The sequence below is a fragment of the Lissotriton vulgaris genome, chromosome 6 (genome assembly GCF_964263255.1).
Source record: "Lissotriton vulgaris chromosome 6, aLisVul1.2, whole genome shotgun sequence".
Classification (NCBI taxonomy): domain Eukaryota; kingdom Metazoa; phylum Chordata; class Amphibia; order Caudata; family Salamandridae; genus Lissotriton; species Lissotriton vulgaris.
This window is the reverse complement of record NC_141694.1, coordinates 1,762,382,627-1,762,661,966: the sequence shown is the minus strand read 5'-3', so window position 1 is coordinate 1,762,661,966 and position 279,340 is coordinate 1,762,382,627. Positions and strand designations below refer to the sequence as shown.

General features: G+C 45.0%; 1 protein-coding gene across 1 annotated transcript; it reads left to right on the top strand.

Annotated features, from left to right (window-relative positions):
• The first annotated feature begins 62,058 nt into the window (after nucleotides 1–62,058).
• EXTL3 (exostosin like glycosyltransferase 3) lies at nucleotides 62,059–266,274 on the top strand. Its single transcript, XM_086928015.1, has 6 exons — nucleotides 62,059–62,265; nucleotides 68,064–70,643; nucleotides 224,353–224,480; nucleotides 250,552–250,696; nucleotides 259,411–259,539; nucleotides 262,383–266,274. The coding sequence occupies exons 2-6, from the start codon at nucleotides 68,496–68,498 to the stop codon at nucleotides 262,590–262,592; spliced, it is 2,760 nt and encodes a 919-aa protein (XP_086784141.1). The 5' UTR covers nucleotides 62,059–62,265; nucleotides 68,064–68,495; the 3' UTR covers nucleotides 262,593–266,274.
• Nucleotides 266,275–279,340: the final 13,066 nt, after the last annotated feature.

Below are 279,340 nucleotides of genomic sequence, written 5' to 3'. Positions count from 1 at the left end.
CCCTCGTGTCCGTTATGGCCTTGAGGATCTGGTCCATCTGCTGCTGATGCAGCCCTGCGCTCGTACCCCCGGTTAAGCCCTGCTCCTGGGTCTCCGGCAATTCTTCGGCTTGGTCGGCCGGTGCCATTCCCGGTGCCTTGCGCGGCTTCCCCATGCTTCCGCCCTAGGCCTCGTCGTCTGCACCGACCGCAGAGGCCCGACTCCTTCAGGCGCTCTCGGCTGGGATAAGGGCTGCACTCCTTGCACCCCCGCTGCGTCTGCCCGGTCAGTCAATCAGAAATGAGGTCTCACCAGCCTGAAGTTCAGGATGTCCCGGGAGCCAGCTCCCCCTCAATGGCGGTGCCTCAGTCTCCACAGTCGCTCACCGGTCTGGAGGGTGCACCTCCTGCCGGCCTCACCGCCCTCCAACCAGGTCCGCCTCAGGCGTGCAATGGCCACATTTCCCTCGTGCTAATGAAGTAAGCCAGCGTTCTGTCCCGAGGCGCCGCAGCTCCAGCGGGGCAATCCCACTGAGAGCCTCTGCACCCAAGGCAGGTCTGCCGCAGTCCCAATCCTTCCCCCTCGCCAGTCAGCAGAATGTGAAGGTACGATATGGCAATCCACTGTTCAGGGCCCTTGCAGCGAGCACGCCTCCCCAGCACCACCACCGGTGTTCCTCCAGGCCCCACCGATCCTCAGCCCAACTCCGCCGGTCGTCCGGGGCGGCCTCCTGCAAAGACCAGGGTCACCCCCACCTCCGCCTCTGCCAGTCCCAAGGTAGGGTGCCCTCTCCAGAGTCCAGCTCACATCGCGGGAGCACCAACATCCAGGCGCCGAAATGGCAGTCCACTAGTCCGGCGTTCCCTGTCGCGTGATGCGCTCCTCACTGCCTGGATCACCTCAGCCGCTCACTCCAATCCGGGTCCCTCCCGGAGGCCACCAGCCGTTCAGCGTCATCCGAACCCGCAGGCAGTCCCGCTCCGTGCGTGGTTCAGTGCCGGGCCAAGCCCTCGCAAGGGCGCCTCTCCCCGCCACCGATGGCACCGCTGCTGCAGGTCAGGGGTGATGGGCCCGCCCCAGGTCACGGCACAGACGACCGGGCCCTCCAGTCGGAGCCCCGCCGGCCTCTACTCCCGCTGTCACCGGGGGACCACGGAAACCGCTTCACTCAGGGCGCCAGCTCAAGACATAGGCAAGGCTCGCTCCCCACTCCAGCACCATTCTCCACCTGCCCCCAAGTGCCCGGTCTCCCCGACGGCCTTTCCGTCACTTTAGGCCAGGGATTCGAAGGCCGCCCCAGGCCGTGGACAAAATGGCCGGTCCCTCTAGGCGGAGTCTCGTTTTCCGCCTCACTCGCTGCCGCCAGGACCCTCCTCCTGCACCCAAAGATCGTTCGGGCGCCCTTCAGCTCCAGGGCGCCGCATGGGGCTGCGAACACCGCCGAGGGAGTCCCAAATCCAGGATAATTGACGAGATCAGCCCGAAGCTCGAAGCTCAGGCGTCCATACTCGGTGGGGCTCAAGCCACGCCCCAGGGGTGATCCACTTGAAGGTCTTGCGGAGGATGCGGAGGGTGTTGAAGCAGCTGGAGGTGATGGCGTTGACCTGTCAGTTCATGGTGATTGATGTGCCGAGTACGATGCCGAGGTTCTTGGCGTGGTCTGAGGCGGTAGGTGGGCTTCGGAGGGCGGTCGGCCACCAGGTGCTGTCCCATGCAGAAGGGATGGTACCGAGGACGAGGACTTCTGTCTTCTTGGCGTTGAGCTTCAGGCAGCTGTTGGTCATCCAGACTGCGACGTCTTGCATTCCTTTCTAGAAGTTGTGTTTGGCTGCGGTGGGGTCTTTGGTGAGGGAGAAGATGAGCTGGGTGCCGTCGGAGTAGTTGACGATTTTGAGGCCGTGTAGTTGGATGATGGCTGCGAGGGGGGCCATGTAGATGTTGAAGAGGGAGGGGCTCAGGGATGAACACTGTGGGACTCCACAGGTGATTTTCGTGGGGTCGGAGAGGAAGAGTGGGAGTCTGATCCCTTGGCTTCTTCCAGTGAGGAATGATCAGATCCAGTCCAGGACTGTTCCTTGTATGCCTGCGTCGTGTAGTCTGGCAACTAGTGTGCGGTGGGACACGGTGTAGAAGGCCGCTGATAGGTCGAGTAGGATGAGAGCTGCGGAGTGTTCTTGGTCCAGGAAGGTGCGGATGTCGTCTGTGGCGGCGAGTAGGGCGGTCACTGTGCTGTGGTTTCTTCGGAATCCGGACTGGGGCGAGTCGAGGACGGCGTTCTCTTCAATGAATCTTGTCAGTTTATGTTCACTGTTTTCTCTGCAACTTTGGCTGCGAAGGGGAGGAGCGAGATGGGCCAATAGTTCTTGAGGCCGGTGGGGTCAGCTGTGGGCTTCTTGAGCAGAGGTCTGACTTCTGCGCGCTTCCAGCCGTCTGGGAAGGTGCCTATTTTGAAACTGATGTTGATGGTGCTTTGTAGTTCGGGTGCGATGGCGGCCGCTGCTCTGTGGTAGATGCGAGGGGGTCAGGGGTTGGTGGGGGCCCCCGAGTGGATGCTATTCATGGTCGAGGCAGTGTCTTCGGCTGTGATTGGTGTCCAGTTGGAGATGGTGGGCTGGCTGGTGTTTCTGGGGGCTGGGGTGCCATCTGTGGAACCTGGTGGATGGTCGATGAAGTTGTCGTAGAGGTTTTTGATCTTGAGGTGGAAATAGGTTCCTAGCGTGTCGCAGAGGTCTTGGGATGGGGTGATGTCTGTGGCTTCGCTGCATGGGTTGGTGAATTCTTGAATGACACTGAAAAGTTCCTTGGAGTTGGTGGAGTTGGCCAGGATTTTGTTGTGGATGAAAATCCTCTTAGTGGCTCTGATCTGGTTCTGGTAGTCCGTCATGGCGTCCTTGTAGGTGGTGTGGTTTTCGGTTGTCATGCTGTTTCTCCAGTTCTTCTCTAGGCATCTGCAGGTGCGTCTGGCTTCTTGGAGAGCGGTGGTGAACCAGGCGGCTTTCCTTGGGCGTCGTCTGTCAGGTTACGTAGTGGGCGAGCTCGTCTGCGCCGTCGGCGATCCAGGTGTGGAGTTCTCTGGCTGCATCATTTGCGTCGAGTGCCCAGGTGTGGTTGTCTCGGGTGAGGGTGGAGGTAAGTTGCTTGTCGGTAACCTTGCTCCAGTTCCTTTGTGGTGGGCGTGGGGCTGGTTTGGGTGCCTTGGGTTTGTGGATGGTGAAGTGTACACAGTGGTGGTCGGTCCATGGCGGCTGCGTTGTGTGGCTGAATTGGATGCTGTTTCCTTCCGCAACGATGGGGTCGAGGGTGTGTCCTGCTCTGTGGGTCAGTGTCCTGATGAGTTGTTTAAGTCCAATGCTGGCGAGGTTGTCACGAAGGATAGTGGAGTTGGGGTCGCTGAGGTTGTCAAGGTGGAAGTTCAGGTCTCCAATGAGTATGTAGTTTGTTGAGGCGATGGCGTGGGGTGCGATGAGGCCGAAGATGCTGGTGGCGAAGGGTGTTCAAGGGCCGGGGGGTCTGTAGACAAGGGTTCCTCGGAGTGGGGCTTTCGGGGTGGTCTGGATTTGGAAGTGCAGGTGTTCAGTGTAGGGGAAGGTTTCGCTGGAGGTGGTGAGGCGGAGGATACTCTTGTGGGTGATGGTGAGGCCCCCTCCTGGGTGATTTGTGCGGTCTTTCCTCTGGATCTTGTATCCGTCTGGGATGGCGGTGCTGATGTCGGGGGCGGAAGATGCGTTGGTCCAGGTCTCTGTGAAGAAGGTGATGTTGGGCGAGAGAGAGTCTAGTAGGTTCCAGATTTCCATGGCGTGTTTGTGTACAGAGAGTACGTTGAGGAGGATGCATTTTAGGGTATCACCGGTGCTGGTGTCGGAGGTGTTGGAGGCCGGGGTGGCAGTGAGGGTCTGGCAGCAGTGGAGGCAGAAGAACTGGCAATGGGTCATGTTCGGCTAGGCCTGTTAGCATTCTCTAATTCTTCCAGGGTTGAGTGCGAGGAGGGTGGTGGTGTTTTAGCGATGGGTAGTGGGAGGTCCAGGGTTCCTGGCGCTGGCCGCCGTCGGGTCGTGGACGGGCGCAGATGGGCTTGCCTTTGGTGTGCCGGTTGCGCGACCTCGCAGCGGCCGTCCTTAAGTAGGGTGGGTGGGAGAGAGGAGAGGCTGGGAGGCGGGAGTGGGGCAATTCCTCTGGGCAATTCCTGGAGTAATTCCAGGGTGAAGGGCCACAGGGTCAGAGCGGCGAAAGGCGAAAGAAACAGGTAGGCACAAGAAAATAAAAACAGTGGAGGAATTAGAGCAAGACACGGATGGGCACAATAAGAGTGGCACAACAGGGAAAAATAAAGAAAAAACGGCTGAGAAAGGTTACGGTGGTTGCAGGTAGTCTGGTCCCAGTGGGAGCGGGCCGCAGGCGCAAGTGGTGGACAGCACCCTCGAACCTCCCAAAGAGGAGGTCAGGGTCTGGAGGCAAGAGATGGCACAGCAGAGTTGCGGGGGGAGAGTGGACCTAGACGTAGATGAGATTAAAATCACCCCAGTGTATGTATCTTTCTTGAAACCCTGTTCTGTAAAAAATACATCATGTTTCACATTTTTTTCCAGTTAATTTGGGTTCAAAAAATGAACATGAGGTATATAAGATTTAGAGATTCAAGAATTACAAGAGAAAAGTTGCAATAGACAATGGATTGGAAAGGGTTTGGTTGTGAGGAAAGATCATGTTGAACGACCGGCCGTCATTAAGTAGGGTGGGTGGGAGGGAGGAGAGGCTGGGAGGCGGGAGCGGGGGAATTCCTCTGGGTAATTCCTGGAGTAATTCCGGGGTGTGGGGCTGCAGGGTCAGAGCGGCGAAAGGCGAAAGAAACAAGTTGGCACAAGAAAATAAAAACAGTGGTGGAATTAGAGCAAGACACGGATGGGCGCAATAACAGTGGCACAACAGGGAAAAATTAAGAAAAAAAAATCTGAAAAAGGTTATGGTGGTTGTAGGCAGTCTGGTCCCAGTGGGAGCGGGCCGCAGGCGCAAGTGGTGGACAGCACCCTCGAACCTCCCAAAGAGGAGGTCAGGGTCTGGAGGCAAGAGATGGCACAGCAGAGCTGTGGGGATAGAGTGGACCTAGACGTAGATGAGATTAAAATCACCCCAGTGTATGTATCTTTCTTGAAACCCTGCTCTGTAAAAAATACATCATGTTTCACATTTTTTTCCAGTTCATTTGGGTTCAAAAAATGAATATGAGGACTATAAGATTTAGAGATTCAAGAATTACAAGAGGAAAGTTGCAATAGACAATGGATTGGAAAGGGTTTACTTGTGAGGAAAGATCATGTTGAACTTCTTTTAATCTTCATGGCCCACGTTTGTTGCAAGACTTTTCTGCAAGTCACCCTGACAAACCAGGAGCCTTGGTGCCACAACGACGGACTATGATAGTTGTGGTGCTGTCAGGAAATTGGGCTGGAGATACTGCTTACTTTGTTAGTGTGCCTCAAGCTCAGAAATAACATGCTCGCGTCCAGCAAAGGGAAGGCTGGCAGTGATCACAGTGCCAATGCTTTCTGAGCTCTGTCTATGCATGCACAAAAAATGCACTGTGGGAGTATGCAGGTAATGTTTTATAATTCCTTGCAGCCCACAAACTCTTTAGTATTCTAGAGAGACATCGGCTAGTTTGGATTATCAAGTATAATTGCCCTCACGTTTCACAGCGATATTTGTTAGGGAATCATTATACAATGTTGCTGCTTATACGACCTCGCCAAATAGATCTCGGATTTACCTTGCCAAGACTTACTGCTTCCTAAAGATTGTTGTTGGTGGACACTGAAATCGGGAGAAGTGTTCTAAAAAGTTGTGCTGTTGATGAAAGGGAACTTGAACTATTTTCATGAATCACCTTGTGTTAAACTTAGAAGGGTTTTTGGATTGGATAATAAAGCATAAGTATATGTGTGTTTGTAATATGTAATAATATATATCTCTTCACTGAAAAAAAACAAAGGTTACAGGGACATTATAGTTAGGCTCATGTTTCATTTGTACAAAATCAGAGAAATTCTGCAGTTATACTTACCTGAGCTAACTATAACTTACTCCCCTGAAATGCAGTGCTTATGACCTCTCATATTATATCACTCATGACATGATCAGTGACATCACTCATGACATTTCAAATGGCATCACTGATGACATCATCCAGTGAGTGTGTTTCTAAGAATGTATGAGTGTTAAACATATATACTAGGCCACTACACATTTTTAATTAGTATACCAGGTGTACTTCTAATGAGTGATACCACTTTTAACATATAATATGTGAAGGCTGTTTGTATTCATGTGTGAATGGGTGTCTGAGTGGTTATATGGGTGTGTGAGTATGTGTGTGAGTGGCTATATGGGTGTATAAGATAAGTGGGTTTGTGAGTAGCTGTGTGTGATTGAGTGGATGTGTGAGTGGATGTATTGGTGAGTGACAGGCGTGTCAGTGGCTGTATGGGTGCGTGAGTGACTTTAAGGGTGAGCGAGGGGGTCTCTGAATTGCTGTACGGGTGAGTGGTTGTAAGAGTGGCTGTATGAGTGAGTGAATGGGTGTGTGTATGGCTCTATGGATGAGTAAGTGAATGTATGAGTACTGTATGGGTCTGTGAATGGGTATGTGACTGGTTGGCTGGATGTCTGAGTGGGCGTATGAGAGTTATGGTGGTGTGACTGGGTGTGTCAGTGGTTCTGTGGATGATGTCATCAGTGATGTCATTTTTGATGTCATCAGCGATGTCACTGACCATGTCATGAGTGATATATGCAAGGTTATAAGCAGTGCATTGCGGGGGAGTACGTTATAGTTAGCTCAGGTAACTATAACTGCTGAATTTCTCTGATTTTGTACGAGTGAAATGTGAGGCTACCTATGATGTCCCTGTAACCTTTTTTTTTCAGTGATTTTCTAAGGTTTTTTGAATTCTAATTACTAAGTATAACGTACCTTTAACCTTTGGTTTTTTAAGTGAATTACTAAGTTTTTTAAATCTATTTCCTAACTATAATGTCCCTGAAACCTTTATTTTTTTTAAGTGAATGTCTATGGTTTTGGAACTAGTTGTTTGCTCAGTGGTGGAGAAAGGGGGCGGGCCTCTGACCAGCTCTCAGCAAACCAGCTGTGTGGGACTTACTGGAGGTCACAGGATGGGTTCTTGGCCACCAAAGAACCTCAGCATCCAAGGGGACTTCTTCCCCCAAACAGTTGTGCACCAGGAGGCACGTTTGCAGAGTGGTGGAGAAAGGGGTCGTAGCCTCCGAGAACCTCTCAGCAATCCTGCTGTTTGAGACTTACCAAAGGTAACAGGAGGGCTTGTTGGCCTCTAAGGACCCTAGCATACAAGAGGACTTCATCCCCCAACCAGTAGGGCATCAGGCAGACCCCCAGGATATAGCGGCATGGATTAGCAAATTTAGCGGCACAAAAATGGAAATTTAGCGGCACAAATATGGAAATTTAGCGGCAATTTTGCGGCATTTTATGTGGCCATTTTTCCTACAACAAACACATATATCTTAGTTTTTTTAGTTATTTAACAACATGAAGCTATGTATATTTGGTTTCTTTACAATGTAGACACTTTGGGGCAGATTTACAAGCCCCTTGCGCTGCTTTTACGCCGCCGTTACGTCACTTTTGTGACGCAGCGGCGGCGCAAAAGATGCACCATGGTGCGGGGTATTTACAACGTGACGCATCTCCCAGATGCGTCACGTTGCAAAGCCCTGCGCCAGAAGAGGCGTACCATTGCAGGTCAGTTTGTGTCTTGCAATAGCCTTAGAGCTTGGTGCCACTGTACCTGCTGCACTAATGATGGCTATACCTATCGCCCCTTTACAGTGTATTTTGAACACGACCTGATATCCCACCGGATGCCCGTTCGACAGATCTAAACACTAGAGAAAGAGCAGTCAAAACCGCCAAGTGGTCACTTGTTAAACAGTAGCGAACTGCATGTTGGTACTTGTAGTTTTGTTGCAAAATGTCAGCCTGCAAATCGTCTCCGATTTAAAAGCGGGGACTGGTTGAAGTTGACACCCATGACATGGGGCCACTTGGCGCCCGTGTTAAATTTCTCGCCTCTAGGATTTTTCCCATGGCTCACTCCCAGGGGGAAATGGTCTGCAATAGGTGAGCTCAACCTTCTGACTTCATCCCTTGTCCAGCGCGCCTCTGCAGATACCCCGTCCCGTGTGCGCCTCAGCTCTCTCGGCTGAGTGGTTCTGTCTGTTTATCTTGAGGGACAGACATCTCTGCACGGCGCTCCGTCTCCAAGCCTGCGAATAGGGTGACCAACTGGCATTGGTGCAAATTCAGGACGGTGAGTGTACAAATTCAGGACAAAGGGTCAAAATTCAGGACACAAATTCAGGACAGGAGCTCAAAATTCAGGACAAAACTTCAGGACAATAGGTACGTTTTAACACATCAGAGGTCGCGCAATAGTATATAAGTAAGCCCAGCCATTTCCAAACATATTCAACCGTTTGCAAACCTATCCATCATGTATCCTTCCATCTATCATTTCACTCATCCATCCCTTCATCCATCCCCTCATCCATCCTTTCACTCATCTCCATTATCCATCCACCCTTTTACCCTATCCATCTGTACACTTATCCATCCACTCCTCATCCCATCCATCCATTCACTCATCCATTCAGCCATTTACCCTTTCACCAATCCAGCCATCCTTTCACTTACTAATCCTTCCACCCATCCACTATTTTAGTCATCCATCCATCCTCCCTTTCTCTCTCCATCGACCCTTTCACTTAGCCATCCTTCCTTCCATCCATCCTTTCACCCACCCATCATCCATCCATCCATCCATCTGTCCTTCCCCTCATCATCCATCCTTCCCCTTATCACCCATCCATCCTTTTCCCTCATCATCCATCCATCCTTTTCCCTCATCATCCATCCATCCTTCTACCCACCCACTCTTCATCCATCCATCCTTCCCCTCATCATCCATCCTTCCCCTCTTCATTCATCGATCCATCCATCCTTTCACCCACCCCCTCATCATCCATCCATTCCCTCATCATCCATCCATCCATCCATCCATCCATCCATCCATCCATCCTTTCACCCACCCCCTCATCATCCATCCATCCACCCTTCCCCTCTTCATCCATCCATCCATCCACCCTTCCCCTCATCATCCATCCTTTCACCCACCCCCTCATCAACCATCCATCCATCCATCCCCTCATCAACCATCCATCCATCCCCTCATCATCCATCCATCCATCCTTCCCCTCATCCATCCATCCTTCCCCTCCATCCATCCATCCTTCTCCTCATCCATCATCCTTCCCCTCATCCATCTTTCCCCTCATCCATCATCCAGCTACCCTTCCACCCATACATCCAGCTATTTACATTTTCTCTCCATCCGTCCCCTCTCATCAATCCATCCATCCTCTCTCATTATCCATTTATTCAATCTTTCATTCATCCATTCACCCTTTCACTAATTCATCCAGCCATTCACCCATCCCTTCACTTACTTACTCACCGACCTTTCCATATTAATCTTGAGCTGAGCCCTTTTGAGAAAAGGCCCATCAAGAACTTCACCCTCGCTGCAGGGGCCGTTCCAGGACTGGGACAGAAGCCACCCAGGGCGGAGACAGGATCCACCACAGGGGGGGGGACAAGAGCCATCACAGGTGTAGGTGGACTGGAGCCACAACATGGGGGGACAGGAGCCATCACAGGCGGGGGATGGACTGGAGCCACCACATGGGGGGACAGGAGCCATCACTGAGGGGAGGGCAGGAGCCATCACAGGAGAGGGAACAGGATCCACCAGGGTGGGCACAGGGGTGGGCATGCAGTATTCTAGTATCATCTTGGGCTCCTCGCCCCCTCCTGTACAAGACAACGAGAAGACAGGCTCTCTGTCCAAAATGCCATCCCCCACAGTGATGTACAGTACTTACAGGAGATACTCTAAGAGAACTGATTGAACTGATTGTCCACCATACTTTGTTAATCAGTGTGGGTGCGATTGTGCCATTTCTTTATTTTCTTACATTATAGACTGCATGTTGAAGAACCGAGGTTTGCTTACAATTTAGTGACAGTAATTACGCTCTGTGAAGAGAACCACGTGCTGCCTCGGTGTAATCAGGGGTGTAATCTGGCGAGTCTCGGATGTTTGGGGCCCTGGGTAGAAATGGAATGTGCGAGCCCCCTCCAAATAGCAGAGACATGATGCATTCAGGGCTGTTTGCATGTGAATAGATGTCGCTGCTCCTGAGCCTGCAGCCCCTCCCTCTCAGTCACCTTCGCAGCGCCTCTTAACAGGTCAGCAAGGGCTGGAGGTGTCAGGGCTGCCCCCCCCCCCTCCTCTCAGTCACCTTCGAAGCACCTCTTAACAGGTCATCAAGGGCTGGAGGTGTGAGGGTTGCCACCCCGCTGTGCCTCTCCAATGCTGCTGAGTATCTTGGCTGCTAGCCCAATTCACAGGCGATAGCCACATAAAGCAGACCCCCCCAGGATATAGCGAAAAATGCTGCGATTTCTACAAAAAATGCCGATTTCGCGGGCATTTTTGTAAAAATCGCGGCATTTTTTAAAAAGTGCCGATTTCGCGGCAAATCGAGAAATCGCGAAATTGCGATATCCTGGAGGGTCTGATCAGGAGACGCGTTTGCAGAGTGGTGGAGAAAGGGGGCGGAGTCTCCAATGACCTCTCAGCAATTCCGCTGGTGGGATTTACTGGAGGTAGCAAGTGGGGTAGATGGCCCCAAGGACCTTCAAGAGCCAAGGGGACTTCATCCCCCAACTAGTAGTGTGCCAGGATGTGCATTGGCAGAGTGGTGGAGAAAGGGGGTGAGGACTCTGACGACTTGCAGGCTTTTTTTCTTCTATTAGGAGAGCCCTTTCCTGGGCCGATACTGGCCACAGAGACCTCATCCCCCAAGCCCAGGCCTTTTTGAAATCGAGGAGGGGCCACGTGGCTCCCTTCTAGGCCAATCTAGGCCCCGGGAACCCCATAACCTGGGCCTGGCCTTTTTTCATTGCTATCTTTGTATTTAGGGGATGGGGCTGCGTGGCCTCCCTCCCCGGGCCAATTTCAGCCCAACAGACCCCATTCTTGGAGTCCCAGCCTACATGTAATAGGGGAATCGGGCATGGAACCCCCCTCCCTAGAGAGATTTCAGTCCCGGGGACTCCATCCCCCGGGGCCTGGCCTTTAAAAAAAATTACTTTTAAAGGAGGGGGCAGCAAAGCCTCCCTCCATGGGCCGATTTCGGCCCTGGGGACCCGATCTCCCAGGGCCCAGTCATGTCTGCTAGGTGCCCACTGGGACCACGGGGGATCCTGAAGGCCACCACTGTCCTTGCCGGCTCCCCACCTCCTGCGGGAACCGGCATTGCATTTAAACATAGGGAGATGCTACACATGCAGCGCCCTCTGTCTAAAAGCAATTCTGCTCAGCTTCCAGCAAGCAAGAGCATTTTTGCTCTCACTTGCTGATAGTGGAGTGTTTTCCCTGGCTTCTGCTCCCGCCAAGCCACAGCAAACAGCTATATCCCAGGGCTGGACACCTCGGGACATAGCAGGAGTGGCAGTCCCCAGGGCCATCTATGGTTCCAGGAGGGGGGCTGCTCAGCCCCCTCCTTTCTTATGAGTAGGGCCTGCCCTGAGGAGGTGGCGGTCCCCCAGGCCAAGAACGGCCTGGGAGAGGGGCTGCGCGACTCCCCTCTCAATTTTTTAAAAAGATGGTACTAGGGAGGTGGTGATCCCTCGGGGACTCCCTGAGAACCCTCAATACACATTCCTTATGGCCCGCCCCCTTATTCTACCCCTGGAACCCCACCCCCCAGGGTCTAAAGTATATTATTTCATCATCAATGAAGTCATCTGAGATGTCATCAGTGATGCAATATTTGAGCTCATAAGCAGTGCATGGCGGGAGCAAAAATTAGTTCTGCTAAACTAAAACTGGTGGATTACTGTGTTTTTTTAATTTACAAAACTTTAATGTTGTCACTTACATATTCACCTAACTATAACGTTACTTTAACCTTTGCTTTTTTTAGCGAATATATATATATATTACATTCTGATTGTTATGGACATTTGTACTCTGTACACCAGTATACACCATACAGATGGCCTCAAAGCTGTTAAATATTTTTTAGACAAGCGCAATATAAATTATCGTGAACATAATTGCATGCTTGTCAGAGGCGCAACTAGAGCCAAATTTTGGGGGGTGCTAAGACAAAAATTCGGGGGGGCTGAACCTTTAAACAGTAGGCAGAGTGGAGCTGGAGGGGCTCTTAGAAGGGGTGAAACAACGGCAAGCCCTAATTAACATTCAAATGGTCTTTTAAAGACCTGTGAAACGTTCGGGTGCGGCTCTGTGTGTGCCCGGGATCTGTCTCATCCCGGGCTGCCACACACGACAGGTGGGCTGAAGCCCGGTGAGTCCAATGGGTGTTGCGCGCCTGATGCTTGTTAAAATGATAAAGTTGTGTTTGGAAAACAATTACTTCCTCTTTAATAAGGAGGTCTTTCAGCAGCTAAGGGGTGTGGCCATGGGGGCATGTTTCTCCCCAAGTTACGCATTCTTACATGTCGGATGGTGGGAGGAACATGTCCTAGGGGGAACCCACGGGTAATTTGTATGACTCTCATGTGGTAGAGTACTGGAGATTAATAGACGATGTCTGTATGATTTGGAAGGGTACGCCTGAGACAGCTTTAGATTTTGTTAAAATTATCAATGACAATGATTAAACCTTAATTTCACAGCAGACATAAGCACATCATCCGTTCAATTTCTAGATGTTGAAGTCTTCATAAATAACAACATGCTTCACACTAGACTACATAGGAAGAAAACCGCAGGAAATGCTATTCTTCATGCGAGTAGTGCCCACCCTGGTCATCTAATCAAAAGCATACCTTATGGAGAATTCTTAAGGATGCGGAGAATTTGTAGCTCAGAAGATGACTTAATAGAATGCCAAACTCAGGCCCACAATAGATTCATAGCACGAGGATATTGCCCTACTTTATTGGAAGAAGCCAGGTCCAGAGCCAATAGCCACACTAGAGAAGAGTGTCTCACGAATACCACAAAAACTAAAAATAAAGAATTGGATAGTAGCAACACTAAACTCCACAATACAGTAGAGCAGATTAGACTGATTACAACTTTCAACAAAGAAGAAAAGAAAGTCAGGGGAATAGTAAATAAACACTGGCCTATCCTTAAAACTGACCTCACTCTGGCTCCTCTTTTACCAGATCGGCCCCTTATCACCTTTAGGAGGGCCCCCTCGATGAGGGATTCTTTGGTTAAATCCAGCCCTGAGGTGGTTATTTCTAAAAATTGGCTATCAACCAAAACTGGCTTCCATAAATGTATAACATGTTGGGCATGCAAATTTGGTACAAATACCACTGAATATCTAACTGCTTTTGATCCAACCCCTGTTAAAATCCATGGGTTGTATTCTTGTCGTACTTTCTATGCTATATATCTCTTGGAATGTACCTGCAAACTTAAATGTGTGGGGCAGTACAAAATTACAAGTATTCAATAGAATTTTGCAACACCTGCGAGCTATTGTAAACTCAGATGGAAGCTATCCAGTAGCCAGACATTTCAAACTAGTTCATAATAAGAACCTTAATGATGTCAGTTACTTTATCATTGACTCAGTACCTAAAAATCCAAGAGGAGGAAATAGGGAAAAACATTTGAGGCAACTTGAGTCCAAATATATTCTTTTACTAGATACTCGTATTCCCAATGGCCTCAACACTGGGGATGATCTTCATAATTTTTTATAGGACTGAAATAGTAACATGATTGTCATTGGTTACTCAGTTTGCCCTACAATTATTACATTACTTTAGGACATTGCGTTAAGACAAGGGTTTATGTGGAGTCTAGAAGTAACACAGATGCATCCATTGAACTATATTTGAATTGCTTCATGACATGGAATCCACAATATCGAACATTTTAATCAATTACTCCACGTGATAAAATTGTATTTTTGCACTTGCACGTTATTAAGTAAATATGATTTGTAAAATACTTATAATGCCATCAGAGTGCCTCTTTTTTTATATATCATAAAATATACAAACAAATTCAATTTGAAACCTGAAAAGAGATATGATTTTAATATCTTTGATTTTAGGGTTATTAGCATACATAAACTAGTTTTGCACTATTTTTCATGTACTAGCACTTTATCTTTTAAAAGCGTTTTTGTGATTAAAACTATGGCAAATGAGGTATATCCAAATGACATATGATGTAAGCAGCAATACAGGCCACTTGGCATTCAGTGTTTTTACATATATGGTTGATTGATATTTAAAAAGATTTTTAAGCCCTGTTCAATGAATTACATGTATATTTATGGCCATGTTATTTATTTATATTTATTTATATAAATTAATTGTCATTATTTCTATACATTTGGAGAACATCTAATTTCATGAATAGAAGAGTTACACTTGTAAATCTGTCTTTTAGCTCATTTGATGACTAATCACAGCGCTACTCACGTTCAGGTAGTCACTATTTAAAATGGTATGATTGGTTGGAGTGTCATGTGATCAAGGCTGTGGAGACACAGCCGAAACGTGTCATGTTGACTAAGAAAACGGTGGAATAAAGCACTTTGAATAACTTCTAGAGCGCGTCTGTGGTCCGTACCTGTTTTGTTGCCAAGCTAGCAGCTGAAGTCCAGGATCATTGAAAGTATATATATATATATATATTCTCCAACATTCCTTCTCCCATAGAAAGATAACGACGCCGTGTCTTGCATAGATTATTAATTTAATCGTCAGCTGCTGGACGCGTTTCGCCTGTCCTGCAGGCTAGTTCACCTGAAGTACAGGCGAAACGCGTCCAGCAGCTGATGATTGAATTCGTAATCTATACGAGACACGGCGTTGTTATCTTTCTATGGGAATAGGAATGTTGGAGAAATTGTCATGGACCCTACTTGGTTGGTCTGATTGATATCTCTCTCTCTCCCTCTCTCTCTATATATATATATATATATATATATATATATATATATATATATATATATATATATTGTAGTTCACAAAGCACAGTGAAAACTGTGCCAATGCACTCCACTCAGGTAGCACGTCAATTACTTGAACAGTCGGGTGTACTCGTAAAGATGATTTTTATTTTACATCGGTTCTAAAACACAGATACATGGAACCGCCCAACGCGTTTCAGCGAACCAGTCGCCTTGATCACGGGTAGTTGAGTAATGTTCTTAAACATGTATAAATAAAGTTTCAAAAAACATAAATGCACATGTAATTACTTCAGTGAAAACATTACAAAGGACAAAAGGGTCAGATTGCGGTGGCCATCTTATAGTGGTGTTTGGGCATAGTAAAACATTGTGAAACACATATAGAAGAAACTATCAACCATACTGTGTTTGCTAATCAAAAGAATTAATATATCAAATACTTTTAGTATTTACACCCTGTTTGATGCAGGACCTGAAATTCATGGGAGACAATATCAATATAAATTCGAAAGTTCACATCATATATACATGAATTTGTCGAGTTGCTCACAGTGTTCAAAAGGAAATTCCATTGCAAGATTAGTTAATCCATTGAAATGCCCAACATTTAGAACCAATTTACATAGCGCCAGTGCGTAGAATATTTGTAAATCAATTAAATTCCCAGTGGATTAAGGTAACAAAGCAAATCATCAACTCTAAATTTGTAGATTTAGAGAAAGGAGAGAAACATGTAAGCAGACCAGAAGAAGTAAATCTGAGAACATCTTGACCCCAGTGGGAAGGTATCATGGCCAGTGTCCAAATTAACAAAGCTTTAAGAATGTCTCTCAGCAATCAAACTCCTCCGCAGCCCTCTGCAGGAAAGGGGAAAAGACAAAGCAAAATGTGCCTGTCAATGCTAATATCCATACATTTAAGGTCAAGGTGTGCTACAAGGGACTTAATTCAAACAACAATTGAACTTAGTTGTGAGTTGTACTAATGTAACACACTCAAAGGAATCTGCAGGATATCTAACTTAATATACACTTGAAATAAATCAATGGAAGGGTAAAAATAGAAAACACAGAGATGAGAATTCGAAGAGATTTATGTTAACTCAAAAGACATATGGTTGGGGAGACAAATACACAAAGTGAATTAAAGCAATAGTTATGAACAGAGGCAAACAATAATTACTTTACAGTTCACAACTAAAAACATCAACTCCTGGTGGATTAATCAAACAACCAAAATTAATTAATAGAAGAGTGGTCGTATGTTAGTGCCAAAGCAACGTGACTGGAGATGATGGAAGTGTCGACGTTTCGGTCTAGAGGGCAGTCGTCATTTATTTCAAGTGTATATTAAGTTAGATATCCTGCGGATTCATTTGAGTGTGTTACATTAGTACAACTCACAACTAAGTTCAATTGTTGTTTGAATTAAGTCCCTTGTAGCACACCTTGACCTTATCCGTATAGTGCCCAAGCCTACAAGGGTTTATTGGGTTTCCACTGCTTACAACAAATATCCATACATAACACCTATACTGATGACTTAAAATGACTTTCTAGCAGTGCCCTATTATTTCCCAAAATGAATTAAACATGTGAAAAACAATAAACCAATTAATAAATGATTAAAAACAAGTTCTTGCAGGAGACTCAGGTGAGTATATTTACATTATGTACAAAAGACATACTACGGAAAGGAAATATATACAGACAGATACTGAAAATGCCCTGCATGCTCATGCAAAGTCTAAGTGTCATCCAGATGTCATATCATTTCCTCTTCGGAGTTGAGGCCTCCAGGGATCAAGGTATCTAGATTGATGATATACCTGTTTTCCAACTGTCTCAATTTGCGGATTTTGTCCCCTCCCCTTGGCATTGGTGGTAGTTTGTCAATAACAAAGAATTTGAGGAGATCCCGATTACTTATGTGATACTCCTCAAAATGACGAGCAACAGGTGAGGTTTGATCTTTATTCTAGATAGCCCTCATATGTTGAAGGACTCGTGTTTTGGCTGGGAACATTGTACTCCCAACGTATTTTTTAGGACAAGGGCATACCAGAATATATACACAGTATTCAGAGAGACATGTCAGATGTTTCCAGATGTTCTTTTCTTTCTCCTCTACTGGGAAGAATACCCTTTTCACGTAAGAGCTATATTTGCACGCTTTACATTTCAGACATGTAAAGAAACCTTGGATGTTGCTGGTTTTAGATGTTATTGTGCTAATTTCATTATGACTTACTTTGGTTCTCAATGAGTCTGCCCTCCAGTATGTCATACTGGGATTGTCACCCAAAACGTCAGACAAAGCTGATTCTGTCTTGAGCACTTTCCAGTGTCTGATAAGACTTTTCTGAACTTTCCATGATTTAGAATGGTAAGTTGATATAAACCTGATGATTTCCTTATCCTGCCCGTTATCTTTTCTTTCAGGGTCCAATAGAAATTCATGGCTGATCTTATTAGCCTTCTGAAATGCCTCTTCGATGACTCTAGGATCGTAACCTATCTTTTCGAATCTTTCCTTCATACACTTACTCTCTTTGGCAAAGTCTTGATCCTGACTACAGTTCCTCCGAGCCCGGAGGAACTCGCCGTATGGAATACTGCGGATCAGTGCTTTAGGGTGTCCGCTATCTGCATGAAGCAGAGTATTTGCGGAAAAGTTTTGTCGTCAAGATTTTGTTAGACACCTCGACGGATAAATCTAGAAAAATAGCTTCAGAGCTACTGATTTTTCCTTCTAGTCTCAGATTGAGAGTATTGTCATTAAGATCTTGTATAAATGATTCAGCTTGTTCTCTAGGGCCATCCCACACAATAAATAAATCATCTATATACCGCAGCCATATTTTCACATGGCTACGGTATAGGTCATGGGTCCTTGCTACTTGTTGCTCCCAGCTAGCCATAAACAAATTAGCAAAGCTGGGAGCAAAACAAGTTCCCATCGCTGTCCCCTGTTTCTGACGATAATAGGTATCGTTGAAAACAAAAAAGTTTTTTTCTAGGCAGAAGGTCATCATCTGGATGATCATTTCTGTGTGTTCTAGATAGGAAATGGATCTGGTCTTAAGGAACCTGCTACATGCATCAATTCCATCATTGTGTTTATTGACGTATATAAACTACACACGTCAAGAGTAATCAGCAAATAGCTCTCCAACCAAACAAACTTCTGTATTTTGTTAATGAAATCCCTACAATCCTTAAGATAGGAGGGACCTCCTTCCACAAAAGGACGTAAAAAGAAGTCAATATACTTCGATGTGTTCTCGAGTAGAGAACCCATAGAAGACACAATAGGTCGTCCTGGTGAGGAGGTAGCATTTTTGTGCAGTTTCGGCAGGAGGTATAATGCCGCTACCTTCGGATTTCTGTTGAGTAGATAAGCATATTCATTCCAATCAATGATTCCCTTACTCCTCCATTCTTTGAGGAGCTCGAAATAAATTTCATTAGTTCTCTCAATAACAGGTAATGAGGACACTTCATAACATTCTGTACAGATCAATTGGCGCATGCCCTCCTCTAAATAGTCATGTACATTCATTAAGATAACATTGCCCCCTTTGTCCGACGGTCTTATAACAATGGAGTGATCATCCTCCAAAGATTTGATAGCAAGTCTTTCGGATTTCAGCAAGTTGTCATTCGGCCAATAACTCTGTTTGGCCAAATTCTTGAAGTCAGCAATGACCAAAGATTCAAATGTATCAATGCTACATGTGGGTAGGGAAGGATTGAATGTAGATTTGGGTTTAAAAGGGTTAGGACTGTTCAGATTGGTGATATAACCCAAGAATGTCGATGCCTGATCCACCCTCCGGAGTGCCATGCTCCAAACTGTTAAGGGCTATTAATGATTCAACTTCATTGATGCTTATATCCGCAAGTTTGACATTTGATGTACTATGTTCAATATTTTTGTCAGTATTTTTCACCTTAAGTTTGTTCCATTTGTGTAAACGGAGTTTACAGGTGAATTTAAAAAGGTCTATACGTTCCTGCGAATAAACAAAGTTAGAGGTGGGGCAGAAAGACAGACCAAATTGTAACACATCATAATCATTTTTAGAAAGAGTGCGTGAAGATAAATTTACCACCTTCTTGATATTCATTTTCCTCTTCTTATATATATATATATATATATATATATATATATATATATATATATATATATATATATATATATATATATATATATATATATATATATAGTTAAATTATCGTGGTGGACACGCACTGCAATGGCCTTTAAGCCTTTGCGGTTATTCACCTGATATATATATATATATATATATATATATATATATATATATATATATATATATATATATATATATATATATATATATATAAACAGACTCCTGGCAGTACTATCGCTCATAAATCAGCATGACACCAGAGCCGGGGCCCAAATGTTCGTTCAAGGTGCAATATTTTATTGGCACACAGAAAACCCAACGCGTTTCAAGGCTTTCGCCTCTTGCACCTTGAAACGCGTTGGGTTTTCCGTGTGCCAATAAAATATTGCACCTTGAACGAACATTTGGGCCCCGGCTCTGGTGTCATGCTGATTTATGAGCGATAGTACTGCCAGGAGTCTGTTTAATACTTTGGGAGGTGGCGATCCCGCCGGGAGCCTGCGGAGGAAAGAGGCGAGAGTCAACGCTGAACGAGTGTGTGTTTATATATATATATATATATATATATATATATATATATATATATATATTAACCACCAAACAATTATACTCGCACACCTTCAGGAAGTTTGTTCTATAGCAGGTTTATTTTAACAGCGTGCCATTACAGCACACTGTCATTAACCAACGCGTTTCAATCTTTCGATCTTGCTCACGGTTTACAAAAATTTGTCCAACCTTAGTTTCTACAATTTATACCAGGAAATCATGGCAGCACTGTTATGATGCATTATGGTACTGGTAGTTATTTTAGTTTCAATTTTTTCTTTTCCATTACATTTGCGGTGTCAAATTTATTGCATTAGAATACTGGTACTGGTCAGTACAAGTTTATCTGTCTCTATTAATTTACATTTGCGCTATTGGTGAGCATGAGGACATATATATATTTGGTATTTATATATAATTCACATGTATTCTCTTAGTGAGTTACTGTAAATAAATGCTCTCATATGCAACCATAGTGTGATGGCATGTGATGATGCCTGTTATCCCGTGCATTCTATAAACATGCATAGTGTAGCGCGCTTATCATAGTCTATGTGGACTTAGTGTCCGAGTTCTGAGACATATACATTGCACATATTTGACCTCCATTTATCTAGTTGTTGACCAGAATATTTTCAAAGGGAATAAAGATTACTCAAAGGTGCACATAAAGTTCTTCATCCCCATTCAACCCCCCAGGGATCTTTGTTTTAAATCGGATGATAAGTCTTGACTCTAGTCGACGTAAGGTCATCAGTCTATTTCCACCTCTCTCTTTTATCGGTGGTACTGTTGCTAGTCCACTATATGTCATATCCTTCCATGTCCTTTTTTCTTTTTCATGAATTAACATGTGTTTGGCCATGGCATAGCTTAAATCACAGTTATCAATCGCTCGGATATGTTCTAGTATTCTTTTATGTAAGGGACAGATGGTACTTCCGATGTACCTTTTGCCACAGAAACATTGTAGTAGGTACACCACGTGTGTTGTTTTGCAAGTTATGTTACTTTCCACTGTGAAGATTTGTCCTTTCGGATCCTTGATTTTGGAAAGATTGCGTCCAACTTGACAGGCGTTACATTGGCTGCATTTTATAAACCCTTTCCGTTTGTCATCCAGCCAGTTTTTACTTTTTTTCTTTTTTTCTTCAAAATGACTGTTTACCAATTTATCCCGCAAGGACGGTGCTTTTCTGTATGTTATTTGTGGAAATTGGCCCATTTCCTTTCCTATGTCAGCATCCTTTTGCAGAACATGCCAGTATTTTTGTAGTGTTTTTCTTATTCTGTGGCTTTCCTTTGAATACGTCAATATCATTCTGATTGGTTCCTTCGAGGTTGATTCAGGTTTCAATTCTCTTTGCGGGATTAATGTCTCAATTCGGTTTTTTTCCCTTGCTCTTTTTTCACCCCTTTCTATATCACCTTTTTTATATCCTCTGTTCCTGAATCTATTTGCAGTTTCTTCAAATTTCTTGTCCATTTCTTTTTGATTTGAACAATTCCTCTTCATCCTTATGAATTCCCCATATGGGATGTTCTTTTTAATACTTCAGGATGAAAACTTTGTCCATGCAATATGCTGTTTGTGGCTGTTATTTTCCTGTGGACTGTGGTTTCCAGCTTGCCATTCTGGACATATACTTTTGTATCTAAAAATACTAATTCACTTTTACTTATGTTGTGTGTGAATTTTAGTCCTATTTCGTTGTTATTCAGGATCTCCATATATTCCAGAAATTCATTATCTGATCCATCCCATATCAGGAATAGGTCGTCTATAAATCGCAGCCAGAGAATTACTCTGGCTGCGTACTGGTCATTTCCTTCTCTCCAAGCTACCATTTTTTCCCACCAACCCATTACTAGGTTGGCGTAGCTTGGAGAGAAGGAAACTCCCATAGCTGTACCACAGGTTTGAATATAGTGTACCTTGTTGAAAAGAAAGACATTATTTCTAAGGCACATCTCGACCATATCAATAAGCATATCACAATGCTTCAATTGTTCCAATGGTTTCTGTTTTAGAAAATACTTTACTGCTGTCAGGCCTAGTTCGTGATTTATCGAGGTGTAAAGGGACACAACGTCTATGGTTACCAGCCGGTAACCATCCATCCATTCAATGTTCATCAAGTGTCTAAGGAAATCCCCTGTGTCTTTTATATACGAGGGTAGGGTAGGCACAATTGGGGCTAAGAAGTGATCAACATAGTTGGCCACATTTTCATATAGAGACCCACAACTGGAGATGATCGGTCTCCCAGGAGGTTTATTCAGTGTCTTGTGGACTTTCGGGAGAAAGTATATCGTTGGAGTGATAGGGGTTTGGTTGTTCAGGAATTGAATTTCATTGTCATTTAGTAGGCCTGAGTCTTGCCATTTTTTTAATCGAATTTCTAAATCCTTTATCATTTCATTGGTTGGATTCTTACTCAGTCTTTTATAATTGTTGGTATCCTTTAATTGGCGCATCGCTTCATTTATATAATCCTCTTTATTTTGGATTATTATGTTCCCGCCTTTATCGGCGGGTTTGATCTCAATATTTTCATTGGCCATTAAGGTTTCCAACGCTTTCCGTTCTTCTATTGTCAGATTTTCTTTTTGTTTTGTTTTGATGTTGCTCAATTTGTCCAATTCCTCATTCACCAGATCATAAAATGTATCAATTTTATTTCCTGGATGTAATATTGGGCAGAATTTCGATTGTTTTTTGAAATTCGTGCATGGGTGTCCACTGGTTCTTTGTCCCATTTCATTTAGCATTTGGGTATCTGAGATGTTGTTTCCATTGCTTTCATGGACCAGTTCATGAGCAGTTCTTAATGCTGGTAAATCCTGAATGCTCCATCCTTGATTTTCATTACTGTTGATACTCGAAGTAGTTAAGTCCATTTTTTGTCTACCTTGTTTATTAAAAAACTTCGTTAGTTTCATTTTTCTCACGTATTTGTAGAGATCTATTTTGGTTTCCACTGGATCCCAATGTTTTTCTGGACAGAAACTCAGTCCTTTATTTAATAGATTCGCTTCCGCTCTAGTCAACACGTGTTTGGATAGGTTGATGATTAAATATGGCTCATTTTCTTTGGGATTACTTATGCATCTGTCACTCTGTTTCTCAGATTGTATCCTTAATTTTTTCCTTTTACTTCGTCTGGTTTTGCGTTTTTTCCCCCTGGTGCTTGTGATCCACTCCCCCTTCCACGTCCTTTTGAAAAGCCCCTTCCTCTGCCCTTGCCTCTTCCTTTTGGCAATTGCGGGTCGAAATATACTAGTTCCATTTCCTCTAAAAAAGATGGTCTTTGGCCTTGTGGGGTTGGTTCTTCATTTTCACTGAAATCAGTGTCTGATTCACTAGGAGTGACATTCAATGATGCAGCAAGAGGCTTCTTATTTGCTTTAAGTTGTTGCTTTAGATTTATGAAGCGTTTAGCAAAAGTGAGGATTGTCCCTGAGGCATAATCATGTTGGTCCCTTCTGTATTTTCTTTCTTTCCTTTCTTCTACCTCTTTCTCGTGTTTATCCAAATTGGATTCCATTGTTTTGCGTAGTTTTTTTGATTCCTCATCTTTATTGATTTCCAATATTTTCGCTTCAATTCCTGCCACCTTTTTCTTTATTTCATCTATGTCTATTTTAGCGTATTTTACAATGATCATCATCATGTTGTAAGAACACTCCATGTTGTTATTTCCCCAATCTATCAACATTTCAGGCCTTGTATCTGGATGGTTTGGGAGTGTAAAAATCCTCAACCCCCTTGGTACCATTTTTTGTTCCAGATATTTCTCCAATGTAAGGATTTCCCAACTTTTTGTTATTTCTTTTTTCAATAGCTTTTCAATTTGAAAAAACAGTTGTTTCAATGTGGTTTCACCAGTAATTGTTAATGCCTCAGTGGTGGTTTTTTCCTTTTCGTTTGATGAAGTTTTTAGAAACATTGCTTCTGCTCTCTGTGCACATTTCAGTGCCCTTTCTTCCATTGTTACAATTGCAATTCTTTTTCACCGCGTTTATTTTGCAATAAGTACCTTCGTGACAAAGCGCTGTTTGTTTTGTGGTCTTAGCTGCACAATGCTTCCTGCTTATTCCTGAAGAGTTTGACGTACAGATGGGCAAAGTTCGTGGCAGTTTTCAATGTATCACTGTCACTTTAAATGCCCAACAACACTCGCTGCGACTTCTATGCAAGGTTCGGATAAGCGCGCTACACTATGAATGTTTATAGAATGCACGGGATAACAGCCATCATCACATGCCATAACACTATGGTTGCATATGAGAGCATTTATTTACAGTAACTCACTAAGAGAATACATGTGAATTATATATAAATACCAAATATATATATGTCCTCATGCTCACCAATAGCGCGAATGTAAATTAATAGAGACAGATAAACTTGTACTGACCAGTACCAGTATTCTAATGCAATAAATTTGACACCGCAAATGTAATGGAAAAGAAAAAGTTGAAACTAAAATAACTACCAGTACCATAATGCATCATAACAGTGCTGCCATGATTTCCTGGTATAAATTGTAGAAACTAAGGTTGGACAAATGTTTGTAAACCGTGAGTAAGATCGAATATCTGATGGTAGTTCTGGGCCGAGCTGGGTAATCTATCACAAACTGGACACACGAAATTGTAGGCTGGCCATCATGACTTTGCTTTTTCTTTGTTGTACAAATATTTATATGGTTGCATCATAAAACAAAGAATTCTTGCCTGAAGTGTAATATTTTGTATAAAAGGAGAAGGCTAGTTCTGTAAAAACGAACAGTCTCCTGAGAACTTACATCCCGTGCTGTTGTACTTCTAGGACGCTTGTTACTTGGTTGCAGCCAATAAAACTCGATCCTTGACTTCACCTAGAAGACTCTGTGTTTCTGTGGTCCGGAACAGGGAGAACTCAGAGGTCTTCGGAGGTTATCCCCTTGTACCACCGGGTTCCTAAAAACCCGGCACCTCAGTTGGCGCCCAACTCGGGGCGGTATCAAGCGGTGACGGTCCAAGCCAGATGTTCGTGAGGAGCTTCGTGTGAAAATTCCAGAGGACGGCCAGCCACTTCAGCGACCCCTGTATGTCGACGTGGTTCCGAAGGTCTTTGCTGCGAGGTTCCCCGCGTCCCGACGGCTACGAAGGACTGCTGCCCTGACTATCGCCCTGTTTTGGACCCAGTGATCCTTGGTAGAGCGAAACGATAGACGAGTCTTCTAGTGACGTCATCGATCTTCAATACTTCAGTTAAGTGTAAGTGGAGTGTCTCCCAGTCCTTAGTTTGATTCTTAGTTTTGGTATCCTTGAGATACACCTTGTTTGGAACTTGCAAGCGCCAAAACCAAGGGATTCGTGTATTCACGAAAATATCGGATTCGATAATTCTTTGAAGTTTGAAGCTAGACTAGTGAGCGAAGATGCCTGGTCTTAGCAGACTTGGAAACTTGTTTTGTCTTGGTTGTAGTAAGGACTCCCGATTAGAGGATTCGTGTCCGGTTCCTCCGATTGGAACTCCAACATATGAACTCTATATAGCACGGAGTAGGCCCTATCACATATAATGAGGTATGGATAAAATACACCAGAAAGGATGGTGTTTTAAAATGGCCCCAATATGGTAGCTGTGACGCAGAAATTTTAGATAATCTCGAGGTCAAACTGTTTAAGAAGAAAGCCCGGCCGGCGTTGTTTGACTCTTTTCGCCTGTGGCGCAAAGAAGCCAAACAGAAAGAAATAAAATTAGCAAAGAAAAATAAAAGAGGTATGTCAATGGTGCAAGCCGCCGTTGCATACAGGGATAATGAGGAAGAGCAAGAGAGTGAACAAATGCTCAGAAGCAAGAAGTTAGCGGTAGATAAATGCTACCCAGTGTTGCCACATGAAGGACAAGGTTCAAAAGAGACATCAGAGAAGGATCCATTAATGTCCCATTTACTGAGTTCGCCACCCCCATATGCGCTAGATGCTACTGCACCCCCAAAGCGCTTTGTTATACCGCGCCCCGGCGCACGAACTGCAGTTCTCGCACAAGCACCAGCTCCTCTTCAGCTGGTTCCTACTTCTCCGGCGCAGCCCTCTCAAGGGTTTACGCCTCTGCTACATACTCCATCTACTTTTCCAACGACTTTGCCTACTGCTCCAACTGTTTATTATGATACTACTTCTGCCACTGCCTCGACTTCTTCTGCCACTGCTTCAACTTCTGCTTTCCATCAGCCTGGCTCTTCTGACGTTTCTGCCTTTCCACCTGCTTCTTCCTCTGTTCGACAGAGAGTGGCAAGTACTGTCACTGGTCTGTTCTCACCTTTCTTTGGGTCGCCTAAGACGACCCCTAAAACAGGACGTAGACAGTTGCGTAGTCAACTGACTGATTATGAGGAAAGAGTAGTGCTGAATGAGTTAGCACGTAAATGGGTTACTGATACTGTAAAGTATGATGTTCAGTCTGTTATGGAAGTCTTCCGTCAGTGGGACGCACCCACTCAAAGATATGTATTCGAAGAGATGTGTGTATATCTCTGTGAAGATTTGCAAGACAATGATTCAAAACGCAAAATGCAGGAATTGTTCCGTATGCGATTCAAGTTTTATGAAGGCATGATTGTAGGTGCCGATGTTGAACGAGCAATAGACTTGTTGTTATCTTATAGGAGCAAGGGAAACGTCTCTAGATCATTGTATGAGGATGACATGTCAGGTAGGAAAAAGGCGCAACAGTACCCCATGAGAGAAGTTCCTCCAGTTTGGAGGGAAGGTGATGCGAATGCTAATCCAGCAATTCCACTGCATTTCCAGCGTGTATGGGTACATGTCCCCTGGAAACGATCTGAAGTTTTAGCACTCAAGCAGACATTGCCTGATCCTCGTATAAATCCTGCAGGATATTATAAGGAGTTATCGCAGACTGCCAGCTCATGTATAATGAATTTAGCAGATGTAGACATGTTGTTTGGGAATGTTGTTCCACAGCCCTTATGGAGTAAGATTCGCCATACAGACCATGATCAAGAATTAGGTGACACGTGGGCTAATATCACTACTGCTGATGCTAGACAAGTTGGTGGCTCTAAACCCGAGCCTTTGGTAGCAGAACTTCCTGGTAGAATTATCACATATATGAAGACTTTAATGCCTGAATTACGTGTAAATTGGGACAAGTTATCTGCGTGCAAGCAGAAGAAAGATGAGAATGTGTCTGACTTTTTCACGAGGTTTGAAGAGACTTTCGTCGATCATAGTGGTCAGGATATGGCTACCGAGGGTGGCCAAAGATTGTTTGTTGATAAGTTCGTACATAATCTGCTTCCTGAACTATGTAATAAATTGAAAGATTCAGAGAGTGCTTGGGCTGTTTCCACGTCAGCGCAGATTTTAGCCACAGCCCAGTACTACGAAAATAGGCATAAGGATGAGCTAGATGAAGCAGACAAAAAGACTAAAGATTTGAAAACTAAAGTCCTTCTCCAGCAAGCCTATCCGCCTCGCACCGCTAGTCAGCCCGATTATCAGCAACCACAGCAGTATTCAAGAAACTCACAAAGGAATGAGTCTTCTCAACAGCGTTTACCGTATGGTCCGAATCAGTGTGCATATTGCAAGGAAGAGGGTCATTTCAAGAATAGCTGTCCAGCATTTTTTTGTGTGATTTTTTTTAATTTTTAAAACCTTTATTCGAAAAACAGTGCACACAGCTATTCAGCCTGACATCCCGGAGGCAAGGCAGCAAGGTGGAGAAGGAGAACAATAGTGCAAGAATCAGTGCAGCAGAACAGTAAAGGTCGTTTTTACTTTTTTATAAAGGAACACAGAGAAATGAAAAGAAAGAAGCGCCAGATAGGGCTCAAAGAGGCAGGCAATGGAGTACAAGAGAAGCCAAGGAGGCATTATTGGGGGGCAGGGAGGAAACATGCGGAGAACAAGCATGAAAATAGGATAAAAAGTCAGGAGCGAGGGAGGGAGGGAGGAAAACACAGGATAGCATGAACATAGCATTGCAGTCGGTGTCGCAGGCTACGGCGACAGATGTTCATCCAACGGAACGGGTTCCGGGGGCATGCAGATGTCTCCCCTGTAGACTTTCCAGGCCCCCCACAACTTCTGCCACTTTTTGGGTTTACCCCTGGCAACGTAAACAGTCTTTTCCCTGAACATACACCAATCCATATTGGCTTTCCATTGCACAACCTTAGGAGCTGCCGAAGCTCCCCACTTCTGAGCAATATCCCTCTTAGCCACCATGTTGCCAAGAGTCACCCATTGAGTCTGTGCCACGTTGTGGTCCGTCGGATCCCAGATGTTAAGGAGGCATCTCCTGGCCTCCGCATTCACCGCCACCCCAGTCACCTCATCCATGATCAAGTGCACACGTCTCCAGTAAGAAGCTATTGCGGGGCATTCCCAGAGGATGTGCATAAAAGTGGCAAGGGCACCACAGCCACGGCGACAGAGCCCATCCTCTGAGTAGCCCATATGCACAAGAGAGGGGCCAGTTACGTAAACCCTGTGCAAGATCTTAAGCTGCACCAGTCTGAGACGGGAAGAGATGGCAACCTCCTTAGGGGAGGACACCGCACTCTGCCAGTCCTCATTATCGATTTCCAACCCATCACGCACCCACTGGTCCCTCACGCCCAGGAGGAGGTCGGTACGAACATTTATAAGCTTCTTATAGGACAGTGAAATGGCGCTGTCCGGCATATGGCCGTCCAGCACCCTATCTTCCAGCGGGGAGCTTTCCAGGATCGCCCCTTCCTCCGGCCTAGCAGAAAGCAATGCGTGTCGTAACTGGGCGTACCGGAAGAATTTTGAGGTACCCAACTGGAATTCGGCCTGTAGCTGGGGAAAGGTCTTAATCTCGCCTCTCGACAACATATCGTCCACCCTGGAGATACCTATGAGGTCCCATTTATCAAAACCCTTGGTGTGCCACAATCTACCCAAGATGTCCGAGTCGTATAATGGAGACAGTCTGGTCAGTTTACCTTTCCAGCCCTGCGCCTTGGTAATTGCCCTCCAAATATGGACCGCTGTTTTCGTCGGACCCGACATTCGCCTATCTAGAGACCCCGAGTAGAGCGCCCTATAGTAATTCCCGCCACCCAGAAGCCATCTATCCATGGCATATCCAGGGTTGTTTTCAGGACCATAAAAACCATGGTTAATGGCCGCTAACTGGGAGGCCCAATAATATCTATGCACATCCGGTAGTGCTATTCCCCATCGTACCACGGGAGGGTAAGCTTCGTGATAGCAATGCGGGCCGGCCATCCCAAAGCAAAGCACGTTGCAGGCCCTCGATCTCCCGGAAGTACCGGGCCGGGACCGGATCCTGAGTATTCTGCAGGGCATATAGGAACCTAGGCAAGGACATCATTTTAAACAATGCCGCACGCCCAGGCAAAGAGAGCGGAAGTTTGCGCCAACCCTCCACATCTCGCCGAAGGCGGAGAAGAGGGGGAAGCAGATTGTGCTCATAGCGCGCCTTCGCATTACTGGAGATATAGATCCCCAAGTACCTGAAGCCCTGGCCTGCCACCTGGATGCCGCAGCCCCTAGGGAGGCGCGGTGTTCCCCCTTTCAGTACATACAGGTATGACTTGGCCCAGTTGATAACAAGGCCGGAATACCGGCCAAAAAGCCGCAATACATCACAAGCCACTATAAGGGATGTGCAGGGGGAAGTGAGGTACAGCAGGATATCATCTGCGTAGAGAGAGACTCTGTCCTCGAAACCAGGGGCCCACCTGATACCATGCAGATCCGGGTGAGTCCGCAACAAGGCCGCCGAAACACGGCCATTAACGGCAACGTTAGCCAGCGGTTCAGCATACAGGAGTTTAACTCATCCCACGAATTCCGGGCCAAAACCGAGCTTCGCCAACACTGCCCACAGGTAGCTCCACTTGAGGGAGTCAAAGGCCATCGTGGCGTCCAGAGACGCCAGGACAGCCGGCTCCTCAAGGGTATGGGCCCTAGCCAGGGCACCATGTAATCTACGTAAGTTAAGAGCAGTGTTGCGGTGTGGAATAAAGCCCGACTGGTCCGGGTGCACTAAGTCGCCGATAACACCAACCAGACGATTGGCGAGCATCTTGGCGAGAATCTTAGGCTCTGCGTTCAAGAGAGAGATGGGACGGTACGACCGGCACAAATCCCTCGGCTTCCCTTCCTTATGGATGACCACAATGGTGGCCAACCTTTGGTCAAGGGGAAGTAGACCATTCTCTCGTGCCTCCAGGAACATGTTGCGCAGGTGTGGGGACACCACGTCCGGCCTGATCTTGTACAATTCAACCGGGATGCCGTTGGGACCAGGCGCCTTGCCCGACCGCAGTGAGCGGTTCGCAAGTGCGACCTCATCTACGGAAACGTCCCTGTCCAGGTCGTTTCGATCTTCGTCGGACAAGCACGGGAGCTCGATATCGGAAAGAAATGCGGTCGAATCGGTCTCAGACCGGTCCGAGACAGAGGCGTAGACACCTCGGAAGTAATCCGCAAAGGACTCAGCAATGGCACTCGGGTCAGTGACCACCACTCCGTCCTCTCCCAATATCTCAGGGACTGTGGTACTGTAAATTTGGACCCTGCTGTTTCACAGATATCGGGGTCCAACACCCGTGTTATAAAATATCGTCGTACCATGACGAATTTGGTATCTACGAACCGGTAATGATTAGGACATTATCCCTATGCATTTGCGTCATGATTGAGTGATGCTAACACCCTTAAATCGTGGTTTCCGTCCCGAACCCTCAGACTCTATTTTGTAAACGGCATCCATCTTATGACTTGCCCTCATATAGTCAATTGATTAAAACCGAGTTTGATCTAAAAGGACACGTCCACCGTAGCTGACTTCCCCATGACCTGGCCGAGCTGACTCCACTGCCTCCAGCCAAGCCTGTTTGGGCAGCTCCTCGCCCAGTGGCCGAGCAAGATATCATCAAGGCACAACATGTCATAAACCATTCACTACATACAGACCCTGTTTTCCATACACATACACCTGTCCATGATTCTTGTTTATGACCCGTTTTATGATGGGAGGGTGCTCGACCTTATTGGTGTTTCATCGATATCTGATGGGAATTCTGTATCTGGCGGGGTAATCCATCACAAACTGGACATCTAAAATATGTGCTGACCAGCATGACTTCGCTCTTTGTACTATTGTCGAAATATGTGTATAGCCATATCATAAACTCAAGAATCCTTGCCTGCAGCTGTTATTTATGTATATAAGGAGAAGGCTGGTTCTGTAAAAACGAACAGTCTCCTGAGAACTTACGGCCCGTGCTGTCGTACTTCTAGGACACATGTTACTTGGTTGCAGCCAATAAAACTCGATCTCTGACTTCATCTAGAAGACTCTGTGTTTCTGTAAGTCCAGAACAGGGAGAACCTAGAGGTCTTCGGGTGTGGTCCCCTGGCACCACCGGGTCCCTAAAAACCTGGCACCTCAGTTGGCGCCCAACTCGAGGCGATATCAAGCGGTGACGGTCCAAGCTAGATGTTCGTGAGGAGCTTCGTGTGAAAATTCCGGAGGACGGCCAGCCACTTCAGCGACCCCTGTATGTCGACGTGGTTCCGAAGGTCTTTGCTGCGAGGTTCCCCGCGTCCCGACGGCTACGAAGGACTGCTGCCCTGACTATCGCCCTGTTTTGGACCCAGTGATCCTTGGTAGAGCGAAACGATAGACGAGTCTTCTAGTGACGTCACCGATCTTCAATATTCAGTTAAGTATAAGTGGAGCGTCTCCCAGTCCTTAGTTTGGTTCTTAGTTTTGGTATCCCAGAGATACGGTTTGTATTGGTTCTTGCAAGCACCAAAACCGAGGGATTCGTGTATTCACGATAATATCTTAATTAGATAATCCCTTGAAGTTTGAAGATAGACTAGTGAGTGAAGATGCCTGGTCTCTGCAGACTTGGAAACTTGTTTTGTCTTGGTTGTAGTAAGGACTCCCGATTAGAGGATTCGTGTCCGGTTCCTCCGATTGGAACTCCAACATATGAGTTATATATAAAGCACGGAGTAGGTCCTATCACGTATAATGAGGTATGGACAAAATACACCCGCAAGGATGGTGTTTTAAAATGGCCCCAATATGGTAGTTTTGACTCAGAAATATTAGACAACCTCGAGGTCAAATTGTTCAAGAAGAAAGCCCGGCCGGCGATGTTTGACTCTTTTCGCTTATGGCGCAAAGAAGCCAAGCAGAAAGAAATAAAATTAGCTAAAAAGAATAAAAGAGGTATGTCGATGGTACAAGCTGCCATCGCACACAGGGATAATGAGGAAGAGCAGGAAAGCGAACAAATGCTCAGAAGCAAGAAACTAGCAGTAGATAAATGCTACCCGATGTTACCACATGAGGGACAAGACTCAAAGAGAACATCCGAGAAAGATCCACTCATGTCCCATTTATTGAACTCACCACCCCCATATACATCGAGTATTGTTGGACCCCGAGGCGTATTGTTATACCGCGCCCTGGCGCACGAAAAGCAGCTCTTGCACAAGCACCAGCTCCTCTCCAGCTGGTTCCTACTTCTCCGGCGCAGCCTTCTCAAGGGCCGCCGCCTTTGCTACATACTCCATCTACTTCTACAACTCTGCCTACTGCTCCAACTATTCACTATGATACTACGTCTGCTACTGCCTCAACTTCCTCTGCTGTTGCTTCGACTTCCTCTTTTCATCAGCCTGTCTTTTCTGGCGCATCTGCCTCGCCGCAAGCTTCTCCTTCTGTCAGACAGAGAGTGACAAGTACTGTCACTGGTCTATTCTCGCCCTTTTTTGGGTCGCCTAAAACGACCCCTAAAACAGAACGTAGACAGTTGCGTAGGCAACTACCCGACTACGAGGAGAGAGAAGTGCTGAATGAGTTAGCGCGCAAATGGGTTACTGATACTGTAAGATATGATGTTCAGTCTGTTATGGAAGTCTTCCGTCAGTGGGATTCATCCACTCAAAGATATGTATTTGAGGAGATGTGCGTGTACCTCTGGGAAGATTTACAAGACAATGACCCGAAACGCAGAATGCAGGAACTAGCCCGTATGCGATTCAAATTTTACGAAGGTATGATTGTAGGTGCCGATGTTCAAAAAGCAATGGATCTGTTGTTATCTTATAGGAGTAAGGGAAACAGCTCTAAATCGTTTGATGAGGATGATGTGTCTGGCAGGAAAAAGGCGCGACAGTACCCCATGAGAGAGGTTCCTCCAGTATGGAGGGAAGGTGATGCGAATGCACAACCACCTGTTCCACCGCATTTCCAGCGTGTATGGGTACATGTCCCCTGGAAAAGATCTGAAGTTTTAGCACTCAAACAGACACTACCTGATCCTCGTAAAAACCCAGCAGGATATTACAAGGAGTTATCACAAACTGCCAGCTCATGTATAATGAATTTAGCAGATATAGACATGTTGTTTGGGAATGTTGTTCCGCATCCTTTATGGAGTAAAACTCGTCATACAGATCATGATCAAGAACTAGGTGACTCATGGGCTAATATTACTGCTACTGATGCTAGACAAGTCGGTGGTTCTAAACCCGAGCCTTTAATAGCAGACCTTCCCGGTAGGATTATCGCGTACATGAAAACGTTAATGCCTGAATTACGCGTAAACTGGGACAAGCTATCTGCGTGCAAGCAGAAGAAAGATGAGAATGTGTCCGACTTTTTCACGAGATTTGAGGAGACTTTCACTGATCATAGTGGTCAGGACATGGCTACCGAAGGTGGCCAAAGATTGTTCGTCGACAAATTTGTACATAATCTGCTACCTGAACTGTGCAATAAATTGAAAGATTCAGAGAGTGCTTGGGCTGTCTCCACGTCAGCACAGATTTTAGCCACAGCCCAGTACTACGAAAATAGGCGCAAAGACGAGCTAGATAAGACAGAGAAAAAGACTAAAGAACTAAAAACTAAAGTTCTTCTCCAGCAAGCGTATCCGCCTCGCACTCCTAGTCAGCCCAACTATCAGCAACCACAGTAGTATTCAAGAAACGCGCAAGGGAACGAGTTTTCCCATCAGCGTTCTCCGTATGGCCCGAATCAATGTGCATATTGCAAAGAAGAGGGTCATTTCAAAAGTAATTGTCAAGCTCTTGCGCGGCGCTTAAACAGTATTTCCGGCACAAGAGGTAGAGGTGTTCAACAGGCTCCTAGAGGTAGGGGCCGTGGAAATTTCTCCCAGAATACCACTTCTTTTCCGCCCCAGAATTCTATGAATAGCTTTGACCAACAGAATAATGCGTCTTCCAGGTCAGCTCAGTACTATGCAGATGACTATTACGCAGAAAACGAGAATGAGGGTAATAATTGCTAGGACAGCCATGGACAAAGAGAGGGAGTTGTTTCAGTTCCAGTAGATCAGAATGGACCTTATGTCGAGGTGATTACATCCCGAGTGTCGGAACCATTTCTGCTGGATACTGGTGCTACAAAAAGTTCTATTATGCACTCAAAACTTCCTGGCGCACCTTTGTCCGGCGAAATGAATGTTTCAGTAGGTTTTTCTGTTGCCCCTGTTAGGAACCCGATCTCCAGTCCCATGCCCCTTTCTGTTGGCCCATGCGAATTAGAAGCACCCCTCATTCTTACAACAGGTTGTGGCGAAAATTTGTTAGGTTTGGATTTACTGAAGAGATTATATGCGACCTTGTACTGTTCTCCTTCGGGAGTACAACTTACCCTGGGTAAGAAAGTGATTTCCCCGATGTAATTGTCAAAGGAAAGGATTCCGACTGAGTTGTCATCTCTTCCAGACGTACTTTGGGCGAATGGTTCTAATGATGTGGGTCATTTGGAGATAGCACCGTACATCATAACATTGAAAGCTAATGTTAGGTTGCCACGTATTCCCCAATATAGAATATCAAACGAATGTGAAAAGGCTTTGTTAGTGATCATTTACGATCTGATTTAGAAAGATGTCATCGAAGAGACTACAGGCAACATTTGTAACAGTCCTGTTTTGCCAGTTTTAAAGCGTACCGATCCTTCACAGCCCCCTGTGTATCGATTTGTGATCGATCTAAGGGAAGTGAATAAGATCGTTGTACCACAGTTTCCAGTCGTCCCCGACATTACTGCCTTATTGACAATGGTTCCAGCCTCAGCCAATTGGTTTTCAGTGGTTGACCTGAAGAATGCTTTCTTCAGCATCCCAATTGCCGAGGAGAGCAGAGATATCTTTGGCTTCAATTTAGGAGGACGAAGCTTCCGCTTTAAACGCGCTCCTCAGGGCTGCTGTGAGAGTCCTTCCATATTCAGTCAGGCTCTGAAAACACAACTAGATACGATCGTTCTACCTAGTGGCGCGACTCTGATTCAGTATGTAGACGATTTGCTGATCGCTGCAGATACTGAAGAAATTTGCAAGCGAGCTACGTTGTCATTGTTGCGTCATTTATGTGACATGAAGCACAAGGTCTCACTTTCCAAATTACAATTTTGCCGACAAGAAGTAACCTACTTAGATCACATCTTATCGAAGGAGGGAAGGAGACTGACCCCAGAAAGAATACAGGCAATTGCAGAATTGAGCGTCCCAAGGACACAAAGAGAAGTACGTGCCTTCTTGGGCATTACATCGTACTGTAGACAATGGATACCTAACTTCTCACTGTTGGCCAAACCCTTGCTGGCATTAATGCGTAAAGACACACCCAATCCTTTGCCTTGGTCTGAAGATTGTCAGGCGAGTTTCCATGAGTTGCGTGAGGCATTATGTTCGGCTCCTGTGTTGGGCAACCCCGACTATAGCAAGCCGTTTACATTATATGTCCACGAGAAGGAAGGTTGCGCATTATCAGTCTTGACGCAGCACTTTGGGGACAGCCAACGCCCATGTGCATATTTCTCCGCGACTCTAGATCCTGTAGCTAAGGCATTACCAAGTTGCTTGAGGGCCACTGCCGCAGCGGCTGTCTGTATTCGACAGTCTGCTGGGTTAGTCATGAATAATACTCTGACCGTTATGGTCCCACATGCAGTAGATATCCTACTAAACAGGACGAAAACGCAACATCTTACTAGTGCTCGACTATCCAGCTATGAATTGACCCTGTTAGCAAGTCACATTCACATAAAGAGGTGTGATACACTCAACCCTGCCATGTTATTACCCATTCCGGCATAGACAGATGAGGTCGACAAACATGATTGCTGCTTTAGGACAGAGGAAGAGACAAAAGGGAGAGTAAATTTGCAGGACACTCCTCTCTCTGAATGTAATGATAATTTATTGGTTGATGGTTCATGTTTCAAGTTGTCGAATGGTGATACGACTGCAGCATATGCCGTGACGACATTACACACGATTGTAGAGACAGCTCGCATCCCCCAGAATTCTGCACAAGCAGCAGAATTAGTCGCACTCACAAGAGCATGTGTGCTGGCGAAAGGAAAACGAGTGAACGTGTACACTGATAGTCAGTACACCTTTGGCGTAGCCCACAGTTTGGGAAGATTGTGGCGTGAACGTGGGTTCCTGACGTCACACGGCGCGAAAATTAAACACGGCCAGCTAGTACACGACCTTCTCGAGTCACTGACCTTGCCCCTACAGGTTGCGATCGTGAAGTGCAGCGCGCATAGAAAGATCCGAAATGATGTTGGTCGAGGGAATGCGTTTGCCGATGAGGTCGCGAAAGAGACTGCAAGGAACACAATGAGTCGAATGTACGTTGTAGGTCCTGCTAGATGGACCCCTGATGTAGGCATGTGTGAGGACACCATCAAAAGTGTGAAGTCTATACAAGCTGATGCTACCGAGAAAGAGGTGAATGAATGGAGAGAAAGCAAGGGTAGATTAGGCGCAAATGGTTGTTGGGTCGAACTGTCAGAACATCAGCGATGGTTGTTACCTAACGCCTATGTGCTCGCAGTGGTAACGATGGCCCATGGAATGGCACACATCAGTGTGAAAGGAATATGTAAGCTGTTGGCCCCAGTATGGCAGAATAGTGGTATCCCAAAATGTGCAGAGAATCTGGTCAGAAATTGTATGGTGTGTTTGAAGCACAACCCCGGTAGAGGAACCCCAACCCCAGCTGGTCATTTTGCAGCTCCAACGTATCCGTTCGAGGTCTTGCAACTCGACTTCATTCACATGGAGAGGTGCAATAACCTGAAATATGTCCTTGCTGTCGTTTGCGCCTTCTCCAGGTGGGTAGAAGCATACCCCCTTAAGAACAACACTGCATTGTCAACTGCCAAAGCCCCTGTCAAGGAATTCTTCCCTAGATTTGGCATGCCTAGAATTGTCTGGAGTGATAATGGAAGTGAATTCGTGGGACGAGTAATGAAGAGAGTGTGTGAGTGTCTAGGCATCCACCAGAAGTTTCATGCTGCGAATCATCCCCAATCGGCAGGTTTGGTAGAGTGCTATAATGGCACGTTAAAATTGAAACTGGCCAAAATCCAAGCCAGCACAGGTCTCAAGTGGCCAGACGCCCTGCCTCTAGCACTCCTGTCTACCAGAATGATTGTCCATTCCAGATTAGGACTTAGCCCACACGAGATCGTGTTCGGGCTCCCAGCAAATATATGGGGAGTACCGAGGCCCAGAAAGCTCAGGGAAATAGAGTATCCTGCACTGTTTGACTATTTGCACGAACTGACAACTAAACTGCATGCTTTACATCAACAGGTCCACAGCTCCTCTCCACCGGCATCTGACGATCCAGGCCACGCTATCGAACCTGGCTCCTGGATCCTGATTCGGAACTTCAGACGAGCCAAGAACGAGGAGCCTCGCTGGACCGGACCTTTCCAGGTTTTACTGTCCACCCGCTCTGCAGTACGTGTCCTCGGGAAGAAACACTGGGTGCACGGCGCCCACTGCAAAGCGGTCCCGCTGCCCCTTCCATATGACCGATGGGTCCAGCAAGGAATAGCTGACTCCGAAACTGAGTTTATGCCCCGTTTTGTCCCCTTCAGCGATGCACGACTAAAAGGAACTGGTACCGACCAAGAGAACAATTGTATTTTGCAAGGATCTGTGCCACCGTTGATGCAGTTGGACACTACAGAACCTGAAACATTGTTTGAAGATCACACCGTGCCTGGAAAAGAACGATATAATCTGAGGCCAAGACCAAGGAACTGACATAATCGAACTAGTGCAATCTTTCCTTTTTCCCCATGAACTATTTTTGATTTCACAGCTCTCTCGCCCAGGGAACTAGCTCATTTTTGATTTTCGAACCGCCATCCGGTTCTGCTGCTAGGGCCGCGGTTGAAGTCTGAGGAGTGCAGCCGGGGACGCCTAGGTCAACGGTTCTGGTCAGTCTGAGGGAATTACCCCGGACTGGACAGAGCGCACATCTTGGCAGAAGCAACCTCCCACCGCGGGCAGCAACCAGAGGATGGAGTTTCCAGGGGTAGAGAGACCTGCTAGACATATGACCTTTGAAAAGAAAATATGTACTGTAATGGCAAGAAGACGAACTCTAGTGTTAAGCATCTCAATGTTGTGTAGTATAATGATATTTTTAACTGGCTATGCTCTGTCCATTTTTCGAGTTCCATTCATGCACAACACACAGCTCGCACCTCCTCCTACTGTTCCCACACACTCCTTTCACCCTCTACCTGAACACGAGTCTGCCAGTAGACTAGAATTCGTAAACAACTCGTTTGTCCAACTCCTCCACCAGCACCAATCTGTGATGAACACTACGAACTGTTGGATATGCAGACTCATGCCACACACTACGGATAAGGGCATCCCTTACTTTGTCCTGCCATTTAGTTATTTCGGTTCTCTGTGGGCTTTCCAGACCATGTTCCTGTTTTCCCTTGAACCATACGTTCGAGGGGAGAACTCAAACAATAAGGCACTAGTGGCAGGAATCCGAAATATGAGTAGAGATATTGACACGGTTAGAGCAACTCCCAAAGATGAGTTTACCCCATACAGTAGGTGGAACGTCACCAAGTATGGAATTTCCTTAAGTGAGAACCAGAAATCAAAGAAATCCTCCCCAGTCTGGATAGTGCCCCACCGAGGTCACTTATGTCTGCAAGGTATTGGCAGGGATCCCAAAGCACAGTTGGGGAAGAGCATATGCACGGAAACTTACGTATTTGCCTCCCGAACTTCCCCTCCATTCTTGGCGGCTAAAGGCACCTATTTCGTCTGCCATGACAAAGCCTACGCATGGTTGCCCTCTGACATCTCGGGCACATGCTTTATCTCGTTTCTGCTGCCACCCACCTACACGGCCGGGGCAGATTACCACCGGACAAGGACAGTTAGGGGTGTCGTGAGTCAAGACGACACTGCGGGTCAAGAATTTGGAGACTTCGCAAAGGGTTTTCTGCCATTTTGGGGGCCCATGGTAAACAGCAGGAACATTCGGCAGTTAACAAGGATAGTTGAGTCTGCCATGACTGAAACGGCCGGTGCCCTTAGCAATCTGACAGCTGAGCTTCAATCGGATCGACTTATGACCCTTCAAAACAGGGTTACCCTAGATGTCATACTTGCAGACCGTGGTGGTGTATGCAGAGTGATCCAATCTAGTTGCTGCATTTTCATCCCCGATAATGCTCCGACAGTGTACCAGGCCATCTCCCAATTACACAAAATCTCTGATTCCCTTCACACGGAGAAAGGGGATTGGTCTCTGCTTGGGTGGTTCTGGGAACTGATCTCTGCCTGGGGATGGAAAACTCTGATCTTCATCGGGATGATCTTAGCCGTTCTGTTTATGTTCTGCCTGTTTATACAGTGCGCTCCTGCAATATGTGGCCTCTGCGCCACTTCATGTGTAAGGAAGCCTGTATCAAGGGACGAATTGAGCAACAGAATGATGCTACAGCAGCATCTCCATGAATTCATCAATACAGATTTGGACTCAGATTAGCATGAGTTATTGCCTAATATGAGGGCAAAAGGAGGGTCTGTGGTACTATAAATTTGGACCCTGCTGTTTCACAGATATCTGTGTCCAACACCCGTGTTATAAAATATTGTCGTACCATGACGAATTTGGTATCTACGAACCGGTAATGATTAGGACATTATCCCTATGCATTTGCGTCATGATTGAGTGATGCTAACACCCTTAAATCGTGGTTTCCGTCCCGAACCCTCAGACTCCATTTTGTAAACGGCATGCATCTTATGACTTGCCCTTATATAGTCAATTGATTAAAACCGAGTTTGATCTAAAAGGACACGTCCACCGTAGCTGACTTCCCCATGACCTGGCCGAGCTGACTCCACTGCCTCCAGCCAAGCCTGTTTGGGCAGCTCCTCGCCCAGTGGCCGAGCAAGATATCATCAAGGCACAACATGTCATAAACCATTCACTACATACAGACCCTGTTTTCCATACACATACACCTGTCCATGATTCTTGTTTATGACCCGTTTTATGATGGGAGGGTGCTCGACCTTATTGGTGTTTCATCGATATCTGATGGGAATTCTGGATCTGGCGGGGTAATCCATCACAAACTGGACATCTAAAATATGTGCTGACCAGCATGACTTCGCTCTTTGTACTATTGTCGAAATATGTGTATAGCCATATCATAAACTCAAGAATTCTTGCCTGCAGCTGTTATTTATGTATATAAGGAGAAGGCTGGTTCTGTAAAAACGAACAGTCTCCTGAGAACTTACGGCCCGTGCTGTCATACTTCTAGGACACATGTTACTTGGTTGCAGCCAATAAAACTCGATCTCTGACTTCATCTAGAAGACTCTGTGTTTCTGTAAGTCCAGAACAGGGAGAACCTAGAGGTCTTCGGGTGTGGTCCCCTGGCACCACCGGGTCCCTAAAAACCCGGCACCTCAGGACAACACGGCTGGCCCTCTCCCTCCTGTCCAGCCAGGCCAACAACTTCCCGGCCTTGTCCCCAACGTCGTAAATCCGACCCTGCTGTTCTTTAGCCAGGACGAGGGCAGCGTCAGTAGCGAGATCGCGGTACTCCGACTGTTTAAGGGAGAGGTCATGTAAGAGGGCAGGATCGGGATCCGCCTCCAACCGGGAGTCTATCTCCATGATCTCCGCCTCGATGCGCACCAAATCAGCATCTCTAATTCTACGGGCTTCTGCTATAAGGGCAAAGGCCTCTCCCCTCAAGACTGTCTTAAAAGCCTCCCACAGAGTGGCGGCCGACCTGACCGACCCCTCATTTTCGGTGAAATAGAGATCGATGGCCTTGGCCAGGAGATTACGAGTTTTGGGGTTGCGGAAGTACCACGGGTTGACGACCACCGGTCGTTCCGACAGAACAATATTAAAGTCGAAGGAGACCCACAGCGGGGAATGATCAGAAATACCCCGTGCCAAAAAACGGGCCTTGGAAACCGCAAGCGCCTGAGCCGCCAGGGTAAGAACGTAGTCAATTCTGGAAAGACTGCCGTGGGCACCAGAATGGAAAGAATAGTGGCTTTGAGTGGGATGCAGAAGTCGCCAGCTATCGACCAACCCCAGTGTCTCAAGAAAGGTGGGCAGCCACAGTTGGGCGCTACGGAGGTCTCTAGGCGGATGTCGGTCCAAGGATCCGGAGCAAACCGAGTTAAAATCGCCCCCCACAATCAACAACCCAACGGGCAGATTCAAAATGGCGCCACCAAGGTCCTGGAAGGTGCTAGTCTGCAAACCCGGGGGAACGTAAACTGAAAGTAACGTCAGGGCACGCCCTTCCCATCGTCCCGCAACAGCGGCGTACCGCCCCCTCTCATCAATCACAGTAGAGTCAATCTCAAACGGAAGGGACGTACGCACAAGAACACCCGCCCCCCGAGATCCCGAAGAGAACCCCGAATGGGCCACCATTTTAAACCCTTTACGGTTGAGCGCTCTACATGTATTGCCAACCAAATGCATTTCCTGCAAGAGAACAATATCTGGCATATGTCGTTTAAGCAGTTGCAGCACAACCCCTCTCTTAATACGGTCACCCAAGCCGTTGACGTTCCAACTGAGAACTTGCAATTTCCTACCCCCCATCGTCATGTCCCAGGTTCCACCCAACCCCGAAAAGCCTCAACAACAAGTGAAACAGAATAGTACATACGACCCATTGCCTAAAAGATAGAAAAAGAGAGTGAAGAAAAAACACACAAACTTCCCCACCACCACCCCCCACCCTGCACCCCTGCAGCAGACTAAAAAGCCCCCCAACCAGCAGTGTGCCTGTCGCCCCATAAACTAGACTACAAGAAAGACCCTGGAGGAGTAAGGAATCCCCGCAATCCCCTCCCGCCACCCTCCATGAAAAAAACAGAAGAAACAAAAAAATTGGAAAAGCTTTGGCATTAACAGTCACAGACATCGGGAACACCAACCGCCAGGGCTAGCGCACAAAACCTAGTCTTGAAGATCAAGGCCCCCAGATGCGCCTCCGGAGTGTTCATCGTGCTCCTCTCGACGTGGCGGCAAGGTATCCAGCCAGTCGCTCGCAGACTCAGGCATGTCGAAGAACAGGGCTCGATCCTCGTGCTCGATCCGCAGTTTAGCAGGGAACAGCATAGAGTACTTGAACCCCATGTCTCTGAGGCGCCGTTTCACCCCCGCAAAGCTCTGGCGCTGTCTCTGAACGGCCCTGGTGAAGTCCGGGTAGAAATGTACTTCTGCGTTCTGGAATTTAAGTGGCCCATGTCTCCTGGAAGCTTGAAGGATTACATCCCGGTCTCTGAAATTGAAGAGCCGGGCGATGATGGGTCTCGGTGCGACACCAGACTTCGGAGGGCCGCCAGGTATCCTATGAGCCCGTTCCACCGAGAAAAAGTTACTGAGTCCGGCTGGCGCAAGATGTGTCTGTACCAGGTCCTCCACAAAGAGATCTACAGCCGCTTCTTCCGCTCCCTCCGGTACACCAATGATGCGAACGTTCTGTCGCCTTGCACGCCCTTCGAAGTCCTCCAGCCGCCTGGAGAATTGGTCATTAACCGATCGCAGGGTCCGGACCTCCGCTTGCAGGTCCGAGACATCGGTAGTCAGGCTGGAGGTCTTAATATCTAGGGATTTCACCCGATCATTGGTTTTGCCCAAGTCGGCCCTGATCAGATTGAGATCAATGGCCAGGGTGTCCACCTTGTGTGTCAGGACCTCGTGTTGTTTCTGCATCTCAGTCCTGACGCCTGCGATGGCCCCCATAATATCACTCAAAGTAGGTTCCGAGCCATCTGGCGAGCCCGTAAGTAGGGAGTCCTTAGCTGGAGCCACCACAGAAGGCGAGGTCCTTTGCTGGGCATAGCGGTCGATCTTATTCGACTGTAGCTGTGTCGTCCTCCTAACGCCTCTGTTCGCCGTCCTGTCGGGGTCCCCTCTGCCGGCCATGATGGTTTTGAGGAGAACAAAGGGCTACACAGCCAAAACAAAGTGGGCACTTGCGTAGGACCGAGGCGAAGCCAGCACACAAGCCAGGCCAGCAGCAGGCGACTCCGCAGCTACGCACACTCCGCCAGTAGAAATCTGAGGGTCTCGCTTCGCACTTCAATCGTGCGGCACGTCGTCATGACCACCAGCCACCCATAGAACAATGGCACATCCTTGGCACAAAGTTCAGAATGACGTAGCTTCGTCTAGGAACAACGGATCTGGAGGCGGAAAGCAGTGCCCGCGGCTGCGACCATTCACCAATCGAAATCCACTACCATGGAACAGGATATCTTTCAGGATATTTGCGGAGGGTCGGAGGGTCCGCGGAGCTCCGAGCTTACGCGGCCATCTTGCTCGCCCGCGAAGCTCCTCCCTCAGCTGTCCAGCTTTATTGCGACGTTTAAATGGTGTTTCTGGTGCAAGAGGTAGAGGTGTTCAACAGGCTCCTAGGGGTAGGGGCCGTGGAAATTTCCCCCAGAATACTACTTCTCTTCCGCCTCAGAATTCCATGAACAGCTTTGACCAACAGAATAATGCGTCTTCTAGGTCAGCTCAGTACTATGCTGATGACTATTACGCAGAAAATGGGAATGAGGGTAATGATTGCTAGGACAGCCATGGACAAAGAGAGGGAGTTGTTTCAGTTCCAGTAGATCAGAATGGACCTTATGTTGAGGTGACTACATCAGGAGTGTCAGAACCTTTTCTGCTGGATACTGGTGCTACAAAAAGTTCTATTATGCACTCAAAACTTCCTGGTGCACCTTTGTCTGGCAAAATGAATGTTTCAGTAGGTTTTTCTGGCGCCCCGGTTAGAAACCCGATTTCTAGTCCTATGCCCCTTTCTGTTGGCCCATGTGAATTGGAAGCACCCCTCATTCTTACAACGGGTTGTGGTGAAAACCTGTTAGGTTTGGATTTGTTAAAGAGATTATATGCGACTTTGTACTGTTCTCCTTCGGGAGTACAACTTACCCCAGGTAAGAAAGTGATTTCCCCAATGTATTTGTCAAAAGAGAATATTCCAACAGAATTGTCATCTCTTCCGGACATACTTTGGGCTACTGGTTCTAATGATGTGGGTCATTTGGATATAGCGCCATATGTCATTACGTTGCGAGCCAATGTTAGGTTGCCACGTATTCCCCAATACAAGATCTCTGGCGAATGTGAAAAGGCGTTGTTAACGATCATTTACAATCTGATTGAGAAAGATGTCATTGAAGAGACAACAGGCAACATTTGTAACAGTCCTATTTTGCCTCTTTTAAAGCGTACTGATCCTTCGCAGCCACCTGTGTACAGATTTGTGATTGATCTCAGAGAAGTGAACAAGATTGTTGTGCCACAGTTTCCAGTTGTTCCCGACATTACTGCCCTATTGACTATGGTGCCAGCTTCAGCCACTTGGTTCTCAGTGATTGATTTGAAGAACGCTTTCTTCAGCATCCCGATTGCTGAGGAGAGCAGAGATATCTTTGGCTTCAATTTAGGAGGTCGAAGCTTCCACTTCAAACGCGCTCCTCAGGGCTACTGTGAAAGTCCATCGATATTCAGTCAGGCTCTGAAATCACAACTTGACACGATTGTTCTACCTGATGGTGTGACTCTCATTCAGTACGTAGACGATTTGCAGATCGCTGCAGATACTGAAGAGATTTGCAAAGAAGCCACATTGTCGTTGTTGCGTCATTTATGTGACATGAAGCACAAAGTCTCTCTTTCGAAATTGCAATTTTGTCGACAAGAAGTGACCTACTTAGGTCACATCTTATCGAAGGAGGGAAGTAGACTGACCCCAGAGAGAATACAGGCAATTGCAAGATTGAGTGTCCCAAGGACACAGAGAGAAGTGCGTGCTTTCTTGGGCATTACATCATATTGCAGACAATGGATACCGAATTTCTCACTGTTGGCTAACCCTTTGCTGGCACTAATCTGTAAAGATACACCCAATCCTGTGCCTTGGTCTGAAGATTGTCAGAAGAGTTTTCATGAGTTGCGTGATGCATTGTGTTCGGCTCCTGTGTTGGGCAACCCCGACTACAGTAAGCCTTTTACATTATATGTCCATGAGAAGGAAGGTTGCGCATTATCAGTCCTGACACAATCCTTTGGGGACAAACAGCGTCCATGCGCGTACTTTTCCGCGACTCTAGATCCTGTAGCTAAGGCATTACCAAGTTGCTTGAGGGACACTGCTGCAGCAGCCGTCTGTATCCGACAGTCTGCTGGGTTAGTAATGAATAACACTCTGATCGTTATGGTCCCACATGCAGTAGACATTTTGCTAAACAGAACGAAGACACAGCACTTAACTAGTGCTCGACTGTCAAGTTATGAGCTGACACTATTAGCAAGTCACATTCACATAAAGAGGTGCGATACACTCAACCCAGCCACGTTATTGCCTATTCCAGCAGAGACAGATGAGGTCGAAAAACATGATTGCTGTTTTAGGACAGAAGAAGAGACAAAAGGGAGAGTAGACTTACAGGACACTCCCCTTCCTGAATGTAATGATGCTTTATGGGTTGATGGTTCATGCTTCAAGTTGCCAAATGGTGATACGACTGCAGCATATGCTGTGACAACATTGCACACGATTGTAGAAACTGCACGTATCCCGCACAATTCTTTGCAAGCAGCAGAGTTAATTGCACTTACAAGAGCGTGTGTATTGGCAAAAGGAAAACGAGTGAATGTGTATACAGACAGCCAGTACGCCTTTGGCGTGGCTCATAGTTTCGGGCGATTGTGGCGTGAACGTGGGTTCCTGACGTCGCATGGTGCAAAGATACAGCACGGTCAGCTAGTTAACGAGCTTCTCGAGTCACTGACCTTGCCACTACAAGTTGCGATTGTGAAATGCAGTGCACACAGAAAGATTCAAGATGATGTTGGTCGCTGGAATGCATTTGCAGATGAAGTTGCGAAAGAGACTGCAAGGAACACAATGAGTCGAATGTATGTTGTAGGTCCTGCGAGATGGATTGCTGATGTGGGTATGTGTGAGGACACTATTGAAAGTGTGAAGTCTATACAGTCTGAGGCCACTGAGAAATAGGTGAATGAATGGAAAAAAAGCAAGGGTAGATTGGATGCGAATGGTTGTTGGGTCGAATTGTCTGAACATCAAAGATGGCTGTTACCCGATGCATATGTGCTTGCAGTGGTGACGATGGCTCATGGAATGGCTCACATCAGTGTGAAAGGAATCTGTAAGTTGTTGGCCCCAGTATGGCAGAATAGTGGCATCCCAAAATGCGCAGAGAACGTGGTCAAGAACTGCATGGTGTGTTTGAAGTACAATCCCGGTAGGGGAACTCCAACTCCAGCTGGTCATTTTGCGCCTCCAACATATCCGTTCGAGGTTTTGCAGCTCGATTTCATCCACATGGAGAGGTGCAACAATCTGAAATACGTGCTTGTTGTTGTTTGCGCCTTCTCCAGGTGGGTGGAAGCGTATCCCCTTAAGGACAATACTGCCTTGTCTACTGCCAAAGCCCTGGTCAAAGAATTCTTCCCTAGGTATGGTATGCCTAGAATTGTCTGGAGTGATAATGGAAGTGAATTTGTGGGACGAGTGATGAAGAGAGTGTGCGAGTGTCTAGGCATACACCAGAAGTTCCACGCCGCAAATCACCCCCAATCAGCCGGATTAGTAGAGTGCTACAACGGCACGTTAAAACTAAAATTGGCCAAGGTCCAAGCCAGCACAGGACTTAAGTGGCCTGACGCCCTGCCTTTAGCACTCCTGTCTACCAGAATGACTGTCCATTCCAGACTAGGACTTAGCCCTCACGAGATTGTGTTTGGCCCCCCAGCCAACATCTGGGGCGTGCCAAGGCCCAAGAAACTCAGTGAGATAGAGCACCCTGTACTGCTTGACTATTTGCACGAATTGACAACTAAATTGCGTGTTTTACACCAACAGGTTCACAGTTCCTCTCCGCCAGCGTCTGATGATCCAGGCCACACCCTTGCACCTGGCACCTGGGTACTGGTGCGGAATTTTCAGCGCACGAAGAACGAACAGCCCAGGTGGACTGGCCGGTACCTCGTCCTTCTTTCCACAAAATCAGCCGTTCGGGTGGAAGGGAAGAAGAACTGGATCCACGGGATCCATTGTAAACGGGTCCCGCTGCCCCTTCCATATGACCGATGGGTCCAGGAGGGAATTGCTGACTCAGAGACTGAGTCCGTGCCATGCTTCGTGCCCTTCAGTGATGCACGTTTGAAAGGAACTGTTACAGAAAAGGAGAGCGACCGAGTTCTGCAAGGATTTGTGCCACGGTCAATGCAGTTGGACACTACAGAACCTGAAAGCTTGTTTGAAGACCACACCATACCTGGGAAACAACGGTATAATCTGAGGCCAAGAAAAACAAACTAATAAAAGTAAACTAATAAGATTTTTCTCCCCCCCCCCAAGAACTATTTTTTGATTGTGCAGCTCTCTCGCCCAGGGAACTTGCTCATTTTTGATTTTCGAACCGCCATCCGGTTCTGCTGCTAGGGTCGCGGTTGACCGTCTTTGAAGTGCAGCTGGAGACGTTTAGGTCGACGGTTCTGGTTGGTCTAAGGGAATTACCCTGGACTGAAGAGAAGCACTCCTTAGCAGAATCAATCTCCCACCGCGGGCAGCAACTAGAGGATGGAGTTTCCAAGGGTAGAGAGACCTGCTAGATCTACGAACTTTGAAAAGAGAGTATGCGCTGTGATGGCAAAAAGACAATTTTTAATAATATGCATTTTAATGTTGTGTAGCATAATGATGTTTTTGATTGGCTATGCTCTGTTCATCTTTCGAGTTACCTTTGTACACAACACTCAGCCCACACCTCCTCCTACTGTTTCCCCCCATTCTTTTCACCCTCTACCTGAACACGAGTCTGCCAGAAGATTAGAATTTGTGAATAACTCATTCGTCCAACTCCTACACCAACACCAGTCTGTAATGAACACCACGAACTGTTGGGTATGTGGACTTATGCCACACACAACAGACAAGGGTATACCGTATTTTGTCCTGCCATTTGGCTACCATGGTTCTCTGTGGGCATTTAGAGCAATGTTCCTGTTCGCCCTCGAACCATATGTTCTGGGGAAAAACTCAAGCAACAAGGCACTAGTGGCGGGAATTAGGAATATGAGTAGGGATGTCGACACATACAAAACGATCCCCAGAGATGAATTGATGCCTTACAGCAGATGGAATATAACACAATATGGAATTTCCTTAGCTGAGAGTTTGAAAGCAAAGAAATCCTCCCCAGTCTGGATAGTACCCCACCAAGGTCACTTATGTCTGCAGGGAAATGGCAAAAGCCCTAGAGCCCAGTTCGGGAAGAGTGTCTGTACTGAGACGTTTTGCAGTCTCAGACCTCCCCTTCATTCTTAGCGGCTAAGGGTACCTACTTCGTCTGCCATGACAAAGCATATACATGGTTGCCCCCCGACTTCTCGGGCACATGTTTTATCTCGTTTCTGCTGCCACCCACCTACACGGCCGAGGCAGATTACCATCGGACAAGGACAGTTAGGGGTGTCGTGAGTAAAGACGACACTGCGGGTCAAGAGTTTGGAGACTTCGCAAAGGGTTTTCTACCGTTTTGGGGGCCTATGGTGAACAGCAGGAACATTCGCCAGTTGACGAGAGTAATTGAATCCGCCGTGACCGAAACGGCCGGTGCCCTTAGTAACTTGACTGCTGAGCTCCAGTCGGACCGACTTATGACTCTTCAAAATCGAGTTGCCCTAGATGTCATACTTGCAGACCGTGGCGGGGTATGCAGAGTGATCCAATCCAGTTGCTGCATTTTCATTCCTGATAATGCTCCGACAGTGTACCAAGCCATCTCCAAACTGCACAAAATCTCTGATTCCATTCATGTGGACTAAGGGGACTGGTCCTTGCTAGGGTGGTTCTGGGAACTGATATCTGCCTGGGGATGGAAAACTCTCATATTCATTGGGATGATCTTAGCCATTCTGTTTATGTTCTGCCTGTTTGTGCAGTGCGCCCCTGCAATATGTGGCCTCTGTGCTACATCCTGTGTAAGGAAGCCTGTGTCAAGGGACAAACTGAGCAACAGGATGTTGCTACAGCAGCATCTCCATGACTTCATGAATACAGATTTGGACTCAGATTAGCATGAGTTATTGCCCATATAAGGGCAAAAGGAAGGTCTGTGGTTCTGAAAATTCTGGGCCCTGCTATAATATGGTACCGAGGCCCAACACTCGTGTCACAAAATATCATCGTGCCATGACGAATTTGGTGTCGGCAGACCTGTAATGATTAGGACATTATCTCTATGCATTTGCGTCATGATTGAGTGATGCTAACACCCTTAAATCGTGATTTCCGTTTTGAACGCTCGGGTTCCATTTTGTGAACGGCATCCATCTTGTGGCTTGCCCTCATATAGTCAATTGATTGAGGCCGAGTTTGATCTAAAAGGACACGTCCACCTTAGCTGACTTCCCCATGACCTGGCCGAGCTGACTCCACTGCCTCCAGCTAAACCTGTTCGGACAGTCCCCCGCCCAGTGGCCGAGTAAGATAGCATCAAGGCACAACATGCCATAAACCATTCACTACATACAAACCATGTTGTCCACACACATACACCTGTCCATGCTTCTTGTTTATGGCCGGTTTTACGATGAGGAGGTGCCCGATTTTATTGGGGTTTCATCGATATCTGATGGTAGTTCTGGGCCGAGCTGGGTAATCTATCACGAACTGGACACACGAAATTGTAGGCTGGCCATCATGACTTTGCTTTTTCTTTGTTGTACAAATATGTATATGGTTGCATCATAAAACAAAGACTTCTTGCCTGAAGTGTAATATTTTGTATAAAAGGAGAAGGCTAGTTCTGTAAAAACGAACAGTCTCCTGAGAACTTACATCCCGCGCTGTTGTACTTCTAGGACGCTTGTTACTTGGTTGCAGCCAATAAAACTCGATCCTTGACTTCACCTCGAAGACTCTGTGTTTCTGTGGTCCGGCACAGGGAGAGCTCAGACGTCTTCGGGTGTTATCCCCTGGCACCACCGGGTTCCTAAAAACCCGGCACCTCAATGACCCTGGTCTCAATCAGACCTTTTCCACTTTAAAAAACGCACTTCCCAAACTCAGGGAGACTCCTGATAAGTGGTACACACAATGAAGCAGATTGAGACCATTTCCAAGGTCCTGTGGGAAGATTTAGATGTATCGTTTGAGGTGGTGGTCCCACAGGACCTGCGGACAGAATGTAAGAGAGCAGCTGACTGGACAACCCAGGAATTCCCTAGGGTGACTGGGGCGAATGCCTCTTTGCCCAAAGTCAAACCAAATATGATGAGGTTAAAAACACCTAAAGACAAAAGTCCCTCAAATGGAAATTAATTGGCCTAAGATTTTCCAAACCTCTCTAGTACTGAAAGTGTCACTGCATGCTTCCTTTGAGAAGTTGATGCCGATGTACAGGGAGCACAGCAAAATTAATGATCTGCTGTGGTACAACATCGGAGGTTTCTTGTCTGGACTAAGACCTGAGATTAGAAATTAGATCATCAAAGGTATCCTCTGCTGGCAGAGCAAACCCGTTGATGAAACCCTGCATTATGTGAAATACTGTAGTGACATGCTGGAGGCCAAGCGAAAGGGGCTTAAAGAGAAATGTATGATAGTCTAAACCCAGTTAGCACACAGTGGGGGGACAAAGTGACTTAAAGCTCTGTTTCAAGGACCCAAAGGAGATCCTAGTTATGGGATAGCAGTTCCCTGACCTATGGTGGAAGTGTCCCTGGAAAATGAAGCGGTTGAGGTAATATGCCAAGAACTAGCATAAGTGCCCTAAAGAAGGTCATCCCTTGTGAAATTTGTAATAAAGTGGGGCATTGGAAGTAGGAGTATCATTACAAACCAGACCGAATCATAACCGACCCTCAAAGTGTGAGTCTTGCAGGGCAGAAGAACTTCCCGCAGTACCTGACCCCGATGTCAGCCCCAAAGATCCCAAATTCTGGCATGGTACCAGAATCCTTTAACCCTATGCAGGGGCGTGGAGGGATTCCTAATTACTAACAGGATCATAGGGTACCCCAAAACCTGATGCTGTCTCAAAATGGCTCAGTCCCCATGATGTTTGAATCTCCCACAAATTTCAATCAGGACCAATGACGGTGCCTGAGAGGGAGGAGGAGTGCACCATTGGTGCTGTCCTGGAAGTGGATTAAAGTGGACCGTATGTGGACGCAGCGGTTAACAGATATCCAGTATCTTTCCTAATAGACACAGGAGCCACTTGTTCAATTGTTAGAGCAGTTCAAATCCCGAACCTACCCCTCTTGGGAAAAGAAGACCAAGTTTTAGGTATTACTAATCAACAGCGTACTAATCAAATTACAGCCCCTGTTCCAGGAAAAATAGGAGACATCAGAGAGTAACATCAGTTTGTGATCAGTGATTCTAGTCCTGTAAACTTGTTAAGAAGAGACCTCCTTTGTAACCTCAACGGTGTCATCTATTGCCCGCAAGACGGAGTCGGAATTGAAACCCAAGCAGCTGATGCCAAATTCAAGTTACAGTTGCCAGGGCCTGTTATCAGTTTATACCCGATTATTACAAAAGAGGACCTACCAGTTGATTTGAGAGAGAGTGTTAGATAGGATGAATGGAATTTCACCAGGAAACTGGATTAATCAAAGGTGCCAAACCCCTAAAGATCACCCTCCGACCCAGTGCTATTTTTCCACAGACATGCCCCTATAACATTTCTCCAGAAGCAATTGCAGGAATTACCGCTGTCATTGAGAGCATGATCAAACAAGGCATTTTAAAGGAAACTATCTGAAGTCCATGCAACTCACCAATCATGGCTTTGCAAAAGTCAAACAAAAAGTGGAAGATAGTTCAGTTCCTTTGGATAATTAACCACATCGTCGATCCATGCTACTGTGTGGTACCCAACCCTGCTGTAATATTGTTTCAAATTCCACCAGAGGCTGAGTGGTTTGCGGTCACTGAATTTGAATTTTGAATTTAAAAACATTTGTATAGCGCACTTCTACCACGCGGTTTCTTGGCGCTTTTAGATTGCGAGGAGACAAACAGGAGCGGAGGGAATCTAGACATTATAGGCTCGGGAGAAGAGCAGAGTTTTAAGACCTTTCCGGAACTCAATGTAAGAGGATGTCATACGGAGTTCCGTCGGGAGGGAGTTCCAGAACGCAGGAGCGAGAACTGCAAATTTTGTTCCGCCCGCCTTTTTCTTTCTGAAACGGGGGGTAGTTAACAGGGCCTGAAGGGTGGATCGAAGCTCTCTACCCGGCGTGTAGGGCTTGATGGCGGAGCAGATGAACTCCGGGGGCGGTGCCCATTTTGGCCTGAAAGGTGGTACAGCCAAGCTTGAACAAGGCTCGCTCTTTCACCGGCAGCCAGTGCAGGGCCTGCAGTAAAGGAGTAGCTTGGTGGAATTTGGGCAGGCCGTGAATCAGGCGGGCGGCCTGGTTCTGCACTAGCTGCAGACGGTGAATGGCGTAGGCTGGGGCGCCATTGTAAATGATGTTGCCATAGTCAAGGCGCGAGAGCACCATAGCCATCACTATGATCTTTAGGGCAGGTAGAGAGAAGAAGCGAGAGATCTTCCTGATGGTTCTGAGGGAAAAAAAGCAGGAGGAAACAACCGAATTGACCTGTGAGTGAACGGAAAGTGAAGAGTTAAGGAAAATACCAAGGGTTTTGACCTTGGGGACAGGGAGCGGGGGGACACCAAGTGAAGAAGGTCCAGTGGGAAGGGGACCAGGGACTGCAACCACCTCCGGTCAAGACTAACTCCGTCTTGTCCGGATTGAGTTTGAGGTGGTTGCAGTTCATCCAATCCTGGATGAACAACATGACGGATTGGACGTTCAGGGAAGATGAGGAAGAGTGGGAAAGGTTAAAGATTAGCTGGAGGTCATCGGCGTAATTGAACACCGTGACCTCAAGCTGCTGTAACATAAAAATAAGAGGGTAGATGTATAAATTAAACAAAAGAGGGGAAAGTGAGGAACCTTGGGGGACTCCACATACAACCTTACGAGAGGCAGCGGTGAAACCAGCTAGGTGGACCGCCTGAGCCCTATCACTCAGGAAGGACTCAAGCCAGGCGAAGGCCAGGCCCTCTATGCCCGCCGCCCTGACACGGGTGAGGAGGATGGAGTGGTCCACCGTGTCAAAAGCGGCGGACAGGTCTAAGAGGATGAGGGCCTGCGGGAGGTTGGTGTCAATGCCCTCGCGCCCTCGCGTATTGACATCTTCCAAGCCTTATTTTTGGTTCTCTTACACAGAGGGAGCCAGTTTCTCTTTGCTTTCTGGTTCCAAGAGAAGACCCTTTTGTAGTGTTGCATCCCACAGGGTATATTGAGAGTCCATCCTATTTCAACCAGATACTTAAAAAGAATTTAGAGTCTACCATGTAGTTCAACCCTAATACAATATTTTTATGATCTTGTGATTGCATCGATGACCAAGGAAGTTTGCAAGCAAGACACAATTGCCCTGCTCAACCATTTGGCTAAGAACAGGCATAAGGTCTCTCCCGAGAAATTACAGTACAGCGAAAAGAAAGTCCAGAATGAAGTTCCCAACTACACAGGGAGAGGTTTGAATGTTCTTGGGCATGGTTGGCTATTGCCGACTTTGGATCCCAAACTTTTTCTATGTAGTGAAGTGTTTACTGATGCTGATGCACATTGATGTCAATGACCCGGTACCAAAGTATAATGAAAGAATGGTAGCCTTCCAGGAGCTTAAAAATGTACTTTGTAGCGCACTTGCTCTTGGAATGCCAGACTATACAAAATAATTTGTACTATTTTGTCATGAAAGAGATGGGTGTGCACTGTGTGCGCTAACACAAACTCATGGGGAGACTAAGTGCCCCATTGGATACTTCTCAGCTACTCTTGATCCGGTGGCAGTAGCATTGCCTGGTTGTCTCAGAGCGGTTGCATTGAGGAGGCTTAGTATTCAGCACACTGAGGGGATATTGATGGGTTACCCCTTTTTGTGATGGTTTACCACTCCATTGAGATCCTTATGACTTGTACCCAAACACAACATTTGACAAATAGCCACCTAATCTCTATGAAAGAATCCATTTTGGCAGCAGAAAATGTTTCAATTACGAGATGTACCAAACTGTACCCTACCTTCTCTGTTGCCGACCCCAGAGGGGGATGATGACGGTGAGTTTGATCATGAGTATGCTACCTTTACCGAGTTGTGCCCAAAATGAAGGCCCGATAAACTGGATGTACCCCTTCTCGAATCTGACCATGCCTCTTTTGTTGGTGGGTCCTGTTTGAGACACCAAAGTGGGACTTTAAGAGCTGCTTTTGCTGTGTGTACGTTAAGCTGTGTAACGTCTGCACAAGTAGCTGAACTGATTGACACCAGGACACCTAGCTTGCCACTTGCCTATGATCTTCAGTCCCTGATTGTTCCAGGCTGATCCAGTGACATCGCAGCTGCCTGGGTTTTCCTGCTGGGGTTTTCCCACTCACCGTTCTTCCCCCCAACAGAAGCCCTGCCTACCCCTGGACCTACTTAAGGCAGGTGGCAGTGCAACCGTGCAGTGGACGCGTGCATTGGGTGCACCGCTGGTGCGACAAAGGAAAGCCCGTTTGTACCTGCACAATGACCAGCACCACGACCCCTGGCCCTCCCGCCCTGACGATACACCATCGCTGAGCTCTACACCCTCGGTGCCGCAACAAACACTGCCACCACCCGAGCCATGGTAGGACCTTTCACCTGCACTCACTGCCACTGAACACATACCAGCCACTGACCAGCCCCACATCACACACCACAGATCCCTTCTGAACAAAAACACCAACTTGCATGCGCCCTTCTCAACACACGCTCACTATGCAAGCATTCTAATTGAATTATGGAACCTCATCGCCACCCTCACTCCCGACATTGTCTTCCTCGCTGAGACCTGGCTCAAGCTCACATCCGCCTCAGACATTGCCGCAGCAATCCCAGACAGATATAAAATCACTCACCAGGACAGTACCAACAAGGAGGGAGGAGAAACAGCCATCATGCACAAAGAGGCCATGCAGTGCACCACCACCACCACTAACAACAACACCACCAGGCTCGGATTGACCAAGATCGTCCATGACCCTACACACACCGCAGGACACACGCTGGACTCAATTTTCACCTCCAGCAACCACCTCAAATACAGCTATGTCACAGAACACACATGGACCGATCACTCCATCGCCCATTTCAGCATCATCCAATAACCTTAACCACAGGTGGAAGAAATCTCAGGGCCCGATTCACAAAAGTAGTCCGAGACAAAATCCCAACTTTACGACTTTCAGTATTCACAAAGGGCATTCAGAAGTAGTAAAGTTAGGATTTTGTCTCAGTTAAACTTAAGTTTTGGTACTCCTAAATGCCCTTTCTGAATACCAAAAGTCGTAAAGTAAGGATTTTGTCTAAGTTAAACTTAAGTTTTGGTCTTAAGTTAGTTTAACTTAAGATCCAAACTTAAGTTTAACTGAGACAAAACCTTAACTTTCCTACTCCTAAAACCCTGCCTCATGTTCTCTTGCACATAGTGTGCTATCTCTTCGCAGGGCACCCATTCTGTAGATCTCGGTTGAATAATGTTCTTGGGGCCAAAAAGAAGATTTTTATTGGTTGGACTCTCCAACCCCAAATAGTGCGTTTTCCGTTTGAGTTTGGACGCTGGGTGCAGTTTCTCCTGAGCCTTATCTGATTCTGAAGTACCCTGCAGGGAAGGGGAAGACTCCTCGGCCCCACCTGTGGTAGAAATGGAGGCAGTACCTAGAGTACCCGATACATAGGAGCTTCCATAACCATAGTCTCTAAGGACCATAGATGCCACCTGCGGCAGGACTTCCGTAGAAGAATTGAAGGAAGACACCTCTCGGGCAAAGCCCTGATTGGCCAACTGCACATCTTTATCTAAGAGTTCCCCTAATGGACCTCCCAACACATGTCTGCCATAATTCTTTAAGGGTTGGGTAAAAGTCTGCAAGGCCTTAATCAATGCCCTGTTCACAGAGTCCTGTACGTGTGAATCCAAGGCCTCCACTAGTTGCTCCTCCACATGGTACTCGTAAGGCAACTCCTCATACTCAGCATATTCAGTATAATCATCAACCTCCTCCACAAAGTACGCCATCTTGGTAATGGAGGGATGGAAGAGATTTAGGGGGAGAGTATGCCCTGGGGTGATCAAGTGTGAAACCGACACAGGCCTAGAGCCTCAAGTAAGCAAGCCTGGATTTATCAAATAAAATACCGAACCAGCCTGCTCAACAGTTCAAGTATGGAGGCAGCCACACCAAACTCTCCTACAGCAGTGCCCTTTATCATTTTTGCGCCCCGTTGGTCATTCCAGGGACTGGGGAAAGATCTGCTTGTGCGGTACAGTACGATGAGACGATTGGAATGTAATTATCTCCGAACGGCTGCTCGTGCATGCTCGAGCCAGACAGAAGCATGGTACACTTAACCCGCTGCTCCAGTAGCAAAGAAATATGAAGGACTTAAGCGTCACTATGTTATATACCCTGAGGGGTGAATGATGATTGGTGGAGAGAAGGCGGGCTTTGCCTTCTAGTTTATGTAGTTTAAAATTGTATTGGCTGCTGTAATTGCCTCAGCAAAAGAGAAGCATAATCCTTGCCTCCGTTCCTGACATAGTATCTCTGCTAAAAGCAATAACCCACTTATCCATTTACATAAAACAAACATCTGGCATCTGTGTGTTACATAATGTGCTTTGCAGAAGACATATTAACCCTCTATGCTAATTTAATTTAAAACTGGGACTAGACAAAACACAGATCTCTCTAGCAAATACTTTAACCCCCGGAGTTAATTTACCATTATTATTATTATTATTATTATTATTCCCAGAGATTTCATTGGCACATAAAGATCCCTGCAGCAGGTGCCTTAACCACATAAGATATCTGAACATACAGACTTTGAAACTAATTAAGCAAAACAGATTTACTGCCATGCTTCTCCTTGTTGCCAATGTCGTTGTGGCAGGGTTTTAAAAAATAAATGTAGAAGGTGAGAACCAGATTTTGTGTCGAGTTGCATCACTTTTTTGTCACAACCCCGACACAAAACCTCATTTGTTATATATTGTAATGCGCTCAAATGTACTCATGATGTACCTGCTAAACATATGTGTGAAGTCTTAAGATCTGATGCTACTTCTTGTGATATCACTTCTTGTTATGTCACTTCCTGTGAGGTCATGGATTCTGATGCCACGTGCGTTGTCACGCACTGTGATGTCATACGCGATGATACCACATGCATACTGCCTAACTTGGTTAGACCTCCCACTTCTTTTTTTAGGTCTCGCCTGACCCAGCGCATGAGCTGGGATGGCGAGACTTTTAGTAAGTGCTTCAAAAAATGCTACTATGGCCGGCCTACAGCTTGCATGCATGTGCGGGGGCGCGCGCTTACGAGCAGTGGCGCCATATGGCTTTCCTCCTCATGCTCATTAGGGTATCGTTTACCGCGCTTGATGGCAATCGTGATCACTTTCACTTTTGTGGCCGCGCGGCCGCTTTGATGTTCTCAGTGAGCCAGTATTTTCACGGCCGCGCGGCCGCGTTACTTTTACGGCTGCGCGGCCAATGCTTGTTTAGTGACTACTCTGAGTCCCTAAACTCTTTTCCCCTTGTCCTTTCCTTTCACTTCTTCTTTTCCAAATTTTTCGACTGGGGATCCCGTGAATGCAGTCTGAGCTGGTGGGTTTCATAATTTGCCTCCATGGGATGTGTAAGGCAGTGACTTATGTCTGTACATCAAACCTCCTCCAAAGCTGAATCACAGTGCTGAAAGCCATCATTATGCTCTAGGAATGTTTAATCGCAGTGCTTACTTTGTTTTTTACAGACTTAATATCAATTGTATCACATGACAGCCAGATTTCCAGCAATTGCATTGTCCCCTTTCCGGATTGAATAGCACATATTCATGCAATATGCCTTTTTCGTTATTCGTTGCATGTAGCAGATGATGTGTTGGGACATTGTGCTTTATGGAGATTCATTATTTCATGTACAAAGTAACTTTGAAGCAGTCCCAAAAGCCAACTTCTCTAAACAATATCACGTGTCAGTAGTCATTACCTATACAAAGAACGTTTCACAATTTAGAAGTAAGTTGCATATAATATATTCATGTTAACTCTGCAGACTGCATTAACCTGATCCCCAAGTGCAAATATTAGGGTGCTACATGGGACTTGGTATGAATTGAGGTCACAGCCGTTCCCATCGCTTTATTTAAATAATACTTCAGTGAAGCAGAACAGCATCTGCTTAGGACTTGCATTACTGGCATCGTTGTTCAGACGTCTGTTATCCATAACTTGTTGTCTGATAACAGCATGTTGAAACGTGAATGATTCACTCAACGTGATTTGGAGCTCCCCTTCTCATTTTGGCTTGTTTCCAGCATTTGCGCTTAGGCTGCTTGAAAGGTATGATGAGTAGTTTTTGCTAGAAGTTTGAACTTCCCCAAACTCCCCATTAGCTCTTTACTTAACAAACTGGTGTATTTTCTAAACTCCACAGTTTGTGCAGTTGCATGCGGCGTGCGCTAGGGCGAGTAAATTGCGAGTTGTGTATGTCGACTGTATTTTTCCAAACTTTAGTTACTGTGTGTTGTACATTGTCGACTTTTGATATAAAACTATATAAACTATGAATTGCCTTTAGTAAGAGCAGCTTACAGAAAAACTGTAAATTCCAATATTTAAACATTAATTATATTTGCATAACCATTGCGCCCCCGCCCCTCCTGCGTACAGTGTGTACCAGCCCTTCACTGGGTTAGCTTTTTTTTAATATGGACACCAATATCCTTGGTGCAACAACATCAGCTGTTGCATGGCTAAACACTTATAAGGTACAAGGTTTTAGCCATGCAACAGGTGATGTTGTTCCACCAGGGATATTGTGCTGCAAAACTAAATACTTAAAAGGTCCCAAAAGCGAGACCTATTGGCTATGCCAATGTTTGTTTGGGACTTGTCCCTGCACATAGAGACTGAGCCATTGGCATGCCTTTGGTAAGGTTGAAAGAAGATTGGTTTGCGCGCTGACACTACTTAGATCAGTGAATGTGAATAACCTCTGAGGGGGGCAAAAAAAGTTTATGGGCCATTGATTTCTTGAGGCGGCATTAGACTATATTGAAATTGATAGCAAGGAAGAGCAGATGATAACTACAGAAGATTTTTATTTTTGAAATTTTATATAGCGCGATCTGGGCCTGTGGGTATTGGAACACTTCACATGACCACTAGGTACATTACACAAGATCACATTAACTTTTTTTTAGGCACGTGGAGATTAAGCAATTTGCACTTCTGACAACTGCAACACAACACATGCTAATCTGACGCCGAGAGTAGAACTTGGTTCTCCTCTCAAAGTCGGCAGCTCTGGCCATAAATCTAGAGCTTTGGCTGCTGGCGATATTTGAGAGCCGACACCGATGCGTATGTGAATATCCAGGAGCAATAGAGCCCTGGTACTTGGAAGAAAATTGAAAATAGAAAAATTTACGGATGAGAATAAATGAGTCTCAAGACTACTGAAACAAGAAAAACTGGGAATTGACAGACCGGTTGAATTAAGTAGTTTAAGATAAACTGCACGATGGAGAACAGTGCTCCGATTGTTTTTTAGGTCCTTTTTTTCAAAAACTCGATTGGATACAGATGAAACGAAGGAATTAGATTCATTAAGGTTTTTAACTTAAGAGAGTCCACAATAAATGGTCTGAGGATCACAATATGGAAGCACTAAAGTGGCTTTGTTTAATTGACGTACTATAAAGAATACAATTTTACTGAAGGCAGTAAGAGAGGAAGGATCTGTATTGTAAATTGTCCTGAAGAAGGTGGAAGAAAATAACATAATCCCACCGAAACGCGTTGACGCCTAATTGAGGTAAAATCTGAAGCAGGACACATATGCCGATGACACCCAGCTAGCGGTCACGATCAGCGGGGATGCGGAAGTCGACGCTCCTAGGTTTCAACAAGGACTGAGGGCGGTCGCTAGCTGGATGACGCTCAATTGTCTCCAGCTAAACGCTAGTAAGACCGAGGTGATGGTATTTGGTAGGCAACCGGAACTGTGGGGAGAGAGATGGTGGCCGGAGGAGTTGGGTTCTGCTCCCATCCCAGTCGCCGAGCTTAAAAACCTCGGGGTCTGGTTGGACCCTTCCCTTACGTTTGCATGCCACACTAAACGCACGGCTGCTTGTTGTTTCGGCATCTTGCGTGGGCTCCGTCCTGTGCTAAAGTTCTTCGATGCCCCCACTCGGCAACTCATGATCCAAGCTACCGTCATCTCCAGGCTGGATTATGCTAGTTCTTTGCTGGCCGGATTGAACGTAGCTGAGATCGGGCGCCTGCAACGGATCCAGAATGCAGCAGCGAGAGCGGTGGTAGGCCTTCCAAGATTCTGTCCTACCTCCAGCACCATACGAGCGCTGCATTGGCTCCCGGTGGCGCAGCGGATTCAGTTTAAGGTCCTCTGCGTCGCCTATAAGATCTTGAAGGGGTCCCCGGCAACGATCCTTACGACCCTCATGGCCAACTACATCCCAGCACGACCCTTAAGATCGGCAGACCTCGAATTGGCCGTGGTACCGCGCTTTAAGCGAAGCAGGGCCGGTGGACGCTCATTTCGAGTGCGGGCCGCTGCTTTGTGGAACTCCTTGCCCCCGGCAATTCGCGCTATGAGCGATTTGCTTTCTTTTCGTCGCACCGTGAAAACATTTTTATTCCCTTAGTCATTTTGCTTGTGCTGTTTTTTATTTAGTTGTGTTGTGCAGCTGCCTTGTCGGGCGCCAGGACGCTCCTTAGCTGGAGCATCTGTGCGCCTAATAAAAACCACATAACATAACATAACATAACATAACATGACAGAGCAGAACTACTAAATCCTTGGTCTCTACCTGTGGTCTTAGCACAATACAGATTAACACTGCAAGGGCCGAAACTTATGGCCTTGTTTTTGTTTTCCTTCCGTATGAGGTTTTATTGATTTTGATATTATTTCACTGTCTTTTTTGCTAGCAATATATATTTAGTTAGGAATATGATTTTTAATCCGTTCCCAGCGTCGAATGTTCAGCGCCCAGTGCTGAACGTTCGGAGAACGAATGCTGACCCGACGGCCAATGGTCGTGCGCAGCACTGGGGAGGTAGCGCTCGTGACGACCGTTGGCCGTCGGCAGCAATTAAAGGGTTAATGTGTGTTGGTAATGATGTTTATGTAATGAAATTTTATATATTATGATACAAATTGATTGAATATGAGGTATTTATGATCTCCTGTGTTTTTAATTATTTCTCTGATGTTGAATAAACTTGTAACAAACAGGCAGTATATTGTCCTTTTGGTGGTTCCAAACCTGTGAGTGTGGTGTGTATGACTGACAAAGTGAATAGAAGAGTCCATAGGGAAGACTTGTTTTATATAACTATTTCTGGTGCTCTGTCTCTATTGGACTTTACGAGCCCCTCTCCTTGGTTTCAAGGAATAAATCTAGAGCTTACACAAAAATCTACATCAGCGATACTGACAAGTTAATTTTTAAATGGTTTAGTGCTGCCAATGAACGACTAAGGTGTGCTAAATCCAATGTTGATGCACGCTGAATTGTTGTTCTCATACTCATTTCCCTTCTAACCCATTCTCGTCGTTGTGTGGGGCCGGCCTTGTTTCGGGCTCTTCTGGTAGGTCTTGTGCTTGTTTAGAACGTCTTTTCCAGGAAAATCGAGCTTGTTTTAATCGTCCAGATCTGGCACCTCCGGAGGCTCGCATGCGCGCGCATGCGCAGTGCCCGCCAGTCCTGCAGCGAAGGGGTTACAGAAGCACCACGGACGGATCCCCGGCGGGCGGCAGGAGGGGTGGCAGCAGGACCCGTGCCTGGCGTGCACAGACCGGCCGTGGCCATGCACCGACGCGGTTAGGGACCCTGGGCAGGACAGGCCGCCTTGCAGAGGATAGCATGCCAGTGTGCCACCTTTGGTGCCAGCTGCGAGGTGAGCAGCCCGGGGGTCAGGGCATGGGGAGGGGGAGTGAAGCGTGTGCCACTGCAGGGGGAACCCGAGGGAAGGCGAGCCATTGGGCGAGGGTGTGGAGAGCCCTGGGGAGGAGGGCAGAGATCAGGCATTGGAATGTATCCTAGCCCGTGGGGGTGAGGAGCCGGGGGTGTGGGGGGAGGATGTTATGGTAGGTGGTGTGTGCTTTATTTTATTTTTATTTATTTGTGAGTCTGGCAGGGTGAGGTTGCGAACTGGACGTAACCTGGGGGTCTGGGGAAGGTGGGGGTAGAGGGGGGCATGATGAGTCGTGAGTGAGAGGTCTGAGAGGTGGGTCCCTGCGAAGCAGGGAGTGGTACAGATCGGCTCTGTATGTGAAGAGTGAGTCAGGAGTGCAGGGGCGGTGTTTACTTGTGTCTGAGGGGAGGCACGGTGAGCTTCAGAGGTGTAACTTTGGTGCATATGGAGGCATGGTCGTATTGGGGTGAAGTGGAGAGCAGTGTACGAGGTGTTAGAAGAAATCTTAAGGATTCCTTAAAATTATTACAATTGCTTATCAACAAGCATGAAAATAGAGTATGAAACTGATACTTGTGATCTAATGAGTGGATCTGCTGGCACAAATCTATTAAAACAACGAGTTTTCGAATTTACTTGGCATTGGGCTATGTCTGTGTATATGGTGTTGAGGTAGACATGAAATGCAAGCACCTATGGATGGGTACGCCTGGAATAGGATGGCGGTGCCTACCCATGTTAACTCAATCTAATGCACTTTTGCAGAGACCTTGGTATGAGACTGGCTTCTTGATCATTTCTTTAATTGCATTCCAGTGCTTGTCATGTGACTAGTAGAGAAAACTAGGTTAACTAGTCCTCAGTTTACAACTGGTGAAGCAGTCTTCTCTGTTCGTGCTAGGGGCATAGTTACCATTGGTTCAGCAAGTGCAGTGGTACCAAGTCCTAGAACCCTCAGGGGTCCATTGAAACCTGATAATTGCTATGTTTTACTTCCTGAGCAGCAGCCAAAGGGGCCAATTTCCTTGCTTACACCACGGCCCATGCGGTCGTTGGTACGCTATTCTAGTGGTTCGTACGTCTGCTTTAAAGTTATGTCTCCCGACTGTATGATCCTTACACATTTAATTTTGCTTCAGTGAACCTCTAGTGCCTTTTCATAGCCTTAGGACTCACTGTAATTAATCCTTGTTTAATAGGTGATCCGAAAGCTAGCAGAACTGGTTGCTGGAATATGGCACTATACAAGAAATCTTAATGAAATATGTTGTATTTTATCTTTTGACAATATGGTAAAGTGGACGAGTCTTTGGTTTCCTGTAGGCTGTATTCAGAATCAGTTAGTGTCTTACTGATACAGGTCTCTGTGTGCCACGATTTCAAGGTAGCTTACTCTCTCCCTGCTTGGGTCACTTCCCAAAAAGATCATGAACTATTCTCCAGGCGCTACTGTTATCAGTGGAATGAGAAAACATATCTTGTATGCCAAGTCACATAATCTACCCTTTAGTTTTAAAACACTTCTATTTCTTCAAATAAACCTTCCAAATGTGGCTAGTCCTCACAATATGTCATACATGTAGTTGGAAGGGAAATTACTATCAGTCAGGGTTTGTAAAGCTCGCCTGCTTCACCCATAAGGGTCTTGAGGCGGTGTGGGATTCATGCTGCTGGATTAATTGTGGGTTTGTAATGCTGCCTATTGGTTGAACAGCCAGGTCTTGAAGTCCTTTCTGAACTGCTGGTGCGATGGTGAGGCACTGAGGTGCTGGGGGAGGGTGTTCAGGTCTTCACCGCCAGGTGGGAGAAGTAGCGAGCTCCGCTGTTTTATCAGCAGATGGGTTTGGGCGGCTGCTAGGGAGAGGTATCTGGAACAGGTTTTCCTTGTAGGTTGGTGGAAATTCACTTGTTTGTTGAGGTATGGAGGTCCTTCATTGCTTAGTGCCTTGTAGGCATGGGTGAGCAAGCTTGAACTGGCATCTCTTTGCAACTGGTAGCCAATGGAGTTTACAGAGGTAAGGGCTGATGTGCGTCTGTTGGGGGAGGTCGAGAATGAGTCTCACTGCTGTGTTCTTCATGGTCTGGAGTTTCCTCATAAGTTTGGTGGTGATTTCTACGTAGACAGAATTGCCTTAGTCGAGTCTGCTGGTGACGAGAACTTGTGTGACCGTTCGCCTGGTGTTGGATGGGAGCCATCTGATGACTTTCCTGAGCATTCAGAGGGTGAGGAAGAAAGCAATGGAGACGGCGCTGACCTGCTTCTTAATGGATAGCTGGCTGTCTAGGATGACGCCATGTTTGCTGGAGTGTTCGATGTGTTTGGGGGTAGGGCGTAGCTCAGGTGGCAACAATTCTTTGTTCCATATGGTGTCCTTGCCTTTTCTGAAGACTAGTACGTCTGCCTTGTCTGTGTTGACTTTGAGACAGTTGTTCAACCAGATGGCCACGTCCTCCATGCATCTTTAGAACTTGTCTTTGATGGTTGTTGTGACGTTTGTCAGGGAGAGGATGATTTGCGTGATGTCAGCATAAGACATGATGTTAAGTCTGTGGCACCTGACGATGTTGGCCAGGGGTGTACTGTATACGTTGAAGAGGGTTGGGCTGAGGGATGAGCCTTGAGGTACACCGCAGGTGAAGTTCTTAGGGAGGGAGGAGTAGTTAGGGAGAATGATCTTCTGAGTTCTTACTGTGCGGTAGCATGTTATCCACTCGAGGACTGCTCCTTGAATTCCAATCTGATGGAGTCTGTTGATCAGTGTTTGGTGAGATATGGTGTTAAAGGGTGCTGAGAGGTAGAGGAGGATAAGGGCTGCTGTTTCTCTGTGATATGGCAGTATTCTGAGGTTGTCTGTGGCTGTGACTAGAGCTGGCTTGGTGCTGTGGTTTGCTCTGAAGCTGGTTTGGGACAGGTCCAGAAGGTTGTGGTTCTCCAGATGTCTGGTTAGCTGGATGTTGATGGCTTTTTCGATGACCTTGGCTGGGAACAGGAGCAGGGAGTTGGGTCTGTAGTTCTTGGGATCTGCTGGGTCGGCAGATGGTTTCTTCAACAGTGACTCCACATTGACAAGTTTTCATGTATGGTGGAAGTTTTCATTTGTTGATATCTATTATGAGAAGAGCCAGTACCTGTTTAACTTCACTCTGCCATATGTACACTATGCATATCTGGGTATAGTGGTTATTTGTGTTCCATATCCTAGATATAATTTTGATCCTGGATATTTGGCTTTGTTGTTTTTCTGTGCACCCCCCCCCCCCCAAAAAAAAACATGCAGCCATTCAGATTTAAAGTTGCTATGAAATCTACCCCAGTGCCATTTCAAATTAATGAAATAGAGCCCATTCTCGCATACATGTTTCTATTGTTGTCACCATGTACATGGGAAGACTACATATTATTTTACAACCTATCTAGCTATAGGATACAAAATATACTTAACTAAGCATTAACGTTGGTGCTTGGAAACCAGTGCATGAAATCATGTTAAATCTGTGTGTAGCTCTGGTGCAGTAAAGTGTTATTGTGCTCCAGTTCTATCAACTTGATGACGCTGGGTGGTCGTTCCAAGCAGGATGGGAGACATAGAAATAGACATATAGATTGAGGATCTGTATCCTTAGAGGAGCTGAAATATTACTCACTGTACTTAACTTAATTCGACCATATATAGTTCAAGTGAACAAAAAACTCAGCCCCACAAGGGCCCGGCTTTTTTTGTGTATCCCACTGCAAACATTCTTTGTCATTATTTTCTCCTGTGTTTGTGTTATTTTACTGGTGCAGAAAAGGTCTTCACCGGGTGAGAGCGCTCTGGTTGTGCCAGATTCCATGAATATGAATATGCATGTCATGTATCTACTATATAATGTCCTAGCCCTGTGAAGGCCTTGTCACAGCGTTCGTGTTGTTGTCCGGTTCCATTTATTCCTAGAAACCTAGCTCGTAGTTATCTATTTAGTTGTTTTGTCAAGTGCTATGTTTTGTGAAGCGCTAGCACAATTGCGACAGCTACTTGGTAGCGCTGGGACTGTGGAAAGGCAAAATTTGCTCCCTCCACTTATCTCTGTCCACACAGCCTTCTGATTGGCGGAAGCGTCAAGGGTGCAGTGGTTTTTCATTCTCCCAGTCACACTGCTATTCCACCAGTCCACAAATGCAGCTGTAAACAGATTATGACTAATGTCATTTATTGGTGACTTTCATTTACTGATCAGTGGTTTTAAGCAAGGAATAAGTTGTGAATAGCAGTTACTTCCACACACTGGCCCATTACCTGGATGGCGGAAGTGACGCCATTGCACACCCTGATTGATAGTGGGCCTTTAATGCATAGCTATTTTTGTCTTTGTGCATTCAGTTGCTGTGAGAAGGCCAGTTTTAAGGTTCGCATTGGAAGTATGGTTTTGGTGTCCTGAGCAGATTGACAGTGGTCAGGCCCCCCCTCTCCCCTCCCCTCCTAGTATTTAATGGCTCCCATTTAAGATGATAGCCCTGAACATGCCTTTTACCTGTCCTTCCGCCATATGTTGGTGGTTCGCAGTTTTGTGTCGAGTTAGCAGTCTTGTAAATCTTGGCTGCAGGCTTGATACAGAGGCTTGCAGATGTTGTATGTTAGCAGGATGCCTCGTTAAATGACGCGCTATACTGAGCCCTTGGCTTGAGCGGTTCCCTTGCTCCAGAAACGAGGCTGTATCAGGGCAGATTGATGAAGGGTTGGGAAGCGCGCTCCCGGGCTGTGCGCTATACGTAATTATATGCACATCTACATGTTTCCACGCCATCAATCTGGGAGCTCAACAGAGCACTCACTGCACGTGTATATTTTATCGCGTCTGTTGGCCAATCGGAGTTAAGTATCGCTGTCCGCCAGCTGTCATTAGCAACGCTCACACCAGGCTGAGCGTTGTAATTGTTACTCGATTGCAGCAATGGCGCTGTTAACAGCGGATACTATTAAGAAGGCAGTCTTTTTAAGGTAGCAGTGTAAATCACCCCTGCTGCATTAGAAGACGCATTCATAGAAAGAACCATCGTTTTGAAATGTCAAAGCACGCCCCCGGTTTGAATTGATGAAACGCTGCGCCCCCAGGATCAGTTCGTCATGCACGCGCAGTCTATTTGTAAACCTCTTTTAAAAACCTGCGAACTTCCTGTCTGCCTTCGTGCACTACAGGGATCCCAAACACACTGCCCCTCATAGGCTCAAGCAGGCAAAACACCTTTCACTGTCCCATTTACATATTTACCCTCGGAGAGGGCTCACTAAATCAGTGCACAATTGAGATTGTTTTTGTTTTGTTCAAACCTTTTTATACATAATGTTTTTAGAAAGCAAAAACCTCTACAACTTAACCGCATTTTTCACCGTATGACAGAAGCTCTGTTTTTATGATCTGTATCGCCTGCAGCCGGGAGCTGTATAACCCCATTGACAGTGCATTGTTTCCAGGGATATGCACCCTGAAAGGCACTGAGATCCGAATAATCATTAGCTGACAGCCGGAGTTCATCACGAATCATTCAGAGCGAGCAGTAATGAGTTTCGAAAAGAGGGATGTGTGTCATTGATCTTCACGTTCTCACTGCTGTGAGCTTTTCGAATGCTTATTGCCTGTGCTACCAGCGTGATGTTTGAGTGGTACTGTTTACAACTCATTGGAGTTTATGGGACAAGAAGATGGAATCTAAAATTGTGGAGGAAGCCAGAAGTACAATATGTGCCCGAATTAATTATCATATTATTGCATTATGTTAATTGTTTTTTTTTCTTTCCTAGAAATGGACAAGTACTGGCCATGTTGCAGAGGCAGGTTACGTGCCGAGAACTGAAGCATCTGTTTCTCTCTGTTTACCTTCTGAACTTTAAATTCATTCGACGTGTTAATTACAAGCAAGATGTCTGCCACAGCATCCTTGGTCCTCCTGTGCTCCCCCGTGGCAGTTACTGCAACATATTGCCATGACAGCAACCTACTAATGCTAACTTTGGAGCAAGCGAAAACCAGGCGATGATAATACTATGCTTATATCTCATTATTTAGTGAAAACATACATTAGAAACAGCCCTTGCTGGTACGGAAAAATGAAATTTCCATTTTATCGGCTCTTTACAAAGTCTGTGAAATAAAAAAATCAATGAAACCTTACCGAACAAGCTTCGGTTATGGCTTCTGATCCAACGTGATTGGTTGCCCAGACTCTTGAACTCATGACTGGTTATACCATGCTGCGAAATGGGGGAGTGGGGAATGGAGGTCAACCCTGGATGTTGCGATGGTCCAGCCGGATTAGGCTAACTTGGCTCAGCTTTACTTTGTTCATCATTCTGGTTTTCTTCCCGTTGATTGCTCATTACTACCTGACCACCATCGATGATGCAGACGATGCCGGAAAGCGTATATTTGGTCCGCGTACAGGAAATGAGCTGTGCGAAGTGAAGCACGTGCAAGATCTCTGCCGCATTCGTGAGTCGGTCAGTGAGGAGCTGCTCCAACTGGAAGCCAAACGCCAGGAACTTAACAGTGAGATTGCCAAGCTGAACCTGAAGATTGAAGCGTGCAAGAAGAGCATAGAGAATGCCAAGCAGGATCTCCTGCAGCTCAAGAACGTTATCAGCCAAACCGAGCATTCTTATAAGGAACTTATGGCCCAAAACCAGCCGAAGCTTTCCTTACCGGTTCGACTTTTGCCAGAGAAAGACGATGCTAATTTGCCATTGCCAAAATCGAACAGGAACTGTAGGTTGCATAACTGTTTTGACTACTCCCGTTGCCCCCTTACGTCTGGTTTTCCAGTTTTTGTATATAATGGTGATAAATATCTTTTTGGTAGGTTCTTGGATTCGTTGATTAAGCAGGCCTTTGAAGCCTCAGTCAGGACTAACGTCTATGTTACTGAAAATGCGAATATTGCTTGTATATATGTCGTTTTAGTGGGCGAGATCCAAGAGCCTACAATGCCAAAACCTATTGAACTAGAACAGCAGCTGCACTCTTTGCCATACTGGAGGACGGACGGGCGAAACCATCTTATCATTAACTTATCGCGGAAGTCTGAAACGCAAAACTTTCTCTACAACATAAGCACAGGGCGTGCCATGATTGCCCAGTCGACTTTTTATGATGTACAGTACCGGCCAGGGTTTGACATAGTTGTGTCCCCATTGGTTCATGCCATGTCTGAGCCCAATTTTCTGGAGATAACGCCACAGGTGCCAGTGAAGCGAAAGTACCTATTTAGTTTCCAAGGGGAAAAAATCGAATCGCTCCGTTCCAGCTTGCAAGAGGCCCGTTCGTTTGAGGAGGAAATCGAGGGTAATGCCCCAGCCGATTACGATGATCGAATCATTACCACCTTGAAGGCAGTGCAGGACAGCAAATTGGATTTTGTCTTGGTGGAATTCACTTGTAAGAACCAGCCAAAAGCAAGTCTGCCCACTGAGTGGGCTCTTTGTGGAGAAAGGGAAGATCGCCTGGAGCTGCTGAAGTTGTCTACATTTGCACTGATTATCACACCAGGAGACACCCATCTTGTCATTTCTGCTGGGTGCACCATGAGGCTTTTCGAGGCGCTGGAGGTTGGGGCCATCCCTGTAATTTTTGGTGAGCATGTCCAGCTTCCCTACAATGACTTGCTACAGTGGCAAGAAGCAGTATTAATAATACCAAAGCCTCGCATTACAGAGGTGCACTTTCTCTTGAGAAGCATTTCTGACAATGACCTCCTTGCCATGAGGCGACAAGGACGCTTTCTGTGGGAGACCTACTTTTCTACCACGGACAGTGTACTCAATACAGTCTTAGCAACAATAAGGACTCGTATCCAAATCCCAGCGATTCCGATCCGGGAAGAACCAGCAGTCGAAATTCCTCATCGGTCGGGTAAAGCAGCTGGGACAGATCCTAACATGGCTGACAATGGGGATTTGGATTTAGGGCCTGTGGAAACGGAACCCCCTTACGCTTCCCCAAAATACCTCCGTAATTTCACCCTCACTGCAATGGACATTTATAGAAACTGGAATACAGCGCCAGGTCCTTTTCACCTCTTCCCACATACGCCCTTTGACCCCGTTTTGCCTTCTGAGGCTAAGTTTTTAGGATCTGGTACTGGTTTTCGACCTATCGGGGGAGGGGCTGGTGGATCTGGAAAAGAGTTCCAAGCAGCCCTGGGTGGCAATGTGCCCCGCGAACAGTTCACTGTGGTAATGTTGACCTATGAGCGGGAGGAAGTGCTTATGAACTCTCTGGAGAGGCTGAACGGGCTTCCTTACTTAAATAAAGTGGTTGTGGTTTGGAATTCGCCGAAGCTGCCATCAGATGACCTCTTGTGGCCTGACATCGGAGTCCCAATTGTGGTAAGAAACTGTTTTATTAATTTTTTAAGGTTCGTTTTCCTGCAAAAATTATTCACACGTGGTCAAAGCGCTGTTGCTGGCATGGCTACTTTACAATGACCTGAATGTATTGGCTTTGCTGCATCTTTCATGTACTTTGAATCTAAGAATCTCAAACCAAAAATGTGCTTTAGTTTCATGTCTGTTGTTATGGTCCAGGAAGATCTAATGTTTGTTGCTAAACACTAGTTACACATCTAGATCCAGCCTATAAATACATTTTTGAAAAGGGTGGTAGACGACCAGGCCCAACTTGGTGGGAAATGCTAAACCCATCACAACATAGAATGTGTTGGTAATAAGACATTTAAAAGTAAATGATGAGCTTTGTCTGTTATTCCAGTATGCCAGGGAAGGGGCTGTATGTGGTGAAATATTGCCTTGCTGCCATTTAACCCCAGTGTACTCCAAGGCCAGAAAGTGGAGAATGCGTACAAGGATTTTACTATTGGTGGGATGCTATTCTGAAAATGGCGACCTTTATCTCTCATTCCTGCCGGCTGTCTCATCGGGCCTTGTTTACTTTCGATATTAAATATACATGGTGACACGTGTAGCCCGAGAGGATGCCCGTAAAAGACTGGTGGTAACCAGAGCTTGGCTTTTCTTTTGAGACACTCAAGCTTGGAGGAACAGGCAAAGGAAAGTGCTCTACGTTTGCGTGTGAGAGCATTGAGGAATGTGTGGTCTGAGAACCCACCGAATGCTGCATCTCATGCCGCTGCAGGTTGGATGATGCAGCCTGGGGAAAGGGGGGTTGGTGTGAATTGTTTGGACATTAAAACCTTCTGCACATTCGTGTTTTCCTTTTCAACAGGTACTAGATGCAATTTAAATATTACTAATACTGGCCAGCCGATGTTTCTCTTCAGAATCCTTTATTTCAGACGGGGACTAGAGGTGTGAAAGTGTATAATATGAGCAAGCAGTGATGTTTGTTCATTTATAAAGGAGAGCAACTTTCAGTATGGGTTGGTGAAGGGCAGGGAAAAGTCCAGGAGTGGTGGTGGAAGTATTGCTAAACAGACGTGGAGTGTCGACTTAAAGGCATCTTTTGAGGTTGTATGGGCATCACACAACACCCCAAGAACGCTATCACGAAGGACACCGAAAATGTACTTTAGTATTTGTTTCAGACCATATTCTGTATTTGCTGGCATTTTATTTTTTGCAGGTTTTGTCTTTTAGAAATGTTGGCAAAGCGGGATTTACATTTGGCCATTCTCTATCAACCAGGTGGATGTGGTTAGTTGTGGGGAAATTGGCAAGAAAGCCTCTCTGTCAAAGCAAGATAGTCTGATATGTTTTCTATAGGGGATGTGCTAACAAATATTTTCTGGAATGACCCCAGACAATTGTTTACTATAGCTACTTCGATGCATGCTCCTGTCCTAACTGTGCTTAAAAGAGAATCTACAATTGACGGTCTGCCTGCAGCCATGTCCCTGCATAGGTGTGGGTGATTGGACTACACTACTGTGTACCCTTATGCTAGCCTGACCTCAGTGGCCCTTTTTCCTAGGGATTATAGCCCGTTCTAGTATTTTGGGTGGGCCAAGGCTCCTTTTTTGCTGCAGACTTTTTGATGCCACTGTTGCTTGTGTCCTACAAATGGCAGGCTCCTGGTCAGTGTCCTTCAGAAATACATACTTGCTTTATGTATGTTACATGTTGAGCTGCTCTGGAGACGGGCACATCACTACAGGTGTTAAAGCGTTTGCATTGATTCTGGGTCACATGCCTTTTTGGTTGATAGTCCTATTGTCTATTTATCCTGTTGCACAAGCCTTGAATTAGTATTACAAGCCGACAGTATTGTGTGCAAGCATCATAGCACTTCCTACCAGCATCTGCACATATGTTCCAAAGGATCTTGTAGTAGTTTGCTCTTTGGTTTCTTGCTGCACTGCTTGGATTCCTTATGATATTTGTCAAACTTTGCGCCATGATGCAAATTTGTTTGGTTCTTTGCTGTTTCACATATTTTATGTTGTTATGCTCCAATGCTGTTATTCATTATCATTGTTATTGGTTTGGTACAATACATTTACAATTGCTATTTTACCCATTCCTTCACTCTGTCAATATTCTGATTTGGTGAACAAAGTCTCTTCTTAAACTTATAATTATTTTCACAACTATTTTTTTAAGCGTTTTGTTACTTCCCAGATTATACTGATTTTTTTTGGGGGGGTTTTTTTTTACTCCACGCGATTGGTCAAAAATAAAATCACTACGAGAAAAGCAAACGGGCATGAGAGCATATGGAGCTAGTAGTGGCTAGAAGCACCTAGGCGAGAAAGTAGCACAGATAGGGTATAATACGAGATCAAGCACATCATGGAAGGTGTTGTGAGGAAGGACAGGGGCAAGTGAGCATCGTGGAGAGGGGAAGAGAAGTATTCCAGGTAGACAGTTGAAACCTGCATGCACTCTCGTAGATTGCTCATACAAAAAGGAAAAAGTGGCACGTGAAAAGCAAGCAAGCAAAATAAGGACACAGTAATGCGCCCATGCTCCAGTGGAGGGACAAATACAAGAAGAGCAACGAAAGCCCACACATGCTAATAATTAAGAAACAATCAAATGCTTCACAATAAAGCCAATCAATGGTAAGAAGTGGGTGTGCTCTAAGCTAAAAATGCGTCCTGCAACAGACAGCATGTGCATTTTCTAGTAGGCGAAACCTAGCCAGTGTGTGTGTGTGCGTGTGTGTGCGTGTGTGTGAGAGTGAGTGTGTGAAGCTTGCACTCCTTCCTAGTCCTGGGCGGTGAACTGTGCTCCGCTTGTGGAGCTTTCTGCGATACACGGAGCACACGGATTTCCCAAAAACTCGCTCCGCATAACGGAGCAAAGTTTTTTCCTCGCTCGCCAACGTCAAGTTGGCGAGCGAGGACAATCCAACTTCCGCTGTGATTTCTCAAAGCGGGCAGTCACTGAGGGTCACAACAGCTTGAGTTGAGAAAGCTTCCGTTCACGTTGAGAAAGCGGCCGCTCGGGTACAAAATCTACCAGAGCAGCAAGAAAAGAAGCAGCGCCATCTTGTGCTGCGCATGGTGCAGTGGGTGCTTATTTTATAGCGCGGGACAAACACCCGGGGCTGAAAATCATTGTGGATGGCATGACGAAACGCACTCTGCTGCTTGTGGAACTCCACTTAGCGCAGTAGAGTTTTTTTGGTCACTTCTAGGAGTTCCACATAGCGGAACTCTGCTCATTTCCTCTTCAGTGCTAAAACTGGAGCAGATACCTTTTGTAGTTGTTTTAGCACTAGCCTTTGATACCAAAGAACAACTGTACACCGCTGCAGCAACGATAGCACTGAGATACCAAGCTTTCAATATTTGCATTTTGATTTTTCACAGCAAGTCCTTTCCTGGTGCTATGTGCTACTCCTGGGCCTGGCAGAAAAAAACACTAGTTTAACACTATAAAATGTTAAACATTTTCTATTTGTAAGTACTTGATTTTGCCTGGCACATTGAATTTTTTCATAGTCCTAGGGAAATCGGGAAACAGTAAGGAGAAAGTATCTGTTGGAAGCCATTGTGCTTAATGGAGAATGAAAGCAGCTTTCTTTTATTTAGGCGTAATGGCACACAGACAAGAAATATAGGAGGAAAACTCTTGCGTGATTCTTTTAGGAAGTTAGCACTTGGTGGGAAGGAGCTGGACCCAACACCTTAGTCTCTACTGAAAAAGTGTTGTGCATTGCCCTTACCATATTGAGTGTGGATCAAGCCTGTTATAAATTGTATTCTACCATTTATATAGTGCTTCATACCCCATTGTGGGTTGTCGAAATGTATTTACGAAAGGTCGCCCACTGCACCACGAGTGAGTGCTTGGTTGGCCGTGTTTTGTTTGTTGTGATCCTACGTCGAAAGCATTTTATCTGGTCTTGAATTGCAGCACCTACCAATGTGAAGGAGGAGGTGTGCGAGATAGGCATGCAAAATAAGATTGTAATTAGCTGGCAGATTATAATTTATTGTGCAGGTCTTGTGTTCTGTTTCATAGTTTCGGTTATGCTAGAAGCAGGGTAAAGAAACCAGAATCAACATTGGATTATCTGTGTTATAGGTAGTCCACTTTGATGGTTGAGGTGTGCAGTTGGGGTGGGAGCCAAAGGGTCTAAAACAAGTATGCAGCTGCCTAGCTAGAGGGTCAGTGGGGTGCTACAGAGATGTATCCCAAAAAATAGGGGGCTGAGGGTAAACTGAGATGGCCCAGTAATTAATATGACAGTAGGTGCAAGGTAAAGGTGGTGTCAAATAAGCAAGGGAGAGTTGGTGACATGAATAGTAGCCATGCACATTTATAAATGCTTGGATATTGTAGATATTGTGGATATGTAGAAATGCACCCCATGAGCCAGGAAAGAAGTGAAAGAGCTCCATATCTTTAAAAGGCTCCGGTACCACCTACTACTCTTCTGAAAGAAGCAACATGTTTGAGAAGGATTTGGCGCTGAAAGACATTTTCATGCTCCCAAACGAAGACGCGCACCGGTTTGCCGAGTCCTATTTGAGTCAAAGCTCAGACCCTCACACACTGGCCCCTTGCACATGTGACGGTGAGAGGCAAAGTGCTTGGTAGGTTGCTGCCAAGACAGAACCACAATGTATCAACCTGCCTTGTGTTACTTTTCTGTCTTCACAACTCCATGTGTGCCCAACGCTTTTTCTTGGTGCTCAGAGACACTATCTGTTTCTAGTTTACAAAACAAGGCCTATTCCTTGATTTCTAAAATTCCCTCCCAAACAACTTCCTATTTTAAAGATTAGTATGGAATGGCATGGTAAAAGAGACAAGTAGTTAATGGAGATTTTACCTGCGTTCATTGTTTTGGCTAGGACAGTAGCATTTAGTTATATGAGAGAACTGCCTGTCTGTTGTCAGAAGTTGAACTTTTCAATCACATTGCTCCAGTACTTCACTTTGTCCTTTGCTTGTTTGGTTGGCTTGCCTTTGAAGATAGACCCACTTAAAATAGCCTTTATTGTTCACAAACTCATTCATGCTCACAATTTCACAAGAAATTAAAGATATCTGGCCATCATTGTTCAGGCTTGGAGATCAAAGAGATCGAAGCTGTAGGTAGAGGCAGAGAGTGTACTTAAGTGGAACCATTATCAGTAGACAGATTGTGCTGTGCTAAGCAAGAAGAAGAAAGTGTTTTCATCTCTGTTCGAGAGGGGGTTGTGCGAAGGTCTGGGCTGGCAAGGTGAGCTCCAAATCTTGGGTACACAACCAAAAATGGGTTTGTTTAAGGTGCTTTCTTGTTTAACACCAATGTTATAGAACAAAAGCGGTGGAGATGTCGAAGCCACCCGATGCCTTTAATTTCTTGTGAGACTGGGAGCACGGATGATTTTGCGATCAATATAGGCTATTTTATAAGTAGATCTACCTACAATAGATCTACCCAACCTAACGAGTGAAGGACTGGATTAATGTGCTTGAAATGTCCAACTTTATATATTAGATGCTCATTAGATGAGCATCGAAAAATGTATTTAAAAATGCAGATAAGACCGTATTTCTGTAATGCAGTTTGGATGGCACCAGTGCTTGTGTTGTTAGCTCGTCTGGTAAGAAAGATTTGAAGCCTTTGATTAGTCTAGATTGATAATTGATATTATTGGTAATGGGGTTGCTATGATTGGGCCTGTAATCAAGAACAAAGCCATGATATTTTTTATCGCGTCACATGTGTTTCGACCTGTGATGGCTGTACCACGGAACCACTCAAAATCCAGATACAGAAGCACTTTCACAATATTCATAAATCTAATACAAAACAGCTCTTGGTGGAACATTGTTTACGAAAACAGGGACATTCCAAGTTACAGGGTTTGACCACATACCTCCAAACCCCAGAGGTGGGAATTGGGAATTCACCCTCTGATGCAAAGAGAGTGAATGGATCCTACCCACAGATACCATGAAAATAAGCTTTAATCAAATGCGGAAATGCATTTTTGGCTACTCCTTATTGAATTCCCCGAGGATTAACCTATAGGACCCTAAATTCTCATTCCAACGTTTATTTACTACTGTACTTCAGCACACTGACACTAGGCACCACATTTTCTTGTCCGTTGTAACAGTGTTTTTACGTGCCATGTTTTGCTCTATCAGATTCACCATTGTTTGTATCTGTAATTCCTCTATTTTTTACTATTCAAGATCCAGAAACTACTTTTAATAAATTGCAGTTTTGGCAAATGTGCTCAAATGTACTCGACCTGGAATTTCCTCATTGCCTTTGTTTGACTTCTCATTGCAGCCACTTAATAAGCCTGGAATAGGAATGACCATTACTTTTCATTACTTTACCAACATTACTTAAACTTTAATGTCAATTAATATTTTTTGTATAACTGTGGATTGTATGCAGTGTTGTGCTTATTCAAGTGGCTTCGTCCTATCAATGTTTGAATTTGTGAATTGGTGTTAGATGAATTTGACTTTGGCGATGTCTCTCGTAAGTTTACTGCACCATGGTGTAAGATTACCAGTTACACTTCTTACATGGTTTCTCTCAGGTGGTGTCCATGCATGTACTTCATGTTTTTTTCTCTATTTTTGCTTTTCCCTTTTTTCTTCACATCCATTCTCTTGCCATGTTCTTGTATCCTCCTTACATTTCTAACAGACTGAATTTGAGCAAACAAACCAGGTCCACTCTGATAGTTTTGGTCTACAGGACCATAAGACTGACCACCTTCCTGGTATTTGGATAGTCTTGATTTCTTAATGTTTAAGCTACTCATTGGAATTTCTTTCTGCTTGTGCCTAACTAATAGATATGCAAATTATTATTTTACTAAAGCTCTAACTTAGAAATCTTACTTCTGCCTCTCCAGAGAATCCTGTCGCCCAACCCCTTAACCCCAAAAATCATGTGCAGCATCTCCAGTTCCGTGATATACATATAGATAATTTCCTTTTTCTTCCATGAGTAATGTACTTCCTTGTGCACTTACATTAAATCAGCACTTGATATTAAAATATTTAGCTAAGAATTTTTTTGGCATCTCCATTTGTTTTGTTCCCCTTCCGCACTTGCATGTAACCTTGAAAAAGCTCAGGGGGTATGTGGTACCACATGCATGTGTTGGCTGACCATGTGAAATGTGTGTAAAACCAAATTTGTATTCCATAACTACCAAGAAACATTAAATGTATATTAACTGTCCTTTGTAGCTTTATTGGTGATTAACACTTCACTATGTAAGGTGCAACTGAGTGTTCATCCATCCTCTGTTATGAATGTTGACTATTAGCTAGGTTTAGGGCCTATGCCTACATTTGATTAATAAACTACATTAAATTACGACTGGTGATTAAGGTAGTTTGGTATTGGCGAAGAGCCCTTTCCTTCCTTGCATTATTGGAATCCAGCCATTTTTGGACAAGGGTGTGGCCAGATCACGAGAAACTTAGTTTTGTCAGGATTGAATTTGAGGTAATGTTAATTCGCTAGACATGTTTTTTGCTTCGAGTTGATGCCAGTGATCATATGTCAATTTGGGAGGATATTTTCGGGCATAGTTCGGTGTCTTCTGCATATTGGTGGTAGGCAATGCGCGATTCTTCTCTGATGCCGCTGGTTTCTGTAATTGCTCAGACTTGTCATTACTTTCGAACGGTAGTCTCAGGGATTGAACTAGAAGGCCTTCTTGTTTTTGTATTTAAATATTCAGAAGCTATCCTTCCATTTACATGTGTAATCGTTCCTTTGCATTGACAATGCAATTTTTATAACGTATGACATTTGCAGCACTTTGACGTTTTGCGCCGTGGTTTATTCCTTGAACTGTGTGCTTTTTCGTTGGATTGTCTCGGGGTTATCCGCTTTATCATTACATTATTAATGCATTGTTTGCAAAAATAGGACGTCTCTTCGCTCAAAGAACCAAGATGTTTAATATATGTCTCTGCTGTGCCAAAGGTTCCTACATGGGCGTGCAGTGGGGTAATGCTTGTGTTACTTGAAGAAACCTAAATGTTATGCAGTTCCAAAAGCGAGCTCTCTGGAGATGCTGTAGCATCCTAGCCTATATTCCTCTGCAGTAGGCCATTGACGGTACTGTGCACCGTGGCTGTCCTTGTGCCACGGACCATGAGCATCATTGTGATCCAGAATCAACACCAGTGTATCTGTGTGTGGACCCCTCCTAGTAGGATGGGATTTGGCCTTTGTGGCAGAGAATAGCTGCACGTGCATAAGCAGGAGAACTGGGTAGGGAATATATAACTGTGCAGAGTATTTTTTCTTGTGCCTTTCAGTGTGCAGAATATTTGAAGTTGCGCCTTTCAATGTGCAGAATATTTGAAGTTGCGCCTTTCAATGTGCTCTCTGGCCTCTGTTTAATGTGTTACACTCACGCTTCAGTTCTATGCTTGGGAGCAAAGTGAACACTTTGTCAATTGGTTTGGTAAACCTAGAAGCTTTTGATTGAAGAGATACGTAGGGTGTACGTTCTTTCTATCCGCAGACCCTGATGTGTTTGGAAAGGTGTATGGACCTAGGGAAATGAAACTGGGTGCGCTGATATTGCAGAGAGCGCTGCCCATCACATTCTTCTCTGTTTTTTTAACATTTTTTTTTATTAACAACACCCGGGAGATGTATTTGAGTGGCACTTACGGTATGCAAACCGTAGCATTTATTTATGCAAGGCACAATTACCTATTGTCTGCATTTTTTTAATAAAGGACCTTTGATTTCTCAGTGATGCATATAATATCTCTTCTGTCCATGGAGTACGACTGGGGTACCTAGGGCGCCACGGTGACGTAAGCAGGGGGGCTCACTCTAGGCACAGTGTGCACTCCTACACATTCATCTGAACTAAGGACCACAGTGTGGTGTATCAATGACAATTTTTTTAAGGTCTGGGTAAGATACAGCTTTAGGTGTCATACAAGTCTTAATATAAAAATTAATACATTTTAAAAAGTACATACGTTTATACGTACACTTGGAAGACTTTTGGGTCAGCCCACTTTATCCATGTTGTAAAGTTAGACCCATGTAGGGTTGGGCTCTGTCTAATAGCGCTACCAGACGGGGGACCATCTTATGCCCCTCCCCCCCACAGACCCCATCTTAGATGACCAAGAGACAGATACTCTGTTCTCCAGACTTTTCTAACAAGATGCAGTGCAGCCACCCTACTTTAAACTGACTTCACATCAGCACAAAAGATCTCCCTGAGGCTTAGCCCTACTTTCAACGTCCTTGAGAAAGTCCTGGGTCTGCAAGCCATGGGTCAAAACGTGCTGGCTGTACCTCAAAGACTGAAAATTGAACATAAGATTCTAAGGAATAAAAGAAGAGCTTTAACGCAATTCATACAGTTCTTGCTCACTATTATGATTGTATCAAATGACATGTTTAACATCATGTAGCCGTTTATTGGTCAAAATGTTACTGTGTGAGCATTCCATTATCTTAAAAACAAAAAGCGTGGAAGACTTCTGTTGGAGGTATTGCAGAAGCAACAGCTCATCTCTTGAATGTTAATGTTTGACGAAAATATCTTTCCATGGTCATTTTTTTGTCAGCAGGGGTTAGTAATACTTAGTCTGCCTTCCCTGTTGTGCACTTCTGCCTCAAATTCCAAAATCAGTGGGTAACTAAAGGAATAGAACATGAAGTGACAATAATGCAGCAGATTTGGAAAGCGCACAGGAGAATCTTGGAGGCAAGTTTAGAAATAAAGACAGAGCTGAAGCAAATCAGAACGCAAAGAGCAGAAGATTTTGCAGTTTAGTTCTGAATGCAGGGCAGTTGGACTCAGTACAGAAGAGCAGATAGTAGCGTGTCTCACACGTATGGCGAACGATAGGAAGAAGTGGGCATCTCTGCAGACCCCATGGAAAGTGAGTGTTTTTAAGAAGCATGAGGCGTTCTTCATTGTGCCGGTGCATGAAGGCACTAAGTCTTTCGGACCAAAATACAATACTAAAGGAGAAATGCCTTAAACAACCATACAGATTGGTGTTTAATGTATTTCACCTTTAGTATTGTATTTTGGTTTGGAGCGTCTGTCTTAGGAGTTAGAGGGGGTTTCAGGTAATCATTTACCAATAATAACCATTGTTCTGACAGACTGTCATGCTTACAGGGCAATTTCTAAGACCTTCCCGGTGGCCAAGACCATGTCCTACACGCTTTAAGGCTTTCCTCGTGGATGCTTACAACCAGAAAAGCCCATTACAGCTATATTCATTCACCATTCTGGGACGCTATCAGTGACCGGTCTCCAAGTGGTTGTTATCTTTCTGGCGGTATGGTCTCTTGACGCACACATCGTCCAGAAGAGGGTTAACAGAATTATGTTCTGTAGTAACCTAATGGCGTTTTGCTCATGAATATTTATAATCGTTTTCAAAGGTTTATTAGCCCATTGTTGCAGCTATAATAATTGTAGCTGGTTAAGTATATCATATTCTGTTTCCTTTCATTGAGACAGGTTTCCTGTTCACTTATGACTTGTTCTGCTTCTTCATCCTTGAAGGAAAATTTACAACATGGCCATCCAGAGACCTTTCGAGCTCTGTGGAACCATTGTTATTCAACATCTCATGAAACGGATCTTCCCTGATGATTGTGAAGGTGCTTTGCCTTCTGTGATGAGTGCCCTTTGAGGCTATAAGATTTGCGCTCTCTCCTAGATTGTCCTGGAGCAGTGCTCTGGCTAGGAACTTAAATTGGTGCATCATGCGTAACATCCCGCTACCCTGTTGTCCTTAATTAAGACAAATAATCTCCTCCATTTCCAATGAGGTTAGTAAGAGTCAAGAGCTTCATTATATTTTGGAAATGTTGTGGCAGAGGGAGAGAGTTTGTATACTGCCCTCTTCAAATACATTTAAAAAAAATAAAATCTCTTCCGCTTTTGGAAACGGTTGGTCTGGCATATGATCCTCGACCAGTCAACTTAAATATACGTGGGGATTGCATCGAAGTAGCTAAATACTGGTGATCGATGTGACGGCCTTATTAAATAAAAAGGTAACGCAAAAATCAAGTGTTCAAAGGGAGGAGGTGCCATTGTATACCCTTCATCTGAGCCGGAATGGTGTAGGGTAATGAGTTTGCCAAAATAAACTTCTCATGGAATTATGAATGTCAAAATTGTGACCTGGTAAGCAATGGCCGTGTGTATGCATTGTGTATTTTAAATGAGCTTAAAAATGTAATATTACACCATATAAAAGCGGGCTGTATACAAAATGTCGATGGACTTTAATTTTAAAAAAGTGTAGTGCTTTGTTCTACCCAGATGACTTTTTCAAAGCACTTCAGAGGTATAAATTGCAAGCATTCACATCCAAATATTTTTTGGATTGCAAATTAAATGTTGTGGAACAACAGACCTCCGCGTTGGGTAAGGCTGGACAGACTCGCATGTCTGACTGTACCATTACATCACTCACAGTGAGGGGAAACGGCCTTTACAACGAGGTTTTTACCTCGTTGTGCCTTTACCACCCACTTTGTAGCACGCATATTTTTACCACGAATATGCATTTACAACGCACACGTTTAAGGTAAGTTGTGGTTCTCCCCCCCACAAATACATTGTTTTTAAATCTAAAAACAATGCGTGGTATTGGCATGCGTTTTTTCAATGCATATCCGCGGTAAAACCATGTGCGCTAAAAAATGCGTCTAAAGGCATGCGAAGTAATTGCATGCGCTGTACTGTCGTACAACCTCTGTGAGTGGACATTACTAATCTTTCAGTCCGTCTCGTCAATATTTTATTTTTTTTAAGCGACAACAGCTGGGAAATTCCTACGTTTGCCTTTTTTACTCTTTCGTTCATTCACGGCATAACATAGTTTGCAGTGATTGCTAATTACAAAAAATAGATGACGTGGCAGTAAAGTGTGTGACATCCATTGATTGTTATTTAGAGCTTAGTGTGCTTCATAACGAATTTGTAGCACCTCCCACTTCCTTAGCCATCTGCCTGAAAACTGAATATAACCTATAATTTCACTAGAAGCAGCTAATCACATAAATACTTCTTCACATCCTTACTTCTCTTTTGTTTTGCAACGAATGTGACGGGTGCTCACTATGGGCGCGTGGACTGAAAACATTGGGGAGCAAAGCTGTTTTTTTAAAATTATTATTTAAAGGAATATTGGTTTTCTTGATTCGTGTCAATTAGTAGACTTGGTATGTATACCCTAAAAGTTTTTCCCTCCATACTGCTGTGATGTAAACATGCCTTCCCTGTGTTTGTTTAGTCCTTAGAGCCTAAAGATTTTCGGACTTCTTAGTCTGCGGCATCACCACCACCCCCGAATTACTTAGTTGTCCTATGTCCCTGACCAGCTCCTACTTTGATCTGCCAAGTGGGTTCACATGCAGTGTAACTGCAATTTTAATATAAAGACCAGTGTGAGTAATTTATGTGGCCTCTATTCTAGAGGGAACCATCCAGCTTTGAACCAAAAAGACTAGGCCTGAATGCTGCAAGAGTTTTTACTAAGTGTGGATGGTCATGTGGAGAACTTTTTTCAAGGTGGGAAAAAGGGGCAGGTGGAAGGTCAATAATCACTAGTCCTCAGAACTAAATTATTAAAGAGGATGTAACTTAATTCAAATTAGAGGTTGAGTGGAGGTTTCTGACGTCGAACAGGTGAGAGCTGTTGCGTTTGAGGTAGCAAAGCAGTGTAAACATATGTGGTTGTGAAATGGAGCTTACAGACATAAGCTGTTCTACCCGTGAGTTCATGGGGTAGTGAGAAAGCAGAGGAGTGGGTAATGGAGAAGTAGAAAAACTCATTTTTGGGTGACAGTGGGTTACTATTTTGTAGGGCCATTAGTTTATGGTAAGGTATTTGGTTACTTAAGATAACCGTGGGAGGGAGCTAAAGCAGTGGGGGAGGAATATTTCTTCGCAGTGACTTTGAGAAAGGCATGGGCTGCATTGATGATTGTAATCTGTTTTTCCCTAGCTCTTCTATATTTTCTCCCCCCCCCCCCTCACTATGATGCCTGAAGCCACAATGAGCAATGAAGATCTATTCTGATCGCTTTCACTTTGTGACCTTGCCAATGAGATTAGTGGCCATTAACACTTGTAAGATGTCTCTGTCTATGAGATCTTAAACCTAGAGAGCTGGGAGTCCGTGGAAAAGTCAGGCTGCGGTGCCGGTTGATGCATTGTCTAATTTATGGCACACTACTCTCAACATATTGCATTTATTACCAAGTCTAGTAAAAGACCTTGGTGGATTGCTTGTGACCTTTTGAAAACCCCATTTATTGATGTATTTTTAGATTAGAGGCAGGAAAAGCTCGTGTCCTACTTGAATGCCTGCCAATCTCAGTTACACGGTGCTTGCACAATAATGGGAAGAAACACCCACTCAAATGTCATGGGAAGTTTACGATTTTTCCAAAAGCTACATTTTACTAATCCAGTGGCTGTTCACTTGGGAATGAGAAAAACCTGTCGCTAGTCCTGTCATTCCAAACAAAATGTCAGACGTTTGAGGAAAAGCCACTGCGTGTCACAACGATCACATTGCGTTGATGTGTATTTTGACCGGTGGCAGAGTCTGCAAGAAAAACGTGTTGTGTTAGAGCAGAGGGGATGGCGAGAGAATTGAGGAGAAGGAAAGTGAGGCAACATCTTTTCCTGACCGTTTCCCTTTCTCTGTGACCTACAGCAGTGTAAATAGAGTTCAATATCACAAAGTAATAACACCAGGTGCCATCCAAAACGCTTTCTTGGAAAAACAGATGGCAACCTATTCCTTTCAATGCTTTGTCTTCAGACCGAAGTTTTAATACTCTGCTTTCCTTCTTTAACCTTGAAAAGCAACACTATCAACCAAACCCCCCCCCCCCTTCTCCCCTCCCCAAGAACATGCCAGGCACAGGCCTTTAGAGTTTGGGCCACACCATGGGTTCTGAATATCCTGCAAAACTGCTTCTGATCATCTGCCCAGACACCTACACCAGTCAGTTCCTCTTCTAACTGAAGACAAAGATACTCTAACCTCCCGCTCAATGAACTCGAATCTCTCCTTCATCAGTGTTCATAACTTGGGCCTCCGAGATCAAAGCCTGCTTGCTTATCGTAACACATTAGAATTAAATTGTGTGACAAGTTAGGCGAGGAGCCATATGATTCTATTCAAAGTGCTCCCCGTTGTAAATGATGCATCCAGATGGAGTGCCCATGCTACTGAAGCCACTCCATGGCCATTATCTGCTCCTGCTATAACCCCATCTCAACAGAAAGGGTACCAGGAATAGGCCACCTCGACCCAGTTCCTTGGGACCAACTTTCCTGATTGCTTCCAGAAATATTTTTCTTTGTTCAAAGTATTTTATTGTTTTTAATTTAACAGGTCACATTAAGAATTATTGTAATCAGAGGGCGTGACTATGAGCACATGTATACATTACAGAAACATAATGGACAAAAAAAATCAACAGATAGGCGGGCACGGAGTAGATTATGTAACTAGGATCATTATTATCAAACTGCTCGGCTGGCAAATTTCGATGCTTCACATAAAATTGCACAGTGAGTATTGACCTATCGGTGTGGCCTATCTGTGCTAGGACACTTCATTGTGAAGAGTACAGGCGCCTCTATAACTCTTCAGCTATACAAGTTTAACCGTAATGAGGGCATCTGTCTAAGGGGGCTTGTCATCACACAGTGCCTTCTGCTTGCACCCACCTGTTCAGCTCTATCTGTCAGAACCAAAGGAGTTATGAGTTCCATTTTGGATTTGCCATGCCCGGTGCACATAGTTGAATTGTATGTTATGTTATTAACACTTATAGAGCTCGCGATTACCCTTGGGTGTCCTGGCGCTAAGCGTTGGTCTCCTGCAGTTATCTGGCGGAATCATTGTGAATTTAGCCACGTCTTCAGGCTCTTCCGAAACATGAGGAGATTTGGAGCATTTTTTAAAGTCATTGGTATCTCATTCCAGGCTCTTGAAGCACAGTAAATAAAGCTCCTACCTACCCAGTTGAGTCTTCTTATCCTGGGAATGTGTGTTAGTTTGGCACTGGTAGATCTCAATGTCCTCTTGGGCACATACCGTATGAGTTTTATCCTGGCCTCATGAGATACCTTGTGGACTTTTCCTAAGTACCCAATTGCCCAATCTCTCTCTGAAAGATTCTCTCCCAGACCCGCCTCTCAATGGCTTTTCATGTCTAATTTCACTTATCCTGTGTTTGCAAAGATCCTGTACAATATAGATGCGATACGCTTCCCTCTTCCACAAGTCAACAGGCTATGTAATGTGTGGTCTGTTTCAGACTTCCTGGGTGCTTGTTTTCATGTGACCCTTACTGCTCTACACAGAGAAGCAAGTACTAAAAACCTTCAAGCGGGTAACCCAAATGTGTCACCAAGTTCAGTAAAGGGCATAAGAGTTCCAGTGCACGAAGAGCAGTTGGCTTGTCCAGTTCAGCCTTGTAATCTACTGGTAATTGCGGCAATCATACTAGTGTGTGTGAGCTTCCAGTTCTGCTAAGTCAGGCTCTGGCTCCTGTGCATAAAACCGCACGTTAAGACCACATTGGTTGTCAGTCTGTGTGGTACATAGCCCCCGGGTGATGTATCATCCTGGCAAAAAGGTGACCGATTGGTCAAGCTCAGCATGGATTAGCACCTTGTATTCTATGAAGTTGTGTAAGCTCAGCCTATTATGATGTTTTGCATGTTGTTTCCACATATTAACAAGGTTTGATAACGTAGAAGTCTTCTCTATTGCTTGTGTGTTGACTTGCAACACTTCAAACTGTTTTGACAATGTGTAGTGCACCCCTGCTAAGGGTTGAATGTCAATATCACGGATATGCAACTTGAAGATCTTCCACGCATGTACATTCCCCAGTTGAAACGCTGTTCATCCTGAAGTAGTGTGTGATTTATTCAGACAATGCTCTTCTGTAAGCTTTGTGTTCTAGCAAAGCTGGTTGCAAATGCCAGGTAGGTATAAGTGTTGATATTTTCCCCCAATGCATGGTTAGCATCTGGAGATTATAGTCTGAACAGGTTTTAGCTAGGTATTCCACGCCCAATGTGAGCTTGCCTTAGTATTCTGTGCTAAAGACAATGTTGATGCATCGATGTAAAGCATGAAGTCCTCAGTAATGGGAGCACTTATTAAGAGACGGGTCAGCTGCTGTCTATGTTTTCATACGTTTCTAGCTAGATGTTCATCTTTCCAGTTATAAGAGCATCTCCAAGAAGAGGCGCCATAGCTGGCGCGGGTGAGATATATCCTTCTCTGTATTCTTCTCACAGTTGCTCACTTTCTATCAGTAAGGGCTCAGGTGGGATCCTCACCAGTAGCAGTGGTGGCTGGTGACATTTGAAAGTGGTGGGGCGTAAATACTGCACTGTGGCGAGCGAGTGTAGCGCGCAATCCTCAACCACCTAAGGAGGGTTCAGAATTTTGTAAAATAACCATGTTTTAAGACTTACAAAACAGACACAAGTGTGTGCTTGTGTGTTTTAGTCTGGGCGAATATTTTAAAACCCCAGATGAAATCCGAGCGACACCTTTCCATTCCCATCTGAAGGCTTCTGTACCCAACTATTTATTAAACAATACATTTATTAGGGGAGGTGTAACACCCCAACCTCCCCTCCCTGAAGCTACGCCCCTGTGTGCACTATTCTTTATCTCGCCTCTGTCATGCTGCATCTGCCACCCCCTCTCTCTCTCATGCTTTTTTAATGTATTGTAATGATTTTTAATAATTGAAAACAATAAATTTTGACTGGACTTGCCTTGACTTGACTCTCTCATGCTGTGCCTTTGAGAGAGCCCTATGCCTGCTTTCTGAGTCTGCCCCATGGCTGTGGGTATTGATGGCTGAGCCTGGCAGAGGTGCTGACTGCCCTATTTCAGGAAGGGTCCGGCCCTGGGGAGTAGGGCAGTACTGTGCCTAGGGATGACGTCAAGACGTTGCCCACTGGTGTTGTGTAAGGCTCAGATTGAAGCCAACACGTGTCTCTGGTCAAGGGTGGCAGCCTGCACGGATCTGAATTTAAATGTCCTTCTGGCAATATAGCGAAGTCAAAATAAAGACCACCAACATACTCCGAAAATAACTACATTTACCTTTCAGGCACATAGATTTAGACAATAATAGATCTGAACTTAGCTACACCTACCTTCACGGTATTCTGGAAGAGGGTAATTTTGCCAGGATATTTTGACAGGTTGATATTCTTTGCCTTGCTTCTCTGACATTCAGACATTTGAGTAGGAGCAATGAAAGCTGAAGTCAGTCAATAGAAAAGTCAAATGAAAAAGAAATGCCCTTTTTGAGACGCTGCCTCCTGGTAAATCCATTTTAAATTGCTTTCATGTGGCTGATGCCCCTGTGATTGTGTGCGTGAGTATGTTGTGTTGGGCTTTGTGCGCTGCTCTGTCTGCATAATTGACCCCCGGATGCTACTTTTTCTCCGACTTCTCTGGAGCTGTCTCTGTGTATGGATGCTCCGAGACTGCTGCGTGTGTGGCTGCTCTGAGACTGGTACGTGTGTGGCTCCTCTGAGACCTCCTCTTTGTGTGGCTGCTGTGAGACGGTTGGGTGCGGCTGCTCCGAGGCTGACTGTATGTTCTGCAGCTCTGAGACTGGCTGTGCGTGACTGCTCCGAGAATGCTTCTGTGTGCGCTGCTCCTCTGAGACCGGTGTGCAGTTTGCTGGGAATAGCTCAGCTCCTCGAAGACTGCCTATGAATGTGGATGCTCTGAAACTCCTCTGGGGACGGCAGCTCCTATACTGTCCTTGTCTGCCTGCTTAGAGACTGTGCCTGTGCGCAGCTGCCTGGGCACGTCCTCTCTGCGAGGCAGCTTAGAGACAGCCTCCTTATGCAGATGTTAGTAGGCGGCCTCCCATAGCAGTTAGTTAGAGACTGCCTCAGTAGGTGTCTGCTTTAAAACTGACACTCTATGCTGGTGATTTGCGATTGCTCTTGCTCCTCTGCCTGTCCCGCGTCGCATCACGTCTCCAAGTCCTCTTGTGGCAAATCATGTGACTGGATGCGACTGGGGCAGATACTCAGCTGTATCCTGCCATTTGACAGGGCATGGGGCGACCATACGTCACCGCCCGAGCAGGATCCTACCTTTAGACTCCTGTACTACATTAGGCATGCGCAGCATGCCTAATGTAATGTCAATGGAGTCGGGGGCTGAAATGAAAAGCGCCCCTCGCAGATGCGCAGTCGGAGTCCAGTTCTGGACTCCTGCTGCTCTCGCCTGCGTGCGTGCACGTTTATTGTTGAAGGACTGACTGTGCTCATGCGCACTTGAGGCTCTGAAGCAGCTGCCAGCACAGGCCAGGAAATGTAAACAGACGAATTGCGTCTGCTGTCTGTTTACATTTCCTGCTGCCCGTGGGCAGTTTTTCTTGTTGAATCTGCTAAGTAGGGCGCTGCCCCGACGCCCCTATGAACCAGCCGCCCCTGACCAGTAGTGCAAAGAGACGGTCTACAATTGTTGTCTGTCCTGAGAAGATAAAAGCGTATTAAATTCAAGCTTCTATCATCTAGTTGACCCCCTATGTACACCTATTGCCGCTGTGGGTCCATTTATACTAATGCAATCTTGCCAGTGTCTCCAGAAGTATCCAGTGTAGCCCCCCCTTAGCGTTTAGCAGTGATAAGGTGACATATTCAGGCCCCTTCCAACACGGTCTTAGCTTCTCAGATTTAGTGAGATCTGTTTCTTAGAGAAATACAAAGGTGACTCCACATCTCTTCAAGAAGGCATGTATCTGGTGTCTCTTACTGATATGCCCTAAACCACACTTTCCATCTTATAAATGTATATTTATCCTGGTTCCTCACCTGCGGCTGCATTGCATCCAACAGGAAACTGTTAGGTGCCCTGATCGGAGCCCCATAAAATAAGCTGTGCGCGGAGGAGTGTCACGATGCAATGGTTTCTGCCCCACCAGAGGCCCTAGGACGCTTTCAATAATCTCTACTCTGTGATTAATTTGTAAGAGAATAAGTGCAGAGGCTCTCGTCAGGAGGCAGCTTGCACCAGCCCATTTCCTACTAACCATGAAAGTGGAGAGAGGATTTGGCATAATGACCAGAGCTGCCGACTTCGGAGCTGATGAACCAGGTTTGAGTCTGTGCGGCTCAACATCCTGTGATTCTGGGCAAATCCGTTAATCTCCCTGTGCTTAACAAAAATGAATGTGTCCTTAACTGGTGCTCATGAAAAGCGCCCTGGTGATGATCATTAAGTGCTGGTGCTGAGCACCCACCGGAAACCACTGGCTGAAACTGAGAACTCTCTACTACTTCTGTGGCTTTCATTACCCATCCACAGCAAAACAAAATGATACATAATAATAATACCAGCATTTGTAAAGCGCACAGCTACCTCAGACGAGGTGTCCCAGTTCTGGGGTCCGTGGGGAAGACTAAGCACGCTTTTGCCCAGAGTCACAAGGTGATAAGCTATCCTGCAGACGGCGGTGGGGATCGAACCGTGAGCCCCCGTGGTCCGGAGTCAGCCACCCTGGCCGCTGCACCACACCTCTTCCACAAAACAGACTGTGAACCCCAGCCCTGGGCTAGGCTCCAGACTGCCTCTGCCCCACCCAATTCAAAATACTGTGTGAGATGCAATGTCACATAATGTAGCCAGGTGCCGGAGGGACCCACAGTCCCTGTCTCCCACCTAAGGAACCCAGCCCGCACCCAAATAGGACTTTTTATAACCCCTAATCTCACGGATACCATTGTTTTACCTGCCTCCACCCATAGCGGCGATAACCTCCTGCTGTATTAGACGTGTCACAAACATTTCTGCTCTGTCAGCCAGCCAGTAGTACATTTCAGAGCCTACATAGTCTGTTCTATTGCTCAGCCTGGGATCGGAACATATTTTCTTTATTTTTGTGGGAGTCAATTTTGGCAGGTCACCCTCTTTGGCGCTCATAACTGAGGTGGCAGAGTTATCTTGATCTGTAGATACAGCTACTTCAGTTGACTTAATTACAGGACCGGGCTGAGAGTCACCACAGCCACTAGGGCCTCTTCGTTGGCTCCTGCTGGGTGGGCGTAGAGACAGTTTGGGAGTGTTGACTATGTCCCTGCCTCTGCTGACTTTGCTCCACCTTTATTTCCATTGTTCGCCAATTTTGGGGGAGTTAGGCTAAGTCATATGTGATCCACGCCAGAGCCTCTGTAGTGTCAGTGAAGAAAAATTACTTCTGTCTCAGACGATCTTTAGCCTGGTGGGACAGAGTTTGCAACAATTACACTGCAGTGGGCCTAGGAGGTGCGCCCGGTGAGGGTCACTGCAGCTTTGGGGCCCTTTCATTCCCCCCCCCCCCCCCCCCCCCAAAAAAAATACATGTTTTGGAGGATCAACCTTACACAGACACTGCTCTATGTAGGTCGGTGCATCTTCACTCTCAAGTCCCTCAAGCATACCCACTGTTCGGATGTTACTCCGTGTGGACTTTCCTCTTCATCTTCTGCCTGCCCTTGAAGGAAACACCCCTGTTAGATCAATTATCTTTTTCTGCTTATCCGAGGTCTGTGGGTGCAACTTAATTAAGGAGCATACCTTCATTTTGAGTCGCTCTTTCAGACAGTTTGCCATGGTCCTTTCCCAAAAGGTCCAGATTAATTTGCCACTGCGTCAATTTTAGTCTCCAGCGAGTTGTTCAGTGCTGTGATGACATTAAGAATGGTGCCCATAGTATCTGTTGCTCTCCTGGCTGCCTTCTTTCTGCCTTGTGAGCTGCAGGTCGTCTGCCAGGGCGTCAGCAGCTCTGTTCGTGGGCATCAGTGGCATTCTGCCATACTTGCTATGGACCAGGATGCCTGCAGTATGGTGGTGCTCGTTCAAGAGTATCTAGTCCCTGCTCAGTTGTCTGCTAACGCCCAGAGCTAGTCCACTCGTTGGCAGCTGGCCTTACCCACGTCCACCATACCAAGAGGGGTAGTGCTGTTCTGATATCAGGGCACGAGCAGCCAGAAACACCACCGTGCTCGCTTCCTTTCGGTGTTGGTGCTCTGTTCTCTGCGTGGGCGAGTCTGCGGCTTTCCTTTAGATCGTTCTTCACCTCTGGTACATAGAGATACCCCCCTCTGTCTTCATACCCCCACCCTGCGCTGTGTGATGGTACAGGCTGGCCACGTGCTCTGAGATCGCCCATATGCCAGAGGGCCTAGCTGTCTCCTTTCCATCACTTTCCTGTAACACTTCCGGGAGCGCCGGAAGTGATGAGGGCAGCCACACCTGACCTTGGCGCGTGCCCCCGATGTTTCCCGCTGTCTCAGTCTAGTCGCCCCTGCCCCCTCCACAAACATTGTTGAAGATTCAAACCCCTTTCCAAGGCGTTCAACTCGTTTTCCTTCTCCCTAAAGAGCCGTACGTTCTTCTGAGGCTGCGGCCTTTCACTCGCTGCTCCCAGATGCGGTTGTGCTCTGAGGCCTGCATTATAATCGCATTTCAATCAGGCCATCCGTCAAGATGTGTCGCCAGCCCAAGCGGGTAATTGTTTTTATGAAATGCTGCCGCAATAGGGCCACGGTCTTTGAGCACCGTTCCTGCCCGTTAAAGCACAGCCCGCACCTTGAGGACGAGGATAAAGGGAGGAGTGCTTCATAAGCACGGCCTACCGCCTGCCTGTACCGGAGGAACCGAGCGAAAGGGCACACTAGGGAGGATTTTCAGCCTTTCCTTCTATGGGAACTAGAGAAGAGAGCGAGAATATTTTTTTTTATTGTGTGGTTAATTAAAACCGTGACAACATAGAACATTTAAAAGGCTTGCTATACAAAGTACAATAAAAGAAAAGAAAACATGGATAAGTCCTTAGTTTTACCCTCTGACAAACACCTACAGATATGTGTAAGGTAAGATGCCAGACGATATGTATCAAAAAAAGGATTTATTGCAGGTGAAGAGGCACAGAGCATCCAGCTGAACAGCAGGGCAGGCTTAAACTGCCACACAGGGAATCTGGAACACAGAACCAGGAAGGCTCACGCAGGAGCAGGGTTCTAGTTCCAGCAAGGGAAATAAATAATTAAAAGGTGAAATGCAACACATCTCCTTCCTATAAAACAAAGCAAACAGTAAAGTGAAAGGAGAATTAAGATAAAAACCTAGAAGGCATAACTACAGGTCTGGCATTGGTTTTAACTCTATGAGCGACAGATTGAGAGGGCGGAACACAGTTGCTGTCGCCATGAGAAGAACTCTGAGCAGAACATTTATCATGAGTAGAAGTCTGGGCAGAACCAGGAGGAACAAACTTACATTTGGCAACCCTCCTTATGTTCCAGGATCTACCATCTTGGGTAATTACAGAGTTCCTGAAAACTTTGACAATCTTAATGGGGTTGCCAAACTTGGAAAGACCTTTGAGAGTGAACCCAGGTTTCTTGATCAAACAAAGACTTCATAGTGTTCTGCTTGGTTTCAACCCGACTGGCCACTTGCGAGATGTCTAAGTGGTCAGCCTTAACATCCAACTTCTTAACCCACCAAGGACAGATTTCAGAACTGGGAGTTCTCCCTTTCAGAAGTTGGAAAGGACTAACCTCAGTAACAGCATGTGGAGTGATGCGGTACATCCAAAGTCTTTCCCTTACCACATCCCTCCAGGATTCACACGAAGAACAAGCAAGCTCCACAGCATTTTTGAGGACACGGTTAAACCTCTCAACCTGGCCATTTTCTCTAGGCTCATACAACGAAGTAGTGTGATGCTTGATACCACAAGAAACAAGAAAATCCTCCATGTCCCGAGAGATAAGTTGGACGCCATTATCAGTAATAAGGATTTCAGGGGAACCCTCTCTGGCAAAAACTTCCCTAAGAAAAGAAATAATGACCAAGGTGGTGGCACAGGAGACAAACTTAACTTCCGGCCATTTACTGTGATAGTCAATAAGAACTAAAGCAAAACGAGCATTCTCTGGTAGGCGGTGGAAAGGACCAGAAATGTCAAAAGCAAGCTTCTGCCAGGGATGATCGGGCCAAGAAACAGGATGAAGGGGAGCAGAAGACACCTTAAGCATCTTATCACTACTAATGCAATCCACACAGTCACGGACAGTTCTATCTACCATCTTGTCGAGGCCAGGCCACCAAAAGTTGGTCCTAATGAGACGTTTCATAGAGGACATCCCAATGTGAGTCCTATGGGCCAATGAAAGAATCTTGTTGTACAGAGAAGCAGGAGGAATCATTTTCCCAGACTTAAACAAAATCCTTCCTACAGCCTCAATCTCAGATGAAACCTGACAAAAAGGGGCAAATTCAGGTAAAACAGATTTATCCTTGGGCCAACCTTTTTCTAAACAATCAAAAATAAATGAGAAAATGGGATCCTTTTCAACTTCCGACATCCACTCAATCTCAGTGACACCCCTGAAATCACTAGAAATATAGTCATTAACCACAGAAACAATATCAATTTCAGGATTATCTGGGTTGGAACCAAGATCAGGGCAAGGCAACCTAGAGAGAAAGTCCGCCGTGACATTACTCCTACCTGGGACATACAAAACCTCAAAATCATACTCCTGCAACTTTGAAGATAAGCGTGCAATGCGAGCAGTTGAGTTCCAACCTCCACCAGGAGACAAGATACCAACCAAGGGCTTGTGGTCAGTTTTAAGAATGAATCTGTTGCCCCAAACATAATTGCGAAAATGCTCCACAGCCCATGTGCAGGCTAACAACTCCCTTTCGATAACCGCATACCTCCTCTCAGTGAGAGATAGGGTCCTTGACGCAAAGGCAACACACCATTCTTCTTTGCCAGAAACCTGACCTAACACAGCTCCAAGACCATAACAACTGGCATCCACGGTAATAATGCACTTTTTGTTGAGAGAGAAGGATCTCAAAGTGGGGGCATTGACGATATCTTCTTTGATAGAAGAAAAGGCAGACTCCTGCCTTTCAGACCACACAAAGTCAGAGGACTTCCTGGTAAGCTCCCTGAGGGGTTCCATTTTCGTGGCGAAATTGCGAATGAACTTACTGTAGTACTCGCATAAGCCAGCGAAGGAAAGCAATTTCTCCTTGTTGTCAGGAGAAGGGGCTTTTACAATGGCATCAACAAGAGAACGCTTGGGAACTACACCGTCGGCAGACAAAGTATGACCCAAGTATTCGACACTCTTACAAAATAATTTACACTTGTTAAATTTGAGAGTAAGACCAGCTTCACATAACTTGTTGCACACATCCTTAAGATGAACACGATGATCATCCACATTCTTAGAAAAAATGAGGATATCATCCTGGAAACACTTTACGAAAGAACTAACCTCCTTAAAAATATGGTGCATGGCCCTCTGAAAGACCGAAGCGGCGGAGGCTAGGCCAAAAGGCATCCGCTTAAATTGAAAAAGGCCAAACGGAGTGATGAAAGCGGTAAATTGCTTTGCATCATCAGTCAATTCGATTTGGTGATAAGCGGAACGCAAATCAAGAGTAGAGAAAATGCAAGCACCATCCAACAAGCAAACCATTTCGTTTATATTGGGGAGAGGGTGACAATCAGTAATTAAGTTGGCATTGAGAGCCCTCAGGTCCACACATAGCCTGATACTTTTATCAGGTTTTTGAGCCAAAACGATGGGCGAAACCCATTCAGAGGACTCCACCTCTTCAATGACACCACCAAGGATCATATCATCCAATAAGATTTTGAGTTCAGCTCTTATACTGATGGGTACACCCCTCAACTTCTGTTTGACCGGAATGGCACCATTTTTAACTTTGATCCTATGGGAAAAACCTCTAAGTTTGCCGAGTTTCTCAGAAAAAACTTGAGGGAATAGCAAAGGAAGGTCCTTCTCGAGATCACATACATCCCTTGAGGATTCAGAAGCAATCATACTCTCATCAGACAAATGAGTACTCGTAGAACATGAAGCAGTGTTGTTCAAAGGTGCAGCATCATACGTAATGGCAACTACAGAAATAGGGTCTTTGTTCCTGGGATTTAAGGTAATACCAAGTCTGAATTGATCCCTCCAGCCCAGAACATTCACACCTTTGATGGCAATGTACATTTTGATCCAAGCACTATTCCCCCTAAACTCAATACAGACTTCTTTATAACCAACAATATTAATGTAGGATTCATCAAAGTTTTGTGCAACAATATCAGACTCACATAAGCTAGTTAGATCAACTAGATTACCAAAAACTTCATTGCAATATAACTCGGTGATAATGGTCCAGGGAGAGCCTGAATCCGCCATAAGTTTGAGCTCTTTACCCAAAATATTAACGATACAATCCGGAGAACTCAAAGTTTCTGCAGAATTAATATCAAACACATTGCGGATAGAAACAACAATGCCATGTTCAAGGTCTTGGGATGATGACATACCTTGTGACACAGTGGAAATTTTGCCTTTAGAGGAAAAAGAGGAATCTTTTCTAGAACTAGTGTCTTTGCACATTTTAGAAAAATGACCTGAACGTCCACATTTAGTGCACTCTTTTCCAATGGCAGGACAACGAGAATACGAAGCAATGTGGTTGGGATTACCACATCTAAAGCAGTAATAATTTTTTGAATTGACCTGAGTTTTCGTATTAACATTGGGCTTGCCAGTGGAAAATGAGCTAGAGGATGAAACAGCACTAACATTACCCTCATCAACACTAGAAGATAGTTTACTAACAGTGCCAGAGGAAGCTTTACTTTCTAAAGTTTTCATCCAACGTTCAGATTGTTCAAGAGCTTTGGAGGTACTGATGGTCACCTCTAAACTGGGATCGCCCAGAATCCAAAGCTGCTCCTGAACTTTTTTACTTCTCACATGTACAATAATTTGGTCCCTGAGCATTTCGTCAGTCATTAACCCGAAATTGCAATGAAGGGACAGAGCTCGAAGTGCAGTGAGAAAGTCATCAAAACTTTCATTCTCTTCTTGAGCTCTAGTATAAAACTTATACCTGTTCAATGCTACACTGGTATTGGGTTTAAATCTATTTTCAATTCGCAATAAAGCTTCATCGTAAACATTGTGATCACCTCCTGAACGCATAGGAGGAAGAGTTCTGAAGACATTTTGACCCTCTGAACCCAAGCAGTGGAGGAAAATATTTTTCTTCCTTTCAGCAGACATACGCTCACCATCGATGGCTTTAAGGTAGGTGATAAACTCTTCCTTCCAACGTGACCATGGAATAGGTGGTTCACCTTTGCTCTGCAGAAACTTGCTTGGAGGATCAAATTGCATGGCAGAGTAATAAGTTAATCACACCACTTAAATAAAATAACAGTAACTGTAAATAGCATAGATGATGCCAATGGTGTAGAATGCACACAGAAAATGATAAGAAAGTATCAAAATATCCAAATTATACTTGCACTGTACTGGACACAGCAAAAATGCAGAGTAGCAAAAAAAAAAAAAAAATATATATAGTACCAACCCTCAAAGCAGGAGAAGAACAAAGCTTTGAGAAAAGAACAATTGAATAAGTCTTTCAGCGTTTAAGCATCAAAAAGTGTAGCGTTTTCAGTCTGGAAGTATGTCTTAAAACGTTAAGGTGAAAAGCAGTAAATGTCAGTTTTAATCACGTCGTAGCTGTCAGTATTGTAGCGCTAGCGTCAGGATTTCACTCGGTCAGCCTAATTACCTGAGGCGGACGTTGATCCAGGAGGCTTTGATGCCGAGGCAGCGCTGATCTGGGGCACCGCTTGTGACGCGCCTCGAGAAACAAGTGTAGATCCAAGACGCTTTAACGCTGAGGCGGCGTTGAATCAGGACACCCTTTGTGACGCGCCTTTACCAGCAGAAGAAAACAAGGCGGATTGGCTCTAGAGAGAGCGTGATCCGCGTGATGACGCGTTAAGCGTCGTGACGTTTATGACGTGCTGACATGCAGGCAGAAAGGTTGTTATGGCAACCTGCTAACGCTACGTAAAGTACATACCACGAGGCTGCCAAACGAACGGATGAGGAGAGGCTTAACTCAACAGCAGTCCGACCACGTAGAAATTGAAGAGAGGTGGATGGGTTCGTTTTTAGAAGAAATCCTCGCACCTGTGCCTAGGAAATGCCGCAAAAGGATTTCTTTGGTTCTCCAGTCGTCGCCAATTTTGTAAGGTAAGATGCCAGACGATATGTATCAAAAAAAGGATTTATTGCAGGTGAAGAGGCACAGAGCATCCAGCTGAACAGCAGGGCAGGCTTAAACTGCCACACAGGGAATCTGGAACACAGAACCAGGAAGGCTCACGCAGGAGCAGGGTTCTAGTTCCAGCAAGGGAAATAAATAATTAAAAGGTGAAATGCAACAATATGGGAACTCTTTTTATACTGTTTTGGCTCTCGCCTTTGCTCCGTTTTGGGGGTAAATGTTGCTTTTAATATTTTTGATGTATTGTGTGAGGTAGATGAGAACGTTGTAAATATTCTTTTGATCTATATTCTTTATATTAGTTGCTCGTAGATTATAAGGTCTTCCCTTTATTTTTTTACTGGTATATATAGCGCGAACGTGACCGAGGGTATCGAAGCGCGTTACATGAGCACCAGTTGCGCAACAGACGGGCACATTCATTTTGTTAGGCACAGAGAGATTAAGTGATTTGCCCAGAATCACAGGATGTTGAGCGTCCCTGCCGAGACTCGAACCTCGTTCCCCAGCTTCGAGGTCAACCGCTCTAGCCGTTAGGCCACATAAAAGAGCGACGCATTATTATAACAGGTAAAATATGGAGATATACCATAAAGAATTAGTGTTGGTCAAAAGAAGAGATCAGGCCGGATATGAAGAGCAGCCTTTGGAATGCATATTTCGCGCGACCTCTGCAAGTCCGTGCCTCGCCCCTAAGGCTTCCTTTCCCCGGGGATGGCGTGAGATTGCGGCATCACCCGGCTGTCTGAGCTGTTAGTGGGGGCGTCCTGGCATGACCAGCCCTTGAACAGCACGGCCTGCTCCGCAGCGCTCGGCACAACATGCGGGGCTGGCACATCCTCCTACGGCCAGGGCAGCTTTGTTTAAAAGCTTTTAACTCGGCCCCAGACTGCACACTGCAGTGCTCTGCATAGGCTTCTTTACTGAATGCCACAGTCACTTCACCACCAAGACAAACTTACAAGCTGAGCAGGGACGGAGACCGTGTCCCCTCCCCCGGAATGGCTTTGAGGATAAACACAGCCCTGTGTGCCTGCCAGTTTCAGCACGCTGAGGTGTTTGAAAACCGTCTACGGGTTCTCACAATCAGTGGAAATGCCGATCAGATTTGGGCCCGTAAGAGCGAGGGATGTTTGTTTTCGGTGTTTCTGGCGCTCGCACAAAGGTCATTTCATTTCATTGTGGATGTGCCGGTGGTAGGGCCTGGTCGCATTCTGTCTTTAAAGGCCCTTCCACACTTCTCAACCCACCTTGTTCCTCAAACCCCAGTGCTTTGCCCTCCCTCCCTAACTCTCCTCCAAACCTCACCACGCTGCTCTTTCGTCCCTCTTCACACCGATGTACTAGCCACACATTATCTCACCAAACTAGGTTGCTTGCCCACAGTGCCACTATCTTAGCCACTGCTCTTTTTCCAGCTACAGATAATGGCAATGTTGTCCTAAAGTTTCTACAATTTCGCAGGACTCCAACAGCTGCCCCAACATTACCATCCAGTAGCTCTTGCTGGTTATGGTATAGTTTAACTCCAAAATTCTTAAGGCCAGTCGGGCTATAGGCGAGTCAGCGCAGGTTCTGAGGAGGGTCGGCATCCCCACTGAGTGGAAACACCTGGCATTTCGGCCAGTTAACGTGCAGGCCAGAGACTCCCCCAAAGTGCTCCAGTAAGTCTATTGCACCCGGCAAGTTCACTACAACATCCCGGCGTAAAAATATACTGAAATGCTTCTAGGTATTACGTTTTTAGTGATCCATTTCAGTGTCCTGCCGTTCTTACACATACAACCAGTATAATAGCTTTCTGAAATTTGTGAGCAGAGCTCTATACATAGTTTGTCACCAGACCGTGTTACAATCTTGTAGAATTACACTATCGAAAAGTGTGTTTGAAAAGAAAGAAACTCTGAATCCTTTTCATAATGCTGTCTAATGCTCTTGTTCGGAACGATTCGGCTGCTTAATGTTTGAGTCCTTTTTAATGTCAATTCTGTAGGCTTGGCGGGTAAGGTTTACCTCTTTCCAGCACTGAGGCAGAATGAAGCATGGGTGAATTATTTATGTGAAAGTTCAAGGTGAAGACAGACCAGACCGAAATTGTGGTCTTGGGGAATTGCACTTCACCATGGGACTCCATCTCGTGGCCAATAAAGCTAGGACCGATAACGACAAGAACGTCAACAGGTAAACTCAATGTGACCACCTGAGTCCACGCCGTCACTGCCTCATGCTTCCATACCCTTGAGATGCAGAGGAAGATTTTCAAATGGTTCCCAGTCAGCATCCAACCCATCGCCAGGCACACCTTCATCACAAGCCAGCTGGTTTACACCCCCTATGCTGGGATCAACACAAAACTCAGCAGAATACTGCATGCCATTCAGAACTATGTGGCCAGACTCGCTCTCAACCTCCCATGCCTCACTATAATCACTCGTAACACCTGAAAGAGCTACACTGGCTCCCAATACACACACAGCTCATTTCAAACTCCTCACCAGACTTTCAAAGCACTACAAGACACTGCCTCAGCACACCTCAACAATCTCATCTGCTTTTGCAAACCCCCCCAGACACCTCTACTCCTCCGGACTCCTATTTGCACACATCCCAAGTTTACAGAAAACCAGATCTGGTGGTTGTGCTTTCTCCTTTATTGGTCATAAAGCGTGGACGACCTGTTGCTACACATAAGGGCCTCCTTTATACTTCTTGAATACCACAACAAGCTGAAGCCCTAGGTTTTTGAGTCGTTCCACTAGGCCCGAGGTTTGGCTAGACTCGTATCTATCCGCACCTGGATACTTTCGCGGATGATGGTGTGCTCTACAGATATGCATAACATCTAATGCATAACAAAATGTCTAAATAATGTAATCACTCCAAAAACCACTGTATGAAAATACGGTTGCTCTGAATGCCCATCGGTCTGTGCCAATGTTCAACCACAAAAATGAAATTAAATATTCAAGCTCTCTCCATCTTTTGTAGTGCAGCCGGATGCCTGTGCTTATGTAAGCGTCGGATGAGTGCTTCCTTTAGTTTTCCTGCTGGGCTGTCAAGAAGCCTGCTGCCTCACCCAGTCTTGTCTCCCTGCCTGGGCTCATAATAGCACATAGGGTACTGTGGCCAGTGTTGCAGCAGACCTCTCATGTTGCCTTCCATCCCACTGACCTCTTTCTGCTTTGCTTAATTGACTGCAGGATATTTCAGCAAAGTGTAATCTGCCTGAATATTCCCTGTGAGGAATTCACCATTTCGGAAGATGATAATAGCAACTTAGACAGAAACATGCATCATTTCTTCAGTAGAAAGTTTTGTTGGCATTGTTATGGATGGTAGTGTATAGATGTTCTTCATACCCATACCTGGGGAGCCGAAGCGCCTTTCAAGATAGTTTGAAGGGTGTTGTCAGTGTTAGCGCTCATTTCTCTACAAAAATATTGGTGCTATTTTATGTTTTTTTAAGCTCCCAATTTCGGGATCTTGGGCCTTGTATAGGTCTATACTATGACTCCGGAATAGAGAGAAAGATACATTGAGTCAAATTGTACATACACCAAATCGGGTTCAAAGTCAAAAATCATGAAGGTTTATTTTTAATTTAAACTCATTACAAAAAGCAAAAATAGTTCAATCAAAATGTCAATAAATCTCAAAATGCAAATAAATGGCAATTATCATAGGACTAATATAGACTGAGCCCTATTGTAGTTAAGTAATCACCAGATACGGTCTAGCACAGTACAAAATAATGCAACGAGAAATTGAGTCTGATTGTCACAGGCGCTGCTCAGTTTAAAAGACAAAGAAAATCTCTCAAGTATTGCAGCAGAAGCAGAACAACATAGAAGCTGCCCTGTAAGTTAAAGGAAAAGCTTCTGGGAAACATTCCAAAAACAGCATTTTACAGAGGTTTTCAAACAGAAGAATCACACTGTCAGTGTGAAGCATACAATACATCACAATATCCAGTGTAAAACAGAAAACACGTGATGGAATTTGACTTTTACTCTAATGCTAATGAATAATAATGTATTGTACTATACTATAGAAAACAAAGGCATGTTTAAAATTGCAGATTCAGCCTCCCCTAGCCAGAGGAAGGGGCCTTGTAAAGATACAGTCGAGCTCTGCTCCTTTCTCCAGGACATCAAGAACACGAAGAACTATACATTTTAACGATACCACAAAGTAAAACCTAAAATCAGCTAGGAGTATGTTCACAAATACTGAAGGACACCTTTTAACTCTGGCTACACAGAGAGAGAAACCGGAAACCATGTTCATTTTAAAATGTTCAATATACAGTTAATCTGCAAGTAGATTTGAGGCTTGACTAGGTCTGTCTAAAAAGATCTGTTCTGTATTTACTGAGTGGGGGGCGGGGGGGGTGTTGTTCACTTCTCTGTGGTATAATTTCAAGGGTAGGCATGCCGGTGAAAACTTTAAAGAGCAGTTATTTCTCCAGTTCAGGTTGTAATGGCGATGTCGACCTTCTTTGTGTGGTGGTTGTTAAACCGTACGGATATTCGGTTATGGTACCCTTATCCAATGACAAACTGTTGGCTTTAATTGCCCATATTCCAGCAGTCTGGGAAGTTATCTTTGGAACAGCCATGTTTTTGCATCCTTTCTAATTTTCAAGTATTCCTGCATATTCCATCTAATGGTCACCAGTGAGTTTCAGACCCACCAGCCTTGACCGCGAAGGCAGATGAGCCAGTAGTTTTCTTTTGTAAGGTGGTCTGACTGTGTTTGGAGCTCATTCGGAACATAGTAAGTGCCCTTTTGGGAGATGTCCCCTTAATTGTTCGGGTAGTGGGCTTTTCCCTTGAGCCATTTTGTGAACAATGCAAAGTGCCTTTCACATTGATCGGCTAGCTATGGCTAGCTAGTAGAGGACCTGCAAGTCTGGCTTCTTGAGCTCCATTGGTTGTTGGTGAAATAATAGTCTTACATCTGTATACTGAATCCATTGTAAGTTTCTTATCAAGAAAGTGTACACCAAGGTATAGACTACTAGCATAGTCAATCTTCGAAATACCAAGTGTGGGAATGACTTAGCTTCTGATGGCATATAGGATTGGGGAGGATAAGCTGCTGCATTCTCATTGTGCAAAAGGTGCTAATTGTGAATTGATTAATGTGTGATCAGTTAATAGTTTGAATTCATTCTCACTCAGAATCTTCACGTCCCCTGTTGTTGCTGGTAGGGCTTCAAGTTTCTTGGGCCATATAGGTGTGAGGAGTAAATGCCTTGGTCCACAGGTTATGCGCTCCATTTTTATAGTGTATCTGTTCAGTTTGCTAGTAGTCATCCATAAGAAAATGGCACAGAGGCAGTCATGGAATCTCAAGGAGCAAAGTTGCTCTGAATCTTCCATTTTCTGAATGGTCTGTGTGAGCTAGGGTACCAGGCACGGTCTGTCTTTGAGGTAAGAGGCTATCCATTTCAGCGTGTTTCCACAAATGCCAAATCTTTCTTGTCTCACGGAAGAATGTTTAGTGTTGGACCATGTCGGAAGCTCATAAGTCCACAAACAGGAGAGCTTCTATGACGGTTTTTGATCAACTGTAAATTTTAGGTTGTTCCAGATGGATATTAGGGCTAAGTTTGTCCCTTCCTTGTCTGAAGCCAATTGTAGATCTGAGAAGCAGGTATTTTCTTCAGTAAAGGTAGAGTTGGGCAGAGGCCACTCTCTATCAGCTTATCTACCCATAAACAGGCCATTGGAAATTATTTAGTAGTTTATTAGGGTTAAAGGCGCACGTTTAGTCTCTTTTGGGAAGTGGTCTGATGTAGGAGTTCTTCTGTTCAGATGAGAACACTCTTTGTTCAAGCAGGGATGTTGAATTTGTAAAAATCCCTACTTTTGCAAGGGATAAGATGCCTCAGAAATCTACTTATCTGGTAAAATAAACCCATTGTCTCATTTAGTGCCATGCAGTGAGATGCCGTATTATGGCAGTGTTCTCATTTGAGAAGTTTGTAATACCGACTCATGTCAGCGATCGCATTCTGTGTATGCAAAGGCTGTATGAATGGGATGTTTAGGCCAGCGTTCTGCTCATGGTAAGGCATTAGATACTCTACCTCTTTCATCATGCCACATGTTTGATCGTTGGAGAGTTCAGTATATTTAATTTTTCTGATTGCGCCATTGGTCCCTTAGTTTACATTCGGGTGAAGTATCTTGAGAATTGCTTTGACAAATTGACTTTTAAGCGTTCATCTCATTTCACAAAATGTTACTTTAAAAGAACCCAGATAACCCTTGTAGTCCAGTGTGTAGGTTGTCAGGTGAGAAACAACGCTGCTCAGTATGACCTTTTCCAGTTGACTACGCAGTGTAATTCTTTGGCAAATCAATTTATCTTGCTGTCCCTCAGATCCGTTGCTTGCCATAATTATAAGAATATACTTAGCACTATATCATTGTCTTGACATTTACGTTTTGCAACTAGATGAACTCACCAAGGTCGTAGTACAAATATGATGGACCAGACTTAAAGCTATATAGGTGTGCAAATTTAGACTAAACATGCAAATGCCGGTTAAATGCTCAATAGAAGTAGTTTTACCAAGCATGAAGGTTTTCATGTGAGCAACTCTACACAGCGGGGCAGTAAGCAGGAGAGGCGCAGTAGCTTCTGCGCTGGGATGCCCTGTGAGTTTACGCAGACTGTGCCGCATTTGGAGGAATGGCTTCGTGACCGATAGGTGCATCCGCATTGCTGAGCCTGGTTCACCTGGTGAAGGGGTCTGCTGCCATTTCTGAAGTTAGGTCAATGATATTCTGCAGTTTTGTTCACGGATCCATGGTTGATGAGCAGGGGGAGTTTAGTTCTTATGCCTTTGTTTCCTCGCTCTGCTTGGCTGTAGTTACGGTGGAGCTGAGACCATGTTGGTGGGAGAGGGCGCTGAAGGAATGTGTGATTCAGGTTTCATGCTTAGGTGGCTGAACCCATGTTGGGTGAGGGGGGCTTATCATGTAGATACCACCGATGAACAGAGGCACTTTCAGTTTTCAGTTCTTTCTCATAACCATTTCAAAAGATTTTGGCAAGTGACAAGTCATGAAGTGCTTTTACCAAGTCATTTTTACAGATGCCAGCGTCGTCCACCCTGAAAGCCTTGATGTTGTATCCATTTCCCCTATATATTTTGGTATTTTGTGTGTATCTATGTGCTCCATATATATTGCTATTTGGGGGATGAGTGACATGACATTCTAGAACCTCCAAGCTAACCCTCTCTGCTACTTCCCCAAAAGAACGAGGTGAACCTGCAGCTCCAGACTTTATGGGGGAATCTCCTTATTCTTCCTGGCATTGGAGATATGCAGGACAGCAGTCCATGCGCATGCTCCATAGCTGCTGCCCTGTGAAGTAAAATCGGTGCAAATATTAAAGTTGTGACTTGAAAGATATCACAGAACTCGCCCCTGAGAGTACTTTCCTTTCTTCTAAAACGAGGCAAGTTGGAGCATTGATACATATATATATATATATATATATCACTGCTCCGAACCACACCAAAAGCGAGTCACTCTCCAAAAACGGGTGCTGCAACACGGTGGTGTACCGTGTAACATAACAAAGCTCAACTCCTTTTCAATTTCCGCGAAAAGAAAGGCAGCACTCCCGGGATTTCAGCACAGGTGAGTATTTTATTTTTCAAGATAGACGCGTTTCGGGAAAACTCCCTTCCTCGGTGTCAAACAATTACGCTGTGCGTGGCGCCATTTTTAAACCAGTTTCTTGACCAAAACAAGAACACAAACAAAGGACAACCATACATCACTTTGGGAGCGCCATTTGTAAGTGTACAAAACATTCTGAACATATTTGGGTATAACAACAAATTATATAGTTGTCTAGCACTTAATCTAGCCGTGTATCGGCGATTGCGACCCATTTGAGTCGCACATCATTCCTGTCAAGTCAGAGGGAAGAAAACAGTCACTTTTGAGGGGACATACTGCACTGCACAATATTTCAGTGACTAAAAGTAAATCTAGGGGACTTGCATATCGCCATCGATGCCATGATAAATTATACATGTTCTCCAATATAAGAACTTGTAACTAGCACAATTGAGCCGTGGATCGGCTATTGCAACCCAATGAGGGTCGCAAGGTCCCTTCGGTTGTGACTAACAACCCACCCCCCTACATTGAGCATAGGTTTGGAGGTACAGGAATAATTTTATAAATCGGTCAAGATATTGTTTAAACAGTTGTAAATTCAATAAACCGCATCCTAAAGGTGAAGATATGGAAAACACTCAAACTGCGCTTAGTCATGAAACATGAAATCAATGCTTCCTTGTAAAGACAATATTATACAGAACATAAATTCTCACGTAAACAATTTGCTTGTACCCACATTCCATTGTATAAGACACATTCATTGCCTAACTGAAGTTGTGTACAATCAACCCAGATGCACTGACATTTCTTCACTGCTGTTAAGGCCTTCCGGGGCCTTTGACTGTAAGTCTACCGGGATTCTAGTCTCCTTAGCCTCAGTAATTTGTCTCCTCCCCTGGAGCTTTCGGGGACACAATCTAGGCAAAAATACTGAAGCTGGTTTCTGTCACTTTTATGCTTGATTGCGAAATGTCGAGCAACTGGATAAGTAAAATCCTTGCTCGCAATTGCGCTCATATGCTCGAGGATTCTCAACTTTACTGGATTGATCGTACTTCCTACGTAAATGAGTTTGCATGGACAGCGTAAGCAGTATACAGCATAGCTAGTATGGCAGGACAAAAATTTGTTAATTCTTTTGCCACCCTTACAGCCCTTCACTTCGTATGACAATACCCGTTTGCTGTATGCACAGGCTTTGCATCTTCCACATGGGAAGAACCCTTTAGCTTCTTTAATTGAACCTGTTTTTTTAACTACAGGATTAAGGTGACTATTCACTAATTGGTCACGAAGGGATCTTGCTTTTTTGAACGTGATCTGGGGTGACTGAGGAATATCCTTGCCAATGATGTTGTCCGTTTTGAGGACATGCCAATGTTTTTTCATTAATAGTCTGAGTTTATATGCATCACTTGAGTACGTCGTTATAAGGCGGAACCTCCCTTCTTCCAAGGTAGCTTTTTCTTTGTTTTTATTGAACAAGGACTCTCTCGGTATTCGTTGAACACGTCGGAGTGCATTGTCCAACAGGCTCTTGTGGTAACCTCTTGCTAAGAATCTGTCTGTACTTTCAGTGACTGCTTCCCTGAAATCGGAATCAAACGAGCAATTGCGTCTGAGTCGCAGAAATTCCCCATATGGGATGCTTCTGACCAAACTCTGGGGATGACTACTAGACGCATGTAGCGTGCTGTTACCCGCTGTGGGTTTTCTGTAGAGTGCTGTTTTGATCTTTCCCTCATAAACCTCTACTCTTAGGTCAAGATAGTTTGCTGACACAGGGCTTATGTGGCCAGTGAATAACAAGTTACAACTGTTGTTATTTAACACTTGAATATATGCTTCTGCCTCCTCAGACGTACCATTCCACACTAGGAACAGGTCGTCTATGTACCTCATCCAGGATATCACCTTGTTCAATCACTCCTCGTTCTCTGGGGCCCAGGCTACCTGCTCCTCCCACCAGCCCACAAATAAATTCGCGGAGCTGGGGGCGAAGCAGGAGCCCATCGCCGTGCCGGAGACTTGTCTGAACATGTTATCCTGGAACAGAAATATGTTGTTTCTTAGGCAGAATTCGATCAATTCCAGTAGCATTTTATTGTGCATTGCCAGCTTCAATGTATATTCTATTCTATATATGTAAATTTCTGCCCAAGTGTAATCTATCGTATCGGATCCGATAGATTACAAACTCAACGAAGTTTACACTTGGGCAGAAATTTATGCTAGGAGAAAACCACCCTCAAAATTCGTATCATCCTCTCAGGAAAGTGTAGTTTCAGACAAGGATTTATCCACAACCCGTCAACCACTAATCACAACAACCCCAGGGAATACAAGCCAAACTGAATTAGCTTCAACAAGCGCAACATCCAAACAGCAGAGTTTTTAAACAAGGGTCCCTCTACAGGGAAACCCCTGGAAACATCAGAAAACGTAAGACCAGGCGTGGAAAAGGACACAATCAGCCAGAACCTGAGAAGCAAGAACCTGAAAGCTTAGTAATAAACATATCATCCAAAAAATTTAACAAACAACAACTCAAAGTTCTTGAAAAAGGGACAGGATTTGTACCAACATATCACAGCACCAAACTAGAAACAGAAATAGCTTTTTTTCAAATTCATGAGAGTTCTTAGACTAAGACACTTTTTTGAGAACATTGTACCATCTATGCCAGAATTTAGTCAACCAAGAGAAGAAACAGAATACAAAGAATTTAAAGAACCCAGTACATACATGGCACCGATTTCACACAAAGTCCTGGACATGTTTGAAATTTTAGTCAAACAAGATCTACAACAAATTAATTGGCATCATCACCAGAGAACAAACTTGAACACACATGAAATTGAGGGGTCCTCAGCCAACTTTTTTAGAATGTCAATCATACTCAAAAGAGCAGATAAAGGAGGAGCTCTAATCATCATGGACACTTCTTTTTACAACGCCAAAGTAGAAACCTACGTTCAAGACAACACTACCTATCTGAAACTCCAACAAAACCCTACGCAAGAAATTGCCAAAACACTGGAAGGAATCTTGAATAAAGCACTGGAAATGGAATGGATCACTGAGAACACTAAGAAATATCTGACTGTCAAACATCCTCGCTGTCCTGAACTTTATATGCTCCCCAAGATTCATAAAAATGCCACGGATCCTCCAATGAGACCCATAGTCAGTGGCTGTGGGTCTTTGTTTGAACCTTTAGGAGTATACATTGACGAATTTCTTCAGATTTTTGTACAAGTATGGAAATCCTACATAAGAGACACGAGTCACTTTCTCCAACTATTGAATGAGATAACAATAGCAGACAACAACATACTACTATGCACTATAGATGTAACATCTCTGTACACCTCAATCCCTTTAGGTGAAGGACTGGAAGCTTGCGAATGGGCACTATTACAATCAGCTAACATGAAAGCCAACAAAGTATTTATTCTTGAACTTCTCCAATTTTGTTTACAACATTCTTATTTCAGGTGGAACAATGAGTATTACTTACAAATCAGTGGTACCTCAATGGGTTTTTCAGGAGCCCCATCTTTTGCCAACACCTTTATGGCCAAATTTGAGAACTATTTCATCCTAACAGAAAACATCTGGAAAACCCACACTATCTTCTACAAACGATATATAGACGACATCTTCTTGCTATGGAGAGGACCCGAGACTGTACTGATTGAAAAAATCACAGAGCTTAATCAAAGAAACCCAAGAATTCAGTTTACCTTTACAACCAACAAATTTGAAATACCGTATCTAGATGTGCTAGTTCAAGTACAAAATAACACAATAGAAACTTCGGTATATCATAAACCTACAGACAGAAACAACACCTTGTCCTATAACAGTTTCCATCCAAGAAATCTTTTGCGGAATTTACCATACTCACAACTCATACGTTGCAAAAGAATTGCATCCACCACAACAAATTTGGGAAATGAAATCACCAACCAAAGAAAGAGATTTGAAGCCAAAGGATACCCGAATGAAGTTCTACAAGAAGCTGAAAAGAAAATCTCAGGAATCCAAAGAGAACAATTGTTACAAACCAAAACCAAATCTAAAACGGATCGACAAGTGTTCGTAACGAAATACTCAACACAGACTAACTCGATCAAAAGAATCATTAACTCAAGATGGGAACTATTACAAAAAGAGGAAGATTTTCAAGGAATCTTTGCCAACAAACCTTTGTTTGCCCATACCAGACATCACAATATACATGATATAGTGATACGCACCAAGCAGGATACAGGAACTACTAGCATTATTAAAGGAATGAAGAAATGCTATAATTGCACCCATTGCAACAATGTAATAGAAGGATCTCAAATACAACATCCCCAAACTGGCAAAAAAATTACTCTCAGACAACGAACAGATTATAATTCAACGCATGTGATTTACTGCATAAAATGCCCTTGTGGGAAACTGTATATAGGGAAAACCGAGAGAAAAATAAAAATCAGAATCACAGAACACAAGAGCAGAATACGGAATAAAAGTTTGACATCCAGTTTAGTAACCCACTGGACGGAAATGAAACATACCATTCCCCAATTGAAATTCCAAGTTTTGGAACAAATAGACATTAAACCAGACCGAAACAATGAAACCTGGCTCTCACAAAGAGAAATATGGTGGATAGACTTTTTACAAACATAGACACCGAAAGGTTTAAATGATAAAATAGATATGTCTTGTTTTCTGTAAATAGCATATTTTCATAATTGTCAATAGCATTGTACATTTCCTCTATATACAGTTTGTTTGTAGACAGAGTGTTAATGAATTGCTAATTTATGAATCCTCTACACATTTGAACCAAAACTACTCTCATATATACACAATACACAATTTTATATTCTCTGTACTAATTTCCAAGCGCCAAAGTTGCACCAGTACAGACATCTTTTTTCTTAGATCCGTTTACAGAATTTTTAATTTCAACATTTCTTCACCTAGCTGCATATGTTACTTTGTTTAGGCATCCACAATCAGCTGGCCACACTAGGATACTTTTATTCAGCGTTACCCATTATAGAGACACATGATTCGGCAGTATTTCTACATTATCTATGACTGAATTATTCTATTTCTCAGTCAAAACCTGGTTTCTTTTCCCATCTTCCTATATCATTATTTTTTTCCATTTAAACACTGGTTCATCACAAACATTTGATTTCATCATTTAATTTTTAAAAGTATTTAGCGGTTAGCGACACACTGTGCCGAATAGTATCTTTTTCATGTTCATTATTGTTCAGCGTATAGCTACTTCCGCAGTCCGTCCTTAATTTCCATCTCAACTAACGGAGACAACGCCGCGCCGCATCCCGCTCCGCGTTTCGCCGCTTTAGACTTTGAAGACAAAGACAATACTCAGCATAGCTCAGGTAACCTCAGTTTCGCGTTCGACTGATCTCCGTTCAGTCGAACGTTCACATTTAACTAACATCTATCCTTTTGGTTTTGTAGACTCATTACCCCCATTTCGGAGTTAGATGCCGTATCAAGCATAGGGCAACCTCGTATGCAAGGTATTTATTTACCTACTTTATCAGTGTTGTTTAAACTTGCTCGTTGGAACCACTTTTTTAACGAAGACCTTTTTGATCCCCATGTAGATAGTACAATCGCAACAAAGGAGGTACTCTGCACTTATAAACACGCAATCTAGCCCAGAGCTTACCACTCTACAACATCACAGTAAACCTCTAACCGGAGCCATCTTTTTAGTTAGCTGGCATTCTCGTGCAGTAATATAACAGTTATATTTTTTCGTGTCATTTTTTGCAGTGACATCCGCTTCGAAACTTTCTAGCAAACTAATCCGATGGTGAATCATCATCCCGGTTCTATTACCACAAATACAAAGGTAATTGTGTATTTTCAAAGATATAGTATCACAGCAGGGCTTACATAGCAATAGTATCTTTATCTAAAATATAAGTTTATGTGTAAATCTTGCAGCCATTCATTATGCTGACCGTCTGGGCTTAAGAACAAGACCACTCCGCATTTCTAAGAATCTTGACAGAATACTTAGGTAAACTAAGTTATTTACCTTATTTAATAACTATCTCAGCCAAGCATAAACTTAATAAACACTACTTTACCCTCTCATTCACAGAAACACCGTTTTAAACAGAAATTCCTTCTATATCTTTTCACTCACACTGTGAGAAAAAACGAGATTCCCTAACAAGGTATTTAGAATTAGCACTATCTCATCATTCTTTAGTTCCTATAAAGTGCAATTCTTAGATACATTTATAATTTCATTATTATCTTTTTCATTTTCTAAAGGTTCGTTTTGAAATATCTGTCGCACAACAGATCCAGCACGTTAAAACTCCATATAGCAGCATATCAAATGGTGAGTCCTTGAGTTAGAAGTACTAACCGGACTAATTAACTTACAGGTTTTCTTTCTTCCGCATTGATTTTCACACAAGATATAACTTTTGCATTTAATGATTTGCACGCAGAAAACAAATGTTTCATTATATTGGGAAGATAAAATGGTTATACTAGGAAATAATTGTTTACACTCTCGTGTGTTGTTGATCATTTGCAAAATATACTTATGATAATATTTGATTGCTTTTTGCAGTACCCCTGACGAAGGGAGTCCATCCCGAAATGCATTGGGACACGATAACTTTTTATTTTGCTGCATAATTTCTGTACGTTTATCGAAACAGAGAATGGGGCTAATGACGTCTGTTACTAGCATATCACCGATCTAATCAACTAGGAGTCTGGCCGCTCCCTCCCTCCCAGCACACCACTGCTTAAATATATAACCAAAACTGTTCTTCGACAATCAAAATAGATTAGAAAGGAGTGCACTTCACAACCACCTACAATTGCAATCAACGGGATCAAGGCAGTATCCCGTCTCTATATCCACACAAAGTTCAGAAATGATGGCACTCCACTCGGGGAACTTTTCAACAGCGTTTATTACTTAGCTGCGATGACCTACGCGCTTCGAACGTTTCGTTCTTGATCACGGTAACATTTCAAACAGTGAGTCCCTTTTCACTTTTGCATTAAATACACATTTCACACGCAATGCATTATGGGCATTGTAGTTAAATTAGCATAATTTAACTAAAAGTTCGAAACGCGTAGGTCATCGCAGCTAAGTAATAAACGCTGTTGAAAAGTTCCCCTAGTGGAGTGCCATCATTTCTGAACTTTGTGTGGATATATATATATATATATATATATATTATGCATATTTAATTGGTGTCTCTGGGTGCTTTTTACCACAAGTGCTGGGCCGGCCCCTCTCCCTCACATTTCCCTCCCTGGGCTCTAACAGGATAATGGGTCCCGCTTGCTCCAAAGGCGACCAAGCTTTATCAATCACCCCCAGCTCCAAAGATGCTCTTAATCTCTTTGACCTTTCACAAGTAGAAGAGTCTCACCGGTCCTTTTGGCTGCTGCCTTGCACTTTGAGGGGTTCTCCCACTGGGTATGTGCTACATCCGCCCAGCTATCTTCTTGTGGTTGCTGTACCAGGTCCTGTGGGTTTGGGTGGAAAGCCACTGTGAACCAACAGGTCTCCTCTGTTGCAGTCTGCCGGACTTGGTATGTGCTACATCCGCCCAGCTGCCTTCTTGTGGTTGCTGTGCCAGGTCCTGTGGGTTTGGGTGGAAAGCCACTGTGAACCGACAGGTCTCCTCTGTTGCAGTCTGCCGGACTCGGTATGTGCTACATCCGCCCAGCTGTCTTCTTGTGGTTGCTGTGCCAGGTCCTGTGGGTTTGGTCTAGGGATCAGCCTCAGTAGCGTGAATGGTCATGGTCCCATCCACAACAGGTGCAGTCTGTAGCTCGGCGATTCCCAGTCCTAAAGAAATGTAGGTATTTGCAGGGTTAATCCACAATCTGCATTTATAGCCCACATCCGGGCCAACTGTTCCGCAGATGCAGTCCTGATGCACCATTGGTAATTCTGCAGTTGCAGCCTCGCCCAGGCTTTTGGGAGACTGGCTGCGAGGCAGATACTAGCCCTGGTTACACAGCAGTTCTCGGAGTACCCTGAGAAGCACTACTTTTCTTGGACAAATAGAAATTGGAACTAGAACAGAGTGGGATACCTTGGATTTCACTGTTATACGCAACTTCCAGACGGGGCATGTGGATCCATTGTCTCCAAGTGTAGAACTAGTTTAAATTGTCTTACCCAGGCTTTACTCCAGGCTCAGCCTTTTTCTTGAATGAGGAGCCACACATCTGGAGCGGTCTCCACCCTAGAGCACTCACAACTGACCTGGGACTTCTATACCTAGCTCTCATCAGCCCAATTGAAGGGTTACTGAAGAATAGACAAAAGGGAAGCCTCAAATAGACTTCCTCACCTTTTTCCATCAGGGTGTGTGTTGTATATTTGTGCTTCTCTCAACATGGCCACCTGCGGTCATTAGGCCTTCCTTTGTGTTCTCACCTCCTCACCCTCTCAGAATACCTGTGAGTGTTCTAACTTGTACCGGAGTGTTCTGCTCTTGTCCGTTGATGGCGAAGTATGCGCTCAGCTATGCTCTTAAATAAAACTACTTGTAACTTGAATGTGTCCTGAAGATACTTACAACAGTCTGCCCACCTGTCTCTCACCCCTACTATCCACCCCATGGCAGCGTTCAGGGAAACTCTGCAGCAGCTGCTTGCTAACCTACAGCGTTTATAGAATATCCGAAGGAGCCCTGTCGTCCCTTCCTGAACTTCAGTGTCTGGGTGTTTTCAGTGGTGTAACATAAGCCCCCGCACCCTGCCATGGTGGGGGGGCGAGCTCCATGGGGCCTCTTCCAGCTCTGTGCATGGGCGGAAGGGCCCCTGACTGGGTCCGTAGGGGGCCCTCCATGCAATTTGCAAGGGGCCCCCCCTCAGGTTTCGCTATTAATTAATTAATTGCAAGTTTATATAGCGCTAGGATCGACTCCCGGAGGAGTATCTCCGCGCTTCGACCGCTGCGAAACCCTTCCTGGCTTCCCTGAGAGATGGTCCCTTAATGGGTATCTCCAGGGTGAGACCAGGCATCCCCGGCGGTCTGGTGGAGCCGTTAGTGCAGATGAGGCAAGCTTATGCCCAGAGTTGCCGAGTGTGATCGCTGATCAGAGTGGGCACCGAGGCGAGAGAATTATCGAGTCCGCTGACCCTGGTCCAGAAACCTGCCGCGTCGGGAATCGAACCCTGGTCCCGGGCCGTCCTCTGCTCTCGGGTCTGCCGCCTCTAACCAGTGAGCCACACTGCTATGCCACTGGGTGTCTTCCAACTGCAGAAATGTAGGCAATACACTTCCACTGTCTGGCAGCACAGTCCTCAACCTTCATCTTGTGCTATTCCAGGCAGAGTGTGGTATCCAAAACCAAAAAACCCCAGGCATGTGCTACACCGGACACACACGCAACCGCGCTTAACACGCACTCCGTGTCAGCACAAGGGTCTGAACAAGCACATGGAAGCAGAAGCAACCCGATTGACCCATATTAGAAGGGCTGATCACACCATTGGTCCTTTTAGCCACCCTATGCTGTCAGGCCTTTCTACATTCTTAATTCCGGTCCAGGAAAGACCTGGCTTGGCAGTTCGGGCTAGACTGTTCCCATGAGGCACAGGGTCAAGGCTGATTTGCATATGGCCAGTGTCTGACCTAGGGTGGTGTGGAGTGCAAAAAAACGATAGATTTAGGCCCAGATCTCTGTACAGGGGTGAATGTATGACATTGTTCTGCATTCTGTCCTTCAATTGTTGTTTTTGCATTTCTACATTCTGAACATGAGACAGTAGTTCTCTGTTGATAATAAAAGGCTTGTGGCACACCACTGGGTCACTGGACAGGTCCAGGGTGTCTCATTTGCTAGGGCAGGCGTAGGCCTTCGTGAACTCTGTCAGTGTGACACCAGCGCCAAAATACAAAGTCAGGATACCAGATATACACGCCGTCAGGCACTCCGGGTGGGGGAACACGCCTGTGTATCAGGCATTCCCACCCTAGTACTAAAAAAAGCAAAAGAAACATTGCATTGCTTGATTTAAATGCAGTAATGTTACTGCTAGAGAAAACTGTGTGATGCATACACTTAAACACACAAATTAATTCAGGGGGGCTTAAAAAAAATATATATGTAGCTTTTTGGACAAAAAGGCACCAAGGTATTTGCTTGTGTATGATGTAACATTCTAACATTGAATCGGGAATAAAATAGTAATACACTTGATTGATAGAATATCAATTTTATATAATTTTAAAATCATCTTACATTTGCTTTTTTGCTGTCATGCTGGGAATGTATATTTGCATCTGTGCAAAGGAGGACACACCAGATGGTGTCTCTTTCCGTGAAAAAGTAAGCGTGCATTGAACTTGAAGGCAGGAAGGGCTTGGCAAGCAAGCGGATGTCTGTTTGATCATCACCCCCTAAAATCTGCAAACCGAACAAGTTTTCACTGGCGAGGTTTTCTTGCAAATAAATAAGATCTTCCATAGCTAGCTGCTCTCTCAAATCCACTTGATAGACCATTTCTCTGGTGCAGTGTCTTCCCATAAAATTAGTTACTCTACTTTAACAAGCATTTGCAATGCAATAGGTCTCGCATTAGGAAAGTTTGAGCTATTGGTATTGTAAATGACAATTTTTTATTTAGGTTTTGTTTTTGAAAATAGCGAAATTAATAGCTTTGTCATTTACAATGCCAATAGTTATAACTTTCGCAAATGTGACACCTATAGCATTTGTAATGCAATATGTGTTGTATTTACGTGACTTACGTGTATTGATATTACAAATAATAATGGCTTTTAATTTTTTTTCAATAATTAACTTAAATAAAAGTTATTGTAATTTATAATGGCAGGGGGGGGTGTGATGGGGTGCGGGGGTGTGACGGGGTGCGGGGGTGTGACGGGGTGCGGGGGTGTGACAGGGTGCGGGGGTGTGACGGGGTGAGGGGGTGTGACGGTGTGTGGGGGTGCGGGGGTGTGACGGGGTGCGGGGTGTGACAGGGTGCGGGAGGGTGAGGGTGCGGGAGGGTGAGGGTGCGGGAGGGTGAGGGTGCAGGAGGGTGAGGGTGCAGGAGGGTGAGGGGGGTGTGAGGGTGTGAGAGGGTGAGGAGGGGTATAGCTTGAGTTTAGCATGTATTAATACTTTTTAATGTATATTTAAAGTCTGTAATTTCACACGCATGAATGTAATAGTTATTTGTGTTGACTTACTCGCAGCGCTAGAGGGCGCAATCGGTGGTGCAAGCTGTAGTGTTCTTCAGAGAAGGGCTCTGGCACCTATGTTTTATTTTATTTTTTTACAAATTAAGAACTGCTCCCTCTAATCTGGTAAAATAGATCCTTTAGCACATTAAACTCAGACCTACTAGCTTTGCCAATGCTTGTTCTACTTGCCCTTCCATTTCTGATTCTCTTCTCTTACTTTTGAACGTGAAGTTAGTCATCTCCCCAGCTGCTCTTACAGTGCATCACTGGCAGTGCACGTGTCCCGCGCTGCACCCATAGCGCCACCTGCAGTGGAATCTGTGAAATAACTGCTTCGTAGCACTAAGAAACGAAGACCCCCAGCTGCAGCAGGGAACCGTTGTGACTGTTTGTAGTGCTGAAAAGTTCAAGACCCTAACCGAATAACGCAGTTAATGCCAGAACAGCTGGGTGCTATATCCTTTGTAGCGCTCCGAAGCGGGTGCTTTCTAGAGTGCTACACCGACACTGCTTCTACCACCAAGGCAACAATGCCGTTCTTGGCGACTGAAAGCTGGTGTTTGCAGCACTGGGTTTCCTGTTACCTTAAAAGCTTACAACGGGATTGAAAAGATGAAAAACATGTTTGTCGCCGCGAGCCACACGTTGCACGCGCTCAGCCTACACTTTACGCTGTTAGCCACACTAAGAAACTTTCACACAAGTACCGGTTTCCTGGTGCACTTGACGCTTCTGAGCTTTTAATTACGCAGGCGAAGCTCCCAGCTTTTGATTCTAGCAGAGTTTCTTCACTTTCAATTCAACCGCGAATTATTTTTTTCGTCGCTCTTCAAAACAAGCACTAAGGGGTGTAAAAAATGCCTTGGGAGGCGACCCGGAAGCTCTTGGCCGGCCAGCCAATCCGCTCGCGGCCGACCGGAAGTCCCGCCTCCTGAGGGCCGCGGCTGCCGGCGCATGGAGCGCCCTGCCGTCCGAGGTAGCCCGGGTCCCCAGGAGGGGGCCGGGGAGAAGGAGTGTGGCACCTGTTGCGGGGCTCCTCTGACCTGAGGGAGCCCCGATTTACATGAGGAGAAGCGCCGCGAGGAGCCCCGCCGGAAGAGCGCAGTTGGTGAGTGGGGCCCAGGGCTGAAGCGAAGTACGTGCGTGCGTGCCTGTGGGGGAGGGGAGGGGGGCGGGAAGGGGGGGAGAGTGTGTGCGTGCGAGGGAATGTGTGTGCGCATGCGTGACTGTGTGTGATTGAGAGAGAGAATGCGAGGTAGGGGATAGTGTGCCTGTATGTGTGCCGTGTGCCTGCGTGTGCATGCGCGCGCCTGTGTGTGTGTGTGTGTGTGTGTGTGTGTGTGTGTGTGCGCGCGTGCGTGCATGCAGAGGGGTGGGGGCTGCCTGTGTCTGTATTGAGCAAGGGCTTTGCGCATGCGCAGCTACCAGGAGCTCGCTCCCGAGGTGAAATCTGACCTCGTCAAAGCGCGCGTCTGGTAGCTGTCCTCATTCCTAAATACGGGCCACAATAGGTCTGAAGCAGACACCTTCAATGCTCACGCATTGAGGGTAGGTCTGCTCGACCTAAAAAAAACTAAATATTATTATCGGTTTTATAGTCCACAAGCCTAAATATAGGCGTAGTAATTTAACATACGATATTTTCAGTAACAATAATCAAATTCAGAAAGTAAAATAAAAAACACCTATAATTCTTCTGTTTGTGCAGCTAGAAAACTGAACACCTATGTGACGTTCGACTAGTGCTGCCTATAAAACATTCGCCTTCTACATTGCTGCCTCTATACCTTTTAGTGTTGGACAAATAAATATGATTTGATTTACACTCTGCTCACTCCTTCTTATAGACAGGGCAGGGCAGAATTTAAATTATGGTGGTGGTGTTTGCTTTTAATTTTCGGAATTGCACGTTATGTTTTTTTTATGCAAAATGACGCCATCATGCCATTCTTGTAATTGCATCGCTGTGTGCAGAAAAAATATAGCGGGTTGCTGTTCGTAGCAATTTTGTTTTTCGTGCCTTTTTTTAGTGCGAAATGTGCTCTACCCACAAAAATTGACATAAGGACGCATTTCACACTAAAGTATATTGCTAAATGACTAGGGAGCATTTTGCGTATTTTTGCATACTTTTCCTGAAGTTTCTCATAATTACACGAAAGCAAATCACATGAATTTTGCGGATGTATGTCGTTACAACGCATACTTTTACTCCGCATACCATTACAATGCGGTATTTACAACGCATACCGCTACAACGCATAGCGCTTTGGGGTGCTGGATAGTGGTAAGTATAATTTACTATTCTAACTCCAGTCCCCGTGGACCCTAGGGAAGGTGTTGGATAGTAAATTAAACTTACCTCTTATCCTAGAGCGCCCCCCCAGCGCAATGCGTTGTAACGGTATGCGTTGTAATGCCTGCGTTGTAGTGGTAGTGCGGAGTAAAAAATGCGTTGTAACAGGTGCATACCGAATTTTGCACACCACTAGTCATAGACTGAATTTAATTCCTTCTTTGTCAACACCAGGCCAAGCTCCTAAGCCCCGTGCTAAAAGGAAGCCATGCTGTTTAATAAAGAAAAAAAACTCCTGGTATCTGAGACTCAATATGATAATAAATAATTCATATTTGTAAAGCCCTAACTTAAGATTTCAAGGCGCTGGGGGCCGTCAGGGAAATGAAATGAGCTATTGCCCAGAGTCCCATTGTGCTGAGTTGAGCTGCCCCCGGGTATCGAACTGTTAGCCCCGCGCTCCAGAGTCAGCCGCTCTGGCCTCTGCGCAGGACCTCTCCCACTGTTACACACTTAGGCTGACAGGGGCCCAGATCATAGTTAGTCTTTGTCTATTCTGACAGTGAGCGACGTCCTAATCACATCTTTGTAACTTAAAATGTTTTAAACCAAATCAAAAAAGAACCGTTCGCATTATCAGTTCTCCGCAACTTCATATTCTCGGTTGTCTTTTTAGGTCTCGCGACCTATCGATGTGCGCAAGCGCATCGAGCGGAGCGAGAATTCAAGTGGCGAAAACATCGTGAAACCAAAGGGCTTTCAGCCCCGCGGTTTTCATGCAGTTCCCGTGTACATGCACGCGCATCGCATGCAAGCCCAGCCTCTCGCATTCCCAGGCTCTCCCGCCCCCATCCGGCATCAGGCTTCCCCTCCCCTAGCAGCACTCCTCCCACACCAGCAACTCCCCCCTCCCACACCAGCACCTCCCCTCTCTCTCCCCGCAAACACAGCCTTGCCGTAGCAGCACTCCTCCCACACCAGCACCTCCCCCTCCCACACCAGCACCTCCCCTCTCTCTCCCCGCAAACACAGCCTTGCCCTAGCAGCACTCCTCCCACACCAGCACCTCCCCCCTCCCACACCAGCACCTCCCCCCTCCCACACCAGCACCTCCCCTCTCTCTCCCCGCAACAGCACTCCTCCCACACCACACGGAGGATTCAGCAGCCGCTCTCACCAGCTTGTGGCTCTTGCAGGCAGTCTCCTCTAATCAGGCCCGGCCGATGCACCACGCTCCTGGTTCAGCCGTATTGCAGGCCTCACCCGGGCCTCATGTTGTCTGCCGCAGAGAGCTATCGGCACTTTGCAGGCAGTCTCCTCTAATCAGGCCCGGCCGATGCACCACGCTCCTGATTCAGCCGTATTGCAGGCCTCACCCGGGCCTCATGTTGTCTGCCGCAGACAGCTATCGGCACTCCGCATGTTCCACCCAATGCAGGGCAGCAGCAGATCCAGATCACCAGGGCGAGCCAGTCATCTCATCCCAGTCGCCAGCAAACCGGTGGAGTTTCCGGGGTGCCGCACCAGGGGGCGCCCTCTCAGCCAGGCACTCGGAGTGAAGGCCAAGAGCCGGGTCGGCACTCCCAGGTTTGTGTGTGACCCCAGACGCCGCCTCCCAAGCCATGTTAACTACCTCAGCACTCGTCCCAGGAAGTCAGTCCAGGTGCTGTGGAACACGGGGCCCGTAATTTGCACCCTCTCGAGCCAGATAAAAGACAGGCCAGTGCGGAGCTAGTCGCTCACGTGTCTGCCATCTTCAAGGTGGCAAGCCACAGCCCCCCAAATTAAAACAAAGTTGAGTATGTTCGGGGCAAATTAAGTAGAAGGCATCATTAAAAAAACACAGGTATATAGTGTGCATGGTGAGAGAACAAGGCCTCGGAACTGAAACAGGGATCTATGAGGTTATCCCACTCACATATCAACAGGGTGCAATATTTTTTCTTGAATTAATATGCACCACTAGGTGCAGAGCATTGTAATACATAAAAAATATGTACAGTATCAAATCCCACTTTATCCAGGGTATGAATGCGCTGGTGAAATACACTGGATTTACAAGTGAAGATGCAATCACATGAGGTATCAGCCAGTAAAATGCAACTTTTCTTTACAGTGACACGCCACAAGACCCTAAAAGTAGACCGCAATCAGCTTTCACTAGAATAGTTAATTTAAAAACAAGTATGCATGATGTTAATGCAAAGCAACAGAAGCAAGCACTCCGGTAGCAGTGTGCTATCCCTGGCCCTTTGCAGCAATATTAATAAAAATTAAGCAAGTGTGGGAAGCGGACATGCGGGGGATCATGACGAGTGGCGAAGCAAGTGACCCAGTAATAGTCTTTCAGACACGCAACGCCACTCACACCCACGCAAGCCCACTATCACCCACGCAACGCCACTCACCCAAGCAACACCACTCACACACGCAACACAACTCACCCACGCAACCCCACTCACACGCAACGCCACTCATCCACGCAACGCCACTCATCCACGCAGCACCACTCATCCACGCAGCACCACTCATCCACGCAGCACCACTCATCCACGCAGCACCACTCATCCACGCAGCGCCACTCATCCACGCAGCGCCACTCATCCACGCAACGCCACTCATCCACGCAACGCCACTCATCCACGCAACGCCACTCATCCACGCAACGCCACTCATCCACGCAACGCCACTCATCCACGCAACGCCACTCACACACGCAACGCCACTCACACACGCAACGCCACTCACACACGCAACGCCACTCACACACGCAACGCCACTCACACACGCAACGCCACTCACACACGCAATGCCACTCACACACGCAATGCCACTCACACACGCAATGCCACTCACACACGCAATACCACTCACACACGCAATGCCACTCACACACGCAATGCCACTCACACACGCAATGCCACTCACACACGCAACGCCACTCACACACGCAACGCCACTCACACACGCAACGCCACTCACACACGCAACACCACTCACACACGCAACACCACTCACACACGCAACACCACTCACGTTGCCAATAGGTCTCGCAGTAGGAAAGTTGGAGCCATTACAATTGCAAATAACAATGCCTTTTATTTTTTTTTCATTTTAAAAACCTAAAAGGGCTTTGTCATTTACAAAACCAATAGCTCCAACTTTCCTACTGCGAGACCTATTGGCAACGCCAGTGCTTGTTCACAAACCTATTGAAACCCTGCAAATAGTGGCTTTCCTTTTCCAGCTCTAGACATGTGGAATATCTAAGAGAAGGAGCTGCCTGCTAATGATGATATTGTTTTATAATTTGAGAAGCTTCTTTAGTTCAGACACTATATATCTCTGAACTTCAGACGCCTTACCTGACTGACAGGTAGACTTCCTTAGCTCCATGTGTACCCTTAAGTGAGCAAAGAGCAACTGCAGTCAAAAGCGAATAGAAAGGTGGGCATGTACTGAGAGTTAAAAGAGCAGCTTGCTTCAGTTAAGATCCTGCCATTGTTATTCATCTCTAGATCCTGCTATTTGTTCGTTTAACATATTCGTTGTATTTAAATGGTAGTACCATTTTATTTTTAATTATGTCCATTTTTGATATCCTTCAAGTGGGTTGAAAAAAGAAAGGGCTGTCAGGGTGTGTTAAAATGTTGTATTTTTTTCACATTGACCTAGCCATCTTTTTATGTGAGAAACGCTTCCTCTTGTCATATTTTTTAATTTATCAGATTTATACCTTCGAGGTATTTTTGATTTTTTTTTTTTACCAACTCGATCTGCTCCCTGAAATGTATCCCAAGTTATTTGGGGGGATTCTGTGTTGAATTAGCATGAAATAAATATTTTGCTTCCACTTCTGTAAAATACTCCCTGTACTTGTGTGTAAACTCACAAACATCGTTGCTCCAGAGAAAAGCCTCAAACTCCTTGGGTAAACTTGAAGATTCTTCGCTGTAACTTGAAATCTATACGCCTCTCGACAACAAGTCCAAGGCCGCCAAAGATGGCGCAATCTTTACAGTACAGGAACTCTTGCTTAAATAGTAATTCAGCTGAGCTTTGTCTCTGGTAGCCCTCCAGCTCAATATGTGGTGGCGATGACAGCTGCCAGGAAATTAAGGGTTTGTCCAGACGCCTCGACAACGAGGTCAGGTGCATTGATTTTCATAAAAGAAAATGAATCCAGCCAGTGATCTCTCACTGAGGAAAGCTAATGCCCGATAGCACCTCCTTCATCCTAAAAGACTTTAAAATCTGGGCAGGCGGCCTCCTAAAGCTTCTTGTGTGTCTTGATGAGCTGTGCTCTGATGGCTATTTCTAATCGCAGATTCCTCACCTTTTATTTCCCAGGTGCCAGACTGGATCTGGAAAGATTTCAGCAGTACCCTTACCCATGGTCAGGTTGTGTACTGTAGCTCCATGCCAGGTTTAAAATGTCCTAGAAATGACAGGGCAGAACCAAATCTACCGACACAACTGCACGGTGTCGCTCGGGTCCTTTCTTTCTGTGCCTTTCGATGTGGATCGAGAGCTCTGTCTACTTTCGTATAGTTTTTGATTTCATTAAAAATGAGAAAATCGGTGTGCTAGGACAAGATGTACCTCCTAAAACTTTTGGCTTCCCAACGTTCTCCTACTGTAGGAAACCGATATCGGCCACAAATCTGCTCCAGGTGTGTCTATAGTGTCTGGGTTCGACCACGATTCACAGTCTTGCAACAGGTGTGCTTTTACCATGTGCATTCTAAAGTGATCTGTGATCAGGAGGCGGAGCTGCTTTTTGCTGAGCACCAGAAGAAATTGAAGCTTTCCCGCCGCTCCAGCTTGCGGGCATGGATCCAGTCACACTGGCTGGTCACCTTATGACGTAAGCCTTCCTGTAAGTCAAAATCCAAACCAAAAATTACAAAAAAGCAAAGCAGGATGCGTTCCCATCTCGCCACTCCTTGTCCAAGGAGAGGGTGCACGGGTGTCATAATACTAGTCGTTCTCCTCCGGGTTCCCTCAAACTTCCCATGCCACAAATCTTCAAAGAGGCCATGCTGCAGATGTCTGATGCTTTACTGGCTCCCTTTGTCTTGCCTTCTGGACCAAGAATCCACGGGGACCTCCAGTTGGGTTTCTGCTGGCGTGGCTTGCCCAGGCACCAAGTGACCATATAGGATCATTTTTGGGTTTAGTACCAATTCAGCCCAATCTCAACCAATATTTTCCCTCTAAATAACAAAAACCCAACCAGTTGTCATACAACCTGGTTCTGCACCATGTTGTCTACTCAGGCAGTCACACCGAGATAGGCCCTATTGTTCTTTTGGCTGTGGTTCTTACCAAGGGTCATCGAAGGAGGTGATGATTGTAATGTTCTCTCTCATTATACCAATGCAAATGTTTCACAGACTTGCAAAAAACCAGTGGGCTTGATCCCTCAAGAGGATTGGTATACTGACCGCACCAGTCGTCCTTACCACTACAGCATACAATGGTGCCTCAAAATGCATCTCTGCTCTGTCATTTCCTGAGCGATGTAAACTTGGAGCAGAACAACACGGTGCCACCTGCATGCAGGAGCATTGCTGAAAGCTTTACGGATCCAGTCTTGTGCCTGAGGGATACTGTAAAGGTGGGGTCTGGCTTGCAAGACGAAGGGCTCCGACACTTAGCATCCACAAAGCCCCAGACCTACTGAAAGTGCTTCTTAAAAGTTTGTTCTCTTCAATATGGAGTGACTTAGCATCCACAAAGCCCCAGACCTCACTGCCATAGAGTAATTTGGCGGAGCATATTGAGTTATAGAGGACCAGGATCTGGTCAGGGACCCAGCGACCCAGTCAATATGTGCATAATTCAAATCGCCCCCATGCTTTTGATTAGGGTACGACACTTATCCTCCAGCAGCGGTTTAAAGTTGAGCCTGGAGTCCACCAATATCCTTAAGTATGAGAAGGACTGGACTTTTTCTATATGATGTGCCCCAATCATATATTTATATTTCTTTGGGGGCGCCTTCCCTACCACCATTATTTAGGATTTGGCAAGATTTGTTGACAAGTCCAGGCTCTCCATGAAGTGGATAAAGCCATCTAACATTATTTGTAGGCCACGCGGGGTTCGGGCCAGAAGTACTGCATCATCTGCATAAAGCAGAACCTGAACTCCCCTATGACCTATCTGAGGCGAGTCCACTCCAAGCCTAGCCCAGCCAAAGCTTTCTCTAGGCTGTTAATATAGAGGGTAAATAAGAAGGGAGCCAGAATACAGCCCTGTCTGACTCTCCTCGTACAGGAAAACTGATCTGTCATACTACCCTCCTCATTATACCTAACCTAGGCACGGGTGTTCCTGTGTAGGGATCTCAAAATGTTTACTAGGCCCTGGTCCACTCCCAGTCCCTCCATGAGTTCCTATAGTTTATTCTTGTTCACCAGGTTGAATGGCGCTGTAAGATCCATAAACGGCAAGTACACGGTACCTTGACTCGCTATTGTGTACTTGGCCATCAGGAGATACAGATTTAAAAATTGGTCTGTTGAACGACCGGCCCTGAAACCATACTGCGTGTCCATGATGATCTTATGTTCTTCTGTCCAGTCTAATAGGCTGTGAACTTTCACGGACACGTCAATCAGGGAAATGGATCGGTAACAGGACGAGTTCTCCCTGTCACCTTTTTTGAAAATTGGAACAATTGTGGCTATCGTCCAGGATTCAGGCATGCCCGTACACACTGCTGCATTTATAACCCTGGTCAAAATAGGAGCCCACAACTCTGAGCCAGGAACAAGTCCGGAGGGACACCATCTGGTCCCAGCGCTTTGTTTCTGGTCAATCCTTCCACGCCAGCCTTAATCTTATTTAGAGAGAACGTTATAAGTTCCTCTCTTCCTGGCCCTTCCTTAGTCACTAGGCAATCATCATGAGTACTAAGGTTGTATAGACCGTTAAAGTGCTCAAACCATGTCTCCGCCAAGATATGATTTACAATCTTGGGTTTGTCCCTGTCTTGGATGCATGGGTCATTTCTGATCTTCAAAAAGGCTGTCATATTTTTGGTGTCCACTGCCTCCCTCAGGTTCTCCCAGGCCTGCTGCTGCAGGGAGGATTTGCGGCACTTTACCACATCCTTATATAAGCCTTGACACACCATAGTCCTGGTTTTAACCCTAGGGCGGGTTTTTAGTGCCAATTTCAACTCTCTCAGAGCCTTGGAACAGGCCTGATCGAACCACCCATGTTCCCTCGGTCCTTTTTTCCTGGGCTTGACCCTGAGGAGTCTGTTAATGTGCGACATTACCCATTCATAGGCCTTGACCAGATCAACCCCTGTTACTTCGAAATTTAGGCACCTCCCTACATGGTGATCTTTATCTGCCATTAGTGCTTCATAAAAGGCGTTGATATCCAGATTGGACCATCTCAGCCTTCTACCCTGGTCGGTTGCCATTAGCTCCCAATTCAAACCCCTCAGTACTGTACCTGTTTGGGTCCCTCAGGGTAATAACTAGGGGGTTATGATCACTGAATCCACTTGATTGTATTTCAAACCCCAACAGCTCCTGTTTCATTATGTGTGATGCAAAAATAAAATCAATAACTGAGTCGCAACCTTTCCCTTTAAAAGTTGGATTTCTCCACACAGCGTTCCCTCCTTTGATTAAATCCATAGTGTGTTGGAGGTCATGCCTTTCCAGCACCTTGTTAAGCTCCTTTCCCTCTACCGTATGTTCTAGATGTGGACCCTCTTCCAGTGGACAAGAGGGCCAGGCACCCACTAAATTTTTGAGGTTTGGGCAAAGGTGACAGTTAAAATCACCCACAAGCACCCATTGGTACACACATCCCTTTTGGTCAGTCTCCCCCTCCAGTCTTTTTTCCAGTTCTTTAAATCTAGTAAGTGGTGACCCTGGTAATATAGCGTTATAAAAGTTCACAAATAATATGTTCTGGCCTCTCATACGTCATTTTAACCATTGTAGAACATCCAGAGTTCCAGCTCAGGTCTTCCCAGGTCCCTTTCAGTTTTAGATCCACATAAATAATCAACCCTCCCTTAGCTCTTCCTACCCGACCTTTCCTTGCGGGACAAAAAACATCTTAAAACCTTCAAGAGCTAGCTGTTCTCTGTTACATTCCCAGGTCTCTTGTAAACATATGACCTGGAACTTTTTTATATAAGCCACCCAGTCGTTATTGGTTAATTTTGCTGTAAGCCCCGCTACATTCCACGATATAACTTTTATAGGGCCTTTGCCCAAGGCACTTATACTCGGCGATATCTGACCACCTATGGTAGACGAGTGGGTTCCTAAAATCAGGCCTTTGTCAATTTTATGACCACTATCCTTGTCACTTTCCTTGGGGACAGGTATTAATGTACTAACTGGGATTACTGGGGGGCCTCCAAATAAACCTCTACATGGAGAAATCGCTTCGGCGGTGGCATCACCGCAGCGAGGGCTCCGTTCACGTGAATCAAGATCTTCCAAGCTCTGACTGTTTGCCAGTGGGGCATTACGATTTTTTGTAAAAGGCAAGGGCCCTTTTCCTGCCACTCCACTGTGCATTTGCCAATCAACCTCTCTTCTGGCACTTTTCCTTGGGTCCTGATAAAAGAAACCCAGCGGTAACAATTGGATAGGTGAGCCACTCTCCATCCTGAGGTCGCCCCGGGAGTAGGCCAGAAGGTCCTGAACCAGCCCTGGTGATCTGAAATTTACGATCACTGCGTCTCCTTAAAAGCACTTTCTGCTATGGCCTATCCAGGACACCCTTCTTGCCATTAGTATATGCCTGTAGTGCTCAAGCTTGAATTGAAGGTTTTTACTTTGCCAATGGGCTACCTTATTAATTAACATATTGGGTGTTTCTTCACAGGTTTCATTTGAGGCAGGAACCCCTGTCAGAATTATTGTGTATATGTTTGCATCTGGAAGGAGGTCCATGACAGGCAAGTTCCTCGTGCTCATGACATACGCTGGCACATCAGAATTAGTTGCGCCTGCCCCAATCCCCCCAGCCCCCCTGTACCCTTTTGTCTATCGCACGACTTTGTTATGACTTCGTCTGCCCTTCCTTCCTACAGGGCAGATCTCTTTTCTCCCCTCTGGTTTCATCCTTTCCGCCACACCCCGGGGGTCCTGCTTGTACATTGCCCAGATGGTTAATGTTCCTTTCTCTTTGTGATGGATCCCCCTGTGAAGCTCCCCCCCTACTATCACTGCATCGGGTGACCATGTCCTGAACTTCTGTAGGTCGGTGGGTAACTGTCATGGATGGACCCATCCTTTCTTCTACCAGTCTAATTACTTTCTCTTCAAGCGCACTAATTTTCGTGTAAAGTAGTGCTAGTTGGTTAGTAATTAGCGTTTTCAGCCTTAGCCATATTAGTGAGTCCTCCTCATCACCCAAGTCCATCCCTCTGCATTTAGAGCACTGCGAGGAGCCTATAGCTTCTGGGGTCCCTTTAGGCCTACCCTCCTTTGATGACTTTCTTATTTGCTTTGTCAGTGGGCATATTGCGTCCCCCCCCCGTCCCCCTCTTCGTGAGCTCTTAACTAAGGCTATGGGGGCGCTTGCAGGTGTTCCCTTCCTGTTTGTCATTTGTTTGTCTAAGAGCGCCTTTTTGGAACGTGTTACCACCTCTGCAGTTTCCATATGTGGTTGCCCACAGGACTTCGCTTCGGCCCTCACCATCCCCTCTTCCCCTGCTCCCTCCCCCATGGAAGATGACATAGACACAACTGTTGGTCGACCCGGCACTCCATCCTCTACTCCATTTATTACCATTAAAACTGGCCTCTCCTTGGTTGGTAATATATTTACTGCTGCCTCAACGTCAATTATCTCGATCTCTCTCTGGGGGTTTTATCGCTATCTAAGTTTCTCAAAGTGACAGCCTTCGGTGTCCCTATCTTAGCTAAACCCCCCATAGACAGTCTTTTCTGAGCTGTAATAGAGTCCAGGGAGAGTCTTTTTTCGGCAGAACGAATTTCTTGGTCCAGGGCAGACTCTGCCCTAACAAAGAAGGCATCAAGGTTCCCTTTTAGGCTCCCTCCCCCATTGCCTGACTTGATCCTCTCTTTGGTCATCACAAGTCGCTGATCAGTGTCCTAACGAGGGCAGCTTTAAGCTCCACACTAGTATGTATCCAAATCAGCAACACTCTGGGTATATAAGTTCTGCCCGGGTGTAATGTTCCAAAACGAGGAGCAGTTACAGATTTTGAATGGCCCGACTAAATTGGAACACAAGTGTTAATGCCTTTGCCAGACGATAACAGTCCCACACAATACTCCTCTCCTTCCTTCTGTGGCGGTATGTAATCGCAGGGGCGGTTTGGTCGGGTGTGTAGTTAACGATGTTACAGCCCTGCCTACGACGGGCTTAGACTGGCCCGCCCTTTGCCCGGGCTTTGCCCGGCGCGCGTCCCGCGGGGCGGGAGATGAGGCGTGTTCAAATACCTCCGGGGCAAACGAGGGAGGGGCTGCGGGTCTGCCTTGGCCCGGTGTGTCCTGGGCGCTGTAGTGCTGCTGAAGTCCCCCAAGGCTTGCCGGATGCGTCTTCCGCGAAGCGGGCGGCGCAAGAGGTTTTTGTGCAACTTCGGGGCAAACGAGGGAGGGGCTGTGGGTCTACTCCTTGGCCCGGTGTGTCCTGGGCGTTGTAGTGCTGCCGAAGTCCCCCAAGGCTTGCTCTATGCGTCTTCCGCGAAGCGGGTGGCGCGAGAGGTTTTTGTGTAGCTCCTGTGCAAACGAGGGAGGGCTGCGGGTCTGCTCCTTGGCCCGGTGTGTCCTGGGCGCTGTAGTGCTGCCGAAGTCCCCCAAGGCTTGCTCTATGCGTCTTCCGCGAAGTGGGTGGCGCAAGAGGTTTTTGTGCAGCTCCTGTGCAAACGAGGGAGGGCTGCGGGTCTGCTCCTTGGCCCGGTGTGTCCTGGGCGCTGTAGTGCTGCCGAAGTCCCCCAAGGCTTGCTCTATGCGTCTTCCGCGAAGTGGGTGGCGCAAGAGGTTTTTGTGCAGCTCCTGTGCAAACGAGGGAGGGCTGCGGGTCTGCTCCTTGGCCCCGTGTGTCCTGGGCGCTGTAGTGCTGCCGAAGTCCCCCAAGGCTTGCTCTATGCGTCTTTCGCGAAGCGGGCGGCGCGAGAGGTTTTTGTGCAGCTCCTGTGCAAACGAGGGAGGGCTGCGGGTCTGCTCCTTGGCCCGGTGTGTCCTGGGCGCTGTAGTGCTGCCGAAGTCCCCCAAGGCTTGCTCGATGCGTCTTCCGTGAACCGGGCGGCGCAAGAGGTTTTTGTGCAGCTCCTGTGCAAACGAGGGAGGGCTGCGGGTCTGCTCCTTGGCCCGGTGTGTCCTGGGCGTTGTAGTGCTGCCGAAGTCCCCCAAGGCTTGCTCGATGCGTCTCCCGCAAAGCGGGAGGCGCAAGAGGTTTTTGTGTAGCTCCGAGGCAAACGAGGGAGGGGCTGCGGGTCTGCTCCTTGGCCCCGTGTGTCCTGTGCGCTGTAGTGCTGCCGAAGTCCCCTAAGGCATGCTCGATGCGTCTCCCGCGAAGCGGGAGGCACTAGAGGTTTTTGTGCAGCTCCGGGGCAAACGAGTGAGGGGCTGCGGGTCTGCTCCTTGGCCTGGTGTGTCCTGGGCGCTGTAGTGCTGCCGAAGTCCCCAAGGCTTGCTCGAAGCGTCTCATAATTCAAATGGCCCAGGGTATATCGGAAGAGGGTCTCCGAGGTAGTGCTCTTTACAGCTGTAAATCCGGTCTCTATACGTTCTATATTAGAGAGCCAGCTGCCTCGGTGGTGATGTGAAGCCATGAAGATCTCCTCAGCAAGGCTGTACAAATATATGTTGCTGCAGAGTAAGTGGGGAAAATAAATACTGTGAGAGGCCCATCTGTTGGCTAAGGGTAGCCCAGTCTGCTGATTATTAGTCTTGGCCACGCTGAAAGGGATATGTGGGAAAATCTTGCACATGTTTAGTGTTTGATGATGTGCTGCAGTAGACAGAGGTCAGTATTTCTCAAAAGCATTAAAAACAAACTACAGCGGTTAGCATGAACATGTTTTTTGTGACTTGTGATCCCAGTGATATTGCACTCGTTACAGATGTGTTTCGGTTTAAAAGCTAAACAAAAGGGTCTAAACTGATTGAACTGTTACCAGGTGTCTAATATAATACCGACAGAAGTGGTCAGTGAGACGTATGCTTGCTGCTATTAATAGGGCGATCTAAGGGGCACAGGTTTGAACCCTGGCAAGTCTTGCTCAGCCTTCATCCTTCTGATGTGGATCAGTTGTATAACTATCCATGGGGTAGAAGCAATATCTGTTCACAGTCCTTAGAAAAGGGGCAGGTTCGATACTACGCACTATTTGAAAAGGGTTATGTATCTCTCGTGCCCCAGGTGAATGTGACTTTGTTTAATACTGATGCCGAGTTAGAAGCCTATTATGACAAAAGCTTTCTTGGCACTTATTTGAACCTTGCAGTGTGTACATCAGGTGGCTCGTGTGTCTTTGGGAAATGTGCACCATCTGTGACTTCTTATATTGTAGCCGCTCTGATTGATAGTTTTAGCATCATAATAGTGGGGGCTCAGAGGTTAAACCTCCTGCTAAACCTCCTTTCACGGGTTTCGGTCCTTGCCAGCAATCATCACCTTCTACCAAAGGCCTGCTTTTTAAAATGCAGATCACCTGTCCACCTCCTTCCCCTTCCTGGTCAACCTCTTCCCCCTCTCACTATCGCCCTCTCTCCCTTTTGTTTTCACCTTTCAACTTTCCTGCCTTCCTGCCTTCCTTCCCCCTTTCCCTCTCTCCCCCCTTTCTCTCCCTGTCCCCCCTTTCTCTCCCTGTCCCCCCTTTTTCTCCCTGTCCCCCCTTTCTCTCCCTGTCCCCCCTTTCTCTCCCTGTCCCCCTTTCTCGCTCTGTCCCCCCTTTCTCGCTCTGTCCCCCCTTTCTCGCTCTGTCCCCCCTTTCTCGCTCTGTCCCCCCTTTCTCGCTCTGTCCCCCCTTTCTCGCTCTGTCCCCCCTTTCTCGCTCTGTCCCCCTTTCTCGCTCTGTCCCCCTTTCTCGCTCTGTCCCCCTTTCTCTCCCTGTCCCCCCTTTCTCTCCCTGTCCCCCTTTCTCTCCCTGTCCCCCCTTTCTCGCTCTGTCCCCCCTTTCGCGCTCTGTCCCCCCTTTCGCGCTCTGTCCCCCCTTTCGCGCTCTGTCCCCCCTTTCGCGCTCTGTCCCCCCTTTCGCGCTCTGTCCCCCCTTTCGCGCTCTGTCCCCCCTTTCGCGCTCTGTCCCCCCTTTTGCGCTCTGTCCCCCTTTTCTCTCTCTCTAGCTCCCTCTTCCTGTGAACCATGGTTTTGGCTGCGGGTGAGTTGGCACGACACCTGTCAGAACTGTTGCATCCTGGTCTGGCTTGGGTGGCACATGCTCCTGCTGGCTCCATACTTGGCTGTTTGTCTGTTACACGGAAAACGCGTCTCTGTTAAACTGTAGTTTGAGGGTATTTTTAGTTATTGTTTTTTCTTACTTTGCAAAATGAGTCACGGTGGAACCGGGAATCTTACGCAAGAGCATCCCGGGAAAACAAAAATTAAACTGAAAAAAACATTTTGAGGAAAAAAATCAAGTGATGTCGTAGAAATTACTTTATCTCTTAGTGATGTTTAATGTAGGTTCATTTACAAACCCCAGCCATCACATAAAGTTTCTCAAATTCCTCAAATTGCAGATTCTCTTGACGCCCATGTGCAGCAGTAGATCATGTTCACTGCTGAAGAGCGTGTTAACTGCACCATTCACCCGGTCACGCCTGCAAAGAAAGCTGACCACTTCACCATTCACCCGGTCACGCTCTCAAAGAGAGCTGACCACTTCACCATTCACCCGGTCACGCTCTCAAAGAGAGCTGACCACTTCACCATTCACCCCGTCACACCTATAAAAAGAGCTGACCACTTCACCATTCACCCCGTCAAGCCTGCAAACCGAGCTTACCACTTCACCATTCACCCCGTCACGCCTGTAAACAGGGCTGATCACTTCACCATTCACCCATTTACGCCTGCAACCAGAGATGACCACTTCACCATTCACCCCATCACGCCTGAAAACAGAGCTGCCCACTTCACCATTCACCCCGTCACGCCTGCAAACAGAGCTTACCACTTCACCATTCACCCCGTCACGCCTGCAACCAGAGCTGACCACTTAACCATTCACCCCATCACGCCTGAAAACAGAGCTGCCCACTTCACCATTCACCCCGTCACGCCTGCAAACAGAGCGGACTACTTCACCATTCACAACTTCATGCCTGCAAACTGAGCTGAATGTGCTGTCTAGACAGGAACACTTCACACTGACCTGTAGCCATGGATGGGAAGTTGTCCTTCACATTTCCTTTTCAGCTGCTATCGAATTTAAAGTGTCTTGCATTTGCTATCTTGGTAAATTGTTGTTTCAGTAACTCTGTTCCATCAAAAATGAGTATTTGCTTAAAGTCCTTCTCATATTCAGATGAAGCTCCTATTTCAAGACCAGAGGCAGGCACAGATTCTTAGGAAAGGGTTTTAAAATGCAAAGGTATCTACAAGGAAGCAAGAGTACTAGAGTCCCTCGTGAAACGAACACCTTTGTATAACCTGTTTGCAAAATGTTCCTTAAACCTACTGCTGCTGAAACAGGGCCTTTTGTGGGAAGTCCTTCTGAAGGATTTTCTAAAAAAAAAAAAAAAACTAACCAGTGGAATGTCCTCCTGGCACCGGTCACGCAGTTACATGCCTGTAGCTGTCGGAATGCCCTCCCGCCACCTGTAGAGCCGTTACATTCATTAACTGGCTGAAACTCTTCCTGCTACCGAGAGAGACATTGCATCCCTGTAACTGGTGGAATTTCCCCCTGCCACCAGGAGAGAGGTTACATCCTTGTAACTGGTCAGAGAAATATTCTCTGGATCCCTTGAATTCTCTGGAATTATGGGAATCGGGAAGATTGCAAAACCATGACGCTACCGCATGGCCTCCGGGTCAATGCCAGATGTGCTCATTCACTGCCTAATGTGCACTATCAATCTGCTTTGTATCGAACTGAACTCACCCTCATGCCTAAACTGTACCACCAGTATGCTTGAGCACGGAATCATATTGTAAGTACAACTCTGCTAATCCTCCTTCCCCCACTCCATATTGATCACCGAAGCAATAGAAAACTGCGACCTAGAAGAGCCCCCAAGCCCTCTGGCTTATTGAAGACCTGATCCTTTCATACATACCCTTGTTTCTCCCAAGTCTACTCCAAGGGGCTAACGCACCTCATCCAAATTAAAATATAGTCCGCCTTAATAGTCTCATCTCCATTCCGATTCACATTGACCCGCCCCCACCACAACGGAGAGCTCGCGTCTCAGATGCTTGCTCCATGATGCTGGTGAGAGGCCAAACCGCCTCAAGATTGTGGATGTGATTGAATCAAACAGCTTGGATCTATTGATCCTTGACTGAAGCGTGGCTTACCAGTGCCTCCAAAGTGCCTCTAGACCTCCTTGCTCCACTAGACTATAAAATCTCCCAAACAGATGAGAAGAAAACTGGATGCGGAGTGGCATTTGTTCACAGATTACCATGCAATGTTAAAGTCTAAATGAGGACTGTCTACTTTCCAATTCCTATCTGTGGAAATAAAAACATAGGGAATTAAACCCTCAGTTCTCCACACCATCTCACCCTCTGGGCAAATGTCTTGTGGAAGAAATTTTCAAATTCCTAGCTGAAAAAAAACCGACTTCACCAGAAACATTATTTCCTTGGATAATTTCAGTCTCTGAGGAGACCAGCGTGATTCTGCAGCCAACACGCTTACCCCAAGACTCTAACCTTGAACAATCTTGTCGAAGCCGGACACTTAATGAAAGGCTTAATAATCAATCTCATAATCTCCAAAAAAGGTTAGTAGAGACTGTCTGCCCCCTCCCTCCCCCCCCACCCATCCCCTTTCCCATTTGCTGTTGAGTTATTCGATAAACTCATAATCCACTTCCTCATCTCATGCATTATAACTTAGATTTGGTGACAAACTAAACAACATAATATTTGGATCCGATTATATTGACATTAATTTATCTGTCATAGAAAATAAGATTTGCCTGAAACTGCAAACTACTTCAGCCAGACCCACCCCAATTTCTTGGATAACATCCATGAGCACGTCATAACTAAGATGACCCATGAGTCTTTTTCTAGCCTACTAGGCCTCCATGAGTTGGGGTGCTGTAGTCTATCTTTTTCTGTCCTTTGTTTTCGCTTAGTGTTATTAGTTTTCCTGTAACTCCAGAAAGGGAGCCATGATGGCAGCTCATATTTGGCAATTTATGGCCTTACAAGGAGTGCCTGTTTGCCTAGTCCAGTCTCCTGGTGTTTATTCCTTTTACAATACCTTCAAAGGCAGGAGAGTGTGGGCAGGCTTGGAGAGCATGACAAAAACGACACAACCCTTCTGACACACCGAGCTCCCAAGCTCAGTGGTGCTCAGCGCTATGAGCCCTTCCGAAGTCTCAAGGAACTTTTCAACATCGTCAAGGAATTTACCAACCCCTCGGCCAACTCCAACAACATCACCCCTTCTCAAGCCCTCTGCGACTCCCTGGCTTTATTCTTCCACAACAAAATTGCAGACATCCACAACAGCTTCGACAACCAACCCGAAGACCAACCCACCCAACCATATGCTGAACATTCTCCCCCCTTGAACGCTCTTAACGACTGGAACCCAATCTCCACTGAGGACACCATCCGCCTGATGAACTCCATCCACTCAGGGTCCCCCACAGACCCATGTCCTCACCACATCTTCAACAAAGCAGACTCCGTCATAGCACCGCACCTCCGAGACGTCATCAACTGCTCCTTCAACTCCGCCACCTTCCCGGAAAGCTGGAAACACGCTGAACTCACCGCCCTTCTGAAAAAACCCACAGCGGACCCCACCGAACTCAAAAATTACCGCCCCATATCGCTCCTTCCTTTCCCAGCCAAAGTCATCGAGAAAGCTGTCAACAACCAACTCGCCGCCTTCCTCGAAGCCAACAAATCCCTCGACTCCTCACTATCTGGCTTCCGAGCAAAACACAGCACTGAGACCGCCCTCATCGCAGCAACAGACGACATTCGAACTCTACTGGACAATGGAGACACAGTCGCCCTCATCCTCCTCGACCTCTCTGCAGCCTTCGACACAGTCTGCCACAGTACCCTTTTACAACGCCTCAGAAACATCGGAATACAAGGAAAAGCACTTGAATGGATCACCTCGTTCCTCACCGGAAGAACCCAGAGAGTCCGCCTTCCACCATTCAAATCCGAAGCCACTGAAGTCATCTGTGGCGTACCACAAGGATCCTCACTCAGTCCCACCCTCTTCAACGTATACATGAGCCACCTTGCGGCCATCGCTCGCCAAGACAACCTCAACATCATCTCCTACGCGGATGACATTCAACTGATCCTTTCTCTCACAAATGACCCCAGCACCGCCAAATCAAACCTACACGAAGGAATGAAAGAAGTTGCCGAATGGATGAAACCAAGCCGTCTGAAACTGAACTCAGATAAAACAGAAGTCCTCATCTTAGGTACATCCCCCTCTGCATGGGACGACTCTTGGTGGCCGGAAGCCCTTGGAAAAGCACCCATCCCGACAGACCACGCACGGAACCTAGGCGTTATCCTGGACTCTTCACTCTCAATGAACAGACAAGTCAACGCCGTATCCTCATCCTGCTTCAACATTCTTCGCATGCTCAAAAAAACATTCCGCTGGATCCCCACCGAAACCAGAAAAACAGTCACCCATGCTCTGGTCACGAGCCGACTGGACTACGGAAACACCCTCTACGCAGGTACTACCGCTAAACTCCAGAAGAAACTCCAACGAATCCAAAACGCCTCAGCCAGGATCATATTAGACATCCCACGTAACGAACACATCTCTGGCCACCTGAAAGACCTCCACTGGCTACCCGTCAATAAGAGGATCACTTTCCGACTGCTAACCCACGCACACAAATCACTCTACGACATCGGACCAGAATGCCTCAACTCACGACTGTCCTTCTACACCCCCTCCCGCCAACTACGTTCTTCCAGCCAAGCCCTCGCCACTGTTCCCCGCATCAACAAGACCACCATGGGAGGCAGATCCTTCTCATACCTAGCAGCTAAAACATGGAACTCACTCCCCACCTACCTTCGCCTTACCCAGAACCACCTAGCTTTTAGAAAGCAACTTAAAACGTGGATATTTGACAAGTAAGCGTCCTCCCCTCCCTAAGCGCCTTGAGACCCTCTGGGTATGTAGTGCGCTATACAAATTCTCTGACTTGACTTGACTTGACTGTGATCCCTTCCGTGCTGGTTCAGAGTCTTCCTTCAGCTCTCCAGAGAAGATCCTTTACAGAGATCCCAAGAAAGCTCCCCACTCGTGGTCTCAGGATTGCCGGTCCTTCTCTTGAAGGGCAAGAAGGCCTTGCGGATCTCCCCCAGCGGCGGCCCTTGTCCTGAGCCCAAGTAGCTCTTCACCCTTTGCTGTACGGTCTTGTCTTTCAAGAGAATTTCTACAGTGCTCCTTCTGTGCTATTTGAGCCTTCAAGGGCATTGGGGTGTGGGAGGAGTGGGTGGAGCAGGGATTCACACTTCAGTGATTCTCAGCAGACAGAGCTCTTGGAGCTGCTTCTTACTTTAGTAGATCTTGCACTAGAAGTAAATCGTGAATCATACATTCTTATATAGCGCCTTTCACCGTAAGGTCTCAAGGCGCTTGCTTTGGGAACCCATCCTGGCCTTTCCCTACGAGATTACCTCTACTGGGCATCCCCAAGGTGAAGACCAGGCATCCCATTGCGGTGGGGCCGTAGTGGAGATTAAGCAAGCTATATCCCAGAGTTGCAGACTGTGAACCCACGATTCAAGTAGGCACCGAGGCGAGAATTATCGAGTCCGTGGACATTTTGAGCTCAAGGCCCTGCCGCGTCGGGGATTGAACCCTGGTCCCGGGTCTGACCTCTGCATCAGGGGCTGTCTCCTCTAACTGGTGAGCCACACTTCTCTGTCATGGGATTCTCGCTGATCTCCATAAGACTATTTCCCTGCTTGTACAGGATTCCAGAAGACCATGCCTATAAAATGTAACACTTTCACCATTACTTTGCTTGGAACACGATGTGTGTTCTAAGTACTTGATTCCTTTACAGTGTCTTAACATCTTTAACCTAGGAATCTGCCATGTTATTTATGCTCTGTGTTGCTGAGATGTCATTTCGCTTGCTTTTATTTACCTGTTGTTTTTACTGACTCTTCTAATCTTAATCCTTTCCCAATAAGTAGAGAAAATTGATATTAAAGTTTCCTCTCCTAGTGAGTTTATTCTTTTTCATTCCCTCCACCACTTAGGGAGAGAATGTTCAACCTTTGACGGACCAATATGGGAGACGGGTTAGAAATTAAATGTACAGTGATGCTGAAAAGAAAACCGTAGTCTGTACAAAAACTCTAAAGGAGATGTTTCGAGTCCTCTAGACACCTGTATTTCTTTCTTCATCTCTTTTATCTGTTCAGGTTGGCTTCTGTATGCGTATCTTGATCTTTGTTCATGGCTTACTCCATAAAACGTTAAATTAACATTGCAGCTTCATTGTCTTTCCATCTCATTGGTTGCTGTTACTTAGAGGATGGAGGCTAGACCCAAACTTAACTCACGCGCCTTTTCAAGGTGTCATGCCATCATAAGCAGCGTAAAACAATCCTGCTGCATATCCTTAATGCTCTAATTCCACTTGATTATTTAGGTTACACAGTACTGTGTGTCTGTGTCTCTTCCTTGGCATTTAAACAAACATGACAAGTTCATTGCATATGCTTGTTGTAGGAAAAGTCTGCAAAAGCCCCCAGTGTGTGCATCATAGTGGCTGGTTTAACCAGAGATATTTCTATTCCCGTATTTGTCCAAGACAAGCCTGAAATAAATTCTCATTCCGGCTCAAATTAAACTGTACATTATGTCTGGCTTCTCCCATGCCCTATAAACATGTCAGCGGCGCAATGAAAACAGTGTTATCCTGCAGGAAGCCGCATCGCACAGGCCATTTCTCATCAGCTAGCCGCCCACAGTGCACAAATAATCCCTTTTATTGTTTGCGTTGTTGCAGGCATCCCTTTTGGCTCGCGCTCCCAGCAGTGATCACGTCTGCCGCTTTCATTGCTGGCCTCGGGGAAGCCAGGCTGTGCAGCCCCGGTCCCCAGGGCTCTGTGAAATGTGTTTTACACGTCAACTGCATCCAGTAATAAATTGCCACAGTAATGTGATCGTTCTTTAAATGTGGTAGCTGATGCTTATTTGACTCGTGTTGAATGTTGCATGTCTGAGCAGCCCCTGTATGCCTGGATGCTCCAAGAACGGCCTTTCCCCCAGCTACTTTTGGAAAAATAGTGCATGAATATACATTCAGAACTCTTAGCTGCTCTCTGTTGCTACCTTGGTCAGTGGTACTCTTGCCATATGAACATTCTGCCAGATCTTATTGGAATGTGAGAATGATTGGGTATTAATTGTTCCTTTGAATTTGTATGTAATGTAAGTGAGATTTATAGAGCAACTAATGCCCAAAAGAGCTTCTAGGAGCTATGCCATCCAAAGTAGATGAGAATAACAAGCATTGGAAATGCAATAGGTCTCGCAGCATTAGAGTTAGTGCTTTTAGAATTGTTTATGGGTTTTTTTTGTAAATCTTTAGCATTTTTGTTTCCTGTAGCCAATGCTAAAGAATTACAAATAAAAAAAGCCATAAACAATTCTAAAAGCTCTAACTCAAATGCTCCGAGACCTATTGCACTGTGTGAGGGTGAGGGGTTGAGGGTGAGTGAGGCTGAGGGTGAGTGAGGGTGAGTGAGGGTGTGTGAGGGTGAGGGTGGGTGAGGTTGGGTGAGGGTGAGTGAGGGGTTGAGGGTGAGTGAGGGTGAGTGAGAGTGAGGGTGAGTGAGAGTGAGGGTGAGTGAGGGTGAGGGTGAGTTAGGGTGAGGGGTTGAGGGTGGGTGAGGGTGAGGGGTTGAGGGTGAGTGAGAGTGAGTGAGGGTGAGGGGTTGAGGGTGAGTGAGAGTGAGGGTGAGTGAGGGTGGGTGAGGGTGAGTGAGGGTGGGTGAGGGTGAGTGAGGGTGGGTGAGGGTGAGTGAGGGTGGGTGAGGGTGAGGGTGGGTGAGGGTGAGTGAGGGTGAGGGGTTGAGGTTGAGGTGTTGAGGGTGAGTGAGGGTGAGGGCGAGTGAGGTGTTGAGGGTGAGTGAGGGTGAGGGGGTGAGGGTAGGTGAGGGGTTGAGGGTGAGTGAGGGTGAGGGTGAGTGAGGGTGATGCTGAGGGGTTGAGGGTGAGGGTGAGTGAGGGGTTGAGGGTGAAGGGTTGAGGGTAAGTGAGGGTGAGGGTGAGGGGTTGAGGGTGAGTGAGGGTGAGGGGTTGAGGGTGAGTGAGGGTGAGGGCTTGAGGGTGAGTGAGGGTGAGGCATTGAGGGTGAGTGTGGGTGAGGGTGAGTGAGGGTTAGGGGTTGAGGGTGAGTGAGGGTGAGTGAGGGTGAGTGAGGGTGAGGGTGAGTGAGGGTGAGGGGTTGAGGGTGAGGGGTTGAGGGTGAGTGAGGGTGTGTGAGGATGAGGGGGTGAGGATGTGAAGGCGCGTTTGGCAGTGTATGTTTTAACGCTCGGAATATCATAATGAACCCAGACATGACAGTCTCCAGCCAACAGCTGTAAATAGTTAGTCAAGTAAGCTCCAGTGGCCCTGCCAAAAGGACGTGTTTTTTTCGTGTAAAATTTCTTATGTTCTTGTGAGATAATCAGCCACCCAAAGTTCTAGGGCTCTGTGCAATGACAGAAGTTACAATTCTTGACCAGAGGCCCCAGTTGGCACACATGCAAATCAGAACCAAACTTTCCTCTAAAAGGAAACTCAATCCGCAACACAAGACCTGTAGTGCCGATAATGGTATGATATGGATATAGTGCTTTATACTTCCGATGGCGCTGAAGCTACATTAGAAATGTCACCGTGCGTAAGGAATTAGACTTAGCCATGCTGATTAACACCCAGCTATCATGCGGTAATGAAGGTCATGCTTTTGATACAAACTACTATTCTTGTACTCGTCTGTCCTGCTGGATCTGTTCCACGAGGAATAGAGTATTGCACTTGATGCCTTCCAGGAGACACGGAAACTTGCGTTGCGACAGCCACGCTGAGCCGGTTTTGTAAGGCAGCAAAGCCTTCAATGCTGCTGCCCAATTTGTAAGTGTCCAGTGATCGGGAAAGCCTGTGCTGCTAAAATGGCGGCACCCCGCAGATTGCTCTCCAGATTGCTCTCCTGAAGCTGGCTGCCTGATGGAGTGGAGAGCGGGCGGGCAGAGAGAGTGAGGGGGCGGAGCGGGGGTGTGGGAGGAGTGCGGCTGGCTGCCTGATAGAGTGGAGAGCGGGCGGGCAGAGAGAGTGAGGGGGCGGAGCGGGGGTGTAAACTTGCGTTGCGACAGCCACGCTGAGCCGGTTTTGTAAGGCAGCAAAGCCTTCAATGCTGCTGCCCAATTTGTAAGTGTCCAGTGATCGGGAAAGCCCGTGCTGCTAAAATGGCGGCACCCCGCAGATTGCTCTCCAGATTGCTCTCCTGAAGCTGGCTGCCTGATGGAGTGGAGAGCGGGCGGGCAGAGAGAGTGAGGGGGCGGAGCGGGGGTGTGGGAGGAGTGCGGCTGGCTGCCTGATGGAGTGGAGAGCGGGCGGGCAGAGAGAGTGAGGGGGCGGAGCGGGGGTGTGGGAGGATTGCGGGAACAGACTGGAGGGGAGGAGAGTAGGAGGAGGAGTAGGGGAGGCACGGCCTAGCGGACGTGCAATCAAGAAGTGAGGCGGCGGGAGAGTAGGCAAGGCAGGCGGCTGGGGCATGTGCACGCGCTTTTAAGCTCAATGCGCATGCGCATTGAGCTTAAAAGTCACGGGCACTGCAAGGAATCGCCACGATTCCTTGCAAGTTGGTGAAAGAGTGGATAAGTCCCAATACTCTCGCTTGCTCGATGCGCATGCGCATCGACAGGCGAGACCTAAAAATGTAAAAGTTAGGAAACGTAGGATAAGATCTGAGAGTAAGGGGTGACAGCGCAGCATGCACCTCTAGTGAAGGACATAGGTGGCTCTGTGTGATACATTGGTAGGAAGGGGTGTGGGTGAGTGAGGTCAGCTATAGCATACTATTGTAGAGACAACTGGTGTTAATTTGGTTCAAGGGATGAGAGTACTAGTGTCTGAACCATAGCAGGAGAGCACAGCAGTCAAGATGGTCAACCGGACTAACTGCTTATGGTCTGTTTGGAAGGTGAGTAATAGCGGTGAATTTAATCCTTTGTGCCGTGTTTACGGGAGAAAGAGGGATGATGCAATGAACACGTTATTTGTGAGGTGGAAGGTTGTTGGAAAAGTCGCAAGGTGGTAACCACGAGTGTACATTTAATCTAAAAGTGGTGGGCTAATGATGTGTTGAACCTTAGGGCCGGCGCTGTGTGGGTTGGTAAAAGAGTTGTCATGCAGATGGAGAATTTCAAGCACATATTAAAGAACCGGTACAGGCATCTATGTACAATACATTTCCAGGTGGTAAAACCAGGTTTCAAGAGCGGACGAACAATTAGTCATAATGCGAGCCGAGTGGCAGTGGCGGTGTAACCATGGCGGTGGCAGCATTTTTGTAATGATGGTCACAATTGGAAGTTAACGGTGGTGAGGTTAACCAACAAACAAATACACACAACGTTCAATCTACCTGCAAGGTAACAATTCTGTGATTTAAGTTTCAGAAGTCACAATCGCAAGCTAATGGTGGTGAGATTAAACATACGGGCAACCATATACAGCGATCAATGTTGCCGCAATTAACGGTATTGTGCCTTAAGCATAGGATGCAGTGATTCTACCCAGTGATGGTGAGCTGCGCGAGGGACGCAAACCGCGTGGAGTCTTACCGGGGGAGGGGGGGGGGCTTGGAGGAGGGAGACAATCAGAGCAGATCGCCGGGGTTATTCTTGGCGGCTCTTAGGGAGGTCCGGTTATTTTGTGTGCCGATGAGAATCTAGGCGCAGTTGTGCATGCACAAGGCTATTCCTGAGGATGAAGGAAAGGGTTAGCCTTAGTGTTTGAAAAGACGAGTGATGTGACCGTTGCGGCGGTGTTACGCGGACTCACCAGATAACTTCGAGTTTCCTGATTATACTCTGGAGTAGTAGAACCGGCATGATGGCCTGAGGGAAACAAGCGATGGGCTGGGGGCATCGGGTGATGACCCTTTGACAAACCACCGCTATGTTTAGCCAAAGGCACAGTGCAGCTTGCAGCAATAATGGAAGAAAAAAAGCCTCTGGGTTGCATCCGCTTGTTGTGATAATGGCCCTGACCCGCGCCGCTCAACATGGTGGACGGGATTGTCCTCCATAAGAAAACAAGACGGAGGGAGGAGAGGGAGGAGAAATGCGACACGGCGGGAAGGGGAGGGGGCGGAGCGGGTAAACAAAGACGGACGTGCACGCGCTTTTAAGGTCAATGCGCATGCGCATAAGCTCAATGCGCATGCGCATTGACCTTAAAAGTCACGGGCACTGCAAGGAATCGCCACGAATCCTTGCAGTGTGGATAAAGAGTGGATAAGTCGCAATACTCTCGCTTGCTCGATGCGCATGCGCATCGACAGGCGAGACCTAAAAACCTCTTCCTTCATTGCGGTCCATACGTTTATTCCCCAGAGGTAAGTAACACTTTCCTAAGGATTATGTGTGAACTTTACATTATTTAAAATAAAGTAGGGTTGCATTTATGTGCATGTATTTAACCATTCTCATTCCCTGAAATGTAGCTTGGAAGCAACAGGGTGCTTTAGTAAGTAATGGGGAAGGGAGTGTTTCAGGTTTTCACTCATAGTTGGACAAGGTAGAGCTCCCTTCGCGATACCTCCTAGGAGGGCAGGTTGAGATGATGAATCATATTGAAGGCAGATGAGCTGCTTCCAGCGCCTTTTCGAAAATATAGGCAAGAAGAAGCAAGTGTAATCTGTGATGAAAATAAAAAATGCACAGGTTGAGATGGTTGATATTGTGATATTTTCTTTTTTGCACCTCTGAGTTCCCATGTGCTGACTTCTTATGGCACTGGCTTCCTGAGGTGGTGATAGTATTTGTTGCCACTACCTCGTATGACCATTTAGCAGACGTTGAAGACGCAGGGCACTGTAATTCTGCTAGGGTTCGGGTGGGGGTGATATAGTCTAACTTCTTTAGGTGTTTGAGGTAGCAGCATGCAGTGTGTTTTTCAGTGGAGCTAGGTTGCCGGTCAGGATTGCCGACGAGCAGTCATCTGCTACAACCTCCGGTTGGCAAAGGATTAAGACTTGTCCAGTGGTTCTAAGGGCCGATTACGGCAGTAGGCTTTTTTTTGTTGATTTATGCTTCTTCCTGCTGATTCCTCTCCTTTTGAATATTCCCAGGCCCAAGACTGGATCTGGAGTCTCTTTGCATAGCAACAACACTCCAGAGCCGCTAGGTTGCACACCACCTCCCAGATGTGATCTCATGTATCAATAGAACCTTCCAGTTTATGCGCTGGTGTCTGTTTCTTTATTTTTGTGCCCACTGTTCCAGAGCTCCTTTTATCATGTTTGATTGTTTTACTGAGAAAAATTAGTTAACTCCTTGTTTTTGGTCTCTTAAAGTGACTCTAAACTTATTTGGTTTCGAGTCCTGTAAGTCCAGCAGGGTATACATTTCCATTTTCCACCATTATAATAGCGGCATGTGGTGCCTGGGCCTCTGACACTACTCTTTCTCTTGCGAGAAATGTGCCTTGGCTTATCACAAGATGCTAAAGGAGACCTAGGCCTGGGGCATGCGAGAGGCAGCCTGCTCTCACTTGCACTTAGTTGGTTCATCAACCAGACGGGAGATTTCTCCTGGAGTTCCTCCTACCATAAAAAGAAAGAAACGCCTCAAGAAGTAGCAGTGCCATTGCCAGACTTTGGAATGTACCTTGTGACTTACCTGATGCCTAGGTTGTAAAAGCTCAGTCTGTGGTTTCCTGCATCCTCTTAGATTGCAGCAACCCGGTATATGATGGATATAATAAGGGTAATGCCTGCTGCTTCCAAGATAGATTTGGGGCCTCTGACATCAGCTTCCCTGGTGACTCCAGCCAGAATTAAAATCCATTTTGAGCAGCGTCATAATTTCAGCATTTCGATAAAACTTGCTTACCGACCCTGCAACAATGCCATTGACGGCAACCCTGTCAGAGCTGCCTGTTTTGGTGGGGCCTGGGCGACCTTCTTTGGAACTACAAGATTTCTTCTGCCTGGAAGAGAGTGGTTGCTTCCTTTGAGCCCCTTGCTTACCATCCTTCAAGGGTGCAGACATTTTCCTACACTAAAGAGCTGTTTGGTTTGAATTCCAATGCTTTGGCAATGCCAGTTTCAGAATTCTCCCACTCTGAAGATGAGTTTGAGACTGACAACTAATGCTCCCTCATTACTTTGATGCTTTACCCTGCGTGACTTTCCAGAAAGTACTTTAGGCACCTTAAGTGACAGACATTCCTTGGCCCTCAAGTCTTATAACTGCTTTTGCTGGCGTTGGAGGTTTGATATAAGCTCCTTCAGCCTTCTGTTAATGCATTGGAACGATGTTGCAATTCGGTTAGGCCCTGCCGGATCCAGTCATCCAAATAAGGACAAGTGGTGAGGAGGTTGCTAAACAGATCATTGTGTGTGGCTTGAATACCGTGGACATGGTCGCCTTATTCATGTTCACAATGTGATGATCCAAACAGAATCCATAATGCCCTTTGCCTGTCTCTCCGGGGATGCTCACGCAAACTTAGTGGACTTGCATTTAGATGGGAATGGCATTTTGGTGAAAAGGCAGATTATAATAACAACAGTGTCACATCTTGCTTGTTTTTTATTATCCTCTATATCCTAGGCTATTCGTCCGAAAGTAAATGTTTTTAGCAAAGAACACTGGGCATATGGCTACTTTACAACTCAACCTGCTGGGCACAGGTCAAATGGAAGAGGAGGACAATGTGTACATCAAGTGTCGTCTGAATGAGTTGCCTTCAAGTCACCCCTCTGGCTTGCCTTGCGGGCTCTGCATCCTCCCACTCTCCCATCTTGTTTGAGGTTGGCTCTGCCTACTGCAGAAGGGCCGTGGAGTGGTTCCAAATCTGGAGAGGAGCTTGGGCTGCTATTCTCATAGTACTCAAGAAGGATATCGGTCTACAGCTGATTTTGGATCCAGGTTTTGCTGAATTTGACACCAGGAGGACAAGTTCAAGATGCATTGCCTGGTGCCAGCGTGTTGAGCTCTGAACCAGCACAACTGGATTGAGTTCCTAGGCTTTTAGGATGTTTCAAGGTGGCAGAACCCAGCTGCCACCAGAATGGCCCGTCTCCGGTTCCTTAGAAGCTCCTCTATTTAGGTGAGCTCTGTCCCCCCCCATACCCTCCCCCCTGCGGTAGTATCACAACTGCTTCTCTCCCATAATATGATTTGAAACTTTCCTATTTGGAAGGGAACTGGGAATGAATAGGAGAAGCCTTCCTTGGCATCTCAAATTCAAGAGGTAATTTTCAATAAAAATATTAAAAAATAAAAAAATAAAATTCAAGAGGTAATGCTTCACAGCCCTTTGTTCTGCCAGGTGTGCTTGTCCACTCCCTGCTGAGTGGTCAGCGAATTAACGCCCACTTGCTCTTCAGATTTGTTAACTCTCCCAGCCAAAGAATGTGCATTTCAGCGCTGAAGGTGAGATGAGTGACGAAGCTTTTATAAGCCATTGCTGGCTCAGGCAGTCTAAAGTATATTTTTGAAAAAGTTACTTTTCCGCTTTAGTTATCAGAAATCTTATTTCACCAATAAATTTAAAATGTAAGTAAGAAGTAACGTTGAAGCATTTTCTCTAGTGGATATACCTACACTGAGAAATGGCTTTTTGGGTTTTTTTTTCACTGGGAGATCACACTAACCTCAATAAGGATTTTTCCCTATTTTTTATATATTAGCACCTTTCCCAGTGAGTTTGCAAGACACACTTTAGGTCTTCCCTGCCCATCCAGAATACAGCGGTACAAAAGGGGGTGTTGATGGACGGAGCATCTGAACCAATCAAACACTCACACCCAGTCAACTGATCTGGGTTTAATCCATCACCGTTCTTTAGCTCACTCAGACACCCCAATTCAGACATGGCCATATGCAAATCAGTCTGAACCTGTGCCTCATGGGAACAGTCCATCCCGAACTGCCAAGCCATGCCTTCCCTGGACCGGAATCAAGCTTCCTAGGACCTGTTTCTGGCATTCCAGCCGTCTTCAGCCAGGCTTGCTTGAATCCAGTGGCAAAGTGAGCAAGGGACTTACGTCTGAGCATACCCTGCCACACTTATGGCGAACAAAGCGGTACAAAAGGGGAATACAGCAGTGCTCTTGGCAGACATATACTTTTGTCATTGATATAGTTGGTGTAAATACGCATAAGCCGTTTAACCTATAAAGGTGTAGGTGCTTGTAAAGCATTATTTGCAATAGACCTATAGTGAAGTTAAAGAGGGCAAAAAGAGAGTTTTAGTTTTAGGGTACAGGTGCTTTACTACTGTTTTGGAGTGATAAAGTGCACAGAGTCCTAAAGCCAACCACATCAAATTACCAAAATGGAGGGGAGAGGAGCACAATAAAAATGTTATTTCTCAGAGTGGCCTCTGGATACTCTTTGTGGAATTATGTTTAAAGCACGTTGACCCACTTTGGGCCGTTCTTTGTAAAGTATTCGGTTTCTCTCCACCATGGCCAGGCAAGGGGTTTGCTCTAGGCACGTTTGAAGGGTATCTGACTGCTTCTTCAGCATCTTTGCATTTGTTTGGCTTGACTTCTTTGTTGAAATCTTCTTTGGTTTTTTGAAATGTTGATTTCAAATGTTACCACCACAGTATGGCTGAAGAGCAGACTTTAAGGGTTGGCTTTGTTTTATCTCCCACATTGCATATATTGCACGAAAGACCAAGCTTTGGCATACAAAGGTTGTTATGGTGATGGGTTAATGGCCATCTACTGCAATCACTCAGCTGGCAAGTGAGGCTGAAGGTGTACTTAGCATGGCACGTCTCCTGGAGGTCCATAAATCTCCTTCCTGGCCAACCAGAGAGGATCAAATGGTGGAAAGCAGTGGAAAATTAAATTAGCCCTTGGCAAACATTTCCCTTTACACTCTGACACGTTTTATGTCTGTTTATAGTGTCTGAAGTGAAAAGCAATTGAAATATAAACCATACCGTTTATAAAGATTGAAAGCAGTATATTGAATATACAGTTTTGAGATACTGAAAGATGTTTGCTTTTCCTCCAGTATTTTGATATTTTTCCTATAACGGTTTTTAAACAATACGTTACAGACATTTGCAAACGCTAATAGTTCAGCACTCTCCTTACAAAGGAGAGACATATAGGCTTTGCTAATGTGTATTTTTCTTGTTTCTTCTACGTTTGTCAGCAAAGTTACTAATTTTAAATAAGACCAAGATGACATCCTTAAAGCTGAATTTAGGGTTGGCCATTAAATTTGAAGGCAGCATTGAATTTTCAGAAATGTTGCACTGCTGTACACACAGGATTTTTGAATTCACAGGATATTGGAGAAATAAATGCACTGGAGAACTTGGTGCTGACATGATGGATTACAAATCTTTGAACAGCGGCAACCCTTGTGGGGTGCACACTGTTCATATCAGCCAGAAGAACTGGGCAGACGGCGTTACTGATGGAAGGGTGGCTAGCCTGTCCCAGGAGTAGGGTGGCGAGGAGGGCTGCACTGGCGTAGGATGGTAGTGAAAGGCAGTGTAGGGCTTTATCACAGCAGAACGCGGCATCTTCTGGCGGCGCGCCAAGAACGCCAAACCTGAGGACAAAGCGGTGGGATGCTACACATGCAATAGTAATGAAGGAGCAAGGGTTAGTGTGGAAGAAAGGCAGAACAATATTTTTACCTGGAATTAAAATCCCCGCAGATGGTGTGTATGTTATGGAGGCTGCTGTACTATGCAATGCAAAGGCGGGAGAAAAAGAGATCCCGTTTGAATGTCCACCTGAAAGGGGATAAGGGGAGACCAGGGAAGTTGTAAAGTTAAGGATGGAGGTTGTGGGTCTGATGTACTAAAAATGCAGCTGGGCTGTGGCATTCGGTTGGAATGGTTATCTTAGACCATCCGGTCAGCGGCTATGAAAGGGCCTTCAACACAGCGAAGGATGAGCAGTGCATTGATGGGCGGAAGAACAACTGTTGACCTATCTAATGGAACTGGGTCCAACAGAGGTCAAGCCAGTGTACCTATAACCACTGATGACGTCAGGCAGTTTCATTTGGCCTCATTGTACGCGGATTCATTTCATATGGATATCCGAAAACTCTTCCTTGAGCCTGGCCCTCCTGGGCTGGAGTTGGACAACCCTGTATATAGAGTGCACAAAGCCTGCTGGACAGGAAGCAAGTCAGCAGACACCAGGATAGGGTTGCATTCATGGAGCAACTGCAGTTGCAGCGCGAGGGCCTTTGGAAGTCACACTAACCCCTTACGTTTTCAAAAAGTATCCTTTAAAGAAATAAGTCATTGGGTGACAGAGTTGAGATGCAGAGACGTTTTCCGAGCTAGCTTTAGAACGAAATTGGTTTCCCATTCAAGTGTTTTTTGGAAAAGCACTTATAAATGGGACACTTGCTAAAAAAAATTTGAAGCCACTTAAGAGGGACATTAAAGTTTTTTCTGCAGTGCAGTCACACAGGGGCATTGGGGTTGTTCTGGTTGGAGGGCGTCGCTTTGTTCTAGTGAGTCTAAGACTCACAGCAGAAGGAACGTCAAGTAAATGAGACAGCCGATGACTGGTGTTCTCACATTAAAATGTGACATTATTACAGGGGGCTGGTCACACCGTATTGGACTGCTATTGCAACACGTAAACCCACAGGAACCCACCCACCCTACGTACCCCGGCCGAAAGGCCTACATCCAGGCACTAAAGTGAATGTGGGTGTCCTCAACTTTCTGGGGGGTACACGTGTGTGAATGTAGAGGTCGCATGTGAGTGCAAGGGGTGCCAGTACGAGGTAAGTGTGGGGCGTCTGTTATGTGGGCTTTTGTCTGACTGCAAGGGGTGATTTTATGAATGCAGTGGTTGCTTGTGAGAGTGTATAGTGTGCCTGTCGGGGGTCAGTGCAGGCGCTGCCTGCTAGAGATGAGTGCAAGGGTGGGTACAGAAGGTGCTTGGGTGAGTGAAGAGGATAACTTAGTGCAAAAGAGTGCCTGTAGGGGGGCAGGGTGCTCCTCTGCAGGGTGAGTCCAGGGTGTGATTGTAGGGGTGAGTGCAGGGAATGTCTGCATGTCATCCTATACCATTGTCCGTGTACATGAGTGCAGGGGCTGGCTTAGTGCAGGAGGGCTCTTATGCATGTGTGAGTAGTGGGTGAAAACGGTGGGGCCTGACTAACTGCAAGGAGTGCCTGTAGTGGGTGAGTGCATCAGGACAGTTCAGTGGTGCCTGTGTTTGTGTGTGTGCCTGTCAGTGTAAAGGGTGCCTCTAGTGGGTGCATGCAGGGGGTGCCTATAGGAGTTGAGTGTCGGAGGTTCTCCCACAAGAGGAGTGCAGAGGCTTCTTGTGTGAGTGCAGATGGTGCCTGTAGTGTGTGAAAGGTGTAGATGTCTATAGTGAGTGAAGGCAGTGGGGGCTTGTAGAGGGGAGTGCAAAATGTGCCTAGGTGTGCAGAGGTCCTTGTGAGTGAGTGCAGGGGTTGCTAGTATGTGAGTGCAGCGAATTGCTATCTTTGAGTGCAGGGTTGCAGGAGCTGCCCCTGAGTACAGGGTGATTATTGCCTGTATATGCATGGGGGACCTGTGTTTGTACAGAGGGTGAAGGTGTCTGGTGATGGCTGTATGAGTGAGTGTGGCCAAGGGACTAGGGGGTGCACTCAAAGATAGCAACTCGCTGCACTCACATATTAGCAACCCCTGCACTCACTCACAAGGACCTCTGCACACACAGGCACACCTGCACGCACCTCCTAGTCCCTCGGCCACACTCACTCATACAGCCATCACCAGACACCCTCACCCTCTCTACAAACACAGTTCCCTCATGCGTATACATGCAAGACTCCCCCTGTACTCAAAGGCAGCTACTGCAACCCTGCACTCCGATACCATCAACCCCTGTACTCACTCACAGGTACACCTGCATGCACCTCCTAGTCCCTCGGCCACACTCACTCATACAGCCATCACAGACACCCTCACCCTCTGTACAAACATAGGTCCCCCATGCGAATACATGCAAGACTCACACTTTACTCAGAGGGGGAGGGTGAGGGTGTCTGGTGATGGCTGTATGAGTGAGTGTGGCCGAGGGACTAGGAGGTGCATGCAGGTGTACCTGTGAGTGAGTACAGGGGTCGATAGTATGTGAGTGCAGGATCTGCCTGAGTACAGGGGGAGTCTTGCATGTTTACGCAAGGGGGACCAGTGTTTGTACAGAGGGTGAGTTTGGGTGGCTGCTTGTTTGGTGATGCCCGTATGGGTTAGTGTGGGAGAGGGAATAGGAGGTGCGCAGGTGTACCTGTGTCTGTAGGTGGTACTTGTGTATACAGGGTGTGAGTACAAGGGTGTGCATGTGTGATTGGGGATGAGTGCATGGGGGCCTCAAGGGGATTCATTGAGGAGGTGCCTGATGGAGGTCAGTACAGGGGGGTTCCTGTAGGTGGTCAGCTCAGAAGTGCTTGTAAGGGATCAGTACAGTGAGTACTCGCTGTGTGTTTTTGTGACTGCAGGGGTGCCTGTGTGAGTGCTGGAGGATAGAGAGAGTGTGTGTGTGTGTGTGTGTGTGTGTGTGTGTGTGCGTGCACGCAACATGAGAGGCGAGAGTGCAGTGGGGGATGTGCCTGTGTTGAGTGTAGGGTGCACCACATTAAAACCCAGACCTACTGGTAATGCTAACGCTTGTTGAGATGGGGCGCCAAGTCTTTTTGAAAGGTGTTGCTCACGCACAGTCGGCATTGTATGTAAGCATTAAGGCTAGGCTAAACCACCGAAGAATGTCTAGGTGTGCCTACAGTGCAGACATAACATGACCCACACTCTGTTAATCCCGGCTGAATATGCACGTGCGTGGAAGCAGTTTTCCCTTTCCAAGGTTGAGGTCTAGCACTTCTTTTAATGAATGTCCTATAAATGCACGTGTCTGTTTCACGACTGCCTGCTTAAGGAAGGGCCAAACGTCACAGTTCATTACAGGCTTTTCCAAGTGTTTCGATGCAATTTACGTTCATCCATCACAGTCGTGTTGCTTGGCACAGACAATTCCATACTCGACAAGCGTTGGAAAAGCCAACTCTCTCCTGCGTGAACTATTGGTGTTACCAATAACTCTTAGTCCTGTGTTGTACACCAGCCTGGTTGATGCGCAGCAGCATGGGTAAATGTGAGGAAAAAAAGCGATATGACTTGACCAGCGCTGGTTGCGTCATGATGTCTCTAACTTCACCCCCCCACCCTGCGGGCAGATGGGGGTGGTACCACCCTTCCTCAAGCGCCTTGAGACCCTATGGGTATGTAGCGCGCTATATAAATCTCTTGACTTGACAAGGATGGTGGGAGAGTGCAAGGTAATGGGCACATGGATAGCTGCATGTAGCAGGCTTCGAGACAGGGGCTGTCTGCATCCTAGTTTTTTTAGGTCTCACCTACGGCCTCGCATGTGCTCTCGCTTGCAAGAGCTATTGTGTTCTACTGCAAGGGCTTGGAACCCACCCACTGCTTACTATTTGTTGGCTTCATTGTCACTCTTATTTGCTGCCTTGCACTTGGCAACGCATGCTGTCTTCACTTCACCTTCTTACTTTTGGAGCATTGTTCAAGTACTGATTGCCTCATCTTGATTAGGTTCCTTCCGCTGCTGCAATTAAGATACTATTTTTCTTTTTGTCTGTTTACTCTTGTGCTGCTGCTTCCCTCCTAACCCTCTTGTCTGTGATGCTTCTTCCTTCCCACACACCCTACCCAGTTGCCCATGTTGCTTATCTGTTCCCTCTCACCCCTCCTTTTTCGTTGCTTATTTGTTCCCTCCCAACCCCCTTGTTCGTTGCTTATTTGTTCCCTCCCACCCACGCTTGTTTGTTGCTTATATGCATTTGTTAGTTGCTTATTTGTTCCCTCCCACGCCCCTTGTCCGTTGCTTATTTGCTCCCTCCCATCCCCCCTTGTCCGTTGCTTATTTGCTCCCTCCAACCCCCTCTTGTTTGTTGCTTATTTGTTCCCTCCCACCCCCACTTGTCCGTGTTGCTTATTTGTTCCCTCCCACCCCCCTTGTCCATTTGCCTATTTGTTCCTTCCCACCCCCCTGGTCCGTGTTGCTAATTTGTTCCCTCCCACTCCCCCTTGTCTGTGTTGCTTATTTGTTTCCTCCCACCCCCCCTTGTCCGTGTTTGATCATTTGTTCCCTCCCATCCCGCCCCTTGCCCATGCTGCTTGCTCCCTCCCACCCTGCTCCTGGCTCTGGATGTGTTTAGGCCACTGCTCAAGCTACTGGCTCATTGTACAGGCCCGGATGTGAAGATCAAAGGCTAGGGGGATAAAGCCCTTTGTTGTCTTATCCAATCATTTCCAACTTAGCGGGACCCCATGGTGTCACTTCAGCCAGGAACCTACAGTCTCTGCACACGTCCTTGTATCTTGGTGCTACATTTGATGGCGGTGGGCCTTTCACTTGGTCTTGTCTCCGATCTATGCTCCCTTATTCCTCAGCTATTTTCAGACAAGACCTGCAGTGTCTCTTCTGTGGATCCCTCAGTGATGAAGGTGATTGGGCCTAATGAGAAGCCATTGCCCCTAATTTCGCAGCATTGTAATCAGCGCGGACTCATTGCACTCATCTCTCAACCCTTGCATGCCTTGGCTTTTACTATTGCCTAGTGGCATCCTTTGCCCACTACAATGCTCTTGTTAAAGCTGCTTTCTTCATTTCTGGCAGTCCAACTTTGATTCTGTTCATCAGCCAGAAAGAATGTGCCAATAAAGGCCGAAATGACCGCAGACGCTGACACTGCCACCCTCAGTTACTTCATCACATGTTTTCACTTCCTCTTACTGTAAAGGAATGAAAGCCGGTCTCCTGTGTTGAGAACGGGAGACTAGTTACAACTGGAGCTCGACTGCATTGAGGAATTCTAAAAATGCATTAGCATCTCGAAACAATAACATGCCAACTACTAATGTCTGAGTGACTTGGGCAGTCCTTGGAATGGTCCTGGGGCAGTCCTTGGAATGGTCCTCGGGCAGTCCTTGGAATGGTCCTCGGGCAGTCCTTGGAATGGTCCCCGGGCAGTCCTTGGAATGGTCCTCGGGCAGTCCTTGGAATGGTCCCCAGGCAGTCCTTGGAATGGTCCCCGGGCAGTCCTTGGAATGGTCCCCGGGCAGTCCTTGGAATGGTCCCCGGGCAGTCCTTGGAATGGTCCTCGGGCAGTCCTTGGAATGGTCCTCGGGCAGTCCTTGGAATGGTCCTCGGGCAGTCCTTGGAATGGTCCTCGGGCAGTCCTTGGAATGGTCCTCGGGCAGTCCTTGGAATGGTCCTCGGGCAGTCCTTGGAATGGTCCTCGGGCAGTCCTTGGAATGGTCCTTTGGGCTGTCGCTGGAACTGCCCTTTGAGCAGTTGCTGGAACTGCCCTTTGGGCAGTCGCTGGAATTGTCCTTTGGGCAGTCGCTGGAATTGTCCTTGGAACGGTCCTTGGGCGGTCCTTGGAACTGCCCATTGGGCAGTTGCTGGCAGTCCTTGGAACGGTCCTTTGGGCAGTCCTTGGAACGGTCCTTTGGGCAGTCCTTGGAACGGTCCTTTGGGCTGTCGCTGGAACTGCCCTTTGGACAGTCCTTGAGGTTCCTTTTTAAAGAAACGGATTTAAGTTGAACTCTTCTCAGTAAAGAAAGTTTTCAAGAAGCGACGGTTTCATGTTGATGTTGGGTCTGTGCATTAAAAATAGTGCAGAAAATTGCTCCGTTTGCGCGGTTGTATCATGGGCCTGCAGCTGCTGCACGGAGCCCCCCTCAGGGTTCCAGCACTTGCATAACATGCTACTTTCCGGCTCTTCTTTTCCAAGCCCAGGGATACCACCCTGCCAAGTAGTAGTGAGCCTGGGAGCCCCCCGCCCGCAAATTGACAGTAGTGGTGACTGAAGCCCTCCTCACTCGCTGCCAGCGGCACAGTTTTAGAATTTGATTTCTTGTGGGCTCGTGCCGGTTGTGCCTCAGTGATCAGGGCGCAGGCCATACGTAAAGTGTCACAAGCACTTTTTTCTGTTTTTCGCAGTGCGGCACAGTAAGTGCGAAGGTTATACCCGGAAGAATGAATTGGTGAGCATACACTATACACAGGGCCACTGGAATTATGCAGCAGGGGTGGACTCAATTATGCAGCAGCAAAAGACAAATTATGCTTGCACAATGCAGAAGATTTTCTGATATTATGACCCTCATTTTTTTCGTTTTTGTACATGTTAACACTATCAGGGCATAGGGTTCACCTTATTAGTACCCGTTTGTGATCCAAATACAGCAATAAGCAGCTGAAGGGTGACCAGTAAACCTTTGGGAAGGACCTTCCACTGTTCGGCAACACGTCTCCACATTTTAAGTAACGTTTGATCTGTTTGGGCTAGAAGCATTTTTTGTTGTTAAAGTGTGCAGGTTATGAAACTGATAATTGATTAGGTGGCAAATGCTACAAATCCATAATTATGTGGAAAACGCTACGACTGCAAAATCGCATAATTCCAGTGGCCCTGGCTATACATAAGCAGCTTTATATCACACCACGAGCAGCCCCTAGAAATCTGAGCGTGTTTTATTGGATATCTCCGCTGATTTTAATAAGTTGTGTCCCGTAGTCTCACCAGGTGATGGATGTCATTTTGATGTGGTATCTGGAGGATAGATTTGTTCTTTCAAGTTGTATGTGTATTGCTTTGTACCTTTGATACAAGGCGATACCACATGAGGGAAGGTGCAATTTACAGTAACCAAACAGCACTGTGTGAGGTGTATTGTGCCCGAGACACAAAAGTGAAGTAATTCTTCCCCTGTTCTTTACAGCGTATGTGGAAGAAATGTTGCTGAGGTGTGCCGGGTGCCATGTTTGCCCTTCCATAAGTGTATTTTTTTTTACTCAGCTGGCATCACAGTATTGCAAAGTATTCCATCACCCAAGTATTTTTTGATTTAATTTTATCAGCAAATAATTGAAAAGTGCTCTTTGTGGTTTCTCGTTGAAAAGAGTAATTTCAGATATGCTTCGGCAAAAGCTGTGATTGAAGTACTTTTTCGCTCCATCCCTTGGCTGCAGCCTTCCCTCCTGCGTGCAGCACTTTTCATGATGGATTGGAGGGCTGCCAGTTTAGGTGTCTGGCGCTGTGCCCAGGGGAATAGAGATGTGTGGTGATTTTCAAGCCGTTCCCTCTCTGGGCTGCGAATGGCTTATAGGACTTCGCTTTAAAGAAGTGATAGCTCCTTGTCAGTTTAAGGGGCTCCCGGTAGTAGCAAATTTGCTGGCACCAAGGGCCTGTCTTCACCCCATTCTAGACTAATCCTGTTTCACTCTGGTGTGCTCTGCCCAGTTCAGCCTTTCTCCCTTTTCTTTGTAACAGGAGGGGGCTTTGATGAAGAAGTAGAGTCAATGTACCTTTATGAGGACTCTTTTGCACTGAATCCCCTCCCTCGCCTCTTCTCATCTTCATCCGAACTAGCCTGTGGTCGCATCCACACATTCCAGCTCACATGTGCCACTGTGTTGCACTATATTCTGATGCTTCAGCCATCACCTAGTGAAGAATCGATATGGTGAGCACAAGTCGAAACCCGTAGGCAGAGTAGGTTTCCAGCTCATGTGGGAGCTCTGCATGCTGGTACGCCACTACTGCTTCCCAAGATCATAGGATGTGGTGTCGGAAGACCTTGTGTTTTGGTGGAAGGTATGAGGCCTGGTCAGGCAGTACTGGGCTCGGCCCCACCACCCCAAGAAACGGACCACCTTGGTGGCGCGGCCGTGATTGTCCTGTGCTCGCCTCCCTTTCCATGACCAGGGGACACTCCCCAGCAGGACAATGGTACATAGTCACTTATACCTATGTGGGTCCTGTAGTTTCTAGTCTCTCCTCTAGGTGCAGTGTGAGCTTCCTTCTTCATGTCAGACAATTTGTTCTAATTCAAACAAGTAAGTTGTGGGCTGGAAGCAGTAGTAGACTTCTCCTCAAAGGCGAGGTGGTGCTTCCTGCTTGGATGTTTAATGGGCATAATTATCTGAATTCCTTCTGTGCACAAAATAGCCCTTGGTTAATGAAAATGGCTTCTGATTAGCACGCTTTGCTAGTTAGAGTTATTGGGCTTTCTCTTCAATCTGTCCTCTTATTATGGTCTCTGTCTGCCCAGATCTGCAATTGATTCTTATAACTTTTTCTGTAGGTCAGCAGTGTGAAAATTATTTGCATTACGCAGCCTGTTGGGCTCCAAACTCTATCGTAGAAACATAAGGGGGGGGGGACAGCAGTCAGACAATATACTGCTCACCTTTGGCGGACTCGATCGATGCCCCCTAAGTCCCTGCTGTATTGTCCAAGTTGGTGGAGGACAGCAGAACACTTTGATTATTCCTTGCTTGAATAATGTTATTAAATAGTTGTTTTGACTGCTTTGTTGCACTGATAATGGAAAATGTGATTTATCAGAGCTTTCCCATACTACTCTCTCCATACTTATGTGTTTTTGTGTGTGTGTATATATATATATATATATATATATATATATAATTGTGTGTATCTGTATATAAAGCTATGGATAGATATAGTACCCTAGACAATGCATGATTAATGTGCAGTCTACCCAGTACCACACATCTCATTGATTTGTGCAGGAATTTTAGCTGTGCACTGATTAAGACTAATTTCCCTCTTTCACAGCTGAATGTTTGCACCATGAAAATAAATCCCAGATTAATAACAAACCCTCAGAGTAGCCAGAGGGCAGACACAAAACAATCTGCTCCATTAGTAATTGATTATCAGCCCCCTGTGTTGGAAAGTGTTTCTTAGATGCAACAAATAATAATATATTATCATTAAAGCAATTTCAGCAGTTTTAATATTTGTATGAGTATGTTTATGTTCTTAGCTGCTGTTTGAAAATAGCGACGAATAAAGCGCATTGTTAGATGTAATTTTGAGAACTATTTGAACAATGAAGGCAATTTATTGGGAATAAGAATCACACTAACCTTGACTTAAGCCCTTTAAAGTATCAGTTTTTTCATTGGATTGATTAAATGTTCTGTTGTTTAGGACCCCTAAGACACTGCCCCCAATGTATAGGGGCACAACTCACCTAAACCCATTTGAAATTACACTTCTGCAGACGTAAGCCGAGCACTGACTGTTGATATAAAGCCCTGTCGAGGACCATCCTTCTGAAATAGGTCACATAGTTTGCTCTGCCGATGGAAATGTGGTGTCCCCGTTAGTAATGCGATCCAAGCTGCAAATGAGAAATGCTGAAGTATTATCCGTGTGAAAGTGGCCTAGCCCCTGGTGGCTGCTAGGACTACGACATGCATCAACGAGGAGTGGTATTCCTTTATAATATTTTAATCATGTAATATAGGAATTCAAACAATCAAATTCATTATACATTCATTTTTACATTTCATTTCACTTTGTTTCAATAATACAGAAATTTCATTTCTATTCTGTGACCAAATAAATTTCAATAAATGACCCAATGCATTTCGAAACTATTGTTCCTTCGTCAGGGGTTCTGTTGAAAAGAAAACATATTAAGACAATGCTATTGTTGTTTTTATACGTTTACATGAATTTACTGGATATTTGAATACTCATTCATGTGTTAACTGATTATTTTTACATTGCAAAACAATCACTCTTTTGTTGCTCAAGTGCAGATATCTGAATTAGAATACCTGGACAGTTTTTTTAGTTGACCTAGTTTGTTGCTGGAAATTTCGAAGAAAGTTTTCTTACCTAGTTAAAAAGTTTTGGTTTACTAGGACAGGCGAAATGCCATATATTAAATCCCGCACTGTTGGAATCTGTGTGAAAATGGAAATATACAGCGTTTTAGCACAGAATTCAAGATGGATTAATCTAGTGGTTTCCCAATGGTATTGGGCTTACCTGTGAAAACAGTTGTTTTGAGGATTGTAATGGCAACCTAGAGATATGATTAGAACTTATTTAGATATCAAGTTTTTAAATGAAGGTATGAAATAACATGAATGATACGCTCTATACGACTCACCTGCGTGAGCTGAAAGTCGTTTGGGGTATTCATATGGTGATAGTGTAGTCCCGTGGGCACGGTGACAAAAAAGTAAAGGAACAATCAATTTTAGCGAATCGCAATAGAATTTACTTGAAGATTACTGGATTCGTCGAATTAGTCTGTTGTAAACGACTTACCCGCTGATACGGGAGGTTCCGGCAAACTGCGTTCTCATCTTCGTGTGAAGACACGAATAGAGAGTCCGTTTTCAGTGTTTATTTAGCGCGATCGTGTCGGTGAACACTGGCGAAGGACATAGCACACATACCAGAATAGTTACGCTAACTTTTCAAAAATGTGAGTGCGATTATCACACACATACATTGAAGTATTATCCATGGGCAAAACCAAATATCACTGATTTTGAGGGCAAAAAAGGTATTAGTCGCAATAAATAGGTAAATATTAGTAGATTTAAATTATTCACCTAAAATCAGTGCCATACCCACTTTGGAAATCGTTGTTGTTTTCCTGTCCACACCTATGACATTGGTTTACATCCAACAGCCATATTCTCCACAATTCCACCCAAGTTTATGCCCTTTCTCATGACAGATTAATGTATTTTCTGCTTATGAAGTTTACGTTGTGGCAGAAAATCTCCAAGTTGCACAAATGCAAGATTGCGAGGGAGATACCCTCACAACACACCCCAGCTGAGTTGCAGCTTCCTCCAGCCTTCGTACTGTGCCCCTGTATGCCCAATCCAACCTTATGAGGAACAAAAGGGATACTCAGAAGGTTGATCTTCATTCATGCCTGCAAGCAAATCTCACACCGTGTGCGGACAAGCTGCAAACTAGGTCTTCCCGGATCCCTCTCTTTGAAATGTGCAAGTATCAGAATGCTGTATCTCCTAGTCTTCCTTAAAATGGTCCTAACCTTAAGGCCCACAGTCGGTGAGGCTAACTGCTATCTTGATGCAGGCAGCAAGGCTAGAACTGGGATTTACCTCATGGGGTATAACAGCTTTCATGGCATTACTACGCTTTTGGCAACCTTTGGGTTTGGGTGCAGAACACAAAATCTCACAATGGTGTAGGAATGAAATTGTAAACATTGGGCTAAAGAGACCAGAGATATTGAAAAGAAAGCATGTAATATTTTAAAGCTTAAGCTGTGCCCCCAGTCCCTTCATCTTAAGATAGATCAGTTTCTTTCTTTCCGGGCCTTTGTTTCAAGGAAAAATGTTCCCTCCTTAAACTACACAGTTTTAACTTTTTTAGAGACTGTTGCAAACAAATGTCTGTGACTGATTCCCACAAAGTGTGCCTCTGGTGTTTAGCGTCGACTCTGGACTCCAAATCGAGCAGACACTGTTCCCTGATGAACCTACAGTTTGTTTTTTTTATCCAGGACCGCGAAACCAAGCTATACTTCACTGATCCTTCACTATACTTCACCCCCTCCCAAGTCCTCTGCGACTCCCTCGCCTCATTCTTCCATGACAAAATCGCCGACATTCATAACAGCTTTGACAACCAACCCGGAAACCAGTCCACCCCACTCAACTCCGAACCTGTACCTCCTCCGAATATCCTTTCCAACTGGAACCCAATCACCACAGAAGACACCATTCACCTGATGAACTCCATCCACTCAGGATCCCCTACAGACCCATGCCCTCATCACATCTTCAACAAAGAAAGCTCCGTTATCGCACCCCATTTCCGAGACGTCATCAACTGCTCCCTCAACTCCGCCACATTCCCAGAAAGCTGGAAACACGCCGAACTCAGCGCCCTTCTGAAGAAACCCACAGCTGACCCCACCGAACTCAAAACCTACCGCCCCATCTCGCTGCTCCCATTCTCTGCCAAAGTCATTGAGAAAGCCATCAACAATCAGCTCGCCGCCTTCCTCGAAACCAACAAATCCCTCGACTCCTCACAGTCTGGCTTCCGAGCCAAACACAGCACAGAGACTGCCCTCATCGCAGCAACAGACGACATTCGAACACTACTGGACAACGGAGACACTGTCGCCCTCATCCTCCTTGACCTCTCTGCAGCCTTCGACACAGTCTGCCACAGCACCCTGATACATCGCCTCAGAAACATCGGAATTCAAGGAAAAGCAGTAGACTGGATCATCTCGTTCCTCGCTGGAAGAACTCAGAGAGTCCGCCTCCCCCCTTTTAAGTCAGAGGCCTCCGAAGTCATCTGCGGTGTCCCGCAAGGATCATCACTCAGCCCCACCCTCTTCAACGTCTACATGAGCCCCCTCGCAACCATCGCACGTCAACACAACCTCAATATCATCTCCTACGCTGATGACACTCAGCTGATCCTCTCACTCACCAAAGACCCAATCACCGCCAAAACCAACCTACATGAAGGGATGAAAGAAGTAGCCGAGTGGATGAAGCACAGCCGTATGAAACTGAACTCGGACAAAACGGAAGTCCTCATTTTAGGTGCATCCCCTTCCGCCTGGGACGACTCTTGGTGGCCAACGGCCCTAGGAAAAGCCCCCATACCGACGGACCACGCACGGAACCTGGGCATCATCCTGGACTCCTCACTCTCGATGACCAGACAAGTCAACGCCGTCTCATCATCATGCTTCAACATCCTACGCATGCTCAAAAAAACATTTCGCTGGATCCCCACCGAAACAAGAAAAACGGTCACCCACGCACTGATTACTAGCCGTCTGGATTACGGAAACACCCTTTACGCCGGTACCACCGCAAAACTGCAGAAAAAACTCCAACGCATCCAAAATGCTTCAGCCAGACTCATACTAGACATCCCTCGCAAAGACCACATCTCCGGTCACCTGAAAGACCTGCACTGGCTTCCCATCAACAAAAGGATAACGTTCTGTCTCTTCACCCACGCACACAAAGCCCTCTACGAACTTGGACCGGATTGTCTCAACACGCGCCTTTCCTTTTACACCCCCACCTGCCAGCTGCGTTCGTCCAACCAAGCCCTCGCCGCCGTCCCGCGCATCCACAAAGCCACCATGGGGGGAAGATCCTTCTACTTAGCGGCTAAAACCTGGAATTCCCTTCCCATTCACCTCCGCCTCACTCAAAACCACCTAGCCTTCAGAAAACAGCTTAAAACCTGGATTTTCGACAAGTAAACCTCCCCCCTTCCTAAGCGCCTTGAGACCCTCTGGGTATGTAGTGCGCTATATAAATTCTGACTTGACTTGACTTGACTTGATCACTACTAGACATCATTAAAAGGCAACTGCTGTTGGAAATCAAGTGCTTGGACCTATTCCCACTCTTGTGGATGGGTCTGCGACAGATCATCATTGTGTTCCAAAACTTCAGGTAAGTCAAAAAATAAATGCAATAAGTCCAAGCATGCCTCGCCACTTTGACTGAGAAGTTGCAAGGATGTTGTTGCGTGCCCTGTGGTCTTGCTCCTGGTCTTCTAATGAGGAGCTGATTACAATGAATCCAGAGTTCCTGGGTTCCATAAATGATGCCATAACAAATTGAGGAGTTTAAGGAGACCATGCCTCACATTTTCAGCACCTTACTGGCTCCTTCTGAAATGCCTTTGGGTCCCTTGGATCCTTAGAGCGTCCAGCTCAGTTGCTGCCTGCGTGTCTGCCACCGTTGATGACGATCCCTCCTGAATCCACTTAAGGTTTAACTCTGACTCCGGAGCTGATTACATGTCTGGCACCTTGATCCATGCTGGCTCTTGCTATGTTGACAGAAGTACTGCCACTGCTGCGTTGGTAAAGGACGTCAAGCCCATAATTCTGTCTGACTCCAAGCCAAATCTGGATCTACCTTGGTCAAAGTCACATGGGAGTTCAGTCCCCCGGTGCCTCATACAAGATTGTACCTTTACCTAAGGGCCCGCCAGTAATACAAGTCTTTGGATCAGACTCTGATCAGAGCCAACCAGTGTTTCAAGATGATGGTGTTGGTGGGTCCCACAATATGATAACACTTTCTATATGGGCCAATAGGAGGCCAGTGAGCTGAACGCTTCCCCCTGATGACTTGAGGTTCGCTCCCTCTCCTGCTACTGAAGAATCTGTGTCCTTTTCTATGGTGATTAGGGCGGACAAAGTCCTAGATTTGCAACTGCCTTCTTCGAAGTAAAGACTTACATCCTCAAAAAACTAAAGATAGATGACAAGGAAGGTTTGGTTGGGTGGATAGATGAATGAATAGACAGAAGGATGAATGCATGGGGAGGCAGATGTGAGTGATGGATGAGAAGGATGGATAAATAAATGGAAGGATAGATCTACTGATCAATGAGAAAAGAAGGAATAATTGAAAGACTGATGGAAGGAGAAGAAGAACAATAGATAACAAAAGGAAGGCTAGATGGAGACAAAGATGGATGGACGAAGAAAGGGCTTTTGATGGAAAGAAGAAAGCACAGGTGGGTCGTTGGATAAGAGGATAAGTATGGATAGCCATATTCAGTGAGAACTGATGTCTAAAAAGACTCTTTTCGACCAATTGTTTTCAGAATTTGGGGAAACAACCGAAAGAGTGTTGAACTCACTCCCCTAACGTGCACAGTCAGTGCTATTTGGCACATGGTTCAAAGTGGAGGCTGTTTTATTTTTCTTTCTTCTCTGAGACCCACAATGTGTTCCACTCTCTCCGATGTTGTTTATGTTCAGAAAGCTTTTGAAAACTTGGCTATTCTAATCTCCATGTTTATGCTCCAGCTGATAGCTCTGGGAAGCCTTGCTGGGGCAGCCATGCACTTTACAGATCAGACTAACGTAACATCTCTTTGGCTAACTAAACGAAGCTTTGTGTATGTTGAGTTTTGTGTGGAGTTTTATATTGCGCCAACTAGACCCAAAGGTATCAAAGCGCTTTACATGAGCACCAGTTACGTTACAGACGGACAGACGGATGGACACATTACTTTTTCTTTGGCACAGGGAGATTAAGGTATTTGTCCAGAATCACAGAACGTCCCTGCTGAGACTCGAACCTGGTTTCCCAGCTCAGAGGTCGACCGCCCTAGCAGTTTGGCTACGTTCTCTTCCTAAGCTTTGCACCAAAAAAGGGGTCTAATTCAAGTTTCAAATATGGTACAAAGGAACATACTACTTATAAGCAATAGAACGATTGTTCAGCAAAATAGCAGCATCTGCTATTCTCGTCCAGCCAATATGTTCATTGAACGAAGGCTAAATGTGTACCTACTAGTAGCCTCATCACAAAATAAAATGATGAGCGTTGAAACCTTTCAAACACTCCCTCCCAGTGTCAGATCTGGGTTAAGTCCATTGTTGTTTTGCTTCCCACGTCACCCCAGTTTGATTTGTATATGGCTGGGTCCCGTCTTGATCCTGCTCCCCATGGGGACAGTCCAGCCCGAACTGCCAGGCCAGGTCCTCCCTGGACCGGAAACCAGAATCCTGGGACCAGTTTTGGGGTACCACCCCATATCAGCTAGGCTAGCTTGAATCCAGTGGCTCAGCGAGCAACAGACCCACATCTGGGTATACCCTTAGCCACTTAGGGTGCACATAGCCACATCACAAAATAAAATGATGGATGGAGTGTTGAAACTTTTCAAACACTCACCCCCAGTCATATATTTTGCTCGCCACGTCACCCCAGTTTGGACCCAGCCATATGCAAATCCGTCTTCATCCTGCTCTCCAAGGGAACAGTCCAGCCCGAACTGCTAGGCCACATCTTTCCTGGACCGAAAGCAAGCATTCTGGGACCAGTTTCTGGAGTCTTGATTTGGGGGTGAATGAGTGAAAAGAGTCAGCACTCTGTCCATAATCTTGTGTTTGTCGGTAGCCTTCAGCAAAGGAAAGTGATGTGGTTCTGTATCCTCGTTCCCCAGCCTCTGGCACGAAGCTCCTTTCTATCTCCTCTGTTTTAGTTTATATAACGTATTCCTTCATTGTTTTTTTTAATAAATATCTTTATTAGCATTTTCAGTGCAAAACAATAGAACAGGCATGTCATTATTCCTCCACAGTTCCAAACCCAGAGCGCCCCCACGGTCCCCCAGCACCCCAAATCTCTGCTCACAAATGAATAACACAGTCCAGATGGTTTCCACAGTAGTCCCGTACGCCAAAAATCTAATAAGACAACCTTCGAACCAAGACACTCGTGTCCCCCAGATCCTTAGCACAGCAGCATTCTCAGAGACCGCCATCCAGCCCATGATATTGGCGCCATTTCCCCCATACTCTTCCAAATTTTTTGGGACATCCCCGTGCTTTATAAGTGACCCTCTCTGCAGCCATATACATGTCCAGGCCGCCGTGCCACTCCTCTAGCCGCGGGCAGTCTGGAGCTCCCCACTTCCTGGCTACATCCCTCTCGGCCACCACTAAGGCCAGCACTAGGAAAATCAATTGTGGGCGGCTCACATCGACATCATTTGTCATTCCTAATAGGACCAGCTTAGGGTCGGGTTGAATGGCGGTCTCCAGTACCGCTCCCAGTTCACGGAGCACTTTACCCCAGAAAACCTGGATGTTCGGGCATGACCAGATAGTGTGGAAGAAGTCTCCCCTCTCAAATCCACATCGCAAACAGCAGGGGGTCATGCACCCTCCCAATTTTGTGCAGTCTCACCCTGTCAATATATGTCCTATGGAGCACCTTGAATTGTATCAATCGTAGGCGAGATTTAATCGCTACTTCACGTGGATGCATTAATACAGTTCCCCAGTCTACCTCATCCATGTCCCCCACATCTCTCTCCCAAACCTCCCACAATTTCACTAACCCATTCGGCATATTATTCATTAGCGTCCTGTATGTGAGGGAGACCGCCTTATGCGGGATATTTTCCTGTAGGAGGCGACCCTCCAGCGGGGCATATTCCGGGAGCTGGCCCTCCAACACCGCCTCTGCTCTCCAGGCATGTCTCAGTTGTGCATATCTAAAAGCCTGTGTGGGACCCAGACCATACTCCCTCCTCAGCTCCGCAAACGATTGTAGCTGTCCCCTCTTCATTACATCTCCCAGGGTAGTGATACCTATTGCATCCCAGGCCCCAAAGCCCCTCAGTTTAGACAGTTCCTTGAGCCAAGCACACTTCCACAGGGGAGTCTGCCCTGCCATCCCATAGCCCTCGTTGCCTTAGTCCACGCCCCCAGAGTGACCAGCGTGGCCGGAAGCAGCCTGTCCCTGCCTTTGCCCCCATATAAGTAGTGCATAAATGTACATGTGCCCATCGAATGTCGTTCCAGGGCATAAGTGGGGTGATGTGCAGGTGCATGTATCCATTCGTTTATTGGGGTCAAATGTTCTGCCCAATAGTAGGCTTCTAGGTTAGGCAGAGAGATACCTCCATCGTATTGATGTCTCTGCAAGGTAGACAATGCCACTCGAGGCTGCTTCCCCAGCCACAGAAAGGCGCGCACTTCTGCGTGTACATGCCGGAAAACCTGTCTCCGGAGGGGGAAATATTCGTTCTGGAGGGCATATAAAAATTTGGACAAAGTAATCATTTTGAACATAGCCGCTCGGCCCAGAAGCGTCAGCGGGAGCAGCCTCCATCTTGCAGCGTCGGCCGAAAAGCTGGTCAGCACTCTCTTAACATTCTTAATATAGGAGAGGGCACCGTCAGTGGTCACAAATATCCCTATGTATTTAAAGCCTTCCCTGGTAGTCTGGAGCTTCTCTGGAAGGTCAGGCCAGCCCTCTCTGTCTCCGGGGTCATAGAGGACCGATTTGTGCCAGTTTATCTGATATCCCGCCCGGGCTCCATAGCTAGCCAGCTCTGCGAACAGCGCTGGGATCGTAGTCTTCGGGTGCGTAATGTAAAGAAGGACATCATCTGGTATCCCTTCATTGTTGAACCTTGCAGAACAAACAATTGGCAGAACAAGCTTTGTCACCCTTTCACTTACTTACATTCTGTGCTTATTGTTTGAAAACAGTAAACAAGTGTATTTATCAGTTTCAATGATAACTTGATCATTATTGAAAACCCTCATGTGAACAGAGGATTCGGTTTATACAAAATTCAACAGACTTGATTATCATGTTGCAATGAATAATTACATGAATATATGTGCATTTTACACGTGTACCTAAACACCCAACCTACAGATTTCAAGAAAAGGGATACCTAAAAGAACAAAAAAATGGTAATTATAACGTCAATTTTACTGTATGAATAGTACTTATAAATCTGCAATTTCTCTAATAACTTGCCTCTAATCTTCATTTTACAGTCTGTTTTGAAACCTGTAAAAAAAATGAGTAGGCTATTAAACCGTAATACGTTAATCCAGTCCCCACTGGCACCCCCAGCAGACATAATAAAAGCCAGGTTATTGAGTTGAATATCTAATGCTATTGAAATAGGGGGAAAGGACAGCTGGCTTCTTAGCTCTTTTGTATTTTCTCCTGAAACATTAGTTTGTAAGGTGACATTTATGTTAGCATGCTTATTTATTGCGCTGCAGGATTAACTCTATTATCCCTGCATATTGAAATATTGCCACTTCTTAAGCAATCTTAGCTACTTAAAATTCCTTTGCAACCTATTATAAGCAGCCTGTTCTGTTCTTAGTCTCCTGGTACATATTTCACATTTATTCTGTCCAACAGTAGTATCTCTTTCATTTGAAAGAGCAAGAGAGAAATTAGGTTTGTAGAATAGTGTGACTATGTAATGTAAGGAATAAAGGGTCACATGTACGTAGAACCGGTTGCAAAAATACTGCTCACAATTTGCGACCAATGTTTTTGCGACCAATGTTGTAATTTTATGAAGCAAGCTATGTACTATTAGGTCGTTTTGCAAATTAAAGATTCGTAGTGGGTGGCAGTTCGACCTACCTCATGAATATTAATGAGGTAGATCTCTAATTGTGATTGACAAGGAATCGCAACCATCATAGGGATGGTGGCCTGCTGAGGTCAGCAGACCACCAGGTACCTGATTGCTTTTAAATAAAGCAATGTTTTTCTTTAAATGCCACTTATTTATCTTAAAGGAAAACGGGATGTGTTTTTAAATTAAAAAAAAAAGTCAAATTTTTATTTTTTAACATTCACCAAGGAGAAGAACTTGGGGACCCCTTCCCGTTTGCGAATGGGTTACTACATCCTTTGAGGTGTCGGTAAAGTATTAATGTTTTGTGACCAAAAAACAATGCATACAACTACGATTCAGACTTCGGAAGTGGCACCCCAAACCCATCCCTTTTTAAATTTGGTCACCAACCCAATTGTGATTGGATAACAAGTTACAGAATCGCAATTTGGTGTTTGTACATTTAAAAAGCATTTTTGGGGTTGCAAACAGGAATGGGGCGGTTTGTGACCTCAAAAATGGTTTGTACATCTATCCCAAAAAGCCTAAGTTATCGAACAATATTAAGTTACCCCGAAGTTCTGTGACTTTAAGAATAACTCTGCCTTTGACCTTGTTCCTCTGTATGATCATGGAGCTCCACCGACATTTGAAATATCCTTAAAGTCCGTAGAGAGTATCTTACCCATATATGCAATAGACTTAATTGCATTATTCTTTGATCATATTACTGTGTCCGTGCGATTTCCTCGGTCACAGTGCTCTAATTATCTAAACTAAAATGTTGCCCCATTTTTATTAAATTGGAATTATTTTCTGCTCAACCGAATTGGATGGTGGATAGTGGCGGCTAGGATATTGTTGACAGCCTGCCAACTCTCACAGCACAAGCCCCATCTTTATCAGGCGAGCTCGTATTCTGTTGTGTCCATGGCTTATGCGCCTGTAGAAAAACAAATATCCTTCTGGTTCTTGTCGTAAGCTGGGCTCATATTTACGAGAAAGGAAAGACTAATAACTCAAATTCCATAGCGAAGATCAGTCCAATCTTCATAACCGGGCATGCCAGAGAGCTGTATATTTTCTGCTCAACTTGAGATGATTGATTGTCTTTATTTACCATAAATTTTAAAATAAATTGAAAAGAACACATCCGCCCCCTCCAACTATATGTTTGAAAAACAGTTCACGCCGAATACAAAAACATGACTGTACTTCTTCCTTTTAGCCAGAACGCTCTGTTCTCATTCTCTAACACACAGACTTGATAGGTTTGACAGCTCCACCTAGGGTTTATTCATCCATTTTGTGTGGTTAATTTCTCGATTAAGCGGTGTGGGAGTTTAGAGTTTGTTACAGCTCAAGACGAAGCATCTATTCCCCACGTCTCTTTCATAATTGTGATGCCAACAGTTTTATATATTTATGGTTGAATTCTTTGGTTACCCATCGAAACAAAAAAAGTTGCATGAGCACATTTATCCTGGTCCAGCAACTTATTCCTGGAGGGCACAGAATTTTTACTTGAAAGGTAAGTTCATATTTAACAACAGAAACGCTTCCTAATAAAGAAAAATCTCTGGAGTTACTCTGGAGTATACTCCAGAGAAGCTGGGTACTTGACATTTTGGCTTTGTAGCTCTCTAGCAATAAGTGCTATTCTGGATGTGCAGTTCAGCAGCATTACATCACAACAGAGCATCTTTCTAAAGTACCTAACCCCTTCCAGGCTGATGACGAGCTGGGCTCGTCATGGCGTAGCCTCCTCGCACGCTGATGACGAGCCCAGCTCGTCACGTAAAGTGCGATTTAAAAAATCTCAGCGCAGGAGCGGAATTCCGCTAGCGCACATGAGGCTAAGATCTCTTCTTTTGCTAGAAATGGTGGAACTCTACCACCACATGCATGGTCTCCGATCAAGCTAAGGTTGGCCCAGACCCACTCGATACACTATCAGCTCTTGCCTCAGAATGGTTGTCATTTAGCAGCATTGAACGAGGAACTACAAACAAGCACATCCATATCTACACCCTGTGTCTTTTTTTGGTTTTAAAAAAAAATCAAAATTAAAAAACCATACTACATCATTTACTTAATTACAGAGTAGTGATGTTTTGTTTTAGGGCCTGATCTAGATTTCAGCAGACAGGTTAGTTCATTACAGCGGTGATGGATATCCTATCTGCCGAAATATAAATCCCATTGGATCCTAATGGGTTTTATATTTAAGCCGACGGGATATCAGTCACCGTTGAGCCTGAGTATCCGGTCCGCCAAAAACTAAATCAGGCCCTTACTATTAAACAACCCATCTTGATGTTTCCCTCACCATCTTCAAGCTCAGCTACATCCTCTACAAAGAAAAAAAGACTGGCACCCTGTCTTCCGGTTGTAAAAGCTGATCATGTCTTTTGGCTCTAGACACCATCAGATTGGAGACGAATAACTGCAAAATAAAAAACACAAGGCAACAGGCCTTGTCTCTCTACATGCAGAGGATCTGGAACAACTTCTTTTATCCATTGGGCCCACCAACTGAGCTTCTCTTTAGGAAGAAGCTGAAGAGATGCCTCTTTAACCCTGCTCCAATTTAGGAAAAAGCTGAAGAGACCTCTTTAAGGAACAACATAGTAAAAGTCCATTTATGCTGTCAGAACACAGCTGCCCCTTCAATCAATCATTGACTGCATCTTTGCATTAGAACCTGTTCAGGTCTCCTCCCTATCTCTATGCTCATACCGTGTACATTTGTATATAAATGCATTACCACAAGTTCACGCACAAACATGAAGTAAAAATGGCTGCCTACTGAAAGTGTTTCAAATGGATTCCAGTGTGTAAAGTTCTGGGACAATTAAGGAAGAAAAAATGCTTATTTAGGGTTTCCTTATGTTCATGAACATCCATTGGATGTATATAGAAGACATGCATGTGCAGTGACACTTATTTTTTTCCCTATAACTCAAATAAGTCTGAATGGAAAGAACACCAACCCAATAAATGCCATTAAATAAAACTAAGCACTTTGAGCCTGTTGAATTTGATGTACTTTCTTTGAACAATGTGATTTTTGGGTCACACCTAAGACCGTGCATGTGCTGTCCCTTGGGAGAGCTTTTGTTACTTTACAGGGGGCTTAGAAGCTGCCTATTGGTTGACTTCACATTGCTCATTTGTTTGCCTCTTATTGGTCAGCATCCATAGGCTTCCTATTTTGTGTGTTTGTCCATCCTGTGGACAAGTGACCATTACTCGTCACCTTGTATTTCTAATTGTTTCAGGAGCTACTTTAATCTTTTTGTGAAGTGCTCTAAAAGAGTTGAGTGCATGCATTTCAGCTGTCTTCCTCATATACTTCTACCCTTCCATGTTCCTCACCCAGTCTCAAGCGCCCACCCTCCTAGTGTCATTCGTGTGCTTGCCCCAGCTCCCTTGCCCAACCCGCAGCTGTTCTTGCTGCAGCTCCCCCACCCAACCCTCCGTTGTCTGGGTGCTTCACCCCAGTCCCTCCTGCCCAACCCTCTGCTGACAGTGTGCTTTTTGGAGCCCCTCCCACCCTCTCTCCATTCTCCATGTGCTTGCCACAGCCCCTTCCGCCTTTCCTACTGTGTCCTTATGCTTGCCCAGCCCTCCCGCCCACCTTCGTTGTCTGCCTGCTTGCTGCTCTCCATTTTCCCTGTGCTCCCTGTCGCCTGCACTCTTCCCCCCTCCCCCACCTGTGTCCTCCTCTCCCACCATTCCTATCCTTCTCTTACGCAATCCAATCCCTGTGTTGCCTCTGGGGAGCAAACAACTACAAATACATTTTTGGGTCGAGCAGTCGAGACATCTTGTAAAAATTTTAGTATATACTTATATGTGTATGTACTTTGTGGGCTCTGGAGATCAGTTGTAGGACTTGTCTGCTTCCAAGTACGGACTTTTTTTTTCCTGTTTAACTGCCTCTATTGAAGTGTCTTGATAGAAAACAACCAGTAGAGGTCAGTAAAATATCAGGATTGCTTTCTGCTAAGGGACTTTCTTTTTTTTCTTTTTCTGGCAACTGCCTCCATTTAACTTTCATGATAGAAAACGACCAGCAGAGGTCCGTAAAATACCAGAATCCCTTTAGCATTCTCTGGAATCTTGTCCATAGAAATTGCTTCCAAAAGCACCCGTAGACTATAATATTTTTTTTCAAATTTTGTATTTGCAGTGATATGACCACCGAAGGCACTGATTTTATATTAAAAGCACAGCTTTGGACTATACCATTTCCCGCTAAAAGGCAATATTTCTCTCCATGTCTTCCTATACCTGGTGTGTCATGCAGTTTGGTGCTTACTTTCCCTCCATGTTAAAGAACAGTAGATGTTTCAGCACCGAGGCTAATGTGCTCCATAGCTAAATACATATAAGGTCCCAACGGCGAGACCGACTGCATTGCAAATGCTTGTTTTTAAAGGCCCTGCAATGTGTATCAAACCCGTCGGGGTTAAAATGATTCCCCTGTTTCCTATTAGAAAAGTCTGGCATAAATTGGGAAAGGAACTGAAGCTAAGGTTTTGAAGGTGCAAACATTATTTTTACTTTGCATTGGTGTAACAACCTGGACTACAAAGACACAAATGATGGTTGCGCGCGTGTGCATGTGTACATTTATATGCAGAATTCTATTAACTAGTGGTACCGTCATGTTATGATATGTTGATATGTATAGCATACTAATCACCTGATAGAGTATCCATGTGTTTTCACATGGCGCACCCTACTGTTTTCTGTACTCTGGTGAACTCGTTTACAAATACCACAAGTCTGTGGAAGATAGAGCCCTTTTTTATAGGCTTTTTTTCCTCAATTTACTCTAATTTTGCATTTTTTCGTCATTTCCTCTACATGTTCCTAACTGGGTTTGCAGATTCTTCCCAGTGATCATGCATTGCGAATTCAGTAAGACACATTTAGCAATAAAAATGCTTTTGTTTATTTGTGTTGCGATTTGTCGGAAGTGGCTTTACACCTGCTGTGCCCTCAGTGTGAATCGCCTCAGATTCACAGCTAGTATGTGTTCCACAGTTGAAGAAAGTTCATTCTGTGTTTCTCGAATGTATGTGTCGGGTTATATTTCTAGTTGGGGAATGGGGGCGGGGGGTTGGGTCTAGAGCAACCGTTTTAATTCACATGTAGCTTATTAGTGTGAAGCCACGGAGGCTCCTACACTGTTGCACATCAGTTGACTAAGCCTCTCAGCGAACCACGGTTTGACCCCAGGTCTCCCCGCCGCCCGAAACATGTCCTCATTTCCAGCATTTGTTTTGACCTCTGTTTCTATTACAGCCCGCATTTATCTCTGAATTGATTTTTGTGTGCCCACATTGATTTTGACCTCTTGTTTTTTTCCCCCCTCTGTTCCCGCATTGGTTTGTACACGTTATTTTAGTTGTGCCCGTATTGTTTTAGCTCGTGTTTTTTTTTCTGCTCGCCCATTTTTGTTGTGGCCTCGTTTTCTGTACTCCCATTTGTTGTATAATTTTAATTTTTTAAAAATCTTTCCCCCCGGTTTTCCCCGTGCCTCTTCCATATCCCCTGCCTTCCCGCATCCTGGCCAGCCTCTCCCACCTCCCAGGATTACTTATGGAAGCCGTGGCATGGGCAGACAGCGGGCGCGTTGTGCCAAAGGCAGGCCAGTCTGCACCTGTTGACACCTGAACCGCACCCAGTGCCAGGAACGCTGGGCCTTCCACCCCACGTAGCTACACCAACAACAACCTCCAAGCCCTGGATGCCCCAACAACCACTGCTGCCACACCTCCCCATGCACCCTCAAAGGGTCGTTCTCCTTCTGAAACTGCAGTTTAACCTGCAGCACCAACCTACCAGCAACACCGGGAAGACACCAAACGCACATCTCCCACCATGTCGATCGAAACCACCACAGATAGCCACTAGTGCATCCTACTCAATGCACAATCTCTCGAAAGACACAACACAGAAATCTGGGACATAATCTCATCCCTCAAACCAGACATCCTCTTTCTCACGGTGACCTGGTTGAACCCTGCCTCTGCACCAGACCTCGCCATCGCCACCCCCGAAGGATACAAAATAACACAACAATGAAACCGGACCAACAAATATGGAGGTGGAAGCACCATCCTCTACAAAGACACCATCCTATGCACAACATCCCTTGACTATTCAAACCCGATCGTGGAACACCTCCACTTTCTACTACACACGGTCAGGAAGAGAACAATCAGAGGCACCCTCACCTACAGACCACCCGGACCACGCCCCAGTTTCTGCAATACCCTCCCAGAGCTCATCGCCCCTATGGCCATCGACTCCAAGCAGTACATCCTCCTAGGATATCTCAATTTCCACCTTGAAGACCCCAGCGACGCCAACACAACGACCTCCTGGAGAACATGAACAATAGCGGCCTCCAGCAGCTGGTCACTGACCTCACCCACATCGTAGGACACAGTCTTGACCCCATCTTCACTTTCAGTGACAGAAACAAATACAACCACACAGCTTACCTGGACAGAACACTACAGCATTCCCTTCACCATCTCCAGACCCACCAACACAGGCACCTTGCTCCACACCAAGAGACTGGTAAAGGACATTGAAAGACCAATGGAACGATGCCCTCAGAGCCCGCTTCTTGAACACCACATGGACTCTGTCCAAGCAGCAAAGAACCTTTCAAAGTGGATCACGGAATGTGCCGACATAATCACCACCACCAAAACAGCAACTGCCAAAGAAACAACCAAAAGAGCCATCTGGTTCACTGAAGAACTGAAAGCCATAAAGTGCACCAGCTTCAAACTAGAAAGGAAGCCCAGGAAAGCAGAACACCACACCACCTTCAAGACAGCCTCCAAACAGTGCCACAGACTCCTAAAAAAACCAAGAAAGAGCGCCTTAGGAGACCGCATTGAAGCCAGCTCCAACCGCAGCAAGGAACTCTTCTCCATCGTGGAGGAATTCTCCAACCTCACTGCCACCAAGAATGACATCACACCTTCACAGGACCTGCGCAGCACGCTGGCGGACCCCTTCTACAACAAAATCTCAACCATGTACAAAAACTTTAAACCCCAAACCTCTGTCTCTGACAAGTGCTACCAGCCCTCACCCACAAACATAAACCCAAAACGCCTCCACAAGCAATGGGACCTCCTCACTACGCAAGACATCCATCTCCATCATGAACTACATACACTCAGGTGCACCCACAGACCCCTGCACCCACCACGTCTTTTACTTTGGAAGCAAGGCAATCTGAGACAAACTCAGAAAGGTCCTGGACACCTCCATCACATCGGTCTCCTTCTTCGAAGACTGGAAATATGCAGAAGTGAGGCCCCTTCTGAAAAAACCCTCCGCTGATCTTACCAACTCTAAGAACTTATCAGCTCATTTCCCTGCTCCCATTTCCAGCGAAGATCCTTGAGAAAGCAATCAGCAAGTAACTCACTCACCACCTGGAGCACCTCAACCTCCTGGACCCCTCCCAATACAGTTTTCAAGCCAACCACAGCACCGAGACGGTCCTGATAGCAGCCATCAACGACAGCAGCAGCAAAACTGCAGCTCTCATCCTCCCGGACCCATCAGCCTCATTCAACACAGTTTCTCATTGCACAGTGACCAACAGACGCTACCACTACAGGATCCAGGGAAAAACCCTCAAATGAATAGCCTCATTTCTCTCCGAAAGGACCCAGGGGATATGTCTCCCACCATTCATGTCCGAACCTAAGAAGATCATCTGTGGAGTTCCCCCAAGGGTCACCAGTCAGCCCCATCCTCTTTAACACCGACATGACTCCCCTGGCTCACACTGTTAGATCACACAGATTCCACATCATCTTGTACGCGGATGACATCCAGCTCATCATCTCCCTCAATGAAGACCCTTCCACTGCCAGAGACAACTTCCACTCCTGCATGATGGAGGTACTGAATGGATGAGAGCCAATTGTCTTAAACTCATCACTGACAAGACGGAAGTCCTCATCTTCAGGAAGAACACGTCTATCTGGAACTGCGGATTGTGGCCTGCCAGTCTTGGCCCACGACCGGCCCTTACACACCATAACCACAACATCATCATGGATAGGCAGCTCCGATAGAGAAACAAGTCAAGGCAGTCACATCAGCATGTTTCCACATCCTCTTCATGCTTCGCAAGTTATTAAGGTGGCTCCCAGTCAAAACCAGACAGATGGTCACACAGGCCCTCGTCACCAGCAGGCTGGACAACGGAAATAATCTCTACGTAGGAATCCTGGCACGCCTACTCAAGAGACTACAGACAATGCCTACAGACAATACAGAATGCAGCAGCAAGATTGATCATCGAACTACCCAGAAGGACCCCCATCACACCCCACCTCAAGAAACTACACTGGCTCCCGATACAAGAGAGATGCCAAATCAAGATGGTGACCCATGCCTACAAAGCCCTACACAACGAAGGGCCAGCATACCTCAACAAATGACTGACCTTTCACCACCCTACCAGACACATCCGGTCCACCTCCCGATCCCTCGCAGACACCCACCGGATTTGCCGAACCAACAGCAGAGAACGCTCCTTCTCCCACCTGGCAGCCAAAACATGGAACTCCCTTCCCTTACACCTAAGGACCTCCCCATCGGCCCTGCAAGTCTGAAGAGACCTCACACCTGGTTCTTTGAATGAGATATGAGTGGCCGCAGCCACAAGCGCCAAAGACCCAAACGGGTGAGTTGTTGTGTTATTTAAATGATTGATTGACTAAGGAACACAAGTTCCTATTTTTGATGAAAGAAATTTGATTCGGGCTAGTAAGTGCTCAGAGATGCCGACTGGCTGTGTCCCTTACTGGAGATGTGTATAACAAAGTTCTTGGATTCTGTCTCCCAGACAGGACTGTTAAAATGTAATTTTTATTTGTCATCAGCAAGCAGATTAAGCCCAAATGTATTTGGATTTAAAATGTAAAGGACCACTGAATGCCTGTAGATTAGGTTTGTTGACTGACGTAAGCGGGTCGGTTTCATCGCTACTCTTACATCAGACTGACGTCATCCACATGCTCTGTTGCCTGCGTTTTAAACCAGAGTTCATTGGGACTACGGGACCTCAAATATTTGGTTCTGGAAAAGTAAATAGATAAATCCTCAGAAATTGGATTGTAGACTTGCAGAGAATCAAATGCCAACAGATGTGGTATTTAATGTTTACTGCCAAGAGCAAGTTCTTGGATGCCAAGTTGCGACATATTTTTTCAGTCTGGTAAATGAAAACCACTTTACAAAGGTGCCTTGATGAAAAGTGTTTGCTTAGTTTACCTCACTTTAGTAGGAAATGTCATGTGTTTACAGACCTCGTGCTTTCAAATGGGATCGCTTCATAATACTGCATGTGGGCATCTTTTGACAATTGTAGGGTCTTGCACTGGATTTTCCTATTTATTAAAATCCTCCTGCAAGTTTAGACCTTGCGTGCCCCAGAAAATGCAAAAAATACTGCTTTCGAATGGGATAAGTCTTCCACATTTTTAGGCGACTTATCTGCAAGTATTTAACTGGTTAAAGTGCATGCTGAAGGCTTTACACATTCACCTTGTAGGTTCATTGTCATTTATTAGTATCTGAAGAAAGAGGGCTTTGGCGTAATTAGTGGAAGCCCTAGTCAAGTAGACTGATGAATAGCTGTTGAAGTGTACCTGCATATAGTTCATCCCTCATTTTTAGGTCTCGCCTAGCGTAGGCTGCGCACATGCTCAGTCTCGCTGGCGAGTGCGCAGCCTACGCTAGCAAGATTTTATGTTTCTAAGTAGCGAGGGTAAACCCCGCTCCTCTTATCCATTGGCTGGCTACCTAAACGGCGGCCAGCCATAGGAGAAGAGGTTTCAGTGATGCCATTTTTTCCATCTAAGCCCTGTCTTTTTCGGAATGAGGGCCGTGTTTTTTCGTTTCTTTCTCATTCTTCTCCATTGGCTAAAATGTAACAACAACAGTCCTAAACACCCCGTTGTTTACATTCCAGCCAATGGAGAAGAGGAGAGAATGAAAAAAAGAACACACCTCCCAATCGCAAAAGGACGGGGCTTACAGACATGTCGAGCGCTTGTTTGTGAATTTAGCCAGGGGCTTCATTCAGCCCATGCATTGTCCTTCGCAGTTGATGTCTTCTTGTTGGCATTCATTGCACACCCAATCTCTTCGTGGCGTGTAACGTGGTAGATGCCTGTGCTGACCGTAAGCCATTTTACCATGGAATCTTTACCTATGGACATTGCTATCTAAGGGAGGAATAGCTAGGTAAGAGTGTCGGATATTGTCTGGCGCAGGCCTGGGCGCAGATACGAGGTCTGGGGCGGGCTCTGTTCGTCGCAGCTAGTTTGCCGCCAGAGTTGGAGCCTTGGCTGGAGGTGTTTACTACGTGCCGCTCTCGGTGCTGGTTTCAGATGGCACCGCGGGCGCTGGGCCCGGGGCGGCGTCCGCTAGCTTCGCATCCTGTGACCAGCATCTGGCAGTGAAAACAAGCCGCCCTGGGCATTGCGCAAAATGGAGGCTCCACCGAGGCGCTTCTCGAAATGGAGGGTGGTACTCCTCCCGCCTGGATCTGGGCCTCTCTGCCTCCTCCATCGGCCAAGTGGATGGCGGCCAAACATGACATCTCCATAAGGATGCTTGTTGGTAGAAAAACTCGCGCAGCATGAAACTTGTGACTGAGGACGACCCCTGCCCTCCTGCGCGGCTGAGAATCCCCAAAACCCACGTGCTGTGAAGCGTGCAGTTCAGCAGCAGCGGCAAGCTTTCTTGTGTGCTGCTGCCGTGTGCCAGCCTGCAGCAGCCCTGCTTTGTGCCAACCGCTGCCCTCGTACTTCCTGGCCGTCACCCATGGCCAGAGATGAAGGCTTCTGGGATTAGAGCCATCTTTTTCCTAAACGGACAGGTTTACTGGCAGACATGGCGCTAAAGGTAGTGACAGCTCGAAATTGGGCTTCACATTGCCTTTGTCCAAAGGCATAAGGCTGCAGGGACTACTGGCTTTAATGAGCAGTCTTTGCCTTATCTAAGGATACTCTTATTACCGTCCATAATGGTTGGGTTGCTTCTTTAGGATTCAAAGTAGTGATTTGTAGATCTCCACTTTAAGCGACTGGTTGTAGCGGACGGCTCCACTCCTTACCGAGACCATGGGCCTTCCTCACTGTACCTGTTGCATGCTGCATGAAGGTTCGTACAGTTAGCTCTGCTTGCAAGCACTGTACCACCTAAGCTGAAATACAATAAAAGATGTAAGTGAGCATAGCATGCAAACTGTTTTTAATCGCATTGGGAAGCTAGGGCAGGTGTGCGTGCGTGTGTGTATTTAAAAAAAATCAAGACTGTTCTTTAATTCCAGGGACACCAGCAGTCCCTCAAGTGAGAGCTCGTATGCGAGATCACGCAGGCAGCGGAGCAGAGGTATGCTTTGAATTACACCGGCTTCATTCAGTCCAGGACGACTGATTGAACCGCAGCATCATCACTGGGTTGAGTTTGGGCTTCTTCGCAGAGGCCATTAATGTTCTACTAGTAGCATTGGATAGAATGGACATCTTACAATGGTAGGGGACCCCAACATGTAGACTTTGCACCACATCCGCCACCACCACTTACAACACCACCACATCTGTGTGTGTGTGTCTGTGTGTGTCTGTGTGTGTTTGTGTGTGTCTGTGTGTGTCTGTGTGTGTCTGTGTCTGTGTCTGTGTCTGTGTCTGTGTGTGTGTCTGTGTGTCTGTGCAAATGCAACCTGTCTGGCATTTGCGAGAGATTAAGCTATTGGCATTGTAAATGACAATGCCATTTATGTATCTGTTTTCAAAACCAACACATAAATAGAAAATTTGTCATTTATAATGCCAATAGCTCTAACTTTTGCAAAGGCGAGACCGATGCATTGTAAATGCTTGTTCATCTCTTCCCTGCTCCCTTCAGTTCAGCCAACATTTCTTCCACCCATTTGCTTGGGTTTAGATTTTGGGGGGGAAGGGGGCAGGAATGTGGGGGTGGCGTGTTTTCATTTCCAACTTCTTATAAATGCAGTAGCCTGCACATACCTCTCTTCCATTGATTTTTTTTTATTCCACTCTCCTTTTAAATTCCTAGTGGTTTAAATGAATAGTCCCGTTTTCTTTTTATCAATTTTAACTATGCGCTTGAGGACCACGATAAACGTAAGAAGCACATCAACAATGTACAATACAGTGCTGAAGGTTTGTGTTGGTTGGGCTTTATTTTTGGTTAGAAAATATGAAAATGTTGCTGTTTTTTGCTCGCACTGTAAATGATCGGCTGGAGAAATTCTTGAATTTTCCTTTTCTGTTCTATCTAGTTCTTTAATGCACCCTAATCTCTTCACGAGGCTGCTTCAATCTGATAGACCACTTACTCGAGCTTTTGCCTTGATCTGTTTAATGGTACTTTCTTGAAGTTAACTTTCTCCCAACTGCAACTACTTATCCAATTTACTTCTTTTCAACTAGTTGTAGTCACGTTTTTCGTAGCTGTGTTGATATCTTTCTGGTTTTTTTTTACTCATGGTTGAAAAAATGCAGCAGTTTGTCAGTTCTTGTTAGCATTTCTCTTGTGTTTTGTGCATCTGCACTGATTGCATTGGATGGTCATCTGCCTTGAATCCTCCATGATCCCATGTCTGAACTGCAGAGGTCACATAAGTCCAGGACCAGCAAGTTCTGCCCTGAGCTAGGTAAAGCAAAGCCTGTGGGTGGATTTAAGCTGTAGCTTAAATCTTCAGTTTAAAAAAAAGCTCCATGTTGAGTTCTTTATCCAGTTAGACTGTAAATTTAGATCAGCTCTGAAGCCAAGTAAACCTTATATCCTGAGGGTGTCCTGCACCTAACCTTGGCCTTGGTCCCGAGGCGGACATGTGCCGCGTTAGACTAAAGCAGAAGACAGACCTCTGAACTCACTTGAATAGTCCATGGTCCTAAACAATCTGCCCTCTACCCTGGTATCCTTGCCCTTCAAGGGCATGGTGTCCTCACAGTTTTATTTTTTAGTTTAATGCAGTCCACTTAAAAAAAAAAATGACTTTTGGCTTGATAATTTAGGACATTGCCATGCCAACCTGTTTTCAGCAGCCCGAGAGTCTTAATTGAAGAGCGCTTGTTACTCGCATCCTTAGATTCGAGAAGTTGTTGAGTTCACCTCTGACAGTAGAAACCGAGGTTGTCTACGGCTACCCCAGGGTTTTAGTCAACTTTCCCATCATCTCATCTCATCTCCTTCGTAACAGTCTACGCCGGAGCCTCCCAAAGTGTCAGCAGCGGGTGCAAGTTATAGAAGCACAGGTAGTAGGGGGAATGCAACCCAGAGAGCATACATGTTCCTTTGGTGAACAGTGAAAGCAAGAGTTAGTTCAAAGCTCTGAGTTTAGCAAACAGAGCTGCTTAACAGAACCAGAGCACCCTTTCCCGCTCTAAGATACAAATGAAACTGTTCCTGTAGACCTCTCGGGGGTCGTCATATTTTCTTCTTCCTAGGACACAAACAAGCGGACTAGGAGAATCTTACTAATGGCCGCTAGAATGAGATTCCTAAGCAGCCATGAAAGGTGAAAGACTATTTCAGACAGTAACCAAAGACTTTTCGTTCTGGTTCTTTAGGTACTTGAAGTAAGTTATGCTCTCTGTTGTTCCAAGGAAGAATGTGTGTACATATAAGACACAAGTCTAAGGTACATGCGGGTAGACATTGTCGGCCAACTCTTCACAGAGTGGACGCCACCTACCCTGTCAAGAAGGTGTGGCCCCACTGCAATACGCTGAATTCGGGGAAACATCCAACAGGGCCTGCACTTGTCTGATTTCCTTCCTGGAGTGTTATGTGGGTTTATTTTAAATTCCAGCTGGGCCCAAAACAAAGGCCGTATTTAAGAGGTTATCAAGCCTCCTTTTGTTTGAGTATCCTGGCTGGGAGCTATCTGGATCCTCACACCTATATGCAAATGCAATGGAGACACAACAAAGGCACACAACACAGCTTGTTATCACTTTACAGGTACTTAACCCCTTGGCCGCGGCGGTAATTCCACCTCGGCGCTGAAGGGAAGGAGGGGCCGCGCGGCGCCGCCATGCTCGTGACGGAACCACTCCGTCACGAGCCACGGGCGCGCTGTGCTTGTGACGGAGTGGTTCCGTCACGGCCCCGCCCGCTCAATAAAACGGCCGTGCAGGCGCGCAATTGACGCCGCGTAGGCGGGGCGGCCGCGCCGTGACGAACCACTCCGTCACTAGCACAGAAAGGGTTAAGAGAGGCGTGATATTGACTTTTTTCAGTCCTTCTCAATAAGAGATATACATGCACTGTAAGAATGTCTGATATGTTGGTCTGTCCCAGTATTTACACAAATAACAATTAAAATGGGGAACATCGTTTACAACAAAACTTTTACAATGCACTACCATTACAACGCAGGAATTACAACGAAAGTCGTTGCAACGACTCTCGCTGGAGGGCGCTGTTGGATAGGGAATAGTTTAATTTTCTATCCAACACCTTCCCTACTATCCACGGGGACTGGAGTTGGAATAGAAAATTAAACTATTCCACTATCCAGTGCCCCCCAACGCAAGTCGTTGTGACGACTTGCGTTGTAATACCTGCGTTGTAAAGGCATGCGTGTGCGTGGTAAAAGCATGCGTTGAAACGTCATACAACCATTAAAATACAGCTATTTTGTTTTATAGCGCTATTTATCCCAATGCGGAGTGTCACAGCGCTTTGCAGTACATATACACATTATATGACAATAAATCATATAAGTGTGCAAATCAATGTTCAGGATGTTACATAAGACAGTTAGAGTTACAAGGTGTAGTAGTCACATGTCCTCCATAGCTCACTGTTATATCAGAAGGATTACAATTTATGACCTACAAGTAACTAAAGCAACTCTGTTAAAAGCAGTAACCCACTTACCTTAAAATCATTAACCCACTTACCTGAAAATAAACCCACAAAGCACATCATGTTACATGATGTGCTTTGCAGGAGACAGACTAACCCCGCAAACAACTTTCTTTCAAAACTGGAATTAGACAAGACACAGATCTCCCCAACAAATTACTTAATCTCCAGAGTAGTTTTCCCTTATTAGTCCCTGAGATTTACTGGGCACACAAAGATCCCTGCAGCAGGTGCATTAACCCCATAAGGTATTTTAAAATGCAAACTTTGCAACAAAATAATCTTAACAGATTTACGGGCACGTTTCTTCTTGTTGCCAACTCTTTGTGGTAGAGTTTTTAAAATTGTGAAGGCCCATATTTTGCATCAGGGTTGCAACAGTTTTTTGGCATAACCCCAACGCAAAATCTAATTTGTTAGTTATTGTAATGCACACTAATGTACTCATGATAGACCTGCTAAACATGTGTGTGAGGTCTTATGTCAATTCCTGAGATGTCACTTCCCGTGAGGTCATGTGTTGTGATGATTCTTCCTGTGATAGATATCGCATGCAATGTCAAGTGCCGTAAATGGGGGTTAGACCCCCCCACTTTATTTTTTTTTGTACTTGTGCCCTGTGTACATGCACCTTAGAAACGACATACACTTGAATCTATTATGTTCAGAGCAGAAGGTGTTTTTTCCTTCTGTCTGAAAGGACAATGGATGTTGTAGAAAGATACAATCCCCCATTGACTGAGAATGTGGTCTTTCTACAGTTTCAGTACTGCAGCTGACTAGAGGGTTTTTGTGTTTTTAGGTCTCGCCTGTCAATGCGCATGCGCATTGAGCTTGCGAGACTATAGGGGCTTAAACAGAGTTTAACTAGACTGGCGATTTGATGCTGTGCCCGTGCGCTTTTAGGTCAATGCGCAAGCGCATTGAGCTAAAATGCGCGTGCACATCATCAAATCGCCAGCCATCTGTTCCCCAGCTTGGCGCCTCCGCTCCTGCTCTCTCCTGGCTGCTCCTCCCCTAATTATTCACGGCCGGCCGGCCGTACTTTCACTTTCACGGCCGGCAGGCCGTGTCTCGAGCCATCTGTTCCCCAGCTTGGCGCCTCCGCTCCTGCTCTCTCCTGGCTGCTCCTCCCCTAATTATTCACGGCCGGCCGGCCGTACTTTCACTTTCACAGCCGGCAGGCCGTGTCTCGTTTTTATTTATTTTTTCCTCAGTTTGTTTGCTTTGCCAACATTGTAGACCGACTCGGGCTGCCTCCTGTAGCCCTTGAACGCCAGCTGCCCTTTCTTAGTGCTAAGGACGTACACGCTCTCATCCATACAAGATTCCCTGCATGCCGCCTGCCCTGTTGACACAGCTGCTGCAGTAGCATGCCCTTCTGGAGGCAATTAACCTTACGCAGGGACGACACTGATTGGACCGGCACATTGGGTGGGGGGGTGGCTTTTCTCCCTTGTTACACTACTGCTTTGTGGGCATGACTGGCCCTGGGCTCATCGCACCCGAATCAGTGTGTTATTTGTTCTTTCGTCTTGCGCCTGAGCCCTATAATGTGCCTTTGTTGAAGCTGCTGCTCCTCTATGTTCCGACGGCCCTGCACTTGATTACGCGTTTCTGAAGTGCAGAAGACTACACGTCTTACTGTACCTGCCGGGTTGTTTGTTCATCGTCCCTTAGTGCTAAGGACGTACACGCTCTCACCCATGCAAGATTCCCTGCATGCCGCCTGCCCTGTTGACACAGATGCTGCAGTAGCATGCCCTTCTGGAGGCAAGTAACCTTACGCAGGGATGGCACTGATCGGACCGGCACATTGGGTGGGGGGGTGGATTTTCTCCCTTGTTACACTACTGCTTTGTGGGCATGACTGGCCCTGGGCTCATCGCACCCGAATCAGTGTGTTATTTGTTCTTTCGTCCTGCGTCTGAGCCCTATAATGTGCCTTTGTTGAAGCTGCTGCTCCTCTGTGTTCCGACGGCCCTGCACTTGATTACGCGTTTCTGAAGTGCAGAAGACTACACGTCTTACTGTACCTGCCGGGTTGTTCATCGTCCCTTACGGGAGGAAATGCAGTATTCACCTAAATTTCATTTCTTCGGTACATCTGGCCTTTAACCAACGCTCACATCCTCGCCCCTTGTTCCCTTAATTGTCACAGAACTGTTTGTACGACTTTAAATAGTTTCACTCTCGATTTGCTTTTTATTTGTGTATTTGGAAACAAGATTTGCTCGTAGGTTACTCCGGATAATGTGGCTTTTTGTAAGAATGTATTTTGATCTTTCTACAGAACTATCAATTGAGGAATTTGAGTGTGTGAAAGAGTGTAATTAACTCTGCCACACACACACACAACCAAACACACACAAACACACAACCCCACACACACACACAACCCCCCAAACACAACCCCCACACATACAACCACACACACAAAAACCACACACACACAAGCACACACACAACCACACTCAACCACACTCAACCACACAACCACACACACAACCCCACAACCACACACACAACCCCACAACCACACACACAACCCCAAACACTACACACACACAACCCCAAACACAACACACACAACCACACACACACAACCCCACACACAACCCCACACATCTATCTATCTATCTAGCTATCTATCTATCGCCCTCACTCTATCGCCCTCACTCTATCTGTCTATCTATCTATCTATCTATCGCCCTCACTCTATCTCTTTATCGCACTCACTCTATCTCTTTATCGCACTCACTCTATCTCTTTATCGCACTCACTCTATCTCTCTCTCTATCGCACTCACTCTATCTCTCTATCGCACTCACTCTATCTCTCTATTGCCCTCACTCTATCTATCTATTGAACTCACTCTATCTATCTGTCTATCGCCCTCACTCTATCTCTCTATCTATCTATTGCTATCTATCTATCGCCCTCACTCTATCTATCTAGCTATCGCCCTCACTCTATCTATCTAGCTATCACCCTCACTCTATCTATCTATCTATCTATCTATATCTATCTATCGCCCTCACTCTATCTATCTAGCTATCACCCTCACTCTATCTATCTATCGCCCTCACTCTATCTATATCTATCTATCTATCGCCCTCACTCTATCACCCCCACTCTATATATCTATCACCCTCACTCTCTATCTATCTATCTATCTAGCTATATATCTATCGCCCTCACTCTATCTCTCTATCTATCGCACTCACTCTATCTATCTATATCTATCTATCGCCCTCACTATCTACAGTTCTCACTCTATCTGTCTATGCATCACCCTCACTTTATCTATCGCACTTACCCTTTCTATCTGTCTATCTATCTATCTATCGCCCTCACTCTATCTATCTGTCTATCACCCTCACTCTATCTATCGCCCTTGTACATCTCTCTAGAGACGTGGCCTAACGACCAGAGCTGCCATCTAAGTCACGTAAATACAAAACATGTTGCATTACAAATGCTATATGTGTCACATTCGCGAAAGTTATAACTATTGGCATTGTAAATGACAAAGCTATCAATTTAGCTATTTTATAAACAAACACATAAATAAAATGCGAGACCTATTGCATTTCCAATGCTTGTTTACTTTAAATGCTGCGCTGCCGTACCTGGGCCTACCCTTGCCTGGAGATCTTTTTGGATCAAATTAAATGCAGCATGCTCCAGTGGGCATTTACATTTTTAAAAGAAATGCAGCACAGCTTTGTGGGTTACTGCCATTCGATGCAGAGCTTTGCAACTGTAACCCCGTTCCTTGCGGGCACCTTCTCCCAAACATGGATGACTTTTTGTGAATGAGGAGATGGATTCTACCTAAATACATTCTAGTCGTTCTGAATCTATAGAATTTAGAATCTGCAGTAGTGTAGTTCCAAAGCTCTGAGTAGCTCACAAACATGCCGTGTGTTGTTCATTTTCCCCACTGGTACCCTTGCTTGATCTGCGTGTGCACTCGGTCTCCCAAGAGACTGCAGGCTTCCATTCCCTATCTCTCCTTCCATGTAGGCTGTTGCTGTTGGATAGGCCTGTCCAAGGCGGTGCATGTACCAGTGAGTTTTCAAAGTTTTTTTAATGACTGGGGTGGAAGGACTCTCCTGTCTATCTAGTTTTGTATGTGAAAGGTGCCTGAATATACTCCTGGGAAGATGCCTGCCCCTACCCACTTTGAGTATGGGCCACACAGTCTGCTTTCAGATGCCCTGTCTGGGTGACTTCAATAGCAGTAATGTGCAACATACAATCCAAATCATTTCTCTTCAGTTTGCTTGCAAAAATATTGCTGAAAATGCTCTTGACCATCGCTGGCCGGGCCAATCCAAACTCAAACGGGCATAGACCAGCAAATAGATGTCAGCTTGGCAAATGTGCACATTTTTATTTTTGGTTATGCAAAGTTTGAAAGTAAAAAATAAAAAAAGTAATAAAAAAAAAAAGATGAGTCGCACATCGCTGGCACTGAAGTGCACATGTGCTCAGGCAAATGCTGCCACTCAGTGCTGTAGAGCTAGTGGGTGCACGGAGTTGGCACCTTGCTTCATGCTGTGTTCTGTGGCAGGCTAAAACAAAATGTCAGTGACCGCTTAAGTGGCAAGAGAATGTAGAGGGTGGACTTGAAGCCTCTATCTGTGTGCATGCACGTCGTTTTATTTATTTATTTATAAATTGTTCAAATAAATAAGGCTAGCAAGCCAGAAAAGCTGTCTTTAGGCCAGACCTAAAATAGGTTCTTTTCATCAGTGAGCTGTTGCAACTGCACAAATTTGGACCTCTTTGGACAGCACTTGAAAGTGTGCAGAGTGTAAAGACAATAGGGTAGAGGCTGTGATATAAATAAAATACCTAATATATAAAAACAGTGGCCACATTAACATTTAAAATCAGTGTAGCCAAGAAAAGCTACTTCTCCGATCCTGTCTCCCAAGCTTTAATCCTGTCGAAAGAAGTATTCCAGAACTGTCATCTACTTCATCATTTCTCAGTTACCATATACCACTCCCAAAAACGTTGTGACTTTTCTCAATTCTTCAATATAATGTATACCAACAATATAATGTATACCAGCTTTAGGGTGGTGCGACCGGTGCGGCCGCATCTTGGAGCTGACTGTTTAAAAATAACTTTTGGTTTAAAAACACGTGTGTGAACTTCCTTGTGCGTCTGGCAGTTTTCAGGCAACAATAAAAGTTCCAAGATAACTCTGGTGATTATTGTTCCTACTGATAAGAGATCGGAATGTTGTCTAGTGCCAGTTTTGACTCATCGTAAAGTAGTGCAGAGGGTTAATGTGTCAGGTGCAACGAAGGTGCCATGCACATCACAGAACTGAGTGCGAGTAAACTATGATTAGCACTATAAAAAAAGACTTAAATGAATGTCCGAGAGAGGCTATGGAGAGATGAGGTTCAGTAATAGCAGTAAAATGCTTTATTGTATTAATCGATTACAATAAGTGTAAACATTAAAAGAAAAATTACCAATGTTTTAAAATTTCAGTGATTAAAGCTTACAATCATGTTTAGTACAAACACTTGGTAGTACAAAATTCTATAAGTTCCCACAATAGTTTAAGTTCATTATTCATCCATCTACCACTGTATCACAACATTCTTAACTTCAGTCTATTCTTTTTTCAGTGATAAAGTGCTAATGTGCTGATTATGCAAAATATATGTATCTGGTTTACCGTAACAGATTCAATACGTACACCTCCCAGGTGTGAATGAAATTTGCATTCCTTTTTCTACAGAAATTTACATATATTATTCAAACATTTGCCAGTAGTACAATCTTCTTTAGCTCAATCTGTGATTCCTAGATATACTAAAGTGCTAATGTGCCAGATGTGCAAAATCCGTTCACCCATCAACCTCAGTTTAATACTTTCATCAATATGCTAAAGTGCCAGAAGTGCGACATACATTATACAATTTAAAATTCAATTCTTTGGTGATGAAATCTATGTGGCTTCCCACTATATGCAGATATTTACCCCATTAATGCTTTATACGCATATTCTGAAAACGTTATCATTGTAAATACACTGTCTTCTTTGAGTCTAAAACAGTATCTAACAGCCTCAGCGGTTGTTCTTATTTTAGCATTTTTAAACGGGGAGCGTAAATATATCCTCGGTGTGGACAACAGTTTAGGACAGGTACATATTGAACGTCCAAGAGATTCGACAGTAGTTCCACAAAGCCGACAAGTTGGTCTGCATTTAAATGCTTGGTTCCATTTCCATTCAAACTCCCATATCGGTATATAAAATCGTCTTAATCTTAAAACGTTCCTTTTTATATGACCAGGTAGGTTTAATCCTAAATATTCTTTTTTTATTTTTATTTTTTTTTAATTTATTTTTTATATTCCTAAATATTCTTGACTCTGTACAGTATAAGTATCAATTACTAAATCTATATGATTGTATTTTACAGCTTGTAGCAGGTATAGGGCTCGTTTTCTTATTAGTAGGCAAATTGCGTATTAAGTTTTTCCTGCCAGATCCTGTCATTTGCCCCATCTCCTGAGAGATGAGATGCACTGTTAGAGAATGGTAGGGAGGGAGTTCATGGAGCATGAGGCCATGGGAGGGTGGGGTGGGGGGGCAAAAAAGGTTGTAGCACCGGGCGCCTCCAGCGCTAAAGCCACCCTGCCAACATATGTGACAAAAAAGAATCCTACAACTGATGGCCTTTCATGACCACTCACAACATCCAAAATGTGATAACTTTAAACATCAATTAATTGGGTTGATCGTGATGGCCCCATGTCTTAAATCAGGGCCCTAATATCTTTAACAGATCACAGCAAAACGAAAGTTCTGGGTCTTGAAGCCAATAGGCTTGTGTGGTAGCCTTGATTCTTGTATTTGACCAAATTTTTTGCTCCTGGGGAAATCCTGTTCTCCCAATGCTTTTGTCTCAGGCAAAGGCACAGGCAGAACATGATTGTGCCATCATGGGTCAATTGGCCATTATCTTGAAGATTTTAGGGTGGGTGCCAGCTCACTTAGGGCTGTTTCATTCTCATTTGTTTAACAATCCCCCCTTGTAGCACCTTAAGAGGTCAATATTTTAATAAACTGGCCTGTGCAGGTCATCGCCTGTGCTACAAGTCCTCTCTACCAGTTACCATATTAACAAATGCTGGTTCTTCGCACCTCTGTACAGTGGATGTTCCCAGTCTCAGTGCTGGGGTTGGTTGCTTCAGGATTCCCTGCTGGCCTGTTAGTTTTACATCCCCTATTGATTAGCTTGCTTGCCTGCCTGACTCCCTGGGCAAGCAAAACAAAATGTCGGGCATTTGGTGTCCTGCAGGAGCTCCCAGCAGGATGTGTGACAAACATCTAAAATGAGGGACATCCGGCACCGCGTCATCCTACTTCACTGGGCTTCGCTGCACTGGAATATGGCTGAGAGCTGGGCCAGTCATTTAGGGAAGAGGTGTGGTGCAGCGGCCAGGGCGGCTGACTCTGGAACCCGGGGACTCGCGGTTCAATCCCGGCGCCGGGGGCAGATCAGCCCAGCACCATGTGACTCTGGGCAATAGCTCGCCTAATCTGCCCGACGGCCCCCAGGGACTTGACACCCTCTGGTAATTGTTTGCACTTTACAAATACTGGATATTTACATATAGAGATGGTGCCATGAGCCCTGATTAAAGCAAGGTAAATGTATCAGTGTCTCTCCCCTGTCCACTGACTGAACAGTAAAATATATCTGTATTTTTGGCCGCAAGCAACTCTGGGCTCTGGCACCACTGCACCTCTTGTGCTGTTGATAGCTATGCCCCCGAGAATGACCTCATCTCCTGGGCCTTGCAACCATGGCCTAGTCCTGCAATTCCCTGGTGAGGCGGCGAGCTTGCAGCTATGGACTATGGATGCGAGGTCCAGATAAGATGGACCTTTTATGGGCCTCGCAGCTCTTCATCATAACTGGGAGGTGCATGAGAGATGGGTCCAGTGGCATAGTAATGGTTTCATGGTCTTTCATGGGCCTTTATGCAAGAAAATGACAGTGGATAGTAAAACACTCATAATTCAGTGTCTTCTTTACATCCCTGGGCTGTGGTGCCACGGCACCTGCTGAACAATTAACCTTACTGCCTCTTAAAAAGGCCCCATTCTATGGGCCCCAGAGCATGATCCAGCACTGCAAAGTCCATGGGTAGGACCCCTTTCCCCTGTGGGCTGAATATAGGGTAGTAATGATGCCACGATGCCATGGATACTGGTGCAAATTAAAGGCATCATCTCCTCTCCATCAACGGGGTGTACAATAATATACAGCCGTAATTTGGCTATATTGTGTACTTAATACCCCTGGGACCTGGTTCTGCTGCACTATTGATGTCTATGCCCCCGACATGGACTCATTTTACAGCTCTGTGAGCCATTTTACTGCTCTTTGAGACTGTTTCCAATCCCTCATCTCTTGGGACTTGCAGTCACAGTTTAGTGCTACGAGATCTAGGGAGGGAGCCCATTTTCTTGGGCATCCCAGCTTTGGACCATGGGTTTGATGCTCAGTGGAGGGCCCCCCTCATTTAGTCCTTGCCTCGGTACACCATACTAGGGGTATGGTTAACAAAGCCCATGGTTGAAGAGTCAAACCTCTACTCCAACTGCCCCAATAGCAATGTTTAACTGAGTGGTATGGAAAAGGTTTAGTTCTTTTTCAAGAGTCCTTCTCAAGCTCCCTGCCTTTGTGTAAAGTGATTCTTCTTATAGCGGAGAGCGTGGAGGCTGGCTGCAAGCAGGAGTCCCCACAATATGGGCTCAATGAAGTGTGAGATTTCTCTACCTGGCTGTCTACCTTTCAGAAACTGCAATGGGCAAAGACAAAAGGCAGGCCTGGCCTATAAACTGCAGTCCCTTCCCTCTCCCCTACTATCACCAATTATTAGTGCTCAGGAAGAACTAATCACACCCCCTTGCTAACAAGGCTAATGGAATTGCTAAGAGTAGCCCTGTCTACACCCTCCTCACTTCATTGTCTGGGTCTCCACCCTTCAGCTCCATAAATGCAAGCCATACACTTCCACAATCTGGGGAAAACATTCTCGCGCCCATCTTGTGAGAGGCCTTAATCAGAGGCATCCAAAATGGATCCCACTTTGCGTTCGGAATTTATACTGGGAGCCAAACTTGAAGGGTGAATATCAGAAGACATCCCCTCCACCATTTACAGAATCTATTTAATGGTTTCATTATTTCATTATTTACCCCGTACAATTTCCCATGTTGCTATGATGAGGTTACTGCTGCCTTGCATGGAGCCTAAAGTCACGACTAGCTGCATACTATGACTTCTTCTTGACATTGAAGTGGAGTGGTGTGGCTCACTGGTTAGAGGCGGCCGACCCGGGAGCAGAGAACGGCCCAGGACCAGGGTTCAATTCCCGACGCGGCAGGGTCGTGGACCAGGGTCCGCGGACTCGATAATTCTCACCTGGGTGCCTACTCTAACCAGGGATCACACTCTGCAACTCTGGGCATTAGCTTGCCTCATCTCCACAATGGCCCCCCACATACGCCGGGATGCCTGGTTTCACCTTGGAGATACCCAGTAGGGACCATCTCGCAGGGAAAGCCAGGACGGGTTCCCCAGCGGTCTATTGCGCAGAGATACTCCTTCGGGAGTCGATTCTAGCGCGTTAGAAACCCACAATTAAATTAAATTGCACAGTGACAGCCCTATCTGAGATGATGATAAAGTCCATCCCAGCAGATTTCCCCATCATCTCTCCCTCCAACCTATGCCTGCTCAGGATCCTAGACTTTAAACAGAATATCTGTGTGGATACCCCCAGGAAGTAACCAGCCAAGTGGCTTATGATTATAGAAAATACCATCAAGGGACCTACAGAGCTGCTCAAAGCTGCCAGATGAAAGAAAACCATAGACTATATGCCTCTCTCACACGTTTCATTCATCACACTACTAAGCGCTGCGTCCTATACCATGATAGAAGCACCTCAGATGTTCATCGGGACAACTTGGATCCCCTTCCCACATAATATCAAAAGAAAGACACAACATTTTCAACCACAGACTCTACACGGTATAGTGTGCTACCTACATAGGCAAGCTCTTTAGCGCTCCACATAGGGGTAGTAAGCCTTATATAAATGGTGCAATACAATACAATAGTTTCATGACTGTAAGGTTGTCCCATTATTCGACACTTCAAAACCAAGAACGGCTTCAAAGCTGAAGGTGCACCATAGACAAACATCTCTATTTTGACCAACACTGATTGCAAAGATGAAATTGTCCACGTTGTTTTCTATAGCCGGAGTAGTCGACGTATTTATATATAAAAGCAGGTTGGGCCCATGTCTTGATTACTATCTCTTCTGGAACTTAATTTGTACTAAGGTTTCTGTGACGTGGGCTATTTTTCTTGAAAGTCATACATCTAATGGGGCATTGTTCTTTATCGGCTGTAGAATCAGTGTTTTAGAATATAGATACCACCATCCTTTAGATCTTTCCTTACATAGATCGGTCGTGCCAGCTACCACTGAAGTAGACAGGGCTGTTTCCAATATGCCAGCCAGAAGGAAGAAAGTTTAGCATGGTTTGCGACATGGCTAATAACTCTTGCATATAACTGAATCTAAATAAAGAGTAGCATTAAGCAATCCATATTCCCTTGCATGTTGAATTTCATAGCAGACTTGCGCATGGTGGTGGGTGAATATGAGATTTTTTCCCACTCACTCAGTAAGAGTACCCGGGCATACAGTGACATTATCTGACATGAATGGAAGGACCCTTACCATCTGATGGCAACATATGCCATACGGTGTACCTTGTGTGAATTGTATCAGCTGGCATAAGTGTATAGTTTTTGGCATATTTTGGGTAGATCTTGATAGACGTGGTCCTTTCTACATGACATCTTGGACACCCCACTTAACACAGCATCCACTAACGCGCCCATACATATACAGATGAAACCAGAATAAAACCAACTGTGACAAGACCCTGGCCAAACCACACATCCCTCCGCAGTCCATAAATACAACCTTCTGTACATTTGCCAACACATTCACATTAACGGCCCTTCCTGTTGGCTTTGTCAGTACGTGTTTGTAGTGGATGATAATCTGGGATCTAGTATGTGTTTGACACCCTCTTGCATATTCATCCATAAGTTAGTATGCATTACATAGACGTTCCCACAAACCTGTCAAGTTCGTCTCTCTCCTGAGGATAAAGCTCAGAGAGGCCAGTTTCTTCTTTTCCCGCTAGTCTCCTGCTTGCCCAGGGCTTGGTCTCTTTTTAGAACGTTTGTGGCAGCATGTGCGACCAGCTGACGTCTTCGTATGCAGAATTTCCACTGTCTCCACTCATTGTTGGATCTCGTTCATATGCTTAACTTTACCACCATATTTCAGCTGCTCGTTACTAAGATCAACATCTCTTCCTGTTTGAGAGTAAAACATTTAGAGTGTGGTTGCACTGAGCCCCACCACACCAAAGCATCTGCAACTTGAAAGAGGGCACAGAGACACAGTGTTTGGGAAAATAACATTATGATTGCTCTGTTTTGCTCGTATCCTTTATAAATATTTACCTTCCATTTAAAACCTTTAAAAACTGTAGTGGATATGTCTGGAACCCGGGAGCGTTGTGGTTGTGGTTATGCTCCATTTTTGACCGCACATTTGATCTTGGTCTGCAATTGAAATTCATGTTTCCAAAGCTCTTACAAATTAAAAACTCTGTCGAGCTTGTTGTATGTTATAGTTATTCTTGCCCTATTATCTTGTTCTAAGGATGCCTTCTCTTGATTGATCAGTGTCGATGTGTCTGTCGTGTGTACACATGGACGCTCATTTTTGGGAAACAAGACTGACATCCAATCCCATATTCAGATTGCTTTAGGAGTTGTGGTACCCACCAGACATTTGTTTGTGGGTGCTTAATTAAATAGCTTTTTGCAAATAAAGGTTTTCAAAGGAATCCACTTCATTTCACATGATGGGGGACCAAGGAAACACAACACATGCTACACTGGTCCTGAAGCTTGCACAAGGGTTTCATTTGAGATGGCGGGAAAACCCTGATTGAGGAAGGGTTTATTTACGATAAAGGGATTGCTAAGACACCAAGGAAATGTGAAAGTCTGCTTTTTTTTTTACGATGAGTGGCACGAAAGGAAATCCTTAAGTCAACAGTACACCCATGTTACTTGATTTACAGGAGGGATGCAAAGAGCCATAGGGTACATTATTGGACATAATAACTTGGCTAACCCCTGAGCGCACAAAGACTCTTGGAGACTCTTCTAGGAGACAATTACTTAGGACTTTGGAGTCTTTGCACGTTGGACTTGAGCCGGCATTGCTGACCATGCGAGAGCCGCACCATCCACAGCCGCTGAATTTGAGTCAGGGATAATATTATCGATGGAATTGTTCCCGTACAGGCGGATGTTGATGAGACCAGATTGGACCAGCCAGCTCACCGGGTGGCTTCGTTCATACGCTGAATAGCATGGATATAGCATGGAGCCACAGGAATCCCCATTTGTTTTGGACGAGGTGGGCATGGCCGCGATTAAGCCAAGTTCTTTCACTGCATAGATAAGATGAAAATAAACAATGGAACTTTGTTGTTAACTGTACTTTTGTTTAGAATGTGCTGCATCGGTCCTTTCCCTTGGCAGCAGTGACAGCCACATGCTCTGTAATGTGACAGGCCTCTTGGACCAAGTGCAGCATGTAATGGCCTCCGTGAGGAGGTAGAATAGGCCCATGCAAGCCGGTTTGCGCTCTCTCGCACTGCTGTTCTTATCCAATGCTTTCCCAGTACATTGTCACCGTCTCAGTAAAGAGTTTCACTCTCCTGTAGCTCAGGAAGCACGCAGCAAGGGCTGCATGAATCCTTCCAACCTGTGAGCGCCTATATGCTGTGCAGCAGGCCTTAAAGAGATTGGGAGCGCGATTCTAATGTGCTTCCCTGCCTGAGCCGAGAGCATCCCTGCCTGAGCCGAGAGCATCCCTCCAAGGTCATACCTTTGCTCCCCCATTATAATATTTGCTCCAGTCGGAAGCACCTGGCTTTTACAAAACGTGATGCCATTTCCCGTCAGAGAGTATCTTTAGCCGGGACAATTGACAGATAGTCTAGACTAAATGTCTCGTTTGCCAGGTCGATTAACCGATCACAGCAACAAGGTCTGGGGTGCAGGGGAGCGGTGAGGAGTACCCTTCTGCCTTCTTGAAAATGTGTTCTCTCCAGGCTGCATCCCATTGGCCCCAGATGAGGATTCTCCATGGTTTCCTTTGGTACTCAAATAGCTGTCTCTGGGTGAGGTGGCAGATTGCATCGAAGGAGAGGAGGCACTTCAATGTTCAAGCATCAAATTGTACTTGACAACTAATTTAAAAAGAAAGCTAGGCAGCAAAATAGCACACATCAGGAGCAAAGCCGAGGAGACAGCAAGCTAATGCGTTTAACCAGTGTGCTCAACACACCGATGAATCTGAATTAGTGTCACTGTTTTATTGTGTTTTTCTGAATATTCAATAATTCATCTTTGTCAGCCTGCTTGACAAAATGATGTGACTTGAATTGCTTGCTGCTGTTTCTTTTTTTGTGGTCTTTAGGCGCGTATTTTCAAGAACACAGCACAGTAACAAAACCCACTCTGCAGCTGGGGTTTGACAGTGTCCTAGTTCACCAGGTGCAACAGGCACTTCAAAGAGCTCATTCTGCATCCGTTCGCTAGAAGCGCTACTTTTTTGATGTGAGTCTGTATCTGGTTTGTTTGTTGAACTTTATAAGGCAAAAGATGATGCGCTACGCAAGATCTGCTCACAAGTCGAAGGAGAATTTTTTTCTTCATGCGCCTGCAACTCAATTTGATGCCAAACAGGTCAGTAGTCCTGATTGGTACATATTTATAGTATTCTCACTTAAAATCAGTGTGGTTTGAACCTCCGTCGCGCAAATAATTTGCATATGTAAAATTACAGTTACCACGCGTGTGCCACTTGCAGCATCGTTTATTCGTGCATGTATGACAATTCCATAGCACTCTGATCCAACATCCCACTGCTAACATGGATAGGAGCCAGCTTACCTGTTTGCCACCGTACCACACACAACACCTACGAGTGGGGGCGGGTAGGTTTCTGAACAGTATGGGTAGGGAAGTAGTCAATAAATGAACACGGCCTACGTGGAGAAGTCTGGCTCAATGGTTAGAGCGGCAGACCCTGAAGCGGAGGTCTAGCCCGGGACCAGGGTTCAATTCCCGCCTCGGCCGGTCTTGGGCTAAAAATGTCCTTGGACCTGATAATTCTCGCCTCGGTGCCTATTCTAATCATGGGTCCCACTCTGCAACTCTGGGCAATAGCTTGCTTAATCTCCACAATGGCCCCAACAACGCTAGGATGCCTGGCTTCACCTTGGGGGTGACCAGGAGTGGACAGCTCACAGGGAAAAGCCAGGAAGGGTTCCACAGCGGTATGCGTACAAGCGCAGAGATGCCTCATGGGTGATTCGTGCGCTATACAAGTACTACTACATTTACGAGGAAGGTAGGTCAGGGTGGATGAGCAGGGAGTTTTGCCAGAGTAGCTGGCGCACAAGGTTGCAAGGGCTTGAAGTATGGGTACTGGACAGGTGTAGAGCAGGTGGCAGCTTGTCTATGGTAAGATGTCCAGGAGAGAGCAGTGGCTAGATTGTTAGGGAAATACAATAGAGCATTCTGAGGGCGGGTGGGTGACAGGAGGGTCTGATCGGTAGGGGAAGAATGGCACTGATCATCACTTCACGTTGGTAACTCAGTGTCCCTCATCCCAAAACCTAGTTTGAGAAACGTAAGAGCAAAACCCTTGCAACCAACATTTATAATGCAGATGATCTGGCTTTTGTATTAGGAAAACCCTTCCTGCATTGAGCTGTAATGGATGGAGAAACAAGTCGACATCTAGGATGTTACAGGTCTACATGGCTAGTCATACACTATGATAATCCGGGTTTGGGTGAAGTGAGTGAAAAAGTAGTTATGTCTTGAGACGGCTGAACCTTAATCAGTATAAAGCGCGCACATTGCATTTCCTACAGTATACTTGGAGATAGTTTTTTTTTTTTTACTCCTCCAAAATGTCACTCTAAAAATGTCATATGGGGTAAAAAAAATTGTTAATGCATCTTCACCTGGCATTCCTTTTGCTGGTCCAAATTTGAAGGAGCAGTGGCACAGTCAGAGGGCCTCAGCAATTGGTTCCAGATTCGTTGAGTGAATGGGTGTCGGAGCTGGCTTATATCAACCCACTTGGAACTTCAGGTGTGAGTTAAAGCCTGGTGAAGTCATGGTGACAGGATTGGGAGAGAATTGAGACTTTTCGTTTCAGGTTCACTTCTCTTCGGTGACTTTGCAGTTAAAGGGAGTCATTGTCATTTGTAACTTTATCAAGCTTTGTAAGTTGTATGGGTAATGTGGGAAAGGTTAATATCTATAAAACAATTCTGGGATCGGGTTATAGATTGTCACAGCTGCAATTTAGTGCATGTTAGTAAAGAAACAGAAAGAGGAGTGGTTTTAGGATCTTTTTTGATACCATCATTATAAATTATCCAACTTTCCCAGATATTGAAAATGTGGCTCTTCTTGGCTGTGCCTGGTTCTGTACGAAGATACTTGGCGTTATGTTTTATTGCAAAAAGAACAACATAAGGTGTTACATTCTAGTCGTTGGAGAAACACAGGTTTGACACGTCTCTTCCTAGTACAGTGACTATCTGGATTATGTCCAGTCTGGTGGAAATCACAATGAAGTTAGTTCCTCATTGGGGAATATTCGAGGGGGTTCACAAATGTTACCACGGTAATCATTCCATTTGGACCACACCGCCACCCACTTCTTGGGACAACCCCGGGCCATTTACACTATCTTTTCTTGGACCATGCATCAATCCATATCCTTCTTCCAGGAGCTGAGCGTTGGTGGTGTGACTGCCCCCCACAATTTCGCTATGGTTTTTTTTGCAACCGCGAGTCCCAACGTTACCCATAGCTTACCCTTGGATGACAGGTCTGTGGCTTCCCAGATATTGATAAGGCACCACTTAGCCTCCGGACGCAACCCCACACCTCACGCATACAATGGAGTACTCTTGTCCAGTAGGTCTGCAGCGTCTGGCACTCCCACAATATGTGCAAGAAAGGATCGCAAAGGAACTCTCCAACCCCAGCACCAACGCCAACGACCTCCCACCCTCGCAACAACTGTGCGACTCACTAGCCATCTTCTTCCAACGCAAGATCGCTGACATCCACAACAGCTTCAACACCACAACCGCCCAGACTACGCCAGACTCCACCTCCCCTGTGAACACCACCAGCGCCAACCGCCTGACCTCCTGGTCCAACATCAACGACGACAAGACACGCAAGGTCATGAACTAAATCCACTCAGGATCTCCGTCTGACCTGTGCCCACACCATGTATTCAACAAAGCAGACGCAGCCATCGCACCCCAACTACAGAAGGTCATCAACATCTCCTTCAAAACAGCGACATTCCGGAAAGCTGGAAGCACGCCGAAATCAACGCCGTCCTCATGAAGCCCAAAGCGGACCCCAAGGACCTAAGGAACTTTCGGCCCATCTCCCTGCTCCTGATCCTGGCAAAGGTCATCGAGAAAATCGTCAACATGCAACTGGCCCGCCACCTGGAAGACAACAACATCTTAGACCCGTCCCAGTCCGGATTCAGACGAAACCACAGCACCGAGACAGCCTCATCGCCGCCACAGACGACATCAGGCGCCAACTAGACAACGGCGAAACACAAGCCCTCATCCTCCTGGATCTGTCAGCCACCTTCGACACGGTCTGCCATCGCACTCTAAAGACACGCCTCCTAGAAGCTGGAATCCAAGAGAAGGCTCTTGACTGGACCACGTCCTAACTCTCCAGCAGAACCCAGAGCGTCCGCCTCCCACCCTTCCGATCCGAAGCCACCAACATCATCTGCGGCATCCCCCAGGGCTCATCCCTCAGCTCAATGCTGTTCAATGTCTAGATGGCCCTCCTTGCACAAGTGGCCCGCCATCACGACCTCAACATCATCTCCTACGCTGATGACACCCAGCTCATCCTCTTCCTCACCAAGGACCCACACACTGCCAAAATCAACCTCCTTGAGGGAATGAAGGCCGTCGCTGACTGGATGAGGAGCAGCCGTCGGAAGCTGAACTCTGACAAGACGGAGGTCCTCATCCTCGGACCCACCCCCTCAGCCTGGGACGACTGCTGGTGGCCGACCACACTGGGAACAGCACCAACACCCACCGACCAAGTACGCAATCTAGGATTCATCCTCGACTCCTCCCTCTCCATGTCTAAGCAGGTCAACGCCGTCTCTTCCTCTTGCGCAGCACCCTCCGCATGCTCCACAGGATCTACAAGTGAATCCCGACCGAAACAAGAAGAACGTTGACACAGGCCCTCGTCAGCAGCAGACTGGACTACGCCAACGCACTCTACGCAGGAATCCCAGCCAAACACCTACAACGACTACAGCGCATCCAAAACGCCTCCGTCCGACTGATCGTCAACGTTCCCCGTCGCAGCCACATCACCCCCCACCTGAGACCTACACTGGCTCCCCGTCGACAGGAGGATCACCTTCAAGCTACTCACCCACGCACACAAAGCACTCCACAACGCCGGACCAGCCTACCTGAACAGCAGACTCTGCTTCCACACTCCCACCCGCCAGCTCCGCTCCGCTCGCCTCGCCCTTGCCGCTGTCCCCTGCATCCAACGAACGACCTCCGGCGACAGATCCTTCTCCTACCTCGCCACCAAGACCTGGAACACCCTCCCTACCCACATACGGCAGACCCAAGACCTACTCGCCTTCAGAAGACTCCTCAAGACCTGGCTCTTCAAGCAGTAGCAGCACCCCCCTCTCCCCTCAGCGCCTTGGGACCCCTCACGGGTAAGTAGGGCGCTTTACAAGTACTCTGATTGATTGATTGATTGATTGTTTGATTGATTGAAGAAAGTGGCGTTATGTTCTTAGTTGATAATTTACTTATCCTCCAAGGAATGGGGGCCACAAACAGGTGCAAGTCTCCTCCTTCCATTCCTCACACCCAAAGTCCAGTTTACATTATACTCCTGCTGTTGGAAAGCTGACTTGTGAATCGCATAGCCGCTTTGTTCCTGAAGTTCGGCTCTGTATGTAGCTTCTAATTAGAAGGGTGTGACGTCAGTGGCATACATACAGTATTTACTACAGATCAACAACGTTTTAAACTAACATAGTAGAAAACCAGACATTTTTAAGTTTAAAAAATTGTAAAGTTCCGACTGCTAATAGGAAAAAGTACTAGCGGTTGCTGAAAAGTAGTTTTCAATTGGGTGGGTCTCAATTTTGTGCTTAAGGTAAAATGGAACAACACCTGTTTTTTTGTAGGTTGTGGGAGAAGCTACAAAAAATACCCGAGACCAATATTGCATAAAAATACAATCTTCCTGAGTGGTTGTTTTATTGCCACTAGTCAATTTTGACTTGCCTACAGGACAGCGAGGTTTCTGGTGGCCATGAATGGGCACTCCCCAGGTTGTTTGTGGTCCCCCTATGCAAACTACCCCGTGCATATGTGTCTATAAAGTTTGTGCCGGGTGCCTTGCCTCAAAACCAGCACTGGTCCTATTTCGGGCTTTTCTTATTCTTTATCTTCCTGCAAAAGAATGCTGATTCAGCATTTTTTAACTAATGACAAAAGTCTTCTCGGAGGGGGTAACTGACCACACTTTTAAAATCGATGACCTTTTTTGCTGTACCAGCTCCATATTTGTAGCAAGGATTAAATAACGAAAACATTCATGAGACATAAATAAATACATTTAAATAGTACTGCATGCTCTTGCCAAATCTTCTAATAAAATCTGAACAGTGCTTGTAAATAAGAGAGGTTACACAGCTTCCTCTTCTGAAAAGTCGGATCCATTTCTGTTTTGTGTCCGATACCTTCCAGGACTACTTTCATCGTCTATTACAGAGAATTACTCTCGAACACCCCTGCATGTTTAGACTGCCTACTCCATCTACTTTTTAGATGTGAATAACAAAAGCCCATCCATTCTCATGGAAATATATCAAAAGTACATTTGTTTTGTTAGTGGGTTTATTTTTACATGTGCAGCTTAATTTTCAGTAAAATCGCATAATTCAGCTATTTCAATGGAATTATCCATTCTTTGTGGCTGCCCAAGTAAAGTAGGAGGAATTTGGATAATTTACAAAAGGGACAGGTGCAAAGTAATTTCATAGACGAAGAAGGGAAACTTTCGAACTAGTTCTTCCACCCATTCAAAGTACCCAGATTTTATCTTTCTACTGGTTCCCCCTATTTTTTTTCCAAGGGACAGAGGAATGAGTGGGAGGCACTGGAGAGTTAAAGTTGAAACACTGACCCTGACCTTTTGTTGTACTTTATTCTAACTGAATTCTCCTCACATTGTTGAGTATGCAATCTTTTTATTGGGGACACGTTTTATGTTGACCTACGCTCTCACGCCCTCTTCAGATTCTATCATTGCTTATCCTTTATCCTTGTCTCCTGCCTGGTTCTGCTTTGGAAATTCTCATCTGGCCTGCCGCAGGTATGGAGTTGTGAGAGTGGTTACTGTCTACCATGTCTACTTCTGAGTTGTCACTGTATTACTGCTGGACTGAGTTTAACAAAATGTTGCCGTCTGCTTCTGTCTGATGCCTCTGCTTTGGCATCGCTGAATTCCAGGTTTAGACCTGTTGTGGCATCTTCACTGATGCAGTCTCTCCTAACGTCTTCCAGTTCCAAGCAGTGGGTACTGTCAAACGTTATTGCCTTCTCCAAAGACCGGCGTCTCTGTGGCAATGTCTCTTTTGTGCTGTGGAGGGTCTTTTCTTACATATTAGGTCCGCCTTGCTTCTTTACTGAAGACGCTCCCCAAATCCGCCCAAACCTGAACCCTGTGGATCTACAATTTCTTCTTTCTCTGCCTGGAGGCAGAACCAAAGAAGCTGACCTACTTCTCAGCTTTTCTCCTGCACTGCATTTTGTAATCTACTTTTTTCTCATTTTTGTATTGGAATTCTCTTCTTTACAAGCTTTACTTTTGAGTTTCATGATCATTTGTGTGCGTTCATTTTCACTGTTATGAATGAAGACTGCATATTTTGCACTGTGTTGGCTTACTTTTTATATTGATATTTTTCTTTTCTTTTACAACACTACTTACCAATCTTAGGTTCTCATTTTGTAATTTATATCTCTACCTGGCAAGTTGATTCTCTCCAAATATGTCTTCACTGGAAGGGTGATCACCCCAGTGCCCTGGAAGAGGTGGAAGGGCACATTCTCATCATATACAGTGGCAGATGAAGTGGATAAATGCTGGTTGAAAGAAGAAAACAAAACTTTTGACTTCACGGGCGTGCTCTGAGGGACAAGAAATCTTTAGAATACTTCCTTACTTGACATCTGCTGCTGGTAAAGGTGATTTTAGTGAATTTGCTAAAGCAATACACAGATTGGAGATAAGATTTAAACATTGTATAAATATGACCATAGTAGGAGATGATGTTTATGCAAGATCTCAAAAATTCAACAATTATTTTCATGAATTTGTCATCGCTTCGAGGGGGGTTAGCTAATACTTTGTTGCTTTGGTTGATGAAATATTTCATGATCAGCTGATGGTTAAAACCAATTGAAATCAGGTGCGTTTGTGGGTTTGTTGATGGCCCTCTGATTGATGAAGTCATTACTGTGGTCCAGGGCATCAAGCACTCGGTCCCATGGATCAAAGAAGTTAATGGTGGTTGATTGGGTGAGTAGTCTAGCCAGATCTCCAGAGTAAGCACCAAGGGTAGTACAAGTGATCGCCTGAAGGATAGAAAGAGAGGCACTATTTCTAGTTGTTATCTCTGTAGAAGCCATTTACATTTTGCTTCTTTTAAGAGTGCCCTGCCTTGGGCAAATACTGAAAGTGTGTGCCAGACTGGGTTATTTTTACAAAGGTTGAAGAAAGGCAAGCAGTCCCCTCTCCCTTCCCCCGCCGCCCCATTCCCAACCCATTAGTGAATTAGATAGCCGAAGAAGTGGCCTATGTTTGCATATTGGGGACCGTTTTGAACTTGTAAAGACATACTGTATAAGTGTTTTGCAATGTATAAAAGCCTGCGTGAATTGAACTTGCTGCAGGCAATCTTTGTTTTAATATCAGGGAAATTAACAGTAAAAAGTTGACCAGCGCATCATAAAACCGGCTCACAAACCTCCAGAAACCCAGCCCACACACTGCCCTTTCAGACCAGCCCTTTGGGCACTGTATGATTGCCCTATAGGCCAGTCCGACCCTAAAGGCAAGAAAGTAGGCAGAGCTCATTCAGGGGTTCTCAGTGAGGAAGTGGATTCTGAGAATCAGTACAAATGTGATCTTAGTTATCAGACATATGCACAATATTTCTGAAGTGAATGATTCTAACCTACTTCTGCGTGTTATGCACATTTCGGTAAGGAACTTTGTGTAATGACACTCTAGATTGCTATACCTCAGCATCACTAAGGAGTTTTTGACAAGGAGATAAGGGATTTTGTAAAGGAATTGCAAAAATTAGATAGTAGAGCTGTGTCTTTTGAAGGTAACTTAGTTTAATGTATGGGGTACTTAGACACAATGTTAGATTTTAAGAAGGAATAGCATAGATCACAATTTGTTGCTTAACTAGGTATTTGTGTCTTCAGCTGGCAGTATCAAGAGACACGCTGGATCATGCTGATTCCTTTCTCTCTAGTCGAAGTATTATTAGTTGAGGAATAGTTGATGGAACCATCAGACGTACTAAATGCTTTCTTGGGTTTTTCAATAATAGTTTAGGTAAACGGTCAGGTTTAGGACTCCGAATTAACGGTGGATTCTAATCCTGCTAAACAAATAAATATAGGTTTTCTTTTAGCTTCAGTAAGGACCTGCAATGTAAATGTAAGTGTACAGGAATTTATATTGCGCAAATCACCGAGCGATTTCTAAGCGCTTGCTTAGGGAACCCGTCCTGGTATACCCCGGCAGGGTATCCACAAGGTGAAAGCCAGGCATCCCGCCGCGAGGGGCCGTTGTGGAGATTAAGCAAGCTATTGCCCAGAGTCGCAGAGCCCGGGACCAGGGTTCAATTCCCGGCTCGGTGGGGTCTTGAGTCCTAAAATGTCCATGGACTCGACAATTCTCGCTCCGGTGCCTACTCGATTCACGGGTTCACACTCTGCGACTCTGGGCAATAGCTTGCTTAATCTCCACAACGGCCCCTCGCGGCGGGATGCCTGGCTTTCACCTTGCGGATACCCTACCGGGGCTATCTCACAGGGGAATACCAGGACTGGTTCCCTAAGCAAGCGCTTAGAGACCGGTTGGTGATTTGCGCTATATAAATTCCTGTACATTTACATTTACAGGATGCACGTTGACTTCCACGGCTTGGGTGTAAAATCTACTGATGGACTGAAGCCGCCGCGAGTTGCAGCAGGGATCCTTTCCTCCCTCTCTCCCACCGAATGTGGTATATGAAATGTAAGTACTCGTAAAATTACTGATGATACTTGCCTTCGGAGACGTGACGGAACTGCTTGTGGCAGGAGGAGGTGCAGGCGACTGAGTCGGCCCCACCGCCGGAGGTGTATGCAGGGAGTCTGGAGCTGGTTCGAGTTGCTGCCCGGGACTTGAACTTCGGGAAACAGTAGAGCCGCCGCCGCTGGTGACCGCAGCATTGGCATGGAAAGCCTCGGCGGGCGAGCAGAGCGGAGCGGCAGAGGATTGTTTTTAAAGTCCTCATGCGTAAAGCTGCAGAAAGTGGCAAATCTTATTTGTGGTATTTGCATGTTTGTTCGTGCATGTAGGGGAGGGAGATTAGGTCCGCCTTACAGTGGAAACCATACGAAGGAGTCTAAACATAAATTTGCCAGCTTTAGACTTTGTTCAAATACCACAGGCCTCTGCCAACGTGCATACAAGCATTGCCGATTGGCATTTGAGGGGAAATGTTCTCTCTCGTAATTAAATGGGCATGTCGGTGATTTACATAAAGCGCTACGACGCCTTGTCGAGGGTAGTAAGCGTTATATAAATGCAATACAATACATGGAAATCTAAAAGTGCCGGTACTCACTATTCAGATTACATTTTTGCTCTGGAGAGGGGCCGGTATTGCAGATGTACTGAGAAGTGCAGCAACTCTCCCTTCCGAATTAAAGTATATTGAGACTGACTTCACAGTCATGGCCGTTGGTGTGACATTGGTCTCGTGTTGGCGGCGCGCGCTCTGAAGTCACTCTAGCTCGTGGCCGTTAGTGTTTTTTCCATAAAGAAGGAAGGGAGAGACGTGAGTAGGAGAAAAGATTACAGAAATTAAGACTTAGTTCAAGCATCCGACAAGCTACTAAAATGCCATTGTTGTAACAGCCATGTACAGAAATTATTTAAAAACCATTTAAACAGGAATATTTATTCCGGAGAGGGCGCATATCTGATATGGTACAGTCCCCAGCGCGTTCAAGGAGGCCATATTAATCCCCCTCCTGACGAAAGCGGGAGCTGACCCCTCTAACCCTGCTAACTACAGGCCCATCTCCCTTTTGCCCTACACCTCTAAACTCCTGGAGGCTCATGTGACCACTTGCCTGTCGGCATTTATAGAGAGTTCTGGCTTCTTGGAACCTAACTAAGCAGGCTTCAGGCCAGCACACTCCACTGAAGCAGTCATCCTGAAAGTCCTCGACACTCTCTGGGAGAATGCTGACAGGGGGTCCCCGCAGGCACTGGTTCTCCTGGATTTATCGGCCGCATTCGACACGGTGGACCATGACATCCTTCTCCTCCGTGTCGGACAGGCGGGCCTCCAGGGCCCCGTCCGGGAATGGATTAAGTCCTTCCTCTCAGGCAGAGTGCAAACAGTCCATCTAGGCCCCTTCACAGCAACCCAGGTACCCACTACCTGTGGAGTACCGCAGGGATCCGCCCTTTCACCATTATTGTTTAATCTATACCTCCGGCCGTTAATACATTCACTGAGAAACTGGAAATGCACTGTCCTCAACTATGCAGACGACATGCAGATCATCTTTCCCTTAGACACCCCTGATGCCGCATCTGATTTTCAGGCAGTGATGCTCCACATCCAACAATGGATGATTTCTAACCAGCTCAAATTAAATCCGGAGAAAACTGAACTCCTCTTGCCTGGTCCCAGCACGACACATTGGGGCCCACACTTCTGGCCAAAAGAGCTAGGTACACCTCCCAGCCTGTCAAGCTCGGTAAAAAGCTTGGGTGTCACTTATGATATCGACCTCTCTCTTAAAACCCATGTCGGAGCCATCATCTCGGCCAGCATCTTCCAGTTACGAAAAATTCGTAAAATCTCCCACCTTCTCTCGCATGATGCATTGGTGCAAATTGTCATTTCCCTTGTACTCTCCCGTCTTGACTTATCCAACTCTCTTCACTGGGGCCTACCCAAGTCCCTGCTCCATCATCTCCAGATGGTGCAGAACCAGGCAGCAAGGCTCATTTATAGAGCCCCTAAATGGCAATCAGCAAGACCCCTTCTGTCCAAGCTACACTGGGTGCCTATCAAACAAAGGGCTGCTTTTAAAATCGGCTGCCTAATTTACAAAGCCCGGCAGTCTAAGTGCCCGGCCTTCTTGAAATCTCTCATCACCTCGCATTGTCCGGCCCGTGATCTCCGATCTGCCCATCTTCATCTTCTAACCACCCCAGTGGTTAAACTAAAGAAACTGGGTGGCCGCAGATTCAGCTATCTGGCACCCAAACTGTGGAACTCCCTCCCCCTACGAATCAAGACCTCTGACACCCTCCTGAGCTTCAGGAAGAGCTTAAAAACCTGGCTCTTCTCGAATTCCCATTAGTCCTCTGCCATCACTCCCAATCCCAATCTCAGCGCCAGGAAACGGTGTCAGTGCGCTCTATAAGTGTAGCTTAACATTAACATTAACAGGCTCTCCTTGTTCATCCGGACATGCACTGACTTCCCTGGCTTTAAAAAAAACATGTAACCTCAGCACCGAGATGCCTCTCGGGGGCAAGTTGTTCACTATACCAAAAACTCATATAACAGAAAAGGAACATAGATTATAATCACGGAAATTACGTTTTGTTAATTAACAAAATTAAAGCATTGCTGCCTGGAATGGCACATCACTGTGATGCTTAAAAACCTGGCTATTTATCCACTAATAGCTTTTGACGACCCTCACTGTGTCTGCAAGAGCCTTGAGACCTAACGGTGATATGTTGCTCTATAAAAGACCACATGACTAGGACTGTATACATTCTGGCGTGATGTCATCCCTGTGGCATCATTGACAGTTGGTCCAGCTGTGTCTGGCAAGAAGCTGTTTTGGGATCTTTCTCCAATCAATAAATCTACATGAAGTCATTCTTCTCTTGTCTTTGTAATTGTGAACTACAACAATTCTATTGTCCCAAGTATACCAATATTGAAGATGTGTTGTGATTCAATTATTCAGGAGTCTTGTACATGCATTCGAATTCTGACTTTGTTCATTAAACAGCTTTTTTTCATTCAGCCCAGCCAGCTAGTTTCGTCCCTCATGAATTCATCAGGGTTGTGTATCACTTCAATGTCAAATATCTAAATGGTATGTTTTTCTGTTTTCAAGTCTCCTCGTTTTGAAAAATTCAGAACAGGGGGTAGTATACCTCCCGCAGTTCTATCTCCCGCGGAGCTCACGTGCAACGGCCCGCACCACGAGGTCCAGAGTGGCGGAGGAGCGCCTTGCGTCTGTCTTTATAGGACAGAAGCAAAGGGCTCCTCTGCCACTGTGGACCTTACAAGTTATCAGCTCTAGGTAATGGTTGAATGTATATAAATGGCGGCCATTTTTTGCGAATATTGCAAATACTTGAAGCAGGTTACAAAATACGAGCCATAGAGGAAGAACACATGGCTAAATTGGATTGGACTCCTGACCTATATTGATGGCGGCAAAAAAGAGTTGCTCAAAGTACAGAGTGCTTATGTGAGTCAACAGTAGTAGGCGTAATTATGTAGCAGTATAGTAATGAACAGAATGAATAGCATGCGCTGTCTGAAATTGTAACATTCTAGGTGCGCTTCCAAAGTATATACTCTTTCTTGTAAATACTTTTTTTATCACCATTTTTAGTACCACTATTAAAACTAATTAAAGAAAGTTTTATACTTCTCAGAGCACTACATAATAAGAAACAAGGGTTTATTTACCAGCCGTAACCACCTTCTAGCTAGCTACTATATTCTCGGTCTTGTACATAAGCAATCCCTTACAGCATGATTCTTTTTCTGTGGTCCAGAGATCCCTAGCGATCCGCGACACATACTCAGGGGGCCCGCGACTGCTTAGAAAATACAATAATATACACAGATTAATAAAGTGTACATAAATAAAGAAGCAGAATTGAAAACTTTAAATCGTTTCTTAAATGTGAATGAATTTGAGATTGGAGGGTAAAGATTAAATTGGAGCCCTCAGTTGATTTGTGGGAGTAGTGCAAAGACATGGAACAGAACATGTGATTGACGATAGGCTCCTCGGTTGAATTTAGAAACTCAACAACCATCCCATCAAAATGAAAATTTTAATTTGTTATATTTGTCTGTTGAATTTTTTCAGATGTTGAATCCATGCTGGTGAATATGTTGATAAAATTGGCTGCAGTCTATTTCGTTCTAGAATCACATAAACCGTATGTGATTTTTAGGTCGAGCGACCTATCTCAATGCGCATGCGCATTGAGCGGGAGCTCGATATATAGGGGCTTAAACGGAGCTTACCGAGATCAGGCGATTCCCAGGCGATTTCTTGCAGTGCATGTGAAAGCGTGTGCACAATGCCACCAGCCGCTTTCCTCGCATTACCACATCAAAGGCGGCCGCGTCTAACAAGCTGCTCGGCAGCCCCCCACTTGAAGAAAATTCCTCAAAAAGGACATTTATATTCCAGGTTTGCCGCTGGGGTTGCAGAATTAATTACATATTTTTCATAACTAGGGAAGCTAGAGAGGCTGTCAGAAAAGTATGCTAAAAGCTGCACTTTCAACCCTATGTATTTATGTGCATAAGCGCAAGTACCCCCACCTTGAGACGACTCCGAGGGGCCTAATTAATTTGTGCGCACATATCTCCTACCGACTGCCTACGGCGCATGATTGAGACTTGCAGTTACAGGGGCCAGTAAACAACATGCACGTTGGCTAGCAGATTATAGCTGTAGTTCTGCATATATTTCAGGCCCGGCACATGGGCCGTATTCTAGTAATGCTCTTTACTTTTATTGGAAGGTTGGGGTGTGGAGGTGAGGTGCTCTGACAGGCGTCTTTCCTGAACAACAGGGAACTCCTACCCACATCCACCACCACCACATCCACCACCACCACCGCATCCACCACCACCACCACACCCACCACCACTACATCCACCACCACAACCACCACCCCATCCACCACCACCCCATCCACCACCACCACCACCGCATCCACCACCACCACCGAAACCACCATCACCACATCCACCACCACCGCATCCACCACCACATCCACCATCACCACCACATCCACCATCACATCCACCACCACCACATCCACCACCACCACATCCACCACCAGCACCACATCCACCACCACCGCATCCACCACAACCACCACCACCACACCCACCACCACTACATCCACCACCACATCCACTACAACCACCACCCCATCCACCACTACCACCACCACTGCATCCACCACCGCATCCACCACATCCACCGCATCCACCACCACCACATCCAACGCATCCACCACCACATCCACCATCACCACCACCACCACCACATCCACCATCACATCCACCACCACCACCACATCCACCACCACATCCACCATCACCTCCACCGCCACATCCACCACTGCCACATCCACCACCACATCCACCACCACTTCCACCACCACTTCCACCACCACCACTTCCACCACCACTTCCACTTCCACCACCACCGCATCCACCACCACCACATCCACCACCACCACCACATCCACCACCACATCCACCACCACTACATCCACCACCACATTCACCACCCCATCCACCACCACCACCGCATCCACCACCACCACATCCACCACTGCCACATCCACCACCACCACCACATCCACCACCACCACATCCACCACCACCACATCCACCACCACTTCCACCACCACTTCCACCACCACTTCCACCACCACTTCCACCACCACTTCCACCACCACCACTTCCACCACCACCACTTCCACCACCACCACTTCCACCACCACCGCATCCACCACCACCACATCCACCACCACTACATCCACCACCACATTCACCACCCCATCCACCACCACCACCACCACCGCATCCACCACCACCACCACCGCATCCACCACCACCACCGCATCCACCATCACCACATCCACTGAACATAATCTTCACAAAAGTTATTTACAAACGTTTAAGCTATTGCCATTATACATTACAATTACTTTTATTTAAATATTTATTATTTAATACATTAAAAGCCATTATTTGTAATATCAATACATCTAAGTCACGTAAATACAACACACATTGCATTACAAATGCTATACTACCACCACCGCATCCACCACCACCACCGCATCCACCATCACCACATCCACTGAACATAATTTTCACAAAAGTTATTTACAAACGTTTAAGCTATTGCCATTATAAATTCCAATAACTTTTATTTAAGTATTAATTATTTACAAAATTAAAAGCCATTGTTATTTGTAATATCAATACATCTAAGTCACGTAAATACAACACACATTGCATTACAAATGCTATAGGTGTCACATTTGCAAAAGTTAAAACTATTGACATTGTAACTGACCAAGCTATTCATTTTGCTACTTTCAAAACCAACACATAAATAAAAAAAGTGTCATTTACAATACCAATAGCTCAAACTTTCCTAATGCGAGACCTATTGCATTTCCAATGCTTGTTACAGGATGGGTACTCCCACAAACCCTCCTCATTTCTCTTTCTTCGCCTTTGATTGAAGGGGTCCCTCGTTTTCCTTACATCCCTATTCCCATATCAGTGTGTTCTTTTCCCCAGTCGTCCACTCCGTAAAAAATACCCAAGTACCTGTATTGTAGCCAAATGTGAGTGCCCCTGCCAATACCCTAGACCTCTACCTGTTCTCTAGTACCTTTGTCCATGCCTACACCTAAGTGCCTGTACTCCTGCCCGTACCATTACTTGCACATTAGTACCACTGCCCTGCCAATGTACCTGTACCATAGTACGCCTTGCCTAATAGACTGTCCCTACATACGCGTCTATCTATATCATCCTATCTCTATGACCACCTAGATCCTAGTATCTTTATCTGTTGCTATTCCGATCCACCTGTCTCCCTATCTATACTTCAGTGCATCTAGTTCTGACTTTATCCGAATGTCCGTTCCTTATGCCCTTTCAATTATTCCTTCCTGTTTTCCACCATATCTGTTTTCTTGTGTTTATTGTGTCCCCTTTTGCAACTTTTTGGTCACTTCGTCATTGCTGAAATAATTAGTGTGAAGTTTCACAAGCCAGGGGTAGTCAGGCTAGTGTTCTTTCAAGTGACGTAGAACCTATCATGGATGTGTTTTAAGATGAGCGTGTTTGTGCTGACCCTGCACAAGATATGTGGCCTAACGGCTAGAGCAGTCGCCCTCGAAGCTGGAGAAGCAGGTTGGAGTCTCGGCAGGGATGCTCAACATTCTGTGATTCTGGGCAAATCCCTTAATCTCCCCGTGCCTTCAAAATGAATGTGCCCGTCTGTAACGCAACTGGTGCTCATGTGAAGCGCTCTGATACCTTTGGTTCGAGTTCACGCTATATAAACCTCCCTCCAAAAGTATAGTATTGCCGTACATATACCTCCCAGATTCAGCCATCATCTGTTCAAGAAACCATATTGTTCCAAGATTGAAGATTCTGGTGGAAAAAAAACGAGCCATCTGAAACTTTTCAGCTGTAACATAAAGGGTAACGCCTACCGTTACCCTCCTGTTTATCCTCAAGAGAAGGAAAGAAAGTAGTTATGTCCTATTAATTTCCATCCTCCTCTTTTCTGAGGCACATTGCTCACCTTTAACAATTGGTGGGCTTAACCCAAAGCATCTCTCCAGCCGTCCACTCTGGTCATTCAGTGCACTGACGGGCGCTGTCAAAGTTTGCAGTCATGGGCTGTATGCCATGGATGGATAATTTCTTAAAGTTAAAAAATACGTACTACTGAAATGATATAGCTTAACCTTTAACACGTTGAAAAATATGTTTCTTATTTTTTACATTTTCTTAGATAGATGGCATGACATCCCGTTGGTCACTTTATCTAATAAGGACACATCAGTAACACTTTTAGTGTATTGGTATGAAATTCACTCTCTTAATTCACACGTGGTTTTCACACAAGACCATTTTAAACAATTTTTTTAACATTCAGGCTACCACTTCACATGTATGGTTTTATATCCTACCACTACAAGTGCCAGTAAGAGATTTACTACAACGCCTTCGCATCTCGCTTTGGGCACATTGATCATCGCCCACATGGCGAACTACTACTGTTTAAAGGCTTCACTTGAAGCTTGGACGGTAAATTTCTGAAATCACTGAAGAAGAGGGAGCCATTTGTTTTGCATCAAATGGATAGACCTATATGTCGGCTACCATACCTCAAACGAACACCACATTGTCTCTATTAACTTACACCTATTATTATTGTTGGCCTCCTGGGCTGTCAATCTAAACGTTCTCATAATAACTGCAGTGCTGCTGTAAACTCAGACTGTCTATCATCACAAGCCACACAGACTATGGAAATCAATGTGAACGCATAGACTCAAAATTATAGATTGGAAAAGCATGAGCTCAACATCTAATGCCAAAATGAGTTCCATTTTAAATAATTATGGTTTGATCTGAATTAAATGGCCATGCCTAGCATAAGCCTTTTTCCAACTTCCGGGTTAACTTACTTGTTTACCTCCAATCCTGTATGTGGGGATATTTGGTTGATGGTCCATTCCGGTGCCTGTTGAAGTTTTGGAGCAGGCTAGATATGCATGGTAGATAGGTCAACAACAAATGTGCTTACATTTTTTTCAGCAACTACCATCTCTATGCCATTCTTGCAGCACTTTTTGCAGGCAAATTGTTGTTCTATCCCCATAAACACCTACATTTGTAGATTATGTACCACCCCACCCGCCCCCCAACATTATATGTGGGCTTTGATTATGTCATTGCAAGGCATGAACAACAGGGCCACATTTCGGTTTGTTAATATCTGGTCAATGCCAGTAAACATATTTATTTTTCTCAATGGGTTGCCTCATGGCATACAGATTTCCTCTCCAAATGTACGATATTGACAATAGAGTAATGACCATTACGATAAGTTGCCTATAGTTCAGTTTTCCTCCATAGCTTGCCCCCTCGCCACCATACAACCTCCCAGTGGCAGCATGTAAAGGATTTGAAAAAAAATCTGAATTTAAGTGCAGTGCACCCGTAATGGTGTATGTCGAGAATTGGAGATAGCAAATTGAAAGTAAAATCAGGATAGATAAATGAAGATTTAAAAAGTTTAGGGAGGGATCAATTCCATTGTTACAGTGGGAATTTCTTTAAAAGTCGCCATCATGGCCAAAATATTTGTAAGTAATTGTTTCAGTGGCATTGTAATAACGTTAATAAAATCTCGTTTGCTGCTCCATTATTCGTCCAGTACGTGTGTTATACTAAAATATTGACCTGGTTCAAATGTTGCTTCTCTCAAAATTTAAAGGGTGTATTGGGCAGTGGGTGAGTGTAGGGCCAGCGATGAAGAATGACAAATGATGTCTGTGGGGGCACAACAACCTTTGATTCTAGCAAGATATGATTCACCATGGAAGTGACTTCAAAAGAGAGCAGGCTGGTGGCATGCTGTAGGTTGAGAGGATAAACGCTCTGTGCCAGGATAGTGAAAAGGTGAAACACGGGGCACAAAAGATGAGCATTTGGGGGTAGCTCACCAGTAAGAGAGAACCCCACTCACTGTCCGTGAGGTCACAGTATGTGCCAAATATAAATTGCTATATGTATGAAGCTGATTACGCCTACAGCAGGGCGGGAGCGGAAGTGGCTGTATGCGTCATCTCCGCCTGGTGGTCGCCGTACGTCACTTGTAGGTTTCCAGGAGTGTTGCGTTAAATGAATAATCAAAACGGAACAAGGCATCCATCTGTCGGCGCGAGGGCTGCCATTTGTTTACAGATGCCATGTTGATGAAAAGCTCAATCTAAATCTGCAATAAAGCATGTATTAGCAAAGATTGGTTCTTCGCTTGTAAATCACTCAGCGAAGAGTGATATCCGCGCAGGCTCGGTTATTGCAGCGTTGATGGTTCCTGCTCCTGGCAGGGCGCAAACCCATGTTGTTTGGGAAAGAGAGAGTCTCATTACGACTTTTCTGGACTGAGGCGTGTGCCTTCTAGAAAGCCCTGTGCTCTAAATCTACCAACGTATTTTTGTTTGTTGGTGCAATGCAAGAGACCCTGTGCATGAACACATTATATATACATTTTTAACAAAATAATAGTATGTTAGCCGTCTGGATTCTTTAAAAAAAAGGATCACAATTCTTTATTGTATTGTATTGTAATTGCATTTATATAGCGCTTACTACGCTTTGACGAGGCGTCAAAGCACTTTTTCGGAGAGTAGCACGCTACTCCGGGACCCATAAAGATTAGTGGTGAATTAGTATGGTGAAATATGAAAGTAATTTGAGTGGTGGATATGAGTCAGTTATTTGGAGTGAAAAGGATAGCAGGAGGATAGAGGGGGAGAAAGGTTTGCATTCTTATAGCACCTGTTACCCCTGATGGGTGTTGAAGCGCTTTTCTGGCGAGTAGCACACTAGTCCGGAACACATAAAGGATTAGTGTTGAAAATGAGTATACTGAAATATGAAGTAATTTGCGTGGTGGATATGTTATTCAGATTTTTGGATAGAGAAGGGTAGGCGGCGGGATAGAAACGGAAAAGAGGTTTGTAATTATATAGCTCTTGCTACCCCTGATGGGGGTTTGAAGCGCTTTTTTGGCGAGTAGCACGATACTCTGGAACCCATAAGGATTAGTGTTGAATTAGTATAGTGAACATGAAAGTAATATGAGTGGTGGATATGTTAGTCAGTTTTTTGGATTGAGAAGGGTTGGGGAGGGGTAGAAAAGGGAAAAAGGTTTGCATTTACATTTCTATGTAACAATGCACAGTAAATTACAGTATACATTAGCAGAATAAGGGAACAAGTCATCAGAAATACAGTAGAAATGTACATTTATTTCGATAACCAAGTACAAACCGTGCGGTGGGGGATTGGTGGGGGGAGTTGTGCTTTAAATTTGCCATTGACTTTGTCATTCACAAATCATAAGGCCCACTTTTTGATGTATTTCCCTATTCGACTAAGATTAAAGCACTGAAACTCGGCACGACGGTGGCGTTAAAGGGTTTTAATATGAAGACCAGATGCCTTTAAATGTTGAAGGTCATATTGTCAGGGTCAGGGTCAGTGCTGGCCTCTGCTGTTGTGCAGCCTCTGAAAATGAAATGCGCGCGCCATAAAATCTGCTTCACCCATTTCCTGATTAAGTAAATCCGCCTTTGGATGGCTGTCGCCCACCGCCTGCTGTTACCTCTTGGCTGCCACAGTAGGTGTGCTTTTTGGGACAGACACTCGTAAAATGGAGGATTGGGAAACGAATTCATGTGATTTTCCCTACACATTTTAATCATTACCGATTTCTAGCTAACATAATATTGCTTTTAAATGTAAATTGCATTTTTGCTGAATTGTATTGTAATTGCACTGAAGCTTCCTAGCGTCTTTTTCACAGTAGTATCATTATGATGTCCTAGGTTTAATAGCTCCTTTATTTTTTGAAGTTGTAGAATTTCTCCCATTGTGTATGAGAGCTTCTGTGCCTCGACCCCAGTCGGTGCTTTATTTGAGCCGGTGGTTGCAGATGGGGAACACCCAGGGGCGAACTAGAGCTGAACTTCGAGAGAGGTAAGACACCAGGCGGTAGGGTGGAGCTAACACGCCAAGCAATTGGGAGGGACCACACCCACGGTCTATCGGATAAAGAGTGAGAATGCATCCATTCATCCACTCCTGGGTCTTTCTTGCATTCACCCGCTTACCCCTCTGCAATAAAACCGACACAAAGTCCGCAAGCAAAGGCAGAATAAAATAAAAGAATGTAAGTAAGGTGAGCGGCCCCGTTGGACTGGCTGGGGAGCTGCCAAACACCAAAATACCCGTCTATTTCAGTTGTCTGCAGATTCTGTGTAACAAAAAACTGTATACCGGCTGCAACGCAGTGTAAAAAGAATCTGCCCTGAAAGGTCTATTGGCTTTAACACTAGATTCTCACAATAAGTCAGGAGTGTTGCATCGGTTGTGTTTTTCCATAATAAACCTATGGCACTGGACATTACTTTTTCCTAATGAACCAATCGGGCCTATAACCTTTACCATTGGCTCATCACTAAAACTAACTCAGACCTACCATAATAACCTTAAATAAGCCTACTCACAAGGCAGCCATCAGGCAACGAGTCAGCAAAACCACTAATCTCTATAAATATTAATGGTGGCAGAACTTGTTTTAGGAAGGACGAACAAGAACTCTCACAGTGCAAATATTCTTCCCCAACGGTTAATTCATGGGGGACCCCAATATCAAAACCCTTGTATACTACGGTCATCTGTGAGATTCCTTGTAACAAAATACCTCTCTGCAGCCTTCAGCATGGTGCAATTCGAATCCACCTTAAAGGCCTGTGTGCTTTGATCAAAGCATTTCACATTGGGTAAGTCCGGTCTGATTCCTTTGCAATAACTTTAACATATGCTTTTTACAATAAGTAAGTCAGGCATACTGTCTTTAAACAGATCGGACGAGATCATTTCTCAACGAAACAGTCCAGCCATTAGAATTTATCGCTTGCTCCTCACCATAACCAACTCAGGCCAAATGCAGTATGCATAAGCTTTCCCAGGAAGCAACCATCAGGCATGCAGTTGTAAAAGTAGGAATATGTACAAAGTTAGAAAAGGTAACACAATATACAACCTATCCCAAAAGGGCCTAGGAGGAATTGTAACAGTTCTACTGTCAGGAATTGACAGAAGGGGGTAACCAATACTAAAATATTCTTCTACAAAGGTCATCTGTGAGATTCCATGTAACAATATACCTGAAACACCTATCTGCAGGATTCAAACCAGTATAATGCCAATCCACTCTTCAAGGCCTGGTGGCTAATATATGTGTTTTTTCAATATTTTCACAATAAACAGATTAGACCTATAGCATCTGATATAAATTGTCCCAATGACCCGGCCAAGCCCATCTTTCATCAGGGGCAAGTCACCATAACCAAATGAGGTCTCTTGTATTGTGCATAAACTGGCAACCATCAAGTAGCCAGTCATAAAATTGCAAATATATACAAAAATACATACAATATTGTTCGGTCTTCTCAATATGCTGCTCACTGTTGGGATGCAGCCCCATCCCTGAAAATTCCTTCTCTAGAGCAGCTTTCTTGAAGCATGAATCTCCATAATACTGATAGTCCCCTCAATGCACCACTGTCCATTAGAGATGTTGATGCAGACTTCTTGTGGTGCCCTTCTCAGGGTACTGCTCAGGTTTTCTGCTTAGGGTACTGCTCTCTGTGTGCCACTACCCTCTCCTTTGCTATACATTATGGTGCGGATCCCTCTCTCTGAAACCCCTCAGGGTACTGTTCTGACTTCTTCTCTTGTGTGCTGCCTTCTCTCCCTGTACTGCCCCCTTCCCTGAGAAACACCTCTCCGGAAGCAACTCTCTCGCTCTAGCAGTGCATCTCCATCCTAGGGACAGTCCTCACTGCAGAGGTGTTTGGTTGTTACCCTCTTTTGTGCTATTTTTCAGAGTGCTTCCACCTCCCTCTGAGCAAGTAATGCATCCTGATGAGAAGACAGAGTCCTACACCCTCTGCTATCTTACAGATTGCCTTCCTTTCCATTTGCAACTCTTACATTTCTGTTCCCCTCGTGATATTGCTGTTCTCTCAAATGCACCCACCTGAATGCTACATCCACTAAGGTTGCTCTGCCTTTCTACCTATATTTTAGGCATGCTATCCACTTCGTCCTTGTTTGTCCACCAATCGCACTCTTTCACAGTTTCATTTTCATGGAGTGGACTTTGTGTCACAAAACTGCCATTATTTTGTCCATGCATCGAACTAGGACACTTTTGTAGTTATTCTCAGCCTTTCCTAATCGCAATTAGCCTTTTATTTGTGAAAAACAAGCATCTGATTTACAAAAATCTAACCTGTTCTTTTCACATTCTATACCATTGTTTATTTTAAGTGTTGTTTTTGACCTTGTAATTTTCCACACCATAGCACTGTCTTCCTCTTTCAATCCATTGGTTCTATCTTTCCAACCATCTCTGGACTGTGTATCGCCTTGCTTCTACTGCTCAACTCGCTTTCCATCCTTGGAATTGTCTCTTTGCCTATCCCTTGTCTCACAACCCATCCTTTGTTATTACCTGCCCATTCATTCACCTTGTCTACCATTCATCCTTATGTCCTTGCCTCTCTACCTTTCCTTTGGCCCTCACGGTCCATCTTTTTCCTCTCTCTCCATCCATCAGTTGATCTGGTCTCCAAAAGTATCCCTTAGTCTTGATCTCAACACCAGGGTATCTGCTATCCCCAGTTTCCCCATTTATCCCGGTCTCGTCACACATCACAAGTCATAATTCCCGACCCTCCTGTCTCCCTTCAGCCCATTCTTTGGCTCTGATTTTCCACCCATATATTTAGCATATCCGTCCACCCATTCCTTGACCCTGGTTTCTCCATCGGTTGCTGGTCTTTCCATGCAGCCCTGTTCCCTCTGTCCTCATCTGTCCAGTCCCACAACCTTCCCTTGCCCTTACCCTCCCTTGCCTCCACCCATCCCATGCCCCTTCATCCATTCCATTCCTTTACCCAGTCTTTGCCCCAGAACCTCCACCGTTCCTAAGTCTCCAGCCTGTTATATTTCTGAGTTAGGCCCCTGTAGCAAAGCAACTTAGTTCTTACACTGTCGTCACAATGACAGTTCAGCCGTGAACTTTTGCACATATTTGCAAGCACAACAATGTTGGATTAGTTTCTATGAAACTAATCTTGTTTACACATCTAGCTTCGCATATCATTATCACAATGCCCTGAACATCATGTACAAGGTCTCTTTTCACACTATGTACAAATGCCATCTCTAATCTTCATCCACGGGGCGTCAGGGCTATCTACATATTCATAACATCACTAATTTATACGCACATCGCAAGGCTCATTGCTATTATAAAAGATGAGCATCCTGATAGATTAGGAGAGGAGGGACTTCAGCTGACAATGAGGGTCCCAGCATACTGAGACTTCACCACATCTCGTGAGGGGTGTCCAGTTTGTGACCAAGATGGAGTCCTTCATTCTCTCCCATCAGGTAATGAGGTTGGATCGTCCCTTGGAGGGAATTCTTGACTCTACACTTATATTCACTCTATGTACACTTAGAGTAGAGTTCGCATCGTAGGAATACGCTCAATTACTGCCTTGTTTTATATGCCTACATTGTTTTAGCACCATGGTAGAACTATACTATTCATGCTTTTGTTGCTCTTAATCACGTTTATTTGCTTCTGTCTATTAAACATTGAAGCACACGTATTTCATTTCATACAACAATAACATTGGTTCAATAAACTTATTGAAAACGTCCCATGTGTATTTTCTGTATATTTCTCTGAGAATAAGTAAGCACAAGTGACTGAGCGAAAGTTTCTGTACTGTTTCCCTGACCCCTGAGGGGTCAGAGTTGTCATGTTCAGTGGTTGCCAGAAACCTTTCGCTCCCTGGTAAGGTTAAGGGGTCTTACGGTGCCACAAGCGACATATCCTGCAGGGGTGTCCGGAATCCATCTCGACACCAAGCCCTAGTTTATGTTGTCCCACAAATGCGCAGATCCTTTGTATTAGTAGAAGTACACGACAAGCCTGTCCCTTTTCCCTTCACCCACACCGTGGCATGGTATTTTGAGACAATCCACATTTTAAATTACAGACAGCTGATTTTATTGCCACGTTGATGAGACTTGCACAGTTATGTCTGATATACTATGACAAGAAGTCATTTGATTTAAATCCCCTGAAGGAAAGCATGTTAAGCTCCTAAGATAGCACAGGTGGTTAATGTGGGTAATGTGCTAGCTACAGTGATCAGCATGTAGCCTGCAGGTCATGTTAACATCCTGTCAAGGCTGGCCTGGCTAAGTGTTTCATCTTTCTGAGGTAGATCAAGAGAGCCGGAACTATGGACAGTAAAAAATTCTATCTGCTTAAATTTCGAAATTGACCAGAGGGAGAAAGCAGTGCTATAAAAGAAGCAGCAAGAGTGAGATAAAGGGACAGGGAGTGTAGATCGTTGGATGAAACAGGCTTGAGATGGAATCAAAACGATGCAACTTTGGTAATCGTCAACCCTGACATTCAGCATTGCCGCTGGCTAGCTTCTGAGAGCAAATTTTTGTACCAGTACGTATTCTTTTACACATTTGCCACTGCTCCAACTCAGTTGTACACCTAGACACCCTTCTCAACACTCATACTTTATCATAGAGACAGTCCATATATGTGCTTTCTGGTGGTGCCCAAGAGATCGGGGGCCATATTACGCATTGTTCCCCCCAGAGTGCAACAAGGGTGCACCCTTTTCGTTGTGCCCTCTGGTCACTATGGTATTACGGAACGGCTTGTGCGGACTCTTCTGTAATACTGATCAGCCTGCGCACATGTAACAGCAGCGCATGAGGCCACCATGCAAATGAGAGAATCACTTTGACTCTGCATTCGCACTGTACTATGGACGTTGACGCAGAGGCAAGCATGCCCTTTGGAGGCGCTCAGATAGTGTTTCACAAAAAGGTGGGGTGTTGTCAGTGTACTCCCTTGAGGGCAACCCTCTGTAGGAGGCAAATGGGGGCCCATGAACCCCTCCAGATATCCCCTACAGGTGGATGCACTCAATCACTGCACCCATCTGCTGAAAAAAGTAGAATTACTACAAAACCACCCTGGTGTGCATGTCTTCCTGAAACCGACACTTTGCATTGATGATGAGCGGAGAAACTGAAGACTGCTTTACAGCCAGCAGGGTGGCTTTGGGGGCACTTATCTTATCTTAACAAGGTTTTATATAACGCTCGTACACCCAGAGGTTTCATGGCGCTAACCGAGGACTGAGGTCTCTGTAGATGCATTATGCATCAGTGTGCAACTCTTGAGTGTTTTTTTAGCTATAATGTAGGCTTGGTTACAGTTTGGTACGTTCTTTTGTCACCTCTATGCCCCCCTCTTGTTACTAGCTCAGTGCCCCTTGTGCACCATGCCCTGCTTCTGGTCTTCCTTCATGGTAAAAGGAAAAGCAAGGGGGGCTCAAACCCTGAATAATCTCAAAGCAATTTGAGTCTTTAATCTCTTAAATAACATTTCTTTAAATCCTATCTCATTTGTTTGGCATTATTCTACGAACTGTTGATTTTTAGCGAAAAATACATCTTTTTTCACTAGTCGATAATAAAGTGTTGGTCTCTTTAATCATATTTAATACATTAATTTGGCAGTATTATTTTCCTGATCTCTAGATTTCAGAATCGTTTTTTGGCCCAAACCGTTTTCTTCAAATTGACAATCCTGTGACAACCGCATATTTTCGCATTGTGTCTACTATTATTCTTAATGAAACCTATGTCGATCTGAGGCAATGCTAATTTTGCTTGTGTATTGGGTAAAAGAGTTCTGCCTTGTTTTGCTTGTGATTTCCCATTGGTTATCAACCGTGAAATGACTGTACCACAAGGGATTGATACACTTGAAGTTAACACTGTGGGGTCAAGCCATAGATCCAGGCATTTGACAGACAGAAATGAAACTGTGTGAAGAAGAACCATTCATATTGGATTATGGGGAATAAAGTTCTGTGGTTTTGAGAATGAAGAAGGTCAAGCAGAAGAAGCTCAAATGGGGAAGGAAGGCAAGTGTGAGTTGTCTGTGGAGTAATACCAGGAGGAGATCCAGAGTGTGCAGGCCTCAGAGCTAATGGTGGAAAGAGAAAGCATGTGTCAGTGAAGAATGTTTTCAGGAGTAAAAAAAACTTTTACTAATAGGTACGTTTTAGCTTTGCATGACAATGTAGGAAACGGAGGGTTCAAATGTTTAGTTGGTCAAACAATAGGAAGGTGAGCGATAATGTAGCCAAGAGAGGAGAAGCGTAGAGATGAGGGTTGTGGTTTAGTGAAGTTAACCAGAAAGAGGAAAAATTGTGAGTAAGGCACTTGTTGCAGATATGAGTGAGTGAAAGGATTATCAAATTTGTTTGTTGGAGACAAGAGTGTTGGGAAGGAAACAGTAATGTGTCCTTGAAATAGTTAAGAAGTAGACTTGAAATTAAACATTCCGAAAAGTTTGGGTAGGTGGAGGAATTGAGCTTACTAAGGAGTGGGCTAGCCGCTTGCATGGCCCACAGACTAGGCGGCCAGGGATGTCAAACGGAGATAGTCAAGGACCGTATTGAGTGTTCAGTAGCAAAGGTGGAGGCTAGAAAATCCAACTATGGGGAAAGATGTGGAGAGCTTCAAATCCATTCTCCACCACCCTCTGGATTTTCACACCTGTATATAGATATTCTAGCCCTGAATACAAAAAGAATCCTGAGGAGTCATTCTGATGTGTGAGGGTGTTCCGTTGAAGGCAATCCATGCGTATGAGTCTTCGCTGAACCAGCATGTCTTGGAAGGCTCACCCACCTTGGGCCAAAGCTATCAACAATTTAAATAAATTGCTTTCTCTGTTCTGTGATACGTGTATTTGAATTTCAGACCAACTTTTGCACCGTTGTTCTTGCTTAGGTTGTGCGCACAGAAAAAAACAGCTTGAATAACCGCTTCCTACCATGGGATGAGATTGAAACGGAAGCAATTCTTTCCATCGATGATGACGCCCATCTTCGCCACGATGAGATCATGTTTGGTTTCCGGTGAGTAGCCTAGAATGTACTGCATTTATCTGAAAAACAAAGTCGTCTGCAGGCAGCTTAAGTGTAAAAGGCTTTGAAGAGGCTAAGAATCTGCTTGCTTTAATGCAATTAATGCATATAGATAGAAAAACTAAATTCTTTGGTAAACTTCTCAAATGACTATTGCTCTGCAGCCAAGTCTGCTAGGTGGTGTCCTCTACTCCTCTTCGAGAAGGTTGTAGGTCACTAGCATGCATGCAGTCCAACACCTTGCAGCAAACTTACAGTGAGCACACTTCCCATGCATTCACATTCACTGCAGCGATCTATATCACTACAGAGTACACCACGGCGACGCATTAAAACAATCTAACGCTCAATGCATTTATTCAAATGCACTAACAGATATTTGATATTTGATATTTATTGGCATTTGTAAAGCGCTAACTTTCGCTCCGGAGGGAGCATCTTGGCGCTGAGCACACAGAAGGTCGTCTAGGGGGGCATAGATCAAATAGCTGCGAGAACTGAGGAGTCGGACTGAGAATAAATCCAGGTTTTCAGAGATTTCCTAAATAGGCTTTCTGAGGGAGCGTGCCTAAGGTTGGGGGGGAGACGGTTCCATGCCTTAGCCGCCAGAAAAGAGAAGGTCTTTCCACCCTTGGATTTTAGTTTTATACGGGGTTCAGAAATGAAATTGGCGCCAGATGACCTCAAACAGCGGGTTGGAGTATAACGCTGGAAGCGCTTGGTCAGGTAGGATGGACCCACGCCCCTGTTGGCTTTAAATACAGTGACTAAGAGCTTGAATAAGATTCTCTTATGGAGGGGCAGCCAATGAAGGGTGTTGAGGGCTGCAGAGGCTGAGGACCTACGGGGGAGTTTCAAGACAAGCCTGGCTGCTGCATGTTGGACACTCTGCAGCTTTTTCAGAGAGGACTTCTTGATGCCTGCTAGGAGGCCGTTACAATAATCCAGCCGGGAGAGGATAAGCGCCACCGCGACTGATTTCCTGGCTGTGATAGGCAGAAAATTAAAAAATTTCTTTAATTGCCTGATCAGACTGAAACAGCGCCCTGCGGTAATACGCACATGTTCATCGAAGCTGAGGGAAGCGTCAAATTGAACGCCCAAGTTGCGGGCTGAAGCGACCGCGCTTGGTGGTGCTTCGGAGTTATGAGGCCACCAGTCTTTGGGGGAAAAGAATGTGCCTTTACCTAGGGGAATTATTTCTGTTTTGGCGCTGTTGCATTTTAAATGATGCAGGTTAAGCCAAGAAAAGACTTCTGACAGACAGTTTTGGAATCTGATGGCAGCATCCGGAAGTCTTTTATCGATAGTGACGACAAGCTGGGTGTCGTCAGCGTAGGATGTCACGAGAATCCCATGTGACTCAATCAACGTGAGAAGGGGGGCCATATATACATTGAAAAAGAGGGGGCTCAGGATGGAACCCTGAGGTACCCCTGAGATGATGGAACGTTCACCGGAAAGAAAGGGGCCCAAGGAGACCGTTTGAGAGCGATTGGACAGGAATGAGGTTATCCAAGCAAGCGCGGATCCCGAGACACCAATCTCACTCATCCTATTGATTAGAATAGCATGTGAGATGGTGTTGAAGGCCGCGGTTAAGTCGAGCAGGATGAGGACGGCCTGCCTGATATGTATTTATTTAGGCTTACTGGTCACACCCACCTACAGCATCGGTGCAAGTCCAGTCAAATATAAACAAACTACGCCTTTCTCAAGATTCAAAGAAACTTGGTTTGCCGAAGGCAATTTCCACAGAAATGCATTACCAGTTTAGGCTTTGTTAAATTCTGCCCGGATGCCTCCCGCAAACGGATTGCTATGCTGCTGGTCCTTGCGCGGCGCAGAGTTTCCATGTGCTGGGGTCGACGGCTTGCACCGAGGGTGTCCCTCTGGTTGTAGGATGCTTATCGTTGCCAGACTCTCCTATCCGATTTCTGGGACTTAATGCCCGCTAGAGCCCGTCCGCTAGATCCCTGGGGTCCGCTTGTGTCCTATCTCCTAAGTCACAATTCCCAGCACTCAGAGACCTTCCCCGTCGGGGATCCACCCGCGGCGGCCGCCGATGCAAGCCCATGAGTCGCCCCCTCCCGGCCCCTCTTTCGTCCCCTTGCCTACTCTCCCCTGCCCCCCTCACCTCCACCCCCACCTTAATAGGTGTGGTGCTCTCTCTGATAATTTCCTAGATGTGCTTTTGGAAAGACTCCAATTCATTTCATGATCACCATCGATTGCTGTGCATGTAACCGGTTGTCCCTGATTCTATATAGCATATTGTATTGCTTACTATTTTGCCATGGTGTCACTTTGTATATGTGCTGTGTTTAAATCTTCAATAAAGGTTTTTTTAAAAATCAACAAAAAAAAAGAAAAAGAAATGCATTACCAGATATAAAGGAGCAACAAGTTATTGCAGTGCTTTTTTTCTTTGTATCTTGTGAAAGGCTCAAATGTATGTATGCAAACTTTGGTTGACACTAAATACCACTGTGTGTGTGTAGTTTTTTAAGTTGTAGTTTTTATATCCTAGTTTAATCCCTCATAGCCATTCCTAAAAACCTTTACTACCCCTCACTCATCCATGACCCCTAAAAAACATTACTATCCCTATACAGTACTCATCCCTGAACCCTAAAAACACCTTACTACCCCTTATCACTATCTTTCTCTGAACTCTATAGCCCATTACTACCCTTACCACTACCCATCCCTGCGCCCTGAAAAGGCCTTTGTTCTCCTTATTACTACCCCTACTTGGACTCTTAAACACTTTGCCATGGCCTACTCGCCCACTCGTAAACCCTTTATTGCAAATATGTTGTGCAGTTGCTTACCTCAGTACATCTTACCACTTGGAATGGGGCTGCACTGTCGGGTCCCTCGTACTGAATGCGTTGTAAAGGTGGCCCCCCCCTTCATGACTGTCCTTTGTTGGTTTTAATGCAGGTGGGCTGTGACTTAACGCAGTCTGCCTGTTCTAATAAGCAGGCTAAGTAGTTAATGTTATACAAAAGCCTGAAACTTCAAAGGAAATCCTTTCACCAGAATGCAAAGATGGAAAACTGACCTTTAACCCCTTCCATGTGGCCGCGATTCTGCGCCTGTGCGGCAGAATCGCGAGTGGGCGGGTTTATGACGGCCCCCAGCCGTCATCAGCGCACGAGCACTGTAGTGCATGACGGCTGGGGGCCGTCATCAGCATGGAAGGGGTTAACACAACAAGATTAAATGTGAAGCTCACTCTGAATTTTATTATTTACTAGTCACAGGCAGAGCATGTTTACTGTTGTCAAAGAATTTTAACTGCAAGAATGTTTTCGTGGAACAGTATGCCAGGTGGACCAGCACTCGTCCGCTTCCTACTTGCCAAAGTGTGAGGACTCCTCAAACCCCCTCCTTAATTTTGTTGCTTTGCGGTGTAAATGGGGAATGCACTTATTTCAGTCTTCAAAGCTACTGTTTTCCCCCTGAAATTGGAGAAGCTGAGTCTGTCAAACTGATTGCTTTTTTGTAGACACTTAAAATTAACTCTGACCTTACTGAAGGCGAGCAAAATCCTAGTGCATTTTAAAGAAGAAATGTTCTTTTCACTCGTTCTAATGAAGCAGACTTAATAGTGTAGACCGGATTAATTATATTTGACTAAACTATACTTTTACATAGTCTGCCTGGACATTTGAGAACCATCACCACCAACATAAACGCTGTGTTTTTGTGCCATTTTGGGCTAGGCAGAGGGCATTCATACATAATATAAATACATATAAAACATGTGTTCAAACATATGGGCTAAATTAGGGTTCCAGTCCTGGGCAGTATTTCACGCTCCCTATTTCTACCTCCTCATGTGCCAGACATCCTCTGCAGATCTGCAAGTGAAACATGGTTCTGTTATCCTGCACAACAAGTGCTAAAAGACTTTTTCCTTGGTGGATTTAGGGAGCACTCATTGTCTCAGTTAATTGGGTTGACTCTTTCTTGATTTCCTATGGAGGTTTACCACCCCCGCGGTTGGCCCAGACTGGCGCAGTTGTGCAGTCACATTGTCACCATCTTTGGCATACATTTCTATATTTTTTTATGTTTGTGTAGTGTGGCGTGCAGACTTGCAGATACTTCAGGGTGCTTGCCGATCTGACCACGAGGCAGTGTGACTTGCTCGTTGTCCAAATAATGTTAAACAAACAAAGTCGAGACAGTCTGACTTTGGTGTGTGATGATGTTTGCTAAACTTTTTTGACACCCAGCAATCACCTTCTGGCTTCTGAAATGTGTAATCTAGAAGCAAAGTTAGATTGTTGAAAATAAGTGACGCTCTAAGGCGTGTTTCTTGTCTTTGCCCCTTGTTTAAGTATCATGGTGGCTGCCATCTTTCACACCACCTCATGTAGGAATTCTTTGCTTCATGCTGCCTTCTAAAAGTAAAGAAAGTATTATTTCTGATCCCACCCACAACATTCCATGTGCCATCTTCCTCCCTTATAACCGTCCCATCCATCTAATATACTTTAAGTAGCAATCTTCCAACCAGGTGCACCATAGTAGATCATCTTAATATAGTAAACATGCTTCTGTACAAAATTGTGTTTCTCTTTTGTGGGCCAGACCTGCTACTGTACAGTATTTAGTTATTGATTTAGTACAGACAATACCCACCTGGCCATGTCACTTGTACATTGCAGGTCAAAACAAGAAATAAAGTTAAGTCCATTTCAGTCAAAAGAAAGCTAGAATACATGTAAGGAATACACAGTGCAAATGGCACTGACTTATAAGCAAATGGTATGAATTATGTGGAGTGCTAAAGCTGACAAAAAGGCTGAATGTTTAAGAACTTACAAGTGTAGATGGGGCATTAGAACATGTACAAACAATTTATAAACCTATCTGAAAAGAAAGTTATCATACTTTTATTAAGTAAATGTGTTTTTGAAATTAATAATGAGTAGTAAATAAATGTATTGCACTTTTTTGCAGTGAGATTATTTTTGAAAATATGTAAAGAAGGAGCAGAGTTTAATACCTGTCGAGAGCATTCCGAATGTAAGGGGCATTCATCGCAGAACGAGTGGAGTAAATGGAGCTGGCTCTCTTTCTGGGCGGTTAAAGGGAAAGATCTGATTTAATTTTTAATATCCTATTATTTGATAGAGGCTTCAAGCCTCACATTCGTCTATCTTATAATTATCCCCAGGTGTCAGACTAGATCTGGAAATTTTCTAGCAGGACCCCTGCACACCAGCAGGGGTGTGTTCAGCTCCATGCTAAACGTGGCCTACGTGGTGCCTATTTAGGTGCCACCTTGGCGCGCTGACGTCAGTTCTTTCCTTCCCGCACCAGATAGTGCAAATCCATGAAGAGCTGTCCCTCAGTCACTTTTTGACTGGCATTTTTTAATGTTTTACCAAATACTTTTTGTGAAACATCCTTTCTCTGGTGTAACAGGGATGTCCCCCAAGTAACCGGCTGGTTTTAAACAGTGTGGTACCTGTCAAAGACAGATGTCTGTGATAGACCCCCACTTGTTCACTCTATGGTCCTCAAGAAAGACCATGACTCAAAGGCCTGCAAGGATTACCTCGTGATGCACCCAAAGACGCTTATGATCCCTGAAGCGATGTTTGATGACCCTCCGACAATCAAGATCCTAGTTGTGTGGAAGGTCCCCAGGCAGTTGTCGCCTCGGTCTCCGACTTCGCCATGTCCTTCCAATCCTCAGGCGAGACAAGGGAGTATCGGCACTCCAGGCTCTGCGCCTCTGCAGAGCCCCAATCAGGCTCAGATCTGCGCTTCTCCGAATTTGCCAGAGTGACCCGCCCAACTACGTAAGTTCTATAAGGCCTTGCTCCTAATTATTGGGCAGCCTGACCCCTCTGGAGTGCCTTCAGGCCCCATGAGTTCAGGAGGGGCAGCGAATTTATTCCCGTGGGGATGAATTTTATGCTTTTATTTGCGGTTGCCTGGACCAACATTCCTTATTTAAGTCACTTGTTGTGACAAGATTTCTGAAAGGTTTACAACTCATGCCACCTCGCATCCACTGGCCATTCATCATGTCCCAGTGGTACTTGAACCTGGTCCTCACTGTTCTGATATGCGCACCTTATGAGTAGTTACTCAACTGCCCTCTCTGATTATTAGCCATAAAGAGTGCCTTTCTAGTGACTATTACATCGGCCAGGAGGGTCAGCGAGCTGCAGACACTATCGGTGCACCCGCCTTACACTACTTTTTATCTTGAAAAACTGGTTCTCAGGACATGTGCCTCCTTCCTTCCGAAGGTTGTCACTCCATGCCACTTGGCCAGACGATCACCCTGCCTACTTCTTTTTTCCCCGTCTCATCCTTCTAAGGAAGAGGAGTAACTCCACCACCTGGATCCAAAAAGAGAATTGTTGTTCTACATTGACCGCATGAAAGAATTGCAGGTGGGTGGCCAGCTCTTCGTAGGCTACGTAAGGATCAAGAAAGGGAGGGCTGTGCAGAAACCAACCATCTCTCGATGGATAGTTCTTTGCTTAAACATGTGTTACACATTGACCAAAAAGCAACCTCCTGATGGCTTGCACACTCATTCTAGAGCCAGAGCGGGGACTACTGAATAGCTTGCAAGTTCCAGTCCTAGATATCTGTCAGGCTGCAACATGGGCTTCAATTCACACATTCAAGAAGCACTACTGCCTGGACATTCTGGGCAGCGGGATGGGCATTCCTGGTCAGAGTTCCGTTTGCAAACCCTCCTCAGGGGAGGCATTGCTTGGGTATCTATTCTGAGGTAAAGTGTCTTTGGCTAGAAGTCTCTATCAGATGAGCAATTTACTTAACTTCGGTAACACTATCTGGTAGAGACTCTATCTAGGCGCAGATTCTTAATGACTCTCCCATCCTCTCCCGTTTGCGAACTGATTAAAGGATGAGGTGTCCCGTTAGAAAGAGCCCTAGAAACTCACAACATTCTTCATCGTGGCTCTGCGCTCCTGGTGTGGAAAGTTGCAAAAATGAACTGACGTCAGCCGCCGAGTGGCGCCTACATAGGTACCGCAGATGTCAATTCTGATGCTGACGATGCCCACTCAGAGCCGAACTACACCAAACTACTGGCGCGCAGGGTACTGCTCGAAAATTTCCAGATCCAGTGTGACTCCTTGGGGTAATTCTAAGGTAAGGAATCGACAGCTAGATAGAGTCTCTACCAGATAAGGCTTTACTGACAATAAGTAACTTGTTTTCATCAAAAATCTTTTGATTTTGTGAGCAGATAAATGTGAGTGTTCATATGTAGTAGTTTATACTTGATGCTAGCTGTCTTTAAGTAATTCTCGGTTCCCAGGTTAACCTTTTGAGGGAGGGAAATGTTTTGGCGCGGGAGACAAGCCGAACTGCTGAATCAGACCCCATTTTACAGTCTCATAGGAAACGATCTGAAACAGGAGTGCTTGCGTATGCATTTCACTCCTCACAGCAAAGCCCTTGGCACCTCACCCCGGCTTTCCAGGATTGTGCTTGGGTGACCGCGGGCCAGATCTCTCCGTATACGCGCGAACCTCTAATGAAACGCTGCAGGTAGGTCAGAACGCTGTGTGCCCGACTCGCGCAGCGCCTCTCGGTTCAGCAGCCACGGTACACATAGGATCCTGAGCCATTATGCACATTTATATGCACTGCAGGCGTCTCCAATTATTTCCAGTATTCCTCAAAGCAGCACTGCTTCAATGAGCAGCTTTTCAAACTGCAAATGGAAATTGATTTGGTTCTTTCATGTCTCAGAGTGTCCTCATGCATTTTATCTCTGGCGGGTGTCTGTCAGTCTAGGAGTCCAAGTGCCTTGGGAAGCGCTCCAGTGTTCAGAAACAATGATTTAAAGCATGGTGCTTAACTTTTTGACTTCTGTGGACCCCCACAAAATCCTCTTGGTCAAAGCAGTCTCAAAATAAAATAAAACAAAACCAAAGAAACAAGCATGCATCAAACACACACACCTATTATGAAATATTTCTTTAATTCATTCAAAAATCTAAATTTTAATGGGAAGATTGGGGCTTTTCAAAATATTTTTTATGGGGTTTTTTGTCAGTTTTTTTGCTCTCAAATGTGTCCTCCTTTTGTCAGCCGATACCGCTGCTTCAATTGAGGCCATTAGTAGTCCATATTAGTGTTTGCTGTATTTGGCTCTGCACTCCCTAATCAATCTAAGGATGGCAACTTAAATTTTAGCCTTGAATTTCAAATTCTTTCAACTTTACAGAGCGTTTTGAAATTTTCAATTTTGCTTTTTTTTTATCTGTACTTTCTTTAGTAATAATTAATTTTCTAAACAATCTCAAATCCCGAGTTCCGCAGACCACAGGTTAAGAACTACTGATTTAAAACATAAATATGTAAACCTGCTGTATTTATGTTCTTGCGCTTTGCTTCCTTGCTGCCACATGCCTCAGTATAGAGACCTGTGGAGTAATACAAACTTTAACCATTTAAGTAGAGCATGCGTTTTCCTTGGCTTAATACCACCAGCACAACGCAAGTGTAAAAATCTAATCTCAACTAAAGATTTTTGTGTCTAGAAACTGGTTTGGTTCTGGAAAATCGTAGTGGGCTGACTCAAGTAGAGATGAAATAAAAAGACTAGGTGCAGGCATGGCTGGCTGTCACTCAGACGTGTGTGAGATAAGCTTACATGCTGCTTGTTTTGTGGTTTCTATATCATTAAATAAAGAATCACACACTTGAATGGCACACTTACTGCAAAGGTATGATTAATTCTGTTCTCGCCTTAGCGATGTTTTCCCCAGCTCAGTATTTTGCAGTCATTTAAGTTCCTTACTGTTATCACACCCGTGCAGGGTTAACATCTGGCTGTGCCCCTTTGTGTCAATGTGGATCCCAGGGAGTCTCTCGTAATATTTCGATGTGCATAAGAGTCAATAATTTTAAAGTACAAGGAACTGTGACTGGACTTCCAATATGGCAGACTCATTCCGTTAAAGCTCAATATGGCCGCGCATGCACGGACCAGAAGGAGAGTGAAGGAGCAAGAAGAATGAATTGAGAAAGAGGTGGACGGCTGCTGAGCATGGAGGTATCGATCCAGGGTTGGAGAAGACCTACCTGCGTAGAGGCTGGAGCTGTGTACGGCTGAAGCTGGCGCTGGCTGCTTAAGGCCTGAAGTCAGAGGAACTATGGAGGGATGGCGGAATTGGGAATTCATGCACACAACCTGGCAAGAAGAGGCAGAAGGAAGCTCAACTAATCCTGGCATTCAAGGCCAGTAATAAAGTTGCAGGCACAACCTGCACTGGGCGTGGATAGGCTGAGCGGCAAAGCCGAACATCTGAGGCCCCAGCACCGCTACTCAGAAAGGTGAGGTGCACTGAATAGTGGAAGATCTTAGCCTTGGATCTGGGACCTAGCTGGCATATATAAAATCCAATAAATACGAAAAATGAACTAAGGAATAAAATAAAGAGGTGCCATGCATAGTATTATTCAGACTGAGTACCACAGAGAATAATTCTAAAACTGGAACAGGTGACCTTATTGGATAAATACTTGAACTTCTCAAAATGTCAGCCATGACTGAGGAACCTCAAGAGACCAAACCCTAGTAATTTAGCTGCAAACAACTGCCATGTTTGGGGGAATTGGGCAATGAATGACAAACTGATGCAATAATACCCTCTCTTTGAAACCAAAATAAAATCTTCATTTCAGAGGTAACATATGTCACCCTGAATTAGTCATAAAACAGGTGAAAGCGGCAATTAAGGTAATTGCAGCATATTGTATGCATATTCCTGCAAGAAACTCTTTACAGGAAGGCCGGCATACACAACAGGACCCTTGAAAGCCAAAACAATGACACAAGGAACTGCATTATCAAATTTAATCACTTTATGTAAAATGGAAAGATTTGAAGAGCTGCACCTGAATAGACAATATTAGGGTGCTGAACCTGAAGGAGGAGGAATAAATGAATGTATGATACAGCTGTTTGTGCAAATACTGGACCTTAAAGAGAGTGAAGACATTTAGGTTAAAAGAGACCACAAAGTTTAACCAAGAAAACAAAAAATGAATGGCCGTCACATGGATTTTGTCACTAAAATGACGTATCGTAAAATACAACAAATCAAAAGAGAAGCCAGGAAGAAAATCCCCCTCAATTTTCAGAGTGATAATGTTCTGCAGCGCGATGTAGCACAGACTATGTTGTCCAAATGGACACACTTCTTCCTACTAACAGCAGACCTAGAAAAGATGAGGCTTCTGTTTGAGGGAAGGCAGAGCCATAAGCAACGATATACAAAGCGAGGCACTATTGTCAACGTTTAGGATTAATAAGCAAACTTTAGGGCTCGAATGTTAAACATCAGGAAACTGAATTCTCGGTCTAAGAGATTACAGGTGTACTCTAAGCTTGACGAATGCAAAGCAGATGTAAAATGTAACTGAAAAGAGGGGAGTCTAGAAGGTTTAAAACTAAGCACTGTAACACTTAAATACACGTCACCGGAAATGATCTAAAAAAAAAATGAGGACTTTCAAACCCAATCCACATTACAACCAGGGTGAACATTCTGTAAACCCCTGTAGACTGGCAATATGAAATGGCTAAATATAGACAGATGTGTATGTTCAGTCGGGCACAGGGTAGATTCCTCTTTGACGAAAATGAGGAAACTTCAAGGTTTCGCAGAAGGAATCTTAATAACGGAAGGTGATTTTAACCATAGAATTGATGGAATTCTTGACAGGATGGAATTCCTCTGCTAACCAACCAGAGCAATGTCAGTAGATGTGAGAGATACCGTATAGACTTGGCTTGTTTGACAATTGGGGTCACCTACACCCAACAGCAGAAGTCGCCGTTGCACTCTCATGTACCTCACTCTTATTCTAGAAATAGGCAAGTTTTTTGTATCAGCTGGACTGTTGCGACTAACCATAAGAAAGCATTGCAATTTCAGATCATGTCCCTGTGGTATTCGAAAGAAAGGACATAGACAAACCACCAGCAGTTTGAATGCCGCAAATAGGGCAGAGCTAGCGCTGCCCATTAAAGAAAACCTATAGAATAGTGACTCGCTGAATACATCCTGAAGTACGCTCTGGAATGGAGTGTAAGCAGTAGTCTGAGGGAAACGTATTGCCTTGGCAGTAGTAGCACACAAGAGGAATAGGACATTAGTACAGGCTTAATTAGAAACATACCACAAAGAAGCTGAAAAAACATATAGCTACCAAAGCGGGTTTAAACCTGAGATGGGTAACGACAATTAGAGGCCAACTAAATGCCCCGTTAGTCAAAAACTCAGAACAGGCCTGGTTAGGTTGAAGTGGAACATTTGTGAATATGGTAACAAAGCTTACATTTATTTTTAATGACCTTACAATCAAGAGGACATGGAGTAGCAATTTTGAGCGTTTGAAAAAGACAGGAACAAAGTTTTTTAGAAATTGACGTAAGAAATTGTCTGAGAGCCAGAAGAGTGTGTGAAAACGATTGAACTTCACCCAGTTTCAGTAGATCATGGAATAAAGCTTATTGAGCCTTTTACAGTGTAAGAGGTCCAATTGGCTATTGGAACATGAAATCCTTCAAATCACCTGACATATGTGAATTCACATGGGAATTTTTATTAGATGTTTGTGATTCAATTGACACCAGCTTTGACCAAGGTGTTTCCGTTCAAGGCTGATGGGGGTAGGGGAAGGTCTGAGTCCATGAAATGCATTCATCTAGATCAATCGCATTACTAAGGTTCAATGTCTAAACGATGTATGAAAGTTCTAGCCAGTTGTTTACCCCGGTACTATCAGCTCTGATACATGAACACCAGTCGGGCTTCATCTGACACAGAACATATTGCCTCTGACCCTGCGGCGCACTCCTAATCTGCTCCTGTTTAGGAAGAGCCTTAAGACCTGGCTTTTTAGGTTTTGCCTGGCGAAAGCTGCGCTTTCTGCGCAGCTTTTTCGCGCAGGCGAAAACCTGATGAGAATTGTAGTGTGCTTTGGCTCGGCCCTCGTCATTCATTGGCTGGCTCCGTAAATGGAGCCTTGCCATTGGACGAGGGGCCTGTCCGTCAATGCCGGACCAGACACGGGGGCGTTCCCGACATTCTTTGGCTTTTGCCGACGTCACGCGACGCCGGGAACGCCCCCGAGTCTGGTCCGGCATTGCCGGCACTGTAGGGAACGGGACGGACATGGAGCTCTCGGCTGTTGGGGAGCGAGTGTTTGCAGCGGAGGCACTGCTCAAGCGTCGGGTGCGGAAGGTGAGCAAAATGTTTGCCGGTTCCCACCCCCTCTCCCGCTCTCCGTGTCTCCCCGGCCCCGTTCCCGCCCCCTACCGCTGCCTCGGCTCCCGTTCCCGCACTACCCGTGTCAGTGTTTGTGTGGGTTTGTACTGCCAGGGGCTGTTATTTTCAGACGCGACCCCCGCCCACTCCCCCCCCCCCAGACACTCTCTGCCGTACACGGCTTGCACATTGGCCCCCCGCGCCCCCCACCCCGAAGAGCACGGGTTTCTTCTGTGTTGTGCTTGCTTCCTGTCCGGGTCTCTATACGTGTTTAGAAGCAGGATCGAGGCTGTCGCGTTCTGCGGGTGTGCATTGAGCGCAACAAGGCCGCGGCGAGTTGCAGCTTTCCAGGATTCTCAAAGGGTTTACGATGCACGATCCTCTTCCTGGGACGGACGGAACTGGGCCATTCCTGGGAGTTCAGTGAGAACTCTGTGATACGGGGCAGGATCTCGGGTTCTGCCTGTGTTTGTAGCACGAGGCCACGGAGTCCCCTCGGGTGGTGGGGTAGGGTGCTTCAGTGCTGCTACTGATTAAGAAACCCGATGATCACTGTGAGGGAAGGTTCGCGCATTGCCCCTGCCGCATGCAGTTGTTTCCCCCTGCACGCCTTAGGTTTTTAAAGGTAGAGCGCACCAATTTGACAGCATGCTTGATTTTTTTGCACCCCCCCCGCCCAAAATCACTATCCGTGTCTCATTCCGACGCGCGGACTCCCTTTTAGATCTTTCCCTCCAGCTAGCCTAGCTGCATTGTTCTGCAGATTCAAGTGGGGGTGGGGTGTGGTGTAGGGCCCTGCTTACAGGTCACTTCCTCCCGGTGTGTGAGCATACCGTCCCGCGCCTGGTATTTTCACTGCCAGGGGCTGTTATTTTCAGACGCGACCCCCGCCCACTCCCCCCCCCCCCCCCCCCCCCCCCCCCCCCAGACACTCTCTGCCGTACACGGCTTGCACGTTGGCCCCCCGCGCCCCCCACCCCGAAGAGCACGGGTTCGCCGTCCAAGCCCCCGAGGCACAGGAAGAGGTTTGATGGTGGGGGCCATGGCCAAACGCCTTTTGCTATGTTAATGCCAGTGATGTGGCTATTACAGGTGGCAGCCTGTCGGAGGTCTGTAGACAGATTAATCCTTGACGCTGACTGCCCCACTCGTCCACCATCATGGAGCATTTTGCCGCCTGCTCCTGCTTCAGCTCAATGCCCGATCGGATACTTTTGTCAGATTCGGAGGCCCAACCCATTCCAGAAAACAGCTTTCCTGAACTTGGCCTGTTACACTATGAAGATAAAGGCCCCAGGCCGAGTAAAACGCCGTCCGAGGCAGGAGGCTCTCCCCGCCCCCATCTGCATGCAGACTAGGATTGGCACCCTCTGAAATGAGGCGAACCTCCACCAAATCAAGGGGTAGGCTAGTTAGGGCGAGGGGGGGGATAAAAGGGGCCAATGGCCCAATGTAGGCACATACCCCCCCCCCCCTCCCCCCCCCTCGACCGGGCAGGTCTCTCACCATGGAGGGGTTGGTGCGGGCGATGATGGAATCCTTCAATGTCACGGGAAGGTACGACTGGCTACTAGATGGTATATATTAAAAGAATGTGTATTGCTAGCTATTCGCATATCGCTAATATAACGTGTACCATTGACAATTTTTGAGCATAATGGAGTCTTGCCATGATGGACTGCCCATTGACAAATCCTAAAAAAACATATTTCAGGGGTGTTGGTAATCGATAGGTTGACATGATGGCATCATTTAGGCCCAAAAGATCCATTTCTCCATCATTTTTATACCATTTTAATGGATGTGTATTTTTCTACATGGTTTTTAAAACTGGTTTACCACGATTAATGATTTTATTTTCCAATTTTGTAGCAAGTACTTCCAAAATAGACATTTCGCTTTACAAATGAACATGCATTGCCTTTAGGGTTTTTATATTTGTAAATTTTGAATGTCTTTTTGTGTTTATATTCCCAGAAATAATGTAAAATACCTTAATTCCCACCCAAAATGGGTATCAAACAAGAAGCTTTAGTCCATATTGGAAGTGCTGTATTACACAGATGTATTCAATACTTTGCATTTGTATTGTCACTTTTATGTACTACACAGTAACACAAAAATGTAGAATACATTCAATTGGCAAATTAGGAGTTAATTTGTCATGTTTAGGGATTGAAAGATAGAGCAAGCAGTACTGGCCTTAATCCAGTTACCCTTCTGTTTTTACAAGATATCAGTCTGTTACTGTTGACACTATGGAAAGAATGGAGGAAGTATCAAAGAAAGACAGGTGGAGCATAAGAACCGAGCTAGGGGATGCTCATCCATGAAAAAGGAGACTGCTGTTCTTTCCATGCCCTCAGAAAGTTCTCTTTAGGCCACAGCCCCCTAGATTTGAAATGGCTTGCTACCTACCACTTTCAGAACAAAGAAAGGGGTGTGGCAGTTATTTTGATGAGGAGAAAAGATAATGGGCCAGAAGGTGTGTGTGTGGGGGGGCTCTGTGTGGGTGTGTGTGGGGGGCTTTGTGTGGCTGTGTGTGGGGGGGCTCTGTGTGGGTGTGTGTGTGGGGGGGGTTTGTGTGTGTTGGGGGGGCTCTCTGTGGGTGTTGGTGTGTGTCATTTGCGAGAGATAAAGCTAGTGGCATTGTAAATGACAATGCCATTTATTTATGTTAAAAAAAACATAAATAAAAATAATGTCAAGAGCAATGCCAATCGCTCTAACTTTAACAAAGGCGAAACCATTGCATTGTAAATGCTTGTTAACCTTTAGGATGTCTTTCTTTCCTTTTCTTGTCTGTTTCTGTTTTATGGTGTTATGTTTTTACGCTGAGCTGCCTAAATAAAGCGCCGGGACACTCTTATTGAGTAGCCGTGCGCTATAGAAATAAACTTATAACATAACTTATAACATAACAAAACTGTTCACCTCCTTGAAAAATCTAACACAGAAACCGTAATACTGCATTTACGTTCCTAAAAAGCCTTTTTGAAACAGGTGATGGAGAGATCTGTCTAGAGCGGGATAAACATGGTAGTGACTAGCTCCATGCATCCACCGAAGAGCTAGGATTATGGCTAGCTGGATCTTCTCCGAACATTTTTGCATTAATGGAGGAACGAGACAGGGGAGCCCTTTGTCTCCTTTACTGTTCATTGTAACCATAGACCCATTGGCAATATGCAAACCCCCAGATATGCCACAACTGGAATTTGGAACTCATTTCTGCTCTATTTGACTTGTACGAGAACCTCAATGTTACACTGATGACAATTTGGACAAACCTCGGAATAAAGAAAGAATTCTCACAAGCCAGAGGTACGACTTATACGAACAGATGGCTCCAAACATGAGAGCTGTTTAAACATGAAACACAATTTGTGGTCAAGGAATATTCTGTGAAGTATTTGGGGGTTCACATAATTGAGCGAATCTGTGATCTTCGTGGGAAAAAATATTACCACTAATTGGAAACATGAAGTAAGACCTTCACAGGTGACAAATTCAATATATATCATGGTTAGGGAGGATATCTGCAATAATGATGATGGTGCTGTCTGTACATTTTCCAAGCGTTGCTAGTTAGCATTGGAGATGAGACCTTTCAGACGCCGCAACATCGTTTGACAACATACGTATGGAAAAGGAACGTGAGAATCTCATAGATGGTATTCATGATGCCTAGAGACATAAGAGGCCTAGTGTTCTCTGACATGGGTCAATGGGTTACAATCATGCGACTAGTGCATGAGAGGAACCAGCCGCCTATGGTCATATAGACAGGATGGAGGCCAGTAGGATAATGATGGATGTTTTCTGACTGGTTTTCAAAGTTAGCCAGACCATTACGGCTGTACTCAAGCCAAATTACTAACTAGTATGGCACTAGAAATATAGCATTCTACAGCTCTCACCAAACAACTAATGAGGTATCCGCCTCCATAACCACTATCCATCACAATACAGAGTTCTCACCAACATTTGAAGGAACAGCATTTAAAAGAAGCACTGGTAAAGCCAATCGGACTCGCCGGCGTGAGAGCTCTTGTCTTTGCCAAGGTCTTTTAGCCATGTTGTACAGCAGCTTGGCTGGTCAGCAAGTTGAAAAATTAGTGGAGTAGCAAAGAAGAGAGTGGCATAGAGTGAAGTGAAGTGGCATGGAATGACATTATGTGGAGTTGCGTAGAGTACAATGGGACAGATTAGATTGATGTAGAGTGACTTGGATTGGTGTAGGGGAATGTATGGTGGCATGGACTGAAGTAGTAGCATTTTGTGGAGTGGCATGGAGTGCCGTGGAGTGGTGTACAGTAGAATGGCATGGAGAAGAGTAGAGTGATGTAGAGCAGCATTGTGAGGCATAGTGTGTGGTATACAGTAGGGTAGAGTAGTACAGCTGTGGGTGTAAGTGACTAAAGGGCCGGTCAAGGTGGCAGATACGGTGAAGGCGACACAAATAAGACATGTGCCTCTGTTAAAAGTAGGAAATTACATTGCATAACTCGGAATAATACTGAAACACTTATATTGTTGAAAAAGTAGTGCATTGCAAAAAGACTAGGAAGAACACCTGTACTTGGTCCATCCCCCGGGGGGATCTAACACAAAGTGAAGGGAAGCCTACCAGAGCTCAGCAACCGAAAGATTACAAATGAGGGACACTGAAAACAACTAATGGTATGCTGTCAGCGGGTTGTAAATCCACTGAATTGTAAACAATACGGCTTGCAGCACAGCGCATGTCAGGCGAGACCTACAAAAGGACAAGAAGGAGAAAGCCTGATATTGTCCGACTTGTGGGTTTATCATACTTGCACTATTAGTTTCCATCTTAACTTTACCTGCTTTGTAAAAGTTCATAAGATTCCGAATTTAGGAAATGCAAATTTAACTGTGGGTCCATGTACAATATAAAAACACACAGAGCATTTTAATATATGTTTTTTTAACACTAGCAAGCTTAATTTAATTTTTAGAAAAACAACAATCCGCATTATACGCCAGTAAATGTCAAATAAAAATTACTACATTTAGGGAGGAAATCCTCTGTAGGTAAAGGGAAGAGGTAAATCTAGCCATAGAAGTCACCTTATTCAATCATAACCTCTGTTATTATATATTCCAGTAGGATGTTAAGCATCAGGGAATGATTCATAACCAGTAGTGGTGTGCTACATTGCTTACTCTTAGGGTTGAATTATGATTGGTTCTTCTATTCCCGCCCAGCAACCCTATTGGTCTTCATTTTGTGATCCAGCCTGTGGATTTTGTCGAGCCAGGGCTCCTACTGGCTTGTGTCCGCTAGTGAATCCCTGCTGAATAGACTGCAGGTGGCCTGGCTCTTAATATGCCCCCACTCCCTCCCCCCCCCCAGAACCCCTCCCGGCCACTGTTGTGGCTGCTTCACTGCCTTCCCACCCGTCAGAGAATCAAGTTTAGAATCTGCAGTCTAGTCCATCCACAAAGCTTTACAAATTACCTCGCGAAAAAACTTAAGAACTATCGGCCTGGAAGATCCCTTCGTTCAGGGGGAAAAGCTGTGCTTGTTATCACCCCCCCTACAGAAAACTTTGTGTGGGGGCAAAGCTTAGGCATATCTTGCTCCGATGTACTGGAAGTCGTTGCCCGCTCAACTACGGAAGTGCACTAATCTCCTTCACTTTAGGAAACTTCTAAAGACAGAACCTTTCAGTACCTGACCGCTCTGCCTCTGCATATTTGTAGTATTGTGCCTCGCGGTGAGTATAGAGTTAATGTTGGAACTTTAAATGTGCTCTAGAGTTATAGCACTGTAGGATGCATTAGTGTTCTTTGTGCAGGGGTTGGAATAAAGGAAACTGGCTTTTAACTGCACCGTGTTCGCTGCCTTTATTTGGAGAATATTACAATATTCCGCTCCTCTAGCGCGGAGATACCCCTCCGGGGGCGATTCCGGCGCTTTACAAAGTCCATCATCCTCCTAATTCTCACCTTGGGATGGCAGTTGGTAGTCAAAACCCCCTCCACCTAAATGTTTCAATAGCCTTGAGTCACCTGCTCTCTGTAGTGCACGTGACTCCTGTTTTCACTGGGCTGAACCCTTATTTTTTCGCGTATGTTGTTTAGTGTAGCGCATAGTCTCCTGCCGGGGCCATATTTGTGTTGGCTGCTCGTAAGCGGGACGCGTTTGCTTTTGATTTTAAAGATGAATGCATGGTTTATTTTAAACGCAAGCCTTGGCTTTAAGAGGCAAGTTGCATTTTCTGACTCTGAAGTGCACTTTGTGAGTCATAAAGGCTGTTCATCCTTACGCATGTGGGCTGTGACAAAGCTACATCTCTTCTTGCAGCGTTGGGTGGGTAGATCCTTCATGCCCCTCTTTGTACATCAAACACACAGCGCGATGCCTCCAGCACTGGCATGGTTTCCTTTTGTTATTCCTCTGAGTGCTTTAGTTTTCACATCATTAGTCGTGGGCACATAGAGCTGTAAGTCTCTGACTAAAGTGTTTTTTATGCTCCACTGCCAGCTTTCTTTTGTACCAGCTGGTGTTCTACGCTTGCTCAGTCACAAAGGTGAATTCTTATTATCTTTCCCAGAGCGGATCATTCTGTGCATTGGTGATCTTACTTTTCGGGTTTGTGACATGTCGCTGAATGCCTAGGCATGGCATTACCGCCTGTGTAATTATGACCATAAGGGCTATGAAGCGGTCTATACAAGCAAGCGTGAGGTCAGTCAGTCAGTCAGAGAAACTTTTATTCGATTAATTAAAATCATAAAAAGTACATAAAAACGACACATAAATAAGTGTGAGGTCATTTCTACCTTTTGTTGTCATTGGTCACCTTTGGTAGAGTGAGGAACTAGAACAAGAAGCTGTGTTGACCAGATAGGTGGTATGACCGCTCCGAACTATATCAGCCTAGAAGCTGCCCTCGACCTCTGCTGAAGAAGAACTGCAGAACTAAACTTGAGGGATAAATTAAATGGGGGCTTCTTTGTGAAGTACGTTCTTCCTATCATAAGTTGTCTTCCATAGATTGCTTCCCATAGGGATTCACTGGCAATTGGCTGGATATTTAGATGAGAAAGGAGCAAACATGCTACTACTAATTTAATGGAGAAATGTAAACACTATACATCTCTGGCAAAGGGTTTTGGAAGAACTGATAAATAGCAATGGCAGATGAAAATAATCTCGGCTCATCTGTAAATATTGAAATGACCAGACCTAAGATTCAGTTTAAGATCTGATAGTCCAGTTTACAGAAGTGGTGACCTGTCCTCTGCTCAAGCCATCTGCCAACACACAAAGTATGTTACATTCCCTTCCCAAACCCTGCCCGGAATAAAATTGAGATATCCTCTTAAGTGCATTCCACTTGGTCCAATATCATTTTGAAGTAATGCATAATCATAGAAGCTACAAATTACCTCTTTACAAAAGCAAGACTGTGGTGAGTGCCTGTTGTGCACCTTGATATGCTTGATATTGATGACGTGTTCCCCTTTTCTGAAAGCAATCCAGTAAGGATGCAGATGTCCTACCCAGTTGAAGAAAATCAGTGCAGAATCGATAGTTCTAGATGTGATCAGTCACAAGTGTAATTTTCCAAATTTCCTCCAAGAATGAGGCTCTTTTATGGACTCAACAAAAGCTGTCACTATTAGAAGAATTTTACCTCTACGCGCACTGGATTGATCCTAGCCTCTGTTGGTGAAAGTTCCATATACAAATGTGGAATGACTCATTCTGATCTCTGGGAGAGGGGTGAATTGTGGGATGGAGCCTGGGGTTCTCCGTCCTGTGTTTCCATGTTTGGTTCAACACTGAGTATTGTTTCCAGGGATTTTGTCACCAATAAAGTATAAGTGGCTCTCTGTTGCTGAAGACAGTCCTGGAAAGTGAAGCTCTTGGTGCAGTGTATCGGATCTCTTTTTTATTTATAAAAAGGAAATGTTCTTTATCATGCATCCACTACTTACTACTATGCATTAATATACAAATATGTACTGGTAGGCAGATAGAATTACCTATGGCGACACTCTCCTTACAGTCCACACTGTTAGTGATCCCTGAACCCTAAGACCATGACACCCTCCACAAATTTCAGACGTAATTTAAGAGGGTGACATTATCAAAAGTCAGGCCTTCATGCTTTGTCATGGTCACCTCATTCTTAAAAGCAAAAGTACAGCCGAACAGATCAAAACACCATAAAAACTGTTAGCGATAGTACCGCCTTAGAATGACATTCTTTACAACATGTAATTACTCCCTGCAACCTGGTCATCATGAATAAAACACCCCTTTGACCATAATATGAAATATTAACTAAATTATTGCCAATTAAGAATTATAAGTTGACGAGTGAGTATTTCTTTCACTTTCAGCATGCTACACGCACAGCTGTAGAACCTGTGAACAAAAATTCCCATACCCTAGAGCAGCGGTCTTTAATCTGTGGGGCACGACCCCCAGGGGGGTCGTGGAGTGCTGGGAAGGGGGTCGCAGATTCTGCAGAGTGCAGTTCCTGGCATTGGCTGATGGAGGGTGCTCCCGGCGGAGGCCTAATTTACACCGAGGTGTGAAAAACATCAACGCCTCATTAACAAGTAAAAGGTCTTTTAAAGACCTGTCAAGTACTTGGGTGTGACTGTGTGTGTCCCTGAAGCTGTTTCAGCCGGGCTCACATACACGAGCTGGGGGGAGCTGGGGGTGGGCTGGGGGAGTGGATGTAGTTTAGCTCTTTGAGTTCAATGGATGTTGCGCACCTGGAGCTGTGGGTCCCATGGCACGTCCCCCGCCCCCAGCAGGGAGGCACAGAGCTGCCCTCCCATGAGCGGGAAAGAAGGATGACGGCGCAGAGAGATACATGAGAGAGGCCCAGAAAAGGTGGGTGGATGAATGATGGGTGGATGGATGGATGAAAGGCTGAAGGATGGATGGATGTGTGAAAAGGTGGGTGGATGAATGATGAGTGGATGGATGGAAGGATGAAAGGGTGGATGGATGAAGGATAGATTGGTGAAGGATAGATGTATGGATGGAAGAATGAAAGGGTGGACGGATGAAGGATGGCTGAAAGGGTGGGTGGATGAATGATGGAGGGATGTGATGAGGTCTAACAGGCGCATTTATGGTTGTCAAAAGTTGATGAAGAGGAGTACCAGTTTCTAGAAACTTTTGTCGGAAGGGGGTCCTTATGCCTAAAAAGGTTTTACAAGGGGGTCTTGGCATCAAAAAGTTTGAAGACCTCTGCCCTAGAGCCTCAGGGCAAAAGCCCAAGCTCTGGGAATGGTTGAAATTGTCTCAATGTAACCTCCTGGGAGACTTACGGCAATTTTGTTAAAAAAAAAAAAGAAAAAATCTGACCTACTCTGGTTCTCATGCCCTTTGCGAGGCACCACAAACAGAATATGCTAATCTTATATTGCCCTAGCAAGGGCTTATGGGGCTGCATGTCCCAGTGCCACAGCAGGAAAAAATACCTGTAATTAAAAAAAAAAAAATTATACTTGTTTTAATGTGTTTTTTCAGGCGTCATGCTCCCTTCCCTCCCTTGGTCCCGGGGTTCGGGTGGGCACATTATTCTCCCTTTGAAGCCTTTCATGGGTTATGTTTTAGGAGTCCTGTAATGGCTTCCTGATCACATTCTTCATGTGGCGGCCAGCCAATCAGGATCTGCCCATCCACGTCTAACAGGCTAGTCAGAGCATTTTTGGACACCAAAGGTCCAGATATCTAACTTTCTACCAGCGTTAATATAACAAAAGTTGTATGGGTTTGTGTATGTTGGCGTGTGTGTGCGGACGTCTGTGTGTGTGTCCATGTGTGTGTGTGCGTGTGTCCATGTGTGTGCGTGGGCAGGCCATGCTATACTGTGCAGGGCTCCTCCCAAGGCAGCATCCTACAGAGGATGTGCGGGCATTACACAATACTTGCTTGTAGTGAGGGTTCGGTTGTAAAGTGTTCTGGCGATGAACATCTGTTCACTTCTGCGCACCACTGCTTGGCGCTCGGTTTCTGCTACTCACAAAAGCTCGCCTGCACCACAAACTAGTAATTTGCTTTTTCCTGGCCCCAGCTTCTATTTTCAGTTGTGTGCTCTCGGGCGATTGATGCACCGTGTGTAATTAGACGTAATCACCACAATTGTGATACTTAAATAGAGCAATAATGGCTTCCAGCGTGTCAACAAGCAGGCTGTATCCCGGAAATATACAATTTAGTAATCGTTGGCTTGGCTGCCTCTTAATTGCCTCTTTGCCATTGTTCGCTGTTCCCCATCATCATCATCATCCGCTTGTTTGTGTCTTTAAAAGAAAGCTGTTTTTGACGGCTATCTCTGAGCATTTTATGGTTTGGCAGATGCCAGGGCATGCTGGGGAGAACAATGGGTTCTTTAATTAGCCTCTTAGCACTTGACTTATTGTGTGGCAACTATGATTTTGCCAAATAAAAATGCTGATCTATTTGAGTAACTTGAACTTGGAATGTAAACTGTGTGCATTGCAAGGTTTGTTCTGGCTCCGGCGCGGGCTTCCAGCTTCATCGAGCAACACTGTGAAATGAGATCTTACCTGGAAAAGCTTTTCTTAGAAGGTAATTGGGCATTCCACTGCCTGCTTCCTCTTACCGAAGCCGCTCCCTTATTAACTCTGTGTACTGAAAGGGTCCACTGTAGCAGATTTGAATTATATAGTTCTTCAATGAAGCAATTGTAGGAAGCATGTCTACAATTAGTTTAATATCTTTTTTAAAATCACAACGCACGTCAACGAAATAAACATGGCTAGTTCTTTATAAAAAATACAATATCAAACCTTTTATATCAAACCTTTTTTATCAGCGAAAACAACAATGCAAACTTGTGTAGTTGTGTTTTTTCAGTAAACGATTTTTTTCAGGACACCGAAATTGAAATTAAAAAGTTTTCATAGCTGTGTGTGGAAATATCATTCCCTTCTTAAAAAAAAAACCAGCCATGTGGCACACTCAGTCCAAGATCCACCTACATGGGTCAGCTTTGTAGTGAAATCTGTATTCTAAAAGTGGGAAAAAGAGTACCCAAACCTGCTATAGAATAATTTATTTGTTGGTTTCAGCTGTAATCATTTGTCTCTGTTTGGAGCTGGACATTTAGAACCTTAGAGCAAGCAGGCCTGTACTCACAGGTTGAGTGCAACCCATTGTATTTTGTATGCTTATGAGTTTATTTTCCTTTAATAACATATATCTGTTCGCAATGTGTACATATGATTATAGCAATTGTATCTATAAGTGCTTCAATATTGAAATATTGGGGAACAAATATGATAGATTAAAAAAAATACAAATTAATTTACAGCAAGAATGGAAGCCTGAGTTTGCAAATATTTATCCATGCATGTACATATGGGACTTTAGCTAGTACCATTTTATATGTCCAGATTTTTTTCCATATCTGTATCATGTTAAAATCTCTATGTATGTATACCTCTCTTGTGGTTATGTATCTGCATATTTATATATTTTCCACCCACTGCAGAGAGAAAAAACGTAACTAAATTCCCCAAACCTCACCAGACCACCACTCTGTGACTCACCCTATTCCTCTTCCAAAATATCAACTACCTTCACTCTTGGACTCATCCCAAACCCTTTTACTACTAAGAACTTCCAAACAACCCTTTCCAAACTTTTCCCTCTTTTATCCATCCTTAATCCTATTCACACATTTTACAGGCTCTTTGACTCCTCCCAAACCTCTTTTGCTACTGTGAACTCCCAAATAATACTTTCTAAACTCTTCCCTCTTCTCTCCATCCTCTATCCTACTCGTCCAACGAACAGACTGCCATGTCTACCACTTCCTGTAAGAATTTAAATTTCAATCTACTAATCCACCTTTGAGTTCCGGAGTAGCGTGCTACTCTCCAGAAAGCGCTTCAACATGTCATTAGGGGTAGTAAGCGGTGTAGAAATACAATTGCAACTTTTGTTTCATGGTTCGTTGCACTGTTGTTTGTACAGCAGAATAACATTCATGCCTGGTTAGTGGACTTTCAACGCGCGTCCCACACGCTTTATCATGGTTGCCTGCAAGGAGAATTGGAAAATCTGAGTATTTCCACTTCTGTGATCCACTGGATTAAATACCTTCTGTTATTAGAACCGGAGATACCATTTGGGTTGTAGAGGGCTTTTGACCCTTCACCTCCTAGGATATTGGCACCATCTGGAGATTTCCCTACGGAAATCAGTAGAAAACATGCCAGGGGTTTTGTTACATGCTTATGACCTTGTCCTTGTAGACAGAACAGAATGTCCTTTGGGGTAGTTGACCTCCCTACTCGAATACTCTGCCAACATGTTGTTAACTATTAATACAACCCAAACACAGGCTCTCGCTTTCGGAAGGTAACCTATTTTGCTGAGCTGGAGGCTTAGTGATGCTTATTCAAGTGTGGTTTATAAGTGCAAGTACGTAGTTGTTTAATGTAAGAGCAAACTTACCTGGGGTGGGCAAAAGGAGATGACTACGGGTAACACCCTGGGCATCTTGGATGGGCTACTAACATTTTACTTCCTCGTGGGAGTCTCTCTGTTAAGATTTTATGCTTGACATTAAGTGCTAAAATGTGTTATAGTTCACGGATTATGAAAAATATGTATGATTTTAGGACAGTTGGAAGTAAAACATGGGGAAACGGCATTCCTTCCAAGAGTGGTTGTATTAAAGGCTTCGAGCCTCAAGTTGGGGTTGTTTAGTCTAATATATACTCTACTTAACCAGGGAGTGAGAGTGTTTTTTTAAAGAGGAAGTGATACACCCTTTTTAATGCGAATTTGGACATGCCGAAATTTCATAGGATAGCCATGGATCGCTATCATTTGGTTTAATGGACACCTAGAGAGCCTTTAGGCAGAGATAGATTTTAGGGCATAATCACTTTATTAAGTCAAAAACGTGATATATAAGCTGCAGGTGTAAGGTTTCTTTACTCCTTAACTTGTTAATCTACTCCTTCTGCAGCAGACTTGTTTTCATGAGCTAGTGAGGTGGGAAAGCCAATAGAGTTGTTTTACAGATGTCCTGCGGCCAAAGCTGGATGTTTATGTATCCCATTACAGCGACATCCATCTGTTACTCATCATTAAAGATGGCTGTACAAAATATGAATACAAATAGCTGAGTGGGTATAGTCAAAGTTGTCTTGGTACATTCTAAAACATGAGGGCTCAATAGTGTGGACATTAATATATCCAAGACATCAAAGGTGGATAGTAACAATTGATGCGTAATGTAAAAACATAGGGAGGGGTGGAAGGAGACCGAGGTACGGGCAGACAAATGCATAATCTCATTAAACAGAGGGATTCAGGTGAGTTCCTTCATAGCAGAAGTACCTTTGGTTTGCATTTGAAGACTTGAAGGGAAAAGGCTTGTCTAATAAGGACTGTGATGACAGCCTCGATTCTTGTACCATTACCTGAGAGAGCATCTGATGGTGGACATAATCGTGAAGCAATCTGTTTTGAACGGTAGCATGGAGTATGTTCTTAAAGTCCTATTTTTACCAGAGCGATCTGCTTTCTGTGCTAGGTAAACTAAGAATGAAGGTGTATGGCCTTGTACGCGAGTCATAAGCTGCAGTAAGGTAGAGGATCCCATAAGTGCCAATATGGAGTCTGTCTCTTTTAGAATCGAAGAACAGACATTGGTTGATCACATCCACATTTAATGTATGGCTTAGATCCAGATTGTTTCACAAAACTTTTTCTATTTCAGGGTGTGGCGAGAGGCCAGAGACCGTGTTGTTGGTTTCCCTGGACGCTACCATGCATGGGACATCCCTCATCAGTCATGGCTCTACAACTCCAACTATTCTTGTGAGCTGTCCATGGTCCTCACAGGGGCAGCATTTTTTCACAAGGTAAGAACATGTAGCACTCATGTCCGCCACACTTTTTTTTTTCTCCAAAAATATGAAGTAAACACTCTGCTGCACTAATGATTTTGTATTGCAATACACCAAAAAATCGGAGTATGTATAATTTTATTTTTCAACCTGTAGCATTTTTACTAAAGGATCTGTGTGTATTAGCGCTCTGTGTAGAATTTACGAGATTTACGGAAACAGTACATGGTGGCCTTAACTTACTGAAAGCAAACCAGTCAAAAAATAGATTGAAATGTTATGTACCTAATGGTAAGTAGTGCAGTATTCTTAATTGGCACCTGCACTTTAAATTACTTTTTCCCCACACGAGGAGAACTATGCAATAAACTCTTGCCCTGTTCAGGCTGCTTTGAACCAAAAAAGGAGTACTATTTGAAATAAGAGCCTAAAACATGGTACCACTATTCTCCACCCCTATGCTGTGTCAAGACATGGACCTCCCCTTACTAATTTTTAAGTCTATGTAAAATTAAAATGCTGTAGCTAGGATCCCCTGGGAAATACATTGCTTTCCATCTTCAAAGATAAGATTTTTATAAACTATGTAAGGAATCCCAGTCGTGGTTGTGTCAGATTCCTGTACGGACGTAAAAGAAGCATTGAATGGGTGTGAAATAAGTTCAGGTTTCGGGTTTTTTAGTCAATATGGTGTGTATTTCTTGTTGAATAACGCAATACAAACAGAAGGGAACAGGGAGTTTACGTATATGTGTCGACTGAGATTCCCAGCACTCATGCATCCTCAAATGTATTTTTGATCTCACATTTTGAAAATTCTAAGTGAATAATAGCCACACTACCTCAAAAAATTATTTATTTACACTCCAGTGGTGGGAGGGAATCGATTTTAACTGCAGGCCATGCATACTCCCGGCTTGGTAGTACTCGAGTAAGGTAACCTGACATAGAGCCAGTTGTAATTGACCTCATGGATCTACTTCTGGTAGACGCATGGCCATGGAACCCATGAATCTAGAATACAGCAAATCCGTGGTTGGCACGTCTTTCAGACAACAGCCACAAGGTTGCTCCTGTCTTCATTTTCAAATCCTGCAGCGTTTAAAGCATCTGGCCAGGTCAGAACCAAGCAAGCCCCACAGAACAAGCTAGTTTGGGACAATTAAAGGTGGGCAGTTTGTCTCCTATTTTATCTTTTCAGTCTAAATACACTTGAATCCCTTTCACTGTGTCCCTTTTCAAATAACCCCGCTAAGGGCTAAAATATCCACCAGAATAGACCATTAGAAAGTTGGGGACTTGAACCCAACAGCCTCATAAATTTACTTCAAAGCCACCTTCCACACCTCTGGAGCCTCATGTTCTTAAATGGCAACATTACATTTTTCTCTATTAAGTATTCAATTGTTTGTCAAAGAGGCCGCGCCGCGTACACAAGGCTTCTTCCATTGCGTACTCAAAGTTCTTGGATCTAATGTGCAAACGCTTCATCCTCTAGAGGAACTCTGCAGTATAATCAGTTTATTAACAAATCGTAGCTCTACGGACAATTCAGAATTCCTAGAGCAAGCATGCACATTGTAAAGATCTGACCTTTTTTTGAATGAGTCTTACACTGCTTTTCTCGTCACAGATGTTTGTCAAGTTCTTTGTTGTCTTAGCTTCTTACAATATGAGGATATGCGATTAGCCATTTATGGACAATTGACTAGTCGAATATCTCTGATACTGAACATTTCCTTACCACATGTTCAAACATAGGTTGTCTGCACAAGGTTAACTTTTTCCACCAGTTAATGAATACTCCCACCAACACAAGTCCCTGAACCAAAAGGTCACAGCTACTAAATGGAACAAAGGCTAAAATCTATTTTGAAAATGCAGCATTTTCTAATGGTTAAAATGTTCCCTATAATAATAGGGCTTATTTATTTATAAAGTTTTATATAGCGCGAACTTGATCCCGAAGGATATCAGAGCGCTTTACAATACTTTTTATAACAGTTGAACCGCATTGTAACAGTTAGGAACATAATTCAAAACAAAAAGTGAGACAACAAATCACCGAGGACGCATGCAACAGGCACATGGCAACAAAACGCTTAGACTTGAGGTCGCCCGTTACGCATTTCATTGACACAAGTGCTAGACGCTCTCTCTCTCCTATTCCTCAACAACAGGAAGTAACTAAACCTCCATGAATTCCTTTATAATGACATTATATGGCTTAACTTATACTCTATTTTGTAATGTAAATTTTTGTATTTCATATACGATTTTCCATATACTGTTTTCCTCCTACTTATGCATGATCTGTTGAACTGTATTTAACTCGAACCCTTTTTGTTTATTAATTCCAAATTTGGTATATTGTATGTAATTCTTTTATTTTCATTATCATCGTATCTTATGCATTAATGTATTCCTTTACCTCAATAAACTTATTTTTGAAAGAAAAAAAATAAATAAGCATGAGATGGTACTGAGGGATTTCCAATGGCAAAATGTGTCAATTATATTGGTGAAAGTGTGATGACTGTATACCTTGTGTTCTTTTTCCTTTTCCTTGTTTTGTAAAACAAAATGAAAAAAAACATTGTTAAAAAATTATTTGTTCTTGCCCAGGCACCTAAGGTTCAGAATATTTGCGCTAATTTATTTTTAGATTGATAAGGTAGGGGATGTGTACAGTGATATATTGTACACATTTTGAATATGTAAAGCATTTGCCAGGAAGTGTATACTTATCTCTTTAGGCATTTTAATGACCTATTAGTTATTGCTCCAAGCTTATTCTATACAAAGCCCATTATACATCTTATATATATTGAAAGTTGGATCTTCTTTTAATTTTGGTATTACTTTTTTTAACGATGCATTTATTATGTGATATTCAGACACTTTTTTACTGTATCTTTGTATCGTATGTTTGCGTTGATGCCTTTTGTCAGCTTGAGCTTGTGTAAGGCTTCAGCAGATACACTTGGAGAACAGCGAACATAGGTGTCTTAACGGTTAGCATGTATTGACTGGCATCCTATTCTGCAAACTGATGATTATGTCCTGATATACAGTTTAAAGGGATTTATTTAAATGGAATCTCTTAGGGAAAAAACAGGTGTAATGAATGTGTTACAAGACTGGTGCTGTCTTTGGTGACACTGGTAGCACATATGGCAAAAAATCTTGAACTCCATCTACTAAGTCTAGATGTAATAAAGAATAAAAATCAAAGCTTTTGTACCTTCCGCACAACTGTTTAGTGACAAAGGTAGAATTTCAAACTCTTAGCATATATCCTAAAATGTCTGAACTGTCAGCCTTGGGCAGTACAAAGAACCATGTTGCAAGGCCCCTGAAGGCGAAAAAGCTTGAACCCAAATAACAACTTTGAACTGTCTTTTTTTGGTTACAACCAACTACGAACCATTTAGAAAGTAACTGAAATGTCCTATTACTTAGACCAGGATGTCCTATTTTGGTTGAGGAGGGTGGAATCCCTGCCACCTTATAAGGATTATCACTGGCTATGTGAGTTAATTTTATTTAATTTAATTTATTTATTTATAAAGTTTTATATAGCGCGAGCTTGATCCCAAAGGATATCGGAGCGCCTTACAATTTGAGGCAAAGGTAACAATTCAGAAAATTAGTCTAACATGGGGAATCTAATGGGCATTCTTTAAAATAACACCAGCTACAGTTAAAATAACCTCACATAAGCAACTGGGCTGAATACGCTTTTAATTTGTTATCGAAAAAATAGGAACCAGGCTTCTCCCGAGTTCCATATAGTAGTGGAGCACGAGTTCTCTCTTAGCTCATTTCGACAACTATGTCGTCAATGTATTTATTATGGTACATTAGAACTCAATTTCCATGAAAATGTGGTGCAATTCTTACGCAAAATTTTAAAAACACATAAAAAGTTACAAAGATTGATAGCAAATGTCAAGTGATGAAGAATTATACAACATTTTCATGGCTGCATCAACAGTAAATAAAATTTATTAACTAATAAAAGTCGTCGTATAGCATTCTTTTCTGCTAACTTTAAAAAAGTGCAAAGTAACGTAATATGAACTATCTCCTGTGGACCGTTTCAGCATATTGTGGAAATCAGATTCTGTGTTGCATCCTGTTTTCGAAGCCTGATCATCTTCCAAAGAGGGCCCACCTATTTAAAAATGTAAGGGAAATCATCTAACTTTGGATACAATGTGATTAACAGAAAATACTTAAGCTCATGTTGCTCTGCACAGGCTGAAAACAACAAAAGTTTCTTAATACACAAACAATACACATCATTTTCAAACCGTACAGATTTTGTCTTATTTTAGTTCTCATTTCTCCCTTGGAAGACCAGTACCTTGTTTTGCCGCTTGTACTATTGCACTAAGACTTAATGTGTGTGTACTTTGTTCCCATAGGGATGTCCAGCAAACCTGGCAGGGTTTCCGCTTTCCTTGAGCTAATTTGGACATCCCTGATTATGTAGCATAGCAAAGCTCATGTGAGGCAAATGCTTAGAACAGGAAGGCATATTGCATCTGTGGCAGCCTTTAATGGCACATGACGCAGTGCAAGAAGGTGCTAGGCATGAACGCCATGAGCTTGGTGAGGCGTGAAACTGGATCACAGTCAGAGTAGACTGGAGAACGAGATTTACAGGTGAGTTGAACTAGTTTTGGGCAGACGTTGCAAGAGGTGGGCTTAGAGTTTCATCCTAAATTGTTGATGAAAACGTAGAGATGGTGAGTAACTGGACCTCACTCGGGAGCTTAGGTCTGTGTATTTATATATAGAGGAATGTTTCTTCCTGGTTGTCTCTTTGAGCATTTGACAGACTTCTGATCTGCGGAGGCCATGTCTCCAGGTGTTGCCCTAGCGGCCAGGGGTCAGTTGTGAGTTTTTTTTTTAATTGAGTTATGGAACTTTGAGGAACTAGCCAAAGCTAAACGTCCTTGCTAAGCTCTAGAAAAGGAGTGGCATCCCTATTAAGTGCTCTTTCTAGAGCTTCCTACAGACTACCCACAAAAGACTCTAAACCTGTATCTAATAATTTCAGTCCGACTACTTTGTCTCTAGAATTTTCAGGAAGTTTTCATTATAGGACATCATGGAGCCCTACTCCGCTGCTGTATATATTCTCCTTCAGCCGAGCTTTTACAATACATTTTATGATTACTCTAGGAAACAATTCTGAAAAGCTGCCTCTTTTTTCACACTAATTCCATGTCTTCTACTCTGACTAAAGAGCTCAATCCCCCTTCATGCCTTCCTTCAAAACCTTAGTTGGCTTTTAATATTTTTCATTACCTCTTTTGCTCGTGTTATCAAATTGTGTCCCGCTGTACGTCCCTGTCCAGTCCCCATCCTCATTAATTTCCTGTGTAACTCACTCTTGCCACTACTACGGTTTCAAGAGATCTGTGGTAGTGCCTCTTATGAAGAAAAGGTCTGCTGACCTCAAAAATCCTACTTTCAGACCTCCTCTGCTTCCCTTTACAACCAAAATTCTGTAAAACCATCTCCCTTGTCAAACCTGCTCCTTCATCAAAACAAATTCTTTATTGGGTCATGCTCAGTCTGGATTCAGACTACCTAATGGCACTTATTTATTTCTTTATAGAGTTTTATATAGCACGAACAAGATCCCGAGGGATATCGGAGCGCTTTGCAATAGGATGGGAGGAAGGACATAAATGCAAAATCGACATCAAGTAGGAGTTGCTTTTCAAGGTTAAAGAAGGGGAGCAGAGTAATAAAACTTCAGTCGTTATGGCAGTTGCTGGCCACCATTTTAGGTAACTAAGCTGGCCCTCAGAAAAGGAGGGAATTCTGGGCCTGTGAGGAACCATGGGGTCGAGGAGCACCTAACCCCCAGGTCAACACCTAAAAATTCCAGTGGACATTAAAAATGAAAGGATTGAGGGGCAGAAAAGGGGACAAAAATAAATAAATAAAAGGAGGGACCACCCAAAGGGCTGACAGGTCTAACACTTAAGAACTCTGCTTATGTCCTACCAGACTTGATCTGGGTACAGTGGCTGCCTCAAACTGGATTTTAGTGTTAGATGTGAGAGAGCACAAGGATTACAATAGTACACTCCTCCCATAAACCTGCAGCCCACGGAGCCTACGTTTAGTGTGGATATGGTTGGCCCTGGGAACCTTTACCCCATTGCTTAGGGCATGTCTAGGATTCTGGACCACCCACTAGCTAGTGACAGACATAAACATGGCTGCTCAAGGAACCAACTTTAGAACATTTTCTGGACCTGCGGAATATTTAGAGAGGGCTGTACCTGCTTTCGGTGACATGAGAGGAGACCTGAAGGAATAGACCTGCTCCTTTTTGTACCCAGGGAAACACGTGGACTCGTAGGGTCATAAGGCTGACCTCCTGTTACAGCTTTAGGAATACAACAAGCTACTAGAGGCCTTTCCCTGAAACTACCTAGCTAACCAGTGGCAACTGGACATGGACTGGACCCTGCTGTTGGCCTTTGTCTCACACCCTGTGAGTCTCTAAGTGCCTCCCAGAGGTCACGGGGACTTTAGAAGTGCATTTCGGTGATGGTTTGGGACTTAAAGGATTAAGTCAGAAGGTAACATTTTTGACCAGGACGAACCTTGGTGATGTCTGACCCGCTCTCCACTTCGGTCCGCCTCAAATTAAGCCTATGGTCCTGGTCTACAGCAAACACTGGTGCGTTTTTTCCATTTAAAACTTTTTAAATGAATATTCCTGGTTCCCCTTATTGAATTTGTCTCATTTTGTGTAATTTTATTTATTAGATTGGACTCTAGTTTTCTAATTCCGTTTGGGATGATTTATTTTTCATTTTGACTTCATTACTGTTTTGGTACTGCATAAATACTTTATACATTGCCCTATGTTAAATCTTTCTGCTCTGCGGTATAGCTACCAAGGAGTTGAGCTCAAGTTAATTTAGAGACTTTATGGGTTCACCCTGAAGAGTTGTGATTATACTTTGAGAGGAGTAGGCACCCACCCCAAATAATTCATTTCTTACACAATCCTAATCTCATTTTTTCTGCAAAAAAACTCTCTCATCCTTTAATTCTTCATAGTCTGTTCGTCATATCTTTATTCCCAGCACCAGGATAGGTAACCATACACTTTACAAGAGGCCTTCATTCTTTATTCATGGCTATCACATGCTGAGAGGAAATAAGAATATTTTGAGGGTGATAGGAAGGTGATAGGAAGGTCGCAGGTTAGTGGAAGATTACCTAATCCTGATTGTTTTCTCCTGTTTACTTCATCATTGTGGATATTCAGAAAATGTCTTCGAAGTTGAAATTTATAAAAAACATTTTGGTGTGCTAGTGATCCGTTCTTGTCACAATTCAGTTGTTTTGGTAAGACTGTATGACTGTTACTGCTTAAGCATATACTGGGAGGGCAATTTGATTTATTTTGTCTATGTAGAATTGAAAATTAAACAGAAGCTATTTCTGAAGTGTATAATCTTTGTTTAATTTAATTAATTTTTTTATTAAGATGAATTAAGGCATATTAAAGGCCAAATCCTGATACTTTACAAACTGAGAATACAATTAAATCACTGTTAATAAGCAGCACACAGGGAAGGCTTGAAAATAAGAAAAGTTTGAACTGTAAAAAGCATGAAAAACTGGTAGGCTCTTTTACCACCTATGCTAGGCAGTGACGAGTGGGAAATGTGTAGTAAACTCTCTTCTCATATGTGCAGCTGTAATTTGAAGCTCTCTAGCAAATGAAATATTCCAGAGTTATTTATATAAAGCAAATAACAGTCTTGAAACATTCACAGATCTTACGTATATTAGAAATGTCACCATTAGGTTGTCCCAGTTATGCGTCGTAGTAATCCTTGAAAGACCTTCATCTATACTGGGTGAATTGGGGCTGGTGTGCGGTAAATGTTGCCTAACATACTCTCCTTCTAGTAGATCACAAAACTATTTCTTCACAGGTGGTGCTGGTTCTGTCTAATAAATTCTTCAGATAGACATACAGATCATGCTTGTAGTATTTCCTAGGCAGTCTGTTACTAGTCTGTCCATTATGGAATTCATTACTCACATCATATAGTTAATGTATGCTTGAAAATTTGAAGGAACTGCTTTTGTTTGTTTGTTTATTTCTAACTCATTGTCTAGTAATACACACAAATAACACGCTATTCAAGGAGCCAGTGTGACGTAAGTGACTTGAGGATTATGAGATTTGCATCTCATTGTGAAGGTGTCTTCTTTCTCAGTTCATATGGATACATACAGTGTTCAATAGCAGAATTATATTTTTTTACATATAAACTTGAATATTGATACTGACATCACACAAACTCATATATTCTTCACACGTCAGTAGATGTGCTATGTATTATTATTTTATTCGTACTCAAACACGTTTTTCTTACAGAATGACATTACTGTGCAGGTAGGAAAATTAGGAATACAGAAAAACCCAGACTGATTCTTTTGTATGTCCAATTTCTTATGTCAGCTAAAATTGTCCAGTACTCAAAAAGACAGAATTAAAGTTCAAATTTGTGTAAGCCTCAGTTTGGTTGAGTGAAATACTAAACAAAATGTTTTTAAATTTCTGTTCATTATAGATTAAGTAACTATGATTTGGTTTATTGAGAACATATAATTGTGATCAATTGCACAATAATCACTGTAAATAATTGATGTTTTCTTTCCTGCTTCTTTAGTACTATGCCTACCTTTACTCCTATGTGATGCCACAAGCCATCAGGGATATGGTAGATGAGTACATAAACTGTGAGGATATTGCCATGAACTTTCTAGTCTCTCATATTACAAGAAAACCACCCATCAAGGTAATATGCAATATGATGTATTTAATTTAGTTGCTATAGTACATATATTTGGTGAGAATGCCTGGCATATTACTATTCAGCTAATCACAGAAGTTTTCTTTGTTTCTTATGACCAAGCCATGAATCTTTTATCATTTGATCCGTGTAGCTAGAATAATCGTGGAATAAACAATCCAAAAATGGCATGTTATCAGCTAATTATGTACACAGCATCTCCGTGATCCTGCCAGACTGTAAACATTGTACATTTTTTGCTTTTCTCAGTTAATAATGCCTACAACTGATCAGATTGTATTATTCATTTTAACTCCTGATATTTGAATACAATAGTTCAATTTAAGCATCTTCTTTTATCAGAAAGCGTATAAATTATCCTTGGTTTACAGAGAATCTTCCATTAAAGTGCATACATTTCTGGATGTTGAATCTACTTTGAGATTTAAACACACTTTTTTTTGGTGTGGAGTTTTACATAGCGCGGACTAGACCCAAAGGTATCAGTTCACTTTACATGAGCACCAGTTACATTGCAGACGGACACATTCATTTGTGTTAGGCACGGGTAGATAAAGTGATTTACTCTGAATCACAGAATGTCGCGCGTCCCTGCCGAGACTCGAACCCGGTTCTCAAGCTCCGAGGTCGACCGCCCTAGTTGCTAAGCCACATTCCCTCCCCAATTGGACAACTAACCAAAAAAAAGCTAAACTGGTTAACACAATAGCTTGTAATTGCACCTACCGTAATAAATTTTTTTTAAAAAGATGAATATTGTTATTGATCACATGTTCCAAGCGTGATATCAGTCCTCCCTTTTTTTTAAACTCCTACTGGAAACATAATTGTGTCAAAAATAGTATTCTCTAATCTACTGCATTCAAATTCAGCTCAAATGAAATCTCTACATAACATGTATATTTCTTTTATTGAAGGTTTTACTCTATTACTAGATCATTGTCTTAAAGTACTTAAATCTAGTAACAACATCTAATAACTTCTTTTACTCCTAGTCTCTCTAATTGCTGTGTTTTTTATCTTGCTATATTGATGACTAACTCAATTGGGTCTTGTAAATAGATCCACATCTTAACAGGGTCTCTTCTATCTTCAGAAAATGTTTTACTTTGGTCACTGGTGCAGAGACAGCAGAGGTAACAATCTTCATTTTTGACTGGGTAGTTGGACGTAGTCCGACCAGTTTCAGAGCTTTGTGATCGAAAACAACTGAGAGCCTCAGATTGAGCTCTGAATGCCATATTTAGTTTTAATTGCATAGATATTAGAAGCACAGACATCCAGTTTTGTCTATCATCCCTAGATACTATATCTACTAGAGTGATTCGCTTCAGTGGCCCTGGTCTGATCAGCTTCTCAAAGCTAGTTAGTCTGTTTTTTTGTTAAATTCCCATTTGCAAGGTTTTAGTGGGAGGTGTTGTAATTAAAAATGACGTACTAATCTAATGTCCTGTAACTTCTCTTTTTTTTATGCTTCATATTAGCCCCTTTGGTATCACTCAGGAGTATACTTTAATGTGTGAATCTACTTTGAGATTTAAACACACTTTTTTTTGAAGTAAAGCATTTAACAAAGAAATACTGTACATAGCATGCAGATTCATGATGGCATTAACAGCAAAGCGCTAACATTCTGGTGAAGATGACCAGTGAGGACTTGAACATAGACGTGCTATATAGTACATGTAATGTCTTTGCACCATAATATAGCCTTATAGCCCGCTGTAGAGGGCTATACCGGCTATTAAAGGCCCTCTCTAGCGTTAAACAAGGGAGAGGGACTTTAATAGCCGGTATAGCCCAGCTACGAAGGGCTATAAGGCTATTAGAATATTCTGCCACTAGAGGACAGAATGTGCTAACAAAAAAAACAAAGCCTTATGGGAGTGCGAGGGGATTGGAATCCCATGGGGCTCCCTGAAGCCTTTGTTCACAGCCAGAGCTGGGAACTAAGAAACATTGGAATGTTTGAGCTCCAAGCTTATACCAGCCATTATAAGCCCGGAGCAGTCCATTATTTTCAATGGGCTCCCAACATTCCAATGTTCTAATAGTTGACATGGACTGTTCTCAGCTGCTTCAGTTGAAACAACAGCTCCCATCCACTTAAAAAAACTGATGTTTGAGGAGCTATAGTTGTGTTAAATATGTTCCTCTCAGTTTTCTGTGTATGTTCTAAAGATACGTGGAATGTGAAGGCATGGTTTCTAATGAATTTAATGTTTGTGCTGTTTAATGCTGTTCATCCAAAGAAGCTATTTCTGAGATATTGATCTCCCCATTAAGGACTGATTCACAGGTTCTGTCTACTTTGAGCTATGGTTAAAGAATGTATTTCTTTACCAAAAATATTCTTTAGGGAAGAAGGTAATTTCACAAGCAAACAAGAAGGAGTTTGACATCCTTGCTGTTTTTAAATAGCAAAATCCATGAATTATATGTGTGTGTGTGTGTATATATATATATATATATATATATATATATATATATATGTGTGTGTGTGTATGTTTATATATATATATATATAATTTTTTAGGTTAAAAGATATAAATCAGCCTTTGAGAGCAATTACTTGTAAATTATGTTTTATACATTGATGCTTTTTTTTAAAAGATTCATTTTTAAAAAATATTATTGAGACCAATAATAGTCAGAATTGTGGGTTGTTTAAAAATATTATTGAGACCAATAATAGTCAAAATTGACGGTTGCCAATCTGATGTTTAATTAAACTTAAATATTTGAAGCAGTACTAAACCTATCTGGTATGCTTATAATGGCAATCCAGTCAATTTCCCTCTTTGAATCTGTGCTCCTTTTCTTTTCAGGTGACATCTCGCTGGACCTTCCGCTGTCCTGGCTGCCCTCAGGCTCTCTCGCATGATGACTCTCATTTCCATGAGCGGCACAAATGCATTAACTTCTTTGTTAAGGTATATGGGTACATGCCACTTCTGTACACCCAGTTCCGCGTAGACTCTGTTCTTTTCAAAACCCGCCTGCCACACGATAAGACAAAATGCTTCAAATTTATCTAGTGCATTGGAAAAACCTTGCAAGAACACCTATGGGAAAATGTGTGGCGTTGGCAGCCTGACGAGAGCAATCTGAAACGTTTGCATCAAGTAATCACTGGAGGCATCTTTGCAAAGGACTGCAGCCACATATTGTCAAATATTTCTGTCAAAGGAACTAATCGACTTGAGGAAATTTGCACATGTCCATGGACACTCGTATAAAATCAAGTGCGTCTTTGGCTAACAAAAAATCTAGGACACTTAGCCAAGGTTCACCATGTTGTTACACAATACGTTTAACCTGCAGGTGTGTTAGAATTGCCTCACAAGGCATTTTAACTTTTTGTCAGTCAGTGTCTTGTGTATTAAGGAATGAGAGAAATGTATTTGGAAATCAGGTAGGACAATTGTAACGATGAATCCACTGAAGAAGGCGTAATGGTTTTCAGAAATATATGCTCAACAAAAATTCTCCCCGGAAATGCAAGTGGGGTACTTTTCATAAACCTTTCACCGCCATTTTGTGATCCCTTTTTATAGCCAGCATGACGTCAAGATCTACAGAGGAGATTAAAACACTGCCTGCTTTTAACTTTGCCCCTTATTTCTTTTTCCTTATATGGCTCTGAAATATTATATCTTAACCCTACTCTAATATGCACAGTGAATCTTTCAGCCCTTATCCGTTTAATGAACAAGTACGTACCTGTTTTGCTATACCCACCAAGTACGAAACTCAAAGCACAGTGGGGACTTTAAACCCACTTCTTCCGTTTATATGTTAACCTTTTGAGCTCACTATAACTGATGTTTGAACTTTTTAGGTAGCAGTGAGTCTGAATTTATCAGGTGCTCAAAATGCCTGAAAAATAAGGCCATAAAATGCCTACTTGTTATTTTAACGTCAAACGTTCCATGGTACTATAGGGGTTTAAAATGTCTTCAGCTCTGTTGTGGAATTTTTTACTGCATTTTTGTGAAGAATTTGAAAATTAAGGTCCCAGCTTGTTTCTACTCGATCTTGACAAATAAGTCAGTATTTTGCATGGAAATTGTTACTCATTGCCACTTTAACTAGATTACGTTATTTCATCCATTATGGACTACAACACCCCATCTGCCCCATGCTCCCTGCGACTTGATAGTCGCACTTTGTTCAACCATGAAGAAGATCCAAATTAGCCCTCTGTAGAAATTTTGATCTGGTCTGCTTTTTTGGGGATGGGGGAGGGGGTGGGAGGGATGACCTTCTCCTTGCCTATGGATTGTGGCTGTCAATTTCTTGAGAGTTGCTGTCTTCATGTCCTGGTATGAATTGGCCAAATGAACATGGTTCATGGTGTCTTTCAAAAAACTATACCTACTAACGTGTTCAGTGAAGGCCTAGAGTGCATGTATGTGGGTGTGCCTTTTTAGGGCAGCTCACCTGTGGCTTCTCCATATCCCAGGACATGACTCTATCTAAGTCTGCACGAGTGTGGAGACTGCTTCTTTGGCTGCATACGACTGCACCTTGACTCGGGATGAAGACGCAATGACACTGCTCGTAATTACATCAGGGAAGGAGTAAAGTTACCGCAGTATATATTCTGTAATGTTGGCCAGTAGGCTTCAACGCTCAGTTATTGCACTTGTGCAGTTGAAAGAAGGGGAAGCCAATAGAAATGCATTGGAAGGTAGAGCCGATTGATCCCAGTGGCCGCTCCCAAGCCGAAGGGGGATTCTTCTGGAAGTAGCTGCATGGATGTGCGTGGCATACACATCTGTGTGCTGAATTCATATTTTGGAGTCCATTGTGAACCACAAACCACCTCCAATTTTGCCAAAGCACAAAACAGGTCAACAGCCACCAGTATGGGAAAAATAACACATGCCTCAGTCCATTGAGCATTTACTTGCCTTAAACCTAAAACAAACTACAAACATCTACAGAAAAAGCAAAAGGAAAAACTGACAGCACAAGCAGCAACACTGTTCTCTGAGGTTACTCAGTAGAAGGTTGCAACAAACAAAGTATACTCTTAATATATAATTTATTGTGTAGAGTCTGCATATTATGTCACTGCTGTAATAGTCTGCGCAGCTCCTGGGGCTAAATCTGTTGTCAGAACACTATACTGTACAATGATATTTTTAATACCTTTGAGATTGCAGCTCCTCTGCTCATATTGGGTTTCTTTAGCTCATACTTGCCTTTGGCAGAATTCTTGGTTTCACCAAAACACACGCCGCTCTCATGGATAAAAGAGGGAGGTTTGTTTAACCTATCTGAATTATAATGTTACCTTGTTCTGCAATGTTGTGCATTGATTGCAGTATGTATTACACGACCTGCCTGTCTGTACTTTTAAGTGGGATTCTTGAAAAGAAACCTCCAATGGGAGCAATGTTTGTAAAGCAGCACTTCTGACCAGTCAACTTTGTGCTATTTTATGACACATAAAATTAATGAAACCTCCGGCATGACCACTGTTCTAGCCTGGAGCAAAATGATGTTAGTTTGTACTATCTTTCTAGTTCCCTGTGTTTTATTCTCGCTATTTCTGCTACTGGACCACTTGGTGAAGGTGCAGGATTTTGCCATCCAACATTTCTAAGCATTATAGTGGGACCTTTTTTAATCTTGTATTTACTTGCTGTAGTCTACAAATTCTATCTAAAAAGTTGGAGAAATGAGAAAATCAGAATGATTCTTGTCTGTTTTTAGTAAATCGGCGGAAGTGGATGCTCTGCGGTACCATCAATCCTAGATAATAGAAGGTTATGATTGATGGCTAAAAGACGGACACAATCTAGGCAATTTGGCATTGATGTAACCCCTCACCCAACCAAGGTCTCTAATATTCTCCATCTTCCACAGAGACGCAGTGCATAGTCCATCTTTTCCGTAGGCTTACTAATGAAACTTGCCCTATCTTTGGTCTTGTCTACAGAAGGTTAGGGTAAATTTTAGTGTGGTAATTTTACAAATTAGTCGTGTACGAAGCACCTAATTGAAATAGTTTTATTTAAGAATTCCTGCTGTATCAAAAAAAAGCTTTTAAATGCACAGCACATACTCATTTGGGTCTTATGGGTAATTGAGGTGTTTAAAAAATAACTTAACATTACATGAGGATCTAAGACACATTGAGAGTATGGTTTTCGCAATCGCAGTGTGAGGAAAGACTGTTGGTTGTCAATTCAAACCATTTACTGTCTCTGCATTTAAGATCCATTGCCTCTCTAGTATAGTTCCTGTTGTGATGTACTCTAGAAATATTTATTTTCTTTAGAATTTTTCTTTTCTTTTCCTCGGTCCCTTTTCTAAAACACCATGAATCTCCAACAAACCCAAAGGTTTTAATTGGAACTGGATAGTTGTATTATGTAGTTGTGTCTTTCAAGGCAAATATGCTGATTGACATACAATTAGGTCATCACTACTCTGGAAGCTAAGGATTTACAGATTAGCAAACTACCTGCTTTACAAGACACTTGTGTAAGAGATACTGTGTGGGGCACAAATTAAAGAGAATGTGACTCAAAGTTGTAGAATTTCTAGTGTTCTGTAGCGTGTACCCACAGCAGACATACAATGTGAGTTATTTTCCATGTGCAATGTGCTGATCACTCCCCAGGGAGTTTGAGCTTTGTTTTCTGTACCCTTCAAGTTCTTCAGTAATGCAATGTGTAATAAAAATGAGTTTTGTAAAGAAAAAAAGTATTGTTCTTAGGTTGCTTGCAAAAAAATATTTTGGTTCCCTGTGGGACTATCGGGCATAGGACACGTCATGCATCATGCACATTCATTTAATAGCTCATTTTTCGTCACTGCTGCAGTTAACCCTCATTTGATTTTTCATGTTAATGTGGACACATTGAATAGTTACTCTTGCCCTAAACAAGTTACCAGTATCTTCTTATGTTCCCTTTCTCAAGCACTGGTGTGCTTTCCTGTCCCTGCCATCCATTTAACCATAGTGTGTGATGTTGCTTCCCCCCACCTCTTTAGGCGAATCATCCCTGCCAAATTTACGACCCCCTGTGCACTTTTCTCTTTCTCACTGACTTTTTTTCTGTTTCTAGTGTCCTTTTCTCTCACTGAGAGTGCTCTCTGCCCCTTTCCACTGCTTTTCCTAACCTAATTGAGTTTTGGTCTGTCTAGCGATGTCCCAATATGGTGGATTGCTGTGCATTGTTTCTTCTACATTATGAACAGAGGATTTTTTGCCACAATTTTACAATAGTGGTTTTAATTCAAACAAGCCTTAGCAAAGTCAATAGGGCTCACCTTGAGAGTAGTTAGCTGGCCTTTTGGTTTTCCCAGTGCTTGCTGCTGAAAGGAAGAAAGGTTGTTGCTGAGGCTAAACAGCATCTGCAAAAAATTACTGGCCACCAGTGTGTTGACTTACACACATATGCATGCTTATGCATTTCATTGTGTATGTGTGTGTCATGAAACTGCAGAAGTCTCTTTTAATGAGCAACTGAATACCTCCAAGTGGTAGGAGCAGCAGGGAGAGATGGGTGAGTAATGGGGTAGCGGGGGGGTGTAAGTGAAAAGAAAAAAGCTGAACAGGTTAGGTAGACAAGGGAAGGTAAGCCAGAAAATATATGCACATTCTGAAGCCCTGTACAGAAAAGAAGCAGTGGAAGGATCCAAGTGATCCAATCAAAGGGAATGAGAGAAATACAATAAGAGGAAGGAAATCAGTTAAATAAAAAGTGAGCAAATTGAAATTGACAAGAAGGCCAACTAGTGGTAATCAATTGCTGCCCAAAAGTCCACTATAATCATTGCTATTTGTTGGTGAAATATATATATCTAAATGTATGTACTAGCAAGATAACATAGTTAGTTACATTTCTCATCTATACTGTCTCAATCTACTCCGCTATCCCACTTCACCTTGGAGCTGCCAGCCGAGTCCTCCATGGTGCACCAGCCCCTCCTTTGCAGATCACATTCTAGCCCTGGACCAAGACTTCCACTCTGACCTTGCTAGACAGCTCCAACAGCTTCACAGACCCCCACTTAGAGGTCTCCATGCCCTTCCTGTCTCCCAGGTTAGTTTAGCTCATCAGGACATTCCACAGGCAAGGTCATAGCTTCATTTGCCTGCCTATACTGTATACCTGTGTTCAAGGCTTGTGTGCTGTAGATACATATGCTTTGCATACTCCTGCCATCTAGTGTTGGGTCCGGATGCTTGCAAGTTGCTTTTCTATGAAGAAGTCTTTTCCAGTCACAAGGCAAGGTGACTCCTCATTTCGTTGATATTGCGCATGGGCATCAACTCCATTGTTCAGATTGTTTTATTTCCGCCAGCGGGTTCAGACTTGGTTTGCGGCGCTTCTGTTTTAAGCCATCCTTCTGATTCCGTTTGGTGCGCAATCCACTGTACCCTCGACGGTATTGTTGTACCCGTTTCACTAATCTCCGTGTATCTAATCAATCGGGAAACTCTCAATCTTCTCTCGAAGACATTGTGGGTGGCCTTCGGGCCTCGCTGCATCAGTTCTCTTCTACTCTGTTCTGTACTAGCCAGTCTTCCGGCGAAGGAACGGACTCGGTTTCAATTTTGTCCTCGGTGCCACTCCAAGTGCCCATCGCACGACCTGCATAAAGTCTGCTACTTGTGCCTCTCACCAGGGCACAAAGAAGATTGTGAGGCTTGTCAGACGTTCCAAACGAAAGACTCTACGGTATCGTCTGGCTCGACAAAGAAAAATGCTGCGACCGAGCATACAAAATACTCTTGATATCTTCGGAGAAGAATCCGAACATGAAGAGGTTTGAAGCATCGGCAGCAGAAGAGGAGGAAACCTTCTCTATACCAGAATCAGGATCCGAGCTGGAAATCGAGTTGGAGTCCGAAGACGTTCCATGGGACAGGGTACAGTGAGTACTAAAGCCCCTTTACCTCCCAAACTCTCTTTGGCCAAACAACAATCTTCAGGACCACCTCTGCCTTCGGGCCATGGTCGGCAACGAGACGATGTTTCCGACTCCCCGCCCTCGGGCCTGGCTCAGAAACAACCAATCAAGCCTTCTAGCTCTGGATCGAGCCGAGAAACGCCATCTTCGGAACCAGAAATTTCGGTTCAGAACTGAAACATTCCGCTTCAAAGAACAAAAGAGACAAGCCCAGTTCAGCACTGAAACCTTCGGTGCCAAAATCTAAAGAGGACCTTCTAAAGCCTCTGGAACCTGGGCATTATAAAAGAAAAGCTAGAACCCAAGCAGATTAAAATCTACATCAATCCGGATACTGGGCATATTTTGGCAAAAACACCATCCAAAAGGAAAGTTAGCTCAGTGGACACTAGTTATAAAATTCCTCTCAAGAAAAAGGAGGGCATGGCTACAAGTCCAATGTACCCTAATCCTCAATCCCTTCCGCCATCTTCACCACTATCACAATTGCCAGGTTCAGACCCTTTACGCACAACACCTCAGAGGTCTCCACATACACAGCCTGATATAGGAGATGATGATAATGACAAATCAGTCATTTAGCAGCAGAACCATGGGATGACTATAATATTGATCCACCCACGGATAATGATCCCGATTTGCATCCTGCAAAGCCTTCACCTCCAGATGATAATGTAGCTTATCAAGAGCTGATATCAAGATCAGCTGTTTACCATGGGGTTACACTACATGAAGAGTCTTTAGAAAAATACTTTTTATTTGAGACACTAGGCACTACACATAGGACAAGTCAAGTCTACCTATGTTAAAAGGCATGATGAGACATGCTGATGACATCTTTAAGGACCCTGTTCGTGCCCGTATATTAACATCTTGGTTTGGCAACAAATATAAACCTCCACCATCTGATCCCATTTTTATTAAGGGGCAGTTGCCTTTAGACTCACTGGTAGTCCTGAATGCTCGTAAGAGAGCAAATTCACTAACTTCTGGAGATGCACCTCCCCCAGACAAAGTGTCTAAATTGATCGATGCATTCGGTAAAAGAGCAGCTGCTCAAGCCGCTAACCACTGGTGTATTGCCAACACGCAGGGCCTACTAGCCAGGTATGATAGAGCCCACTGGGACGAAATTGAAGATCTACTTCACTAACTTCTAGACGAGCATAAGAAAAAAGCACAGGAGTTAGTACAGGAAAGTAAACTCCTATCTAATTCCTCCATTAGGTGTGCTTTAGATTATGCTGACACGCCAGAGGAGAATTAAAACCAGCATTCTCCTACGACGACATGCATGCTTAGGATTTCAGGTTTTAAACCACAAGTTCATTAGTCTATTCTTAATACCCCTGTTAACAACACATTTTTGGGCCTCAAGTAGATGAGGCCCTAGAGAAAATGAAAAAAAGACACTGATGTGGCAAAGTCTATGGGAGCGCTTCAGTCCCCATCAAACAGAGGCTCCTTTCCCCGCTCAGTTTACATAGGAGGGTTCAAAAGTACATCCTCAGACACCAATGCTTCCTCCTATAACTCGAACACACAACCCTCTTCCTCTAGAGTTTTCTATAGAGAAGGATACAGAGGAAACAACTTCAAAGGTAGGGGTAAGAGCACACCAAAGCGTAACTTCCCTTCCCCCCAATAAGCAGTGACTTGCCTACATTTCCCCCGATCATTTAACACCTGTTGGGGGAAGACTTCAACAATTTTTCCCCATTTGGCAGTGATAACATCAGACAAATGGGTATTAGACATTATCCAACATGGTTATTGCCTAGAGCTTACCAGCCATCCTCCCAATATTCCATCTCGCACTCACAAACTCTCGTCAGAGCACTTACAGCTCCTCAAACAAGAGGTACACGCTCTTTTAACAAAAGGAGCCATAGAACCCATTCCATTACAGTTCCAAGGTTCAGGGGTTTACTCTCTGTACTTTCTAATTCCCAAAAAGGACTCCTCCTTAAGACCAATTTTGGGCCTAAGAATGTTAAACCTATACATACTGTAAGACCATTTCCATATGGTTACGCTCCAACAAGTGCTTCCACTTCTACAGCAAGGGCAATTTTATGTCCACACTAGACATAAAAGATGCATACTTTAACATTCCGGTTCACCCAGCACATCGCAAATATCTCAGATTTGTGAGAACAGGAAAACGCTATCAGTTTCTAAGTCCCCCCATTCGGAGACACTACTGCTCCTAGAGTGTTCACAAAATGTCTAGCTGTAGTGGCTGCTCATCTTAGAAGACAACAGATTCATGTCTTCCCATACACAGACGATTGGCTCATCAAAGCCAACACACACGAAAAGTGTTTGCAACACAATCAGACTACATTAGACCTACTCTACCGATTGGGTTTTAAGGTCAATACGCAAACGTCTCATCTTCAGGCTTCAAAAATACATTCCTATCTGGGAGCGACTCTAAACACTTACAAAGGTCTAGCCTCTCCCAATGCAGCCAGAATTCGAAATATTCAAACTCTGTTTCTACAGTTTCAGATCAATTAATACTTAGCAGTCAGGACTTTCATGCAACTGCTAGGAATGATGGTATCCTGCATCTCAATAGTGCCTCATGCAAGATTACACATGTGGCCCCTACAAGAATGCTTAGCACGTCAGTGGAATCAGTCACAGGGTCAATTAACAGATCTATTGTTGGTAGAGAGCCGCACCCATTGCTCTCTGCAGTGGTGGAACACACAAATCTTATCACAAGGGCAGCTCTTCATCGACCCTGTTCCACAGATCGTGCTAACAGCAGGCGCATCTCTCACAGGTTGGGGTGCCCATCTACAAAACTTGACAATTCAGGGTCTGTGGGACAACAAGTACAAAAGTTTCCACATCAACCATCTAGAGCTTCTAGCTGTGTATTTAGCACTGTGAGCTTTTCAGTCTCACCTCCTAGGGAAAGTTGTCTTAGTCCGCACGGACAATATGACAGCTATGTACTATGCACAAAAACAGGGGAGGGGCTCTCTCTGCAACTGTCACGCCTCTCTTAGACCATTTGGCATTGGGCAATCCATCACAGAATTAATCTTCTGGCAGAGAACCTCCCAGGACCGAACAATCAAATTGCTGACCTCAGCAGGATGCAGCAACAAATACACAAGTGGGAACTTCAACCTCCAATTCGCCTTCCATACTTTCAAAAATTCTGCTTCCCACAAATAGATCTGTTTGCCACAGTGAACAACTCATCAGGATTCAAGCAAGCCGGGCCGAAGACGGCTGAAATGCCAGAAACCGGTCCCCGGAAGCTTGTTTCCTTCCCAGTATAAGAATTGGCTTGGTAGTTTGGTCTGCCCTGTTCCCATGATGCACTGGGCCAGGGTCAGACTAATTTGCATATAGCCAAGTTCTGAGCTGGGATGGTGCAGTGAGCTAAAAAACGGTGATGGATCAAGCCCTGATCTTTGGACTGGGTAAGAGTGGTCTGCTTAATTCAGACACTCTGTTCATCACCACTCCCTTTTCTGAATCTCTTAGACCATTTGGCATTGGGCAATCCATCACAGAATTAATCTTCTGGCAGAGAACCTCCCAGGAGCGAACAATCAAATTGCTGACCTCAGCAGGATGCAGCAACAAATACACAAGTGGGAACTTCAACCTCCAATTCGCCTTCCATACTTTCAAAAATGCTGCTTCCCACAAATAGATCTGTTTGCCACAGTGAACAACTCAAAATGCCCAAACTTCGCCACCAGGTTCCCACATCCTCTATCCAAAGGCAATGCCCTATGTATAAATTGGTCAGGGGTATTTTGCCGACGCTTTTCAGCCTCTCCCTCTCCTTCCGTTTCTGGTTTTGAAGCTCAGGCAAAGATGCCACGCACTGATTTTGGTGCCTCCCACATGAGCCCGTCAACCGTGGTTCACCACACTCTTGGAACTGTCAGTGGTTCCACATCAAAAACTGCATCTCAATTCCAGCCTTCTCACTCAGTACCATGGAGCAATTAGACACCCAAATCTCAAGGAGCTCAATCTAGCGATTTTGCTCCTGAAGTCAGAGTTTGGATACTTAAATTTGCCGCCAGAATGAATGATTATTCTTAAAGAGGCAAGGAAGCCTACCACTAGAGCATGCTATGTGGCAAAATGGAAAAGATTTATTGTATATTGTAACAACAATATTGATCCGCTAGATTCATCTATCCAAAATATTATTTGTTACCTTTTGCATCTAGAGCGAGGTGCCCTAGCCTACACATCTATTTGGTTACACCTTGCAGCAGTAGCCACATATTTGGAAAACAGACAAAATGTATCTTTGTTCAATGTTCCAGTAATTAAAGCCTTTATGGAGGGCCCTAAAAGAGTAATACCACCCAGCGTAACTCCTGCACCTGTTTGGAATCTGAACATTGTACTTACAAGACTTACTGGTCCACCTTTAGAGCTTTTACATAATTGTCCATTACAATTTCTTTCATGGAAGGTTGCCTTCCTCATTGCGATCACTTCATTAAGGAGAGTTGGTGAGCTACAGGCATTAACCTTAGAAGAACCCTTCTTTCAGTTTCATAAAGATAGAGTAGTTCTTCGCACCAACCCAAAATTCCTTCCAAAAGTGGTTTCTGCTTTTCATATTAATCAATCAGTTGAGCTACTTGTGTTCTTCCCTCAACCTGATTCAATAGCAGAAAGAGCCCATCACATACTTGATGTTAGAAGAGCGTTATTGTACTATATTGAAAGGACAAAAGATTTTCGTAAGGCAAAGCAACTGTTTCTTGCGTTTGCCACACCTCATAAACGCAATCCTATCTCTAAATCTGGTGTTTCAAGATGGATTGTTAAATGCATTAAAACTTGCTATGCTAAAGTTTAAAACTGAATACCGCCTGGAGCACATTCCACTCGTAAAATAAGAGCATCTATGGCCTTTTTAGGTAACATTCCCATAGCTGACATTTGTAAGGCAGCATCATGGTACGCACCACATACATTTACTAAACACTATTGTGGGGATGTATTGGCACATCAACAAGCCAATGTAGGGCAAGCAGTATTAAAGACACTTTTTTCAAGCAGCTGCAACACCTACCGGTTAGCTACCCCTGTGTGAGAATACTGCTATATAGTCTATGCAATTATTTTTACAAACAATGGTCCTTAGTTTAGAGATATATTTAAACAAAATAAGATATAGACCTGAATGGGTGCTATATATATTCAATGCCCAGCCGGACAGAGAATTTTATTGTGACAATGTATTAGGAATAGTAAAAGATAAACGAAAGAACATTACATCGGGACGCAATCCTGCACCCGACACAAGGAAAGGGAGTAAGGGAACAAGGAATACCAATTAAACAAAAGAAGTTACAGGCAACACCTAGAGCTGTGGTAGCTTGTACTAATCCTACAATAAAGCAAGCTGAACCAAATAGTAACCACATGAATTATACACATTGGACCATAGTGGTACTATTTTGAATTGTCGACTATGTTTCGATCCCAAGCGTATTAATTAGAGGGATCATCATCAGGACTAAATAATTACGATTGCCTGGTATATACCAAAATGCCACAATGATTGGCCTGATTGTGGCTTGTTAAACGAAGGATTGAAGCTTCTATGAGTGGCTGTATCCCGTTTGGGTGGTGAAACACATGAACTGCACTACATCACCCACAAGGCCATGTGAATGACCACGCCCACAAGGACAGGTGTTGGAAATTAAAACCGTGCAGTTCCACCAGCGCTTGCAGTCTCTATAACTACATGCCACTGAAGAAAGGTCTTAACCTGAAACGCGTCTGGCATCTTATTTTGGAAAGCTGTTTCTCGTGAGTTCCTGCTGGCAGGCGACCATGAATAAAGAGAGCTGATTTACCTTTGTGTGGCACGTCTCTTCAAAGGGTCTCCTGTTTGTGTGTGTGATTTAAAGGCGGCTGCAACCCGGTCGCGAAGAGAAGCCCACCGCTGTTGCGGGTCAGCTGCGGCACCACGCGGATGCTGCAGCATTGTGAACGAAGGTGAGCTGGAGCCTTTTACAGGGAAGGAGCCACCTCGCACAGCTACACATTGGCAGTCTTAAAGCTGGGCAGGCACTATCTTGGACAATGCAAGAATTATTGGTTTACACAGAGACTACAAGCAGCGAGCCCACTGGGGTAACACATGAACTGCACTACATCACCCACAAGGCCATGTGAATGACCACGCCCACAAGGACAGGTGTTGGAAATTAAAACCGTGCAGTTCCACCAGCGCTTGCAGTCTCTATAACTACATGCCACTGAAGAAAGGTCTTAACCTGAAACGCGTCTGGCATCTTATTTTGGAAAGCTGTTCCTCGTGAGTTCCTGCTGGCAGGCGACCATTAATAAAGAGAACTGATTTACCTTCGTGTGGCACGTCTCTTCAAAGGATCTCCTGTTTGTGTGTGTGATATATATATATATATATATATTCACTGAAAAAACCATAGGTTATAGACCATATATAGTTAGGAATTCGCATTTACAAAACCTTATTTTACTCACACAAAACCATTGAAATTCCATATATAGTTAGTTGCACTAACTATATATCGCGCACCCGCAATCCACTGCTGATGATGTCACATATTACATCATTCATGACATGGTCAGTGACATCACTGATGACATCACTGATGACATCTCAAATGACATCTCAATTGACATCACTGATGACATCACTGATGACATCTCATTTGACATTACTGATCACATCATTGATGATATCATTCATGTGATAATACGATGAACCTCTTCAGACTCTAATATAACCTTAGATACAATCAGTGTAAACAGACACTCACAGACTGTCACTCATCCATGGAGTTACTCACACACCTAGTCAGTCATGCAAAGAATCAATCACACCTCCATTTCCTCAACTATACAGTTATACAAACTTTACTTATTCAAACATATACTAACACATATTTACTCTCTTATACAATCCCTGATACAAGTTCACAATGATCCATACAGCCACTCACACATTCACTGGCTCTTATGCACAGTTATTTATATATGTCAACTCTCACATGTACTGTGTTTTACATATGTACTTACTTTGACATGTAGCACTGAGATATCCATTCACTCACCAATACACTCATGCACACAGTCAACCGCCCATACAGCTGTTTCCACATGCTCTTTTGAAACCATACATCTAGTGAATCAACTGCTCACACATCTATGCACAGAGTCATACACCTCCCAGCCACCCACACACACACTCAGTCTCCCATACAAATACTTGGGCAACCAATCAATAACCCATATAGTTACTCATATAGCTACTTATCAACACATGCAACAGTTTACAGAACAACAGACATAATGATGCACAAATTAAGACAGTTTAGTCACTAACCCATGCACTCAGTGAGACACATTTAATCACTCACTCATACAGTCAGTCATGCACCTACTAAATCCTTCATCCAGACACTTATACATCCACTCATTCTTCAATATGTAAGACATATTTTAACTTTACAGAAACATACAGTCACTGGATGTTGTCATCAGTGATGTCATCAGTGATGTCATTTGAGATGTCATCAGTGATGTCATCAGTGATGTCACTGACCATGTCATGAATGATGTAATATGTGACATCATCAGCAGTGGATTGCGGGTGCGCGATATATAGTTAGTGCAACTAACTATATATGGAATTTCAATGGTTTTGTGTGAGTAAAATAAGGTTTTGTAAATGCGAATTCCTAACTATATATGGTCTATAACCTATGGTTTTTTCAGTGAATTTTCAAGGTTTTGTAAATGCTAATTCCTAACTATATATGGTCTATAACCTATGGTTTTTTCAGTGAATTTCAAGGTTTTGTAAATGCTAATTCCTAACTATATATGGTCTATAACCTATGGTTTTTTCAGTGAATATATATATATACATACATATATAAACATATATCATCTGTATATCTATATAAATACAAACATAAATGCATGCATACATATACTTATATGCATACAGATGCATGTTATTTACATGAAAGTTGAAAAAACACTAATAAAAGCAAAGCTAAAAAGCCACCTCATTACAAACAGAATGGCTTTAACTTAAACGAGGGCGAGATCTATTGCATTTTCAATGCTTGTTTACTTTGGTTCCATCAAGAAGGCATTCAGATGTGTCACACATTTGCCATAAATTCTGAATGTTAGCACTCTAGTTGCACATTAGATCACTGTAGTAAAGCTACTGCTCACCAGGGACGTCTGCTGCTGGTATTCAAAGTGCATGTTTCAGTCTGCATGTCAGAATTTTTTTAATGAGATAGAAGAGGATTTGAGAAGTCACTCAAAATGATCCCTAATTTTTCTTTCTGAAGCACTAATCATACTTTCTATGACAAAATTAACCCCCTCATGTTGTTCCTTTTTAAATTGAGTGTTTTCAGACTTACCACTTCATTCCAATCAAGATGGCTTCTGGTGTGCCATACTTTTGTCATAAGTAAGACTGTTAGCGCTCTAGTTGTTCTTTAGAACACTCTGGGACATTCTGTCATTGGGCTATACTTGGGCTACATCTGGGTGATATTTGGGCTACATTTGGGCTCTTTTGTCTCTGGTGGCCATTTTGGGAGACTGCATGTCAGAATTTTTTAATGAAATAGAAGAGGATTTGAAAAGCCACTCAAAATGTGCCCTAATTTTTCTTTCTGCAGCACTAATAATACCTTCTATTGCATAATATACCCCCTCATTTTGTTCCTTTTTAAATTAAATGTTTTAAGAGTTATCACTTTATTCCCATCACGATGGCTCCAGGTGTGCTATACCTTTGTAATAAGTAGGACTGTTAGCGCTCTAGTTGTTCTTTAGAACACTCTGGGACATTCTGTCATTGGGCTATACTTGGGCTACATCTGGGTGATATTTGGGCTACATTTGGGCTCTTTTGTCTCTGGTGGCCATTTTGGGAGACTGCATGTCAGAATGTTTTAATGAAATAGAAAAGGATTTGAGAAGTCACTCAAAATGTGCCCTAATTTTTCATTCTGCAGCACTAATCATACTTTCTATGGCAAAATATACCCCCTCATGTTGTTTCTTTTTAAATTAAATGTTTTAAGAGTTACCACTTTATTCCAATCAAGATGGCTTCAGGTGTGCCATATCTTTGTAATAAGTAGGACTGTTAGCGCTCTAGTTGTTCTTTAGAACACTCTGGGACATTCTGTCATTGGGCTATACTTGGGCTACATCTGGGTGATATTTGGGCTACATTTGTGCTCTTTTGTCTCTGGTGGCCATTTTGGGAGACTGCATGTCAGAATGTTTTAATGAAATAGAAAAGGATTTGAGAAGTCACTCAAAATGTGCCCTAATTTTTCATTCTGCAGCACTAATCATACTTTCTATGGCAAAATATACCCCCTCATGTTGTTTCTTTTTTAAATTAAATGTTTTAAGAGTTACCACTTTATTCCAATCAAGATGGCTTCAGGTGTGCCATACCTTTGTAATAAGTAGGACTGTTAGCGCTCTAGTTGTTCTTTAGAACACTCTAGGAGGCTGCAGTAGAACACAAAGGAATCAACTGACAGTCTCTGTCCTTGTTGGATGTACATGTTTTACTGAGAATGTCAGACTTCATTTTCACATGACTGAGAAAGATAATGTGAATTTACAGAAAATATGCTTTCAGTTTAGCTTATAGATCCCCTTCCAAACCACTGTTGGAAAATCATGAGATATTAGTTTTCTTTCAAACATGATTCATGATATCACAGCAGAAGGCTTTTTCACATGGTAAAATCACCTTAGAACCCACCACAATTCCTAAAACGAGTATGGTACCATCAACAAATGATTTATAATGTAACTAAAGTCCTAAAACCCTCTATTAACTACAATGCTTTTTAATGAGGTGCTATCATGTATATTGGTCCCAAGATGGCTGCCAACACTTCTTGGATGAAGTGCTGACAGCCAATCAGATCAGATGTGTGGTTAGGCTCCGCCCAGATATATATCTTTTTTTGAACCTAAATTACTCAAAATCCAGTGGAGCACATATATTGAGACCTAGCAAAGGCACATCGGGCTAACAGTCCCTACAATTTTGCCAAGTTTCGTGCAAATCCATTCAGCCGTTCGAGCTAAAAGTGAGGCCAACCGCCCTATGGAAATTAACATGGGAAAAACGCGTTTTGGGACCCCCCTTTTTTCTCGGCCCCCCCTTGATGAAACCCCCCCCCAAATTGTCAGGGGCTGCTCAGAAACAAAATGTTCCATTTTCCTGAAAATTTCAGCCAATTCCGTCCACAAACGCCAAAGTTATTAGACATAGAATTTTCAAAAATCCCATAGAGAAAAAATCCTAACTATATATACCTACTGGCGACCGCCAGTAGGTAATATATATATATATATATATATATATATATAGAGTCTATGCAAAGCATGTGTATCTACAACACACATGCCTCAAACGGATTATGTTACTTACCCTGTAAGCATCTGTTCTTGGTATGTAGAGCTGTAGATTCACATGCATGGGCACCTGTAGTTGTTGCAGTCCTCATACTTTACTTTACATTACATACGCATGGATCTCTCTATTTTCACCCACTTCATTCTCACTCTCTTGCCGGAAAATAATCTAACAATGGAGTTGATTCCCATGCGCAATATCACTGAAAGGAGGAATCGCCTTACTTTGTGACTGGAAAAGACTTCTACGAAGATAAACAACTTGCGAACATCCAGACCCAACACTAGATGGCAGGAGTATGCAAAGCATGTGAATCTACAGCTCTACATGCCAAGAACAGATGCTTACAGGGAAAGTAACATAATCCTT

Coding starts and splice junctions, on each gene's coding strand:
- EXTL3 (XM_086928015.1), top strand. CDS start 68,496: ATGACTGGTTATACCATGCTGCGAAATGGGGGAGTGGGGAATGGAGGT. Junction 224,481..250,551: donor GAGATCATGTTTGGTTTCCG/GTGAGTAGCCTA, acceptor TTTCTATTTCAG/GGTGTGGCGAGAGGCCAGAG. Junction 250,697..259,410: donor GGGCAGCATTTTTTCACAAG/GTAAGAACATGT, acceptor CTGCTTCTTTAG/TACTATGCCTACCTTTACTC.